Source organism: Schistocerca cancellata, chromosome 10 (assembly GCF_023864275.1).
Source record: "Schistocerca cancellata isolate TAMUIC-IGC-003103 chromosome 10, iqSchCanc2.1, whole genome shotgun sequence".
Taxonomy (NCBI): Eukaryota; Metazoa; Arthropoda; class Insecta; order Orthoptera; family Acrididae; genus Schistocerca; species Schistocerca cancellata.
In genome coordinates this window covers 223,732,849-224,021,206 of record NC_064635.1, presented here as the reverse complement: position 1 = coordinate 224,021,206, position 288,358 = coordinate 223,732,849, and the positions used below count along the sequence as shown (strand labels likewise).

The 288,358-nt window shown below is 43.9% G+C and overlaps 1 protein-coding gene across 1 annotated transcript; it reads left to right on the top strand.

Annotated features, from left to right (window-relative positions):
• Positions 1-73,679: 73,679 nt before the first annotated feature.
• Positions 73,680-239,378, top strand: LOC126106290 (dehydrogenase/reductase SDR family member 11-like). Its single transcript, XM_049912510.1, has 7 exons — positions 73,680-73,904; positions 89,393-89,549; positions 98,003-98,132; positions 134,476-134,599; positions 149,880-150,068; positions 231,812-231,942; positions 239,225-239,378. Exons 1-7 carry the CDS (start codon positions 73,680-73,682, stop codon positions 239,376-239,378), a joined length of 1,110 nt encoding a protein of 369 aa, XP_049768467.1.
• The last annotated feature ends 48,980 nt before the right edge of the window (positions 239,379-288,358 follow it).

Below are 288,358 nucleotides of genomic sequence, written 5' to 3'. Positions count from 1 at the left end.
AGTGCGTTCACTGGCGCGCGGGTTCGCTTTCGCTGCACTGTTGTTCAGATGCAGGACTCCGGTCGTTGTTTCATAATCAAAATACGTCAGTCATGGCCAGGGCCAGAGCTACACACAACCTACGTCACAGACTTCAAAACTTCACTTCCCTTACTGCACGCTATACGAACAAATAGGGAGGAACTCAAATGCGGGGTGATCAAAAAATCAGTATAAATTCTAAATAAATCACGGAATAATGTAGATAGAGAGGTACAAATTGACGCACACGCTTGGAATGACATGGGGTTTTATTAAAACCAAAAAAATACAAAAGTTCAAAAAATGTCCGACAGATGGCGCTCCATCTGATCAGAATAGCAATAATTAGCATAACAAAGTAAGACAAAGCAAAGATGATGTTCTTTACAGGAAATGCTCAATATGTCCACCATCATTCCTCAACAATAGCTGCAGTCGAGGGCCGGCCGGTGTGGCCGTGCGGTTAAAGGCGCTTCACTCTGGAACCGCGTGACCGCTACGGTCGCAGGCTCGAATCCTGCCTCGGGCATGGATGTGTGTGATGTCCTTAGGTTAGTTAGGTTTAACTAGTTCTAAGTTCTTGGGGACTTATGACCACAGATGTTGAGTCCCATAGTGCTCAGAGCAATTTGAACCATTTTTTTTTTTTTTTTTTTTTTTTTTTTTGCAGCCGAGGAATAATGTTGCGAACAGCACTGTAAAGCATGTCCGGAGTTATGGTGAGGCATTGGCGTCGGATGTTGTCTTTGAGCATCCCTAGAGATGTCGGTCAATCATGATACACTTGCGACTTCAGGTAACCCCAGAGCCAATAATCGCACGGACTGAGGTCTGGGGACCTGGGAGGCCAAGCATGACGAAAGTGGTGGCAGAGCACACGATCATCACCAAACGACGCGCGCAAGAGATCTTTCACGCGTCTAGCAATATGGGTGGAGCGCCATCCTGCATAAACATCGTACGTTCCAGCAGGTGTTTATCAGCCAGGCTGGGGATGATGCGATTCTGTAAGATATCGGCGTACCTCTCACCCGTCACGGTAGAAGTTACAAAACCAGATTCACGCATTTCCTCGAAGAAAAAAATGCCCGATAACGGTAGATGTGGTAAATCCAACCCATACTGTGACCTTCTCGTCTGGGAATGGAGTTTCCACGACAGTTCTAGGATTTTTGGTAGCCCAAATTCTGCAGTTGTGGGCGTTGACAGACCGTCGGAGCGTGAAATGAGCTTCGTCACTCAACCAATCGTCATCTTCCGCCATCTTTTGAAACGCCCACACCGCAAATGCCCTCCGCTTCACTAAATCTCCAGGTAAAAGTTCATGATGCCGATGGATTTTGTACGGATAGCATCGGAGGGTACGCCTCAGTGCCAACCAAACAGTAGTGTATGGAATGCCGGTGCGACGTGCGACTGCACGAGCGCTGACTTCCCCGTGCATAGACGAACCCGCTACAGCCACCATTTCTTCCTGAACTGCCTCAGCAGCATTACGCCTTGTGCTCGGTCGGCCATTACGGAGTCTATCGTGTAAACAACCCGTGGCTTCGAACTTCGAAATCATTCTCGCCACAGCTGCATTTGTCAACGGACCATTACCCGTTCGAATCCCCTTCCTATGGCGATAGGATCGTAACGCTGAACTAGCACATTCCCCATTCTGATATTACAGCTTCACTAAAAGCGCCTTTCAGGTAACGTCAACATCCTGCGACTGCTGGCGCATCTGATTCTCTCTCTCTCTTTCTTTTTTCTTTATTGTGATTTCATTCCCCTGCCCCATATGGGCTGTCAGCAGCACAATCCGCCGCTCTTCAGCCAAGTGACTCGACAACTAAAACAAGAATAAAATAATACATACATAAGGAGATAAAAAAGGGAACATAAAACAGATTAAGGGGAGAAAATGGAGGTAAAAATACACTGGCACGTAGACGTTCATTGGGGACAGTTAAAAAAGTTAAAAAAGTCACCAGAAAGTTAAAAAAAACAGGTGGCGATTCTTAAAACACAGAGAAGACACTGGATGCGCATGCACAGGTTAAAAGTTGGCCACAGTATTAAAAACACTCCGAAACAAAACACTTAAAACCCACTTGGAGCACACACGACGAAGAATAAAACTACCAATTGGGACCTGCCGAGGGAAAGGTCAGAGAGGATGGAAAAGGAGGGTAGAGCATGGGGCAGCTGGGGAAGCGGCGGGATGAAGAGGGGCAACCGTGGGTTCACGAAGAGGCAGGAGACACATGGGGCGGGAGAGGAAAAGGGAAGACAGGGCAGGAGGGAGCGCAGAGACACTGAAAGAAGGCACAAGAGATGGAGGGGGAGTAGGAGGGGAAAGCCGCGCAGAAGGAGGGAGGGGGAAGAGAGGGAGCCCTGAGGAGGAGGCAGGAAGAGGGGGTTCGAGTTGGTAGGAAGGGTAGATGTCAGGGCGAAGCTCATCATCCGGGAGGGGTAGATGGTGGAAGTTGTGTTGGGAAAGGAGATGGAGGGTGTGGAGATGGAGAGAGGGAGGGACACAACGGTAAAGGCGCGGTAACTGGTTGAGAGCGGAGAGGAAGGGAGACACCAGGGGGTGAGGGGGATCAAGGCGGCGGACAATATATAGTGTGCGGATGTGTTCAAGGAAAAGGAGAAGGTGGGGGAAGGGGATGAGATCATAGAGGATGCGTGTGGGGGACGGAAGGCGGATGCGGAAGGCGAGGCGGAGTGCATGGCGTTCGAGGATTTGAAGGGCGTTATAGAACCGGGGAGGGGCGGAAATCCTAGCGATGCTAGCATAACAAAGGATGGGGCGGATCATGGATTTGTAGGTGTGATGGATGGTGGAAGGATGCAGACCCCACGTCCGGCTGGACAGGAGTTTCAGGAGGCGGAGGCGGTTGTGAGCTTTGTTTTGGATGGTAAGGAGATGGGGAGTCCAGGTGAGGTGGCGGTCGAGTGTGAGGCCAAGGTATTTGAGGGTAGGAGTGAGGTGGATAGGACGGCCATAAATGGTGAGGTAGAAATCATGGAGGCGGAAGGAGCGGGTGGTGCGGCCTATGATGATCGCCTGGGTCTTGGAGGGATTAACACAGAGGAACCACTGATTGCACCAAGCGGTGAATTGGTCAAGGTGGGTTTGGAGGGTACGTTGGGACCGTTGAAGGGTAGGATAAAGGGCTAGGAAGGCGGTGTCATCAGCGAACTGGAGAAGATGAACAGGAGGGGGAGGTTTGGGCATATCAGCAGTGTACAGGAGAGAGAGGAGAGGGGAAAGGACAGAACCTTGCGGCACGCCGGCAGAGGGGTAGAAAGTACGGGAGTTGGAATTGTGGATAGTCACATAGGAGGGACGATGGGAGAGGAAGGAAGCAACGAGACGGACGAAGTTGATGGGGAGAGCATAGGTCTGGAGTTTGAAAAGGAGCCCGGGATGCCAGACACGGTCATAGGCGTTATGGAGATCAAGGGAAACAAAGATAGCAGAACGACGGGAGTTATGTTGGAGGGAAAGAAGATTGGTAAGGTTAAGGAGCTGGTCGTCGGCAGAGAAGGAAGGCCGGAGTCACATTGGGTAAGAGGAAGGAGGCGGTGCTGGTTAAGGTGGCAGTGGATACGGCGAGAGAGAATGGCCTCAAAGACCTTACTGAACACGGAGGTGAGGCAGGTGGGACGATAGGAAGAGGTAGCAGACGGGGGTTTGTTAGGCTTAATTCTCTCTCTCATTACCGCTCATCTTATACACGGTTGTCATGCACAGTCACTGACGTTTTGCTGTCCAGCGCCATCTGTCGGACATTTTGTGAACTTTTTTTGTTCTAGTAAATCCCCATGTCATTCCAAGCATGTGTGTCAATTTTTACCCCTCTATCTACATTATTCCGTGGTTTATTAAGTTTTCAAATTTATACTGACTTTTATATCACCCGGTATATGCAAATTTAGATTTTGATCAGCCCGTAACTATTCTAAAGCAGGATGTGGAGAATCCTTAATTATTTGTGATAATTTCGTGAGACTCACAAGCATTGTACAGTCTATTAGATCTTGTATAAACACGATTTACTGTTCAAAGCAGAATGAGTTTTAGTCTGCTGCATTGTCCAATACAGCTGTGACTCCATTTAAAAAGCTACACTGTCTAGTCACATCAATGTGAGCCACTCACCAAAAGCCTGAATAATCGTCTTTGTCAACACGGACCGTTGCGAGACATGCAGGAAGGGATCAGTGAGGTTCTGGAAGGATGTGGAGCCACGCTGGGACCACTGTCGTGGCAGCTGCTCCTGATTTCTCGGCTGAGGATCCACGCGCTTACAGCCCGATCGAGATGGTCCAACAGATTCTCGACTAGGTTGAAATCCGGGGAATTTTTCTGGCCACGTGAGTACAGTAAAGCCATCCTGGTGCTGTTAGAACCAGACATGTACGCTGCAAGTTGTACTGTCCTGCTGGTAGGTGCTATTGTGGTGAGGAAAAACAAACTGCATCTAATGGCGGACATGGTCCCCAAGGATAGAATCATGTTTCTGTTGATCCGTTGTGCCTTCCAGAATGACGATATCACCCAGAGAACGCCACGAAACATTCTCCAGACCATAACGCTACCTGCCTGTCTGCTTTCAGTCGTTTCACGCCGTATATGCCAACGGCCATCCCTCTGATGTAGCATAAAACTGATTCATCTGGAAATGCCACCTGTTACCAATGAGTGGACGTCAGGCTGCAGTATTGCCATGCAAATTCCGACCTTCGTGGGCGATGAACAGGAGTGAGCGTGGGTGCGTGAAGCAGGCGCATATGCAGCAACGTTCCCTGAACCATCCTTGAGAAGTCATTGTTCGTACCCCCTTGGTTCATTTTGGCGGTCAGTTGCTCAACAGTTACACTTCTATTCGCCTGTACGCATCTCTGAAGCCGTCATTAACTCATGTCATCTATGACCTGGAGTATACACCAATTGCATCGGCGCCATATTGCCGTACACAGTATATTTTAACCGTTCACATAATTAGCTGTTTCGTAAACGCTTCCACTCTTGGCCTGAAAGCCAAATAGCTCCGTTTCTGCATTACGACGACATCTGCACTGTTTTGCGCGTCTCTCCGAAACTCTTTAAGTACCCTCCGCTGCTAGTATTGCCAGTTACTGTCTTTGAGTGGTTGACGTCGAATATAGGCGTCTGTCACATAAATGTGACTAGGCCATTTAAAACTATGTTTTAATTTGTAAAATGGAGACAATGCTCTAGATTTCGGAATGTGATTTCGTAACAACATTCCAAAATCTTAAATATAGACTACTGGCCATTAAAATTGCTGCACCAAGACGAAATGCAGATGGTAAACGGGTATTCATTGGACAAATATATTACACTAGAACTGACGTCATACATTTTCACGCAATTTGGGTGCATAGATCCTGAGAAATCACTACCCAGAACAGCCACCTCTGGCCGTAATAACGGCCTTTATACGCCTGGGCATTGAGTCAAACAGAGCTTGGATGGCGTGTATACGTACAGCTGCCCATGCAGCTTCAACACGATACCACAGTTCATCAAGAGTAATGACTGGCGTATTGTGACGAGCCACTTGCTCGGCCACCATTGACCAGACGTTTTCAATTGGTGAGAGATCTGGAGAATGTGCTGGTCAGGGCAGCAGTCGAACATTTTCTGTGTCCAGAAAGGACCGTACAGGACCTGCAACATGCGGTCGTGCATTATCCTGCTGAAATGTAGGATTTCGCAGGGATCGAATGAAGGGTAGAGCCACGGGTCGTAACACATCTGAAATGTAACGCCACTCTTCAAAGTGGCGTCAATGCGAACAAGAGGTGACCGGGACGTGTAACCAATGGCACCCCATTCCATCACGCCGGTATGGCGATGACGAATACACGCTACCAATGTGCGTTCACGGCGATGTCGCCGAACACGGATGCGACCATCATGATGATGTAAACAGAACCTGGATTCATCCGAAAAAATGACTTTTTGCCATTCGTGCACCCAAGTTCGTCGTCGAGTACACCATCAGAGGCACTCCTGTCTGTTATGCAGCGTCAAGGTTAACCGCAGCCGCGGTCTCCGAGTTGATAGTCCATGCTGCTGCAAACGTCGTCGAACTGTTCGTGCAGATGGTTTTTGTCTTGAAAACGTCCCTACCTATTGACTCAGGGATCGACACGTGGCTGCACGATCCATTACAGCCATGCGGATAAGATGCCTGTCATGTCGACTGCTAGTGATACGAGGCCGTTGGGATCCAGCACGGCGTTCCGTATTACCCTCCTGAACTCACCGATTCCATATTCTGCTAACAGTCATTGGATCTCGACCGACGCGAGCAGCAATGTCGCGATACGATAAACCGCAATCGCGATAGGCTGCAATCCGACCTTTATCAAAGTCGGAAACGTGATGGTACGCATTTCTCCTCCTTACACGAGGCATCACAACAACGTTTCACCAGGCAACGCCGGTCAATGCTGTTTATGAGAAATCGACTGGAAACTTTCATCATGTCAGTACGTTGTAGGCGTCGCCACTGGAGCCAACCTTGTGTGAATGCTCTGAAAAGCTAATCATTTGCATATCACAGAATCTTCTTCCTGTAACATAAATTGCGCATCTGCAGCACGTCATCTTCGTGGTGTAGCAATTTTAATGGCCAGTAGTGTAATAATTATTACTTCACACACAGTAAGAAAGATTTTATTTTAAAATACTCTTCAAAGAAATACAATCTAAGGAGTCAATTTTTTGCTAATGTTTAATACAAAGACTTGCATGGTTGCATATTCTGTTACACTGGAGCGTAAAAGAAACTGGTACAGGCATGCGTATTCAAACGCAGTGATACGTAAACAGGCAGAACACGGCGCTGCTGCTGGCAACGCCTGTATAAGGCGAGAAGTGTCTGGCGCAGACGTCAGATGGGTTACTGCTCCAACAATGGCAGGTTATCAAGATTTAAGAGAGTTTGAAAGTGGTGTTGTATACCGAGCACCAGCGATGGGGCACAGTATCTCCGAGGTAGCGATCAAGTAGGGATTTTCCTGCACGACCATTTCACGAGTGTACCGTGAATATCAGGAATCCGGTAAAACATAATATCTCAGACATCGCTGCGGCCGGAAAAAGATCCTGAAAGAACGGGACCAACGACAATTGAAGAGAATCGTTCGACGTGACAGAAGCACAGCCCTTCCGCAAATTGCTTCATATTTCAATGCTGAGCCATCGACAAGGGTCAGCGAGCGAACCATTCAACGAAACATCATCGATATGGGCTTTCGGATCCCAAGTCTCACTTGTGTACCCTTGATGACTGCACGACACAAATCATTACGCCTCGCCTGGGCCCGTCATGGGACTGTTGATGACTGGAAACATGTTGCCTGGTTGAACGAGTGTCGTTTCAAATTGCATCTAGCTGATGGACGTGTACGGGCATGGAGACAACCTAATGAATCCATGGACGCTGCATTTTCAAGATGGTGGAGGCTCTGTAATGTTGTGGGGCGTGTGCAGTTGGACTGAAATGGGATCCCTGATACGTCTAGATATGACTCTGACAGGTGACACGTACCTAAGTATCTTGTCTGATGACATGCATCCATTCATGTCCATTGTGCGTTCCGACGGACTTGGGCAATTCCAGCAAGACAATGCGACACCCCACACGTCCAGAATTGCGACAGAGTGGCTCCAGGAACAATCTTCTGAGTTTAAACTCTTTTGCTGGCCACCAAACTCCCCAAACACGAACGTTATCGAGTATATCTGGGATGCCATGCAACGTGCTGTTCAGAAGAGATCTCCATCCTCTGGTAGTCTTACGGATTTATGGACAGCGCAGCAGGATTTATGGTGTCAATTCATTTGACATTAGTCGATTCCATGCCACGTCGTGTTGCGGCACTTCATTGTACTACTACAGTGGTAAACTGAACAACTGTAAAAAGCAGATTTGCATTTAACCAGGCAGTTGTGAGAAGGCAGAATTAATTGTGTCGCAAATCTCAGTGGAGCTAAATCTGCAAATCATGTGTTCAAGAGGTTCTCTAGAACGCTCTGGAGAAGAAAGAACTGTGTGCAGATTTGTTCTGCACTTCTCGCAAACCAAAACAACGAGGCGTGGACGCCTGCCGATACTTGACTGAAACGCAAAACATGGGCAATCCTTTTCTGGGATATAATCATAACTGGTGGTGAGAATTGCTGCAACCAATACAAACATACCACCAAAAGTCAAACTGCAGAAACTTGCACGAAGGGTCAACGTTCTGACGAAATGACCGACATTCAAGCGGCTGTGGCACACGGCTTGAACAGATACGCAAAGAAGAACGTTTCTGACGGATTCGCACACTTGTAAGAACGTTCGGTGCGTTGTATTAACGTGAGGGGAGGCCGTGTACAACACCTGGATCACTGAAACCACCGCCTTAATATTTCCCAATTTGTTATTGATCCAGTCTCGAATCTTTTTGCACTGGCGGGTAACTCCAATAATTTTTACTGCTGTCTGTTGAGGCGTCAAATGGAATAGCAATAGAGTCCCAGAAAAATATATTAATGCAATAGTGCAGTTTCGCACATTTATCTCTATTTGACATAATAAAAAGCGTATATTCATTGGTTTTTTAAATACTGATTCCACTCTTTGCATTTTAGTTGCTTAAATTTTTGGTGAGTTGGATCCGACACGAACAAAATTAGAAATTTGTGGTAAGTTCCTACTTGCACCAAACTGCAGAGGTCACCGGCCCCTAGGCTCGCACACTACTTAATCCAACGTAAACTAACTTAACGCTAAGGACAACACACACACACCCGTGCCCGAGGGAGGACTCGAACCTCCGCTGGGGGCAGCCGCGTTAACCGTGGCAAGGCGCCTGAGGCCGCGCGGCTACCCCGCGCGGCATCCGACACGAAATTGTGGCGTGTAAAAAGTTACTTTTCTTACAAAAAAGTTTTAATTCGATCGTAAATGATCATAAACGTTGAACTGAAATATGGACAAGATGTACATCTTAGTACTAAGTTTCTATATCGGAAAGAAGATGATTCAAACAAACGAAAGTTTTTAAATTAAAGCTTGGAATAGAATAGGTTCAGAGCGAAATATTAATTAAACCGTTAGTAAAGCATTTATGGCACATTTATTGAAGAAAGTTCAGTTCTATATGGGCACAATTATCATGGACCCAATCCTCACAGTCTTGTATGCAGTGTTGTTCGAAGACAGATCTCACGGCTACTTTTTTGTTTCCTCATAAAGTTATTAGTTCATTCTCTAATGTACTTCTTTGAACTGAGTATTTTTCCATCGTTTCTGTGGCTGTCATATCCGTCCCCTTTAGCTGAGTGGTCAACGCGACAGAATGTCAATCCTAAGGGCCTGGGTTCGATTCCCGGTTGGGTCGGAGATTTTCTCCGCTCAAGGACTGGGTATTGTGTTGTCCTAATCATCATCATTTCATCCCCACCGACGCGCATGTCGCCGAAGTGGCGCAAAATCGAAGGACTTGCAGCCGGCGAACGGTCTACCCGACGGGGGGGCGCTGGTCGCACGGCTTTTTTTTTTTTTTTGTGGCTGTCATTTTAAAAAGCCTGATTTTTTTCCTACGGTTACTTTCGTGATCTTTTCATCCGATGTATGAAACGAAAAAGCTTATTTCGACGAATCAGCATGGTTTTAGAAAGCGTCGCTCGTGTGAAATCCAGCTTGCTCTTTTCTTACACGATGGATTAAGGGCGACAGGCAGATTCCATATTTCCAGATTTCCGAAAAGTATTTGACACCGTACCCTACTGCACATTGTTAACGGAGGTACGAGCGTGTGGAATAAGTTCACAGACATGGGAATCGCTCCAAGACTTCCTGAGTGTGGAACCCACTGTGTTGTCCTCGGCGGCGAGCGTTCGTCAGAGAGGAGGGTGTCTTCAGGAGTGCAGCAGGGCCGCCGTTGTGTTGTGTTGTGTGTACATGGATGATCTGACGGATCTGGAGGACAGCAGTCTGCAGTTGTCTGCTGACGACGCTGTGGTTTACGGGAAGGTGTCGACATTTACCGGCCGTTGGAGGATACGAGGAGACTTGGACAAAATTTCTAGTGATGAATTGCTGCTAGTTCTAAATGCAGGAAAAATGTGAGTTACTGCAGATGGGTAGGAAAACAAACCCGTAATGTTCGAGTAGAGCATTAGTAAAATCTTGCTTGACCCAGTCACGCTGTTTAGGGATCTGGACACAACACTGTACACTGCAGCCGGCTGCTGTGGCCGAGCGGTTATAGGCCCTTCAGTCCGGAACCGCGCTGCTGGTACGATCGAAGGTTCGAATCCTGCCTACAAGAATCAGTTGGATCACCAATGAATTCAATCTTACAACAACTAAGTGCTCCTTTCACCCATGCGCTCACAGACTCAGACTCGTTTATTCTGCGATGATTTCTAGTCCTAAGAATCAAAGACATGGTACACATATAATGAGATCTTCCAATGCTCTGTTGTACACCTCACATATTTGAAAGGTGTGATAGGCAATAATGTCTCTATCACTGAAATTCTCAAGTCGTCCTACTTTGGACACATTGTCTCCTGGATACCGTACAGTAACCCATCCATTACCATGTGTATTAGCGTCATTATTATCCAAAGTAAAATTCAGAACACATCCACAAGAAACTGAAGGACCATGCAAAAACACTTGTCCATTCACACCATCTTCAGTACTCATCTCGATGTTATCTACAGCTTTACACACTGTAAGCTTTATACACCTATAATAACGCGGCATCTCTGTAAGTCGTCCAAGTCTAGTGGACTGATGATCTCAGATGTTAAATCCCATAGTGCTTAGAGCCATTTGAACCACTTGAACAACAGCGCAAAATGATATGAAATGGAACGAGCATAAAAGGATTGTAGTAGCTGCTTATTACGAGAATTTTTGTTGTCCGTCTCTAAATGAACACTAGCGCGAACTATTCTCGAGTACTGCTCGAGTGTTTGGGATCCGCACCAGGTCGGATAAAACGAAGACTTCGAAGCATCAATGTAGGCGAAGATGTACGTCACGACTTCTTCATAAGTGCCTGTTAAAAAGAAGTGGGAAAATTTTAAGTTTTTATGTTATTTATTTTGTACAGTACAAAGCAAATTTGGTTTTTTATACAACGGGAAGTTATACCTCTGAGGTAGTGAAACATTTCCATATTTATTGCTTGGGCTAGACGTTGTCAAGGCTGCAATGTAGAAAGTAGTATCACTTGTATCTAACCGAGCGAGGTGGCGCAGTGGTTAGCACCCTGTTCTCACATTCTGGAGAACGGCGGTTCAGGCCCGCATGCGCCCATCCTAAATCGTTTCAGGCAAGTGCCTTTGAAAGGGCACGGCCGGCTTCCTTCCCCATCCTTCCCTCATTCTGTAAGACCGATGACCTCGCTGTCTGGTCCCCCTCCCCAAATCAACCAACCAACCAACCAACTTTTATCTAGAGATACAATAAAAATGTAACATGACTTACTTGCAGATGAGACACAACAATGGAAAATTACTTTTAACAAATGTGAATTTATTCCTAAAAGCTTTTCCAAAACAAATTTAAAATTATAAGCAGAGAAGCACACTCGAACTATCAAGTCACAATTTAACAAATGTGTTTTTAGAAGGCTTTAGGAATAAAATTCAGATTTAAAATTATATGCAGAAAAGCACCCTACAGTTTTATTTAGAGACAAAGAACAATATTAACAGTAGGAACCTTCGGGCTCAGAAACTTGCCTGCTCCCTTTCAACACGGCCGTAGTCATGACCGCTCACAACAACCACTGAAAGAGTACACTGGTGCAAATCTGCAACACACAAGATTACTGTAAACACAAAATTTTAGCAACTCACACAAACGTGTAAATTATGCGCCCCATAGGAGGAATGGAAATGGTACTACAAGCTTACAACCTAAAATAACTATTTAAATAAAACCAATAAAATGCAGACTTACATAAAATGTACAACATGCTCTACATTACACACATACCACCTCGCAAGATGATAAGCAAGACAGAAACATATTTCAAGAATTCATCCTTTAAGCAATAAATTCGTTAACACAGAATCCGACAACCATGACAGAGGCACCTATTAACGTATGGGTATGGCAGATTGACAGGAGGGGGGGGGGGGGGGGTTACGAAACAACCCGAACCGCAGATTGCCTTAAACCTCCCCAATTCCATATGGGAAAAACGGACCACCCAATTCACAATAACCACCTTCCCGCGGGTGGGCAAACGGAGAAGAATGGTGGGTTGGTGATTTCACCAAGAAAACAAGTAGAATTTAACGAGTAAATGAAACAACATATCTCCAATCACTTAACTTCTAATAAACTGCGATTTCTGGCGAAGACCTGGCGCAGCACCCCCAAAACGCTCTCCCGAACCGTCTGCTGCCAGCCGCTTCAACGGACGCAGGAAGGCGCGCCGATCTCCCGTCTCACGCCGTCGCAGCTCGCCCCGGCCAGCCCTATGTCGTGGTTTCGCTCCTGTTGCTCTCGTGTGGACCGCCAAGCCACTACCCCTTTCTATACGGCGCTGCCCACTGGACTCACGTGGCGACCTCACATGCGCCGACGCTCAAGGCGGACAACTCATCTCGTGTCTCAGTGTGCGACCGACCAACCGACCGTTCCAACCGCCAATGACCGTTGGCCGAGCAATTCGAGCAGACTGGCGGCCTAACGCGCAGACTCAGATGCAGGAACTCATCCCAGATCGGGCGACCACAAGCTGAGTTCTGTTACTGGCGGAGTGCCAAGACTCTCATTTTCTGGCTTTAAAGTTTGATCCAAACGACAGACATACTAGCACTCCGACGACAGACAGACACTAACTGCCGCACAAATGCAAGCGAGACACAGACCAAGAACTGGTGACGCGAGACTAACCTAGCCTCACTCCGACTGACCCCCTGCCGAGCTGATAGCGCCCCTTAAATGCACGTGATGAGGCAACCTCTCCGCTTTCCCACCAGAGGGAGACACCAAAGCTGCGACTGCCACAGCGGCGCCACCGCCAGAAACGGAGGGCGACTGCTTCACACAACGCGCTGCGGCGCGCTCTTCAAAGCAGCATTTTTTTTTACCACGGCTCAGGGACAGCTAAATTTTGATTCGAGAACGCTTACGCGGCCTTGGTCCTGCATAGTTGACGCTGCAGTGGCGCGACAGGTGCTGCCACGGGCGCTAGAGTTCAGAAACTCACCTTGTCTGATACAGTCCAGTGGGTGACCTGCCCCTACATTTATGCTGTGCATACTGTCGTGTCACATTAGTGTGACCAACTGTCAAAAGGCTGAATAACCACCTTCTGTACCGCGGACTATTGCGAGATGTGTAGGAAGGGAGTCAGTGAAGTTCTGTAAGGTGGCGACAGATTTGTGCAGCCATGACGGCTTCAGTGCAGCGGCCAGCTGCGGTGGACTTCACGGATGAGCATCCATGGTGCGAACAGCACGGTACAGGTGGTCCCACAGGCTCTCGATTGGGTTTAAGTCTGGCGAGTTTGGTGGCCAGAATCTACATCTACATTTACATAGATAGCAAATCACATTTAAGTGCCTGGCAGAAGGTTCATCGAACCACCTTCACAATTCTCTATTATTCCAATCTCGTATAGCGCGCGGAAAGAATGAACACCTATATCTTTCCGTACAGTTCTGATTTCACTTATTTTATCGTGGTGATCGTTTCTCCCTATGTCAACAAAATATTTTCGCATTGGGAGGGGAAAGTTGGTGATTGGAATTTTGTGAGAAGATTCCGTCGCAACGAAAAACGCCTTTCTATTAATGATTTCCACCCCAAATCCTGTATCATTTCTCTGACACTCTCTCCCATATTCCGCGATAGTACAAAACGTGCTGCCTTTCTTTGAACTTTTTCGATGTACTCCGTCAGTCCTATCTGGTAAGGATCCCACACCGAGGAGCAGTAGTCTAAAAAAACAGGACGGACAAGCGTTTTGTAGGCAGTCTCTTTAGTCGGTCTCTTACATTTTCTAAGTGTTCTGCCAATAAAACGCAGCCTTTGGTTAGCCTTCCCCACAACATTTTTTTGTGTGTTCCTTCCAATTTAAGTTGTTCGTAATTGTAATAACTAGGTATTTTGTTGAATTTACGGCTTTTATATTTGACTGATTTATCGTGTATCCGAAGTTTGAGTTCCTTTTAGCACTCATGTGGATGACCTCACACTTTTCGTTATTTAGGTTCAACTGCCACTTTTCCCACCATTCAGATACTTTTTCTAAATCGTTTTGCAGTTTCTTTTGATCTCCTGATGACTTTATTAGTCCATAAACGACAGCGTCATCTGCCAAAAACCGAAGACGGCTGCTCAGATTCTCTCCTAAATCTTTTATATAGATAAGGAACAGCAAAGGGCCTATAACACTACCTTGGGGAACGCCTGAAATCACATCTCTTTTACTCGATGACTTTCCGTCAATTACTACGAACTGTGACCGCTCTGACAGGAAATCACGAATCCAGACACGTAACTGAGACGATATTCCATGAGCACGCAATTTTACTAGGAGCCGCTTGTGTGGTACAGTGTCAAAAACCTTCGGGAAATCCAGGAATACGGAATTGATCTGAAATCCCTTGTCAATAGCACTCAGCACTTCATGTGAGTAAAGAGCTAGTTGTGTTTCACAGAAACGATGTTTTCTAAACCCATGTTGACTGTGTGTCAATAGACAGTTTTCTTAGAGGTAATTCATAATGTTCGAACACAATATATGTTCTAAAATCCTGCTGCATATCGACGTTAACGATATGGGCCTGTAGTTTAGTGGATTACTCCTACTAGTTTTCTTGAATATTGGTGTGACCTGTGCAACTTTACTGTCTTTGAGTACAGATCTTTCGTCGAGCGAACGGTTGTATGTGATTGTTAAGTATGAAGCTAATGCATCAGCATACTCGGAAAGGAACCTAACTGGTATACAGTCTGGACCAGAAGACTTGCTTATTGTCCGCAGCTCGTGGTCGTGCGGTAGCGTTCTCGCTTCCCGCGCCCGGGTTCCTGGGTACGATTCCCGGCGGGGTCAGGGATTTTCTCTGCCTCGTGATGACTGGGTGTTGTGTGATGTCCTGAGGTTTACGTAGTTCTAAGTTCTAGGGGACTGATGACCATAGATGTTAAGTCCCATCGTGCTCAGAGCCATTTGAACCAAGACTTGCTTATTAAGTGATTTGAGTTGCTTCACTACTCCGAGGATATTTACTTCTTGTTTACTTATGTTTGCAGCTGTTCTCGATTCGAATTCTGGAATATTTACTTCGTCTTCTTTTGTGAAGGCATTTCGGATGGCTGTGTTTAGTAACTCTGCTTTGGCAGCACTGTCTTCGATAGTATCTCCATTGTTATCGCGAAGAGAAGGCATTGATTGTTTCTTGCCGTTAACATACTTCACATACGACCAGAATCTCTTTGGATTTTCTGCCAGGTTTCGACACAAAGTTTCGTTGTGGAAACTGTTATGGGCGTCTCGCATTGAACTCCGCACTAAGTTCGAGCTTCTTTAAAGGACCGCCAATCTTGGGGATTTTGCGTCTGTTTAAACTTGGCATGTTTGTTTCGTTGTTTCTGTAACAGTGTTCTAACCCGTTTTGTGTACCAAGGGGGATCAGCTCCGTCGTTTGTTAGTTTGTTTGGTATAAACCTCTCAATTGCTGCCGATACTATTTCTTTGAATCTAAGCCACATCTGATCTACACTTATATTATTAATTTGGAATGAGTGGAGCTTATCTCTCTGGAAGGCATCAAGTGAATTTTTATCTGATTTTTTGAATAGGCATATTTTTCGATTATTTTTCGAGGATTTGGGGATTACAATATTCAATCTCGCTACGACAACCCTGTGTTCACTAATCCCTATATCGGTTCTGATGCTCGTTATTAACTCAGGATTATTTGTTGCTAAGAGGTGAAGTGTGTTTTCACAACCGTTTACTATTCGCGTGAGCTCATGAACTAACTGCTCGAAATAATTTTCAGGGAATGCGTTTAGCACAATTTCGGATGATATTTTATGCGTACCACCGGAATTAAACATGTATTTTCGCGAACATATCGAGGGTAAATTAAAGTCACCACCAGCTGTACGGAAAACTCATCCTGATGATCTTCGAACCAAGCACGTAAACTGCGGACTGTGTGAGATGTTGCATTGTTCTGCTGGTAGATGTCATCCTGGCGAGGAAAAACAAACTGCTCATAACGGTGGACACGGTCTCAAGGAAAGAGGCATACATGTGTTGATTCCCGGGTTCGATTCCCGGCGGGGTCAGGGAGTTTCTCTGCCTCGTGATGGCTGGGTGTTGTGTGCTGTCCTTAGGTTAGTTAGGTTTAAGTAGTTCTAATTTCTAGAGGACTTATGACCACAGCAGTTGAGTCCCATAGTGCTTAGAGCCATTTTTTTTTGAATACTTGTGTTGATCCATTGTGTCTTCCAGAATGTCGAGATCGCCCAGAGAATGCAAAAAAAAAAAAAAAAAAAAAAAAAAAAAAAGAAAATCCCAGACCATAACGTTTCCTTCTTGTTTGCTGTCAGGCGTTTGACGCTGTGAACGTCGTCACCTGCCATCTGTCCAATGGAGCATAAAACGTGATTCATCCGGAAACGCCACCTGTGGCTACTGAGTGTGTAATGGACCTACGTTTTTGGATGGCTGAAATGACACGTGTTCCACTTTGGTTGTGGATGGTATTTTCCTGGGAACAGTCATCCATTCTTCACTTAACATGCAGTGAGTCTCGTTCCATTGTTCCTCCGTTTTTCGTTCCCGCCTAGGTCTCGATTTGTTGGTTTTGTTATTTTCTGTGTAATCACCTCATCGCAGTTCAGCTTTTTCTAACTATACAATTTATGCAAGTATTTCTCAGGCAATCCGCTGTTCTCTTTGTCATTTGAATCAACTGTAAAACACGTACATATCGCAAGGCAAGTCCTTTTGTTTTTTCTCCACGCAAGAGCGTCTGCCACTCTATTTGCTATTTGTAGATTTTTTAAATTTAATATGCTTGATTGAACGACTAGTTCTTAAGATAGATTTTATTACTTTTTCTTGTGGTATAGGAAAGTTCACATGGGAGGTTCTTGTTTTTCAAGTTTCGTTGTTTCTTTGTGGTACCCCGTAGTTTGGTTTCTTTGCACAAAAACATGCTTTGCGCGTGTTTTCGGCTCAGTACGAAAGAGGAAGTAGTGTCTATCCATTTAAAAAAAATCATACAATAACATAAAATCGCTTTTACTTTTTATCTCAGTAATTATTGTTCAGAAGTAACTTGCTGACAAAATACTTTTTTACTTTGAATTTAATTATTAGTACCGTATTCCTGCACAGCCTATAAACATGTTAGTTACTAAGCGTATCAGGCAGCCAACATAAATTATTTATTACAGTGTTCCATGTGCTTGACGCCTGTCTCAGGCGTATAATTTGCAACTGTTAGTTTAATAATTATGTGCAGTGCGTTGGCGACATCTCAATTTTTGTGGCACTCCGAAGAATCTGTCTTGAGGTACATGTCAGCCAAAACAAATCTGTGCAAAGATACTCTTATTGCATTAGAAATGAAATGTTTTATCCCATGAGTCGTAAATATTGGGATTTGATCGATTCCTACTTCAGTCCTCATATATTTTTGACTCGTTGTTCTCTTTCGTAATTCAGTGTATTGGCTGATTTCGTTTCTGATTTAGAAGATGAAGGCGGCACGACAGAGAACAGGGACCACAAATGTTTTTTTTTCCGTATTTGTTAAGCGACACTGGGGGCTCCACCACTGACGACCTCATACACGTATACGAAGTTCTGAAAGAATTCTGAAGTCAAAATAGAGTACTTTGCCTTCTGAAGCACCACAGGGCCATGCTCCGACTTACATACTGCATGGGAATCAAAAATAGAACAAACTGCGGTGTTTCCTTCTCGTCGTAATCCAACTTCATCATGTAACACAAACTTTTCCAATACATAAATAGCTATCGCCATTCACCTTTCATAATGGATCCTCTTGGAGCGCGAAAAAGTCCTCCGAGAAAAAGTTCTTCGAGAAAAGTGTTTGCATTTAATTGAAAACCTATCAATGTAATCCTCGCATACATGTTATGCCTGAAATGTGAAAATAAGAGGTCTTTTCCCAAACTATTTTCAGTAAAAAAACGCGCACCTCTAAAAGAGATCGTATTTTATGCTGTTGTGACACAAACTTAGGATTTAATTGAAAAGCGGTTCAGCGTGAGTTTCATCAACAACATTTTCCTATCCTTTTCCGTAGCAAGTAAAATGACAGATACCTAAAATTATCACCATTGAGCTAGTAATGAACTTTTACTTCATTTTGGAATACATCAGTGACTAAAATTTATATTTTAAATACAATAATAAGTGTTAACTGAATTCTTGAATTTCACATTCGTTTCTCTCTCGTCTGTTAATGGTTCCCTGTGCTCACTCAGTTATCTCTGTCAGGAACATGATTGATTCCATGCGTGTTCCTTGGGGTTTCTTTCAACTTGTGATTGATCAATACTTGCTTATCATTTTCATTTGCAAAGATTTTCAAAGCAATTATGTGAGATATGTAGCCGGCCGGTGTGGCTGAGCGGTTCTAGGCGCTTCAGTCTGGAACCGCGCGACCGCTACGGTCGCAGGTTCGAATCCTACCTCGGGCATGGATGTGTGTGATGTCCTTAGGTTAGTTAGGTTTAAATAGTTCTAAGTTCTAGGGGACTGATGACTTCAGATGTTAAGTCCCATAGTGCTCAGAGCCATTTGAACCATTTTTTTGAGATATGTATTCAAGGTTAGAAAAAATTGTGTTTTTTTTTTCACTTACGATATTCTGGCGATTTAGTTGCCCCTGCTGCTGATACAAAGTTTCTAATGTTTGTACGCAGTTTCTCAACTACTGTGTTGATGCCGAGATTTTTCCAACGAAATCTTTATTTACCACACAGACAGTATCACACTTCCTTGCGTAGTTAGTTTACACACGCACACATTGTGAAATACAGCTATAATGTAGTTTTCACATAATGCCTACACAAGCACGTATTACTCCGTGTAAACCGAGACGAAGACGTTTTGGTTTTTTCTATTACGAGCTTGCCTCGAAAGTGAGCGGCGACTGCGGTAGCCCACACCGGGTCGTGAACAGGTTCCGGAATCCGCACCGTACTTCCGCTCAGGTCGCCCTCGCCTCTCTCAGCCTGTCTTGTGGTCACTGACCCATCACGTCACGCGACTAATGCTTTCTCAGAAGGCACTCAGCTAAGGAAATCGAAGTAAACAGCCTGTCTACAAAAGGCAATCATGAATTTATGCACTAGTAATACGTGCGCGTATTTGTTTTTTTTTCCTGAAAATTTATCCAGATTCCATCTGGCATGCGCAGTTAGTCAAAGGAACTCCGGACAAGTCCGAGTAGCACTCTGTCAGAGAGGGCACCGAGCAAACTCAAAAGTTCATCCATCCCGGAAGTAGGGAATCTCGACTATTTTTGCCTGTTAACGAAATCAATATCGCCAAGATATCGTTCCCGATAATTCCAAACTTTCGAGAACGACAAAAATATTGTCGTGTCATGTAGTTACGAATTAACAATTTTCGGATTTTTCTATTATTTGTACTCTGAAATCATATGTCCTGTCAAATTACATGATTCTAAATCAAGGGGAAGGTTCAAAATGGCTCTGAGCACTATGGGACTCAACTGCTGAGGTCATTAGTCCCCTAGAACTTAGAACTAGTTAAACCTAACTAACCTAACGCCATCACAAACATCCATGCCCGAGGCAGGATTCGAACCTGCGACCGTAGCGGTCTTGCGGTTCCAGACTGCAGCGCCTTTAACCGCACGGCCACTTCGTCCGGCTCAACGGGAAGGACCGTACAGGTTTTGATGAGTGAGGCTGCTCGTCTCAAAATATGTGACATAGGTGACCGCATCTCCTGACTGCTTCAACTTAGATAGCGTTTCTACATCGTGAAGGCACGATAGACCTTAATATATGACACAAATTTCAAGTTGCTATGTCTACTCGTTCCTGAGAAATATGGTTTTTTAACAAGTGCACAGACAGGCAACAGGCAACAAGGTGATCCAATAAGGTTCCGTTTTTACCGATGGAGGTACGGTACCCAAAAAATAAGGAACTATGAACGAGTAACAATGAACGGTTAGAGCCATCAGCATTGAACTAGTTCGCAAGGGCGATCGAGTTTGCCCATCTCTAACGTTAAATCCGATCAGTCCAAGTAATTCCTAGAAGAAGAAACAGAGGTCGACGGGGAAAACACAGGGGATCCATTAAGGACTTAATATAAGGCAGAAGGGATGCATAACGTTCCGTTAGAATTTCTATGATCATTGGGAGGGGAGTAGGAACGAAACGACTACTCGGGTGATTGGCGATACACTAACAGACATTCAGAAATACACCATCCACACGATTCCCAAGATTTTCAACACTCGAGAAGTCCGGGAGCTAGCGCACAATCACCTTAACGGCACAGACATCCAAATTGTTGACAAGAATAATATACGTAAGAATGGGAAAGAACACAGAGGATCTGTTAGATGGCAATAAGTTTGGCTTTAGGACAGGTGAAGGCAGCAGAGGAGCATTTCTGACGTTGCGGTTGATAATGGAAGCAAGACTGAAGAAAGATCAAGACATGTTCATTGGATTTCTTGACTTGGAAAAAGCGATCGACAATGTAACGGGTGCAAGATGTTCGAAATTCTGAGGAAAAAAATTGGGTAAATTATATGGAAAAGCGGGTCATATACAGTATGTACAGAAACCAAGAGCCAACAGTAAGGCTAGAAGATCAAGAACGCTCGGTTTAAAACGGGTGTAAGACAGCGATGTAGTCCTTTGTCTCTATTGTACACCTAGTACATCGAAAAAGCAATGACGGAAATAATAGAAAGATAAAAAACTGGGATTAAAATTCAAGGTGAGAGCATATCAATGATCAATTGAAGACATAAAATGCGTGCGTGATCATATTTTGGCACTTTATTTTACAGGTCCATCTTGATCACACAAACTTCTCCACTTCACTACCCATCTGCAGGTGGTCGCTCATGTCGGCACCAATGATGTGTGTCGCTATGGATCGGAGGAAATCCTCTCTGGCTTCCGGCGGCTATCTGATTTGGTGAAGACTGCCAGTCTCGCTAGCGGGATGAAAGCAGAGCTCACCATCTGCAGCATCGTCGACAGGACTGACTGCGGACCTTTGGTACAGAGCCGAGTGGAGGGTCTGAATCAGAGGCTGAGACGGTTCTGCGACAATGTGGGCTGCAGATTCCTCGACTTGCGCCATAGGGTGGTGGGGTTTCGGGTTCCGCTGGATAGGTCAGGAGTCCACTACACGCAACAAGCGGCTACACGGGTAGCAGGGGTTGTGTGGCGTGGGCTGGGCGGTTTTTTAGGTTAGATGGCCTCGGGCAAGTGCAGAAAGGGCAACAGCCTCAACGGGTGCGGGGCAAAGTCAGGACATGCGGGGACCAAGCAGCAATCGGTATTGTAATTGTAAACTGTCGAAGCTGCGTTGGTAAAGTACCGGAACTTCAAGCGCTGATAGAAAGCACCGAAGCTGAAATCGTTATAGGTACAGAAAGCTGGCTGAAGCCAGAGATAAATTCTGCCGAAATTTTTACAAAGGCACAGACGGTGTTTAGAAAGGATAGATTGCATGCAACCGGTGGTGGAGTGTTCGTCGCTGTTAGTAGTAGTTTATCCTGTAGTGAAGTAGAAGTGGATATTTCCTGTGAATTATTATGGGTGGAGGTTACACTCAACAACCGAGCTAGGTTAATAATTGGCTCCTTTTACCGACCCCCCGACTCAGCAGCATTAGTGGCAGAACAACTGAGAGAAAATTTGGAATACATTTCACATAAATTTTCTCAGCATGTTATGGTCTTAGGTGGAGATTTCAATTTACCAGATATAGACTGGGACACTCAGATGTTTAGGACGGGTGGTAGGGACAGAGCATCGAGTGACATTATACTGAGTGCACTATCCGAAAATTACCTCGAGCAATTAAACAGAGAACCGACTCGTGGAGATAACATCTTGGACCTACTGATAACAAACAGACCCGAACTTTTCGACTCTGTAAGAGCAGAACAGGGAATCAGTGATCATAAGGCCGTTGCAGCATCCCTGAATATGGAAGTTAATAGGAATATAAAAAAGGGAGGAAGGTTTATCTGTTTAGCAAGAGTAATAGAAGGCAGATTTCAGACTACCTAACAGATCAAAACAAAATTTCTGTTCAGACACTGACAATGTTGAGTGTTTATGGAAAAAGTTCAAGGCAATCGTAAAATGCGTTTTAGACAGGTACGTGCCGAGCAAAACTGTGAGGGACGGGAAAAACCCACCGTGGTACAACAACAAAGTTAGGAAACTACTGCGAAAGCAAAGAGAGCTTCACTCCAAGTTTAAACGCAGCCAAAACCTCTCAGACAAACAGAAGCTAAATGATGTCAAAGTTAGCGTAAGGAGGGCTATGCGTGAAGCGTTCAGTGAATTCGAAAGTAAAATACTAGGTACCGACTTGACAGAAAATCCTAGGAAGTTCTGGTCTTACGTTAAATCAGTAAGTGGCTCGAAACATCATGTCCAGACACTCCGGGATGATGATGGCATTGAAACAGAGGATGACAAGCGTAAAGCTGAAATACTAAACACCTTTTTCCAAAGCTGTTTCACAGAGGAAGACCGCACTGCAGTTCCTTCTCTAAATCCTCGCACCAACGAAAAAATGGCTGACATTGAAATAAGTGTCCAAGGAATAGAAAAGCAACTGGAATCACTCAACAGAGGAAAGTCCACTGGACCTGACGGGATACCAATTCGATTCTACACAGAGTACGCGAAAGAACTTGCCCCCCTTCTAACAGCCGTGTACCGCAAGTCTCTAGAGGAACGGAAGGTTCCAAATGATTGGAAAAGAGCACAGGTAGTCCCAGTCTTCAAGAAGGGTCGTCGAGCAGATGCGCAAAACTATAGACCTATCTCTCTGACGTCGATCTGTTATAGAATTTTAGAACATGTCTTTTGCTCGAGTATCATGTCGTTTTTGGAAACTCAGAATCTACTATGTAGGAATCAACATGGATTCCGGAAACAGCGATCGTGTGAATCCCAACTCGCTTTATTTGTTCATGAGACCCAGAAAATATTAGATACAGGCTCCCAGGTAGATGCCATTTTCCTTGACTTCCGGAAGGCGTTCGATACAGTTCCGCACTGTCGCCTGATAAACAAAGTAAGAGCCTACGGAATATCAGACCAGCTGTGTGGCTGGATTGAAGAGTTTTTAGCAAACAGAACACAGCATGTTGTTCTCAATGGAGAGACATCTACAGACGTTAAAGTAACCTCTGGCGTGCCACAGGGGAGTGTTATGGGACCATTGCTTTTCACAATATATATAAATGACGTAGTAGATAGTGTCGGAAGTTCCATGCGGCTTTTCGCGGATGATGCTGTAGTATACAGAGAAGTTGCAGCATTAGAAAATTGTAGCGAAATGCAGGAAGATCTGCAGCGGATAGGCACTTGGTGCAGGGAGTGGCAACTGACCCTTAACATAGACAAATGTAATGTATTGCGAATACATAGAAAGAAGGATCCTTTATTGTATGATTATATGATAGCGGAACAAACACTGGTAGCAGTTACTTCTGTAAAATATCTGGGAGTATGCGTGCGGAACGATTTGAAGTGGAATGATCATATAAAATTAATTGTTGGTAAGGCGGGTACCAGGTTGAGATTCATTGGGAGAGTCCTTAGAAAATGTAGTCCATCAACAAAGGAGGTGGCTTACAAAACACTCGTTCGACCTATACTTGAGTATTGCTCATCAGTGTGGGATCCGTACCAGATCGGGTTGACGGAGGAGATAGAGAAGATCCAAAGAAGAGCGGCGCGTTTCGTCACAGGGTTATTTGGTAACCGTGATAGCGTTACGGAGATGTTTAACAAACTCAAGTGGCAGACTCTGCAAGAGAGGCGCTCTGCATCGCGGTGTAGCTTGCTCGCCAGGTTTCGAGAGGGTGCGTTTCTGGATGAGGTATCGAATATATTGCTTCCCCCTACTTATACCTCCCGAGGAGATCACGAATGTAAAATTAGAGAGATTAGAGCGCGCACAGAGGCTTTCAGACAGTCGTTCTTCCCGCGAACCATACGCGACTGGAACAGGAAAGGGAGATAATGACAGTGGCACGTAAAGTGCCCTCCGCCACACACCGTTGGGTGGCTTGCGGAGTATAAATGTAGATGTAGAACGGCTTCGGGTATGCCAGCTTCAGATCTGTTACAAACAAAAACAATGTGTACCACCCAAGTTCAGTTTGCTGACGTTAAATATATAAAAGACCTGACGCTACATAAGAAAGTTAAAAAGTTTTTACATGATTAACAGCCATGTATACCAGCGATACATACCACAAAATATTCTGATGTAGTATCAACGTCAAGCTAAACATGTAGGTACGTAGTAATTGCTAGTGATGATCAGAATGCGTCTGGTATTTACACAAAGAAACTGAGACCAGCAGAGAGCACTATAGCTTGGGTACATGATTAACCGGTATCGCAAACGTAATGGTTAAAGTGCTGTATGCGTAGTCATTAATTAAAATTACCTTACATGACGAAACGAGAGTCTGACAATAAAACATGTACTGACACATTATATGTGGAATCACATCCACACTTAAAAATCAAATCAATGATACGATTCATTGATGACATTGCTATCGTTGGTGAAACTGAAGAGTAATTACGCAATCTGTTGAATGGAATGAACAGTCTAATCAGTACAGAACATGGATTGAGAGTAAATAGACGAAAGACGAAAGCAATGAGAAGTAGCAGAAACGAAAACAGCGAGAAACTTAACATAAAAAATTGGGAATCACCAAGTAGGCGAAGTTAAGGCATTCTGCTAACAAGACAGCAAAATAAGCCATGACAGAGGAAGGAGGACATTAAAAAGCAAACTAGCCCTGGCGAAGAGGGCATCCTTGACCAACAGAAGTCCACTAATATCAGACACAGCCCTTAATCTGAGGAAGAAATGTGTGAGACTGTACGTTTGGAGCACAGCATGAGAAACCGGAGAGGAAGAGAATCGAAGCATTTGAGATGTGGTTTTATAGAAGTATGTTAAAAATTAGGTTGACGCATACATCTACGTCATTATTACTGTGCAATCCACAGTTAAGTGCCTGTCAGAGAGTTCATCGAACACCTTCAAGCTATTTAATACATGATACGTTTTCGCAGTTCCGAATATGGACAACCATCAGCTGTATAATGAAGTGACGACACTGAAAAAATTTTCACTGTCGCCACTCCTATATACAGCTGATGGTTGTCCACTTTCGCAACTGCGAATACGTTTGATGTATTTCGTGACAGCAGTGCCTGCTCCTTCGGACGTCCATGCATGACCGAAGGATCACTGCATCGTAATTCTGACTAACACAGGCACTGCAGCATCGTATTCAAGCTATTCGTCTGCCGTTCCCATCTCGAACGGCGAACGGGAAAAACGAGCACTTAAATCTCTCTCTGTGAACTCTTATTTCTCTTGTTTCATCATGATGATCGTTTGTCCCTGTGTAGGTGGGCGCCAACACAATATTTTCGCAATTGGAGGAGGAAGTAGGTGATAGAAACTGTCACGAGAAGATGCTGCCGCGACGAAACACTCCTTTCCTTCAGTGATTGCCACCACAAGTCACGCCACATGTCCGCAGCAAACTCTCTCCTAATTTGCGATAACATTAAACGAGCTGCTCTTCATTGAACTTTTTCGATGCCCTCCACCAGTCGCGTCTCATGCGGATCCCACACTGCGCAGCAGTACTCCAGAAGTGGGCGAACAAGCGATGCGTAAGGCTGTCTCCTTAGTGGACCTGTTTCATTTCCTACGTTTTCCGCGTATAAACCGCGTCTTTGGTTTACTTTCCCCACAATATTGTCTGCATGATCGTTCCAAGTTAAATTATTCTGAATTGTATTCCGTATGTATTTAGTTAAGTTTACAGCCTGTAGATTTGTGCCATTTATCGTGTAACCGAAATTTAGCGGATTCCTTTTCGTACTCATCTGTTTGACTTCACACTTTTCGTTATTTAGAGTCAGTTCCCACTTTTTTCGCCATACAGTTACAGACCATAAGCTAAGAAATGAGGAGGTTCTCGGCAGGATAGCGAGGAGAGGAACACATGGAAAACACTGAATAGGAGAAGGGACAGGATGAGAGTATATGGGTTAAGACATCAGGGAATAGCTTCGATGGTACTAGAAGTTGTAGAGGGTGAAAACCGTAGAGAAAAAGACAGATTAGAGTACATTCAGCAAATACACTGGTATCCAAAATTAAAGCAACGAACGGAAATTTTGCAAGGTTGCGTTTATTTTGCCACAATATACACTCCTGGAAATTGAAGTAAGAACACCGTGAATTCATTGTCCCAGGAAGGGGAAACTTTATTGACACATTCCTGGGGTCAGATACATCACATGATCACACTGACAGAACCACAGGCACATAGACACAGGCAACAGAGCATGCACAATGTCGGCACTAGTACAGTGTATATCCACCTTTCGCAGCAATGCAGGCTGCTATTCTCCCATGGAGACGATCGTAGAGATGCTGGATGTAGTCCTGTGGAACGGCTTGCCATGCCATTTCCACCTGGCGCCTCAGTTGGACCAGCGTTCGTGCTGGACGAGCAGACCGCGTGAGACGACGCTTCATCCAGTCCCAAACATGCTCAATGGGGGACAGATCCGGAGATCTTGCTGGCCAGGGTAGTTGACTTACACCTTCTAGAGCACGTTGGGTGGCACGGGATACATGCGGACGTGCACTGTCCTGTTGGAACAGCAAGTTCCCTTGCCGGTCTAGGAATGGTAGAACGATGGGTTCGATGACGGTTTGGATGTACCGTGCACTATTCAGTGTCCCCTCGACGATCACCAGTGGTGTACGGCCAGTGTAGGAGATCGCTCCCCACACCATGATGCCGGGTGTTGGCCCTGTGTGCCTCGGTCGTATGCAGTCCTGATAGTGGCGCTCACCTGCACGGCGCCAAACACGCATACGACCATCATTGGCACCGAGGCAGAAGCGACTCTCACCGCTGAAGACGACACGTCTCCTTTCGTCCCTCCATTCACGCCTGTGGCGACACCACTGGAGGCGGGCTGCACGATGTTGGGGCGTGAGCGGAAGACGGCCTAACGGTGTGCGGGACCGTAGCCCAGCTTCATGGAGACGGTTGCGAATGGTCCTCGCCGATACCCCAGGAGCAACAGTGTCCCTAATTTGCTGGGAAGTGGCGGTGCGGTCCCCTACGGCACTGCGTAGGATCCTACGGTCGTGGCGTGCATCCGTGCGTCGCTGCGGCCCGGTCCCAGGTCGACGGGCACGTGCACCTTCCGCCGACCACTGGCGACAACATCGATGTACTGTGGAGACCTCACGCCCCACGTGTTGAGCAATTCGGCTGTACGTCCACCCGGCCTCCCGCATGCCCACTATACGCCCTCGCTCAAAGTCCGTCAACTGCACATACGGTTCACGTCCACGTTGTCGCGGCATGCTACCAGTGTTAAAGACTGCGATGGAGCTCCGTATGCCACGGCAAACTGGCTGACACTGACGGCGGCGGTGCACAAATGCTGCGCAGCTAGCGCCATTCGACGGCCAACACCGCGGTTCCTGGTGTGTCCGCTGTGCCGTGCGTGTGATCATTGCTTGTACAGCCCTCTCGCAGTGTCCGGAGCAAGTATGGTGGGTCTGACACACCGGTGTCAATGTGTTCTTTTTTCCATTTCCAGGAGTGTAGTATAAACAGTTGATAGTAAAGCAGAAACAATGTAAAGAATAGAGAACGTAATCAACCGCAACATGCATAACGGTGGACAATTCTTTTTTTTTTCCAACAACGGATTTGCACACATATTGTGACAACTGGTTAGTGTCTTCAGTATAGGTTGTGACCACCTCTGGCAGCAGTACAGGCCTGCAAGGATGGGGCATGCTGTGAATGATGAAATCAATCTTATGTTGAGGCAATAACTCACATCCGTCCTGCAGAGCTGTATCACAAGTCTTGGACAGTGGTTGGTGGAGGATGTGATGCGAGTGCATCCCAGACACGCTGTATGGGATTAAAATTGGGAGAGCGATGCATGCAGTATCTTCTGTTTCCAAGAAAACATCAGCCATGAGGTCCAGCATTATCGTCCATCAATGCGAAGTCTGGGCCCACAGCGTCGGCCGTTGTGGCCGAGAGGTTCTAGGCGCTTCAGTCCGGAACCGCGCTGCTGTTACGGTCGCAGGCTCGAATCTTGCCTCGGGCAGGTTACTTAGGTTTAAGTAGTTCTAAGTTCTAGGGGACTGGTAACCTCATATGTTAAGTCCCATAGTGCTTAGAGCCACTTGAACCATTTTTTCTGGGGCCACAGCACCTCGCAACAACCGCAGATGCGGTCCCAAAATTTCGTCACGATACCTGACAGCAGTTAAACCTTGCAGGTTCACCCACACAATTTAATGAAGAAGTGTTCGATTAGTAAACATAATCCTTGCCATAACATTAGGGATCCTCCTCGATTTCGGTCGCTTTCTACATTGTTTGGGCCCCGAACGCGTGTTACACGTTTCTCCAGATGCAAATACGTGGAGAATCACTCTCCAGACCAAAATCGGGACTCATCTGTGAAAAGAGCATTGGCCCACCATTCGACCGTCCAGGTGGCATGATGACGGCTCCACTCTAGATGTTCCTTTCTGTAAAGATACGCCAGAAGTAAACAGACAGTAGGACTCCTACAATAAAGATTACTCTGGTGCAGCCTTCTATACACTGTTTGCCTCGATACGTCACGTCCAGTGGATGCTGCTGGGTCAGCTGCCAGTTGCCTTCAAGTGGTACCGTCGTGTCCTTACAGCCAAATAACTGTCCTCTCTTTCTGTTGCGACACGACGTCGGCCCTGCCCTGGTTTTCGGGATACAGTTTCGGTCTCTATAAACTGTTGCCTCATCCAAGAAACAAGAGAACTGTTCATGTTAAGCCATCGGGCCAAGTCAGTTTGCGACTGTCCTGCGTCCAGTATTTCTGCGGCCCTCCATTGCAGAGAGTCTCGTAGGCGTCTTCTCTGTACAATAGTGCAGTCTGTGACTGTGTACACAAAGATTGTGAATGTGGGGCTGGAAACACTAGCCTGCTTGATGGGTGCCTCGACGTCATTGCTGGCATGGTTGTCCGTTGATGGGAATGTCATCTTCCGTGCAGATGGTTCAAATGGCTCTAAGCACCATGGGACTTAACATCTGAGGTCGTGTCCCCTAGACTTCTTTCTTTTCTTTTAGTGTTCAGCCCTGAGGTTGGTTTGCAGCAGAGCGCCATTCCTCTCTTCTGTCTGCCTTCCTCTTCATTTCCACGTACGCGTTGCATCCAACGTCATTCATGATCTGTTGCATGTGTGATAACCTTGGTCGTCCCCGCCGATTCCTTCCCTCAAAAGCTCCTTCTGCTATTGTTCCAATGATGTTGTTGTGTCGTAGGATGTGCCCTACAAGTTTGTCTCTTCTTATTTGGATGTGCCTCCACAGAGATCTGGTTTCCTGTACTCTTCTAGGCACCTCTTCATTTGTTACTTTGTGTCTCCAGCTGATCTTCGTCATCCTTCTATAGCACCACATCTGCAGGGCCTCTAGCCGTCTTCTCTCTTCCCTTCCAATTGTCCGAGTTTCACATCCGTATAGGGCCACATTCCAAACGAAATCTTTCGTGACACGTTTTCTTATTTTCAGAGTGATGTCGTTGCTGGTGAGTAAGTTCCTTCTCCGATTAATTCCAATTTTGGCCTTTTGTATTCTGCTCGCAATCTCTTTCCCGCTTCTACCATCCCTTGTGATTTTGCTTCCCAGGTAAGTAAATTCCTCTATCACTTCCAGCTCCTCTCTTCCAATTCTCATTTTCATATTCTGCTCCTCTACTGCATACCATCACTTTAGTCCTTTTTCTTATTTATTTTCATTCCATACAGATTGCATAGAATTTTTTCCATTGTTCTGAGGACTTCCTCTAGATCTTCTTTTGTTTCCGTGACTATAGCAATATCATCTGCATAACGTAGCTGCCCATTAATTTTGATCCCCACCTCAGTAGTTTCTCGAAGTTTGTCTATAGCTTCCTGGATGTAAGAGGAGACAGGGCACATCCTTGTCTTACCGCTTTTCTAATATTTGCTTCTTGTTCCTGGTGACAGTTCCTAATCACTGCCACCTCACTCTTACAGAAACCGAGTATCTCATGGATGTCTTTGTACTTTATTCCACTTTTCCTCAGCACTCTGAACATCCCTTGCCAGATACCGTTATCAAATACCTTTTCCATGTCTACAAAGGCAATATGAGATGGTTTATTTTCCTGTAATTGCTTTTCGTTAACGAGTCTCTGTGCCAGAATCGCACCCCTTGTTCCCAATCCCCTTCCGAAACCAAACAGATCTTCACCCAGTATATCCTCCACCTTCTCTTCAGTTCTTTACAGAACTATTTTTATGAGAATTTTTTATGCATGTGACATTAGACTTAGAGTTCGGTAATGTTCGCATTTTGTAGCTGCTGCCTTTTTTGGTATAGAAACAATGATACTTTTCTGGAAGTCTGTCGGTATATCTCCTGTGTTATAGATGAACCTAATAAGTTTGAGCAGCATCGTTTTCATGCTGTCACCAGCATTCTTTATTACTTCTGCAGGGATGTCATCAGTACCCGTTGCTTTCTCGTCCCGTAGTTCTTTTAGAGCTCTGTCAAATTCTTCTTGCAGAATGTCATCTCTTGCTAGACTTAGAACTGCTTAAACCTAACTAACCTAAGGACATCACACACACACACACACGCCCGAGGCAGGATTCGAACCCTCGACCGTAGCAGCCGCGTGGTTCCGGACTGAAGCGCCTAGAACCGCTCGACCACAGCGGCCGGCTCCGTGCAGAACACGATCGTAACGACATCTGTTGACAGTTTGTGTGATTGTGTCGTGAATTAGACACAGGACGTGAAAACAGGAGTTGGTTGCGTTAATTTGTATTTGAGGCCGTAGGTTGTAATTGGTAGTCTGAGGTGAAAAGTTTGGCTGGTTGTGTCAATCAAACCAGTCAGAAGACTGATGAGAAAAAAGAAGTCGTGCAGTACGGCCAACTCCGCCACCCGTCGCCTGAGAGCACAACTTGGCAGGGAACACGCCGCGAGGAGCGGCGCGCCGGGACCGGCGAGTGTTGCGGGGCTAATGGACTGTGGTCAGCCGGCGGCCTCCCGGAGCTCTCCGCCAACTGCCCGGGCCGCCTCCCGCCACTTAGGCGGCATTTCCTGCGGCCCCCGCACTCCTCAGGCCGCGTCTGCCGGGCCGACTCCGGCAGCTGCACTTGCAGCCACTGTCGCCGCAGCCACTACACGCACTCAAAAACTACCGTCCCCTGCAGGTCGAACAAAGCACAGGTCACGCCCCTTCAAGCATGAGACACACTTTCTCCTCACTTACGTACCGTCCCTTAGTAGCACCTTCCTTAAGGGCGTCTCTGAAGGAAAGAGAAATGTTGCGACATCGCATTAAGACATAACTATGCGATATTCATCTCTCTTCACTACTGGCCATTAAAATTGCTACACCAAGAAGAAATGCAGATGATAAACGGGTATTCATTGGACAAAAATATTATACTACAACTGACATGTGCTTACATTTTCACGCAATTTGGGTGGATACATTCTGAGAAATCAGTACCCAGAACAACCACCTCTGGCCGTAATAACGGCCTTGATACGCCTGGGCATTGAGTCAGAGAGAGCTTGGATGGTGTGTACAGGTACAGCTGCCAAATGCAGCTTCAACACGATACCACAATTCATCAAGAGTAGTGACTGGCTTATTGTGACGAGCCAGTTGCTCGGCCACCATTGACCAGACGTCTTCAGCTTGTGAGAGATCTGAAGAATGTGCTGGCCAGGGCAGCAGTCGAACATTTTCTGTATCCAGAAAGACCCGTACAGGACCTACAACATGCGGTCGTGCATTATCATGCTGAAATGTAGGGTTTCGCAGGGATCGAATGAAGGGTAGAGCCATGGGTCGCAACGGATCTCAAATGTAACGACCACTCTGTCAACATGAGGTGACCGAGAAGTGTAACCAATGGCACCCTATACCCTCACGTCGGGCGATGCGCCAGTATGGCGATGAGAAATACCCGTTTCTAATCTCCGTTCAGCGCGATGGCGCCAAACGCGGATGCGACCATCATGATGCTGTAAACAGAACCTGGATTCATCCGAAAAAATGACGTTTTGCCATTCGTGCACCCAGGTTCGTCCTTGACTACACCGTCGCAGGCGCTCCTGTCTGTGATGCAGCGTCAAGGGTAACCGCAGCCACGGTCTCCGAGCTGATAGTCCGTGCTGCTGCAAACCGTCGTCGAACTGTTCGTGCAGATGGTTGTTGTCTTGCAAACGTCCCCATCTGTTGACTCAGGGATCGAGACGTGGCTGCACGATCCGTTACAGCCATGTGCATAAGATGCCTGTCATCTCGACTGCAACGAGGCCGTTGGGATCCAGCACGGCGTTCCGTATTACCCTCCTGAACCCACCGATTCCATATTCTGCTAACAGTCATTGGATCTCGACCAACACGAGCAGCAATGTCGCGATACGATAAACCGCAATCGCGATGGGCTACAATCCGACCTTTATCAAAGTCGGAAACGTGATGGTACGCATTTCTCCTCCTTACTCGAGGCATCACAAGAACGTTTGACCAGGCAACGCCGGTCAAGTGCTGTTTGTGTATGAGAAATGGGTTGGAAACTTTCCTCATGTCAGCACGTTGTAGGTGTCGCCAGCTGCCCCAACCTTGTGTGAATGCTCTGGAACACTAATCACTTGCATATCACAGCATCTTCCTCCTGTCGGTTAAATTTCGGGTTTGTAACATGTCATCTTCGTGGTGTAGCAATTTTAATGGCCAGTAGTTTATTTCCTCGTTTGTCATTGTTTTTGAGGAAAGCAGACGGCTGGCTACGTGTGGAGGAAGGTTTCAGTTTGTAACCTCCCCCTCACTTACCGACCTTAATGACAGTGAAAAATGAAACCGCGTGTACCTAATGGGAGTTTTGGAAAAGCAATCGTCACCGAAGTTAACCTGTCGGTAAAGAGGGAGGAAAGGGTTACATCTAAATGAAAGGAAATGTGCTAATGAAACTGGTGGAAATTAATTTTGAAAAGGGGTAAAGTTAATAAAGAAAGTAAATGTGCAGCCGTTACATTAACAATTAACTAGCGGTAATTAGGTATTTGAGATTTGGGGAAATCACGGTCGCCAGTCCTAAGGACAATTACTATAGTAACTGAAAAAGAAAGGTTATTACACATATAATTAGCACTAGAAGCGTGGCAACTGAAGGTTGACACGTGTAGTGTGAAAACTGAAAGTTTGTCAGAAGTAATAAATTTCGCTACACCCTGACTTAATTTAGCAAAAGAATTAATAAAACCGGAAAATCGAAAGTTAATTTAGTGACTGAAGTTAATAGTGAGCTTTCTTTCTGAAGCACATCGAAATTCAGTAACATACAGTTAGTCTTGGACTACCTCAACAATCATTTCAAAAGCTACTTGAATCTACGCAATTTAGAAATAAGAGATTTAACTTTGATCTTGAATTAAATGATTCTGAACAATTAACAATAGTAAAATGTAGTACGTACCAAGCTGAGCTGCAGTCACAGGTAAGCTAAAATACGGTAACAAAGCTCGCACTCTTAATTCGTGCTTGTGTAATCTGAATATTGTAGCCAGCTCTGAGACTTTAACTGAACTTTGAAATTAAAGCAGCGAAATAGAATATTACTTTAATGCTGGCGTTTGAATTTCAATGACACTCGGGTTCATTTCGGAAAAGGAAGGGACTCTGCTTGGTAATGCAATTGGGACAATGAGCAACAAACGTTCATGCTAAGTTGCTGTAATTATAGTTACGAAAATGGAACAAGATTAAAAGCTGAGGTCTGCCATACAGTTCTAAAACTTTACTTGCTTCCAGTCTTCCTTGTCGGTTGATTGAAGGTTTGAAGCCGTCGGTCGAGGAGGTGGCGACAGTCACTCATTGTCGGCCGTCGCTGTTGCAGAAGCTGGATGTTGGCGCGCCTTCTTCTCGACACGGTCACCAGACGAAACGGGCTCTTGATGTGCGCTAGTTAATGTTTCCCGTCCGCGACACCACGTCAGAAACTATCATCGCAAGTCGAGCGCAATTACATGCTGCCAAACCCCGAAAGCGCGGCAACTCGCGGGAGCGTCACACAACACACCTGCTCCACTCGCTACTCCCGCCACACTCCTTCTGCTCAGCCCGCGCTCCACGCGGCAGAGTTTACACTACCAAAGATCCTACACACTTTGATTCTTCACACGACCTATCGACGTAATCGTTCGATAGCAGTTTTCCCTAGGCAAGACCCAGCGTAAAAATACAAATAATATTTACGAAACAAACCAATTATACATCGACATAAATGCATAAATATACAAATAGTAAAACAATTACAATATACAAAGAGACAGAAATGTCATATCTTGAGGTAACAAAGTAAGGAAAGAAAATAATAGCACAATAGATGGAAATAGGAGGATATGCATTTCCGGCGTTACAAGTTCGCCTCGGGAGAATGCTAGCGGGCTTTGTGGCAGGCTGAGTGGCAGTTCCGACGGCTCCACAGGGGCTCTGGTGGGGGGAGGCCGCATGAGACGGTTCGGCTTTTCGCAGAAGCGTCTGCACTGAGCCCCTGACCGTGCATTTTGGCTACGAATGCGGTTTCCTCCTCTGAAAGGAGTTGCCGACCAGCCCCCATAGGATATCGATATGTGACGAATTCACCTTTCGGTATCCAGAACACAAAGAAGAAGAAGTAAACATTCCAGAATTCGAATCAACAAAAGCTGCCAACATGAGTAAGTTAGAAGTGGATAACCTAAGAGTAGTGAAGCAATTTAAATCGCTTAATAAAAGCAAGTCTTTCGGTCCCGAGTTTATACCAATTCTTTCAGAGTATGCTGATTCAATAGCTCCATACTTAACGATCATATACCACCGGTCGCTCGACGAAAGATCTGTATCCAGAGACTTGAAAGTTGAGCAGGTCACACAAGAACTGAAGAAATGCAGTAAGAGTAATGCGCTATATTAAAAGTCTCTATCGTTAACATAGATTTGTAGTACGATTTCGGAAGATATACAGGGTGGTCGACTGATCGTGACCGGGCCAAATATCTCACGAAATAAGCATCAAAGGAAAAAACTACAAAGAACGAAACTTGTCTAGCTAGAGGGGGAAAACAGATGGCGCTATGGTTGTCCCGCTAGGTGGCTCTGCCGTAGGTCAAACGGACATCAACTACCTTTTTTTAAAATAGCAACCCCATTTTTATTACATATTCGTGTAGTACGTAATCAAATATGAATGTTCTAGTTGGACTACTTTTTTCGCTTTGTGACAGATGACGCTGTAATAGTCACAAACATATGGCTCACAATTTTAGACGAACAGTTGGTATCAGGTAGGTTTTTTTAAATTAAAATACAGAACGTAGGTAAGTTTGAACATTTTATCTCGGTTGTTCCAATGTGATTCATGTACCTTTTGAACTTATCATTTCTGAGAACGCATCCTGTTACAGCGTGATTACCTGTAAATACCACATTAATGCAAGAAATGCTCAAAATTATGTTCGTCAACCTCAATGCATTTCGCAGTACGTGTAACGACACTCCTATCAACAGCGAGTAGTTCGCCTTCCGTAATGTGCGCACATGCATTGCCAATGCGCTGACGCATGTTGTCAGGCGTTGTCGGTGGATCACGATAGCAAATGTCCTTCAACTTTACCACAGAAAGAAATCCGGGGACGACAGATCCGGTGAAGGTGCGGGCCATGGAATGGTACTTCGACGACCAATCCACCTGTCATGAAATATGCTATTCAATGCCACTTCAACCGCGCGCGAGCTATGTGGCGGACATACACTCCAGGAAATGGAAAAAAGAACACATTGACACCTGTGTGTCAGACCCACCATACTTGCTCCGGACACTGCGAGAGGGCTGTACAAGCAATGATCACACGCACGGCACAGCGGACACACCAGGAACCGCGGTGTTGGCCGTCGAATGGCGCTAGCTGCGCAGCATTTGTGCACCGCCGCCGTCAGTGTCAGCCAGTTTGCCGTGGCATACGGAGCTTCATCGCAGTCTTTAACACTGGTAGCATGCCGCGACAGCGTGGACGTGAACCGTATGTGCAGTTGACGGACTTTGAGCGAGGGCGTATAGTGGGCATGCGGGAGGCCGGGTGGACGTACCGCCGAATTGCTCAACACGTGGGGCTTGAGGTCTCCACAGTACATCGATGTTGTCGCCAGTGGTCGGCGGAAGGTGCACGTGCCCGTCGACCTGGGACCGGACCGCAGCGACGCACGGATGCACGCCAAGACCGTAGGATCCTACGCAGTGCCGTAGGAGACCGCACCGCCACTTCCCAGCAAATTAGGGACACTGTTGCTCCTGGGGTATCGGCGAGGACCATTCGCAACCGTCTCCATGAAGCTGGGCTACGGTCCAGCACACCGTTAGGCCGTCTTCCGCTCACGCCCCAACATCGTGCAGCCCGCCTCCAGTGGTGTCGCCACAGGCGTGAATGGAGGGACGAATGGAGACGTGTCGTCTTCAGCGATGAGAGTCGCTTCTGCCTTGGTGCCAATGATGGTCGTATGCGTGTTTGGCGCCGTGCAGGTGAGCGCCACAATCAGGACTGCATACGACCGAGGCACACAGGGCCAACACCCGGCATCATTGTGTGGGGAGCGATCTCCTACACTGGCCGTACACCACTGGTGATCGTCGAGGGGACACTGAATAGTGCACGGTACATCCAAACCGTCATCGAACCCATCGTTCTACCGTTCCTAGACCGGCAAGGGAACTTGCTGTTCCAACAGGACAATGCACGTCCGCATGTATCCCGTGCCACCCAACGTGCTCTAGAAGGTGTAAGTCAACTACCCTGGCCAGCAAGATCTCCGGATCTGTCCCCCATTGAGCATGTTTGGGACTGGATGAAGCGTCGTCTCACGCGGTCTGCACGTCCAGCACGAACGCTGGTCCAACTGAGGCGCCAGGTGGAAATGGCATGGCAAGCCGTTCCACAGGACTACATCCAGCATCTCTACGATCGTCTCCATGGGAGAATAGCAGCCTGCATTGCTGCGAAAGGTGGATATACACTGTACTAGTGCCGACATTGTGCATGCTCTGTTGCCTGTGTCTATGTGCCTGTGGTTCTGTCAGTGTGATCATGTGATGTATCTGACCCCAGGAATGTGTCAATAAAGTTTCCCCTTCCTGGGACAATGAATTCACGGTGTTCTTATTTCAATTTCCAGGAGTGTACATTGCACCATTTAGATTACCATCGATTAAATGGGGGCTTATTATCCTTCCTCCCATAATGCCACACCATGCATTATCGCCGGCCGCGGTGGTCTAGCGGTTCTAGGCGCTCACTCCGGCGCCGCGCGACTGCTACGGTCGCAGGTTCGAATCCTGCCTCGGGCATGGATGTGTGTGATGTCCTTAGGTTAGTTAGGTTTAAGTAGTTCTAAGTTCTAGGGGACTGATGACCATAGATGTTAAGTCCCATAGTGCTCAGAGCCATTTGAACCATGTATTAACCCGTCAAGTTCGCTTTTGTTCCACTTGTCGCAGCCATCGTGGATTTTTCTTTGTCCAATAGTGCATATTATGCCCGTTTACGTTACCCCTGTCGGAGAATGACGCTTCCTCGCTAAATAGAACGCGTGTAAAAAATCGGTCATCGGCCCATAATTTCTCTTGTGGCCAGTGGCAGAACTGTACCATGCAATTACTGGTGCATAGAAATATGGTACGGGTGCAATCGATGTTGATGTAGCATTCTCAACACCGACGTTCTTGAGATTCCCGATTCTCGCGCACTTTGTCTGCTACTGATGTGCGGATTAGCCGCGACAGCAGCTAAAACACCTATTTGGCATCATCATTTGTTGCAGGTCGTGGTTGACATTTCACATGTGGCTGAACATTTCCTGTTTCGTTAAATAGCGTAACTGTCCGGCGTACGGTCCGGACACTTGGATGATGTCGTCCAGGATACCGAGCAGCGTACATAGCACACGCCCGTTGGGCATTTTGATCACAATAGCCATACATAAACACGATATCGACCTTTTCCGCAATTAGTAAACGGTCCATTTTAACTCGGGTAATGTATCACGAAGCAAATACCGTCCGCACTGGTTAAATGTTACGTGATACCACGCCCTTATACGTTTGTGACTATTACAGCGCCATCTATCACAAAGCGAAAAACGTGGCCCAACTATAACATTCATATTTCTTTACGTACTACACGAATATGCAATAAAAATGGGGGTTCCTATTTTAAAAAACGCAGTTGATATCCGTTTGACCTATGGCAGCGCCATCTAGCGGGCGAACCATACCCCTATCTGGTTTCCCCCTTCAAGCTAGACGAGTTTCGTTCTTTGTAGTTTTTTCGTTTGATCCTTATTTCGTGAGATTTTTGGCTCGGTTACTATCTATGGACCACCCTATATATATATATATATATATATATATATATATATATATATATATATATATATATATATATATATAGTGTTACAAAAAGTTACGGACAAACTTTCAGGAAACATTCCTCACACACAAATAAAGAAAAAATGTAATGTGGACATGTGTCCGGAAACGCTTAGAGCTCATTTTAGTTTCGTCAGTATGTTCTTCCACCTACGCTCATTGGAGCACGTTATCATGATTTCATACGGGATACTCTACGTGTGCTGCTAGAACATGTGCCTTTACAAGTACGACACAACATCCACCATGGAGCTCCTGCACATTTCAGTCGAAGTGTCCGTACGCTTCTCACCCACAGATTCGGTGACCGATGGATTGGTAGAGGCCAATTCCGTGGCCTCCACGCTCTCCTGACCTCAACCCTCTTGACTTTCATTTATGGGGGCATTTGAAAGCTCTTGTCTACGCAACCCGGTACCAAATGTAGAGACTCTTCGTGCTCGTATTGTGGACTGCTGCGATTCAATACGCCATTCTCCAGGGCTGCATCAGCGCATCAGGGATTCCATGCGACGGAGGGTGGATGCATGTATCCTCGCTAACGGAGGACATTTTGAACATTTCCTGTAACAAAGTGTTTGAAGTCACTCTGGTAAGTTCTCTTGCTGTGTGTTTCCATTCCATGATTAATGTGATTTGAAGAGAAGTAATAAAATGAGCTCCAACATGGAAAGTAAGCGTTTCCGGACACATGTCCACATAGCATTTTTTCTTCCTTTTTCTGTGAGGAATGTTTCCTGAAAGTTTGGCTGTACCTTTTTGTAACATATATATATAGTATGGTGTCCCGTTCATCTTGACCACCCTAAATAACTTTTTGTTCAGATGCAAATTACAAAGCGTTTCAAGCATATGTTGTTTAGCCGTCAGGGGGACATTAATCAGCCTGATTGGTTTCGTTGTGGCTTTGTTTTTTACGTAGATATGAACACCGGTATCACTTTTTTAAATGGCGCCCTAAATATTTTTATTCGGTAATTCATTTCCTCTGCTAAAGACCTTTTGAAAAATGTATCGCAGTGAGCCATTCACTGAAAACCAACGTTATTAATTACAAAACACAATACAGACTTTGAGCGCAGGATCACAGACTCTCGCACTTGCTGGAGTTGTCATCTGGACAAACAGTTATTTGCTGTCTCAAGATAAATGGGACACGCTGTATATATGTGTGTCCACAGGTTTATTAGAATAACGTGTAAAAATGTGGTGGAATCAGTCTAGGACTTATCGAGATTTTTCGAAACAGCCTTTTCTATTTACATGTATATTTACGTATTACAAATATTAAAAAAACACATAGCCAACATCCGTCTGAATATTTTTTAGCACATCACGTAAAAATTGGACATAGATCAGTCTAGAACTGTTTTGAGATTTTTGGAAATATCGATAAACAAATCTTCGTCTCTATATAGAGCAACATATTAATGAGCTTGCAGACAATATTAACGGTAACCTCAGACTTTTTGCAAATAACGTAGTTATTTTCTGAAAAAAAGCAGCGCAAATATTGAGTCGAATGTTAATAAGATTTCGAAGTGGTGTAAACATTGGTAAATTGCTTTTAATGTTGAGAAACGTAAATATTGTGCACTGCAGAAAACGTAATATAGTATGACTACAATATCAGTGAGTCACCGTTGGAATCGGACAACTCATTCAAATACCTGTGTGTGATAGTTTGTAGGGCTATGAAACAGAATGATCACACAGGTGCAGTTGTGGGTGAAGCGGGTGGCAGACTTCGGTTTGTTGGTAGGATATGGCGAACATGTGGCCACTCTGCACGGGTGTCTGCTTGCGAATCATTCGCGCGACTCACCATGCGTTCCACTTGCGGGGTTCCGACTCTGCGTCTTCCAAATCATTGTCATTCCTCATCTTCCGAGTGACCATCCATTGTGCTCAAGCAACACACGTACATTTGTGGATTTCACATACCTTAGTCAGTTTTAATTCACTTCAACAGATAACCAGTTTTAGCATTACATCCATCATCAGATCCGTAAGAATAACATGAAAATAAAGATACAGCAGAATTATTGGAATGTAAACATGAATTTAATACACATAAAAGGGAAAGCAAGTCAGTTTATTACCCAGAGGACGCGCAGCCATAAATTGAGTTCTTCAAGACCATACATGAGTCTTAAATCATCAGTAAAATTTTAAATCTTACAGCTAGTGTGCTGATGGAAGAAGCGTCGACGTATATTTGATAAGTAAATGTCTACTTAGAATAATTACATACCACAAAGTGAGATTTATAGATCTGCGAAACAGAAATGCCTTACTTCGTAAAGCGATATAAAAGGAAGTGAATTGGTTAACTTCTGAACGTAAGGGAGCGTGAATTAATCACATATGAAAACGAATTGAAATCATCATCTTTTTGATGTCGTAGTTGTTCTTACTACATCGCTTACTGAGAAAAATTAGAGAAGCATTTCGCCATTTGCAATAAATCGGTTGCTTATTTTTGTATACCCAAAGATTTTGTCTGTCCTGTTATCAATGTTTTTTCCTTTTCTTCAAAATGGTTCAAATGGCTCTGAGCACTATGCGACTTAACTTCTGAGGTATCAGTCGCCTAGAACTTAGAGCTAATGAAACCTAACTAACCTAAGGACATCACACACATCCATGCCCGAGGCAGGATTCGAACCTGCGACCGTAGCGGTCGCTCAGTTCCAGACTGCAGCGCCTAGAACAGCAGGGCCACGGCGGCCGGCTGTTACGTGTGGAATGAAATTTTCGCCATTTGTGCTGTGCTTAAAATTAGGCCTACAAATACCTATTCCGAAATATACAGTTGTTCCCATATCTGACGTAATGCTATAAGACGTCACGTCTCAAGTGTGTCCTGTCAAACGATCCCTTCTTTTAGTGAAGCAGTACCCTAAATTTCTTTTTTCCCATTTCGATTTCTCATTGGTTGTTACACTGACTTGCATCACCAGTAAGGAGCTGTGCGACATAAATGAAAGCTGGTTGGTGTGTTTCTACATCTGAAAGATGACGTCCTTTCAAAACTTCACCCCAGTCGCATGTGAGTTGCGCTAGTAGCGTCACTATGAGGACGCGAATCAAGTTTGCTTTAAATGCACGCTGTAACGGTCGTGAGGGTTGGTTTATCTTAGAGACTGGAGGTGGTGAGCTGACGTTAATGAAGAATGCCTTTACGGCGAAAAAGACGTCGTAACCAGCACTGCACTTGTCTGAACGAGGTCGTATAATACGGCTACGAGAAGCTGGATGTTGCTCACCGATAGATCTGTACCTGCAGATTGGAAAATTGCGCAGGTCGCACCAGTGTTTAAAAAGGGTAGTAGGAGTAATCAATCAAACTACAGACCTATATCATTGACGTCGGTTTGCAGTAGGGTTTTGGAGCATATACTGTATTCAAACATTATGAATCACTTCGAAGGGAACGATCTATTGATACGTAATCAGCACGGTTTCAGAAAACATCGTTCTTGTGCAACGCAGCTAGCTCTTTATTCGCACGAAGTAATGGCCGCTATCGACAGGGGATCTCAAGTTGATTCCGTATTTCTAGATTTCCGGAAAGCTTTTGACACCGTTCCTCACAAGCGACTTCTAATCAAGCTGCGGGCCTATGGGGTATCGTCTCAGTTGTGCGACTGGATTCGTGATTTCCTGTCATGAAGGTCGCAGTTCGTAGTAATAGACGGCAAATCATCGAGTAAAACTGAAGTGATATCAGGTGTTCCCCAGGGAAGCGTCCTGGGACCTCTGCTGTTCCTGATCTATATAAATGACCTGGGTGACAATCTGAGCTGTTCTCTTAGGTTGTTCGCCGATGATGCTGTAATTTACCGTCTAGTAAGGTCATCCGAAGACCAATATCAGTTGCAAAGCGATTTAGAAAAGATTGCTGTATGGTGTGGCAGGTGGCAGTTGACGCTAAATAACGAAAAGTGTGAGGTGATCCACACGAGTTCCAAAAGAAATCCGTTGGAGTTCGATTACTCGATAAGTAGTATAATTCTCAAGGCTGTCAATTCAACTAAGTACCTGGGTGTAAAAATTACGAACAACTTCAGTTGGAAAGACCACATAGATAATATTGTGGGAAAGCCGTGCCAAAGGTTGCGTTTCATTGGCAGGACACTTAGAAGATGCAACAAGTCCACTAAAGAGACAACTTACACTACACTCGTTCGTCCTCTGTTGTAATATTGCTGGGCGGAGTGGGATCCTTACCAGGTGGGATTGACGGAGGACATCGAAAGGGTGCAAAAAAGGGCAGCTCGTTTTGTATTATCACGTAATAGGGGAGAGAATGTGGCAGATATGATACGCGAGTTGGGACGGAAGTCAATAAAGCAAAGACGATTTTCGTCGCGGCGAGATCTATTTACGAAATTTCAGTCACCAACATTCTCTTCCGAATGCGAAAATATTTTTTTGAGCCCAAGCTACATAGGTAGGAATGATCATCAAAATAAAATAAGAGAAATCAGAGCTCTAACAGAAACATTTAGGTATTCGTTTTTCCCGCGCGCTGTTCGGGAGTGGAATGGTAGAGAGATAGTATGATTGTCATTCGACGAACTCTCTGCCAAGCACTTGAATGTGAATTGCAGAGTAGTCATGTAGATGTAGACGTAGCCACTGTGCACTATAGCCAGCAGCGGTGGCCACGACAATGTGCGCTTGCAGGAACACCGGCCTCAGGAAGACCACGTGGCAGTACCGAGAGGGAAGATGAAGTGTTCGGTGTACGGCTCTGGTGCACTCTAGTACATTTGCAGCAGCAGTCGGCACCACAGTGACACAACTAACTGTTACAAATTGGTTACTACGAGTACAGCTCCGAGCCAGACGTTCTGTATCGGGCATTCCACTGACCCCAAACGACCGCCATTCGACTTCAGAAGTGTCGAGCGAGAGCTCATTGGAGATCAGGGTGCAGGTCTGTTGGTTCTGCCTCAGTGTCAGTGATTCCCGTAAGTGGGAAGCCAGTGGAGCGCCTACATCCAACCTGTCTGTATGCTAGGCACGCTGGACCTACACCTGGAATTACGGTCCGGGTTACAACTTCCTATGAGAGAAGGACCATACTCGTGGTTATCCTACGCACCCTGATTGCAAATTCGTACGTCACTCTGGTGATTCGACGTGTTGAGCTGCTATTCGTGAACAGCACTCTAAAGGGTGTTTTCCAACAGGATAATGCTCGCCCACATACCACCAACGTGCCCTACAGAGTGTCGACACGTTGCCTTGGCCTGCTGGATCATCAGATCTGTCTCCAGTCGAACACGTACGGGACAGCATCGGACGAAAACTCCAGCGTCATCTAGAAATAACATTAACGTCCTTGTATTGACCAACCAATTCCAACAGGCATGGAACTCTATCCCACATGCTGACATCCGACACCTGTACGACGCAATGCGTGCACGTTCGCACGCCTGAGTTCGACATTCTGGCTGTTACTCTCGTCATTAGTGTTCCAGAATTTCGCATTTCCAATTCTTGTCTGGCACTTACATTAACCTGTTACTCATTTAAATATGTTACCTAGGCAAATGCATTCCCGAAATTTCATTGATGTACATTAATTATTTTTTGGTTATGCAATTTTTTTCTTTGTCAATGTACATCTACCCATCTAAACGCAACATTCTTCTGAAGCACCATATTTACATATCTTTGAAACTATTTTTTTAATTTTTTACTGAGTTTTTTAGTTCGGCAGAAATTCAGTTATTAATTATTTCATATTTTACTGTTGCTGCATGTCTACTAGGATTAATTACAATACCTGTTTATATTGTATGAGGAAAAAAGTACCAGTAATGCTAAAAGGATCTACACATGTATGAAACCAACATTAATGCTTCCCAGGGTAAATTCACGCTCAGCTTGATTTGTTTGACGCTATTTTATTCTAATTTATTTCTTCCAGTGCAGTTCTCGCTCTCTATGGGTATTCCTTGATGTCCTAACAGGCACCTACTGTGAACTGCAAGAACTTTGCCAAGCTGGGCAACTTTGCTTCTATTTCAACAAGAGTATACTTGTCACCCTACCAAATTCCTTAATCATCCAACACAGGCGTTGCTGCTTTCATTGCAAAGGGCAATTAAAGCATTAAATAATAATAATAATAATTATGTGAGTTTTTCTATGTTTGTGCATGTAAACGGTACTTACATCAGAAGTAATTGCTTTGGTCACTTAAAAGCGCAGAAGTTAAGTGACCAGTTAATTTTTAATTCTTAAAAATGTAATTTATATTTTATAAGAATATAAAATACACAGTGTTCTAACAATGAACGATGTGCGATTCTGATTAGGTGTAAAACAAAGCCAGCCGGAGTAGCCGAGCGGTTCTAGGCGCTACAGTCTGGAGCCGCGCGACCGCTACGGTTTCAGTTTCGAATCCTGCTGCGGGCATGGATATGTGTGATGTCCTTAGGTTAGTTAGGTTTAAGTAGTTCTAAGTTATAGGGGACTGATGACCTCAGATGTTAAGTCCCATAGTGCTCAGAGCCATTTGAACCATTTGTAAAACAAACAAGCAGAAGTCGTTGGCACCCATTTTCTTTCTCACCTGTTAATTTTGTTTCTTTTCCTACCAATGCTACCAGTAATACTGGTAATCCTATCCTATACTACATGTATTGTGCCACGACTACAGAACCATATTTGGGGTAGAGCACAACTCAAGTAGCACCAAATTTCCAAAGGCTTTACCATTGTTGTGTCCGAACTGGTTATCACCAATTTTTGATTTCGCTACTAGGCTGCACTACAGACAAATACCTTCAGAGGAGACTTCCTAGCATTTAAATTTGTAAAATAGGTTCCATTCCCTACTGGGCGCCTGGTAAAGCAATGGGTTATGAATTTCTCGAAATAAGTGTCTTTGTCCCCTTTTCTGTCAGAGACAACAAAGGACTTGGAAGAGCAGTTGAACGGAATGGATGGTGTCTTGAAGGGAGGATATAAGATGAACATCAACAAAAGCAAAACGAGGATAATGGAATGTAGACGAATTAAGTCGGGTGATGTTGAGGGTATTAGATTAGGAAATGACACACTTAAAGTAGTAAAGGAGTTTTGCTATTTGGGGAGCAAAATAACTGATGATGGTCGAAGTAGAGAGGATATAAAATGTAGACTGGCAATGGCAAGGAAAGCGTTTTTGAAGAAGAGAAATTTGTTAACATCGAGTATAGATTTAAGTGTCAGGAAGTCATTCCTGAAAGTATTTGTATGGAGTGTAGCCATGTATGGAAGTGAAACATGGACGGTAAATACACTCCTGGAAATTGAAATAAGAACACCGTGAATTTATTGTCCCAGGAAGGGGAAACTTTATTGACACATTCCTGGGGTCAGATACATCACATGATCACACTGACAGAACCACAGGCACATAGACACAGGCAACAGAGCATGCACAATGTCGGCACTAGTACAGTGTATATCCACCTTTCGCAGCAATGCAGGCTGCTATTCTCCCATGGAGACGATCGTAGAGATGCTGGATGTAGTCCTGTGGAATGGCTTGCCATGCCATTTCCACCTGGCGCCTCAGTTGGACCAGCGTTCGTGCTGGACGTGCAGACCGCGTGAGACGACACTTCATCCAGTCCCAAACATGCTCAATGGGGGACAGATCCGGAGATCTAGCTGGCCAGGGTAGTTGACTTACACCTTCTAGAGCACGTTGGGTGGCACGGGATACATGCGGACGTGCATTGTCCTGTTGAAACAGCAAGTTCCCTTGCCGGTCTAGGAATGGTAGAACGATGAGCTCGATGACGGTTTGGATGTACTGTGCACTATTCAGTATCCCATCGACGATCACCAGTGGTGTACGGGCAGTGTAGGAGATCGCTCCCCACACCATGATGCCGGGTGTTGGCCCTGTGTGCCTCGGTCGTATGCAGTCCTGATTGTGGCGCTCACCTGCACGGCGCCAAACACGCATACGACCATCATTGGCACCAAGGCAGAAGCGACTCTCATCGCTGAAGACGACACGTCTCCATTCGTCCCTCCATTCACGCCTGTCGCGACACCACTGGAGGCGGGCTGCACGATGTTGGGGCGTGAGCGGAAGACGGCCTAACGGTGTGCTGGACCGTAGCCCAGCTTCATGGAGACGGTTGCGAATGGTCCTCGCCGATACCCCAGGAGCAACAGTGTCCCTAATTTGCTGGGAAGTGGCGGTGCGGTCTCCTACGGCACTGCGTAGGATCCTACGGTCTTGGCGTGCATCCGTGCGTCGCTGCGGTCCGGTCCCAGGTCGACGGGCACGTGCACCTTCCGCCGACCACTGGCGACAACATCGATGTACTGTGGAGACCTCAAGCCCCACGTGTTGAGCAATTCGGCGGTACGTCCACCCGGCCTCCCGCATGCCCACTATACGCCCTCGCTCAAAGTCCGTCAACTGCACATACGGTTCACGTCCACGCTGTCGCGGCATGCTACCAGTGTTAAAGACTGCGATGGAGCTCCGTATGCCACGGCAAACTGGCTGACACTGACGGCGGCGGTGCACAAATGCTGCGCAGCTAGCGCCATTCGACGGCCAACACCGCGGTTCCTGGTGTGTCCGCTGTGCCGTGCGTGTGATCATTGCTTGTACAGCCCTCTCGCAGTGTCCGGAGCAAGTATGGTGGGTCTGACACACCGGTGTCAATGTGTACTTTTTTCCATTTCCAGGAGTGTGGTTTGGACAAGAAGAGAATAGAAGCTTTCGAAATGTGGTGCTACAGAAGAATGCTGAAGATTAGATGGGTAGATCACATAACTAATGAGGAAGTATTGAATAGGATTGGGGTGAAGAGAAGTTTGTGGCACAACTTGACCAGGAGAAGGGATCGGTTGGTAGGACATGTTCTGTGGCATCAAGGGATCACCAATTTAGTATTGGAGGGCAGTGTGAAGGGTAAAAATCGTAGGGGGAGACCAAGAGATGAGTACACTAAGCAGATTCAGAAGCATGTAGATTGCAGTAGGTACTGGGAGATGAAGAAGCTTGCACAGGATAGAGTAGCATGGAGAGCTGCATCAAACCAGTCTCAGGACTGAAGACCATAACAACAAACAACAACAACAAGTGTCTTTGTGGCAGATTTTTACAAATTACTCTTTTTCATAAATGCTTTTCCTGTTATTGCCAATCTGCATTTATTATCCTCTCCACTTCGACTTCTTTCCCCAAATAGTAAAACTCATCTATGATGTCTCATTTCCTAATGTAATTCTCTCTGAATCGCCTCATTTAATTTGGATGCCCTCCGTTATTATTGTATTACTTTTTTTTCATCATCTTATAACCTCTTTTCAAGATGATTTCCATTCCATTTAAGTGTTTAACATTTAAGTATTTTTTATTATAAATTGAAAAATAGGAAATTTGTTTTAGTTTCGTTTGGTGGAAGTATACCAAAAGCATTAGTAAATTATTTAAGTAAAATTGACTTATATTATAAAACAGAATTTTAATGTATTTATTTGTGGCCATTTGTGCTAAAGCTGTTATTGAATGGTTTCAATTTCAACGAAATTTTAAATTAAATAATTGGACATTTTTGGGGATAAATTAAATTATGAAGAATTAACATCACCTACTATGTCTTAAGTCAGTGACTTAGTCAGAGAGTAGAATCAAATGTAATAAACAATTAATTCATTAGAATCAAGTCTTAGTGAACAAGTAGAATTACTTGTTAGTAAATGATTAAATTCACAGGAATAACTAACACTTAGAATCAAATGTTAAATGTTAATAAAGGATTAAATTCATTAGAATCAAGTTTTAATAAAAAATAGAACCAAAAATAGCAAATTTGATTCAACAGTTTCAAGAGGAATTAGGTTAGCGTTTTAAATATGTTCCATTCCATACTGGGTGCCTGGTAAAGCAACGAGTTATGAATTTTTTGAAATGAGACAGTCTTTGTTGTGTTGTGTTAGATTATTAAAAATGCTTCTTTTTCGTAAATGCTTTTCCTGTTATTGCCAATCTGCATTTGATATCTTCTCTACTTCGATTTTTTTGCCCAAATAGAGAAACTCATCTATGGTGTCTCATTTCCTAATGCAATTCTCTCTGAATCGCCTCATTTAATTTGGATGTCCTCCATTACTATTTTATTACTTTTGTTGGCCATCTTATAACCTCTTTTCAAGATGTTATCCATTCTATCCAAGTGCACTTCCAAATCCTTCAGCCTCTTTTCACAATTAGATTCTTGTCAGCAGACCTCAAAGCTTTTATTTCTTATTCCTGAGCTTCCTCCCTTTCCAAATTTCTCCATGGTTTTCTTTACAGCATCTTCAAAGTATAGATTAAATAACACTGTGGATAGGCTACAATCCTGTCTCACTCTCTTCTCAGCTACTGCTTCCCTTTCATTTGCTTTGAGTCTTGTAAAGTCAGGTTTCCCATAAAAGTTATAAATAACATTTCACTCCCTGTATTTTATCCCTGCTGTCTTCAAAATTTCAAATAAAGTAGTCCAGTCAAGTTTTTCAAATGCTTTCTCTAAATATAAGAATGGTAGAAGGTAAGTTTGCCCATCTGCACCCTAAGGTAATTTGGAGGGTGAGTATTGCCCCAGGTCCTACATTTCTCCAGAACCCAAACTGATATTCCCCAAAGCCATTCTCTAGTAAGTTTTCATTCGTTCTATAAATATTTTTTATAATTCTAACTCAAAAGTAATAATAAGTAAGTATTAACAGTAATAAAACAGTAGTAAAACAACTCATGGCTGAAAATACATTGCAGAAAAAAATTGGTAGTGGTTTCCATTCATTCAAGATTTATTATTATGGAGTACATTTAATGATTACATTTACAGATCAGTAGCACAAGCAGTTCTTAGGTACTAGGCATCGACACTTGCTGAAACACCTATACTAATATGTGGTGTGGCGTCCGTGGGTGGCAATGCAGACACTGGCTCTGGGACCCAATCGATCACACAGATGGCGAATACTGTCCTGGGATACGTTACGCCACGTTTGCACAACGTATTCACATACTTCCGTAGGAGTTGTTGGTTGACAGATCGCACGAGTCACTTCTCGTCCCTTCATATCCCAAATGAGCTTGATTGGAGACAAGTTTGGAGATTGTGCTGGTGAGGGAAATTGCTGAACCTCTTGCAGAGCACACTAAGTTTCACAGGTGGTGTGTGGGCTAACGTTATCCTGTTGGCGACAACACATCAGCTTCCCATTGCAAGAGTAGCAGAAGAAAAGATCTAACAACATTGTGCACCTTCCGAGTGCCGGTTAGTGTCCCCTCCATATATATCAAAGGTGAACAAGATTATCGCAGCCCAGTTCACAGGGCCTGGGGTGTGGCCACTATGTCTCAAAAGGATGAATGCAATGTGTGAGGCAGTGCTCACCAGGTCTGCATTGTACACACAAACGATCGTCACTTGTATGCAAGCAGAGTCCGCTTTCATCGCTGATGACCACAGCGCGCCATTTCATCTTCCGAGCGATTATCTGACGGCACCAGTCGAGCTGTGCACGCCAGTGCTGTGTCGTGACAGAAAGACAGGCTAGAGGTGTGCGTGCCCGTATTCCCACTGCTAATAACTGGTTTCCAACATTCAGTGTTGACACGTCTGTTCTCACAGGCCATGCTGTGGTAGCCGTGCAGTCTGTCACTACTGCCCTTACCAAATAACGATCCTCTTGGATTTCTGTGCTGTGTAGACGTCCAAACCCTCGTCTACGGATATGGCAATGTTCACGCGGTCACTGATGCCAGGATCAGGCATAACTGATACGGCACATCAAACTCGTGTGGCTGTTCTCCAAATGGACCGTCCCGTCTAACAATACCACCACTTGCAAAGTAGATTAGAAATCAGATTAATAATGTTCGCTTTATTGGGCAACAACAGAGTTATTGACTGTGGATGGTATCGTCAGATTGAAAATAATGAAGTCACCGTAAAAAAGTCATTAATTTCGGCACTTATCTTGAATGTATTCCCATGCAGATTTCGTCGAATTTGTTATGCCTCATCTCGTTGATTCTAGGGTGATTCCACTTTGACTGCTAGAAGGCCCAAATCTGTATTTTAGCCATATTTGAGGACCTAACAAATGCGTTTTTCAGGAAATTCCAAATGGTCAAACAATCCCTGATCAGAACAATGGTATGGTAGAAATTATTTTTGGTGTTCACGATCCACATTTTTATTAAACTTCTTGTAAATTCACATATACTACTCCTTAATTGTCACATCATCAAGAAAACAGTTTTGTATCAATCTTCATATATTTAATTTCCACTTTAACCAAACACAAGACTTGACTGTTCTTTTACAAATCGAAATAACAACTTAACTTCTGCAAAGTGAAACAAAGACCGCTCTGTGCGCATTCGCGCCAAAACGGTTACAAGTAAGTCAAAGATTATGACAGTCTCACAGAAATGAATACACACAAGAACCATATCACTGTAATATATCGATACATCGGAGTACCTACTCATTAATAAAACCAAATGTGAATATTGCCACCAAAAAAATGTGTGTTACTTCGCAGAAAAGTAGTACAATATTACTGGTATCGAGAATTGGGGTTGGAGTGCCGTAACGGTCACGTAAATAAAGAACCATTACGAAAGCCACAATTTGATGGCTTTAAAAATCGCTCAGTTGGCTGTAGAAAACAAGAGTGCAATCTCTGTGGCTTTTTACCTGCTTGCTTCACAAGTTTGCACCACTGAACATTCTGGCTGTGAACATTTCCTATTGAAGGGTAGATACAGATGGCGCTCTGGCATCTCTGCCTCTATATGTGTTGGCGGACGACACTGAAACCATTATCAGTACATCTACTATCCACCAGGTGGCATATACCGTCATCGGATCAAAATAAATGTGGCCTTTCCCAGTGGGCAAATTTTTTTTCTGGCTCTGTAATTGTAAGTCAATATTATGCAGCCATGACAATAATACGAGTGTTGGGATCAGGAGCACTGTTACTAAACAGAATGAAAACTGTACAAAGATGCTAAAGTGACTCGAGTCGTGATGTAACGGTGTCCGTGTTTACGCAGCTACTCGGCGACGGTGGTGCCGCCACAAGGCAGCCTGCACTTCTACAGCGCCAGCAAGCACGCAGTTCGCGCTCTCACCGAGGGGCTGCGCCACGAGCTGGGCGACTGCAGCAGCGCCATCAGAGTCTCTGTGAGTAGCCGCTGGCCGCTGTCCACTGGCTGCTGGCCGCTCCGGGCGCCGGCCTACACTCCTTACTTATTTATTGGCTTTTGGTTTCATGGCCACACATCCAACCATACTTGTACAGATGCAGATAGTGTAAGTGAAGACGTCCTGCAGGGTTCAGTACTAGGTCCTACACTTTTTTTAACTGTATGGAAATATGATGTCTCACCAGTTGTGTCATACTGCAAATACCACATGTGCTCTGATAGACTCTAGTTGTATCTAAGAGCAAAACCAATAAACCTGAAGACGGCTCTCGAAAATGTCATTACCGGCCTATGGGCGCAGGATATAGGGTTAAAGCTCAACCCATCGAAAACCTAAGCGCTATCGGTTGGCTATTCTAGGCTCATTGGCCCGAAATATGGCAAGTCCATATCACCTTTAACCCTAAATGTGACAAATATCAACTTCTCTTCTTTGGCAAAGAGTTAGGAATAATAACAGATGAAGATCTAAATTCAAATGAGCACGTAACTGTAATTTGCAAGAAGGCATCAACATCTAGCCATACCATACAAAAATATAGAAAGCTACACGCTCTTGACCTAAAAAGGAAACTTGTGCCACCACTTATATTTCCAGTCATTGATTACTACGATGTTATTCTGCGAAGTTAAAGCTCAAGTCACCTGAAACAGATTCGGTATATCTGTGATTTTCGATTCTTTGGTCATACTTCAGCATCATTTGCACAGCTCCGTGCAGACAAGCACAGGCATTAAAACACCCCTTTTGTTCTCTGCTGTCTTATCAACGTACACCGTCCCCCATATCTCTCCTTGACCTTAACCCCCTTATGTGAACAACACAGAAGAAACCTCTGTTCCCATCAGAGGTAGATCCTTTCTGCCCCTCTCCATCGTTCAGCCGTCTTCTCGAAGTTCTTCCCAGTAGCAGGAACACGATTCTAAAACAACCTCCCGCATTACATTAGGGAACTAAATAACATCTCCAGTTTCAGAAGACACTTAAATACGTACCTACTAAAGCAGCAATAAGATTACCATTGTCCCTGTACGCACTCGTTACCCTTATACATCCCTCTTTCCACCTAATCTTCCTTATTTCCCAGTATTCTTAGCTGATGATGTGGAACTTTCCTAGTCCCAGAACTCGCTACATCATCTATTTTGTAGACTTATAAATTCTTCTTTCGTCTGCCTCTCTTATTATGATTATTAATGTCACAATTACTGTGATTACTGTTATTAACATTAATATTATTATTATTAATATTATCACTATCAGTGACTGCAGCTGCAGTAGCAAAAGTAATGCCACTATTTACGTTACTTATTCATAGTCAGTGTAATTGAGTCACACTGCCACTTCAGACACTATTTGTCATATTAAAAATGTTATTTTCATAGGTAACTGTGATGTAGTGCATATTGTATGTGTGAAACATTGGTTTCATGTAAGAGAAGACATGACAGCCCTAATCAGATCATGTTAAATAGATGAAATAATATAAAAAGGAGAAAGGTTATTAGCAAAAATCTCGAAAAGTTCTTGACCGATTTACTTTGTATATATGAAATGTTGTTAGCAATAAAGAAATTTATATTTATGGATTATCAGCTTATGATTATAATACTACTGCAGAATCTGAATGTGCAATAACAATAAATAAGACACAAGCTGAGAGAGAGGTGGTAAGAGGCAGCAAACAGATATTCAGGAGGAAATGGAGACAGAAAGCGGAAAGGAAGAGATGGACTGATGGTGCAGGAGGAGATGGAGAAAGACAGGGAGGAGATGGTGGACAGAGACAGGGGGGAGAGGTGAGATGAGGAGATGAGGGAGAGGAGGGAGGAGAAGATGGACAAGGAGAGGGAGAAGAAGTGATGGACAGATGGACAGAGAGGAGGAAGGAAGGGAATGGAGAAAGAGGGGGGGGACAGAGACAGGGGAGAGAAGGAGATTAGGACGCGTATGCAATTCCCAGTCATGGTAGAAACGTATGCTTTCTCTTTTCTTTCTTTTCCATTGAACCACACTGAGCTACCAGAATATGTGGCCACATATTAGAAAAAATTTCCAGTTTTGGTTCTTATCTATGAACAACATTTTGATTCGTTTACTGCAAAAGAAATATAACTTTTATACAATTTGCATGTATACACTACACTTAACAATGTCCAGAATTTAAATTAACTTCAGGTGCGTTAAAGGGATACTGTTTTCGACTAAAACATTTTATACAGATACACTACACTTTATATGCTCGATATGTTCTTTGACTTATTGGTTGGGTGAGCTCCGTTCTCAAAGCTATGCGGCAGTGCGGGTCTCCGTTTCGGCTCTGCTCCCGTCGAGTGGACATGCTTGCAAACGGTCTCGTGTTGCTCGGAAAAATTAAAAAAAAATTAAAATTCAAAATTATTAAATATATATTATTATTTATAATACTTCATAGTTAATTGTATAGAACTCCTAATTCATTGAGCTGATTCTATAACTCAACGTCTGTTTTTCCCGAAAGAGTGGTAACGCAGTGGGGGCCTTCGTGCCCCACGACACTCATTTCATTTATTGTCCTATTGTCTTGTCTGTTCTTTCGGGACATCCTAAATTATTTAATTTACGTCTCCTCGTCCAAAAGTTTAAAGAGAGATGTCTATCGGTTCCAGGCATTGTAGACGTTTTTCAAATTGTTTCGTGTGATTATTGTATAAAATCCGCTGACACCATGTGCTTCATATACCAGCGCGCTGGCGGGATCACAGTATTTATAGCCCCTAACTTTTTCATTCGTCGTCGGTTATTCTGCTTCATTGCTCGTCCCACCACGTTTGCGTCGTTGTACGAATCCTGTATACGGTACCTTTGGATGAAATGGCGTTTCTGAAGCTGCACCTTGCTTAGCCAGTTAGTAGACACGTTCGTTTCCACTGTCGCCTTTGACCCACATTAATGTGACTTCTTTTTGCTGCATTTGTAGCAAACTGACTTGCTGCATAAAGTCTGAGGCGGATACCAAAGGGAGATCTCTTGTCGAGAACTTTGGATTATGAGCTACTGTAATTTTTACATTCAGCATTAAATTCTGAGGTAAAAAAATTGTAGATTTCCTTCTCTAAATTTGAGTGTTTTATGACAGGTTGAATATTGGAGATTAAAAATACGTGTTTTAAGGTAACACGTTTTTAAGTTTCACTTTATTCTCATTGTTTATTTTGTTATATTTAAGAAATAAATTCTGCGTTTGTATTAACCTTAAAATGTCCTTTGTCAAATGGTACAGATTTTTTTAATTTAACGTTACACATTAAATGGTTAACTGCTTGAGATATATAGCATATTATAGTGTACAAACATTTAAGAACCAATAAAATGGCCCTAAATTGTGCAAAATTTGCGTACCCTGCAAAGCATTTTTTGGCAAATTATTTGTGTTTTTACTCTGTGTTATGATATCTTTTACTTCACACATTTATTTTGTAGCCATTAATGTTCCCAAAACCACCTAAAATCATCAATACACAAAACGCCCAAAAATAGATTACTGAGATCTCATACTTTATAGTGACCAAAGGATTTGATTTTCCATTTCTAAAATGCTTGTGTCTGAAGGGGCTCAAGATCGTTCCGAAACACTATCTTTGCGTCTTCCTCAGGACGCTCATTGTCACTGTCTTGTTCTGATTCGGGATTTGGTTCTACTTCCGGACACAGAATGCCTTTTTCTATCTCTTTACAATACGCCATAATGTTTTGAAAAAGATAATCTCTTCGTTGTTTTGTCACCCCTGTTGGAATTGCTGCACCAGGAACCTCAACGGGTCTTTTTTCTTCGGAAAAAAAGCCGTGAGCAAATCCATTTTCAATCACCGTCCGGATATGACATATAACCAACGGTCTGCTAACCTGCTTTTAGGACGAGCTTCGATTGGCAACTTTCTCGGCAGCAAGCAAAAAGCACAACTTGGCGAGGTAGATCCCTGGGGACGCAAGGTATCAAAGTCAGCAGCATTTGTTGATGATGTATAATGGACAATGTGGACGTCCTGCAGACTATTAAAAATCAGAGATCACCATAATGCTTTCATGTATTTCACATGAAAGAAAAACATGTTTTTTTATCACCACGGTCTCTCAAATGAGCAAAAGATGTCGTTCTAAGATAACATACGTGTCCCGCACTTCGTTCATTCTGTATAATAATCAATTCATAAGCATCGTACTTTGCGTAGTGGAAAAGGGTCCATCCCAGCTGATGACTAATTATGATTTATACACACGTCATATACCCTGACTTCATCTCAGAACAGTTTGCAAGGAAAAACACGCTTACCTGTATGTTCAAAAGATTCTGAGGAAAGTTGTTTTTCATATACAGATATGTAGACAGTCATTCGTTGGTCGCTATGCTTTCACCAGACTGAGTGCTCTAAGTACATTAGGCTTGCGCTGCAAGTCACCTAAAGACTATGACAAGAGATAGATTAAGTAAATGACATCAAAATAGCACATCTGTTTTTGATATCCCACCAACATCGTGCAATTAATGGATCAAAATAGTCTCAAAGCAGGGATTTATTATCAGGGGCCCCACAAGGGTCAGTACTAGTACCATTATTTTTTTCGTCGCATGTTAGTGATGTGCCAACGGCCTTGCCGCACTGGTAACACCGGTTCCCGCCAGACCACCGATGTTAAGCGCTACGAGGCTTGGCTAGCACTTGGACAGGTGACCATCCGGTCCGCCGTGCGCTGTTGGCAAGTGGGGTGCACTCAACACTGTTGAAGCCAATAGAGGAGCTACTTTATTGGGAAGTAGCAGCTTCGGTCACGAAAACTGACAGCGGTGGGAAGGGCGGTGTGCTGTGTATGACACGGCGGTCGGTCGGTACCTTTGAGGAGGACACGGCGGTCGGTCGGTACCGTTGGGCCTTCCAGGCTTGTTCAGATGGAGTTTACTTGTACGTTAACGATGTGTCAACTGATACCTACCATGGCAAAAAAAAAATGGTTCAAATGGCTCTGAGCACTATGGGACTTAACAGCTGTGGTCATCAGTCCCTAGAACTTATAACTATTTAAACCTAACTAACCTAAGGACATCACACAACACCCAGTCATCACGAGGCAGAGAAAATCCCTGACCCCGCTGGGAATCGAACCCAGGAACCTGGGTGCGGGAAGCGACAACGCTACCGCACGACCACGAGCTGCGTACCTACCATGGCAGATATTTCCTATATACCTCCATATAGTGCAAGTCGAACAAAAGTGTGCAGCTGTTCAGCATCTAACTGCTGACTTAAAAGCCTTACCACAGTGGTCACAGACTTTAGTATGTAAACTTAATCCATATTAAACGCAAGCAATCTTACTCGTTCACGAAAGACTTTTTACCACTCATTACAGAGAATCATTTCCACCCCTAATCTTAAACAGTACACAGTACGGACATAACTTTCTCTACCTCTGCAAAGAACCTGGACACTGTGTTGGACACTCTCTTGTACTGGACTGAACACAGAATTGCAGCCTGTAAAATGATGTCAGCATCCGTCCATACTCTGCAGAAATATAAAAAAAAGTACGCCCTATAAAGATTAAAAGGAACGTGATATAATCACTAGTGCTCTCACCTGTTGATTGCGGTGGTGCTATTGTTCAAGCAATTTCAGGTAAGAGATCGCACTGGACGCAACTGGCGATGAATGATCGTGTCTTACTTAATACAAACTCTAGTTCACATGGTCACTTGATACACTGAGCGGTTCACTATCGAAGGATGAAGAGAAACGAGTCATCCTCAGTAACTGAGAAATCTGCTCTAATTTTCTATGTAAGTCTTACAGACATTGCTGCTCACGCAGACTACTAAACCGACGTTATTTTAATGAACAATAAAGCCTTAAAGAATGGAATGGAATCACACATTGGATATGGAAGTACGTGATTCGTTTCTGAAAAATACATGCTTATTTAAGAACGAGGAAGTTGTTCCAAATTATTTGCCTTCCGTTCGAGTTACAAAGTTTTAACATAATATTCCCTAGAACTATGTGCCTGATGGGACAAAAATAAATGTTCAAATGTGTGTGAAATCTTACGGGACTTAACTGCTAAGGTCATCAGTCCCTAAGCTTACACACTACTTTGTTGTTGTTGTGGTCTTCAGTCCTGAGACTGGTTTGATGCAGCTCTCCATGCTACTCTATCCTGTGCAAGCTTTTTCATCTCCCAGTACCTACTGCAGCCTTCATCCTTCTGAATCTGCTTAGTGTATTCATCTCTTGGTCTCCCTCCACGATTTTTATCCTCCACGCTGCCCTCCAATACTAAATTGGTGATCCCTTGATGCCTCAGAACATGTACTACTAAACGGTCCCTTCTTCTTGTCAAGTTGTGCCACAGACTCCTCTTCTCGCCTATTCTATTCAATACCTCCTCATTAGTTATGTGATCTACCCATCTAATCTTCAGCATTCTTCTGTAGCAACACATTTCGAAAGCTTCTATTCTCTTCTTGTCTAAACTATTTATCGTCCATGATCACTTCCATACATGGCTACACTCTATACAAATACTCGCAGAAACGCCTTCCTGACACTTAAATCAATACAAAAATGTAAACTTTCACGGCCGGAAATATCATGTCCATTATAATTATCCGGGCTGTTATGCCGTGGTCGGTTGATGAATGCTGTGGTGATTCCCAACGTTTCGTCTCCGACTGCGGGAGACATCTTCAAGGGGGTCCGTAGCTTGATGGAAGATCCAACACACACACAGGCTCGCTACTGGATCTTCCATCAAGCTACGGACCCCCTTGAAGATGTCTCCCGCAGCCGGAGACGAAACGTTGGGAATCACCACAGCATTCATCAACCGACCACGGCATAACAGCCCGGATAATTATAATGGACACTTAAATCAATACTCGATGTTAACAAATTTCTCTTCTTCAGAAACGCTTTCCTTGCCATTGCCAGTCTACATTTTATATCCTCTCTAAATTATCCTAAATTATCCTAAGGACAAACACACACACCCATGCCCGAGGGAGGACTCGAACCTCCGCCCGGGACAAAAATAAAGATGAAATAGCAAATCAGCAAACAAACATGTGAACTGCGTTTTAGTTCAGTGATTGTGATTTTCAATAAAAGTGGACTGTATTTCGCGAAAGAATTCTACCCCATTTTCACCTCGAATATGATCCTTAGTAAGTATCAAAGGCTCTTAGTTTAACATTAATAAAGCGACGAAAGCGCAAAGTAAAGTGCCCAGTTATATGAACGCCAAGGCTGCAGCTGGAGGGTATATAGATTTGTTGAAAGTAGTACAATCGTCGTCGTCGTGCTGAAGAGGAGCGATGTATCTGACGTCCAAAAGGGAAGGATCATTGGCATTCCTCCTGAGGGTGCACGCATTTCCGAAAAAGCCAACTTTCTAAAATGCTCGCATGATACATTGGTTAAAGTGTACTGTTCATGGAAAAATTGTGCTATCCAAAATCGGCGCCGGGGCAACTGTGTCTGACGAGCCGTACATGACAAGGGTGAAGAATGGCTGCGGAGATGTGTACGAGCAGACAGACGTACAACTGAAACTTCCTGGCAGATTAAAACTGAGTGCCGGACGGAGACTCGAACTCGGGACCTTTGCCTTTCGCTGGCAAGTGCTCTACCAATTGAGCTACCCAAGCACGACTCACGACCCGTTCTCACAGCTTTACTTCTGCCAGTACCTAGTCTCTTACGTTCCAGACTCGAGAGAAGTTCTCTCACAAAACTTGCAGGACTAGCACTCCGATGCAGAGTGAAAATGTCGTTCTAGACGTACAACTGTTGAGCAACTGACTGTCCAGGTGAACCAAGGGACTACCCACTGTGTCTGCTCAATGACCGTCCAGGGAACGCTGCAGCGTATGGGCTTCCACAGCAGCCGCCTGGTTCGTGCACCCACCCCCCTCGACTGGGAGGGGTGGGATTTGCACCACAGCGATGCAGTTGGACGTCTACTAAGTGGTGACTGGTGGCGTTTTCAGTTGAATCGCGCTAAATGCTCCATCCGGCAGATGGCTGTTGGCGTTTAGGGCGCGAGACGTCTGAATGATAACATTCTGAGGCAGTCGTCTATGTTTTGATATAATTTCCATAATTTGCTGCTTCATACTTACGTGACCATTTGTAGTCCAGTTACCTGATACAGAGCCTTCACTTACGAACATGGCCATATGTCCTAAACAAGTATTAAGTTATACGCTGAAAAGCCAAAGAAATTGGTACAGACACGCGTATTCAAATAAAGAGATACGTAAACAGGCAGAATACGGCGCTGCGGTCGGAAACACTTATATAAGACAAGTGTACGGCGCAGTTGTTACATCGGTTACTGTTGCTACAATGGAAGATTATCAAGGTTTGAGTGAGTTTGAACGTGGAGGTATAGTCGGCTCGCGAGAGATGGGACACAGCATGTCCGAGGTAGCAATGAAGCAAGGATTTTCCCATACGACCATTTCACGACTGTGCCGTGAATATCAGGAAACTGACACCGCTGCGGCCGGAAAAAGATCCTGCAAGAACGAGACCAACGACGACTGAAGAGAATCGTTCAATGTGACAGAAGGGTAACCCTTCCGCAAATTGCTGCAGATTTCAATGCTGGGCCATCAACAAGCATCAGCGTGCGAGTCATTAACGAAACATCATCGATACGGGTTTTTGGAGCCGGAGGCCCACTCGTGTATCCTTGATGACTGCACGACACTTCGCCTGGGCCCATCAACACCGACTTTGGTCTGTTCATGACTGGAAAGATGTTGCCTGGTCGGACGAGTCTCATCTCAAATTGTATCGAGCGGATGGACGCGTACAGATATGGGAGACAAGCTCATGAATCCATGGAACGTGTACGTCAGCAGAGACTGTTCAAGCTGGTGGAGGCTCTGTATTAGTGTGGGGCGTGTGCAGCTGGAGCGGTATGGGACCTCTGACATGTCTGGACACGACTCTGACAGGTGACACGTACGAAAGCATCCTGTCTGATCACCTGTGTCCATTTATGACCATCGTGCGTTCCGACGGACTTGGGCAATTCCAGCAGCACAATGCGACACCCCAGACGTCCAGAATTGCTACAGAGTGGCTCCAGGAACATTCTTCTGAGTCTAAACAATTCCGCTGGCCACCAAACTCCGCGGACATGAACATATCTGGAATGCCTTGCAACATACTGTTCAGAAGAGATCACCACCCCTTCGTCCTCCTACGGATGGTCAGTCCTGCAGGATCCGTGGTGTCAGTTCCCTCCAGCACTGCTTCAGACATTAGTTGAGTCCATGCCACGTCGAGTTGCAGCACTTCTGCGCGCTCACAGGGCCCCTACATTATAATAGCTGGCGTACCAGTTTCTTTGGCTCTTCCGTGTATGACATAGTAAACGAAATGGTATTATACACAATCCACTAACGTATTGTACCTGTTCGATTTCTCACAAGAAGTAAGAAAGTGCCGGCCGCAGTGGCCGTGCGGTTCTAGGCACTTCAGTCCGGAACCGTGTGACTGCTACGGTCGCAGGTTCGTATCCTGCCTCGGGCATGGATGTGTGTGATGTCCTTAGGTTAGTTAGGTTTAAGTAGTTCTAAGTTCTAGGGGACTGATGACCACAGCAGTTGAGTCCCATAGTGCTCAGAGCCATTTTAGTAAGAAAGTTATAAGTAGTGTGGCAACAGTCCATTATAAGAAAGGTGAGTCTGTTTAGTGGAATGAGAGTACTTGAAGTTTTCTGTAAATAAATTACTATGTTTAGAAGACACTAAACGATTATTTTTCAAAAGGTTGCTTGCACTTAACATCAAGGATGACAATAATCACTCTAGAGATAATCTACTAACAAAAGTCACCGCAATCAAAAAACTGGTCTGGCTCATAAATTTTCAGTTTAAAAATTTTAAAAAAGTTTCATGAAGGTGTGGACCATGAAATGAAATGTTTAAATTACTTAAGTGAGACAGAAGAAGATGGGACAGTGTAAGAAGCATTTATAGCAGTTAAAAGAAATGTCGTATATTACAATATTGTCAATAGTGGTCATAATAGGAAAGAAACCCGATTTTGTTCTTTCACCTATAGTCATATGAAACAAAAAGGAAGAGGATAAACACATCTCTACTTGATAAACACAAACAGAAAAGCAAAAACAAAAAACCTTACCGAAGATTCCACATCAACCACTTCCGTTTCTTCTCATTGACACCCAGCACAACACATTCTATATATGAATTGATTGGCCCTCCTCGTAATTGGTGACACCTTTGAATGTAGTTGAGCATATTCCTTAAGGGCGGTAGGACGTCAAATGGGCCAACTTGGAGCAGGAGAGGCACCAGAGGACATTTTAATTTCCACTGTCTATACTTTTACAAATAAATTCATAAAACTTTAACAGAATGATCAGGAAGGATTCAGGATTCATACTCATAGCAGTGGAAGCTCAAAAACGTAATGAAACACATTTTTTTTACATGTGAAATTTCATCATTTTTTCACTTACTACTTAGGAAGAAAAGTGTACCTATGGCAACAAATGCAGCCAGTAATAAATGATGAAATTTCACATGTAAAAAAGGTATTTTGCTACGTTGTTGAACTTCCACTGCGATGAGTGTGAGTCCTCAGTCCTTCCTGGTCATGGTGACAAAGTTTTATGAATTTATTTGTAAAAGTGTAGACAGTGGAAATTAAAATGTCCTGTGGTCACTCTCCTGCTCCAAGTCGGCCCGTTTGACGTCCTACCTCCCCCCCCCCTCCCTTAACATATTGTCCAGATAAGCCTGTAGGATGTTATCCCATGCCTCCACAGCGACCTCCATAATGCCCTGTAAGGTCCCTGGTGGGACAGGACGATTGCAAACCATTCGTTTCAGCAAAATCCATGCATTCTTACCGCAGTTGAAGTTTGGAGAATGTGCAGCACATTCCATCCGACCGATTCTATGCCCCACAAGGGAAGGGTTCACAAGATAATCACGATAGAAGCGTACACTGTCGCCCTTCGCCGAGAATCCCGCTGCTACGTATTCATCATATGGAGCCACAGTGGGTGTGCAAGGATGTCGTCCCCACACTTCACACCAGTCATCCTCCGATGTATTGGCACAAGGGATGTCGTGCCGTTACGCGGGATTCCACCCCAAGATACGACGGAACCACCACCTTTATAAGGTGGCGGCCTGCGACACGGTTGACCTCGTTGCCGCCACACACGAATGTCAGTACTGTCAGGGTGGAGGATCTCACCAGGAAAGAGTAACGAGTCCCAGTGCTGCCGCTGCCGCTGCCCCGTCCTCCAGGACTGCGTCGTTGCCCACCCGACGCGAGCCCCGCCCTGAATGAACAAGAGCCAGGGGAGGTGCCACGGGTGACGTAATCCCTGCTTATGGAGCCTAATTCGTATCCTCTCTCTTGACGTCTGCGCTCTTGTAGCTGTTTGGAACTGCCGCCGTAAACATGTAGCGTTGCGTTGAGGGTTTCTGTTTGCTGTTATTCACAGATATCAGTCCTTCACAGTTGTCATTTTTCTTCCGCGGATGCTTCTGTGACGATCCATCCTGTAGATGGAAACTTATTCCGGATTCTGGAGACGCCACTTTAACTTAAAGTGACATTCGCTGCGAGGTCCACTTGTCTCCTTCCCTGCTCAGTGACGACACGGAGCCTCAGATCCTGTGTTGTTGTTGTTGTCCGAACCACCCTGAAGCAACACAATCTTCGCAACGCCACAAACTACTGCAATATTTACAGTTCAGACGCACGCCGCCGGTAGCTGAGTGGTCAGCCGGCACGGTAGCTCAGCGTGTTCGGTCAGAGCCTCTGTAATAAAAAAACTGAGTAAAGGAATCAACGATGGACTTCAACGGATGTCTTGTGACGGCCGCCCAGACCAGGGACTGGGACTTGTGTTGTCCTAATCATCATCATTTCATCCCCGTCAACGCGCAAGTCGCCGAAGTGGCGTCAAATCGAAGGAGTTGCTCCCGGCGAACGGTCTACCCGACGGGAGGCCCTGGTCACACGACATTTACATTTTATTTCGGTCAAACTGTTGCCATGGGCTGCACATACTATCCCCCCACAATAGAAACATGGACTATTTTTCCTCTACCATTGTATTAGAAACTAATCATTGTATTGGTACCATAACGGATTTCTCGAACACATCGTTCAATATAAAAAAAATTGAAATATTCAACATTTACTTCGTCCAAGAACAAAATAAAAAAATCTTTAGTTTTTGAGCAACTGGATATAGATTTGAGAGCATGGAAGCCTAATAATGAGACTGTTACTGCTAAGGAAGGAGAGGCACACAACATTCAGTCGCAACCCCATTAGTTCTTATTATACTTGCAAATCTGTATTTCGGTCAGTGCATTGTCGTTGCAACTCAACACACTCATTGTCCTTGTACCCATGCACCAGTAAGAATATATGGTGACATGAACTGCCGCCAGTCTGTTGAGGTCTAACGAAAATGCACTGAAGACGACGTTTTATAGCCGAAATACAGATCTGCAAGTATATAAAATTCAATTAATCATCTTGTGGTCTTGCAGTTCTTCTTGTTATGGCTGTGCTTGCCAAGAAAACAGGACGAGGAATCCCGCCTTATCCAAGAAGCCATTTCACTGTTTTGTTTCACCCAGACATGTTTCAGCACTTTTGTCCTATCTTCAGTAGGTTATTTTTTATTTTCGAACTGGAAAATTGGTTTTATATATTAACATATAGCGGAACTTTTGGTGCATAATATTTACAATTATGAATGAATAATTGTTGTAAAATATTTCTGATCATAGTGCACAGTTGAAATATGTATTAAAGACCTGATGCACTGTGTGTTGTTTATAACATTATGTCAAAGTTCTATTTATAGCTTAATTGGCAAAAGGAGTGGCTGTATGTATTAGTTTACCTACCTTACATGATGCTATTGGACATTTATTTTGGTAGTTATTCTGCTACACAATCTACAACTTCTAATCTACAAACAGTAAAACGTAATTTTTATTTTTATGTTTATTATGCATTTACAAACGGAAATGAGTATATATCACTTTTTCGCGTGAAACTTAAGGTTTTGTTATTATCGTGCTTTCTCATATGTTGTTGCCGAAGTGAACAGGCTGATTTCGTGACCTATGGTCAGTTTACACTGCACTTTCTCCGATTTTTCAAAACATAGGCAGAGTTTTCGCCGCCATTACGTGTTGTTGTCGCTGTGTAGTACTCATTTCTTTCCTAGCGTGTTTGGCTGGGTGAGGCGAGCGAGTTTGAAGTGTATCTGGCGTCTGTGGTGTTTGGTTTGTGTGAGTGTGCGTGTGCTTGTATGTATGTGTGTGTGTGTGTGTGTGTGTGTGTGTGTTCAGGACTGGGAGAAAAATGGTTCAAATAGCTCTGAGCACTATGGGACTTAACATCTATGGTTATCAGTCCCCTAGAACTTAGAACTACTTAAACCTAACTAACCTAAGGACAGCACACAACACCCAGTCATCACGAGGCAGAGAAAATCCCTGGCCCCAGCGGGAATCGAACCCGGGGGACTGGGAGAGTTAGAGAGAGAGAGAGAGAGAGAGAGAGAGAGAGAGAGAGAGAGAGCGAGAGGGTGTGGGTGGTATTTGTACTGGTTCTGTATGCTATGTTGAAAATTTGGAAATTTGTGGTAAGGTCTTATGGGACAAACTGCTGAAGTCATCGGACCCTAAGCTTACACACTAATTAATCTAACTTAAGCTAACTCACGCTAAGGACAAGAGACATACCCATGACCGACGGAAGGAGCCACACAGGTCGTAACAAGACACCTCCGACCGCGCGGCTTCTATGTTGAGTCCTTGTTTCTTTAGTATATTACCCACCCTGTGTGTGAATCTGTTGTTGTAAGTCATTATGTGCCATTAGTTGCTTACTGCCTGCTGATCTGTTGTGTGTTGTGTTTTGTTTGTATGTGTTTTCGTGGTCATGTGTTGTTGGTTTTCGTATTTCGTGGTTTATTTTGTCTACTCTCTTTGCATCATATCCATCCTCCTGTGAAGTTGTTTTATTGTGTTCAATTCTTGTCTGTAATCATGTTTGTTCATGGGTATTTTGTTCAGTCTGTGTAGTAAATATCTGAAGCTGGCTTCTTTGTGAGTTATGGGGTGATTGGCTTGGTTATGAATAATGGTTCTTGTTATTGTGGGTTTTCTGTACCCTTGACGACTGCACGACACATAGCTTTACGCCTCAACTGGGGGCGTCAGCACAGACATTGGACTGTTGATGACTGGAAACACGTTGCCTGGTCGGGTCGGACAAGTCTCGTTTCAAATTGTTTCGAACGGATGGACGTGTTCGGGAACCACATGAATACATGGATCCTGCGTGTCAGCAGGAGACTATTCAAGCTGCTGGAGGCTTTGTAATGGTGTGGAGCGTGTGCAGTTGGAGTGACATGGGACCCCTGATACGTGTAGGTACGACTCTGACAGGTGACACGTACGTAAGCATCCTGTCCGATTACCTGCATCCATTCATTTCCATTGTACCTTAAACCGAACTTGGGTAATTCCAGCAGGACAATGCGACATCCAACAAGTCGAGAATTGCTTCAGATTGTCTTCAGGAATACTCTACTGAGTAAACACTTCCACTGGTGAGCAAACTCTCCAAACATGAATTTCATAGAGCCTATCTCGGATTGCTTGCAACGTACTGTTCAGAAGAGATTTCCAGCCCCTCGTACTCTTACATATTTATCGACAGCCGTGCAGGATTCATGGTTTCAGTTCCCTCAAGCACTACTTCAGACATTAGTCGAGTCCATGCCACGTCGTGTTGTGCCAGTTTCTTTGTAAAGACTAACGGGACGGCGACTGGCTGTTGTGTGCCCCTCCTTTCTTGCGGTGTACTACTGCTGTGCGCAACGGTTCCTGACGGAACCATAGTTGTTTAACTGTTATTTCTGTTGGCAGAGCGTGTCTCCTGGACTGGTGAAGACAGACATCTACACGGCAGCTCTAGGGCCTGAGTTCTCCGAGCAGGTGTTCGCTGACAAGCCGCACCTCTTGCCGCAGGACATAGCTTCGCTTGTATCATACCTGCTGTCTGCGCCACCACACGTCCAGGTTGTGACCTAGTTTTGATGACAGTTTCGCTGCTTTCATATTTTAAAATATTGAATGAGTAGGCTGCATTCATTTACGCCTCAAACAGCTCTGCTTCTGCATTCAGTGTGACGTGTAGTAGGCAAAAATAAAACACAAGTCTCTATAATTTGCTACACTGTCTCTACAGAATTAAGATTCCTTTTCTAACTTTGAAGGGGTATCATAACAAGTCAGGAGCTAAAATAGTGAATTCATGATTCGAAGGGTGAGGGTTGTCTCTGAGAAATACAATAAATTTAAGGAGACACTTTTGGTAATGGATGCCGTGTTGTACTTTATCGCGGATGTAGTTTACAAAAGCAAGAAACACCCAATAATCGAATGAAAAATTATGCCATAACACTGAACACACTACTGTTTGAACAATGAAACGGAAGGATTTTGACTATGCAGCTAATGGTTTAGAAATAGTATGCAGTAGGCACTGACCTATCCAGTGGTCTACATGTTGTTACATAGCTATGACATTTGAAAGAATTTTGATATAAATAATGGCTCATTTAGACAGATACGTAAGTACCCACATGCACAGGAAAATTCTTGAATTGCAACGTGATACATACAATTTCTTACTGCACGTTTACAGGCCATTAAAATAAATAGGGATTCAGAATGTGGCGTGATTCTTGGGATATGACTGTTGCTAATTTTGAAAAGAATTAGGAATTTAAGGTGTGACATAATTCTTAGGATATGACCGGTGATTGAATCCAGTTTTCCTTATATACATGTTGAGCCACAAGTAAAGTCTTTTTCTTTCCTCATGTTTATAGCTGTGTATCCTGTCTTAATGTCTTCTTCTTGGTCGCAATTTTGACCTTCTCATCATTTCCTTGTACAGCCTAATGTTCTTCAAATTCTATCAAATGAGCAATCCAGTCTTTTTTTTTACTATTAAAAACAGTCTTGATCTCGATTTATTTATCAAGGTGACCGGTTTCGACCACTACTGTGGTCATCTTCAGACCATTGAGTAGGAACCTCTTTCTGTTGGAGAATCACAGCAGTGGTCGAAACCGGTCACCTTGATAAATAAATCGTGATCAAGACTGTATTTAATAGTAAATATTTGTAACACATTGATCACTGCCACTGCCACAATGTATTCAAAATTATTTAATCCAGTCTTATCTGCAAATCTCTGATAAAATGTCGTTCTCTATCTCCTCTTATACACCCTACTACTCGTTGCAAGACAAGAAGACAAGATAGAGGATAGGAACACAAAAATGTAGTCTTTACAAGTCACCATTATCATCAGCTGTGTTATTAATGTAGGGGAATAACTTTACAAGTTTCAAGAGGCTCTATTTTTGAATGCATGTTTAACTCCACATCCCATTCTGAGCAATAAAAATAGAGAATCTCTAGTTTTTGAACATCTCAAATTTGCTTGTAATTGTCATAATCGTATTTCTTATAATCTATTATAATCTTAAATTTGTCATTGGATGAAACATTGAAAAGGTGTCATAGACAAAATAGAATGCCATTCTATTTCTATCCATGAGACTGTTTCTCAGATGATTTATCCCCTGAAGGACTCACCAGATATATCAACAGGTTTCATTTTTCACTGTCTGTCCTGTTGGAACTGTCCTCCAAAATATACATAACATAAAAGAATCAATGTTATCTATAGACATCTCTGTAAGATGTATTTGCTCATATCGTCATTTGAAATGGCTTATCTATTTCCTTTTTATGCTAAATTGCAATATTATCCATAAATGGATTTCCATATTGGTATTAGTAGTTTATAAAACTATTATTCTACAAGGTTACTTTGTTATACTTACCATTATCTACTGGCACAGAGATTCTAAAATTTTGCAGATAGTGGACACAATGTAGACTTTGGTCGATTTAAATAAAAGAAAAGATTTATTTTAAACTTAAATAAAGATTTTAAAAACAGATACTGTAGGAAAGAGATTCTGCAGTTTCATTTCTAAATTCCATACATTATAAAACCAAAACAGAATATTAGCTAGAACTTTACTTTTGTAATTACGTATAATTTTTAGATGAACCAGTATTTTGCGGAATGTCTTGGGTGTGATAGTGCTAAATTATGGATTTCTTTTGTATTTTGTATCATATTGCAGTTAAACTACTATATGTAAAAATAATCTTATTTTCGTTTTGATGTCTTATTATATCAATTATACATTTTACAAAAATAAGGAAGTTTTATCTAGTCACTTGAGAATAACAGAGAGAATATTGATTATTATCAATAATTTTACTAGTATTCAGTTACTGTGTTGCTAGTAATCATATTTTGAAAGAGTATGCAAATGAGGATCAGATAGTATCCATTCAAAACTTACTGCAACGCAGTTTTGATCTATTGTGAAGCTGTGTCTTTTGTTGGCATCTTCAGTCAACTGTTATTGGCTAATTGACTATCTTTTCCTCTGTATTTAATTTGGTAAAAGTAAGGAAAGCATTAAAATAAAAACCAGCAAAAGAATAAAAAATAGGTGCCATATTGTTCTGCAGTATAAAACAATAGAGGACACCAAATGTATGACATGGTTATGTAATGCTTGTACAGTTAACTGATATTGTACTGACTTAAAAAGAAAAAGAAAAGAACTGGACACACTAAAGAAAGGAAGACTATAATAATGAAACTAAAGAACAGAAGATATTAAAAAGATGAACATTTAGAAATACTGATTGAATGCCAAAGACTAAATTGTTACTATTGCTTTTTTAATGTCACATATGTTATAAGGAAATGAAAATGAGCCCATTTCTTGTATTTTAAGGTACAATGTAGTCTGTCTTCAAAATAGATAACAAATAATTTAAAGCAGAATGAAATTTTGAAAACACTATTTATAGTTTGCAGTGGATTTTTATAAATGTAACTGCAGGTGGTGCGTTACAAATCTTGCGATTTCCAATCACATGTTTGAAATACATAATTCGTGTTGATTCAGCTCAAATTAAAGCGAATATAGATAGTTAAAATATGTGCTTAATATGTTAAGTGGTTCAAATATATTTTTCTCTCTCCTTGTTGAAATAAGTGGAATGAGTAGTCCATGTTCAATTTTTCACATTTTTAAAACCCAGTAGGACCTAAATGTATCATCAGATAATGGTAAAGAAATTTATTAAAAGATATTAAGGAATATGTAAAGTTATAATAATTATCCTTAATTGTCTTTTGCAGAACCAAAAGCAAGCTTTGTAGAAAGGTAATTATAAATAAGTTGAAATTCATAATTAGATAGTGCCTATAGTTGTACAGGATGTAGAGTACCCAAATATGGTGTGACAGGAAAAGTCATTACATCGTTTTATTCTTAAAATATAAATCTGTAACCACTAAATATGAAACAAACAGTAAACTGACAATATTAAAAGATACATTTAAAAATTAAATGACTAACTGATGTGTCATAATGCCTGAAACAATGTTTTTAACCTTTTCAGAAGAAACTATACAGCAGTAAAGTATCCATTTAATAAAGTACTACAGATACTTTTATTACCAAGACCAAATTTTCGATATATGTAGATTACTGTTGCTACTCCAGTACAGTACATGTGGAGTATATGTCAGAGATTCATTGCATTGTTTGGGTTCACTGTAATTACTCTTTTAGTCTTGGAATGCACATTATTTAATATTCTATGGATGGAGAATTGTGTGTTTTATCCTTGTAATAATCACCCTTAGTGTTCATGTTTCCTTCCACAGTACATCACAAGTGTCTGTAGTTTTAATTACTATTCCACATCCACATCATTAGAGCAGTAATTATTTATCAGTATTTTGTACCCCATCTTATGCCAAACAACTATCAATTGCAATTTTAATTACATTCAGAAATATATCCACTGATGGTTTTATTTAATATTGTTCTCCTCTTGAAATTTGTGCTTTGGCATGCTACTTAAATATATTACAGAAACTTTGGTCGGTATAATGTTATTATTACTGAAGGAAATGTACATATTTTTCCCTCCCATACCTGATGCAGATTTTGTTTATACATAGTTTGTAAATGTTGCTACAAATTGAAAATGCCCAATACTTCTATTTTGAATTCACGGTAAGATAAGAGAAGCATCTACGTTTACCCAGTCACAGAACATACCAAAATTTCTTGGTGATGCAGATAACTTGCGTATTGCCCCATTGCTCATCAAATAACTTCATTGTCACTTGATTTTTTTAACTGTCTTTGTGAAGAGTTACATATTATTATATTCATCCACAAATTACCAATATCAAGTTTCGTGAGTCTAGACATTGTCTATGGAGCACGACTTAATCTTTACAGATAATTTATTGAAACTGTCTCCATCGTAGAAATTAATATAAAGGCTAACTAGTTTCAACTACTAAGCAGACTTCATAAGAAGTAAAGACCAGAAAAGACAGAATACAGGTAATTACCAAAAAATATGAAGCAAAAGTGCATACATGCTGCAGGAAACATACTCATTCACCCTCTTACAGAATAACTTATCACATTATGGGTGACAACATACGAACTGCCTTTCATGCTTCTGTGTCACTTTTATAACAGCAAGATGAACCCTATCAGTACAGGATGCACAAGCACATGCAGTTTGCATACATTAGGAAAACTAGAGAAACATAAAATACTGAAGTGAAAATAAAACTACTGTATTTTTAATTTAAAATCCAACAGATTTTGTTTGTAGCAGGCGAGTAAAGAACAGAAACAGAAAAAATATGTTACACTCAGATTGTAATGGTTCAAATGGCTCTGAGCGCTATGGGACCTAACGTCTTGGGTCATCAGTCCCCTAGAACGTAGAATTACTTAAACCTAACTAACCTAAGGACATCAAACACATACATGCCCGAGGCAGGATTCGAACCTGCGACCATAGCGGTCGCTCGGCTGCAGACTGTAGCGCCTAGAACCGCACTGGCATCAAATCATAATGCAAGTTTGGGATGGAAGAAGTTGTTATGTACAAAGCATGAGTGGATCACTTAAGAATTTGAATTATATGAGGGAAATCGTGGGAGTCAACGTGTGAAATTTAAGACACGGTTATAAGTTTGCTTGGTGGCCAACACAGGTTGCGATTTTCGAACTGGGGCTTTTGTTTACGTGATACCGAGTCCGGCCAGTCGCACGACAGGACAGCACCCGGGCAGGCTTCGGGAAGGGGCGCGCCGCATTCACCAGACTGCATCGGTCCGCCCCTGGTAGCCGAGCGGTCAGCGCGACGGAACGTCATACCCAACGGCCGGCGTTCGACTCTCCGCTCAGGGACTGGGTGCGGTGTTGTCCTTAACATCGTCATTTCATCCCCATCGACACGCAAGTCGCAGAAGTGGCGTCAGCTCGGAAGACCTGCACCAGGCGAACGGTGTACTCGCCGGGAGGCGGGAGCCACGCGGCACTTCCATTGTACCAGATCGCATCAACAGGCTAGGGGGAAAGAGCTAACATGCCGCCTCCACATTAGGCATCTTTTTAATTTCATATTTCACCTTAATTACTTGCATTCATTGTTTTCTGTTTTTTAACTACGATTGACTGCTTAGCAGTTGAAACCAGTCAAATGTGATGTTAATATATGCAAACAAAGATAATTCAAAGAGACTGTATTAAGTGTTAAGAGCAAACTTTATATAAGATTAGTAATACTATGTAAATATCTTTATTATAAAAATGTATGCATTAACGCAAATTAATTGTTTTCAGGTACATGATATAATTGTGAAACCACTTGGTGAGAAGATATAGAAGTAACATCATCAAACGAACGTCTTTTTGTGCCACACACTCTATGCAGTATGCTGAAAGGCAGTTTTCTCAATCTGTAAACAGTTAAAAGATACGCAGCATTTACTTATTGTATCGAAGTTAAGTCGTAAAAAAAGACACACTTTGCGGGAGGAAGCATGTTGTGGAGTGTAAACTTGTAACAGGGTAGAGGGAAATCAGTGGGGACCAAGAAATTTAGTTGCAAGAGAGGGGAACCTGTTTCTGAGTTGGGCATCAATACAATTTTTTTATGAATGAATGTGGCTAAATGTGACTGTCTTACCAAAGATAGAGCCCATTTTTGAATCGTGTCCGTGTTCTGTGGAACCAAAGTATTGTGGTTGGTACTGTCACTCTTTACAACGAACGAGAGAGGAACTTCTTGAGAAGTACGTATGTGACAATAGCTTTGTTCGCCTACTTCTGCCATTATTTGGTGCTGCTCAACAGTGAACTGCGCTTATTATATTGGTGAGAAAATAGTTCTTGCAGTTTCTTTTTTGTAGTAGCAGTGGTGATTGAGTTAACCTGGTGTAGTGGACAAAATTCACAATGAGTGAGAAGTCTGAAGAACCGAAAGAGGAGAGAGCGGAGAAGACGTCGGCGGCTGCGGCGCGACCCCGGCTCCAGGCCTCCAGCCCTGGAGATCCTCGCTGGGCCGGCCGCCTCGCGGTCGTCACCGGAGCCAACTCTGGAATAGGGGTGGCCATCGCGCGGCAGCTGCTCCAGCTCGGCATGGTGGTGGTCGCCATAGACGTCGAGGTGTACTCTGTCCAGGTAACGCTGCCTTCCAGACCTGCCTGGGCGCCGAGCTAAACTAATAACTAACTCGTAACTCTCTGCACTTCTGTGTTGTCATTCATCACATTATGTGAACACAATAGCTGCAGCCCTGTGCTGCTTACTACGCTTCCAGTTGAGAGATAAAATAAGTGCTGGACATTCAAAGTAAACAATTATGTTGTTAGTTGCTCCTATTGCTGAGCAGTATATTTGAACTCGGAGATGTAAATACTAGTTAATGGCAACAAGGACAAGTTCAGTGGTTCAGTTTTCCCTGCCTTGCATCTGTAAAACTTCCTCATTTTGTCGGCCGCCATAAGTGAATTCTAGCACACTATCACGCTATACCAACTTGTGAAATAAACTTCTAGAAGAAGGATAAAACTGTCTAGCGATTCTGCATCAGGATAAATTTACTTGGAAACAGGAGTCAATGAAACTACATATGGACAGTAGCTCTGCAGAATCGCTAGACAGTTTTATCTTTGACAAGACGACAATCGATAGTTAAGTTTTTTCTCTGACAAGGATTATCTCTGCTAATCACGTGTTACTTTGATCACGCCCACCTTTCCCACAGTATTTATGTCGCTGTCGGACGTCCGATCGGTCAGTCGGCAAGACTCAGTGGAGGCGCCTCTGACGATGTCCAGCTCAGTCCTGGACGAAACGTCAGGAACAGAAGAGTTTCTTGGACTGCGACCTCACATCCCGAAAGGTTTACCAGCAGTCACCCATCAAAGCCTGTTGGGCACTTTCCATTAATCTAGACTCACGAAATTGGGCAATAACCGAAGCTTCACAGAGAAAGTAAAGGAAATATTACGAAAATTGTTAATTTATAACTGCATCAAATAAGGAAATATTTTCAGCCACTGAAAGGAATGCACTGGTAATCCGTCAAAAATCTCAGGAAGTTCTGCAAGGATTATGATAAGGTTTTCAGTAGCAGCCAGACTGATTCACGAGGAAGGTTTGTGTATATAAGTTACAAATATTTTGTGACAATTGGCTGCTGATTACACTCATGCTCATAAATTAAGGATAATTTCAGAATGGTTGCCACATAACGTGGCACTACACAAAACTAGCACCAATAGCATAGGCACATAGGGAACACACACGACACAGATCTGTAAGTCCACGGTATTGGTGATAAGATAAGAAAACCGTCCCGAAACACATGTGCTACAAAACGCCACTGTTTCCTGCGCATGTATCCCGACATCAATATGGGACATGATCACCATGCACACGTACACAGGCAGCACAATTGGTTGGCATACTCTGGATCAGGTGGTCGAGCAGCTGCTGGGGTATAGCCTCCCATTCTTGCACCACTGCCTGTCGGAGCTCCTAAAGTGTCCTAGGGGTTTGAAGACGTGCAGCAATACGTCCACCGAGAGCATCCCAAACATGCTCGATGGGGCTTAGGCCTGGAGAACAGGCAGGCCACTCCATTCGCCTGATATCTTCTTTTTTAAGGTACTCCTCCACAATGGCAGCTTAGTGGGGCAGTGAGTTATCATTCATCAGGAGGAAGGTGGGACGCACTGCATCCCTGAAAAGGTAAATGTACTGGTGCAAAATGGTGTCCCGATACACCTGACCTGTTACAGTTCCTCTGTCAAAGACATGCAGCGGTGTACGTGCACAAATCATAACCCCCCCTCCCCTCCCTACACCATCCAACCACGACCTACATACAGGTCCCTTTCAACAACATTAAGGGGTTGGTATCTGTGGTATCTGGTTCCTGGTTCACGCCAAATGAAAACCCGGCGAGAATCACGGTTCAGACTATACCTAGACTCGTCCGTGAACATAATCTGTGACCACTGTACCAATGACCATATACTGTGTTCTTGACACCATGCTCTATGGGTTCTCCTGTGACCAGCGGTCAGTGGAATGCTCCTTGCAGGTCTCCGGAGGAATAAACCGTGTCTGTTCAGTTGTCTATGGACTGTGTGTCTGTGGACTGTTCCAGTGGCTGCGGTAATGTCCCGAGCGAGGTTACCTGCAGTACTCCGTGACCGTCTGCGGGAACTGATGGTGAGATATTGGCTTCTTGAGGTGTTGTACACTGTGGACGTCCCGTACTGTAGTGCCTGGACACGTTCCCTGTCTGCTGGAATCGTTGCCATAATCTTGAGATCACTATTTGTGGCGCACGGAGAGCCCGTGCTACGACCTGCTGTGTTTGACCAGCCTCGAGTCGCCTTAGTATTCTACCCCTCATAACGTCATCAGTATGTGTTCTTTGAGCGATTTTAAACCAACAGTCACCATTAGAACGTATGAAAACGTGTGCACACTTACTCGCTGCACCGCAATCTGACACGCACCAACGCACCTCTGCGTATGTGGACTGCTGCCAGCGCCACCGTGCGACGACCGCAGGTCAAATGCACCGCATGGTCATACCCCGAGGTGATTTAAACCCGCAAACCACCCACAAGAGCGTTGTTTCACCATGTATCAGCATTATCCTTAATTTATGAGCATGAGTGTAGAATGAAGTCTTCTGCCACTGCGAAATCGATGCCTTCGCTATCTAGCCGTGACAGACATAAGGCAGTGCAACTATTGCGCCACGCCAGCGCTAGCACCGCAGGTCCTTTGCGAAGAGCGTATTCTGCCTGCAAACTTCTCCTACGGCACGTACAGCATCTCTAGTGTTTCAAAGTGAAATAACACTAGTAATTGATGAAGGATTGCACTTCCATTGTTTGCGATGAGGTTCCCATATCGCATAAAATATCCGTTGAGGCGTACCACAGAACTATTCGAGATCTGTGTAACAACAGCCCTACGACCGGCTGTACCCTTTCCTTCTCTGAAATCTTCCGCCAAATCTTACCGGTAATCGCAACAGGAATGAGAGCACATAAAGTCAACACATCTGTAATACCAGATAGCGTCATAGCGATAATTAAATGAATGAAAAATTATAGTAGAGAATCCGAAATACACGAAAAATTTAGACTTAAAATTTAAAATGAAAGCATTCTCCTAAGTCTTGGAATTACTGTGAGCGTCATCTTGCCAGATGTTGGTAAGTGGCAAAAATCATCGAGACTCCCGGTGGAGTTTGCTTGCAACTCTCGGAGCACGAGACGTACTTGCCCATTTTTTAATTTTCTTTTTAAATACAGTCTAACGACAGTCAAAGGAGGAGGACTGAAGCAGCAGAGGTAAGACTACCGAGGCCTCTAGTTGGGTGGTTACAAACTCGTACATCGGATAGAAAATAGTGAAATGAGGAATGAACGGTGACAAAAGCGTACCTTAGAAAACAGAGGATTAGAGAAAGAAATGGAGCGAACGCATTCAAAGGAATGAAACTCCATCTTCTGCTGGAGTATAGGACTACGACTGTTCAATGTTCAATAAAAACAGTACCAATCGCAGTTATATAGGCCTGAAGATGACGTAGTGTAACGTCGAAACTGGTTGCCTAGAAATAAACCTATATAGCGGGGATTGATATTGTTTTTATTGAGCATTCAAAGGATGTCATAAGAACGAATACACATCAAGGGAAAAGAAATGTTGAACGTTCTAAGAGGGGACGGAAAGATCAGCTGCGGTCTGTTTGAAATTGGGACAGGCAAGGATGCCTAAACCAAAGTTGGACATGATGATGCCCAATGAAAATTGCCGTTTCAATAATTTAAAAGGTATTTGCAAACGTTTCACGTTATGTATTTTTAAATCTATCGACTGAAGACTGGAATGATTGCACCTCTGACAGACTGACACCCCCTCCCCCCCTCACCCCATTCCTGCCACCATGGTTGGGGGGATGAAACAAGTATAAAGAAAAAACACTGCAAACAAATTGCGAGATCAACTTAGATCTGCAACGGCAGATGACAGTCCAGTCACTTCTCCCCGCAAGACGTTACTATGTAAACACTGAAATGCAAAAAGTAAAACATACTGGCGTCCAAAATTAAAGCAACAAAATGAAATTTTGCAAGGTTGCATTTATTGTGCCACAAACAGGTAATAGTAAAGTAGAAACAATGTAAAAAATACAGAACGCAAGCAACTGCAACATGCATAGTAGCAGACAAAAATTTTCCTCGTTTTTTCCAACTTAACGGGTGTTTTTCGCATATTCCGACAACTGGTTAGCGCGCTCAGAGTGGGGTGTGACGACCTCTGGCGGCAATACAGATGTGGCAACGACAGGGCGCGCTGTGGAAGATGTCATCGGTCTCGTGTTGAGGTAACGACGCACATTCTTCCTGCAGGGCTGCTCGCAGGCTTAAGGCCGGTTCCCACTAGAGCACAGCAGCGCGGTGTGCGGCAACGGCAGCAGCAAGCGTTTTCCGCTTTGACGCGTCGGCTCGCGGAATTGGCGTTCCCACCTGGAAGCGGCAGACGCTAGCGGTAGCCAATGACGGACAGCCACTGAGGTACGGGCTGGGACCCACCGAAACGACCGGCGTGTTTGAATAACTATATCTTACACCTGCATGAAGGAAAGACGAACTTGGGTGGAGACATACCAATGTTTCATTTTCTGTACAATGTACTCTTTCACATATTTCATTATTCATGTTTTCTCATTTCAAAATAAAAGAGATTTCATGACTACCGTTCATGATTGTTCACTATCTCCTAACACAATGAAACAATGTACGATAAGAGAGATTATTCAGATAGTTGAGCGAGACAAAAATTTAACATGTGATACGGTAGCAGGTACACGAAAAGAGTAAGAACACAAAGGCTAGATGGAAGCGATGAAAGTGGAAGCCACTTGATAGAATTTCCCACAGGGCATAATGTAATCATCGCCAGCACCTTGCTTAAGAATCACGAAAGAATAATATATATTTGGAACAGAGTTTTCGAAACCAGATTTTAAATTGTAAGACATTTCCTGGTGCAGACGCAAACCTGACTGAAGATTGTCAATAGCAAGAAAAGCGTTCTGAAAAAGAAAATTTGTTCACACCGAACATAAATTCTAATGGTTGGATACTATTTTACAAAGGTATTTGTGTCGAGTGTAGCCTTGTATGTATGTGAAACGTGGACGATGAACAGTTCTGTCAAGAAGACAATGGACACTTTCAAAACGTGGTGATCAATAAGAATGCTGATGATTAGATACGAGGATCGTGTGACTAAAGAAGAGGTACGGAATTAAATAGAGGAGGAAGAGGAAACTATGGCACAACTTTGACAACAATAGGAGTTAGTTGACAGGACGTATTATGGGGCGTCAAAGAGTGAGGACAAAGCGGTTGGGTGATAGTATTCTGATAATAATCATCTGTTGAAATACTATTCTACTGTTGTTGTTGTTGTTGTGGTCTTCAGTCCTGAGACTGGTTTGATGCAGCTCTCCATGCTACTCTATCCTGTGCAAGCTTCTTCATCTCCCAGTATCTACTGCAACCTACATCCTTCTGAATCTGCTTAGTGTATTCATCTCTTGGTCTCCCTCTACGATTTTTACCCTCCACACTGCCCTCCAAAGCTAAATTTGTGATCCCTTGATGCCTCAAAACATGTCCTACCAACCGATCCCTTCTAGTCAAGTTGTGCCACAAACTTCTCTTCTCCCCAATCCTATTCAATACCTCCTCATTAGTTACGTGATCTACCCACCTTATCTTCAGCATTCTTCTGTAGCACCACATTTCGAAAGCTTCTATTCTCTTCTTGTCCAAACTAGTTATCGTCCACGTTTCACTTCCATACATGGCTACACTCCATACAAATACTTTCAGAAACGACTTCCTGACACTTAAATCTATACTCGATGTTAACAAAGTCCTCTTCTTGAGAAACGCTTTCCTTGCCATTGCCAGTCTACATTTTATATCCTCTCTACTTCGACCATCATCGGTTATTTTACTCCCTAAATAGCAAAACTCCTTTACTACTTTAAGTGTCTCATTTCCTAATCTAATTCCCTCAGCATCACCCGACTTAATTTGACTACAGTCCATTATCCTCGTTTTGCTTTTGTTGATGTTCATCTTATATCCTCCTTTCAAGACACTGTCCATTCCGTTCAACTGCTCTTCCAAATCCTTTGCTGTCTCTGACAGAATTACAATGTCATCGGCGAACCTCAAAGTTTTTACTTCTTCTCCATGAATTTTAATACCTATTCCGAATTTTTCTTTTGTTTCCTTTACTGCTTGCTCAATATACAGATTGAATAACATCGGAGAGAGGCTACAACCCTGTCTTACTCCTTTCCCAACCACTGCTTCCCTTTCATGACCCTCGACTCTTGTAACTGCCATCTGGTTTCTGTACAAACTGTAAATAGCCTTTCGCTCCCTGTATTTTACCCCTGCCACCTTCAGAATTTGAAAGAGAGTATTCCAGTTAACATTGTCAAAAGCTTTCTCTAAGTCTACAAATGCTAGAAATGTAGGTTTGCCTTTTCTTAATCTTTCTTCTAAGATAAGTCGTATGGTCAGTATTGCCTCACGTGTTCCAACATTTCTACGGAATCCAAACTGATCTTCCCCGAGGTCGGCTTCTACCAGTTTTTCCATTCGTCTGTAAAGAATTCGCGTTAGTATTTTGCAGCTGTGACTTATTAAACTGATAGTTCGGTAATTTTCACATCTGTCAACACCTGCTTTCTTTGGGATTGGAATTATTATATTCTTCTTGAAGTCTGAGGGTATTTCGCCTGTTTCATACATCGTGCTCACCAGATGGTAGAGTTTTGTCATGACTGGCTCTCCCGAGGCTATCAGTAGTTCAAATGGAATGTTGTCTACTCCCGGGGCCTTGTTTCGACTCAGGTCTTTCAGTGCTCTGTCAAACTCTTCACGCAGTATCTTATCTCCCATTTCGTCTTCATCTACATCCTCTTCCATTTCCATAATATTGTCCTCAAGTACATCGCCCTTGTATAAACCCTCTATATACTCCTTCCACCTTTCTGCCTTCCCTTCTTTGCTTAGAACTGGGTTGCCATCTGAGCTCTTGATATTCATACATGTGGTTCTCTTCTCTCCAAAGGTCTCTTTAATTTTCCTGTAGGCAGTATCTATCTTACCCCTAGTGAGACAAGCCTCTACATCCTTACATTTGTCCTCTAGCCATCCCTGCTTAGCCATTTTGCACTTCCTGTCGATCTCATTTTTGAGACGTTTGTATTCCTTTTTGCCTGCTTCATTTACTGCATTTTTATATTTTCTCCTTTCATCAATTAAATTCAATATTTCTTCTGTTACCCAAGGATTTCTATTAGCCCTCGTCTTTTTACCTACTTGATCCTCTGCTGCCTTCACTACTTCATCCCTCAGAGCTACCCATTCTTCTTCTACCGTATTTCTTTCCCCCATTCCTGTCAATTGTTCCCTTATGCTCTCCCTGAAACTCTCTACAACCTCTGGTTCTTTCAGTTTATCCAGGTCCCATCTCCTTAAATTCCCACCTTTTTGCAGTTTCTTCAGTTTCAATCTGCAGTTCATAACCAATAGATTGTGGTCAGAGTCCACATCTGCCCCAGGAAATGTCTTACAATTTAAAACCTGGTTCCTAAATCTCTGACTTACCATTATATAATCTATCTGATACCTTTTAGTATCTCCAGGATTCTTCCAGGTATACAACCTTCTTTTATGATTCTTGAACCAAGTGTTGGCTATGATTAAGTTATGCTCTGCGCAAAATTGTACAAGGCGGCTTCCTCTTTCATTCCTTCCCCCCAATACATATTCACCTACTACATTTCCTTCTCTCCCTTTTCCTACACTCGAATTCCAGTCACCCATGACTATTAAATTTTCGTCTCCCTTCACTACCTGAATAATTTCTTTTATCTCGTCATACATTTCATCTATTTCTTCGTCATCTGCAGAGGTAGTTGGCATATAAACTTGTACTACTGTAGTAGGCATGGGCTTTGTGTCTATCTTGGCCACAATAATGCGTTCGCTATGCTGTTTGCAGTAGCTAACCTGCGCTCCTATTTTTTTATTCATTATTAAACCTACTCCTGCATTACCCCTATTTGATTTTGTATTTATAACCCTGTAATCACCTGACCAAAAGTCTTGTTCCTCCTGCCACTGAACTTCACTAATTCCCACTATATCTAACTTTAACCTATCCATTTCCCTTTTTAAATTTTCTAACCTACCTGCCCGATTAAGGGATCTGACATTCCACGCTCCGATCCGTAGAACGCCAGTTTTCTTTCTCCTGATAATGACGTCCTCCTGAGTAGTCCCCGCCCGGAGATCCGAATGGGGGACTATTTTACCTCCGGAATATTTTACCCAAGAGGACGCCATCATCATTTAATCATACAGTAGAGCTGCATGTCCTCGGGAAAAATTACGGCTGTAGTTTCCCCTTGCTTTCAGCCGTTAGCAGTACCAGCACAGCAAGGCCGTTTTGGTTAATGTTACAAGGCCAGATCAGTCAATCTTCCAGACTGTTGCCCCTGTAACTACTGAAAAGGCTGCTGCCCCTCTTCAGGAACCACATGTTTGTCTGGCCTCTCAACACATACCCCTCCGTTGTGGTTGCACCTACGGTACGGCCATCTGTATCGCTGAGGCACGCAAGCCTCCCCACCAACGGCAAGGTCCATGGTTCATGGGGGGGACTATTCTGCTATTTTATAGATAAAATAGATAAAATGACTATTCTACTATTTTATCTATTAATGTAAGCAGTGAATTTACTCTTCCTTGCACTCCTCCACAAAACATTTAAACCAAAACTGAAATCATCTGAACACCAAATCTTTCAACCACTGTCTGACAACTACTGGATTCACTTTCAACTTTCTATAACTATCACTGGCTAGCCACACACACATACAGATATAAGGAGAACAAAAATAAACAAACATTAGTTTTCAGCATATAATTCTGCAGGTTGGCAACATGTACATAAACAAACCAGACAGGAATGGACATGAGGTGAACACACTGTAGTTGCTTCAAATCAGAGTTTTCGGTAACACGTCTACTGCTAGTGACAGAAGAAAAAAAGAGCGAGCATGAAAATGTGCTTATGTTCCATAATCTAAGTTTTAGTTCAACCTCCAGCATGTGACCAGGTGAGGGGAAACGTATATGTCCGCCGAAAACTCGATTCACTGTAAGTAATCAGTCATTCATGTAAAAAAAGATGTGAACTGTTTTAGAATCCGCAAGTATCACATATCAAAACAAAATTGAATCATTCTAGATTCCACTGAAGATGCCTTAAAGTAAAAGGCGAAATGTGTCTCGAATAAGTAAAGTACACTGGATAAAGAAAAAAAAGTTTGTTACTTACCAATGGAAATAATCAATAGCTGTAGATATTTAGTAAATTACATCTTATGACATACCAGCAAATTAGTTTCTGTTTAACTTCTCATTCCACATGCTATTAAATGCTGTTTAAAAAAATTTATCTATCCCTTCTGAAAAACTGTAGTTACTTTCATATCTCGGTAGATAAACAGATTTAAGATATTTATCATGCGACGAAATACATGACTTTTCACAAGTTATCGTTTGCAAAAAAACACGTTTCGATTTCTTGAACCGTTTACGAAATTTGCGGTTGATACAACCACATGGTTTACGACGAGCAGGACGAAGTACCGGTCGCGTCGCGAGCAACCCGCGCGTGGTCACGGCACAGCCCGTCCGCCGACATATCATTCAATATCTCGAGAACGGTGACAGCTGTCGATCTGCTCTCAGCTTTAAAAACAATTTCGATATGTTGACTAAATTTCATATGCAATAATGTATTACCTAAAATTAACTGTACGCAAAGTCCACGCAATGCGTTTTTACCTCTGCACACTCATTAAAATTTCGTGTAAAGGTTTAGGTAAATGCGATACAGCAAGTAACCACCACGAATAACGAAAAGAAATTCGGTCCTTTATCGAGAGAAGATATCAGACTGTAACATGCCCAAGAATCAAATTTTTCTGCCGAATAGTTTCCTTGGAATCAGATGATAAGTATTTCATAGCTGCCGCCGCGTCCGCGCCAGCGGTTCGGCGAAAGTTCGTGTGGCCCGGGGTTCCGTACCTGACGTCACGCTCAGCACGTTCTGTGATTGGCGGCGCGCACCTGGAGCGCGGCACGCGGCAAGGAAGCGGTTCGATATGGGTAAAAGGCCGGTTCCCACTAGAGCGCGGCAGCGCGGCGTGCGGCAACGGCAGCGGCAAGCAATTTCCGCGTTGACGCGGTGGCTCGCGGAATTGGCGTTCCCATCTGGAAGCAGCAGACATTAGCAGTAGCCAATGACGGACAGCAACTGAGGTACAGGTTGGGACCCACTGAAACTCCCGGTGCGTTTGAAAAACTATATCTTACACCTACATGGAGGAAAGACGAAGTTGGGTGAAGACATACCAATTTTTCATTATCTGTACAATGTACTCTTTCACATATTCCACTGTGCATGTTTTCTCATTTCACCATAAACAGATTTCATGACTACTGTTCATCATTGTTCACTATCTAGCACATTGATTAAGAATCATGAAAGAATAATACAAATTTGGAACAAAGTTTTCGAAACCAGATTTTAAATTATAAGACATTTCCCGGTGCAGACACAAATCTACAATACTTTATTAGTTACGAGCTGCAGTTTACAACTAAAGAGACAGTAAACGGTAGCAAATTAAGGAAATGGAAATTGAATAAGTCAAGACCCACAGTTTTTCGATAATCTTAAAGTTAGCGTAATGCAACGACTTACTGAAACAGAGGAAGGAATCCGCTAGAATACAAATGGATATCTTTGAGAGAAGAAGTGGTGAATGCACCAGAGTATGAGAATGGGAAGAAGGTACAGTAGAAATCGTTAGATAAAACGTGAAATATTAAATCTGACAAGAGGGAAAAATATAAAAATGCAGCAAATAAAGTAGGCCATTGGAAATAGACATGTCTAAACATGACGTTGACAGAAAGTCCAAAATTGCAACGTGATTTTGCACTTGGAAAACATAAGGGAATGAAAATGAGAAAGAACAAAGAAAACTTTGCTCAAAGGAGAAGCAACTTTCAAGAACACATGTGGCAAGCCAGAACTAAGCAAATAAGAGAAGGCTAGATAGTGGAAGGAATATGTAGACAGGAGAGGGGGAGGGGTTGTACAAACTAACATAAGTACAATGTTAGATTCCTGTGAGATGTCTGAACACGCAAGGCAATACTGATCCTACCACTTAACTAAGTAGACACACTGAAGAACAGCGAAACTGTGTTTATAGCATTTGCATGTTTAGAGAAAGGTTTTGACAATCTTAATTAAAACATACTTTGAAGCTCTGGAGATGTCATCGACAAAACACAGGGACACAAGATTATCTACAACTTGTACAGAAACCAAACTGCATTTCTAAGACTTCAATGACTTGAAAGGGAAGCAGTAATTGAGAAGGCAGAAGTAGAGACGATATAAAATGAAGACTGAATAGCAAGAAAAGCGTTCTGAAAAAGAAAATTTGTTCACATGGAATATAAATTGTAATGATTGGGTACTATTTTACGAAGGTATTTGTGTGGAGTGCAGCCTTGTAAGTGAAACGTGGGCGATGAACAGTTCTGTCGAGAAGACAATGGACGCTTTCAAAACGTGGTGATCAATAAGAATGCTGAAGATTAGATACAAGGATCGTGTAACTAAAGAAGAGGTACGGAATTAAATAGAGTAGGAAGAGGAAATTACGGCACAACTTTGACCACAAGAGGGATAAGTTGACAGGACATATTATGAGGCGTCAAAGAGTGAGGACAAAGGAGTTGGGTGATAGTATTCTGATAATAATCATTTGTTCAAATGCTATTCTACTATTTTATCTGTTAATGTAAGCAGTGAATTTAGTCTTCCATGCACTCCTCCACAAAACATTTAAACCAAAACTGAAATCAGCTGAACACCAAACCTTTCAACCACTGTCTGACAACTACGGCATTCACTTTCAACTTTCTATAACTATCACTGGCTAGCCCCACACATATACAGATATAAGGAGAACAGAAATAAACAAACAATTTCAGCATATAATTCTTTAGGTTGGCAACATGTACATAAACAAACCAAACAGGAAGGGGCATGAGGTGAACACACTGTAGTTACGACTTCAAATCAGTGTTTTCGGTAAAATGTCTACAGCTAGTGACAGAAGAAAAAAGAGCGAACATGAAAATGTGCTTATGTTCCATAATCTAAGTTTTAGTTCAACCTCCAGCATGTGACCAGGTGAGGGGAAACGTATATGTCCGCCAAAAACTTGATTCACTGTAAGTAATCAGTTATGCATTTAAAACAAAACTGAATCATTCTAGATTCCACCGAAAATGCCTTAAAGTATAAGGCGAAACGAGTCTTGAACCAATAAAGTACACTCGATAAAGAAAAAACACGTTTGTTACTTACCAAAGGAAATAATCAATAGCTGTAGATACTTAGCAAATTACATCTTATGACATACCAGCAAATTAGTTTCTGTTTAACTTCTCATTCCACACACTATTAAACGCTGTTTAAAAAAAATCATCTATCCCTTCTGAAAAACTGTAGTTTCTTTCATATCTCGGTAGATAAACAGATTTTGGATATTTATCATGCGATGAAATACATGACTTTTACAAGTTATCGTTTGCAAAAAAACGCTTTTAGGTTTCTTGAACCGTTTACGAAATTTGCAGTTGATACAACCACATGGTTTACAACGAGCAGGACGAAGTATCGATCACGTCGCGAGCGACCCGCGCGCGGTCACCGCACAGCCCGTCCGCCGACATATCATTCAATATCTCGAGAACGGTGACAGCTGTCGATCTGCTCTCAGCTTTAAAAACAATTTCGATATGTTGACTAAATTTCATACGCAATAATGTATTACCTAAAATTAACTGTACGCAAAGTCCACGCAATGCGTTTTTACCTCTGCACACTCATTAAAATTTCGTGTAAAGGTTTACGTAAATGCGATACAGCAAGTAACCACGACGAATATCGAAAAGAAATTCGGCCCTTTATCGAGAGAAGATATCAGGCTGTAACATGACCAAGAATCAAATTTTTCTACCGAATAGTTTCCTTGCAATCGGATGATAAGTATTTCATAGCTGCCGCCGCGTCCGCGCCAGCGGTTCGGCGAAAGTTCTTGTGGCCCGGGGTTGCGTACCTGATGTCACGCTCAGCGCGTTCTGTGATTGGCGGCGCGCACCTGGGGCGCGTCACGCGGCAGCAGAAGCAGTTCGACATGGTCAAACCGCGACGCAGAGCCCGCCGCGCCGTGCCGCTGACGCCATTTCCATAGCAACCACGCCACTGACGCGCGGTTTTGACGCGCGGCAGCCCTAGTGGGAACCGGCCTCTAGAGTGTGCTTCATGGATGCTGACGTGATGCAAGGCGTCTGTCGAGAGCATCACAGACAGGCTATGTGAGAAAACCGGGAGAGCGAGCAGGCCACACTATGCATACAATAGATTCCGTTTCCACGAAATCAACCACCTGTGCTCTATGAGCTCGAGCATTATCGTCCATCAGTAAGACGTCCGGGCCCGCAGCACCTCGCAACAACCGCAAATGAGGTCCCAAGATCTCGTCACGATACCTGGCAGCAGTCAAACCTTGCCGATGCACCCGTACAATTTCATGAAGAGGTGTTCGAATGGTGAAAATAATCCCTGCCGACACCATTAGAAATCCTCCTCGATCTTGGTCTCTTTCTACTACGTTTGGGCCCCAAAATCCTGTGCCACGTGCCCTCCAGATGCGAATCCATCGAGAATCACTCTCCAGACTAAATCAGAATTCACCTGTGAAACGAACACTGGTCCACTGTTCGACCGTCCAGGTGGCATGCTGACGGCTCCAGTGTCGAGGTTCCCTTCTGTAAAGACGTGTCAGAGGTACACGACGCGCAACAGGTCTCCAACAGTAGAGGCCACTCTTCCGAAGACTTCCGCGCGCCATTTGCCTCGATACAACACGTCCAGTGGACGCTGCGACGTCACATGCCTGATGCTTCGCAGCACTAAGGCGGTAATGACGTGCCCTTACAGCCAACTGACGGTCCTCTCTTCTGAAGTCACACGCGGAAGTTCCATGCGGCTTTTCGCGGATGATGCTGTAGTATACAGAGAAGTTGCAGCATTAGAAAATTGCAGCGAAAAGCAGGAAGATGTGCAGTGGATAGGCACTTGGTGCAGGGAGTGGCAACTGACCCTTAACATAGACAAATGTAATGTATTGCGAATACATAGAAAGAAGGATCCTTTATTGTATGATTATATGATAGCGGAACAAACACTGGTAGCAGTTACTTCTGTAAAATATCTGGGAGTATGCGTACGGAACGATTTGAAGTGGAATGATCATATATTTGTTGGTAAGGCGGGTTCCAGGTTGAGATTCATTGGGAGAGTCATTAGAAAATGTAGTCCATCAACAAAGGAGGTGGCTTACAAAACACTCGTTCGACCTATACTTGAGTATTGCTCATCAGTGTGGGATCCGCACGAGGTCGGGTTGGCAGAGAAGATAGAGAAGATCCAAAGAAGAGCGGCGCGTTTCGTCACAGCGTTATTTGGTAAGCGTGATAGCGTTACGGAGATGTTTAGCAAACTGGAGTGGCAGACTCTGGAAGAGAGGCGATCTCCATCGCGGTGTAGCTTGCTGTCCAGGTTTCGAGAGGGTGCGTTTCTGGATGAGGTATCGAATATATGGCTTCCCCCTACTTATACCTCCCGAGGAGATCACGAATGTAAAATTAGAGAGAGTCGAGCGCGCACGGAGGCTTTCCGTCGTTCTTCCCGCGAACCGTATGCGACTGCAACAGGGAAGGGAGGTAATGACAGTGGCACGCAAAGTGCCCTCCGCCACACACCGTTGGGTGGCTTGCGGAGTAAAAATGTAGATGTAGATGTGGTCTGGCCTGCCCTGGTCTTCGGAATTGAGTTTCGCCACAACCGAGAAACAACAGAACGATTCACATTAAGCGATCGGGTGAAACAGTTTGCGACTGTGCTGTTTCCCTTATTTGTATGGCCCGCCACCGCAGAGAGTCTGTCCCACACTGCGCCGTCTGCGAATGTGTACACAGCGATTGTGGATGTGGGGCGACCCGGCAAACACTACCTCGTTTCATAGCTGCCCTGACGTCATCGTTGGCATGGTTGTCTGTTGACCGGAATGCCATCTTCCATGCAGAACACGACCGTACGGACATCTGGTTGACAGTTTTTATGATTATATCGTGAATTACAGGACGGGGAAATAGCGGTTAGCTGCTTTAATTTTGGACACCAGTGTAAATGATGTCTAAATGAGCTTTTTAGTTTCATCACGATAGCCTTTCTGGAAATGACGTACTCTTTGTTGAAAGTGTTGAAATGCAGCTACCGTGCCGTTTTTAAAAGTATCCTATTAGAACTAGTGCCACATTTCCACCGCGGTGTTGTCATACCGAGTCACTGAGCACAGTGCGTTTCCTCCGCAGGAACTGGCGCTGAAGGAGCCGCGCCTGTACTCCGTGGTGTGTGACGTCAGCGCAGAGGAGGACGTGCTGTCCACGTTCCGCTACGTCGAGGAGACGCTGGGCGGCGTCGACGTCCTCGTCTACAACGCCGGCGTCACCGGCTTCTCCAGTCTCCTCGGTGAGTTGTATTCTAAAGGCACTGCTGAGCATCGGTACATCCCAAAACGTCGCAAATGCTGACTTCCGTCATCCGTGCAATGATTACTCGCGACCGCATAGTTCGCTTGTGTCAAACGGGCGAAGAAAAAGCAAAGCTCTACCGTGTACTGATAATTAGCAGCTCCGTTCCCGCACATTTAGACCAAGCTTTCAGCTTCACTCGGACACGACAGCAATAAACAGACATGCCAGGCCTATGCAGTTTCCAGTGTATCCATTTCGCAGCAGTGCTTCTATTGTACTCACAAAGTTTCAATCGAAAACTAGTAATACGCAATCTGATCAAAACTATCCACACACTCCTATGTAATGCGAAATTAACAAATGAATTCACGACAGGTGCGATAGCAAGTTTAAACCTTTCAGATCCGAATTTTTTCTGGAGTAAGAAAAATTTTTCTTTATGGGGTAAAGTTTTTAGGTAATTTGTAATGATTTTAGAGGCAAGATTTTTACAAAAATATGTAACATACGTTCTACACTAGGCTTTATTTTATGGACTAAAATAACTAATTACGGAATAATTGCTATTGTACAAGGGTTGCTCAGAAAGTAATGCACCACATTTTTACTTCAACAATTCTTTATTGAACATAATTGGAATTACACACACGAAAGAATGGCGTTTTATCTACACACTTTCTTTTTCCACGTAATGTCCATCCCGTTCTATGGCCTTCCTCCAGAGCAAACCAAAAGCGTCTATGCCCTGTCGGTACCAATTATTGTCCTGGTGGCGAAGCCAGTGCTTCACTGTGTTAATGACCTCCTCATTGTCCTCAAAATGTTTTCCGCGAATGGCATCCTTTAACGGCACAAACAAATGGAAGTCCAAGGAGTAGATAAAGTGTGGCAGCCGTGGATAGCCTTCCCGACCGCTGCAAATCGTGCAGCTCCGCCGAACCGTCTCCTGATGACTCACCCTCCGTGCCCAGCGACTAACTGCAGATGCTCCATAGACTTTGCACAAGCGTTTGTGGACATTCCCCACAGTTCCTTTCTCTGCAGTGAGAGATTCAGTGACGGCACGTTGCTTGTAGCGTACATCAGCTACAGACGCCATTTTGAAACTGTCCTGCAGCTACGCTATCTGTCGGAAGTGACGGAAACTTGGCGCTCTCACTCAGGAGACTTCTAATACTCCATACGCAACGTTTCGCATTCGTAGCATTGTTTTCCGCTGAGAAAAAAAAATGCGATGCATTACTTTCTGGACAATCCTCGTAAGAAACGGTCAAATGATCATTCAATAGTTACCATGAAAAACTATAACAATATTCAACTATACAGTGGAATACAGGTAGCAAACCACAGCTGCGTATTCCGTTGGTCACGAGCTGCTGCGCACTGCTACATTGACTTGCTGTCACAGTGATGCCCGACAGTTGGCAGCACTTGCACATGATGAAAAAGTTTAACATACACAAATGTGTACCTCAGATTTCCATTGCGAAATATACTTCTGTTGCAGCTAAATCACAAAGAAAAGTTAATATACACAATTGTAGCGAGAGCGTATGAAAGCCTTGAAAGGTTGTGGGAGTACCATTTGTCACCAGAGCAACAGTGGGTCAGGAGGGTTGAGTCACTTCGAACGCGCCCTAATCAATAAATGCCGCTTCAGTAACGAATCCGTCGGTGACATTTCAGCGCTTCCAAAACTGCCTAAAACAACTGCTGGTGATGTGACCTTGAAGTGGAAATGCGAAGGAACAACTTCTAACAGGTGGACCTGAAAGACTGTTGAACAGGGACTATCGAGCAGTGGTGGAGGGTGGCTGTGAAAGGTCACATGAAGTCAGCGTAAAATTCACTCGCGATCTCGAGTTACACGGAATGTGGTAGAATGGTCGCGCAGCTCTCCAATAGCCTCGCATTCCTGTAGTGACTGTGGGGCAACGCTTGATGTGTTGTGAAGGGAGACGCCAGTGGACTGTGTATGACAGTGCGGCGGGCCGGAATGGCCTCTCTATCCTTTAAGCGCCCATCCCACCTATCTGAATAGGTTTCACGCTGTCTGCCCAATCACTCTGCGATGGTAGGTACTGGTTTAGCCGACAAAAGCAGCATTGAAGAAAATTAGACTAAATACGTGCCACGCCGAGGTGCATAACTCCACTCTATTGGCAGTAGCTGAAAGATAAACTACACATCGTTCGCGATTCTTGCAGGAGTCGTTCAAAAAAATGTCAAAATTTCCTTTTAGTTGCTTTGTTGTCTTTATAACAAGACAAAAGGCAATCACCTCCGTGTTAATATCACGACACGAATTATGCAATGTTACTGACTGTCTCTGTAACAAGTTCTCAATAGAAAGCTGGCTCAACCGGACATACATTACCGACTCCCCTATTGCACGACAATTTACATGATTTTAATGAAATATCACATTCTCACTTAACGTATATCCTGCATTTAACCTCTGTCTCTCAGAAACACATCACCAAAACAAGATGGAAATAATGATTTTCATAAGTGCTTTTAATTACGTCAGAGGGGACTAATGACCTCAGATGTTAAGTCCCATAGTGCGTAGAGCCATTTGAACCAACTACGTCAGAAATCTGTGATAATGAAACTAAAGAAACATCCAGAAAATTATATTATGTCAATCTACCCCCTTGGTTGTAGTTTCAGTTGATACTATAGATGAATACATTACAGTTCCTAGCTCTACATCACAATTCCAGCACGGTTAATACGTTTTTTAGGTAAAAATTTATATCTCCAAAAATATGGAAGTTATTGATTTAAAGTTCTAAGAGTACGGTAGTGTTACGCATGGAATTCGGTATACTAAGTGTGAAAAAGGTCGATTAATATTTAATGGTACTTCTCCAGATTCGTGGAGAGTACGTGTAACGTGCTGCACACGCCGTTTGTCAAGTACGCGGCTCGCTCTGCGCAGCAGTCGGCGTCAGAACCAAAATCAGCTCTCCTCCGGCTCCACGGCAAGCTACGCTTTCAAATGCAAAATGACAGCCCGTTATAATTTGCTACGTTACAACCTGAAACGAATTATTTGGAGTGATCAATCACGCTACAGCCTATGGAAATTCACTGGAAGGAATGCCTGGAGAACGTACTACGTATCATTTAGTGCCAAGACCAAAGTGTGAGGTAGCTAGCCTCACAATATGGTGTTTTGGTGGTGACGTTGTGGTCCCCTTATTGCCTTTATGAAAACTCTAAACGCGAAAGAATATGAAGCCATTTGACAGCCTGACTGTTTGAATAAGCTTTGCAGTGCTCAAAAATGGCTCTGAGCACTATGGGACTTATCATCGAAGGTCATCAGTCCCCTAGAACTTAGAACTACTTAAACCTAACCAACCTAAGGACATCACACACATCCATGCCCGAGGCAGGATTCGAACCTGCGACCGTAGCAGTCACGCGGTTCCGGACTGAAGCGCCTAGAACCGCTGGGCCACCGCGGCCGGCCGTTGCAGTGCACTCTGTCTTAAAGGAACATCTGTGACGCAATGATCTGTGAACAACAACATTCCTCAAATGTACTGGCTTGCCCAGAGTTCCGACCTGAACATTGTATTGTATGTTAACCGGGGACCTAGAAACGACGGAGAGACTCCGTCCCCGCCACAGCCGCAGTGGTCCACAACCCCACGACGACTAGCGCAGTCCACTTCACCCCTCCGCCGCCCCCACACCGAACCCAGGGTGATTGTGCGGTTCGGCCCCAGGTGGACCGCCCAGGGAACGTCTCACAGCAGACGAGTGTAACCCCTACGTTTGCGTGGTAGAGTAATGGTAGTGCACGCGTACGTGTAGAACTTGTTTGCACAGCAATCGCCGACATAGTGTAGCTGAGGCGGAATAAGGGGAACCAGCCTGCATTCGCCAAGGCAGATGGAAAACCGCCTAAAAACCATCCACAGACTGGCCGGTTCACCGGACCTCGACACAAATAACGGCGTCTCAAAATCACGTGACTATCCCTATTTGATGTTCAGAACGGGTGCAGTAGGCTGTACTCTCTACACAGATGTATGAGCCGCTTCTCAGGGTGTGATCTAGTTTTAAAAAATTAATTTTTGAGTTATGACAGCTACTCAAAATGCACGAAAATTTGATGTGGAGAAATGGTATAACGATAACTCTCACCGAAGCCACTAGAGAGCTCTAAATGCATTATTCCTCTCACGCCAGAGTGAAGTGCGTTCACGGGAATAGTGGTGTAAGTATAGCGGCAAGTGCACGTGGTATTGTCCTTCTGTGGTATTCTGCGTGTTTGTTTACCCTCTAAAATCAAAAGGGCATTGTATCAGTGCTTGTAAGTGTCAGAGTTGTTTCCTTTTTTTAGATCTGTAATATTCCGATGTTATTAAAGCAGAAATTGTCTTTGTAGGTGAAAGTCTAGACGAATCGAGCAGTGATGTCTCGCATTTAATACATAAACCATAAAACTCAGCCGGCCGTGGTGGCCGAGCGGTGCTAGGCGCTTCAGTCTGGAACCGCGCGACCGCTACGGTCGCAGGTTCGAATCCTGCCTCGGGCACGGATGTGTGTGATGTCCTTAGGTTAGTTAGGTTTAATTAGTTCTAAGTTCTAGGGCACTGATGACCTCAGATGTTAAGTCCCATAGTGCTCAGAGCCATTTTTGAACCATAAAACTCATCCCTCTCATCAATGCTGTGCAACCTGTCACGGAGGCAAAAAGGAAAGACTTGATGACACTTCTCCCGTACATTCCTCCATTGCACGACGGTTTCTTCAACCTACTGACAATTGCAACTTCGGCTCAGGTACCTGGACCTGGACATGTTGACCCTTTGGGAGAGGAAGATAACGTGGACGGTGAAATCGAGTACACAGACATGCTCCATTATAAAACCTCTTGAAATATCAGCTTGACGAGACCTACATTTTAAGAAATTTCGACTTTTAGAAACAACAGTTTATTTATAAGTCGAAGAGCAACGCACTGCTGAAGTATTACACAGACGCAGTGGATAGCATTATAGTACTTAACAACAGTAATGCAATAACTTTAACTCACTTTGTGAGATAAACGTGCACAATGGGAGCAATAAGTGCAGACTCGCATTGCTGTATCATATTATCTCTATGTTTTATGAATAAATTGCAATTATGGAGATTAAAAGATAGCGTATTCCCTCTCAGGTAACCAACTTCACCAAAACGTGTATGAGAAGAGAGGTACAACCCTTGGTTTATACCGCTTTACCTTTCACCACGAGTAAATTTGAGAGGGAAAATAGTACTCCAACTTTAAGGAATTAGAAAAAGGAATTTAAGGTACAAATATCTAAAATGTCTGTAGTAAACGTAATTATAATATTTCATTTTTCATTTCATCTGAACAATCACTAATTATTGCGAAGCATGTATTTACATTAAACGAAACGGAAAGCCTTTCATTTCTCAGAAGTGGCAAAAATTCAGTTATATCAGTTTGTCTCTCAGCTTCTCATACACTGAAGCGCCAAAGAAACAGGTATAGGCATGAGTATTCAAATGCAGAGGTATGTAAACAGGCAGAATACAAGACAAGAAGTGTCTGGCGCAGTTGTTAGCCGGTTACTGCTGCTACAATGACAGCTTGTCAAGATTTAAGTGAGTTTGAAAGTAGTGTTATGGTCGGTGCACGAGCGATGGGACACAGAATCTCCGAGGTAGCGGTAAAGCCCGGATTTTCCCGTACGACCATTTCACGAGTGTACCGTGAATATCAGGAATCCGGCGAAACGTCAAATCTCCGACTTTGCTGTGGCCGCAAAAAGATCCTGCAAGAACGGGGCCAACGACGAGTGAAGTGAATCATTCAACTTGACAGAAGTGCAAGCATTCCGCAAACTGCTGCAGATATCACTGCTCGTCTATTAACAAGTGTCAACGTGCGAACAGTTCATCGAAACATCATGGGCACGGGCTTTCGGAGACGCTGGCGCACTCGTGTATCCTTGACGACCGCACGACACAAAGCTTTACGCCTCGCCTACGCCCGTCAACGTGTTACAAACCGGACACAATAGGAAGGACCAGGCCCCTTTGATTTTACTTTTATCACTCGTTTATTACATCAGAGAAATACACATTTTAAGACAAAACTTAACTACATGAAATATTGCTCCCAGGAAAGGTTAATATAAGCAGTGATAAAACTTGGTTCTCTTAAGGGTTTCTGCTGACAACAAATTTTAAGGAGGCAATTTAAGGTTTATATCAATTTAGCTCAAACACGTAGCTAGTGATTGCATCACGACACAGAATTAGTACTCACAGTAACCAACTAATCAACGGCCTTGCCACTGAATAAGTAGTAGGCCATTGGGAACGAATTAGCAACACCCCGCACTCAGGGGTGTTAATACCAACAGTCTTTAAATGTCTTGCTCCGCATTAAATAAACAAACTTACAGTAATTAAGTGAATAACAAATCAAACACACTACGCTCCACTCAAACTCTTCAGTGGAAGCCAAGCCAAAATGAAGATTCCATTAACTGACTAGCACTGAAGTCACACTAAAGTTCATCTCTGTTTTCCCAGACACACATGGGGCAAACTTATACGAGACAAGATTTTGAAGGGAGCACATCAGTAAAACCGGTAGTGAAGCTAACTCGTGCCACTGAAAATTAAGGTACTAGACCTGGGCACAAGGTGGTATACAGTGCGGTAGCCTTTGTGCTATACTGCGCTCCAAAGTATTAATTCAAATGACCAATTAAAAATTAAGTACACACAAACTAGCATTAATTAACGAGGAGCGACACCAGGTCGCTCGAAGGGATGACAACACTTAATTCAAAAGACGAATGCCGGAGGCGGTAGTAACATCAAACACCTTTTCCGAGTTTTAACCAAGAGTCACTTCCCGCTATGCAAGTAAACATTCAACCAAGCACAAAGAAGGAACCCCAAAGAGAAAATTCAAATAAAACCACCAAAAGATTATAAAGGACAGGGAACCCCATCTATTTAAATTAAAAAGAATTAGCTCTCCCCAAAGGCAGTGTAAACGCTAAGGCCACCCTTAAGAAGCCACCAAAATTGGTTGCAAAAGGTCTTATACATTTGCTCCTTTTCTTTAAAAGAAACACAAGGCTGCTTAACTTCTGCTGGACGTCCGGTATGGCTCGTGTAGGATACTCCAGGCAGCAACCCAGGCTAGGCGGTCGCAAGGCACGGCGAGCAAAGTCAGGAGAGCAGGCACGTGTCCTCCATGCTGAACCGGCAGACCGCGTACAGCCGACTCCACGTATACGCGGTTGCTTCCCACCTCGTACCTCGCGGCGTCTCAGCAGGTAGCCCGAGCAAACCGCAACTGCCACTCGCCCCGCGAATGCGGAAAGCAACAAGGCAAGCAAAGATAAGAAACGACGAAGGATCGATAATGGACATGCAAGAGACTGGCGCGCCAGTAGCGAGCGCCACGGCTCAACTGACGGGGGACTATCGATGACTGTAAACATGTTGCCTGGTCGGACGAGTCTCGTTTCGAATAATATCGATCGGATGGACGTGTACAGGTATGGAGACAACCTCATGAATGCATGGACCCTGCATGTCATCAGGGGACTGCTCAAGCTGGTGGAGCCTCCGCAATGGTGTTGGGCGTGTAATATGGGCCCTTATACGTCTAGATAAGACTCGGACATGTGACACATAAGTAAACATCCTGTCCGATCACCTGCATACATTGTCCGCCCCGGTAGCTGAGTGGTCAGCGTGACGGACTGTCAATCCTAAGGGCCCGGGTTCGATTCCCGGCTGGGTCGGAGATTTTCTCCGCTCAGGGACTGGGTGTTGTGTTGACCTAATCATCATCATTTCATCCCCATCGACGCGCAGGTCGCCGAAGTGGCGTCAAATCGAAAGACCTGCACCAGGCGAAGGGTCTACCCGACGGGAGGCCCTATCCACGCGACATTACCATTACCTGCATACATTGATGTCCATTGTGCATTCCGAAGGATTTGAGCTATTCCAGCAGGACAGCGCGACAGCCCATACGTCCAGAATTGCTACAGAGTGGTTCCAATAACACTCTTCTGAGTTTAAACGCTTCCGCCGGCCACCAAACTCCCCTGACATGAACATTATTGAGCATATCTGGGATGCGTTGGAACGTGCTGTTCAGAAGAAATCCCTACCCCCTCCTACTCTTATGGATTTAAGGAGAGCCCTGCAGGATTCAGGCTGTCAATGCCCTCCAGCACTACTACAGACATTATTCGAGTCCATGGCACGTCGTTTTGCGGCAATTCTGCGTGCTCGCGGGGGGCCCTACACGATATTAAGCAGGTGTACCAGTTTCATTGACTATTCAGTGTGTGTACTCTGTGGTTGCAAGGTGAGGTGGAGTGACAACGGTAAGTGGATACTCGTCCCGTTGTCCACTGAGTACCTGCGTCTGTGTTCCAGACGGTTCCCCGGCTGAGTGGCGGCGCCTGCTGGACGTGAACGTGGTGGCGCTGTGTCTCTGCACCAGGGAGGCCGTGGCTTCGATGCGCCGCCGGCACCTCGCCGACGGACAAGTGGTGCTCGTCAGCAGGTACTGCAGCTCAGCGCCTCACCACTCTCACCTCTGACCTCTGGTCGGAGCCCGCTCTGTACCGTCCTAGTACCATCTGTACGTGTACCCCCGTCCCACTAACTATCAAACAGCGTACGGCGGAGAGTGTTTGTTGCCCTGCTACCTATATTCACATCCATTCCCACATCCAGATGTTCGTGTACATCAACACTCACTCCCAATGCATCTTGTGATCAACATTCCCCATCACTTTGACATGCTCGTAACAATCTGTGTCAATATCGTCATCCTCTTCCACATCACTCCCACAAATACACTACTGGCCATTAAATTTGCTACACCAAGAAGAAATGCAGATGATAAACGTGTATTCATTGGACAAATATATTATACTAGAACTGACATGTGATTACATGTTCACGCAATTTGGGTGCATAGGTCCTGAGAAATCAGTACCCTGAACAACCACCTCTCACCGCAATAACGGCCTTGATACGCCTGGGCATTGAGTCAAACAGAGCTTGCATGGCGTGTACAGGTACAGCTGCCCATGCAGCCTCGACACGATACCACAGTTCATCAAGAGTGGTGACTGGGGTATTGTCACGAGCCAGTTGCTCAGCCACCACTGACTAGACGTTTTAAATTTGTGAGAGATCTGGAGAATGTGCTGGCCAGGGCAGCAGTCGAACATTTTCTGTATCCAGAAAGGCCCGTACAGGACCTGCAACATGCGGTCGTGCATTATCCTGCCGAGACGTAGCGTTTCGCAGGGATCGAATAAAGGGTAGAGCCACGGATCGTAACACATCTGAAATGTAACGTCCACTGTTCAAAGTGCCGTCAATGCGAACAAGAGGTGACAGAGACGTGTGACCAATGGCAGCGCATGCCATCACGCCGGGTGATACGCCAGTATGGCGTGACGAATACACGCTTCCAATGTGCGTTCACCGCGATGTCATCAAACACGGATGCGACCATCATGACGCTGTAAACAGAAACTGGATTCATCCGAAAAAATTACTTTTTGCCATTCGTGCACCCAGGTTCGTCTTTGAGTACACCATCGCAGGCGCTCCTGTCTGTGATGCAGCGTGAAGGATAACCGCAGCCGTGGTCTCCTAGCTGATAGTCTATGCTGCTGCACTCGTCGTCGAACTGTTCGTGAAGATGGTTGTTGTCTTGCAAACGTCCCCATGTGTTGACTCAGGTATTCAAGACGTGGCTGCACGATCCCTTACAGCCATGCGGATAAGATGCCTGTCATCTCGACTGCTAGTGATACGATGCCGTTGGGATCCAGCACGGTGTTCCGTATTACCCTCCTGAACCCACTGATTCCATATTCTGCTAACAGTCATTGGATCTCGACCAACAAGAGTAGCAATGTCGGGATACGATAAACCGCAATCGCGATAGGCTACAATCCGACATTTATAAAAGTCGGAAACGTGATGGCACGCATTTCTGCTCCTTACACGAGGCATCACAACAACGTTTCACCAGGCAACGCCGATCAACTGCTGTTTGTGTATGAGAAATCGGCTGGAAAGTTTCCTCATGTCAGCACGTTGTAGGTGTCGCCATCGGTGTCAACCTTGTGTGGACGGTCTGAAAAGCTAATCATTTGCATATCACAGCATCTTCTTGCTGTCGGTTAAATTTCGCGTCTGTAGCACGTCATCTTCGTGGTATAGCAATTTTAATGGCCAGTAGTGTACATTGTATGACAAAAAAAGACGCACCACGATGCAGTTATTCAAATAGGACTCAAATCAGTAGATGTGATGTACATGTACAGACAAACAAATGATTACAATTTCAGAAAAAATTAATGATTTATTCGAGAAATGAAAATGAAATGATCGTATGATATTGTCGGCCAGGAGGCCTGACGTTGGGAAGTTGGGCCGCCGAGTACAAGTCTTGTCTCAGTCGACGCCACGTTGGGCGACTTGCGTGTCGGTGATGAGGATGAAATGATGACGAAGAAAATACAACAGCGTGTGCACGAGCGGAGAAAAATCTCCAACCCGGCCGGGAATCGAACCGGGGCTCACTGCTTGGGAAGCAAGCACGTTACCACTTTTTTTTTATCGCATTTTGTTCGTTTTCGTTCGTTGTATCTGCTCGGGGCGGACGTCGAAAGACACCCGTTTCAGTTCGTTGTTGATCCATTAACTGAGTTTTTTTTTATTACAGAGGGCAGCTAGCCCTCTGACCGAACACGCTGAGCTACCGTGCCGGCCCACTGAGCTAATCAGGCGGACATTTATTCCAGAGAAAGAGCTTTCACAAACTGACCAAGTCAGTAATGCCTCGGTCCACTTGTGGCGCGTATGCAAGCATTTGCGCGTTGCCCGCCCGGTGTGTGGCCGAGCGGTTCTAGGCGCTTCAGTCTCGAACCGCGTGGTCGCAGGTTCGAATCCTGCCTCGGGCACGAACGTGTGTGATGTCCTTAGGTTAGTTAGGTTTAAGTAGTTCTAAGTTCTAGGGGACTGATGACGTCAGATGTTCAGTCCCGTAGTGCTCAGAGCCATTTGAACCATTTAGTTGCGGGTTACATCGTCATCATCTCGAGCTAGTTGAAGGACCCTGCCAATAATCTCCCAAAACGTTGTCAGTTGGGGAGAGATATGGAGATCTTGCTGGCCGAGGTGCGGTTTGGCAAGCACGAAGACGAACACTAAAAAAACTCTCGCTGTTGTCGACGTGCTGCTGTGTTGTGAGAGTGCTGACGATGGCAGCCAAAGTGCTCCTTCTATGATGAGAAACGGTACACCAGGTAGTGACTCCTCGTTGTCGGACAGACAGGCTGGTCTCTCTTTGCTGTCCGAGACGTCCCAGACAAACCTTCACTGGCCAGTGGGGCTCAGTTCCAAGCTGGACTCATCACTGAAGACAGTTCCATGTCGTCAATGATAGTCCGGGCGGAAACGCTCCGCACAGCAGAGGTTCAAATGGCTCTGAGCACTATGGGACTGAGGTCATCAGTCCCCTAGAACTTAGAACAAACCTAACTAACCTAAGGATATCATACACACCCATACCCGAGGTAGGATTCGAACCGTAGCAGCAGCGCCTAGAACCGCTCGGCCACTGCACAGCAGAGGGATACCAACCCAACTCTCGTCTGCCATACGGCCCCTCAACCATAAGTGACGGCCTGGGCCCCTTAGGTTGTCATCCACTGCACCCTTACAGCACAGTGATGCGTCCGCGATATTCTGCGCCCCCTTTTGTTGCCTTTCTTGGCAAGTCGTCCAGAGTTTCCACTTCAGCAAGGTAATGCCCATCCGCACAAGGCGAGAGTTTCTACTGCCTGTCTGCCTGCTTGCCAAACCCTACCTTGGCCACCAACGTCGCCGGGAGTCTCCCAAACTGAGATCGTTTGAAACATTATGTGCAGGGCCTGCCAAAAGTGTCAGGTTTTTGAGGATCTAATGAGCCAATTAGACAGAATAGGCACGATATCTGTCAGGAAGACGTCAAACGACTCTGTGAGTCAGTGCCAAGCCGAATACCCGCTTGTATAAGAGCCAGAGGGGGCCAGAGTGTTATTGACTTAGTCAGTTTCTAAAGCTAAAATGCTGCGTATGAAGGCAATTTCTCAGGTTTCGTGCAGGGACTGAGTGTAAACCGCACTGTATTATTTCGAGGGAAAGAAAGACAAAGTCGCTTATGCAGTCGATCAACGCTGTAATACATTCGCATAGAACAATTGCATTAATAAGTATCAGTGGATTTCTGTTTTCGCATCCTTATACGTATATTCAAGAACTTCAAAGCAAACTAGTGGCAAAAATTTAAAAAAAGGGTTCTTTACTTAGTCTTCTAATAAATGCAGCAAAATCTGAAAGAAATGGAAGAGAAGAATTTTCAGTATTACATCCGATACGTCTTCTTAGCGGTTGCAACAAATAATTCGCTGCTGTTCGTCTGGAAATAACATCACATCTGTCTTTAGGAGCCCCTTGATATAGAAATTTTTCGACACTGTATAGCATTTCCTAGAAAACTGTAGGACAATGTGATTTCTGATAGCTCTTTGTCATTTCAGGTTTGTCGGCGGAACTGTATTGTTAAAGGTATAAGAACGTAGGCTTCCGCAGCCGGTGTCACAGTGATTGAAATTCTTCTCGCCGTTATGCCGCGTCATTGCTAAAAACTAACAACTATAATAAACTGAAACCGACGTTTCGGCCGAATTGCAACGGCCTTCCTTAGGGCACGACTGGTTTTGCAAGGGGGTAGGTGCTTCTATTTATTACAGACTATCGATGTCTGACGTCGCTGTTGTAAAACTTTTAATTGGCCATCTGATACGAATGGCTAGTCATAACGTAAGGGAAGATGGAAAGAAAGAGGCTATTCGTGGATGTCGATGTCGTAAACGATTGGTAGCTGTCCGCCAATCAGCGTTCGGCTTCTGGTCGGCAAGTTTTCCTCCCGGTGTGCGCGGAAGTGGACTGTCAGTTGCTCTACAGCTGTTGGTGCAGACACGCCCGTGTCCCGTGTAGCTTCTGCCCTCTGGACTGGGATGGCGGGCAGCCAGGACGCCGGGAGTTTGTAGCCATCTTCTGTTGATGTTGGCAGGCTGCTTAATGATTTCGATCGCCTCCCGTATCTTGCGTTCTCGCATCCACGATTCTTTCGCCAGTACTCGGGCTTCCTGGAACCCGATAGGTTGCCCACAGTCACGGTTGTGTTCCGCTATCGGCGACTTATTATGTTGTTGTAATCGTACATAGCGTTCGTGTTGTGCTACTCGTAAGCTGACAGATCTCCCTGTCTCTCCTATGTAGGCAGCTCCGCACTCACACCGTAGTTCGCAAACACCTGCAGTGTTAAGATTGTTGACTACATCCTCGGTGGAGCCTATCATTTCGTTGATCCTGTGACTGCTACAAGAAATCGGTTTGAAACCTCGTCGGCGGAGGACGTTGCCTAGCCGTTCACTGACGCCTTTTACATATGGTAACTGTACCAGTGGAAGCTTCTCTTCTTTGCATTCTTCTCGTGTTCTGCTCCCTTTGGTTTTAGCTACCTTTCTTATGATGTTGTCATCATAGCCGTTGGTACGAAACGTGTGTTGTAGCTCCTTTAATTCTTCTTTGATGTTATTTTCATCGCTTATCCGGTAGGCTCGGGCACAGAACAGAATAGTTTTGAGCTGCGTGGTGGTGGCTCTCCGCGTGCAGGTACCGATTAGTGTGCCTTTGGTGACATTATCATAAGAAAATGTTTCATGTCAATTTATTACAGTCCTGATTGATAGAAGCCATCAGTAATGTAACATATTTCCTCTGTTACACTCTTGGGTAACATTTACATCTGCAGTAATTTAGCTATCGATATCAACTGCAAGTTACTCAAAAATTTATGATTTGAGGTATTTTCGGTATGATTTAAGGGCATAAAATTCGGGTGTGTGCACTTTGGACTTGTAGCTACGGGGCGCCACTTTGCAGTGTCACGTCTGCGTCTGTTTATTCGCCGATTCGGTCGCCAGCAGGGAGGGCTCTAAAAGCGGCTGTTACGAGCGGTTCTTCGTGCCCAAAAAACTACACTACTGGCCATTAAAATTGCTACACCAAGAAGAAATGCAGATGGGAAAAGGGTATTCATTGGACAAATATACACTCCTGGAAATTGAAATAAGAACACCGTGAATTCATTGTCCCAGGAAGGGGAAACTTTATTGACACATTCCTGGGGTCACATACATCACGTGATCACACTGACAGAACCACAGGCACATAGACACAGGCAACAGAGCATGCACAATGTCGGCACTAGTACAGTGTATATCCACCTTTCGCAGCAATGCAGGCAGCTATTCTCCCATGGAGACGATCGTAGAGATGCTGGATGTAGTCCTGTGGAACGGCTTGCCATGCCATTTCCACCTGGCGCCTCAGTTTGACCAGCGTTCGTGCTGGACGTGCAGACCGCGTGAGACGACGCTTCATCCAGTCCCAAACATGCTCAATGGGGGACAGATCCGGAGATCTTGCTGGCCAGGGTAGTTGACTTACACCTTCTAGAGCACGTTGGGTGGCACGGGATACATGCGGACGTGCATTGTCCTGTTGGAACAGCAAGTTCCCTTGCCGGTCTAGGAATGGTAGAACGATGGGTTCGATGACGGTTTGGATGTACCGTGCACTATTCAGTGTCCCCTCGACGATCACCAGTGGTGTACGGCCAGTGTAGGAGATCGCTCCCCACACCATGATGCCGGGTGTTGGCCCTGTGTGCCTCGGTCGTATGCAGTCCTGATTGTGGCGCTCACCTGCACGGCGCCAAACACGCATACGACCATCATTGGCACCAAGGCAGAAGCGACTCTCATCGCTGAAGACGACACGTCTCCATTCGTCCCTCCATTCACGCCTGTCGCGACACCACTGGAGGCGGGCTGCACGATGTTGGGGCGTAAGCGGAAGACGGCCTAACGGTGTGCGGGACCGTAGTCCAGCTTCATGGAGACGGTTGCGAATGGTCCTCGCCGATACCCCAGGAGCAACAGTGTCCCTAATTTGCTGGGAAGTGGCGGTGCGGTCCCCTACGGCACTGCGTAGGATCCTACGGTCTTGGCGTGCATCCGTGCGTCGCTGCGGTCCGGTCCCAGGTCGACGGGCACGTGCACCTTCCTCCGACCACTGGCGACAACATCGATGTACTGTGGAGACCTCACGCCCCACGTGTTGAGCAATTCGGCGGTACGTCCACCCGGCCTCCCGCATTCCCACTATACGCCCTCGCTCAAAGTCCGTCAACTGCACATACGGTTCACGTCCACGCTGTCGCGGCATGCTACCAGTGTTAAAGACTGCGATGGAGCTCCGTATGCCACGGCAAACTGGCTGACACTGACGGCGGCGGTGCACAAATGCTGCGCAGCTAGCGCCATTCGACGGCCAACACCGCGGTTCCTGGTGTGTCCGCTGTGCCGTGCGTGTGATCATTCCTTGTACAGCCCTCTCGCAGTGTCCGGAGCAAGTATGGTGGGTCTGACACACCGGGGTCAATGTGCTCTTTTTTCCATTTCCAGGAGTGTATTATACTAATAGTGACATGTGATTACATTTTCACGCAATTTGGGTGCATACATCCAGAGAAATTAGTACCCAGAACTATCACTTATGCCCGTAATAACGCCCTTGATACGCCTGGGCATTGAGTCAAACAGAGCTTGCATGGCGTGTACAGGTACAGCTGCCCATGCAGCTTCAACGTCATACCACAGTTCATCAAGAGTAGTGACTGGCGTATTGTGACGAGCCAGTTGCTCGGCCACCATTGACCAGACAATTTCAGTTGGTGAGAGATGTGGAGAATGTGCTGGCCAGGGCAGCAGTCGAGCATTTTCTGTATCCAGAAAGGCCCGTACAGGACCTGCAACATGCGGTCGTGCATTATCCTGCTTAAATGTAGGGTTTCGCAGGGATCGAATGAAGGGTAGAGCCACGGGTCGTAACACATCTGAAATGTAACGTCCACTGTTCAAAGTGGCGTCAGTGCGAACAAGAGGTGACCGAGACGTGTAACCATTGGCACCCCATACCATCACGCCGGGTGATACGCCAGTATGGCGATGACGAATACACGCTTCCAATGTGCGTTCACCGAGATGTCGCCAAGCACGGATGCGACCATCATGATGCTGTAAACAGAACCTGGATTCATCCCGAAAAATGACGTTTTGCCATTCGTGCACTCAGGTTCGTCGTCGAGTACACCATTGTAGGCGCTCCTGGCTGTGATGCAGCGTCAAGGGTAACCGCAGCCGTGGTCTCCGAGCTGATAGTCCGTGCTGCTCCAAACGTCGTCGAACTGTTCGTGCAGATGGTTGTTGTCTTGCAAACGTCCCCATCTGTTGACTGAGGGATCGATACGTGGCTGCACGATCCGTTACAGCCATGCGGATAAGGTGCCTGTCATCTCGACTGCTAGTGATAAGAAGCCGTTGGGATCCGGCACGGCGTTCCGTATTACCCTTCTGAACCCACCGATTCCATATTCTGCTAATAGTTATTGGGTCTTGACGAAAGCGAGCAGCAATGTCGCGATACGATACACCGCAATCGCGATAGGCTACAATCCGACCTTTATCAAAGTCGGGAACGTGATGGTACGCATTTCTCCTCCTTGAACGAGGCATCACAATAACGTTTCACCAGGCAAGGCCGATCAACTGCTGTTTGTGTATTAGAAATCTGTTGGAAACTCTCGTCATGTTAGCACGTTGAACGTGTCGCCACCGGCGCCAACCTTGTGTGAATGCTCTGAAAAGGTAATCATTTGCGTATGACAGCATCTTCTTGCTGTCGGTTAAATTTCACGTCTGTAGCACGTCATATTCGTGGTGTAGCAATTTTAATGGCCAGTAGTGTAGTAACTTTGACATTAAAGATAAAAATACTAGCAGTGCGAGTGGACAGCTAAATTTTTGTCAGGGCGTACCTTGGGGTGTATTTCTGCTGTGTGAAAAATTTCAGAGTATATTTCGACTTGTCGCATTGGATCGTTCCCTTGTAAGTGTAGGAAGGTGGACTGTCTGGCAGAAGATGCTGTTCGGTGTGGAGCCGGCGCCCGGCGTAGCCCTCACGTCCTGGGGCTACTTGTAGACTCGTGCTCCTCCTGATAAAACGGGAAGGCGTTTGTACTGAAACTGTAGCCCACTTGCCGTGCCGAGATGTCGTTCTCCCTCGTCGGCAGTGGCAGGGCGTCGACGGCTGGGTCGCCAGTGCTGCAGGTGTGTGCCTGGCCTCGGTGTACCACGTACTCGACCGGCCGTTGTTGCAGTGATGTTGTGACTTCCTCTGTGCCCGCAGCCGTCTTGCGTCCACTGTTGTGGTGCCACTATTTTCCGTGGCAGCATCCAAAATTTATTAGTGACGCTTCGATATCAATGAGGAGTCTTCAAAAGAAAAGGCACGAAATAACACTGCGGGTATAATTGAAGTCTGTATCCAAAAGTAATTACCAGAGACCTGGGCACAACGATCCCACTGTTTCACGAGCCGAAGCGTGCCCTGTTCCCAGAATTCCTGTGGCTGTCCGGAGCCAATCCTCGGCTGTGCCCTCAGTTCGTCGTCCGAGCTGGAGTACCTCCCTGTGAAATGTTCCTTTCGCGGACCAGACACCTGGGGCGACATGTCCGGGCTGTGGGACCACATCTACTCGGCAATCGCACTGTGTGTGACGTCAGAAACGTGCTGACGCGCTTTTTCGTGGAGCAGAATCACCCCCTCCCTAGGCAACCTAGGCCGTTTGCTCTCGGTTGACCTGCGTATGCTACAAAGTGTCTCTTAGATCACGACACTGTCAATGATTTTACCGTGCTCGATGAATTCGATGATTGGCGGACCTTGGACGTCGAAATCCTGCCGAGGCCACAGCTTTGAATTTTTTAAGGGGAGGTGACGGTGCTACATTTGCGTCCCTCTCACTACGTTATCTCGAAGTGGTATCTGCAAATTTCAACTGCTTTCGTTGTTACGACTTTTCATTTGAACACTCCTTATCATTCACCCCCACAACCAACTTTACATGCATGTCCACGTTCTCATCGACATCTGCATTGGCATTTGTGTCCACGTTGTCGATCCCCGCCACGTCCATCACCCAATACCGAGAATGACATTTGCCTCGACATTCACATTCACGTCCACGTATTAATTCTTCCTCAGATCCGCGTCCACGTTCCTGTCCACGTCCTTCCCTTCTCTACTCAGCATGACTTGCACTCTCAAACCTTCTATATGAGTGTTCCAGATTTCTGTAAACAAAGAAATTAATGACATCAGCTGCAAGTGGGCACCGATTTACACTGGGGAGCCAAATAACCTGGTACACCTTCCCAGTAACGTGGAGGGGCGCCGCCAGCGCGCAGAAGTGCCGCGGCAGGACGTGCCATGAACTCATGCCGGAGGCAACGCAGACCATCAATCCTGCAGGGCTGCCCATAAATTCCTAATTGTACGAGGGGGTGGAAACCTTTTGTGAACAGCACGTTGCAAGGCATCCCAGATATGGTCAATAATGTTCGTGTCTGGGGAGTTTGGTGGCGAGCGGAAGTCTTTAAACTCGGAAGAGTGTTGCTGGATCCACTCTGTACCAATTACGGACTAGTGGAATGTCACATTGTCCTGCTGGAATTGTCCAAGTTCGTCGGAATGCAAAATCATCATTAACAGATGCGGGTGATCAGACAGGATGCTTACGTAAGTGTCACCTGTCACAGTCGTATTATGAAACGTCCCCTTAGAAAAATTAATGAATTACTGTGCCGATAAACCTCTTACATTATTTGATTTTCAAACAGCTGAGCAAAACTGAACGTACTCAGACATTTCTCTCTTTACTTATTCTGATCATCACTAAACTGATACACAATATTTTTAGCGCAACGCAATCTGACTTTCAATAATCTCTACGAAAGAATTGCCCTGACTAACAATAAACTATATCTTTCATGAATCACTTACCTCACAAAAATCTTCGTTACTCGAACTACTGCAATACAGCGAGCGCCAATACTGGCAGCTAAATAAAAGATTCTAACTACTGAAGGCACTAACTAGTGATAGCCATAGTTAGCAAATGAAAGATTTTGATAGACAACAAACAATGTATTTACCTTAATAGTCTTCAAAAGTCATATCAGTTCATGACATCCAGTCTTACAAATTTACCATCTCTGGCGGACACACGTCCAGATCATCCGCTCTCAAAACTCCGCCATCTCTCTCTCCATATCTACCACTGCTGGCGGCTCACATCCAACTGCGCAACGCTACGCGCTGTTAACAGCCAACTGTCCAACACTACAATAGCGAATATTACAACAATGCCAACTACCCACAGATTGCACACAGCACAGCCAGTGATTTTCATACAGAGCGCTACGTTGCGTTACCAATAAGAAAACCTAAACAGCCTAAACAGTTTCTACAGGTATCAGGCGTCCCACATCTACTCCAACTGCAGACGCCCCACACCATTACAGAGCCTGCACCAGCTCGAACAGTCACCTGCTGACATGCAGGGTCCATGCATTCATGTGGTTGTCTCCATGCCTGTACTCGTCCATCCGCTCGATTCAATTTGAAACGCGACTCGTCTGACCAGGCAACTTGTTTACAGTCATCAACAGTCCAATGCTGACGGGTCCAGGCGAGGCGTAAAGCTTTGTGTGGTGCAGTCATCGAGGATACGCGAGTGGGCCTTCGGCTCCGAAAGCACATATCGATGGTGTTTCGTGTGGCATCAACGTTCGATACCACACTTGTTAGGGGTTGCAGCTGTCGACCGCGGTCCGTACCAGTATCGCTGGGCCCGCGAGTCGAGGCTAGCGCCGCTCCGTGGCTGACAACAGTTCTCTGGTGTGCGCTCGGCCACTCTTGCTCTGGACGTCACGCAGGAAAGTAGTATAGACATCAGCTGATAGGAAGCAACCTCTAACAAGGCGCTTAGTTAAAGTATGGCCTATATGATGCCTCTATAGCTCCCTGTTTTTAAGTATATTCCTCCTGACTGTGAAGACTCCTGTACCACTAGTTAAGTACAATATATTATTTTTTACCAACGACTTCTAATTATTTTAGGCATCGTAGACCCAGACCATGCAGCCAGCTCGTTATCGACTTCACTGACAAACCTGGTGTATATGCAAAGAAGAGATTTGTATGTTTTTATTTAGCATTGGCCACCAGTCATTCACACTGGCGACGATTCGTTCGTCGTCATCATAACATTTCGTTCAATGGTTCGCACGCTGACACTGAAATGTGCAGAAACTTGCGGAAGGTTTGCACTTCAGCGACGTTGAACGATTCTCTTCAGTCGTCGTTGGTCCCGTTCTTGCAGGATCTTTTACTGGCGGCAGCGATATCACAGATTTGATGTTTTAGCAGATCCCTGATAATCACGGTACACTCGTGAAATGGTTTTACTGGAAAATACCCACTTCATCGCTACCTCGGAGATGCTTTGTCCCATCGCTCGTGCGATAACACCACGTTCAAGCTCACTTAAATCTTAAATAACCTGCCACTGTAGCAGCAGCAACCGATCTAACAACTGCGCGAGACACTGTTACTTTGTACAGGCGTTGCCGACCGCAGCGCCGTGTTCTGCACATTTACATATATCTGGGTTTCGATACGCATGCATATACGAGCCTCAGTATATGTCTCGTACTATGTGCAACACCCGAACGTAATCTCGCCGTACTGACATGTTTTCCGTTACATTGTTAGTGGAAAACTTATTTGATTCCCGTTGGTAAAAGGAGATCTAGCAGATATCAGTTTGCATGTGCACCAAGAGTATATAAACATGTCTTGGAAGACAGGCGCGGGCAACTGGTTGCAGACCAAGGCATGATTTTTGACAGCACCCGCCCTATCTTGTGGTTCTCTGCTCTGCTCTGATGTCGAATGATTTTGATGTCGTACGATGAAATTCTTTATCTACCCGAAAAAGTAATCGTGACGCTATTGACAGAGAGAGGTAGACTTGGGTGGTATCACTCTGATTTTGCCGGTCGGCTGTGCAGCGTTATCGGCGAGAGTTCTATCGCAGCGCGTCATCTATCACGACGAAAGTAACTGTCAGTACATTGTGTATACTTTCTGAGTATTAATCACACACCCGGAAGTTTTACTTATAAAAAAACGTCAAAGAAAGCTATTCCCATTATCATAATATTATAAAGTATACCGAGAAAATAAAAAGTATAACGCTGGCACCCGTAAGTTCACCTTTTAGTATTTTCTTATTAATAGACGCTCACACAGTTGCAGATGGTATGATGTACGCCGAGAAAAACGGGAACAGAGGAGCAAACAGCTACAACAATTCTTAAAAACATGCTGTAACGTACAATAAATAAGGTAGTATGAAAATAGCCACAGAAAACTATGTTAAAAAAACAAGCAGGAAAAATGTAATACTTTGTTGAAGTGTTTATATAACTATGCTATTTTCTGCATGTTTTAGATTTGAAGAACCCACTGACGATGGCGATATTTGTCACTGAAACTAGTGTGGGGAATAAATAAGTAAATACGTAACAAAAAGTGTTTTGCATCAAGGCGGACAAACACGGACCAAACGGAAGAGTTAAAGGATCAAGTTGTTATCACCCATGTGCTACTCACGCCGACAGCGCTTAACTTCGGCGATCTGGCGGGAACTCGCGTTACCACGGCGGCAAGTCCGTTGCCTTCTTTTGTACTAGCTAAATCATTTCCCACTTTCAGCTATTTGGCTTTACTTTTGGAAGACAGGAAAGAAAGGTAATGTCTCCAAATTCTGATGGAATCTTCGACAAGTTTCACGGATACAAAGCAAATAAAAAGGTAAATATCAAGGAGGCACAAAAGTATAGAATTGACTAACACAGAGTGAGCGGAGAGACAAGAGATTAACGTCAAATGTTAGCAGCCGTCCCCCACTCCAAAGCCGCGGTCAAAACTGCCTTCCGGAGGATTCTTGACGCTGACGTTCCGTGATGTCCAGGGTGCACCGGCCTTTAAGGGAGTGTCTCGCGACAGTGTGCACTTGGCTGTTTCGACGTTTAGCTGCCGGAAGTTGACATCACGTACGTCTCCCTTCAGTAGACACTTGATTGCGATCACACTTCTCCTGCAGTTCCGCCCCTGACGGCAGTTGTTCGAACTACTGAAGGATTCAGTTTAGAATGAACTGTGCAATTACCATCCCAAGTTTTAGTTGTTCATGTACAATAAACAAAACGGAATAAAAGCTGCACAGTACGCCTTCATCTGAATTTATGTAATAGAATCAGATGCACCAAAATACCGTACGGATATGTGTCTATTGTTCTTTTTTTGTGTGTTTAGCTTGCAGTTTTAGTTGTTATAGCGAAATTTGCCTTAAACATGAAAAAAATGTGTCGAAAAAGTTGATGTAAGACTACACTACTGGTCAGTCTGCTACCACTGCTTATTTCACTTTCACATTTCCACACATCAGACTGTTACTACATCCAAAGTTTCAGGAGTAAGCTGTTTACTATCACGCTAGCCGAAACCAGCCCATGTTCTTAAGTGATCAACTCTTGTTTATTTTCAGTTTCTCCAGAGACTTCTATTCTATAGAAAACGAGTAAATTACTATTTTCCGAAGGCACATGTAGTATCTGAACTTAATTCAGCATAGAAATTTACCTTCTGACTTCACAGTTTCTAAAACCATGCTGCGTGTGGTAAAGTATTTCGTCGTAACAGACTGGGCAGCTAAACACTTTGGAAAATTTCAGAACTGTTCATGTAGATTTATTTACATAGAAACGACGACATTCTGTAACATGACACGAAATCCTTGAATTTTTCCTTTTTATTTATAATTCACAGCAATAAAAACATTATAAAAGTTCGATTACTTTCTTCATCGTTTTCTGTTCATTCAAATCCTTTACAAAACTCTGATGTAGACCAACGACAATGTATCATTGTGCAATGCAACTTTATGCCAAAAATTACATTATAGCATAGGAATTTACGTGAACAGAAAATCATAGTGATACAATATTATTTTGGTATACCATGATTAACAAATTGAAAAAATTACAGAAAGTTAATTTTAATTAACACTAAATTACGTGGAGTGGCTATAAAATAACTCTCTCTCTCTCTCTCTCTCACACACACACACACACACACACAAATATTGCCATATTGTACACAAAATTAATGCTGCACAATCCCCCATGAAATCCTTTTCCCCTTTGTGGAATTAATGTAGCCTGAGTTTCAAACTTGGTATTTACATGAACAGTATTTGCTTGTGAGAAAGAAAAATCTCCATTCAAATTATCAATGCTCTTCTTTAGACCATTCAAGACCATTAAGAGCTTTTTCCTTCCTCTCCTGGCCACACTGTGTTCTTTTACTGGTGCTACTATAGTTTCACAGTGAGACGTTACATCCTGTTCAAATGTGTCTGCAATTTTTCTAAATTGCTAGACAGCAATGCAGACACACGTTCATTATATGCAATGTAGGGCAAGGAACATTGCTCACTCTTTTGGACGCCACCAAACAGGGTTTACCCATATGCATGTATGTGTTTACAGATGTTAAAATTTAAAATATTGCCCAAAGAACTGGATTTATATGAATGCACACATGTGCTGCAGATGTTACACTGAACTGAACATTTTTATTCACATATCAGTTCTGAGTTTTTGATAACAACGTTCACTTGGGAATCATTGGAATAAGGCACTTCCCACAAGCTTTCACCTCTGCACAAAATCATGTCATTTCTTAAATTCTGTCATCATGGTTTGTTTCCAGTTTTGGTGCCCTAGAGCGTTGATTATGTTTTGAGTGTTTCACTAAGCCTTCATAAACTTTTCCTGCCAGTAAACATAACAACGTGTTTAAGACTCGTCCTGGCTTCTGGGTTTTTCCCGTCGAAGTAACTGTATTTAATTCGTTTAAGTAGGGACTCCAAGCAATCACTAATCGGTGCCTAAAGCAGTACGCCAACTTCTCCAATCACTGCCAGTACGTCTTGTGGAATTACTTGCCAAATTATAGTGTCTGGGTCATAAAATAAGATTTCCATCATTTTCTCCAGGATACTACTAAAACCATACGTATCCCGTTCACTCTGAAGTTGCTTCGTTGAACTAAACACTGACGATTTCTTCTCACTACACCCATCAATTCTCCTTAGATTCTGAAACCAGTTCCCTTGTAAGTTACATGCTAAGAACACAGCAACTGGTTTGACACAGGTCCCATTACTGCTGATAATAGTTTACAAAAAACTGGAGCATAGTCAGACATAAACACAATGGTGTTTACAGAACCCACTCTTTCTTTAACGTATTTGAAACGAAAACACGGTAAGCAAATTGTAAGGTACACGTGCTGTGCTACTGGGCGATCGACATGGTTGCAAATGAACACACTTGGAACACTGCGATCACGTCGTATGAAGTGTGTTCATTTTTGGTAAACAGATGTCTCCCCTATTTGAAAAGTAAAATGCAGTTGCCTTTCCAGCACCATATCTGTCAAGAACCATAATAAAAAAAAGCTGGAAATCATATGTAGTCAAACCTTGAGTGTCATTCACACATATTCTATTTCTTCTCACTTCAGAAGTTTGTCAGCCTGAACGTCCGTCATTCTAATATGAATAATGTTTTCATCTTGATAATTAGAATCCAGCTGCTTTTGCTGTTTAAAATACCTTACTGCGTTATCACTTTTCTCTTCATTTCTCCAACCCACAATTTCACACTCGCTGCATCTTTTCGTGTTTCTTCGTTTCATAGGCAATATCAAAATCCCTTTTTATGTTATGCAAATCTGCTTTCTCAACATGATGGATTCTCTCCACGCCTGCTGCCATTGGTACACTTCTCCATCTTCCAGAAATCGTCCAACAGGAACACTTTGCAGAAAAAAACAATGACAAGTGTCTGTACAGACAAATGAATTTGAAAATTTCATGCACGGCGCAAGAGAGTCGTATTACTCATTTTACCTGTCAACCCTGCTCTCTCATTCCCATGAATAAATGTTCTTCCAAGATCTGGAGTGTGTCCCACATGTTTTGGAAAACATTTTAGGAAGCTCTTGTTTTCTATTATCACTTTCATGCTAAATGGGAGGCGCTGGCTATTTTGTTCGTGCTCACACTTCTGAGTGATAACATTGGACGTGTTTTTCTGGCCGCTTGTGGCCCGAACCATTCATAATATAACGAACATGGTTCCCACTCTTCAAAACCTGAAGAAAATATTAAGGCAGTATTCGTAAGTCATGTACATAGGATCAACAAAGTTTACTAAAACGTGACTAACACATTAAATATAAAATACAAATCTGCAGTTCTATCAAATTCTCTCGCATGGCTTTCTTGAAGATATTCTCTGAGTACATCATGGTGAGAAATGATTGAGAACAATATGTTCAGCTAATGCGACATTTCCGACCCTTTTTTACCAATTTCATTCCATGTAGCGTTATTTGACGCCGTTTTAATCAATTGCCTCTCATAAATGTAATTACGCACTGTAGACTCAGTTCACTGCCTTTTCTTCAACACACATTACCTCAATTTCATCATGTTTCCTCATATGGGCGTAGAGTTTCTGGAGAACACTCACTATTGGAGAACACTCAGTCTGATGTCGTTTATTGAAACTGAACTACACTCCTCGAACAATCACTATATACACACAAAGAAAAAAAATCACATGTAGACGACTATTCATCAAGAGCGTCGGTGAGGTCCGTCGGAGCCGGTCCTAGCTCGGCGAGGAACTGGCTGTGCTGCTGCTGCTGCGCCGGCCTCATAAAGCCGGCAGTCGGTGGTCGGCGGGGTACTCCAACTTTCCCTGTGTCTGTGAGGCGACCCCTGCAGAAATATGTTCGCGTTAGTCTCTAGCGAATTCTGTTTATTTTGAAGAATTGTTTTCCTCTTGGTTGCGCCTCCAAGTGCTTGTGTATGTTATATGGTATCCAGGGGTGTCTTGAGTGTAGTCTGCGTGTAGTCTGTGGCAGACGTAACAGGTTGTTTCGCATTTTAAACTAGGAATGCATTCCTCACAATTATAGTATCGTGCGAATCACTCATGTTCACCGAAATATGCTAAATTGCGGGCTTTCAAACAGAAATTAATGGTTGCCCTCAACTATGTACCCTCAGACTCAGTTGAAATATTAAAAGTTTTGGCTGGTTTCGTTGTCTATGAGCTGGGATACGTAGTTGCCGCATTACATGCCTAATACTGCTGAGTCTACTGTATACAATATTAATACACACATGAATCGAATCTACGGTCGCAGGTTCGAATCCTGCCTCGGGCATGGACGTGTGTGTTGTCCTTAGGTTAGTTAGGGTTAAGTAGTTCTAAATTCTAGGGGACTGATGACCTCAGATGTTAAGTCCCATAGTGCTCAGAGCCATTTGAACCATGAATCGAATGGTCGAAGGTTCCTATCACTCGGCAATTGCGAATTTTGAAGGTAACATAGAAATTTGTAAATGAAAGATTGCAATTAAATAAAATCTTCAGGTACTATTTCAACTACTTTAAATTATGAGTACGATAGCAGAAGTACCGTTAAGAATGCCATTCATTACTGTAAAAACTTATTGGTGTCGATGGTCCAGCAAATAAATAAAATGTAAGTTGAATAACAGGGAAACTATAGATTCCTACTTCACGTAATTAGTTATGAACGACAGAACAGCTCGTGAGATATTCACTTCTAAACGCACACTACGCCTTCACAGCAGGAGCCACGGTAATCTCACAAGTGCACAAGTCGGCGCTACGAAACATTTCTGTCCCCCGCGACCGCGCGCACACTGCTCCACACTCTCCGAGTATTTCCTGCGACCGTCCATCGCGCCTTCTCGTCCAGCACTCCTCCGTGTCCTCTCGTCCGACCTGAGGCTCCTCCCCCACTTCCATACAGTTTATCCATTGACTTCGGTAGTCGCCTCCCGTAGTAACGAGCGCTGTGATCGGCTAGAGCGCTCCCACCATGCCTTCAAGCCAACGCACACTTACAAACATATTGAAACACATATGAAATACTGAATTTACATTTAAATAACTTGAAATTAAATAAATATTCCTACGGCTGAAGAATAACATGCTCATTAACACGTTCACTGCCACTGTCATTGGCCTTGCGTTGCCACGTAACCAATTATTTTTTTAATAGAATCTCAAACTGTATTGTTAAAATAATATAAAATGTATTTATTTTACAAGTAAATGATAAAATTTAGTCTTGTGAATCAAATTTTTTTTGGGGCGCACTAAGGTGTCAGTGGCGTATCAGGCCACATTCTGTAGCGGATGGCCACGGACGCGCTAGTGCGTCGCGTTTCTTTTTCCTGAAAATTGTGACAGTTTAGAGTACTACAGTTTTATTTTATATTCAGAAATAAAAAGAAACATCCTACTGACAAACGACATACTTATAGAACAAAAAATATAGTATAAACAGCATTCAAAAACAAACACAAGATCTTGAAGAAACTTCCGGAATACAGTGTATGTCAAAGCTCAGGATAGATACAATCAAGAACTTTACCTATTACTCTCAAACAAATAAAATAAATACAAAGTTTAACAATAGTACCCACACATAACTGTCGAAAAATGAAAGAACATCGAAAGTGCTATCTGCCTTTAGAGGTGGTGAATAAGACAACAATTCAAACAATACCCTGCTTTATTTGGTCAATTTGGGCACTCGTAAATCGTGTCTGCTCGTTATCCTCGGCTGGCGCATGATCTGCACTTTTTTCTCTGTGTTTTTGATTTTCCAGTTGATTCTCGTTTTACCACAACATATTGGGGATTTCTGACTGGCCGTTCTGCCTGCTTTTGTGGCAATAGTGTCCTTATAATACTGATTTCTTGGAAGGGCATTTTTGTGCCAGAATATTTATTGTGTGGGGCATGTGCGTTTGTCAGCATCATTTCCATAACGAGGGTAAAAGGTTTCTTGTACCAGCGTATAGTTTTTCGTTCGGAGAGGTAATATGATAACATCTCATCGTACCGATCTACTCCCGACATAAATTTATTGTAGTTTACTATGGCCAAGGGCTTAGATTTCTTCTCCTTTCTTTTGTTTTCAACCTCAACAATTTCATTTGTAAATGCATTAGAAATGTAGCAAACCTCCCTCTTATCACACCGCTTCCCTATCATAACTGCTTCAACAAGTCTGGAAACGGCTTCACCTTTTCGTAATTTTGCCATGTGTATTTCCTTGGGTGTATCCTTCCTATTCGCCCTCAGAGTACCCGTGCAGTGAGTCTTCTTATGCAGGAGCAACTTAACCAATGCGAAGCTATTGTAGTAGTTGTCCATGTAGACGTGGTGACCAGCATCAACTTTTCATCCAGTATAAGTAGAGCAATTTTTTGCGCATGGCCTCTTCCTCCTAAATCGTCCAGCATGCCAATGTATACCGCGAATTTTAGAACCATTCCAGTGGGAGTTGTCAAAATATATAGCTTTCTGCCATATTTGTGCTATTTACTTTTGACGTATTGGCAGAAAAGTAATCCTCCACGCTAAAGGTTCATTGATTCGTCCAGTGACGGTTCCCGTCCAGTGTAATACAAATGGCACATCCTTTCATTGACAAAATTGATAACATGACCTATTTTATACAACCTGTCGGATGGTTATGGTTCGCCCTGGTTTGGATTTTCAGAAAAATGCAATGCACGTAGTATTAGAGGAAAACGATTTCGTGAAATACTATCGGCAATTCCTTCCACGTGAAATAAAGGCTCCTTTTTCCAATAGATCTGCGACTTCCTCATCTTTGCGTTTGCCATGTGCAGGAAAAATCCCAAGAACACTAACAATTCGCAAACCGTCACATCTTTTCAACAATTTATTCGTGATTGTTCTTTGGTTCCCACAGAAAGGAATAATTCAGTTGCGTTTCGATTTGTTCCTTCTACAACTTTCAATAGAAATTCGTCCGTCAGCAAACGACGAAAATAATCTAAGGGAGTGCTTCTCGTTGCTTGAATTAGCAGTTCCCCATTTTTTATAAACGGGCAGTTTACCATTCCAACTGGCTCACTTTCGCATGCAACACTTGTATCAGCTACGTCACCACTTGTTACCACTCCTTGTGCCCTTTCGCTGTCGCTTGTATTCGCAGCCATTTCTTCAGCATCATCTAAAGCCAACTCGGCTCCGACATACTCTTCACTGGATTCTCACTCGTCCTCCCCACTTGCCAATTCCGTTTCCGAATCGCTATCCTCTGATATCCGTAACAATTCCGCATCCGTTAGTTTTTTACGTTTATTGTGTCCCATATTTTATGTTTCTTAGGTTCTGAAGGGCCCGCCGTGTCACGATTGTTTTCCAATTTCAGCCCCACAACAGAGAAAAACTGTAGGGAAAAAACGCGAACCGCACCCCGACCAAACCGTGCTGCCTCGCAGCAGCCGACTCCCTCTCCGCGCAGGCGCGTCCACGGCGCGTGCGCCAGCAGCGGCAGGGCGCGCTGGGGCGCCGATGGCAGCGAACGTCTTAAATACGTAAAAAGATTACATAGCAGCTGGTCTGATATTCCGTAGGCTCTTACTTTGTTTATCAGGCGACAGTGCGGAACTGTATCGAACGCCTTCCGGAAGTCAAGGGAAATAGCATCTTCCTGTAATGTATTGCGAATACATAGAAAGAAGGATCCTTTATTGTATGATTATATGATAGCGGAACAAACACTGGTAGCAGTTACTTCTGTAAAATATCTGGAAGTGTGCGTGCGGAACGATTTGAAGTGGAATGATCATATAAAATTAATTGTTGGTAAGGCGGGTACCAGGTTGAGATTCATTGGGAGAGTCCTTAGAAAATGTAGTCCATCAACAAAGGAGGTGGCTTACAAAACACTCGTTCGACCTATACTTGAGTATTGCTCGTAAGTGTGGGATCCGTACCAAGTCGGGTTGACAGAGGAGATAGAGAAGATCCAAAGAAGAGCAGCGCGTTTCGTCACAGGGTTATTTGGTAAGCGTGATAGCGTTACTGAGATGTTTAGCAAACTCAAGTGGCAGACTCTGCAAGAGAGGCGCTCTGCATCGCGGTGTAGCTTGCTGTCCAGGTTTCGTGAGGGTGCGTTTCTGCATGAGGTATCGAATATATTGCTCCCCCCTACTTATACCTCCCGAGGGGATCACGAATCTAAAATTAGAGAGATTCGAGCGCGCACGGAGGCTTTCCGACAGTCGTTCTTCCCGCGAACCATACGTGACTGGAACAGGAAAGGGAAGTAATGGCAGAGGCACGTAAAGTGCCCTCCGCCACACATCTTTCGGTGGCTTGCGGAGTATAAATGTAGATGTAGATGTAGATGGAATTTAAACAAAAGTAGGCCAGTAACCTAATGCCTCTGCGCTTTCTAAAACACAGCAAATATTTCACCAATTTCTTCATGAATAGTAATATCGGATATAAGCAAAGACGTAGACGAATAAATATTTATAGGCATTCTGCTACCGTTTTTTCGTGTAACTGTCGAGTACTTATGGCCTGACGCGATCAATAGTAATAGGCCACTTTGACCTCCAATAACTCATGTACTATTCAAGTTACATGTCTGTAATTCATAACAATTTAGTTTTACACTAACAGCTTTCTAAAGACACGTCGATCGACAAAATCGGATGAGCGGTTTAGATTTTGGAAACTCGTTGCTGGGTGTTACTTGTATAAGTTACAGTCAGATACTTTTAACTAATAAAGATATTGAAAATCTGATTACACCATCAGAATCGTCATGCAAATAATGGTAAAGTACATGTGTCTTATCAAGGTTTCATGATTAGTCTGGCAATTATTAATTTCTACATAAACTGTGAAATGCCTGCCATGATGGTTTCACAAAGTCCGCTATCTTTGGCATTCCCGGCGTACAAATCTCCTTCATCGACACAAAGCACAGTCCCCATCACAGCGTCTACGTGGAATTCGCAGCCACGCGGTCGGCCTGGACCACACGCTCTGTGGCTGCCCCTCTTGCTGCGGCTGACGTTCGCCACCACACCACGCGGTTGGGTTTAATGACGAGCCCCAGCTTGCCGAGCGGTCCGTGCGGCCACAACAACTCCCAACTTGAATACTTTCAGAGCGCCACATCTCGCCCATTACCTCACAACAATAACAAGAAATAGCAACAAAACCGAACAGCAACAACGAAATAACAGTAAACAGCAACAACGATGTAATATAAATTAGCAACAACTAAACGCAACAAAACTAATTCGGAACAACGAAAGCAGTTAAATGGAGCACACGGCGTGGCAGCAAAGAGCGGTATGGATGGAGTCTTGAAACAAGGGTGACTGGTCACCTGATATCAGTTCCCGATGAAGTGTGAAGTACGTACTGCCGCGAGACATTACGCGACTTTATTTCTCCTTCTCTTTCCGTGCCATTCCTTTGCAGTGTGCCAGTCCGTAGCGAACCCCTAGGCGCTTAGGCGTGACGGCACGACAGCCAAATGTTGCGTGTTGCAGCTTTGGGACGTCGCAGGCGCATAGAATTAATTTCTTAATACTTCTGCGTCCCATTGAACGCGACAGCTGCAAATCAAACCTTAATGAGGTTTGAAGCTGTTATTACACACACATATAAATTTACAAATGTCGATATTTAAGCGTTCGTGATTTCTGTCCGCTTCTTGCAGGTGACGTTCTATTACGGTGTTACCTTCAAAACCGTGCAGATATCTGCTTTTATACGAGTTTTCCACACAGTTTATGCTGACGTGGACCATACTTAGTACATCCTAACATCATATGGTTTAGTTCTCATTGTCTGGATGATCATTGCGTGTGGGATCCTATAGGGAAACATGTAGCCCCCATTGCAGTAACGAGTAGATTCTGACGGATGTACCACGGTTCCGCTAATATGAATTTTTTATTAATATTTCAGTTTCTTAAAAAGATACATTACAAAGAGTGATACTACATGTGTTGGTTCACTTAATTACGCACTTTTTTGTATACAGACAAAAGATATTTTAAATATTGCATAGTGTCTCTCACAGTGATTATTGCCTTAGAATGTAAATATAGTTTGTGTTACGAATTGGTGACTGAAATTGATACATTCAGAAATTCTATAGAATTATATATATCATAGAAGTCTGTTGAACAGAGTAGAACGAGTTCCCTCTCACTAGCTGGCTATTTTCGGTCTTTGACTTTTACAATTTTCAGTAGTGTGTGACCGTGCCTGTTCAGGTTGCTCCATTCCAGTTCGTTTGCCTCCAGTGCATCGACACATGGCGTTGTTCGCTGTCATGAATCGATGGTAATAAGCCTCCCACCTCCCTGTCCCGTTAACATAGCTGCAAAATTCCGACAGTTTGCTTAACTGATCGCCAGTCTTTGGTGCACCGTTGGAAAATATTCTTTTGTAGACTGCAGCCATTCTTTCTTCCATTCTTCCGAAGCTACTTGACGTGATATTTGTTTCACGAAAATTTTGGCACTTTTGATGTAGTAAACTACTTCTTTAAATTCGGACCTTTCTGGTTAGGCTTTCACGTGACTGTTAGTGCTGTCGAATCAAAGAGCAACTCCTACCAGTCACTGTTTCTTTATTTAGAGAACGCGTTTCAAAGGTTTAAACCTCTATTGGTTCAAATGGCTCTGAGCACTATTGGACTTAACATCTATGGTCATCAGTCCCCTAGAACTTAGAACTACTTAAACCTAACTAACCTATTGACATCACACAACACCCAGTTATCACGAGGCAGAGAAAATCCCTGACCCCGCCGGGAATCGAACCCGGGAACCCGGGCGCGGAAGCGAGAACGCTACCGCACGACCACGAGCTGCGGACTAAACCTCCATTATTGGGTGGCATTATTTGGATTAATAGAGCAAATATGTGTTGTGTTACGACTTTGGACCTGTCTTTTGTCATCTTTACATTACATACATCATTACGCTTTGTAAAACCTCTGTTTCTTTTGACACAGTTTTTAGTGAAGTGTGTATACTTGGCCGTAGCTGCAAGATGTTTTTATGTTCTAAAGTAGACTTGATCGTCTGACAAGTCAGATTAGCTGTAAATGCTAAAACATTTGGTTACTAACTCGTATAGGTGAAATGCCGTCTTGTATATCTGCAACTGTGGAAAAAAGAGGTGGAAAAACAAAGAAGACAACTGTTGGATAAGATTCATCTAGACTGTTACTGATATCGGTTGAAGCAACATTTGTAGCATTCTAATGTTATTTCTTATTTCTTCGATTACGCTTTTGTGCATGTTTCGATTCCTAAAAGAATGTAATGTTGTTTTCCTGTCCGTCTGTATTACTCTGCTGAGATAGCGCACTTTATCGAAACGTGCGTAAACCCCGTTCCCTGAAGCGATGTTTACCACTGCTGCCCCCACTGACTTTTCTTAAAACGTGTACAACGTTGCAATCTGTATAAGCAGCGGCGTCCCTGCATTGATACTGCCTTTTACAAGCCTGTAGAATCGATGTCTTCCGTCCCCTAACAATCTAAAGGAGTTACAGTTGCCGTTTACCATGCCGTATTGTCTTCATCTGTTATCAGCTACTGTGTGTTCGGTATGCCGTTCCAGATCTTTTTAAAAATAATGATGTGGTACAATTGGCATCCTACGACACCGATATCGATTTGGAGGCAAATAACTTAGCGGTATCAAAGCGGTGTCAAAGAAACTGTAATCTCTCACTACTCGGAAGGCATCTGGACTGATGGAGATACCTGCAAATTTATTCAGAACTTCTGGCTGTAGTTTATCGCAGGTCCTTGGAAAAAAAGCACAACTCCTTCTCGTTTTCAAAAAGGGTCGCAAGACAGATGCACAAAATTATAGGTCTGTTGTAAAATTATGGATCATGTTTTATGCTTAGACATTGACGTTTCTGTACGTGAAAAAATTGAACTCGCACTAGGAGACACGGCACATTTATCTCGGCATACACTTACGGAAATCTGTCTTGGTCTATTGACAGCTCACTATGTCTTTGATATTCTCTTGTTTCCGGTTGATTTACCGATCTCCTCCTCGCTGGTGGCTTGATTCCCTTACGCTACTTACGCAACCTCGCGTGGCCACTACCAACGCAGAGACCAGACAACCTCTGTAGGTGTCACACAGATTTCGTGCCACTCCAAGAATGCTCGCGCGTCAATTATTTTTTTCTGGTGTTGGCACTTCCAGTGGACTGCTTCCGATTGCAACTACCATTTATCGGGTCTTTTGCAACTTACCATAGTGGACTTGTATGGGGAACCCTTACCACGCTTTGATGTCAAGTCAAGTCTCGGCTTATATGGCGCATCATATGTACTCGGTGACAGTGTAAACTCTCTGCTGTAACTTGGGGCTATGCGTACGGAAGATGTGAAGTGGAACGATGGCATTGAACTAGTGGTTTGAATTTCAGATACCAGATTTTGATTCCCATAATACAGTACTTAATCTAAAGTATCCGCACATCTATTAGTGGACATGAACATGGGGTGTGTCCAGCCTTAGCCGTCATCTACATCTACGCTGATACTCCGCAAAATACACTTAAATGCCGAGTAGAGGATTCATCGACCCAGCTTCACAATAATTCTCTATTATTCCAATCTCGAATAGTACGCGGAAAAAACGAACACCTATATCTTTCCGGGGGAGCTCTGGTTTCCCTATGAAGGTCGGCGCCAACAAAATATTTTCGCATTCGGAGGAGAAAGTTGGTGATTAAAGTGTCATGAGCAGACTCCGCCAGAACGAAAAACGCCTTTGTTTTAATTATGTCCGCCCCTGATCCTGTATCATGTCAGTGACACTCCCTCCCCTATTTCGTGATAATACAAAGCATTCTGCTTCTCTTTGAACATTTTCGATACACTCCGTCAGTCCTATCTGGTAATTACCCCAGAGCACGCAGCAGCACTATAAAAGTGTAGTGTGGGCAGTCTGTTTAGTAGCTCTTTTATATTATTTTTCTGCCAATAAAACGCAGTCTTTGGTTCGCCTTTCCCACGACAATTTTTATGTGTTCCGTCGAATTTAAGTTGTTCGTAGTTGTGATTGCTAGGTATTTAGTTGAATTTACGGCCATCAGATTTGACGAATTTATCGTGTAACTGAAGTTTAACGGATTCCTTTTTAGCACTCATGTGGATGACCTCGCGCTTTTCATTATTTACGGTCAATTGCCAATTTCGCACCATACAGATATCTTTTCTAAGTCTTTTGCTTTCTGTTCTGATCTGCTGATGACTTTACTAGACGATAAGTGACAGCATCATCTGCAGACAACCTAGGACCACTCCTCGGTTGTCTCCTAAATCGTTTCTATAGATAAGAAATAGCAGAGGGCTTATAAAACAACCTTGGGAAGCGCCAGATATCACTTGTGTATTACTCGATGAGTTTCCGTAAGTTACTGCGAGCTGTGACCTCCCTGACAGGAAATCACGGATCCAGTCACATGACTGATATTCCATAAACACGCAATTTCACTACAAGCCGCTTGAACTGTGCTGTGGACTATTTCAACGAGATATCAGAATGTCTGTGGAGGATGGTTTTCTTCAGAATCCGAAATCAGAAAAGGCAGTATTGTTGAACGCTGATGTGTGGAGGAAACTCCACGTTCTAAAGCACCCTAAAAGTGTTCCATTGGGTTCCGGTCGGGACTCTGGCTAGAAATGTTTTTGTCCACAAACATTGCCTCACAGGTACTGCTTTATGGCAGGGTGCATCATGGTACTGAAACAAGCAGTCGCCGTCTCTGTATTGTTGCTCTACTGCACGCCATACACAATGTTTTAAAATGTGTTCATATCTTTCCGCATTTGGTGTTCACTTAAGCCCAACAAGGACACCAAACCTAACCGGGAAAAACATGCCCCTACCGTAACGCCAGTTCCCTGCTGCCAGTACTCACGATGAGAGGCAGCGCCCTCCGAGCAGTCGCCGGACCCAGATCTGCCCGTCCAACTGTCACGTGGCACAGCGTGATCCACCAGTCCAGGTCACTCGCTTCCAGTGATCCACAGCCCACGTGTGCTGCTCTTTACACCACCTCAAGCACCCCATACTTTATGAGGAGCTGCACGATGATTGTACGCCAATGTACGTAAACCCCCTACCCATGGTCATCTTCCTAGCTGGACTGCTGGTACGAATTTGGAACTGCCGAGTGAATCCTTCCGCTGATTTCATAAAGTTTCTTACAGTCACCCTCCACAATGTTTGATGGTCCCTGCCCATAAGTGCACGACATCTACTTTGTCTCGGTTTAACTGTGCTTGCTTATTCGAGTTTCCACTCCATTATAAGACGCTACAACACAGCCGCTCCGAGATCGTATGGTCATCGTCAATCAGTATGTTACGCCCTCATAAGTATAGCTCGCGAAGAATTTGAGAATGGGAAGAGTTACCCCAAAATATAATACCATATGTTATAAGCGAAAGAAAATAAGCAAAGCAGATTACTTTTCGTGTCGAACGATCACTTACTTCAGATACCGTTCGAATAGTAAAAATGGCAGTATTGAGTCTTCGAACAAGATCCTGTATGTGGTCTTTCCACGACAGATTACTATCTATCTGAACACCTAGAAATTTGAATAGTTCAGTTTCACTAATCATATGCCCATTTTGTGAAATTAAAACATCTGGTTTTGTCGAATTGTGTATTACATACCGTAAAAACTGAGACTTACTGTGATTTAGCGTTAGTTTACTTTTACAAATCATGAGCTTATGTCTTCTTGAACTACACTATTTGAAACAATGTCAACATTGAACACAACATCCCTTACTATCAAGCTAGTGTGATCCGAAAAAAAAACCTCACTTGTAATACAACTGGGCATATCATTTATGTAAATAAGGAATAAGAGCGGCCCCAGCACTCATCCCTGGAGTACTCCACATCATAGCCACACTCAAGACTGTAGAGAATCACCTTTTCCTGTCTGTTATTAAAGAAAGAGGTGAACCAGTTGTAAGCTGTTCCATAAAGGTACAACTTCTGGAGCAATATTTTGTGATCAACACAATCAAAATGCCTCAGTTCAACGAAAAAGATGCATAGCGCTCGAAACCTTTTCTTTAATCCATTCAGTATCTCACCGCGAAAAGAGAATGTAGGATTTCCAGTTGTTAAACCACTTTTAAAACAGAACTGTAAATTTGATAGCAAATTATGTGAAATAAAATGATCAATTATCCGTACATACACAGTCTTTTCAATAACTTCAGCAAACACTGATGGCATAGAAATAGGTCTGAAATTGTCTACATTACCATTTTCTCGCTTTACTACTGAGCACTTTAATTCTTCAGGAAACTGACCATTCTTAAAGGAAAAGTTACAAATTTGTCTATGTACAGGGATAACATGCGCAGCGCAGTACTTTAATATTCTGCTAGGTACTCTGCGATATCCAAGAGGGTCCTTAGGCTTCAGTGGTTTAATTATTGACTCAATCTCTCCCTTGTCAGTATCACAGAGGAGTATTTCAGGTCTCAGTCTCAGAAAGGCTCTTTCCAAGAGAATTAGATGATTCCCTGTAGAAACTAGGTTTTTATTTGATTCACCATCAATGCTCAGAGAGTGATTGTTAAATACTGTACATATATCTTACTTATCAGCGACAGAACATTTGTATTACAAACTGAATTTATATAGTCGACCTTGTGCTACTGACCAGACACTTCCCTCACGGCCGACCATGTGGTTTTAAGTTTAGCCTGTGAATTAGCTATTCTATTTGCGTATCACATACTCTTTGCCTTTCTAATAACATTTTAAGCACCTTACGATATTGATTGTAATGGGCCACTGTAGCTCGATTGTGACTGCTGCTAACATTTTGATATAACTTTCGTTTTGTTCCTGTGTACTATTCTCGATTTTAGTATTTTAGATGTAATGGCCGATTGAGAATAGCCTGGTAAAGATCTCTGTCACGGTATGTGGTGTAACAGGGCCATTTTCTCGATCCCACAACCCGTAAGAGCGCTGCACCTACGTGGACGCCATCTTTCGCTAGTCTCCACCTCTCCTAGTGCTCTATACTCAGAGACCCAGAGATTTGGTACTCATCTGGGCCATTGTTTCTGAATATCCAACTGCATGTCCCTGTTGTAGCATCCCTTTTCATAGGTGTTTCTGCTCGGAATATAGAACATTTCTACTGAAACTGTTATCAATTTCCAACTCATAAAGAAAGCAATACACGTTATGAATATCTAAATAACTACTGTGACAGACATTGCTGGCTTGTGTGAGATGCAGATGCCACTATTGCTGACTCTAGATTAGTGAGCTGTCATACTATACATACACTGAAGAGCCAAAGAAACTAGTGAACCTACCAAATATCGTGTAGGGCCCACGCTAGAACGCAGAAGTGCTCGAATACGACGAAGCATGTACTCCACTAATGTCTCAAGTAGTCCTGGAGGGAACTGACACCATGAATGCTGCAGGGCTGTCCATAAATCCGTAAGAGTTGGTGGAAATCTCTTCTGAATAGCACGTTGCAAGGCATCCCAGATATGCTCAGTGATGTTCATGTCTAGGGAGTTTGTTGGCCAGCAGAAGTGTTTAAACTCAGAAGAGCGTTCCTGGAGCCACTGTAGTAACTCTGGACATGTGGTGTGTGGCTCCTGCTGGAATTGCCCGTCGGAATGCACAGTGGACATGAATGGATGCAGGTGATCTGACAGGATGCTTATGTACGTGTCACCTGTCACAGTCGTACCTGGACGTATCAGGGGTCCCGCATCACTCCAACTGCACACGCCCCACACAATTACAGAGCCTGCATCAGCTTGAACAGTCCCCTGCTGACATGTAGGGTCCATACATTCATGAGGTTGTCTCCACACCCGTACACGTCCATCCGCTCGATACCGTTTGAAACGAGACTCGTCCGACCAGGAAACACGTTTCCAGTCATTAAGAGTCCAATGTCGCTGTCGACGGGTCCAGGTGAGGCTTAAAGCTTTTCGTCGTGCAGTCATCAAGGGAACACGAATGGGCTTTCGGCTCCGAAAGCACACATCGATGCTGTTTTGTTGAATGGATCGCATGCTGACACTTGTTGACGGCCCGGCATTGAAATCTGCAGCACCTCGGGGAAGGGTTGCACTTCTGTCACGTTGAACGATTATCTTCAGTCGTAGTTGGTTCTTGTTATTGCAGGATCTTTTACTGGCCGCAGCGATATAGCAGATTTGCTGTTTTAGAAGATCCTTGGTATTCACGCTGCACTCGCTAAATGGTCGTACGGTCAGTACCTCGGATGTGCTTCGTCCATCGCTCGTGCGCCGACTAACACCACCTTCAAAATCACTTAAATAGTGATAACCGGCCATTATAGCAGCAGTAATGGCTCTGAGCACTATGGGACTTAACATCTGTGGTCATCAGTCACCTAGAACTTAGAACTACTTAAACCTAACTAACCTAAGGACAACACACACATCCATGCCCGACGCAGGATTCGAACCTCCGACCGTAGTAGTCGCGCGGTTCCGGACTGAAGCGTCTAGAACCGCTTGGCCACCACGGCCGGCATAACAGCAGTAACCGATCTAACAACTGCACCAGACACTTGTTATCTTACACAGGTGTTGCCGACCGTAGCGCCGTATTCGACCTGTTTTCATATCTCTGTATTGCAGTACGTATGACTAAACCAGTTCCTTTGGCGTCTCAGTGCAGTGTGACACAGAAAACAGTGGACAATTTAGTAGAACGCAATGTCCAGAAGACAGAATTTTTAACACACTTAAGTTGTTCCTTTGTGTAGGGAATAAGTTACCAATGAGTGTCTTCGAAACTGCATAAAGATTCTTGGGCATTCCGTACTTACTGTGTCCACCTGTTGAAAGCCTGAAGAGCGACCTTTCGCCGCCCGCACTTCTGCGAGACGTGCAGGAAGAGTCAGTGAGGTTCTGGAGGGTGCCGACAGAAATGTGGACTCATGTCAGCTCGAGTGCCGTGATCAGCTCCGCTAGGTTTCTCGGTTGATCAGTGGCGCGAAAAAGTCTAATCGAGGCGGTCCCACAGATTCTCGATTGGGTTCAAATCCTGGGGTATTGGTGGCCAAGGGAGTGCGGTAAAGTGCTGGTGCTCTTCGAACCACAACCGTAAACTGCGAACCTTGCATTGTCTTCCTAGCAGATGCCATCGTGACGAGCAACTTCAAACTGCATGTGGGGGTGGACGTGTTCGCCAGGGATAGATACATATTTGTGTTCAGCAAGTGTGCCTTGCAGTTCTATGAGATCACCTAGCGAATGCGACGAAAACAATCCCTAGACCATAACGCATGGAGGGTGTTTGCTTCCAGACGTTTCTCACCGTTCACGCCAACGACCCTCTGTCCAATGGAACATAAAACGTGATTCGTCTGATGTTTGGTTGTGGGCGCTCAACTGCACGGTCATCAGCACCTGTACAAAGTCCCAATTTTAGACACTCAAATTTTTTACACTGTCCAGTCTAGCCACTGTCACGATGATGATGATGATGATGATGATGAAATGAGGAGGTCAACACCCAGTCCCCAGGCAGAGAAATTCCCCAACCCGGTTGAGAATCGAACCCGAGACCCCGTGATCCAATCTGTAGTGACGTTTATATGTCGAATAAAGTGTGTGAACACCGCAGTTTGTAACTAATTTACGATTTTTTTCATATTGTTCAACAATTGTCATCCTGTGCATGGTCCAACAATGTAGGCGTGACCACAGCCTATGTTCGACACCAGTACGCAACAATAACCACTAACAGGCGGCAGTTGGCACTGGACAGTATATAAAACGTGTCCGGGGGACGCGGAAAACAGTGCAAATGTTCTCAAAATGTGAAAATGGAGCGATTTATCTTACGCCCAAAAAGACATGATCATCGGGCTTCAGGCGAAGGATGGAAGAAGTTTGTGAAGTGTTCGCGTGCTGCCGCCATTAAAGTGTACCGTGCGCAGCAAAATGGCGATATCCAAACACGACGCCGAGGCAAGTGCGGTACAACACGAGCCAGAGATGACAGTGGCGAACGACGGCTGTCGAGATGTGTGTGTGGACAAACACACCTGGCAGGCTGACCGGTCACATGAACCGAGGGGCTACGAACAGTGTCTCCTCGACGACAGTTCGGCGAACGTTGCTGCGCAGTTAAGCGCCTCTCAAACTAAACATCATCACCACCACCTCACTACAGATACTCGGATTTAGGTAATAAAATGCGTATACGCCTGCCGTCGTTGGCGATAATGTGGCGCAGACGAATAGCGAAATTCTGCGTGACGCGCTGAAGCTTCGGAACATCGGTGCTGTCGATGCCCTCCCGAATGGCTGTTTTCAGCTCAGCAATGGTTTTGCGGTTATTGCTGTACATATTGTCTTTAAAACAGCCACAAAAAAGGAGTCGCGTGTGTTCAGATCTTGAGAATATGGCGGTCGATCGAGGCCCCCGCCAGTGGCCTCTGGGTACCTCGCTGCCGGAACGCGGTCCCGACAGTCCTGCTCCAGGACCAAACACTCTCCTGCTTCGACAGGGTCGAGGTCCGTCTTTAATGAACCACATCTGGTCGAAATTAGGATCACTTCGGATAACGTGGATGAAATCATCCTCCAAAACATTTACGTACGATTCGATAGTCACTGTGCCATCAAGAAATATTGCAGCGATTATTCCTTGACTGACATTGCACACCACACAGTCACCCATTGAGGGTGAAAAGACTTCTCGATCGCGAAATGAGAAGTCTCAGTGTGGTCTGACCGCCAGACACCACACTTGCTAGGTGGTAGCCTTTAAATCGGCCGCCGTCCGTTAGTATACGTCGGACCCGCGTGTCACCACTGTCAGTGATTGCAGACCGAGCGCCGCCACACGGCAGGTCTAGTCTAGAGAGACTCCCTAGCACACGCCCCAGTTGTACAGCCGACTTTGCTAGCGATGGTTCACTGTCTACATACGCTCTCATTTGCCGAGACGACATTTGCTACGACCTAGCAAGGCGCCATATTATTCAAGAATGTATTCTGAAAAGATAATATTGTGAATCATGTACCGTCAAGAGCGACGTTCATCATTAATGGATTAAAGTTAAGTATCAAACTAATTACGTCCGCTTTCTGAATTCTCATTCCTTGTCATGTTCCAGACCTCACGTCAGTATGGTTCTTCCCTCCTCGCCAGCCTGCGTGAGCTAAAATGCGTGCATTTCGGCCCCCTCTAGTAACACGGCGTTGGCTCTTCTGCCAACACAACACTCAGACCCCCAAATTCGTCAGTTTTGCTTGTTGACGAACCCATCCAAATAAAAGTGGGATTCGTCGCTACACTATACAGCGCAAAGAAATTCCCATCATGGTCCGCGCCCAACCGTGCAGTTTCAACATCCGAACACAAACCATTCAGAAGTTATGACAATTTTACTTTAGACAGTTCAATAACTGTCACCATGTATGTGAGAAAGGCAAATTGCATCACGCATCATTCGCTGCTGGAAACAGGAAAAGAGGAGAAGGCGCAGAGAGCATAAACTACTGTCCACCATACACTTTAAAATATCCTTTAGAGTATAGATGTGTAGTCCATATCTTCCCCACTCAAGCAAGTGTCATGTTGTTGTTGTTGTTGTTGTTGTTGTTGTTGTTGTTGTCTCCAGTCCTGAGACTGGTTTGATGCAGCCTACATCCTTCTGAATCTGCTTAGTGTATTCATCTCTTAGTCTCCCTCTACGATTTTTACCCTCCACGCTGCCCTCCAGTACCAAATTGGTGATCCCTTGATGCCCCAGAACATGTCCTACCAACCATCCCTTCTTCTAGTCAAGTTGTGCCACAAACTCCTCTTCTCCCCAATTCTATTCAATACCTCCACAAGCTCCTCTTCTCCCCAATTCTATTCAATACCTCCTCATTAGTTATGTGACCTACCCATCTAATCTTCAGCATTCTTCTGTAGCACCACATTTCGAAAGCTTCTATTCTCTTCTTGTCCAAACTATTTATCGTCCATGTTTCACTTCCATACATGGCTACGCTCCATACAAATACTTTCAGAAACGACTTCCTGACATTTAAATCTATACTCGATGTTAACAAATTTTCTTCTTCAGAAACGCTTTCCTTGCCATTGCCAGTCTACATTTTATATCCTCTCTACTTCGACCATCATCAGTTATTTTGATCCCCAAATTGGAAAACTCCTTCACTACTTTAAGTGTCCCATCTCCTAATCTAATTCCCTCAACATCACCCGACTTAATTCGACTATATTCCGTTATCCTCGTTTTACTTTTGTTGATGTTCATCTTATACCCTCCTTTCAAGATACTGTCCATTCCGGTCAACTGCTCTTTCAAGTCCTTTTCTGTCTCTGACAGAATTACAATGTCATCGGCGAACCTTAAAGTTTTTATTTCTTCTCCATGGATTTTAATACCTACTCCGCACTTATCAACAAGGTTGAGGTTACGGATATAAAAGTAGCTAGGATGATTGCAGGTACTAGTAGATGGGAACAATGGCAGGAGGGTGTCCACAATGAGGAAATCAAAGAAAAACTGGGAATGAACTCTATAGATGTAGCAGTCAGGGCGAACAGGCTTAGATGGTGGGGTCATGTTACACGCATGGGAGAAGCAAGGTTACCCAAGAGACTCATGGATTCAGCAGTAGAGGGTAGGAGGAGTCGGGGCAGACCGAGGAGAAGGTACCTGGATTCGGTTAAGAATGATTTTGAAGTAATAGGTTTAACATCAGAAGAGGCACCAATTTTAGCACTGAATAGGGGATCATGGAGGAACTGTATAAGGGGGGCTATGCTCCAGACTGAACGCTGAAAGGCATAATCAGTCTTAAATGATGATGATGATGATGATGATGACTCCGCACTTTTCTTTTGTTTCCTTTATTGCTTGCTCAATATACAAATAGAATAACATTGGGGATAGGCTACAACCCTGTCTCACTCCCTACCCAACCACTGCTTCCCTTTCATACCCCTCGACTCGTACGACTGCCATTTGGTTTCTGAACAAATTGTAAATAGCCTTTCGCTTCCTGTATTTTAACGCTGCCACCTTCGGAATTTGAAAGATAGTATTGCAATCAACATTGTCAAAAGCTTTCTCTAAGTCTACAAATGCTAGAAACGTAGGTTTGCCTTTCCTTAATCTATTTTCTAAGATAAGTCGTAGGGTCAGTATTGCCTCACGTGTTCCAACATTTCTACGGAATCCAAACTGATCTTCCCCGAGGTCGGCTTCTCCTAGTTTCTCGTCTGTAAAGAATTCGGGTTAGTATTTTGCAGCTGTGACTTACTAAACTGATAGTTCGGTAATTTTCACATCTGTCAACACCTGCTTTCTTTGGGATTGGAATTATTATATTCTTCTTGAAGTCTGAGGGTATTTCGCCTGTCTCATACATCTTGCTCACCAGATGGTGGAGTTTTGTCAGGACTGGCTCTCCCAAGGCTGTCAGTTGTTCTAATGGAATGTTGTCGACTCCCGGGGCCTTGTTTCGACTCAGGTCTTTCAGTGCTCTGTCAAACTCCTTCACGCAGTATCGTGTCTCCATTTCATCTTCATCTACATCCTCTTCCATTTCCATAATATTGTCCTCAAGTACATCGCCCTTGTATAGACCCTCTGTATACTCCTTCCACCTTTCTGCTTTCCCTTCATACATATCCACAAGGCTACGTCACTCTCTGGAGCAGAGGCCGGCGCTGCAGCGAGTGTTTGTGTTTGCGTCTGTGTTGCAGCCAGGCGGCCCACCAGGTGCCGGGCAGGGCGCCGCTGCACTTCTACTCGGCCACCAAGCACGCGGTCAAGGCGCTGGCGGACGGCTTCCGGCTCGAGCTCGCCGACTCCGGCATCAGACTCACGGTAAGCCACGGGCCTGTCTCCCCTCGGTGACCACAGCACAGCACAGCACCCCATTCGTTATACAGTCGGGAGAAGTGGGGTATGCCTGTTGTCGCGAATGTAAGAAATATTCCAACCAATACATTAATTCGGTTCATTAAGAGTTCTCGACCGAGAGGGAGCCACCCGTCTGCGTTGGCTCCGGAAGAGGCCATTAAAACTGCTACACCACGAAGACGACGTGCTACAGACGCGAAATTTAACCGACATGAAGAAGATGCTGTGATATGAAATGATTAGCTTTTCAGAACATTCACACAAGGTTGGCGCCGCTGGCGACACCTACAACGTGCTGACATGAGGAAAGTTTCCAACCGAGTTCGCATACACAAACAGCAGTTGATCAGCGTTTCCTGGTGAAACGTTGTTGTGATGCCTCGTGTAAGGAGGACAAATGCGTACCATCACGTTTCCGACTTTGATAAAGACCGGATTGTAGCCTATCGCGATTGCGGTTTATTGTATCGCGACATTGCTGCTCGCGTTGGTCGAGATCCAATTACTGTTAGCAGAATATGGAATCGGTGGGTTCAGGAGGATAATACCGAATGCCGTGCTGGATGCCAACGGCCTCGTATCACTAGCAGTCGAGATGACAAGCATCTTATCCGCATGGCTGTAACGGATCGTGCAGCCACGTCTCGATCCCTAAGTCAAAAGATGGGGACGTTCGGAAGACAACAACCATCTGTACGAACAGTTCGACGACGTTTGCAGCAGGACGGACTATCAGCTCGGAGACCACGGCTGCGGTTACCCTTGACGCTGCATCACAGAGAGGAGCACCTGCGATGGTGTACTCAACGACGAACCTAGGTGCACGAATGGCAAAAAGTCATTTTTTCGGATGAATCAAGGTTCTGTTTATAGCATCATGTTTGGCGACATCGCGGTGACCGCACATTGGAAGCGTGTATTCGTCATCGCCGTATTGGCGTATCACCCGGCGTGATAGTATGGGGTGCCATTGATTACACGTCTCGGTCACCTCTTGTTCGCATTGACGGCACTTTCAACAGTGGACGTTACATTTCATGTGTGTTGCGACCCGTGGCTCTACCCTTCATTCGATCCCTGCGAAACGCTACATTTCAGCAGGATAATGCACGACCGAGTGTTGCAGGTCCTGTACGGACATATATGGATATAGAAAATTTTCGACTGCTGCCCTGTCCAGCACATTCTCCAGATCTCTCACCAATCGACAACGTCTGGTCAATGGTGGCCGAGCAACTGGCTCGTCACAATACGCCAGTCACTACTCTTGATGAACTGTGCTATCGTGTTGAAGCAGCATGGGCAGCTGTACCTGTGCACGCCATCCAAGCTCTGTTTGACTCAATGCCCAGGCGTATCAAGGCCGTTATTACGGCCAGAGGTGGTTGTTCTGGGTACTGATTTCTCAGGATCTATGCACCCAAGCTGCGTGAAAATGTAATGTCAGTTCTTGTATAATATATTTGTCCAATGAATACACGTTTATCATCTGCATTTCTTCTTAGCGTAGCACTTTTAATGGCCAGTAGCGTATTTGAACAGGATAGTGAGCCTAGGACGCGCAACAGCGGCTTGTGGCCGGCCTCTCGGTTGAAAGGTCCAAAGGTATCCCCGAACAGCCTTCGAAGACCCAACGGTACCGACTGGCCGCCGTGTCATCCTCACCCCACAGGCGTCACTAGATGCGGATATGCCGTATGTCTGTTTACGAGACGGGAGCCGCTACTTCTCTGTCAAGTAGCTCCTCAGTTTGCCTCACGAGAGCTGAGTGCAGCCCGCTTGCCAACAGCGCTCGGCAGACCGGACGGTCACCCATCCAAGTGCTAGCCCAGCAGATCTGACGGGAACACGTGTTACCACAGCGGGAAGGCTGTTGGCGGTCCAAAGATACACGGTAGGAAAATTGCAAGTGTACCAAATATGAAGGACATCACACGATAACCGCCTTATCAATCACGCACAGGGCACGGGTTAGAATCCTCGAACCTTCAAGTAGGACTGCTTACACCCAAACCTCCAGATTTCAGGCAGTCAAAGCGGTAGCAACCGTTGTGTGTCTATAGAGCATAGACCAAAACACCGGTTTAGTTCGTGCTAGGGGTTTCGTCGTCCAGCATAAAGGGCGTAAGCCTTAACTAAAAGTAACTTTAGAACTACCAGAGCCTAGGAAAAACATGACTGTGAGTAGACACCATCCCTTGCTTCCGTAGAGAACTTGGTAGAGCGTTAGATCCTCGTACCAAGATTCGCGGGTTCGAACCTCAATAACGACAAATTTCTTTGTTGTTTGAGTGAAAGTGTGATATGGGACAACCTGTTTCTGACATGTTAAAGAGCAGTTTGGAATTTACAGCACTGTTCTCTTGGCAGTCTGCTTTCGCTTCGTTTCTTTGAAAGTAGACTGCCAAATGAGTCTTCCCACAAACTCCGAAAAGTCCTTTTACATCTCAGGAAGATATTCTCTCGTATAAGAGTTTCATAAACAGTTTAAAAAATTGTCACGAGTGGTGTTTGAGGGCGACCGAACGCTCTACCTTCTCACCCAAGCGAGATGTACAGTACAGTGACTCACTCATACTCTTTTCTAGTGCTCCCTAGCTCTGGTGATACTTTTAATCACCGTTTACGCGTGTTCCGTTGGACAACGGCGCATAGCACGAACTAAATCGGTGTTTTGGTTGATACGCTACCGACACACAACGTCTGGTACCGACCTGAGTGTCTGACATCTGGAAGTTTCGGTTTGAGTGCAAATGAAGCCATATAAATAGGACCCTCCTGTAGTATTGGGGCAGGGCAAGTTACGAGCAGAAGACGCCGTCTCCACGACTCTCGTCAGTCTGATTTGGCCTCGGTTTATTTCGCTAGCCTTGGGTAAAGTGGAACGCATGTTGGATTAAGAGAATGTCGACTTAGGACGTGGTAGTTGGGACTTGTATACGGAGAAATGTGCCGGGGTATTTCTATGTAATGGAATCACACAGTCCTACCGTGTTCTGTACTCGACGAAATACCCTCATATTTTAGAAAGAATATAATAACTCTGATGCCAAAGATGGCAGGTGCTGAACACGTGTGAATACTAGCAAACCATCATTTTCAAAATTTAGTTCGTTGTAGCAAACAAGTGGAGTGAAACAAGACGGTGCATTGTCACATCTGACCATCATTGCGGTCTTGGATGAGATAATGGCTAAGATGGTAGGAGTAAACTGAAGAAGACAAGATGAAAGCAACGGTGTTCACGGATAATTTGATGATCTGGGGAAACAGGGAGGAGGAGATTCAGCTGGATGTTTGACAAGAAACTGCGGGAGAGAATGCAATGAAATTTAATGTCAACAAATGTGAGATCCTGGTTACAACTAGACAGAAAGATAGACCAACTAGCGGAATAAGGATTGGAGGTGAGAAGTTGAAGAAGGTGGAAAGTATCAGGTACGTAGGAAGTGTGATAGGAGAAAGTGAAAGAAATGGGAAAGAGGTCAGTGAACGTCACAGAGAGACAGGCAGAAGCATTCCTGCGAACTGTTAGGAGCCTGATTAAAAAGGCAAAGAATTAATACTGTATACAGAAGTTACTACATCCCAGTACTGATCTCTGCATCTGAAACATGGGTAATGAAGAAAAGAGATGTAAGCAGATTACGAACATATAAACCAAGTCCCTCAGAAGTGAATGAAAGATAAGGTAAATAGTGAAAGAGAAACCCTTGCACAGGAGCACAGGAAAATCAAGGATAAGATGGAAAAGACACTTGAGGAGAATGGAAGACAAGGGGATTAACAAGAAGCTACACGAAATGAAGATGCGAAGGAAACGACCAATTGGAAGAACAAGGGATAGACAAAAGCTGTCGAAAAATGTGTTGAAAGAAGAGGCAAGGATAGGATCAGAGTGAACACAGAAAGATGATGGGAAATAGGGTTGGATGGTGACACTTATGCTCCAAACAGACCTTGCCTGGGACTGGAGACTGGTCAAGTTTAGTAAGTCATCGTTGCACAGTATTGACAGAAACTATTTACAGAAGACCAAGTTCAGTTCTCGGCCTTGGTACAAATTTTCATTCATCGCTCCAGTCTGCATACATACGTAATAGATGTTTGAGACTTGAAACGGTTTCTGGAACCCTATCGTCTCACCTGATTAAAGCACCTATTCCTAGGTTTCAGACATTTCGTTGGATGCTGAGATGCTGTTATAACACAGTCGGAGAGATTGCCTAATGCTCTTCCAGTTTAGAGGAAATACCAAGTAGGCGTGAATGGGAATTTGGATTGGGGAGGTAGCTGTCCAAGGTAGCCCTTGTCGTTATGCAAAGCCACTGCGCCAGTGTCGCGTAGTGGTTGGCGCATCTGCCTAATGAACAGGGGAAACGGGTTCGATTCCCGACTTGGTAAATATTTTCATTCGTCATTTCAGTCTTCTTACATACGTCTTATGTACAGGAGAACGGAAAAACTGGTAGCAACCGATCTCAGAGAGGATCAGTTTAGTTTACTGAGAAATGCAGTACGCGACCTTACCCTATGATTTGTAGGCTGAAGAGGGAGAAAACCTGCGTTAATAGCATTTGTAGGTTTAGCGATAGCTATTGACAATGTTGACAGGCTTACACTGTTAGGACTTTTGAAGCTAGAAGGCATAGAAAACAGACAGCCAAATATCATTTACAACCCATACGGAAACCAGTCAGCATTAATAATAAAAGTTGAAGAACATCAAAGGGAGGGAAAATTGAGAAGAGAGGGAGACAGTGTTTTAGGCCATCCCTGATGTCAATGAATTTGGAAGCAGCGACGGAAATCGAGAAGGACTCAGGGGAGCCCGCATCTCGTGGTCGTGCGGTAGCGTTCTCGCTTCCCACGCCCGGGTTCCCGGGTTCGATTCCCGGCGGGGTCAGGGATTTTCTCTGCCTCGTGATGGCTGGGTGTTGTGTGCTGTCCTTAGGTTAGTTAGGTTTAAGTAGTTCTAAGTTCTAGGGGACTTATGACCACAGCAGTTGAGTCCCATAGTGCTCAGAGCCATTTGAACCATTTTTGACTCGGGGGAAAGCAAATTTAAGAGAGAATAAATAGCAACTTTGAGATTTGCCAGTGATATTGAATTCTGTCAGAGCTGGCAAAAGACTTGGAAGGGGAACTGAACGGAATGGACAGTGTCCGGAAAGGAGATTATAAGATGAACTTCAACACAAGTTAAACAGTGGTACTAGCAAGTAGTGGAATTAAGTAAAGATTAGATCAGGTAATGAGACATTAAAAACAGTTGATAAATTTTCCTATTTAGTAAGCAAAATAACTGATGATGGCGGAAATGGAGAAGACAGAAAATGTAGACAGTCTCATGTTGAGGTAATAAGGCCCATTCTTCCTGCAGAGCTATTCGGAAGTATCGGAGAGTGGTAGGTGGATGCTGACATGATGCAAGCCGTCTCTCTGGTGCATCCCAGGCGTGCTGTGCTGTGGGATTCAAACTGGGAGAGCGATCAGGCCGCGCCATGCGTGCTGCACCTTCCGTTTCCAAGAAAACATCAACCGCCCGTGCTCTATGAGGTCGAACATTACTGTCCATCAATACGAAGTCTGGGTCCATAGCACCTCGAAACAAGCACACTTAAGGTCCCAACTCTACTTCTACATCTACATCTACATTTATACGGCGCAAGCGACCCAACGGTGTGTGGCAGGGGGCACTTTACGTGCCACTGTCATTATCTCCCTTTCCTGTTCCACTCGCGTATGGTTCGCGGGAAGAACGACTGCCGGAAAGCCTCCGTGCGCGCTCGAATCTCTCTAATTTTACATTCGTTATCTCCTCGGGAGATATAAGTAGGGAGAATCAATATATTCGATACCTCATCCAGTACGCACCCTCTCGAAACCTGGACAGCAAGCTACACCGCGATGCAGAGTGCCTCTCTTGCAGAGCCTGCCACTTGAGTTTGCTAAACATCTCCGTAACGCTATCACGCTTACCAAATAGCCCTGTGACGAAACGCGCCGCTCTTCTTCGGATCTTCTCTATGTCCTCCGTCAACCCGATCTGGTACGGATCTCACACTGATGAGCAATACTCAAGTACAGGTGGAACGAGTATTTTGTAAGCCACCTCCTTTGTTGATGGACTACATTTTCTAAGGACTCTCCCAATGAATCTCAGCCTGGTACCCGCCTTACCAACAATTAATTTTATATGATCATTCCACTTCAAATCGTTCCGTACGCATACTCCAGATATTTTACAGAAGTAACTGCTACCAGTGTTTGTTCCGCTATCATATAATCATACAATAAAGGATCCTTCTTTCTACGTATTCGCAATACATTACATTTGTCTATGTTAAGGGTCAGTTGCCACTCCCTGCACCAAGTGCATATCCGTTGCACATCTTCTTGGATTTCGCTGCAATTTTCTAATGCCTCAACGTCTCTGTATACTACAGCAAAATCCGCGAAAAGCCGCATGGAACTTCAGACACTATCTACTAGGTCATTTATATATATTGTGAAAAAGCAATGGTCCCATAACACTCCCCTGTGGCACGCCAGAGGTTACTTTAACGCCTGTAAACGTCTCTCCATTGAGAACAACATACTGTGTTCTGTCTGCTAAAAACTCTTCAATCTAGCCACACAGCTGGTCTGATATTCCATAGGCTCTTACTTCGTTTATCAGGCGACAGTGCGGAACTGTATCGAACGCCTTCCGGAAGTCAAGGAAAATGGCATCTACCTGGGAGTCTGTATCTAATATTTTCTGGGTCTCATAAACAAATAAAGCGAGTTAGGTCTCACACGATCGCTGTTTCCGGAATGCATGTTGATTCCTACAGTGTAGATTCTGGGTTTCCAGAAATGACATGATACGCGAGGAAAAAACATGTTCTAAAATTCTACAACAGATCGATGTCAACGATATTGGCCTATAGTTTTGCGCATCTGCTCGACGACCCTTCTTGAAAACTGGGACTACCTGTGCTCTTTTCCAATCATTTGGAACCTTCCGTTCCTCTAGAGACATGCGGTACACGGCTGTTAGAAGGAGGGCAAGTTCTTTCGCGTACTCTCTGTAGAGTCGAATTGGTATCCCGTGAGGTCCAGTGGACTTTCCTCTGTTGAGTGATTTCAGTTGCTTTTCTATTCCTTGGACACTTATTTCGATGTCAGCCACTCTAGACGCTCCATTTTGTGAAGACGCGTCAGAGGTAAACATACAGGAGGTCGCCGACAGTAAAGGCCTCTCTTCCAAAGTCTTCCGTTTGTCTGTATACAACACGTCCAGTGGATGCTGCGAGGTCAGATGCCAGTTGCCGAGCAGAGCTAAGGCCGTGTCGTACAGCCCTTATTGCCAAATAACGGTCCTCTCTTCCTGATGTATGTGATCGGCCCTGTCCTCACCTTCAGGATACAGTTTCGGTCTCCATAAACTGCCGCCATATCCGAGAAACAACAGAACGATTCATATTAAGCCATCGGGCCACACGAGTCTGCAATTATTCCTATGGCCCTCCACACTAGAGACTCTGCTAGGCGTCTTCTCTGTCCCGTAGTGCACCGTCCGTGACTGTGTACGCAACGACTGTGGATGTGGGATACTCGGCAAACACTACCCCATTTAATAGGTGCCCTAATGTGAACGTTGGTGGCTGTCCATTGACTGGAATGCCATTTTCCGTGCAGAACACGATAGCACACACATCTTTCGACTGTTTGCATGATTATACAGGGTGTTTGAGGAGGAAAGGTCAATATTTTAAACAGTGATAGTATTAGTAATTCTGAAAAAAAAATTTTAATGAACATAGGTCCGAAAATGCTTCGTTAGAGAGGTAACGGAACTGAAAGGAACTTTAATTCTGCAAAATTGGTGTGCACAAAGTGAACGTATACGCAATTCTACTGGATCGTAACGTGATGTGTTCGCACAAGCGCTGCTAACAATCCACACGTCTACGGTTATGATGAATACGCAGATACGGTGTATGTTTACGGCTTCTGCGACGGTAGTGCTACTGCTGCAAGAGAAGAATACCTCAGGCACTTTCCCACAGGACGATTACCCGATCGCAGGGTGTTTACCAAAGTGTTTATCACTTTGCGTGCAAGGGGCTCTTTTCTAAGTAGACATTTTTCGTCCGAGTGTGTACGTCTACAAACTGTGCAAGAACAGGAAGAAATTATCGTAGGTGTTGAGCCAAGTCCCAGTACAAGCATGTCCCTGCGTTTGGGAAACATTACATGCGGAACACCTGTATCCATTTCACATACAGCGTGTTCAAAACCTCCACGTTGCCAACAACACCCAACGACTTCAGTTCTGTCACTGGGTAATTGAGAATAGTCATTTGCTTCCATAATACTATTCCCGTGATCAGCGATGATCAGACCTTACGTGTGAGGGACCATTTCAATCACACCTTCACTAATTGTTGGATTGGCCACAGCGGTGCTATTTATTAACTGGCCTCCATGACCACCTCACCTTACACCTTCAGATTTCTGTTTATTGGCTGGATGAAATCATAGGTGCACAAAGTGAAGGTAAATACACGTATGAACTGCTTCGTCGCATCATGGACCCTGCTCAGTTGATTAGGAACCAACCACAGGCAATTGAACAAGCCACAAACGTGTTATCGCTAGAGCGCAAAAGTGCACTGACGTTCATGGTGGGATATTCGACCCTCCCGCCGGAGGTTCGAGTCCTTCCTCGGGCATAAGTGTGTGTGCTGTGTTTAGCGTAAGTTAGTTTAACTAATGTGTAAGTCTAGGGACCGATGACCTTAGCAGTTTGGTACCTTAGAAATTCACACACATTTGACCATTTTTTGGGATATTCGAACCTGTTCCGTGTACTGTACAACATCTCTACGATAAGTGTGAAAGCCGTTTGTAAAAGACGTGGTACGTCTTTTTCAACTGAATACAAGCAACGCGCATGTTGTAATGCATTATGTACTAAATGCAAAGTAAATAAACATTATGTAAAACTGTGTAACATAACTGTAGTCTCTGTAACATTCTTTTAAGAAAAACACGTTACGGTCCAGTTGTATTGTGTATATATTCACATCAATTTTGCTGAATTAAAGTTCCTTTCAATACCCATACGTCCCTAACGAATCATTTTCGGAGCCATCTTCATTAACCATTTTTTGTTCAGAATTACTTACACTATCACTGTGTATAATATTGACCTTTCCTCCCCAAACACCCAGTGTAGTGAATCAGACACAGGATGGGGAAACAGTAACTTGTTGCGTTGATTTTGGACACCAGTGTAATAATGGTGAAGATGAGATGGGTAGATCGAGTAACAAATGAGGATTTACTTACCCCAGTGGGGAGGGAAGATATATATGGCGCAACTTGACCACGAAAGGGTTTAGTGGTCAGGACACACCCTAAGATATCGGAGAATAGGTAATTTAGTAATGGAGGGAAGTGTTTGTAGGGATTGGGGGAGAGAAGGTAAGGATTGGAACTGTAGAGGGAGACCTAGCCTTGACTACAGTAAGCGCGGCCAGATGGTTGACGGTTGCAGTAGTTATGCAGAGATGAAGACGTTTGCACAGGGCAGGCCAGTGTGGAGGGCTGTACCAAACCAGCCTCTGGATTGAAGGTCTCAATAACAACACACTGACACAATATAATTAAAAAAGTGAAACGTTTCTACATGGTTTTAGTATTATTAAAAACATTATTTCCATTGGTGGTATTGAAAAAGTTACTTTCCCCATTTCACGAGGATGGCCCAGAAAGTAATGCACCGCATTTTTATTTTCTCAGCCAGAAACAGTGCTACAAATGCGAAGCGTTACGTACGTATTATTTGAAGTGCCCTGAGTGAGATCGCCAAGTTTCCGTCACTTCCGGCAGATAGCAGCGTAGCTGCAGGACACTTTCATAAATGGCGTCTGTAGGTGATGTACATTACAAGTAACGTGTCGTCATTGAGTTTTCTCAGTGCAGAGAAAAAAACTGTGGGGAATATTCAGAAACGCTTGTGCAAAGTCTACGGAGCATCTGCAGTCGACAGAAGTACAGTTAGTCGCTGGGCACGGAGGGTGAGGGCATCAGAAGGCGGTTCGGCGGAGCTCCACGATTTGCAGCGGTCGGGGACACCACCCACGGCTGTCACACATGACATGTTGCAGCGAGCTGATGTTGACATTCGCGGGGACAGACGCATTACGACTGGGCAATTGGCGCTGCATCTGTCAATCAGCAAAGGAAGGGTGAATGCAATTATCCGTACTCTTGGATATTCAAAAGTGTGTGCAAGACGGGTCCCGCGGTACTGACGGTGGATAAGAAATAGAACAGAAAAACCATTCCATTTGTTGCAACGTTTGGAGCTGAGGAGGAAACCTTCTTTTCCCGAATTGTGCCGGGTGACGAAACCTGCGTTCACCATTTTGAGCACGAAACAAAACGACAGCCAATGGAATGGCGCCATTCCCATTCCCGACAGAAGAAAAATTCAAAGCAACTGCTTCCTCCGGTTAAGTCACGATCACCGTGTTCTGGGACTGTGAAGGTGTGATCCTCATTGTTGTGAAGCCACGAGGAGGTACCATTAATTCAGAAGCATATGTCAACACATTAACAAAACTCAAGATGCGTTCTGGCGACTTCGGCGTCACAGCATCCCAGGAGATGAAACTTCCTGGCAGATTAAAATTGTGTGCCGGACCGAGACTCGAACTCGGGACCTTTGCCTTTCGCGGGCAAGTGCTCTACCGACTGAGCTACCCAAGCACGACTCCCGCCCCGTCCTCACAGCTTTAATTCCTCCAAACTTTACACAAGTTCTCCTGCGAACCTTGCAGAACTAGCACTCCTTTGGAAGGTAGGAGACGAGGTACTGGCGTAAGTGAAACAGTGAGGACGGGGCGTGAGTCGTGCTTGGGTAGCTCAGTCGGTAGAGCACTTGTCCGCGAAAGGCAAAGGTCCCGAGTTCGAGTCTGGGTTCGGCACACAGTTTTAATATGCCAGGAAGTTTCATATCAGCGCACACTCCGCTGCAGAGTGAAACTGTCATTCTGGATCCCAGGAGATGTTTTGCTGCAACATAATAACGCTCCGCCCCATCCAAGACTGAGGACTGCTGAACACATCGCAAAGCAGAGTAGGACAGTGTTACCCCATCCACCCTACAGCCCTGACCTAGCCCCCTCGGCCTTCCACTTGTTTGGGCCATTAAAGGATACCGTTAGTGGAAGACATTTCGAGGACAATGAGGAGATGACTGACACAGTGGAGCACTGGCTCCGCCACCAGGACACGCCTTTCCTTCACGCTTGAGGGAGCCCATGGAACGGGTTGGAGTTTACGTGAAAAAATAAGGCGTGCAGATAAAACACCATTGTTTCGTGTGCGTAATTCTCATGATGGTCAGTAAAGAATTGTTGAAAAAAAAATTCGGTGTATTACTTTCAGCAGCAACCCTCGTAAATATAAAGCAATGATTTTGGAAGTGAAAGGACTTAAAAAATGCTGCACATTTGCTGAAACTGAAAGGAACTGCACTGTGTACAAACAGAATTGCGAAAGGTAAGACTAGACTTTATATAGTGGGGTAGCGTGTGAATACAAATAGTGGGGCCAGTTGGATTGTAATCTGGAAATGGGACTAGGCAGAGGAACTGGAGTATGGGAGAGGGTGGGTGTGGGTGGGAGGGAGGGAGGGAGGGAGGGAGGGAGGGAGGGGGGAGGGGGGTAGGGGGAGCAGGGTAGGGGGCCAGGCTGTGATACGAAGTTCCTTCTCTACATTGTCGCACAGATGACAAAATGGTACATATCGAAATAGACGACAGAGGGATAGAGAAACAATTAAAATCGCTCACAAGAGGAAAGGCCGCTGGACCTGATGGGATACCAGTTCGATTTTACAGAGTACGCGAAGGAACTTGCCCCCCTTCCTGCTGCGGTGTACCGTAGGTCTCTAGAAAACCGTAGCGTTCCAAAGGATTGGAAAAGGGCACAGGTCATCCGCGTTTTCAAGAAGGGACGTCGAACAGATGTGCACAACTATAGACCTATATCTCTAACGTCGATCAGTTGTAGAATTTTGGAACACGTGTTCTGTTCGAGTATAATGACTTTTCTGGAGACTAGAAATCTACTCTGTAGGAATCATCGTGGGTTTCGAAAGAGACGATCGTGTGAAACCCAGCTCGAGCTATTAGTCCACGAGACTCAGAGGGCCATAGACACGGGTTCCCAGGTAGATGCCGTGTTTCTTGACTTCCGCAAGGCGTTCGATACAGTTCCCCACAGTCGTTTAATAAACAAAGTAAGAGCATATGGACTATCAGACCAATTGTGTGATTGGACTGAGGAGTTCCTAGATAACAGAACGCAGCATGTCATTCTCAATGGAGAGAAGTCTTCCGAAGTAAGAGTGATTTCAGGTGTGCCGCAGGGGAGTGTCGTAGGACCGTTGCTATTCACAATATACATAAATGACCTTGTGGATGACATCGGAAGTTCACTGAGGCTTTTTGCGGATGATATTGTTGCATATCGAGAGGTTGTAACAATGGAAAATTGTACTGAAATGCAGGAGGATCTGCACCGAATTGACGCATGGTGCGGGGAAAGGCAATTGCATCTCAATGTAGACAAGTGTAATGTGCTGCGAATACATAGAAAGAAAGATCGCATATCATTTAGCTACAATATAGCAGGTCAGCAATTGGAAGCAGTTAATTCCATAAATTATCTGGGAGTACGCATTAGGAGTGATTTAAAATGGAATGATCATATAAAGTTGATCGTCGGTAAGGCAGATGCCAGACTGAGATTCATTGGAAGAATCCTAAGGAAATGCAATCCGAAAACAAAGGAAGTAGGTTACAGTACACTTGTTCGCCCACTGCTTGAATACTGCTCAGGAGTGTGGGATCCGTACCAGATAGGGTTGATAGAAGAGATAGAGAAGATCCAACGGAGAGCAGCGCGCTTCGTTACAGAATCATTCAGTAATCGCGAAAGCGTTACGGAGATGATAGATAAACTCCAGTGGAAGACTCTGCAGGAGAGACGCTCAGTAGCTCGGTACGGGCTTTTGTTGAAGTTTCGAGAACATACGGTCACCGAGCAGTCAAGCAGTATATTGCTCCCTCCTACGTATATCTCGCGAAGAGACCAAGCGGATAAAATCGGAGAGATTATAGCCCACACGGAGGCATACCGACAATCCTTCTTTCCACGAACGATAAGAGACTGGAATAGAAGGGAGAACCGATAGAAGTACTCAAGATACCCTCCGCCACACACCGTCAGGTGGCTTGCGGAGTATGGATGTAGATGCAGATGTAGATATAGAAGAGGAAGGAAAGAAGATGGAGACAGAAATGTGGAGGCCTGATGTGGGAAGGAAGATTGCGTTTAGTGACCCGTCAACATCGAGGTCATTAGAGATGGAGCACAAACTCGGATATCGTCAAAGATGGGGAAGAAAATCGGCTGTGCCCTTTACCTGGAGCTATTCAGGAAAATCACGGAAATCCTAAATCGGGATGGCGGAACGCGGGTTTGAACTGTCGTCCTACCAAATGAGTCCAGTGTGTTAACCATTGCCCCACGTCGTGCGGCGCTAAAAAAGTAAGTGAACCATTAGAACTGACACGGGAGATAAGTTTCAGTGTGGAAGAGGTGGCTGACGTTGTCTTAGGAGGATACTAGATGACTTGGACAGGATTTGTGGTTAGTGTAAAGAATGGCAGCTAACTCTAAATATAGATAAATGTAAATTAATGCAGATGTACGGGAAAAAGATTCCCGTAATGTTTGAATACTCCATTAGTAGTGTAGCGCTTGACACAGTCACGTCGATTAAATATTTGGGCCTAACATTGCAGAGCGATATGAAGTGGGACAAGCATGTAATGGCAGTTGTGGGGAAGGCGGATAGTCGTCTTCGGTTCATTGGTACAATTTTGGGAAGATGTGGTTCATCTATAAAGGAGACCCCTTATAGAACGCTAATCGACCTATTCTTGAGTACTGCGTTTGGGATCCCTATCAGGTCGGATTGAGGGAAGACATAGAAGCAATTCAGAGGCGGGCTGGTAGATTTGTTACTGGTAGGTTTGATCATCACGCGAGTGTTACGGAAATGCTTCAGGAACTCGGATGGGAGTCTCTAGAGGAAAGGAGGCGTTCTTTTCGTGAATCGCTACTGAGGAAATTTAGAGAACCAGCATTTGAGGCTGACTGCAGCACAATTTTACTGCCGCCAACTTATATTTCGTGGAAAGACCACAAAGATAAGATAAGAGAGATTAGGGCTCGTACAGAGGCATATAGGCAGTCATTTTTTCCTCGTTCTGTTTTGGAGGGGAACAGGGAGAGAAGATGCTAGTTGTGGTACGAGGTACTCTCCGCCACGCACCGTATGGTAGATTGCGGAGTATGTATGTAGATATAGATGTAGATGTGCAGCAAGAAAGCGTTTTCGCATCATGCAAAAAGGTGTACTCTCCGAAAAAAAGGTTACATGATCTTCTCTATTGTTTTTGAAGGAGAATATTGTGTGTGGTTGCATAGCTGATAAGGTATTTTTCTGGAAGTTCAAGTTACAACCTGCTCTCGAGACAGGGCAGCGATGATGCCAAGTTGCAGCTCGAGGACTTGGCTGACTTGAACGAGGATGAGTGGTCAGAAACTTACAGCGAACGAAAAATTGAGACGTTAAAATAATATACTGTAGCTGAGGAAGTGTTATTTTAAAAAGAATTGCTCCGGCGTTGCTGTTACTGACACAGTTTCATAAGAGGACAGTAATTTCGATTTGCTTTTGTATGTAAAGCCTTGTGATGGGTGGTCTGGGTGTTTGGCTGCCCCCTTATGTAAGAAAATGAAAGAACTACAGCCGTCCTTATGACATATATTGTATGGCTAGCAGTTTCGGCGCTTTAGTGCACCATCTTCAGGCCTTAGTTGATGCCGATGGGATTAACATCCGTTGATGGTCGAACAGGTAACATTGGGGCTACAGGTAGTCTCGAGAACCAATTATGTTGGCCACTGATGCGCAGTGTACACGATTTGAGTCAAGCTCCTCAGCATTAACTAAGGCCTGGGGCACTGAAGCACTGAAACTGATAGCCATACAACAAATGACATCATAAGGGCGGCTGTAGGTGTTTCATTTTCTAGCTTCCTACTCGTAGCAGCCTGTAGAGCTGTCGCGATGAGCCCTTGATAGGGGACGCTTTCCTTCGTGCAGACGGTGAGCCCTGGCGAGGTGAAGTCGACGTACCCGCGGTCTCCGCTCGCGCCCGCCAGAGAGCAGCAGCAGCAGGCGACGACGACGACGACGACGTCGACGCCGACGGCGCCCCACGTGCCCGCCATACGGCCCCACGACGTCGCGCAGGCGGTCGCCTCCGCCATCACGGCTCCCAAGCACGTGCAGGTACGTCCCAGCAGGGCCTGGGCCTGCCTTCTCTTCCGTCTGCTCAGTCTTCGTCCACATCTGGAAACACCACGACATCCAGAGTAAGCGGCCGGCGATGACGCTAAACCAGAGTAAAGCGTACGCTAGTGTACCACCAACACGTGATTAAGATTGGCTTAAATCAGTGGCGGCTCGTGATTGCACTGGGCGACAACTATTGAAGCCGCGCGGGTTAGCCGTTAATGAGAAATATACATGCTTTCAAGAAACATAAAATTAACATGATGAAAACGTCTCTTAACATTAAATTCAACAAAGAGTGTTGTTGTTGTTGTGGTCTTCAGTCCAGAGACTGTTTTGATGCTGCTCTCCATGCTCTTCTATCCTGTGCAAGCTTCTTCATCTCCCAGTACCTACTGCAGCCTACATCCTTCTGAATCTGTTTAGTGTATTCACCTCTTGGTCTCCCTCTGCGAGTTTTATCCTCCACGCTGCCCTCCAATACTAAATTGGTGATCCCTTGATGCCTCAGAACATGTCCTACCAACCGATCGCTTCTTCTAGTCAAGTTGTGCCACAAACTTCTCTTCACCCCAATCCTATTCAACACCTCCTCATTAGTTATGTGATCTACCCATCTAATCTTCACCATTCTTCTGTAGCACCACATTTGGAAAGCTTCTATTCTCTTCTTGTCTAAACTATTTATCGTCCACGTTTCACTTCCATACATTGCTACACTCCATACAAATACTTTCAGAAACGACATCCTGAGACTTATATCTACACTCGATGTTAACAAATTTCTCTTCTTCAGAAACGCTTTCCTTGCCATTGCCAGTCTACATTTTATATCCTCTCTACTTCGACCATCATCAGTTATTTTGTTCCCCAAATAGCAAAACTCATTTACGACTTTAAGCGTCTCATTTCCTAATCTAATTCCCGCAGCATCACCCGATTTAATTCGACTAGATACCATTATCCTCGTTTTGCTTCTGTTGATGTTCATCTTATATCCTCCTTTCAAGACACTGTCCATTCCGTTCAGCTGCTCTCCCAAGTCCTTTGCCGTCTCTGACAGAATTACAATGTCATCGGTGAACCTCAACGTTTTTATTTCTTCTCCATGGATATTAATTCCTTCTCTGAATTTTTCTTTTGTTTCCTTCACTGCTTGCCAATATATAGATTGAATAACATCGGGGAGAGGCTACAACCCTCACTCCCTTCCCAACCACTGCTTCCCTTTCTTGTCCCTGGACTCTTATAACTGCCGTCTGGTTTCTGTACAAATTGTGAACAGCCTTTCACTCCCTGTATTTTACCCATGCCAACTTCAGAATTTGAAAGAGAGTATTGTAGTCAACATTCTCAAATCTTTCTCTAAGTCTACAAGTGCTAGAAACGTAGGTTTGCCTTTCCTTAATCTATTGTCTAAGATAAGTCGTAGGGTCAGTATTGCCTCATGTGTTCCAACATTTCTACGGAATCTATACTGATCTTCCCCGAGGCCGGCTTCTACCTGTTTATCCACTCGTCTGTAAAGAATTCGTGTTAGTATTTTGAAGCAGTGGCTTATTAAACTGATAGTTCGGTAATTCTCACATCTGTCAACACATTTTTTTCTTTGGGATGTCACTTAAAATAGTTCCAAAATATGTCATAGTCAAAATTAACTGCAAAACTAAACCTGCCAGATTTTCTAAGCAAAAATGTGGAAATATATGGCTAAAAACAGAGATAAAGATGCAATACAAGAAAAAAGAAAACTTAAACAACATCATGTACAACTTGCATCTGCAGCTAGGACACAGTCTCGTACCCTTACAATTCTCACACATCCTACAGCACATAGAGGATAGAAGAAAATAGAAGCCTTAAAAATCTATGAACAATCAATGGTGGGATAAAAGCAAACAGCTAAACCAACACAATTTTTTTGATAGAGTTATACAACTGACATCCAATTCCGCAGCAGTGAACTCACTTTATTAAATAAAGGTCTGAAAAATAATCTTGGAACAAATCTCAATAGTCACAGTGTTAAAAATCTTATAGCCTGCACAAAAGTTGCTTGTGACACAGCAAAACTAGACGCATGTGAGAAAAATGCACTTGCATAAAAGACAAATAAACTCATAATGAAACAACTACAAACAAGTAATACCCACAAAAACACTGAACTTAAAGATTTGAAAAATATTAACAACAAACTATCTGGAAGTAAAGCACTCATAGTAAAAGCTGACAAAGGAAACTCTTTAATCGTAATGCATGAAAGAGAATACGTAGAGAAAACCATGCAATTTTTCCATAGCAACAATATTACTTAAATAAAGTTAGAGCCTACCGTCAAATTCCAAACTAAAATCCGAAAGCTACTACAAAACTGTAACTTTGTACTGAACAAATATGAAAAACGTAACTGCATAGCAATGAAACCCTCAGCGCCAAAAGTGCGTGCACAGCCAAAGGTTCATAAAGAAAATCGTCCTATTCGCCCGATTGTTAACTCATGAAACAGCCTTGCATACTTCATAAGCCGTAAACTAAAAGACCTCATTACCAAATACTATACATTTGAAAATAACTACACCATACATAACACACATGAACTCATAAGCTTAATTAAAGACATCCACATCCCACCAACAGCTAAATTAGCATCACTAGACACAGTCAACCTGTACACGAACATCCCTGTAAAAGAGACTATTAACTTTATAAGAAACAATCTGCTTAAATATAAGAAAATTAGTGTTGCAGAGATCTGTGAACTCATAGAAATACTGTCACTTATTCTAAAGCATAATTACTTTAGCTTCAACAACAAACTGTACCAACAACATGATTGTTTGGCAATGGGAAGTATCTTAGCTGGGATATTGGCTGACATTTACATTAACCACATAGAACAAAAATTCTTCTCAACCAACCAGCACATCTCAAACAAAATAATCTACTGCAGAAGACATGTTGATGATACACTCTTGCTTTTTGATGGTACAAATAATGAAATAGATACATTAGCAGCAGATCTAAGCAAAATGCACAAAAATATTAAATTCAAAGTTGAACATGACACTAATAAAAGCATTAACTTTCTTGACCTGAGGATTTGCAATAGTGACAATAAACATCAATTTAGTATTTACAGAAAACCTACCACCACAGATGACAGTATTGACAACTCATCTTGCCACCCCCACCAACAAAAAATGGCATATTTCCGAATGATGCTACGCCGAATAAAAAATGTACCAATGGGTGACACAGACCAACAAAATGAAATCAATATAATTAATACAGTAGCTCATAATAACGGATATAAACCCATAATAATAGAAAACTCCGCAACAAAATGCAGACAAAAACCACAGATCCACTTCACAGCAGTCACTTCAAGCCAAATCAGTGTGCCACTGAAGCCAAACTCTCCCATACGTAGGCCCACTATCATACCAAATAGCAAACTTATTTAAAAAGAAAACTATCACAGTCACCTTTTCCACAAATAATAAATTACAACAAAAAGTAATCCATGATGTAAATGCCTCCAAGAGTCCCTACCGTAAATCATGAATATACAAACTCAGATGTGATACATGCCCAAAATTCTACATTGGACAGACAGGCATAAGCTTTGAAAATAGATACAAAGAACACATTAATGCTTTAAGACTTGGAAACTTGAACAAATCTGCATTTGCAGCCCATATTGCTGAAGAAAACCATTCAGTGAGAAACACTGAGAACAACTTAAAAATTTTATATCTAGCAGAAAAAGGAGGCACTATGAATATATTAGAAGAAGTAGAAATACACAAAAACAAAAACAGCACCCCACACTATATCCTTAATGAACAAACAGAGTTAGCTAACACCCCTTTCCTGAAAAATTTCCAAAAATTATTTTCCAACCTCAAAGCAAATAATATTTCTACGCCTATCTGCAGATTAAGTAGCACATTTATATGTTACTATAATCCTCATGAAGCTAAATTTAATTAAATAATGTACTATTTTACCTATACAGTACTTTAAAAAAATAAAGAGAGGAACGACTTTATAATTAATGTAACAGTATCAATGTCTCCGTACTACTGTAAAAAGCATTTCAGTTGCATAAGTGAATATATGATCCTTTTCCAACCATAGGTCATTTTCAAATGTTACGATATATCATAGCATCTTTGATACTCATATGTTTGTAAGCTCTTTGTATGTATCAAAACATGGTGCGTAGTAGAAATCAGTGAGAAAAATTTACGTGTGCAACAATAAGAATGCAGTGGGAATGTATCCACATCTGTTGGACGAATGTTATGAAGACAAACACTTCAAACCGACATTTCACGTAAGTCACATTCAACGAAAATCTGTAACGCAACCATCTGCGTGTGGCGTGCTTATAATTGTGTATTATTTATGTTTTAGGACAATTAATCTGTAAAAAACGCACTACATGTTCTAAGGAAAGGATATAAACCGTCTGAAGACGAATCATAATTATTCGAAACCGGTAACGCTACCCTTTGAATAAAGGAACTGAAAGTAAATTTGTAGCTCGTTGCTGTCCCAACACCAACATCTGTCTTCAAATAACAGCCATGGTTTCCAACCATGTCATCATATGACAAAATTACATAAACTGGGTGATGCTGAGGGAATTAGATTAGGAAATGAGACACCTGATGTGGTAAATGAGTTTTGTTATTTGGGGAGCAAAATAACTGATGATGGTCGAAGTAGAGATGATATAAAATGTAGACTGGCTATGGCAAGGAGAGCGTTTCTGAAGAAGAAAAATTTGTTAACATCGAGCATAGATTTAAATGTCAGTAAGCCTTTTCTGAAAATATTTGTGTGGAGTGTAGCTATGTATGGAAGTGAAACATGGGCGATAAATAGTTTAGACAAGAAGAGAATAGAAGCCTTCAAAATGTGGTTCTACACAAGAATGCTTAAGATTAGATGAGGAGGTATTGAATAGAATTGGGGAGAAGAGTAATTTGTGGCACAACTTGACTAGAAGAAGCGATCGGTTGAAAGGACACGTTCTATTGCAACAAAAGATCACCAATTTAGTACTGGAGGGCAGCGTGGAGGGTAAAAATCGTAGAGGGAGACAGAAGGATGTAGGTTGCAGTAGGTACTGGGAGATGAAGAAACTTGCACAGGATAGAGTAGTCTCTGGACTAAAGACCACAACAACAACAACAACAACAACAACATGAAAAAAAGGTAAATTAGTTACCAATTGCGGCGTGCACACACTTTATTCAGCATGTAAACTTCACCACAGATATCCGGATTTAGGTTGTCATCTTGGATGTGCCTGTCATCGTTGGTGCTGCTGTGGCGCAGACCAATAGCGAAATTCTGCGTGACCCGCTGAAGTGTCGGAACATCGATGCTGTCGATGACCTCCTGAATGGCTGTTTTCGGGTGAGCAGTAGTTTTGGAGTTATTTCTGTACACCTTGTCTTTAACAGAGTCCCACAAAAAGAAGTCGCACATGTTCAGATCTGGAGAATACGGCGGCCTACCGAGGCCGATGCCAGTGGCCTCTGGGTCCCCCAGAGCCATAATGCGGTCCTCAAAGTCAGTGCTCTTCCAGGAAATCACTCTCCTGCTTCGATGGGGTCGAGATCCGTCTCGCATGATCCAAATCGTGTCAAAATCAGGTCACTTAGGATAATAGGGGTGAAATCATCCCCCAAAACCTTCACGCACGGCTGGGTAGTTATCTCGTGACTGGACATTGCTCACCACACCGTAACCTGTTGAGGGTGAAGAGACTTCTCGATAGCAAAATGTGGATTCTTAGTCCCCCGAATACGTCAATTTTATTGACGAATCAACCTAAACGAAGGTGGGCTTCAACAGCAAGGCATGTGTGCATGTGCATACTAATTCGTCAGGCCCCGCGGGCAACCACGCAGTTTGAACGTCCTAACAAAAGCCGCTCAGAGGCTAGGACGATTTTATTTCATACAGTTCGATAACTGTCACTCTCTACATTCTGGCTACTCACATATTTTTAGATCCACATAAATCTGAGAGTATCAAATTAACCTTTAGCATCTGATTTATAAAACTTATATTTATCAACAAATTGATACAACTACAGATATACACTTCTGGAAATTGAAATAAGAACACCGTGAATTCATTGTCCCAGGAAGGGGAAACTTTATTGACACATTCCTGGGGTCAGATACATCACATGATCACACTGACAGAACCACAGGCACATAGACACAGGCAACAGAGCATGCACAATGTCGGCACTAGTACAGTGTATATCCACCTTTCGCAGCAATGCAGGCTGCTATTCTCCCATGGAGACGATCGTAGAGATGCTGGATGTAGTCCTGTGGAACGGCTTGCCATGCCATTTCCACCTGGCGCCTCAGTTGGACCAGCGTTCGTGCTGGACGTGCAGACCGCGTGAGACGACGCTTCATCCAGTCCCAAACATGCTCAATGGGGGACAGATCCGGAGATCTTGCTGGCCAGGGTAGTTGACTTACACCTTCTAGAGCACGTTGGGTGGCACGGGATACATGCGGACGTGCATTGTCCTGTTGGAACAGCAAGTTCCCTTGCCGGTCTAGGAATGGTAGAACGATGGGTTCGATGACGGTTTGGATGTACCGTGCACTATTCAGTGTCCCCTCGACGATCACCAGTGGTGTACGGCCAGTGTAGGAGATCGCTCCCCACACCATGATGCCGGGTGTTGGCCCTGTGTGCCTCGGTCGTATGCAGTCCTGATTGTGGCGCTCACCTGCACGGCGCCAAACACGCATACGACCATCATTGGCACCAAGGCAGAAGCGACTCTCATCGCTGAAGACGACACGTCTCCATTCGTCCCTCCATTCACGCCTGTCGCGACACCACTGGAGGCGGGCTGCACGATGTTGGGGCGTGAGCGGAAGACGGCCTAACGGTGTGCGGGACCGCAGTCCAGCTTCATGGAGACGGTTGCGAATGGTCCTCGCCGATACCCCAGGAGCAACAGTGTCCCTAATTTGCTGGGAAGTGGCGGTGCGGTCCCCTACGGCACTGCGTAGGATCCTACGGTCTTGGCGTGCATCCGTGCGTCGCTGCGGTCCGGTCCTAGGTCGACGGGCACGTGCACCTTCCGCCGACCACTGGCGACAACATCGATGTACTGTGGAGACCTCACGCCCCACGTGTTGAGCAATTCGGTGGTACGTCCACCCGGCCTCCCGCATGCCCACTATACGCCCTCGCTCAAAGTCCGTCAACTGCACCTACGGTTCACGTCCACGCTGTCGCGGCATGCTACCAGTGTTAAAGACTGCGATGGAGCTCCGTATGCCACGGCAAACTGGCTGACACTGACGGCGGCGGTGCACAAATGCTGCGCAGCTAGCGCCATTCGACGGCCAACACCGCGGTTCCTGGTGTGTCCGCTGTGCCGTGCGTGTGATCATTGCTTGTACAGCCCTCTCGCAGTGTTCGGAGCAAGTATGGTGGGTCTGACACACCGGTGTCAATGTGTTCTTTTTTCCATTTCCAGGAGAGTATATGCAAATATTAAAATTACTTATACGTCTACATTTACATCTACAACTACATTTATACTCCGCAAGCCACCCAACGGTGTGTGGCGGAGGGCACTTCACGTTTCACTGTCATTACCTCCCTTTCCTGTTCCAGTCGCGTATGGTTCGCGGAAAGAACGACTGCCGGAAAGCCTCCGTGCACGCTCGAATCTCTCTAATATTACTTTCGTGATCTCCTCGGGAGATATAAGTAGGGAGAATCAATATATTCGATACCTCATCCAGAAACGCACCCTCTCGAAACCTGGACAGCAAGCTACACCGCGATGCAGAGCGTCTCTCTTGCAGAGTCTGCCACTCCAGTTTGCTAAACATCTCCGTAACGCTATCACGCTTACCAAATAGCCCTGTGACGAAACGCGCCGCTCTTCTTCGGATCTTCTCTATCTCCTCCGTCAACCCGATCTGGTACGGACCTCACACTGATGAGCAATACTCAAGTACAGGTGGAACGAGTATTTTGTAAGCCACCTCCTTTGTTGATGGACTACATTTTCTAAGGACTCTCCCAATGAATCTCAGCCTGGTACCCACCTTACCAACAATTAATTTTATATGATTATTCCACTTCAAATCGTTCCGCACGCATACTCCCAGATATTTTACAGAAGTAACTGCTACCAGTGTTTGTTCCGCTATCATATAATCATACAATAATGGATCCTTCTTTCTATGTATTCGCAATACATTACATTTGTCTATGTTAAGGGTCAGTTGCCACTCCCTGCACCAAGTGCCTATCCGCTGCAGATCTTCCTGCATTTCGGTGCAATTTTCTAATGCTGCAACGTATCTGTATACTACAGCATCATCCGGAAAAGCCGCATGGAACTTCCGACACTATCTACTAGGTCATTTATATATATTGTGAAAATCAATGGTCCCATAACACTCCCCTGCGGCACGCCAGAAGTTACTTTAACGTCTGTAGACGTCTCTCCATTGAGAACAACATGCTGTGTTCTGTCTGCTAAAAACACTTCGATCCAGCCACACAGCTGATCTGATATTCCGTAGGCTCTTACTTTGTTTATCAGGCGACAGTGCGGGACTGTATAGAACACCTTCCGGAAGTCAAGGAAAATAGTATCTACCTGGGAGCTTGTATCTAATATTCTCTGGGTCTCATGAACAAATAAAGTGAGTTGGGTCTCACACGATCGCTGTTTCCGGAATCTATGTTGATTCCTACAGAGTAGATTCTGGGTTTCCAGAAACGACATTATACGTGAGCAAAAAACATGTTCTAAAATTCTACAACAGATCGACGTCAGAGATTTTGCGCATCTGCTCGACGACCCTTCTTGAAGACTGGGACTACCTGTGCTCTTTTCCAATCATTCGGAACCTTACGTTCCTCTAGAGACTTACGGTACACGGCTGTAAGAAGGGGGCAAGTTCTTTCGCGTACTCTGTGTAGAATCGAATTGGTATACCGTCAGGTCCAGTGGACTTTCCTCTGTTAGTAATAAAAATACACAACGCATCTGAAAACGAAAGAATTTTTGTGAAATTTTGTTGTTTTGTACGTAATTCAGTTTTGGGCAAGAACGAAATAATGTTTAAGCTTTCGCTACTCGCCATTTCGCATTTTTGTATAAGGGGAATTTTTGTACTTTTTTATTTTTTCGACAAATGTAAAAGATCGTTAACATATGTATCAGTCCACGAATTAACTTTTCTTACGTTGCACCTACACAAAAACGTACGCTTATTTTACACTTCTTCGTTAAATATTCGCTTGTAGGCACGCTTATTAGAGTTCATCACTTTCTGAGTCAACGGATCTCGTCTGGGAGGCCTTAGTTCCTTTGTGACTCACTTACCCTGGTAGTTTTCTTTTGTGACAGCATGAACAGATTCGACAGAGCTGCACACGAAAGCCGATTCCAGTAAAATAAACAACCAACTCCAAACTGCCGTTTGTGGAAATAATTAAATCCAGGTCAGTAAGAATTAATACACAAAGAAGTGGGATACGGAAGTACTAAGGAATGACGAGATACGCTTGAAGTTGTCTAAGGCTATAGATACAGTAATAAGGAATATCTCAGTAGGCAGTACAGTTGAAGAGGAATGGGCAGCTCTAAAAAGGGCCATCACAGAAGTTGGGAAGGAAAACATAGGCAAAAGAAGGTAACTGCGAAGAAACCATGGGCAACAGACCAAATATTTCAGCTGATGGATCAAAGGAGGGAGTACAAAAATGTTATAGACTCAGGAATACAGAAATACAAGTCACTGAGGAATGAAATAAATAGGAAGTGCAGAGAAGCTAAGACGAAACGGCTGCAGGAAAGATGTGAAGACATCGAAGAAGAAATGATTGTCGGAAAGACAGACTCAGCGGATAGGTGGAAAGAATAGAATGAAAGCCTCTATGAGGGGGAAGATTTGTCTGATGACATAGAAGAAGAAACAGGAGTCGATTTAGAAGAGATAGGGAATCCGGTATTAGAATCAGAATTTAACAGAGCTTTGGAGGATTTAAGGTCAAATAAGGCAGAAGGGATAGATATCACCCTCCATCAGAATTTCTAAAATCGTTGGGGGGAAGTGGCGACAAAACGAGTATTCACGTTGGCTCGTAGAATGTATGAGTCTGGCGACATACCATATGACTTTCGGAAAAGCATCATCCACACAGTTCCGAAGACGGCAAGAGCTGCCGGCCGCGGTGGTCTCGCGGTTCTAGGCGCGCAGTACGGAACCGCGCGACTGCTACGGTCGCAGGTTCGAATCCTGCCTCGGGCATGGATGTGTGTGATGTCCTTAGGTTAGTTAGGTTTAAGTAGTTCTAAGTTATAGGGGACTGATGACCACAGCTGTTAAGTCCCATAGTGCTCAGAACCATTTGAACCATTTTTTGCAAGAGCTGAGAAGTGCGAGAATTATCGCACAAACAGCTTAACAGCTCATGCATCCAAGTTGCTTACAAGATTAATATACAGAAGAATGGTAAAGAAAATTAAGGATGCGCTAGATGACGATCAGTTTGGCTTTAGGAAAGGTAAAGGCACGAGAGAGGCAATTCTGACGTTGCGGTTAATAATGTAGGCAAGACTAGAGAAAGATCAAGACACGTTCATAGGATTTGTTGATCTGGAAAAACGTTCGAGAATGTAAAATGGTGCAAAATGTACGAAATTCTGAAAAAAGTAGAGGTAAGCTATAAGGAGAGACGGGTCATATACAATAAGTACAACAGCCAAGAGGAAATATTAAGAGTGAACGGCCAAAGACGATGTGCTCATATTAAAAAGGGTGTAAGACAAAGATGTAGCCTTTTGCCCCTACTGTTCAAACTGAACATCGAGGAAGCAATGATGGAAATAAAAGAATGGTTCAGGAGTGGAATTAAAATTCAAGGGGAAAGGATATCAATTATACCATTCGCTGAAGACATTGCTATCTCGAGTGAAAGAAGAATAACATGATCTGCAGAATGGAATGAATAGGCTAATGAGTACAGAGTATGGACTCAGAGTAAATGGAAAAAAGACGAAGGTAATGAGAAGTGGTAGAAATGATAACAGCGAGAAACTTAACATTAGGATTGATGGTTACGAAGTAGATGAAGTTAAGGAGCACCAATATAACCAATGACGGACAGAGCAAGGAGGACATCAAAAGCAGACCAGCAATGGCAAAAAGGGCATTCCTGGCCAAGAGAAGTCTACTAATATCAAATATCGATCTTAAACTGAGGAAGAAATTTCTGAGGATGTACGTCTGGAGTATAGCATTGTATGGTAGTGAAACAAGGACTGTGGGAAAACCGGAACAGAAGATAATCGAAGCATTTGGGATGTGGTGCTACAGACGAATGTTGAACGTTAGGTTGACTGATAAGGTAAGGAAAGAGGTGGTTCTGCGCAGAATCGGAGAGGAAAGGAATATGTGGAAAAAGCTGACAAGGAGGACAGGATGATAGGACATCTGTTAAGACATGAGGGAATGACTTCCACGGTACTAGAGGGAGCTGTAGAAGGCAAAAGCTGTAGAGGACGACAGGGATTGGAATACATGCAGCAAATAACTGAGGACGTAGGTTGCAAGTGCTACTCTCAGATGAAGAGGTTAACACAGGAGAGGAATTCGTGGCGGGCTGCATCAAACCCGTCAGAAGACTGGTAACCAAAGAAAAAGTAATGTCTACCAGCAAGGTCAGTTAGCTAGAATACAAACGAGGCGCTGAGAAGCGTAATTAACGTCGGTGACCCCACATTTAAACGAATATCACACAGATCAGGGAGACAGCTTTTCGTGAATGTTTATACAGGGTGTTACAAAAAGGTACGGCCAAACTTTCAGGAAACATTCCTCACACACAAAGAAAGAAAATATGTTATGTGGACATGTGCCCGGAAACGCTTACTTTCCATGTTAGGGCTCATTTTATTATTTCTCTTCAAATCACATTAATCATGGAATGGAAACACACAGCAACAGAACGTACCAGCGTGACTTCAAACACTTTGTTACAGGAAATGTTCAAAATGTCCTCCGTTAGCGAGGATACATGCATCCACCCTCCGTCGCATGGAATCCCTGGAGAATGGCGTATTCTATCACAGCCGTCCACAATACGAGCACGAAGAGTCTCTACATTTGGTGCCGGGGTTGCGTAGACAAGAGTTTTCAAATGCCCCCATAAATGAAAGTCAAGAGGGTTGAGGTCAGGAGAGCGTGGAGGGCATGGAATAGGTCCGCCTCTACCAATCCGTCGGTCACGGAATCTGTTGTTGAGAAGCTTACGAACACTTCGACTGAAATGTGCAGGAGCTCCATCGTGCATGAACCACATGTTGTGTCGTACTTGTAAAGGCACATGTTCCAGCAGCACGGGTAGAGTATCCCGTATGAAATCATGATATCGTGCTCCATTGAGCGTAGGTGGAAGAACATGGGTCCCAATCGAGACACCATCAACAATGCCTGCCCAAACGTTCACAGAAAATCTGTGTTGATGACGTTATTGCACAATTGCGTGCGGATTCTCGTCAGGCCACACATGTTGATTGTGAAAATTTACAATTTGATCACGTTGAAATGAAGCCTCATCCGTAAAGAGAACATTTGCACTGAAATGAGGATTGACACATTGTTGAATGAACCATTCGCAGAAGTGTACACGTGGAGGCCAATCAGCTGCTGATAGTGCCTGCACACGCTGTACATGGTACGGAAACAACTGATTCTCACTCTCCATACAGTTACGTGGTCAACGTTACCTTGTACAGCAGCAACTTCTCTGACGCTGACATTAGGGTTATCGTCAACTGCACGAAGAATTGCCTCGTCCATTGCAGGTGTCCTCGTCGTTCTAGGTCTTCCCCAGTCGCCAGTCATAGGCTGGAATGTTCCGTGCTCCCTAAGACGCCGATCAATTGCTTCGAACGTCTTCCTGTCGGGACACCTTCGTTCTGGAAATCTGTCTCGATACAAACGTACTGCGCCACGGCTATTGCCCCGTGCTAATCCCTACATCAAATGGGCATCTGCAAACTCCGCATTTGTAAACATTGCACTGACTGCAAAACCACGTTCGTGATGAACACTAACCTGTTGATGCTACGTACTGATGTGCTTAATGCTTGTACTGTAGAGCAATGAGTCGTATGTCAACACAAGCACTGAAGTCAATTGAAGGAACAATTGGGCCAACTGGCGGTGAATCGAGGAAGTACAGTACATACTGACGAAACTAAAATGAGCTCTGACATGGAAATTAAGCGTTTCCGGACACAAGTCCACATAACATCTTTTCTTTATTTGTGTGTGATGAATGTTTCCTGAGGGTTTGGCCGTACCTTTTTGTAACACCCTGTATACACTATGGGGCTACAGCACAGATAAACCTGACTCACCACAAGACCAACAGATTTCAGAAGCATGAATAAATGCTATAATCTGAGAATCGACATTGATGTGATGGTTCTCAGAACCTCGAATGCATCACTGTATGATAAAATTCAAAACTTAATATACTATAACTCGTTCACAAAGCCACAAAGTAGGTTTTTCTGACAGTATAACTATAAAATATACTGACATCCCATGTAATATTACTACATAATGAGTGAACGGGCATACCTGAGGAGTTTGTTGCCGGTTAGCGGGATGTATGCCAAGCGAACGGGGATAAAAGTCTGCTGCAGTGTGCACCCACCTGGTGCCATTGATGCAAACTTGTTAAGTGGTAAGGGCTAGCTGTGCACGTCATGAAGCGTGCACGTTGTTTATCAAATCCACATGTATTTGGCCCATAAGGCAATCACGCCACACCAGCTGCGCACGAGCAAAAGCTCCTTGAAACGAGAACAACTGAAGGTGTGCTCACGATCCTGATGCCCAGCTGCGCAAAGTCTAGAGGAGTGGTGACGCAGCGTAGCGCGGTAGATTTAGTGTAGTGTATTTCAGGTAGCAGCACCTACGTTCCGTTTAACAGAATTCAAAGACAAATAACAAAAAATCGGCGAGGTGTCACAATTTAGAGTGGTCACCTGCTGTTGTGCTCTTACATAGGAGCCGCAACTGTGATACGTGCAGGCTTGGGAGGTAGACGAGTGTAGCTGTGTGATCGACTATCCGTTGAGGTGAGGTACAAGGGAGAGAGAGAGGCGCCAAATCAGCCGACAAGGGGAGAGAGCCCACACGTCACCATCGATTTCTTCCAGATCTACGGAATAAACAGGGCTCGGCCAGTAATAAGGAACAGAAGTGGGACCTCCAGTGTGTAGAAAAAATACTACTTTCTGCGCGGGTCACGTAAGCCATGAGCCACTTTTTTAGCGTAGTTTGTAGGCAGCGGAAGGAGCGCAGAACGGCAATCCGAGGGTCGTGGGGTCGAATAGCCATTTGGGAACTTTTTATTACTTTTCAAGTATTAGAAATAAACCGAAATAATGCTCAAGATACTGTATTTATTAATATTTTCATAAAATGTATGAAAAGTAAAAGGAAATAAAAAATGTGGTACTGCAAATAAATTTCGAGAAAGTGATTGTGAGGTGTGCCGAGAATTTCGTGTATAAAATTAGATACGTTTGTCTTTTTGCAGTTGTGATGCGTGTCGGTTGCTATTCTGTCATTCTGCGCAACGAATTAATCTGAGATGTACCCTTTACCCTGTGGCACCTGCAAGATGCAATTTCCACCCCCACACTACTACAGAAGTCAGACAGACGCTCCTAACGTTCTAAAGAGAAATGCCTGAAAAACTTTCAGCAATAGATATCTTCTGGAGTCGTCTGCTGTAAGGAAATGACACAAAAATTCACAAAATTTCTTACGTAACTAGTGGGATACTTGGGTACTGGAGTAGTGCTAGTTAGTGTAAGAAAAACATGAAACTAACGAAAATTATTATTTATTTTGCAAAAATTCTGAGAAATCACAATGGCACTTTTAATTATGAACTGAACACGTTATTTTCGGGTTCTTTTCAGAATGTGAAGTTACCTCTTAAGGATAGGATTCGCTAATGAAATTTTTATACAAAGTTTAAGATTGTTATTGACTTGGCAGAATCGCTGAGAACCGCACCTACTCAACTTGAATAATTATCCGTTAGAATGTTGCTGGGTACGGTCGAGGGTGTCACATGTGAAATGTAGTGAAGTGTATTGTCGTGGAGGAAATATGGGGTTCGCAAGAGCTGTAGCGCACAATACCGTAAGCTGCGATGACTGCTGTCTGCGCCGCTCGCTGCTGACAAATAAGATAACTCTCGTTCTATCTGGATTGATCTTCCCCAATCAAACTCTCCCTACGCCTTGAGGAAGTCAAGGACTCCAATTCGCTGCTAGACAAACTATTGGCGTGGTACGCCGGTCAGATAACCAGTCCACCGCGATGCCACTCAAAAATTCGCTCGCAGCCGTTTAACTATAACTCTGTCCGTTCACACCGCACAATAAGTGTGTCGGCCAACACAGTGAACAACACTTAATCGCAGGGATTCAATACAGAGTCGCACTTAGATTCGCTCTCGACAGAGGTGCTCTCCCAGTGAAGTACTGAGGAGAGACTGGTTCCTCGCTCTTTGAGTACACGTACGAGCGCGCACGCCCTCGTTACGTGTTCTCTCTCCAAGAGCGACAACGGAACAGCCCCTCTCCACACCAGATGTGAAGGGGTATATCTTTCGGTCTCTTCCATTACTCCTTCAGCTCAAGGCGTCAGAAATATCGTCTGCCAATCAGCATTGCTCTTCTAAACAGGGAGAATGACGTTTCGTTTAAGGCGACCAATCCGGAAATCTGTAGTATTGGGGTTTGGCGTTTGTTGTCTCTCTGTGAAAATCTCTGAAACTGCGTGGTATATTGTAAAGAATGCGTAGGAATTTGCTTTTAAGCTGAACACCGGGTCGTTCCCCCTTTTCACTCGGGCCAACGCTGTCTGCTCTACGGGCGGTCACCGGCTGACATAGATAGGCTGAGTCGTCCTCTGAAGGAACCGGCGTCCCATTGTGCCGTTTGCGTCTCCTGAACTAAAAGCAAGCCCCTGCGACCGTCGTGTCTTGAATGTGTGTGTGTACGCCAGCCTCGAGTATTTCAACCACGGTGCGCTTACTTGTTATTTGCATATCGTTTACATGAATTCATACAACATTGACATTATCTTATCGAGTTTGGGTTCGAATGAAGCGTCTTGATGTGCAAAATATGATTGTGAGGGCGGAATATGTAAGCAATAAAGGTCAGGAGACCACGACGTCTTACACTGTTGCTGGGGTGCTGCGGTGGCATTCATCGTAACAACGGGGAAAGCAAGTAACTTTCGCGGCATCTTTCCACTCGTTAAAAAACATCACATTTTTGCAATTACATTGTGCTTTTAAAGTTTCTCTAGAAATTCAAACTTAATTTACATCCATAAAACATTCGCTCTCATCGCACAGTTTAGCAGCAAAACACCCGTAACGCATCATCTCGCCAAATATTGCCGGCATAGTTGCTGATGTACAGTGGAATGCATTGTGAAGCCAGCTACATCGCTACTCTGCAAATAAAACGTAGTTCTGGCAGAGGGACCATCAGACCACAACTACAATAATTCTCTATCACACCAATCTCGAACTGCTCGCTGAAAAAACGAACACCGAAATCTTTCCTTGCGAGTTCTGAATTCCCTTATTTTATTATGATGATTGTTTCTCCCTATGTAGGTCGGTTTCAACTAAGTATTTTCTCATTCGTATGAGAAAGTTGGTGATTGAAGTTTAGTGACAAGAATCTGCCACGACCAGAAACGCCTTTGCTTTAATGATGTCCACCTCAAGTCCTGTGTCATGTCCGTGACATTCTCTAACCTTTTTCTCTGTCATACAAAACTTCCTGCCCTGCTTTGAACTTCCTCGATGTACTCCGTTAAAACTGCCTGGTAAGGATCCCACAGCTCGTAGCAGCCCTCCAAAAGAGGACAAACAAGCGTACTAGATCTGCTGCGTCTTCCCAGTATTATGCCAATGAATGGCAGTCTTCGATTCGCCATTTTCTGTGTGTTTTTTCAGTTTAATTTGTTCGTAATTCCTAGATATTTAGTGGAGTTTACGGTCTTTAGATTAGACTGGTTTATCGCGTAACCGAAATTTAACGGATTCGTTTTAGCACTCATGTGGACGACCCCACACTTTTCATTAATTGTGGTCAGTTGTCAATTGTCGCACCACACAGATATCTAAATCATTTTGCAGCTGTTTTTGATCTTCCGATGAGTTTACTATATGACAATCGACAGCATCTACAAACAAACAGTCTACTCGGTATGTGATTTCTCTTCCTCTCCCTGTGAGATAAGAGCAGTTTTGAAGCTTCCTGATCAAAGTATCTGATGATAAAAATGGACACCGCAGGGTTGCACCAGCGGAGTGCATTGAAGGGGGGAAGTCACTTTACTAGGATGGCAGAAATTTGTTTGCTCTCCTGAACTTAAGGCTTCACCACATCAGTCAAAAAATTCCTTCTAATGCCTTTGCTAAAATATTAATAAATGCATTGTATTATAATTATTACATAAGACATTAATAAATGGATTATGTTATATTCTTTCGTCTTATTTTCAGTGTAAGAAACGTAAAAACATTTTCCGACAGCACAGTATATAGTATCGAATGTGAGTGTGTTGTAATGATGCGGAGTGATTGATATCTGGAAAATGGGCTAGCCGTATCATCACAGCCGACATCCTTCCCCAATTGGTGGCGAGGGGTAGGCTTAGGCACCTTGCCACGGTTCGCGCGGCTACCCCGGTCATGGGCATGGGTGTGTGGGTTTCCCTTAGCATAAGTTAGTTTTAGTTACATTAAGTAGTGTGTAAGCCTCGGGACCGAAGACTTCGCTGTTTGGTCCCCCCCCCCCCCCCCCCCCCAAAATGAACAAATCTATCATATCATCACATTTCTCCTCGTGTGTAGCAATCTGCTGTGAGAGTTAAGTATGTGTGAGCAGGCAGTTTATGCACCAGTCTGTGGGTGCTGTTTGCATGTCACATTCGACAGAAGCAAAGCACAGAAACTCTAAAGGCCGCAGAGTTGCGTATGTCCTCTGTTGTACAGGCCAAAATAAAACTCTACGATACAATGGTAGGTTCTTAACTTTACTCCTGGAAGAGACCGAGGTGATTCTACAACACATGAAGTTGTACATCATTTTATTACAACTTGAATAAGATGAAATACTTAACTTTGTAACAATCCATACCGACAGGAATGTTGTATTTAATACGGTCACTGAACGGTAACGTATCACTTGATGCAGACCGAGGTACTAGTCTCTTATCACAAAGTAAAATTGAGTATGAAAACTTGTACAGAGTTCTATCTAATACAACTACGTCACTGCTGGCTCGGTAGAAAGAGAATGCTGTCATCTTTGGCGATGATTCCATGATTGTAATGATCATTCGTCGTTACTTGTGGTAGCGACTATGTTTGCTTGTTTTATCGCGAGGTACCAACCATCCCATGGCTCCATCTGTAATGACATTTTCGTTGGATGTGAAGCCCAAATCTCCCTTCCTAATCTTCCTACAACAAAATTACAAAAAACAAGGTACCGACACATATAAGTGGCGTTGAAAAAGAAACGAACTAGAGGCATAATTACGGGAACCAGTACCTGTATGCTAGAAGAACTGACCCTGGCTGTTGAGACACTTGTCCCACTGTGACACAAGGCGGTGAATGGCTGTCTCATAAAATTCCCGGGGCTGCGATGTTAGCCAGTTCGGCAAGTACAGCTGGGCGTCGTCGTCCGAGGGGAATCGTTTGCCCCTCAGAGCCTTTTTAAGGGGCCCAAAAATGGCGTAATCACAGGCAGAGAGGTCCAGACTTGGCAGAGAAACTCCCATTTGAATTTCTGTAGGAGTGTCGTGACTCTGTCGGCCGTATGAGGCTCTGCATTGTCGTGGAGTAGAATGAGTCCACGGGTGAAGTTGCCTGGTCGTTTTGATTTGACCGCTTGGCGAAGGGTGGGCAAGGTTTGCCAGCAACGCCGGGCATTCACTGTTGACCTGTGCTGCAGAAAGTGAATCAGAAGGGGTTTGGTCAAAGACGAACGTCAGCATAACCTTCCCTGCACTCGAGTGGACGGCGACGTCCAGCAGTACCTGCGGAACTGGCTAACATCGCAGCCCCGGGAATTTTATGAGACATCCATTCGCCGCCTTGTGTCACAGTGGGACAAGTGAATCAACAGCCAGGGTCAGTACTTCCAACATACAGGTACTCGTTCCTGTAGTTATCTCGCAGGCTCGTTTCTTTTTGAACGACCCTTATACAATACTTGCTACAAAATACACTGATTGAAATGGAATGTGTTACACCATCCAGTATCAGTCCAACGTTTATAGAAGCTTTGTGCAGACTTCCATCACATAACATGTATTTCACGGTTAAATATTCATTCCATTCTGAGCTGATATACGTCATGAACATCCGTATAGGGTGCGGAACACAGGATCCCAAATAATGTCTTGTATTTTTTGTGGCATGGAAGCAAACAGCCTCCAGTTGGTTGTACCTGGAACCTGTGCTGTGTCAGTTCTTGAGCACTGCTGGCAGAAAGCTGGTAATAATGTGGCTTCCAAATGAGGTGACTGACGATTTGTACAGTTATTACCTAATTCAGGTATGCGATCTTGCGTTACTCTACTGGAAAATCCAATTTGGTGTCCCCTAATACAGGGCATGACAACAGCGTCTGCAATTCTTGCCATATACTAGTGAGCATTCAGCCTCCATTCAACAGCTATCAAATCAGTCCTGTTGCCACATCCAATAGCTCCCAACCCTATGATTAAAGAAATTGAAGAGGTACAGGTATGGGTCTCGCGAATCTATGCTTTCTGTGACATTTCACCATGTCTGCTATGGACACATAGTTGTCGATTTGACCACCACAGACGGAAGCGATACTCACCTCTCAATACCAGGAACTGCCAACCAGCTTCCCAGGTTTCTCTATCTCTAAACCATACAAGTTTCCGTCATCTGTGGTACGTCACCAACAACAAACGACACATTGCAACTCGACATCACGACCCAGCTTCCAGTAATCTGTTGCGTTCTGCTCATGGTCGGACTGCGTGTTATCTCAGCCCTTGGTTTCGTCTGTTGTCCACTGTCTATTCTTCGCAACTAGTCGAATGAGTTGAAGGTCTTCTTGTCGAATTAACCTACTCGTTTTGCCACAATGTTTTCGTAAGCCAGGCACCTCGTACTCTGCAGTCATTGCACTGCTGCCAACTGCGTGTGTGTGTGTGTGTGTGTGTGTGTGTGTGTGTGTGTGAGAGAGAGAGAGAGAGAGAGAGAGAGAGAGAGAGAGAGATAGAGAGATCAGTCGCTATGACGCTCCCAATGATTCCAAATTTTTCTAAGCCTGTGCACGACCTCTGACCGTACTGTGTCGTCATCTGCATACCAAGTTCTCCAGTAAACCTACTCACACTTAATATCATGTACTCAGCCCATTCTTCATTTGCAAGAATTTTTTTTACTGTAGTGAAATGAATGAAAACAAGCTCAGGTTGGGATCAATTTTTAATGGCCACGGGAATACTAGACTGTCAGTTCGGTAGCTTTCAGTGGAGGTGTTCGTGGTAACATTTCCATTTCTGTCAGCGTGTTTGGAATATGTACTGAGATGCAAATTCAAATCAAATCAGAAGCTAACTCATCATAAGCCAGTCTCACAATCCAAGATCAAGTCCGCAGCGTAATCAACGAAGAAAAAAAAATGGCTCTGGGCACTATGCGACTAAACTGCTAAGGTCATCAGTCCCATAGAACTTAGAACTACTTAAACCTAACTAACCTAAGGACATCACACACATCCATGCCCGAGGCAGGATTCGAACCTGCGACCGTAGCGGTCGCGCGGTTCGAGACTGTAGCACCTAGAACCACTCGGCCACTGCAGCCGGCATCAACGAAGAGCTGCGTCCTACACATCTAAGGTGTCAGCGACTATTACCATTATACGCAGCACTGCATTGTCTGTCGGAGTGACAGAGCAGCCCTCTTATTGTCTCACAGACACCTCTTACTACTAAACTCGCTTCTGCTCCCTATGGGGCAGAGCGTGAAAGTCCTCAGCTCCAGGGCAGCCGCGCGGTCTCAGGCGCCTTGTCACGGTCCATGCGGCTCTCCCCTGTCGGAGGTTCGAGTCTTCCCTCGGGCATGGCTGTGTGTGTGTTGTCCGTTGCGTAAGTTAGTTTAAGTTAGATTAAGCAGTGTGTAGACCTTACCACAAATTTCCAAAATTTTCCTCAGCTCCGAGACTAGTAGCGTCCGAGGCATTGCCTCTGTTACGAATCGAGTACTGACCCACACCCGATTTGACCCAAGCACTGAGCATTCTCTTCTCTTGTTCTTCTTCTACCGTTCAGTGTTTAGACAATATACCTATTTCGACTGCGCAGTTTTAGGACCAATTCTTCTTGGATCTCCAGCGTCTCTTTTTCCTGAGATTTTGTACTTCCTCACACTGACTGCAATTCTCCCTTTAGCCATATATTGCCTCCATCTTCCATTTGTCGTATAAGTTGAATATTTCTTATTATTCTTACAAAATTCCTGCTAGAGCCACTTTAGCTGCATCTTAGAAATCTAATTTCAGCGAATTGGCCGCTCTTTCAATCCAAAATTAACTGCCATGCAGCAAGATGGGGACGGTCATTGTTTTGGAAAACTTTGATTTTGTGTGGTTCCTCACCTTGTTTTTTAACGTTTTATTTATATTTCTGCGTGCATGCTCGAAAACGGTGATTTTGTTCTGTACACCATTACCTTCGTCCCTGCTGGCCTCTAATTCGCTCGTCGCCTGCGGCGGCAGTACCAGGCGTGACCAGACGCAGCACGTCGTTTGGAATCTCTCACTCTGCAGCTGACCTGATCCGCTGACCTGTCCTAATCGGGGATTACCAATCTACCATCTACATCTACATCTACATTTATACTCCGCAAGCCACCCAACGGTGTGTGGCGGAGGGCACATTACGTACCACTGTCATTACCTCTCTTTCCTGTTCCAGTCGCGTATGGTTCGCGGGAAGAACGACTCTCTGAAAGCCTCCGTGCGCGCTCTAATCTCTCTAATTTTACATTCGTGATCTCCTCGGGAGGTATAAGTAGGGGGAAGCAACATATTCGATACCTCATCCAGAAACTCACCCTCACTAAACCTGGACAGCAAGCTACACCGCGATGCAGAGCGCCTCTCTTGCAGAGTCTGCCACTCCAGTTTGCTAAACATCTCCGTAACGCTATCACGGTTACCAAATAACCCTGTGACGAAACGCGCCGCTCTTCTTCGGATCTTCTCTATCTCCTCCGTCAACCCGATTTGGTACGGATCCCACACTGATGAGCAATACTCAAGTATAGGTCGAACGAGTGTTTTGTAAGCCACCTCCTTTGTTGATGGACTACATTTTCTAAGGACTCTCCCAATGAATCTCAACCTGGTACCCGCCTTACCAACAATTAATTTTATATGATCATTCCACTTCAAATCGTTCTGCAGGCATACTCCCAGATATTTTACAGAAGTAACTGCTACCATTGTTTGTTCCGCTATCGTATAATCATACAATAAAGGATCCTTCTTTCTATGTATTCGCAATACATTACATTTGTCTATGTTAAGGGTCAGTTGCCACTCCCTGCACCAAGTGCCTATCCGCAGCAGATCTTCCTGCATTTCGCTACAATTTTCTAAATCTGCAACTTCTCTGTATACTACAGCATCATCCGCGAAAAGCCGCATGGAACTTCCGACACTATCTACTAGGTCAGGTGGGAAACATTCATTGTCGATGATACAGCTCATCCCTCCAGCCATTACAGATGCTATTTTTAGCAGGACAATGCCCTACCATATGCGGCGATTAATATGTGACTTCTCAATCAAACTATTATTAGCTGCAAATTACGGAACAGAAGAATGTAGGTAGGCAGTAGTAGTGGTTAAAGCTAGAAGGGAAGTTTGTAATTACAGGTCCAGAAACAAATATCAGTTGAGAGACTGACCAATCGGCACTCCATTTCCCATCTGTCTACTATGTAGTGAAGGATCTTGTGTGTAATATTGAAACCGTGTCAAATAAGGTAGTTCATGAAATAAGTTCGTGGCTTGTGGAAAACAATTTGATGCTAAATCACAGTAGGACTCAGTTTTTACAGTTTCTAACTCACAATTCAACAAGAACCGATATATTGATCAGACAGAATGGGCATGTTATAAGCGAGACGGAATAGTTCAAGTTCCTAGGCGTTCGGATAGATAGTAAGCTGTTGTGGAAAGCCCATGTCCAGGATCTTGTTCAGAAACTATATGCTGCTTTATTTACGATTAGAACAGTATCTGAAATAAGTGACAGTTCAACACGAAAAGTAGTCTACTTTGCATATTTTCATACGCTTGTGTCGTATGGTATTATTTTTTGGGGTAATTCTTCAGATTCAAAAAGAGTGTTTTTGGCCCAATAACGGGCTGTTCGAGCTATATGTGGTGTAAGTTCGAGAACCTCTTGTCGACCCCTATTCAAGAGTCTGGGAATTCTGACATTGCCCTCACAGTATATATTTTCTTTAATGTCGTTTGTTGTTAGCAATATTGGCCTATTCCCAAGAGTTAGCAGCTTTCATTCAGTTAATACTAGGCAGAAATCAAATCTGTATGTGGAATTCACTTCCCTGACTCTTGTGCAGAAAGGAGTGCAGTATTCTGCTGCATCCATGTTCAGTAAGCTACCACAAGAACTAAAAAATCTTAGCAGTAGCCCAAAGTCTTTTAAGTCTAAGCTGAAGAGTTTCCTCCTGGCTCACTCCTTCTATTCTGTCGAGGAGCTCCTGGAAGAGCTAAAAAATTAAGGAAATTCCAGTGTTACGTTGTTGATTTTCTTTATTTAAACCTACGACTTGTCGCCTGAATATGTTTTTTATATTTCATTTTATCTGTTTCTACTATCGTGTTATAATTTCATGTATTGACTCGTACCATGACCATGGAGATTTCTGCTTAATTTGGTCCCACGGAACAATAAATAAATAAATAAAAATAAATAAAAAAACGTAGAAGCAGACACTGTGGGCAGTGCTGCATGTTGTTACCACCCACCCTGTCACTTCTTCCAGTTCTCCTTCGCACTTAATCACGCACTCGCTCGATATACGTGGTTCCATTTGGATTGTGTAAAGTGATGATGATGATGATGATGATGATGATGACGACGTTTGTTTGGTTTGAGGACCGGTCAACTGCGCAGTTACGAGCGCCCTTAGAAAGTCCCAGTCTTTACACAGTCCAATCTCGCCAAGTTCACGAATGATGATGCGGACAACATCCAGACTCCGGGCAGAGAAAATCCCCAACCCGGCCGGGAATCGATCTTGGGATCCTGTGATCCAGACGCAGCAACACTAGCCGCTAGACCACTAGCTGCGGATTTGCGTCACGTGCGCTGGTCGCACGAATCTGTCATTATTTAGTTCGGCTGTTAGTGACAGAAAAATTTATATACGTCTTCAAATTACGTGTAGAGTAAGTCGCTAAATGCCCTCATTCCCAAATGCTGGATCGATACAGAGTGGGTAATTCGCGCGCCTTGAGCAACGCACATCGAGACAATTACACACTTTCTAATTTCGATACTTACTGTGTTGCTCCATTAAGGTAATATTTCACCTGTTAATAAGTATGAGAGCATTTTAAATTTTTAAATTTGGCCAGTAATTATGTGAAATACTGAAAATTTATTTTTTGTTGCCCCTGCAAGTCTTACATTTGCAACCTAAAACTGGGATTGGCTGGCTTTTAGCCGTTTAATAACGCAGATTTCAGCATTTCAGCATTACAGTGACTTATATCGGGTAGGTTCCCTTGTATGAAGGAGGACCAGATGGCCAATCGGATAACTACGATGGAAGCCAGCTCAGCTCGCAGAAATGGCAGCCCGAGCGGCCCTTAGCACTCGCTTGCACAAATAGCCTAGACAGTTTTTAACCCCTAGCCTGCTAGGGCGGTGATATAAAATAATGCCAACCACGACAGTATGGTCTTTCCTTGCAGGGGAATGAATTTTTAAATAGCATCCAGCAGGACCACTCATCTCACACCGTTTTTATCATTTTTCTGGAGCATCCAACATTTTGCGTTGGGTAATCAGTCTCCACAATGCTGAATCTCGTCGTAGGAGATATTGTGGGTGCGTGATCAAAACTAGCGTACTTCCAACTGCGCCAAAATTTTATTATGTGGAACAAGTGGAAACACAGAACCTCTAGAACAGTCATCAGCTTGAAGCTGTAGTTGCTCTTTTATAAAATCATCTAAAGATTCCGTTTCATAGTGCCCGAGAAGCATCATCTTATGTCACTTATGTCAAAGAGTTGCACGATATATGATCCTGTTCATAGATTTCACACTTCTTCGACAACTTGAACCGTTAACATGTTGTGTACAAGTATATCTAATAGTTTGTGGTCAAGAAGAAAAAACTCTAGCACGCTTAACAACAAAAAGATTAAGTAGTGTTACAGAGACCGATGAATACCATTTATGTATTGTAATAAAGGTGCCTCTTACGAACATCATGTAGTGTGGATGAAGCTGAGTCAAATGCAAATCGCACGTCTTTAAAACAGCGGAAAATCGTGCCAGTAAAAATGTGCCAGATTTTCCCACAAAAAACTACACTGAAACCATTATTGCATAATAAAAAAAATCGATAGTAGCCTGATACCAAGAAATAACGTTCCTAACTACGCCAGATGGTCACTAAGTGGCAACATCGACCACTGCACAAACAAAATCACGAAAACCATAAAATCAGAAGAATAAAGCAAAACCTGACACCAGTAGCCTGGGGATAGGACATACTTTCTAAATGTTGTAATTATTCACACTTTTTTTCTGTAGCCATTTCGTCTTAGCTTCATTACATTTCACTGTGGTGGCCAAAAATATAACCGACGTTTTCACGTTGCCTGTATGATTTTGTCCGACCTGCCTCCCCAGCTGTTACGTAATAGCTGCGTAACATACGCAACCGTTTACGAAGCACCATAAAGATGTTTCCTGAAGCATTTTATAGTGCTGCGGAAGTGTAAGGGAAACCGGCCGAAACGCAACACTCCGCTGTCTGGTCACTAGGACGACCACACAACCTGCAGTCTGGTCATGGCTAAGGAAAAGCGGTCGTTAAGTTCGCGTTACAGCTACGTGAAAATGCTTTACGTAACACTGCTTCAAATTCGAAATTATATTTGCCGTTCCCCAGAGAAGCGTTATAGGTACTCTACTGTCCTTAAGTTGTATAAAGAAATTAGGATGCTACCTCAGAAGCCCTCTTTGTTTGCAGATGCGGCGTCGTTTACCGTCTGTGGAAGTCATCAGAAGATCAAAATAAATAACCAAATGATTTTGAAAGGATATTGCTGTTGTTGTCGTGGTCTTCAGTGCAGAGACTGGTTTGATGCAGCTTTCCATGATACACTATCCTGTGCAAGCTTCTTCATCTCCCAGAACCTACTGCAACCAACATCTTTGTGAATCTGTTTTGTGTATTCATCTCTTGGTCTCCCTCTACGATTTTTACCCTCCACGCTGCCCTCCAGCACTAAATTCGTGATCCCTTGATCCATCAGAACATGTCCTACCAACCGATCCCTTCTTCTAGTCAAGTTGTGCCACAAATTACTCTTCTCCCCAATTCTATTCAATACCTCCTCATTAGTTATGTGATCTACCCATCTAATCTTCAGCATTCTTCTGTAGCACCACATTTCGAAAGCTTCTGTTCTCTTTTTGTCTAAACTATTTTCGTTTATCTTTCACTTCCGTACATGGCTACACTCCACTTTAGAGACGACTTCCTGACACTCTCATCTATACTCGATGTTAACAAATTTCTCGTCTTCAGATAGGATTTGCTTGCCATTGCCAGTCTGCATTTTGTATGCTCTCTACTTCGACCATCATCAGTTATTTTGCTCCCAAAATTAGAAAACTCATTTACCACTTTAAGTGTCGCATTTCTTAGTCTGATTCCCTCAGCATCACCAGATTTAATTCGACTACATTCCATTATCCTCGTTTTGTTTTTGTTGATGTTCATCTTATATCCGCCTTTCAAGACACTGTCCATTCCGTTCAACTGCTCTTCGACATCGTTGGCTGTCTCTGACAAAATTATGATGTCATCGGGGACTCTCAAAGTTTTATTTTTTCTCCATGGATTTTAATTCCTACTCCGGATTTTTCTTTTGTTTCCTTTACTGCTTGGTCAATATACAGATTGAATAACATCGGGGAGAGGCTACAACCCTGTCTCACTCACTTCCCAACTACTGCTTCCCTTTCATGCCCCTCAACTCTTACAACTGCCATCTGGTTTCGGCACAAACAGTAAATAGCCTTTCGCTCCCTGTATATGACTCATGCCACCTTTAGAATTTGAAAGAGAGTATTCCAGTCAACATTGTCAGAAGCTTTCTCTAAGTCTACAAATGCTAGAAACGTAGGTTTGCCTTTCCTTAATCTAGCTCCTAAGATAAGACGTAGGGTCAGTATTGCCTCACGTGTTCCAACATTTCTACGGAATCCAAACTGATCTTCCCCGAGGTCGGCTTCAACCAGTTTTTCCATTCGTCTGAAAGGATTCTTCTTAATATTTTGCAGCCGTGACTTATTAAACTGAAAGTTCGCTAATTTTCACTTCTGTCAACACCTGCTTTCTTTGGGATATCGCTATGGTGTTGAATGTGGCAAGTATCCTTGCAGATCTCCACATGACTACTAAAAAAATTCGTTAAATTTAGTTCATACGATAAATAACACAAATTTACAGGTTGTCTGTTCAACTATAAACACCTGGGGATTACAATTACGAACTGGAAGCTATTGAGGGTAAGTGAAAGAAAGACTCCGTTTTATTGGCAGAACACAGAGAAGACGCAATAGATAGACTCTGATGAGCCAAAACATTATGACTACCTGCGTCATACCTTTCTGTCCGTCTTTGGAACGAAATACGTCACTGATGCTGCGTATCCGGGATCCGACACTTTGTTGGTAGGTTTTTGGGTGCACGTGGCACTAGATGTCTACGCACAGGTCATGTAATTCGCGTAAATAACGGAGCAATCAACTGACTTCACTAGAATGCTCCTCAAACCACTGTAGCACCGTTCTGGCAGTTATAAAGATGACCTCGACGTCGGGGAAGCCATCAAGCATGATGGGATGCAGGTGGTTTGCAGCTGTCAGCGTGCCTTCGATTACTGCCACACGTCTCGTGCAAGCTGCCCCCACCGGCCTGCGTCCGTGGCGCGTGGCACGTTCCGAGCCGCCGTTCTCCTCGATATCGGCGTTTGTGGAGACTACCAGCGACCTGGTGTAGCAAAGATGTAACTCACCCGAAGAACTGACACGTTTCCATTGATTTACGGTCGAATACCGGTGGTCCCGTGCCCACTGCAATCGCAGTTGACGACGTCTTCGGGTCGACACGTGCACACGTCTGCTGCCGAGCTCCGTGTTCAACAAAGTACGCTGAACGGTGCACCAGCACTGCGCTCTTTCGGCACAGATGCCACAGACACCACACATCTTACTTTACACAGCAGACAATCCTACGAACGTCACGTTCAGTGAAGACTCGTGGACGTCCTACAATTTAGCGCCTAGTTGTAGTTTCACTGTCCTTCTACCTTTTTCCGTACATCCTCACGACAGCAGCACGTGGACATTCGCCCAGCTTCGCCGTTTTCGAGATACTCGTTCATAGGCTCTGCGTAAAAATTTCACCTTTGTCAGGGAAGCGTATGTCAATACATTTCTCCATTTGCAGCCCGTATCTTCTCTAAGCTGATCCCAGCACCGCGGGGTAGCCGTGCTGTCTCAGGCGTCTTGTCACGGTTCGCACGGCTGCCCCTTCGGAGGTTCGACTCCTCCCTCGAACGTGGGTGTGTGTGCTATCCTTAGCGTAAGTTAGTTTAAGTTGGATCAAGTAGTTCGCAGGCCTAGAGACCGATGACCTCAGCAGTTTGGTCCCACAGGAACTTACCACGAATTTCCAATTTTTGATCCCGCGCCACGTGCTCGCAACGCCACTAGGACCGTCTAATGCGGCGGTGGACAGTGGGCATAATGTTTTCGCTCATCAATGTGTACCTCCCCCTCACTTATCGACCTTAACGACAGTAAAAATTAAACCGCGTGTACCTAATGGAAATTTGGGAAAAGCAATCGTCACCGAACTTAATTTGTCGGTAAAGACGGAGTAGAGTTACATCTAAATGAAAGGAAAAATGCCAATGAAACTGGTGGAAATTAATTTTGAAAAGGGGTAAAGTTAATAAAGAAAGTAAATTGCGGTCGTTACGTTAACAGTTAACTGGCGTAAATTAGATATTTGAGATTTGTGGAAAGTTACGGTCGCCAGTCCTATGGACAACTACAATAATAAATGAAAAAGAAAAGTTATTGCACATATAATTAGCACTAAAAGCGTGGCAACTGAAGGTTGACATGTGTTGTGTGAAAACTGAATGTTTGTCAGAAGTAATAAATTTCGCTACACTCTGACTTAATTTAGCAAAAGAATTAATAAAACCGGAAAATTGAAAGTTAATTTAGTGACTGAAATTAATAGTGAACTTTATTTCTGAAGCACTACGAATTTCAATAAAATAAGGTTAGTCTTGGGCTACCTCAACAATCATTTCAAAAACTACTTACATATACGCAATTTAGAAGTAACAGACTTAACTTTGAACTTGAATTAAATGATTCTGAACAATTAACAAGAGTAAAATTTAGTACGTACCAAGCTGAGCTGCAGTCACAGGTAAGCTAAAATATCGTAACAAAGTCGCACTCTAAATATTGTAGCCAGCTATGAATACCTTAACTGAACTTTGAAATTTAAGCAGTGAAATCGAATTATATTACTTTAATGCTGGCGTTTGAATTTCAATGACACTCGAGTTCATTTCGTAAAAGGAAGGGACCCACCCTGCTTGGTAATGCAATTGGGGCAATGAGCAACAAAGGTTCATGCTAAGTTGCTGTATTTTAGTAATGCTAATGGAATAGTTTGAAAAGCTGAGGTCTGCCATACAGTTCTAAAAGTTTACGTGCTTTCAGTCTTCCTTGTTGGTTGATTGAAGGTTTGCAGTCCTCGATCGAGGAGGTGGCGACAACCACTTATTTCGGCCGTAGCTGTTGCAGAAGCTGGATATTGGCGCGCCTTCTTCTCGACACGGTCACCAGGCGAAACGGGCTCTTGATGTGCGCCAGCTAATGCTTCCCGTCCGCGACACCGTGCCAGAAACTATCGCAGCAAGTCGAGCGCCATTACATGCTGCCAAACCCCGGAAGCGCGACAACTCGCGGGAGCGTCACACAGCGCACCTGCTCCATCGCTCTACTCCAGCCAGACTCCGCTCTGCCCGCGCTCCACGCGGCAGAGTTAACTCTACCAAAGATCCTAAACACTTTGGTTCTCCACACGACCTATCGATATAATCGTTAGATACCATAGTTTTCCCTTGGCAAGACCCAGCGTAAAAATTACAAATAATATTTACAAAACAAACCAATTATACATCGACATAAATGCATAAATATACATATACAAATTGTAAAACAATTACAATATGTAAATACACCGAAATGTCATATCTTCAAGTAACAAAATAAGGCAAAAATTTATAGTACAATAGATGGAAATGGAGGATATGAATTCCGGAGTTACAAATGTAATGAAAAGACTACCTATACTGCACTTGTACGTCCCCTTCTGGAGTATTTCTGCACGGTGTGTGATCCTTACCATGTAGGACTGACATGTAACGAAACATGGGGAGACAGTGTCACGGATATGATAAGCGGGTAGAGGCTGGCTGTCATTGAAATAAAGGCGTTTTTCGTTGTGGTGAGAGCTTTTCATGAAATTACAATCTCCAGCGTTCGCCTCCGAACGCGTGAAAATGTTTTATGGTTCAAGGTTCAAATGGCTTTGAACACTAAGGGACTTAACATCTGAGGTCATCAGTCCGCTAGAACTTAGAACTACTTAAACGTAACTAACCTAAGGACATCACACACACCCATGCCCGAGGCAGGATTCGAACCTGCGGCCGTAGCAGTCGCGCGGTTCTGGTCAAAATGTTCTGTTGACTCCTACCTACATGTTATAGAATCTGTACATTGAGCAAGCAGTAGAGGAAACAAAAGAAAAATTCGGAGTAGGAATTAAAATCCATGGAGAAGAAATAAAAACTTTGAGGTTCGCCAATGAGATTGTAATTCTGTCAGAGACAGCAAAGGACTTGGAAGAGCAGTTGAACGGAATGGACGGTGTCTTGAAAGGATAAGATGAACATCAACAAAGGCAAAACGAGGATAATGGAATGTAGTCGAATTAAGTCGGGTGATGCTGAGGGAATTAGATTAGGAAATGAGACACTTAAAGTAATAAAGGAGATTTGCTATTTGCGGAGCAAAATAACTGATGATGGTCGAAGTAGAGAGGATATAAAATGTAGAATGGCAATGCCAAGGAAAGCGTTTGTGAAGAAGAGAAATTTGTTAACATCGAGTATAAAGTGTCAGGAAGTCGTTTCTGAAAGTACTTGTATCGAGTGTAGCCATGTATGGAAGTGAAACATGGACGACAACTAGTCTGGACAAGAAGAGAATAGAAACTTTCGAAATCTGGTACTACAGAAGAATGCTGAAGATTAGATGGGTAGATCAGATAAATAATGAGGAGAAGAGGAGTTTGTGGCACAACTTGACAAGAAGAAGGGACCGGTTGGTAGGACATGTTCTGAGGCATCAAGGGATCACAAATTTAGCATTGGAGGGCAGCATGGATGGTAAAAATCGTAGAGGGAGACCAAGAGATGAATACACTAAGCAGATTCAGAAGGATGTAGGTTGCAGTAGGTACTGGGCGATGAAGGAGCTTGAACAGGATAGAGTAGCATGGAGAGCTGCATCAAACCAGTCTCTGGACTGAAGACCATAACAACAACAACCCACATGGGGGACAAGACCATTGTGATAAAATAAATTTAGAGCTCACACGGAAAGAGTTGGGTGTTCTTTTTTCCCACGCGCTATTGCAGAGTGGAACGGTACGGAGATGGTATGAAAGTGGTTCTAAGAACACTGTGTGAACTGCAGAGAAGTCATGTAGATGTAGTTTTTATGAAGTCACTTACCAAATTAATGTATCTCCATACAGTATAGCAAAAGGCGAGAATAGACGGGTCTCTCAGACTTTCTCTGATTAGCTAGTATTTTTGCCTCGACATTGTTCATTTCTTTTTCTGAGTCGTTAATCTTCTGACTAGTCCGCCACGAATTCCTCCCTGGTGCCAGCCTCTTCATCTCAGAGTATCACTTGTACCCTATCTCGTAACTTATTTGTTGGCTGTATTCTAACCTCTTTCTTCCCCTGTAGTTTTTATCCTCTACAATATGTCTCCAGTAACATGATCATTGCTCCCTGACGTCTTAACACACGGGCTACCTTCCTGTCCCTTCTTCTTGTCAGCCTTTTCCGCCACACTCTTTTCTTCTCCGACTATCCGGAGAACCTCCTAATTCCTTACCTTACCAGTCCAGCTGATTTTCCACAGTCTTCTGTTGCACCACATCTCAAATATTTCGACTCTCTTTTGTTTCTTCCTCTCATTAAGGCCTGTGTTTGATATTGTTAGACTTCTCTTGTCCAGATTGCCCTTTTGGCCAATGCCAGTCTGCGTTTTGTGCCCTCCTTGCTCCGTCCATCACGGATTATTTTGCTGCCAAAGTAGCAGAATTCCTTAGCTTCGTCTACTACCTGATCCCTAATTCTGCTGTTAAATTTCTCGCTGTACTGTTCTGCCACTTTCGTCTTTCTTTTGTTTACTCTTAATCATTATTCTGTAATCATTAGACCGTTCATTTCAGGAAACAGGACATGTAATTCTTATTCAGTTTCACTGAGGGCAGTAATGCCGTCAGTGAATCTTGTTACTGACATCCTTTCACCCTCAGTTTTAATCTCGCTCCTGAACCTATCCTTTAGAATGAGATTTTCACTCTGCAGCGGAGTGTGCGCTGATATGAAACTTCCTGGCAGATTAAAACTGTGTGCCGGATCGAGACTCGAACTCGGGACCTTTGCCTTTCGCGGGCAAGTGCTCTCCCAACAGAGCTACCCAAGCACGACTCACGCCCCGTCCCGAGTTCGAGTCTCGGTCCGGCACACAGTTTTAATCTGCCAGGAAGTTTCAACCTATCCTTTATTTCCGTCACGGCTTCTTCGATGTACAGATTGAACACTAGAGACGTAAGACAGCATTCCTTTTTTACAACCATTTGAAAACCGTGCACTTCGTTCGATTTTTATCATAATATCTTGGTTCTTGTATACAAGACAAAGAAAAATTCACGCACTCGGACTCCGCGATTGCTCACATACTAGCAGTACAAAAATGTCTCACAGAATTTCGTCCTGCGTATATTTCAATCAGTGAATGGCCGTTAGAGATTGTCATTCTGGCAGCAGTGCAACCACATATGCGGTAACTGCTGCAGTGGATAGCGTTTTGTGTTAGCGTGCGGGAGGGCCAGGGTTCGATTCTACGTCGAGGCTTATTTATTTTTATTTGCTGAAAGTAGTCTGCGTGTTACGGTATCTGGCGGCTTAATCGCCATGCAGCGAGTACAGTGGGTCTTCTACAAAACATTTGCAGTTATGTACTATGAACACAAAAATGGAAGTAAAATATTTTCATTGGTCGTATTTTAAAGAAGCTTTTTGCACTTTGTGGACGCGAATTGTTTTGCACCATTGCATCTACTAGATTCCAAAACTGTGTACCCTCCCCCAATGGGCCCATCGAAATTATTTGCAAAGCACTTCGCTAGCCCTACTGGTAACGTAAGTCCCTAACAAAATGTAATGGACCTTAATGTAGCAAGAATAATCGATGGGACCACAAAGTGCCAAAAGGCTTCTATAAAATACGACCAATGGAAACTATTGTACTTCCATCTCTTTCTTCATAGTACATAACTGCAAATGTTTTGTAGAAGACCCACTGTACTCGCTGCATGGCGATTAAGCCGCCAGATACCGTAACACACGGACTATTTTTAGCAAATAAAAATAAATAATCCTCGACCCTGAATCGAACCCTCGACCTCTATCTTGCTAACACAAAACGCTATACACTGCACAAAAAAATGGTTCAAATGGCTCTGAGCACTATGGGACTTAACATCTGAAGTCATCAGTCCCCTAGAATTTAGAACTACGTAAACCTAAGGACATCACACACATCCATGCCCGAAGCAGGATTCGAACCTGCGAACGTAGCGGTCGCGCGGTTCCAGACTGAAGCGCCTAGAACCGCTCGGCCACACATATCCACTGCACAGCAGTGCTCTATCTGGTTATTGCGTTGCCAAATTGCCAATCTTCAATGTACATTTACTGCCAGAAATATGTGCAGGACGAAATTTTGTAATAGACATATTTGTATTTGTGTTTTGAGGAATCGCGCTGCAAAATCCGAGAGCGGGAATTTTTTTTCACCCTGTATACTCTATATTATCCGCCTTTCACTCCAGCTTAGACCTTTTGCTCTGGGAATTTTGAATATGTTACGTCATTTTACATTGTCGAAAAATACTATTAAGTTTGGTTCCATTACCTACTATATCATTAAAACAACCTCTCTGCTTACCTTTCCGAAAGCGAAACTGATGATATAGCACATTGAAATGTCCCCTTAGAAAATTAAGAATGACAGTGCTGGAAAAACACTCGCGTTATTTGATTTTCAAACAGCTGAGCAAAACTGAACGTACGCAGACAGTTGCTCTTTACTTATTCTGATCATTTCTAAACTGAACAGAATATCTAGCGCAACGCAATCTGACTTTCAATAACCCCTACAAAAGAATAGCCCAGACTAACAATAACCTATCCCATTCATGAATCACTTACCTCACAAAAATCTTCGTTACTCGAACTACTGCAGTACAGCGAGCGCCAATGCTGCCAGGTAAATAAAAGATTCTAACTACTGAAGGCACTAACTACTGATAGGTATAGTTAGCAAATGAAAGATTTTGATAGAGAACAAACAATGTATTTACCTTAATAGTGTTCAAAAGTTCTTGACATCCAGTCTTACAAATTTTCTTTCTCTGACGGACACACGTCCAGATTGTCCGCTCAAAACTCTGCCATCTCTCTTCCCACATCCACCACTGACGGCGGCTCACCTCAAACTGCGCAACGCTATGCGCTGTTAACAGCCAACTGCCCAACACTACACAAGCGAATATTCCAACAATGAGTCCAACCAGCCACAGACTGCACACAGCGCAGTCAGCGATTTTAATACAGAGTTTTGAGAGAACGCGTGTTCGCCAGAAAAAGGAAATTGGTAAGACTGGATGTCATGAACTGATATATATAATGATTTTTGAACACTATTAAGGTAAATACATTGTTTGTTCTCTACCAAAATCTTTCATTTGCTAACTATGCCTATCAGTAGTTAGTCCCTTCAGTAGTTAGAATCTTTTATTTAGCTGGCAGTATTGGCGCTCGCTGTATTGCAGTAGTTCGAGTAACGAAGATTTTTGTGAGGTAAGTGATTCATGAATGGTATAGGTTATTGTTAGTCAGGGCTCTTCTTTAGTATGGATTATTGAAAGTCGAATTGCGTTGCGCTAAAATATTGTGTGTCAGTTTAGAAATGATCAGAATAAGTAAAGAGAGAACTGTCTGATTGCGTTCAGTTTTGCTCAGCTGTTTGAAAATCAAATAACGTAAGAGGTTTATCAGCATAGTAATTCATTAATTTTCTAAGGGGACGCTTCAACATTGTCAGTTTTCTCTTCTTGGTTGTGCATAAGTAGTCGATCAGTTTCAATACAGGAGTGAACAACCAACGGATATAATCACATCCATTAAATAATCTGGAGTGTGTGCCCAGACCGACTACATAAAATTAATCGTAGTAAAGCCAGCTGCCAGACAAATTCATTGCAATCCTGCTCAGCTAGTATAGTCGTAAACGAAAGACTGGTTTGCTTTTGCAGGTGCATGACGTCGTCATCAAGCCGACGGGCTCGGTGCTTTGATCAGCTGAGGGCTGCAGACTGGGCGACGGGACCGCGGCTGGAGTCTTGGAAGGCCCCACCCCGCCTGGCCTGGACACGGGTTCGTGCCTCCGGACGGTCCCTCGTCTTCTGCTGCGCTCCGAGTGGCAAAGTGCCATTGTTGGATCGTTTTTCAAGTTTTCCTGTGACTTCTCTGTAAATCTTTTCCGCCTCGTAGTTTGTCTTACCCACGTATTGAAACACAGCCACTTGGAGTTACTTCACTATTTCGTGCTAAGGAGTAATAATGGAAATGTGTTTTCTGCATGTAAATTGGTTACTGTGAGCAGAGAGAAGATGAAACGAGATTCTTTGGGTATCCAGTAGCCTCTATAACATTTATTGAATGTTCAGGGCGCATCATTTCTGATAACATACACTTGAGCTTTCGACAGTTGTCACTGACATCACCATCAGGGGAAAACCGATGTCGTCCTCATGCGGCAGGAGCAACACTGGGCATTGGGGCCTGCGAATTCTGACTGCTACAGATAATTTTAAAAAATCTAGTAGTTTCGATTTGCGTAGCTACTGTTTGTGTAGACTGTTGTAAATGAGTGTCATATTAATGAATGGAATTTGTGGTTTATTAGCCTTATGAGATTATGGGGAGAAGAATTTGCTTTACAATAAAATATAATGGATTTTTGTCGGGTGATGTGGCAAACTGGTGATTGTCGCTAGTGTAATATCACTGTTGAAAGTATAGAAGATAGTATCTGTTAGAATCCGAAATACCTAATTTTGTATGATTTTCACTTGTTTCAGGTAATTGGGTTGATCACGATACGGGATGGCAGGTCAGATTCTCAGTTGTGGGTCCTCTGATAATTTATCACTCTAAAACAGGTGTACTGACCATAAAATACCCCGAAAATCTAATTGACCACACCAGTTATGGGCCATCTCCAAATGAGTTTATTGTCTGATGTATCTGCCTGAGTCACACCCAGTCAAGTCCTTGCGAGTTGGCGGTTAACATATTTTGCTTGGTTCATGTAATTCTGGTCGCGGCAGCGTTTGAATAGTGCAGAGACATCAGCGTACAGGTTGGTTTCCCCTCCGTGGTGCCATTTGTGTAGGTATAGTCTTGTTGGAATTCCCAACCTCTGATCTGTTGGATTTCCAGAATTTTATACGGAAGGAGTTTTTGAAACGTAATGTTTTTCTCACAGACTCACATCTCATCCGTAGACATTAAGGATGTTGACGTGCGGCTTGAACTCTTGATGCCTGCCTCTCTTTCACAGTGGCCATGCTTTCCCCGTGTCTTCTTTTTATCAGGAAATGAGAGCTTCTCTTTAGAATGATTCCTGCTGTTCCGAACGCAGTAACCCATCACTGGATTGCACTGAGGGTTGGAGCTCTGCAATTAAAGTGACGACGAAATATCCTCATTGTTTCAAATAAAGGCTCAGCACTAAGGACAAACGTATTGTTCGCAGATACGCGATTGTTACCGAAATGGTGGAGAGTGCCGAAGTGAATGACGTTTGCGCGGTCTCCTCCCTGCCATCGGCAAAGAAATACTTACCAATCTATCTTATTTATTATTTCCTTCTGGCATACCTATATTTTAGCCATCTGCAATTAAAAGGACCACCAACTATAGCAAGGTAACATTTGACGTTCAGCACTCATACACTTTAGGGCATAGATTCGTAAACGTCTCTCCAGAATGAAACTGTTGCATGTATTCATGTAGACTACTAGATGCAGCTGAGAGATAGCCACCAGTTTGTATCAAAGCAGTTAATTAAGTTCGTGGATTAGGTTCAGTGTCCTCCACTCCTATGTTTTGATGCCTTCTTGTGCTATAAACCTGGTTATGGCATCATATGCACTCCTGATTGAATCTCCAAGAACTGAGACAGTGTAAAGTGGGGGTAGTAAAGAAGTCTAGAGAGCTCTTTTAAAAATTTGGCTCTGCCTTCCTCGTAGAACTTGAGCCGCAATAGGATATGATTTACATCGCGAATTGTTACTTCATCACATACACTCTCGGATGTCTGCCAGACGCTGATTCTATGTAAGTGGGCGGGGAAAAATTCACGACTGAGACGCATTCCCACAGGCGGTGATGGTAGTAGTGAAAACTGTCAAAAGCTCGGTTGTATTTAAGAATATTTTATCGTTGTAGCCGGTAGGAAAAGGAATTGCAGTGCACTTGGTGTAGCGGGTATGTTAGTGGACTTGGTGCATAAGATTATATCGAGAAATGGAGAAGTTGGCAAAGTGTTTACATAAAGTATTTACCTATATGACTGCACTGTCAATATGTAAAATTCCCCAAAGAATTTTCCAGTGTGTTCACAATGACAGTGACAAAGGAGACAGAAGTCAAAGCTTAAATTTGTCTTAGTCACTGCCATTTGTTTTTTGATTGTTATTGTGATTTTGACTGAACCTAATTTTAACCCTTGAACATTAATAGAAGGCTGTGACAGATTGTATCTACACCTGTACTGTGCGAATTATCTTTAACCTATGTGGCAAAATGTTGTTTTTATAGGAACATGTATTAAGGTTTCTTCGTGCTGCGTTGCACTGATAGAATTTTGGAAGGATGATAGTCTGTACGAGATCTTACAAATCTAGTCGTGTAGTCACGACCTCTCAGGAGTCAGCAACTTTGGAACTGAAGAGCGTTCTTATACTGCGCTTTAAATGTCTGTTTTTGCTCTTCCCTAAGCAGTTTACCGAGAAATACAGGATTATTCCTAAGTAGCTCAAGGGGTTCAGAAGATCACTGCGTGAAAACTACGCGACAGAAAGCAGGCAGACATCAGTGGACAGGGCATCTCGCCCAAGTTTTCAGGTCACGGTACAGGTGCTCAGTACAGACACCATTTGTGGTGCAGAAAACCTCGAGACGTATGTGCAGATCACTGAATCTGCTGCCGCCGCCAGTGCCGCCTGGGAAGCCGCAAAGACACCAGCCCGTTCCAGAAACCTGCCCAGTGGCTTGACTATGTCCAGACATCTACATCTACATTTATACTCCACAAGCCACCCAACAGTGTGTGGCGGAGGGCAGTTTACGTGCCACTGTCATTACTTCCCTTTCCTGTTCCAGTCGCGTATGGTTCGCGGGAAGAACGACTGCCGGAAAGCCCCCGTGCGCGTGCAAATCTCTCTAATTTTACATTAGTGATATCCTCGGGAGGTATAAGTAGGGAGAATCAATATATTCGATACCTCATCCAGAAACGCACCCTCTCGAAACCTGGACAGCAAGCTACACCGCGATGCAGAGCGCCTCTCTTGCAGAGTCTGCCACTTGAGTTTGCTTAACATCTCCGTAACGCTTACCAAATAACCCTGTGACGAAACGTGCCGCTCTTCTTTGGATCTTCTCTGTCTCCTCTGTCAACCCGACCTGGTACGGATCCCACACTGTGAGCAATACTCAAGTATAGGTCGAACGAGTATTTTGTAAGCCGCCTCCTTTGTTGATGGACTACATTTTCTAAGGACTTTCCCAATGAATCTCAACCTGGCACCCGCCTTACCAACAATTAATTTTATATGATTATTCCACTTCAAATCGTTCCGCACGCATACTCCCAGATATTTTACAGAAGTAACTGTTACCAGTGTTTGTTCCGCTATCGTATAATCATACAATAAAGGATCCTTCTTTCTATGTATATGCAATACATTGCATTTGTCTATGTTAAGGGTCAGTTGCCACTCCCTGCACAAAGTGTCTATCCACTGCAGAACTTCCTGCATTTCGGTGCAATTTTCTAATGCTTCAACTTCTCTGTATACTACAGCATCATCCGCGAAAAGCCGCATGGAACTTCCGACACTATCTGCTAAGCCATTTATATATATTGTGAAAAGCAATGGTCCCATAAAACTCCCCTGTGTCACGCCAGAGGTTACTTTAACGTCTGTAGACGTCTCTCCATTGATAACAACATGCTGTGTTCTGTTTGTTAAAAACTCTTCAATCCAGCCACACAGCTGGTCTGATATTCCGTACGCTCTTACTTTGTTTATCAGGCGACAGTGCGGAACTGTATCGAACGCCTTCCGGAAATCAAGAAAAATAACATCTACCTGTGAGCCTGTATCTAATATTTTCTGGGTCTCATGAACAAATAAAGCGAGTTGGGTCTCACACGATCGCTGTTTCCGGAATCCATGTTGATTCCTACATAGTAGATTCTGGGTTTCCAGAAACGACATGATACGCGAGCAAAAAACATGTTCTAAAATTCTACAACAGATCGATGTCAGAGATACAGGCCTTCTGTTTTGCGCATCTGCTCGACGACCCTTCTTGAAAGCACGACATGGAGCGGATGATACACCTACGTGTTCCGACACACACCCCTTTAGTGGAGCATTTTCCGGATATGTCACGGTGTATATTACGAATCTAAACTTGGAGAGATATTATATCCACTGATGTGTGTCATTTTTCGGTGTGTCTTGTAGCTTTTGCGCGGTAGCCTTCTGAAACACCGGAAGCACACTGTGCAACAAAATTACAGGATGACTTTCTCGAAACCCCCTAATTTTCTCCCGCTACTACACATAACTTTGAAATTAGGCCGTAATACTGCAGAAGCGTGAAGCTCTGTGACGTCACCATCGACTCGGCGACTGGAGACAGGAATGTGTCGACACGTGCGAAAAAAAAAAAAAAATGGCCACAGATCAGAAGTTCACGTGAGGTGTAAGGTGGGTTAGTGGCATCACGTTGGTACCAAACTTCACCGCGATCCTGCCCAGCGCAGCCGTGGACGTGGCACGCGATGGAAAGGTCGTCAAAGCCCGCTCTTACACATATTTCACCACGTCTTTTGATGCCCCTGCGCTGAAGGTCAGAATCCTGACACCGAGTGTTGAAATAGCGCGGTTTTCCTACGGACGACTGAGGGAAATAATTGGGACACACCGTCGCTCATAATCGACATGAGAAAACCTCAGAGGGCGGCACCGTACGGTGCGTAGTGCAGGTTACTCTGTACCACTACTAGACATTTTCTTTCCTGTTCCATCCGGAAAAACGATTGTCCAAATGCCTCCGTATGAGCCCTAATTTCTCAAATCTTATCTCCGTGGTCCTTATGAGCGATGTATCTTGGCGGCAGTCAGCTTCAAATGCATGTTCTCTAAATGTTCTCAGTAGTGTTTCTCGAAAAGAACGTCGCCTTCCCTGCACGGATTCACATTTGAGTTCCTGAAGCATCTCCGTAACACCTGCATGTTGTTTGAATCTACTGATAACAAATCCAGTAGCCCGCCTCTGAATTGCTTCGATATCTTCCCTCTATCAAACCTGCTACGGATCCCAAACACTCGATCAGTACTCGAAAAGAGGTCGCACGAGCGTGCAATATCAAGTCTCCTTGAACCACTCGTTCCTGAAATTCTCCGACTAAACCGAACTCAACTCGCCCAAATAATTAAACGACGCTAATGTGTCGAGCAGAAAACTAGTAATACTGTATCGAAAGATCACAGGTTTCACCTTCATATTCACTCACATCAACACCTTTGGGCGTCTCAACCGTACTGTGAGTACGCCGTCGGGCTGCAGCCCCATTGAATCTCGTCTGACTGCTGTGGAGAATAACGCGACCACAGTTGTTGATCTTGTGCAGTGTGTGGAACCACTTGGATCCGTCCAAAACCATTCGACGATATCTAAATGTGATCCGAAGCAGCAAAGGGTGTTTATGCTCTCCCATCCCCATTCGCACACCAATACCCCTGCCCCCTCGCAACCGAGCGAGGTGGCGCCGTGGTCAGCACCCTGGACTCACGCTCGGCAAGACGACAGATCAAACACGCATCCGGTCGTCCAGATTTAGGTTTTCCGTGATTTCCCTAAATCGCTCGAAGCAAATGCTGGTGCTGTTCCATTGAAGGGCGCATCCGATTTCCTACACCGTCCGTTACACAATCCGAGCTTGTGCTCCGTCTCTAATGACTTCGCTGTGGACGGGACGTTAAACCCAATTTCCCTTTCTTTCCTAAGACACCCCTCTGCCAGTTCTGCAATACCATCAGTGCCACCCACGCACCTTTGTTGAGCACATTAGAACTATCCCTGTCACAGGCTTCGACACGCATTCAGCCTCACGGCTACTGTAGCGCCTGAGTGTTTTGTGACCCCCTCGACACGCCTCGTGTGTGGCTTGCCAGACTTCATCCACTAGAGCGGCTACGAATCTGAATGTCGTTCGAAGTATTTAACAGGTGGTGTATTTTTAACGTGCTCCACAAAGGTAAGTGGATGGTGCCGACGACAGCCCCTGGTGGCTCCATCCCGTACATCAGATCCAAACTTGCGGTCACAGTATTCTAGGGGTCAGACCACGTTCATAGGGGCTGCAGCCCCACAGTTCCTTACAGTAGGGTTGAAACGTCCCAGGGGTGGCAGCAGTGTCCGTTGTCAAGAACATTTTCTTGTTGCTCAACACACTGGGAAGTGTCGTTTTCGATCGTGAAATGTCTGGGAATGAACGCCCCCAGTTGATGGGTGGTTTCTTTGATGCTCTTCATGTACACAGTGGTCCATCTTCTGACGGACTGCCCCCTTTTAGCCCCCTTGCGGCAGTCCTTTAATTTACCAGCTGCACTTCCTTTAATTCTAGGTGACGATGCCTCTATAGCTTACGTTTTATCCGTGCAGCTGGGTTTTATCACTCTCACTAGTGTGGGCGCTCTCGCATGATTTCTCAGGCTACACCCACTCCAGCGTCTTTTAATTGCGACTTGGATACGAAAATAGTGTCTTTTATGGTAACAAGTTGTGTTGGTACCTCTATCAACGCTTTCCAGCTGGAGGTTCTTCGTTTGTAGTTGAGTGGTTGACCTTACCTGATCCATCAACCACTGTAGTTTGTTTTACTCTAGTCAACTATTTGCTCGGCTCCTTTTAAGTGTCCTCTATTTTGTGTTACTGCAGTGTTCATTTTAGCTCTGTACCCCTTGGTGTTCCCTCCCTCTGGGTGCAGAGGTTACGCTTTTACTGTACAGGCCTTTCACAAGTATGTCTGTTTGGAACAGGGGACTGATGACCTCGGTGTTTAGCCCCCATCAAACGCCAAAACCAACCAACCTTCATCTACCCCATGGCGACTTTTCGTGTCGATTCTGACCGGCTGTTCGCCTGCCATGTTTCCCTCGGCCGCCCGTAGGAAAGCCGCGTAATTTCAACGCTGTGCGTCGCGGTTCTGATCTCCATCGCAGAGTCGTCAAAAGAAGGGGAGAAATATGGGTGAGAGGGCCTACCACACCTTCCCATTCCACGTGCACGGTGGCGTTCGGCGGAATTATGGTGAAATTCGGTGCCAATGTGTCGTCATTAACCCACGCCTCACCTCACACGAACTGCTGAGCTGTGGCCATTTTATCGCACGTGTCGACGCCTCGCTGTTTCAAGGGCTGCCGAGCCCACGGCCGACGCCGCAGGTCGCTGAACCCGTGCCCCGTTACTGAGGAAGGTTGTGGGCAACTTTGAGACAAATTTCAAACTTATACGCCGCAATGGGAGACAATTATGGGGTTTCGAAAAAGCAATCCTTTAATTATCTTGCGTAGTGTTACTTAGAAATAATCCTGTATAGGGCAACTTCATTTGGTAATCTTCTAAGACATGCACAGAGTGAAGCAGTAATTAATAAAAGAGATTTTAGTCACACGCCTTTCTTTTTTCTAGGTGTGATTATGATATGGTACCTCAAACGAGTCAAATTTAATGCAAAAACGGGAGAGCTGTTGAATTAGAAAACACGAACCAATTGCAACCACTCAATAATCTCTTGCTGCTAACTGTTGGATTCCTAGATGTAAACACACCCGAACATTCAAGGATGAACTGTCAAAGTACGTACGAAAAAAATCTCTAATTCGTAGAAATGAGCTTCGAGGTACTTTTCATCCTCGTCAAAACAGTTGATGGTCTGACAAAGATAGAAATTAGTACTGGAATACTAACGACTCGAGTACTGCAAAACGTAAAGCAGGGAACATATTTTGAGACCAAGTGCAGGGCACAATCTGAGTGTTATCTACAGGGTTCAATCTAATTTTATCGACTTTATACATCAGTCAGGTTAGAAAATTAATTGCAACAGTTGGGAACAATTTGACAATTTCATCTCGCAGCTGGTAGTTGAAAGAGAGCATTCTGCTGTTTAGAAATATTGTGGAATACACCGACCAATCACAAACAAAATATTTTCTTCTACACAGTAGGCGTTTCACACAGATAACATAGCATTTTCAAGGCATTTGCCGAAACAGCTTTACAATTCTTACATTGTGAACGAGGGAGCAATCAACTTATTGCACATAATCCTAAATATATTATCCTGTCTGAAAGCTTCACTGCCCGACACGAGGAAGCACAGAGCTGTTAGCATGTCTCCTGTGTGATTACAAACTGCATTGTTTCTTCCAAGTTTCGAGTGTCAGCAGTACTTATCTTAACGACATTGCTGTTTTCAAATCCTTTGCAAATTGGTCAGTCACTGTCAGTGCTTACAAAATTGTTCACTCTCTCCTGAAGTCCTTTCTCGCTCCTCTGTGTGAACTCACTGTTCGCTTCTTGTTATATGATAATTATGCTTGTTATGTACTGCTTAAGAAGTTATTGATGAATATTAAAAAAAACTGATTCTTAAAATTGCTTTAAATGATTTGCCTTGTTATGAAATCCTTATTTCATTCCCACTTTTATACCCAAAATCAATCTCTCGTTATAACCCGGGATAACGCCTGAATGAAAGATAACAGCCGTCTTTAATCAAACTCAACGTCATTTAGAAAATACCTTTAACTGCACAATGCATTTCAGCCACTGCGGTTTCATCCTGATAAGTTAAGTAAAGACATTAAGAATAACCTCAAAATCTGCACAAGAAAGACGGAAAGTATGTTAAGGAGAAACTGAAAGCTCTATCAGCATAATGTAAAATTAGGTTCTACATAAGGTACATAATCTCAGAAACTATGCAAGCAAAAGTTTTGAAATTTGTTGGAATCATGCATAAATTCCTTGTGTAACTATTAAAGTTGTCATTGATTGCCGACTCCATGTTGTTAAAGTTGTAGGAATCTAATAGTGTCTCTTTTAACGGAAGATATAAATTTTGTTCTGTAAGTTTGATTTTTTCTTTTAAATCCTAGTCCTGTTTTCCAGATTCATGTTAAAAATAAGTTCACGTGATGCAAAAGTATATGCTTCAGTATATCTCGAAAATTTCAGCTTTCGGTAGAAACTGAGAAAATGTATCACGGTGTACTGATAACTTTTACTGACAAAAACTGAATAAAACACAATTTTAGTGCCATGCGCGTTTCGCCTTTATTTTCTGCAAGGCATGTGTGTGTGTGTGTGTGTGTGTGTGTGTGTGTGTGTGTGTGTGTGTGTGTGTGTACAGATGGTGTGGGGAAGAGTTTATTTGTTTTATGTTATTATTTCCTTTATTAAGTGTAGTAGGGAGCCTGTGCTGGTGTGTGTTTGTTCATTTATCACATGTTTGTTTTCTGCTATGGCTTTCTGGATGTGGGAGTTTCCTTGCATTTCTATAAGATGTTTGTCATGGTTGCTTATTCTCATTATTTTCATTTCTTGTTCCATGTTCGTAGGATGATGGCTATGGTGTTTTAAATTCTCTGCAAATGTGGAATGGTTTGTTTCATACTTCCAACATCTGATGTGTTCTTTGTATCTTTTTCAAAATTCCTGCATGTCATGCCTATGTATACTGCAGCACAACTTTGACATTCAAGTTTATATATTCCTGATTGTTGCAATTTGTCCCTCTTGGTAGCTGGCTGGCTTAGGTGTGATTGGAGGTTTTGGCCAGGCTTATATGCTATTTCGAAGCCCTGTCTCTTTAGGATGTTTGCAACTCTGTGTGTTAGTTTATGTGTGTAGGTCATAGTGTACCATCTGGTTCTTTTCTGTGTGGTGTTGTCATTGTGTGTGTTTGTTGAGTGTGTTTGTAAGTTTTCAGTTTGTGAGTTCTTTTGCATTCTGGAAATGTTGTGTTTGTTTTGTATTTGCGTTTTTATTTTTTTGATTGAGCCTGTGTACCACATGTGCGTCATACCTGTTGTTCCTAGCTATTTGTATGATTGTACTCATTTCTTGTTCATAGTTTCTCTTGCTGAGTGGGAGTTTGTTTAATCTCTGCAACATCTGTCTTAGTGCTGCAAGTTTCTGGCTGTGGGGGTGGTTGGATGTGGAACGTATTATTGTGTCTGTGGCTGTTAGTTTTCTAAAGATGTTAAATGTATGTTTGCCATTTTCTTTTTTTATTGTAATGTCAAGAAAATTTATTTGATTTTCTTTTTCTTTTTCAAGTGAGAATTTTATGTTCTGATGAGCTTTGCTTATTTCTGAATGGAGTTCATCTATTTTTTCACTTGGCTCATCTACCAGGCAAATAATGTCATCCACCTATCTGTACCAATATATGATTTTGAAACTTTCATTAGTGGTTATCTTTTCAAATATCTGATTTTCTAGGTGACTGATGAAAATGTTTGCTAATGTTCCTGATATTGAGGATCCCATGGGCAGTCCATCACTTTGTAGATAATATTGTTTCTCAAACTGAAAGTAGTTTTGTTCAGTTGTTCATCTGAGCATATCTGTTATTTCTCTTATTGCGTCTGTGGTGAGGTTTCTGTGGGATGAGAGATTTTGTTCTATGATTTCTATTGTTTCTGTGATAGGGATGGTGGTATACATATTTTCTATGTCGAATGAAATCAGTGATGCTGTGTGTGGTACCTGTATGTTCTGTATGTTTCTATTAGGTTTCCTGTGTTTATCACTGTTCTGCTGTTTTCTACTTTATAGTGTTTTGTAACTAACCTTTGGAGGTGTTTGGCTATGTGGTATGTTGGGGCTTTCTTGAAGTTGATAACAGCACTCATTGGCATTCCATCTTTATGTACTTTCGGTTGACTGCGGAGTGTTGGTGCTTATGTGTTTTTCTGTGTTATGTAATATTTCTGTTTGTCTGTAAGTGTGTGTGAGGCCTAGTAGAAACTCTTGGGTAACAGAAGAAATATTTAATTGATGAAAGGAGAAAATATAAAAATGCAGTAAATGAAGCAGGCAAAAAGGAATACAAACATCTCAAAAATGAGATCGACAGGAAGTGCAAAATGGCTAAGGAGGATGGCTAGAGGACAAATGTAAGGATGTAGAGGCTTATCGCACTAGGGGAAGATAGATACTGCCTGCAGGAAAATTAAAGAGACCTTTGGAGGAAAGAGAACCACATGCATGAATATCAACCCAGTTCTAAGCAAAGAAGGGATAGTAGAAAGGTGAAAGAAGTATATAGAGGGTCTATACAAGGGCGTCGTACTTGAGGAAAATATTTTGGAAATGGAAGAGAATGTAGATGAAGACGAAATGGGAGATACGATACTGCGTGAAGAGTTTGACAGAGCACTGAAAGACCTGAGTCGAAACAAGGCCCCGGGAGTAGACAACATTCCATTAGAGCTACTGACGGCCTTGGGAGAGCCAGTCCTAACAAAACTCTACCATCTGGTGAGCAAGATGTACGAGACAGGCGAAATATCCTCAGACTTCAAGAAGAATATAATAATTCAAATCCCAAAGAAATCAGGTGTTGACAGATGTGAAAATTACCGAACAATCAGTTTAATAATCCACAGCTGCAAAATACTAACGCGAATTCTTCACAGACGAATGGAAAAAATAGTAGAAGCCAACCTAGGGGAAGATAAGTTTGGATTCCGTAGAAATATTGGAACACGTGATGCAATACTGACCTTACGACTTAGCTTAGAAGAAAGATTAAGGACAGGCAAACCTACGTGTCTAGCATTTGTAGACTTAGAGAAAGCTTTTGACAATGTTGACTGGAATACTCTCTTTCAAATTATGAACGTGGCAGGGGTAAAATACAGGGAGCGAAGAGCTATTTACAATTTGTACAGAAAGCAGATGGCAGCTATAAGAGTCGAGGGACATGAGAGGGAAGCAGCGGTTGGGAAGGGAGTGAGACAGGATTGTAGCCTCTCCCCGATGTTATTCAATCTGTGTATTGATCAAGCAGTAAAAGAAACAAAAGAAACATTCGGAGTATGTATTAAAATCCATGGAGCAGAAATAAAAACTTTGAGGTTCGCCGATGACATTGTAATTCTGTCAGAGACAGCAAAGGACTTGGAAGAGCAGTTGAACGGAATGGACAGTGTCTTGAAGGGAGGATATAAGATGAACATCAACAAAAGCAAAACGAGGATAATGGAATGTAGTCGAATTAAGTCGGGTGATGCTGAGGGAATTAGGTTAGGAAATGAGACACTTAAAGTAGTAAAGGAGTTCTGCTATTTGGGGAGCAAAATAACTGATGATGGTCGAAGTAGAGACGATATAAAATGTAGATTAGCATTGGCAAGGAAAGCGTTTCTGAAGAAGAGGAATTTGCTAACATCGAGTACAGATTTAAGTGTCAGGAAGTAATTTCTGAAAGTATTTGTATGGAGTGTAGGCACGTATGGAAGTGAAACATGGACGATAAATAGTTTGGACAAGAAGAGAATAGAAGCTTTCGAAATGTGGTGCTACAAAAGAATGCTGAAGATTAGATGGGTAGATCACATAACTAATGAGGAGGTATTGAATAGAATTGGGGAGAAGAGTAGTTTGTGGCACAACTTGATAAGAAGAACAAGAAGAAGGGACCGGTTGGTAGGAAATGTTCTGAGGCATCAAGGGATCACAAATTTAGCATTGGAGGGCAGTGTGGAGGATAAAAATCATAGAGGGAGACCAAAAGATGAATACACTAAACAGATTCAGAAGGACGTAGGTTGCAATAAGTACTGGGAGATGAAGAAACTTGCACAGGATAGAGTAGCATGGAGAGCTGCATCAAACCAGTCTGAGGACTGAAGACCACAACAACAACAACCACTAATGAAAGTTTCAAAATCATATATTGGTACAGATACAGGGATGACATTATTTGCCTGGTAGATGAGCCAAGTGAAAAAATAGATGAACTCCATTCAGAAATAAACAAAGTTCATCAGAACATAAAATTCTCACTTGAAAAAGAAAAAGAAAATCAAATAAATTTTCTTGACATTACAATAAAAAAAGAAAATGGCAAACATACATTTAACATCTTTAGAAAACTAACAGCCACAGACACAATAATACGTTCCACATCCAACCACCCCCACAGCCAGAAACTTGCAGCACTAAGACAGATGTTGCAGAGATTAAACAAACTCCCACTCAGCAAGAGAAACTATGAACAAGAAATGAGTACAATCATACAAATAGCTAGGAACAACAGGTATGACGCACATGTGGTACACAGGCTCAATCAAAAAAATAAAAACGCAAATACAAAACAAACACAACATTTCCAGAATGCAAAAGAACTCACAAACTGAAAACTTACAAACACACTCAACAAACACACACAATGACAACACCACACAGAAAAGAACCAGATAGTACACTATGACCTACACACATAAACTAACACACAGAGCTGCAAACATCCTAAAGAGACAGGGCTTCAAAATAGCATATAAGCCTGGGCAAAGCCTCCAATCACACCTAAGCCAGCCAGCTACCAAGAGGGACAAATTGCAACAATCAGGAATATATAAACTTGAATGTCAAAGTTGTGCTGCAGTATACATAGCCATGACATGCAGGAATTTTGAAACAAGATACAAAGAACACATCAGATGTTGGAAATATGAAACAAACCATTCCACATTTGCAGAGAATTTAAAACACCATAACCATCATCCTACAAACATGGAACAAGAAATGAAAATAATGAGAATAAGCAACCATGACAAACATCTTATAGAAATGCAAGAAAACTTTCACATCTAGAAAGCCATAGCAGAAAACAAACATGTGATAAATGAACTAACACACACCAGCACAGGCTCCCTACTACACTTAATAAAGGAAATGATAACATAAAACAAAAAAACTCTTCCTCACACCATATGGACACACACACACACACACACACACACACACACACACACACACACACACACACACAAACAAACAGTCCACAAAAAAAATATTATACCACACCAAAATACACACACACACTCACACAACACACACACACACACACACACACACACCCACCACACACACACACACACACTCGAAAGTTTGGCAATAACATTCGATCTTTGGCAAAAACATTTACAGTCTGCAACAGAAACCAAAACATTGCATTGAAACAAGCGTTCAGTTCATAGTGATGTGGAATGTGGGATAAAAGTCAAAGTGGCATTCATAAGAAGAAGAACAACATCAAAAATGCAACAGGAGCGTAATATGTAATAAATTGTCCATGCAACCTGTAAGTACAGTTCAAAACATTACTACTCAATACGAAATACCACCAGAACTGTTTATAACCTATAGGCACTGTGACAAAAATGTAAATTAAATAGCTAACATATGCATATATTCCAGGCCACTGATGATACCTTGCAGAAAATAAAGGCGAAACGCGTATGGCACTAAAATTGCGTTTCATTCAGTTGCTGTCAGACAGTCCATAAGTAAAAATTATCAATATACCGTGATATTACACCCAACTGTGGAAGACAGGACTACAAAATTTGAAGATGAGAAAATGTATATTTTGTAGTTAAAAAAAAATTAACTTGCAGAAAAAGGAGTCCAACATTCCTCCCAGATAGCTCCGTTGATTAGGGTCGTATTCATTTTCCAGTTATAATTTCCTCATGGCACCTTTTTCAGTTTGTCTTGTATCCCTATCATACATCTTTATTAGCTTGTATGCTGTATTTTTCAGTTCATCGCTATCAAAATTTCTCATTGCCTGAGGAGTTTGACAACCTACAATTAATCATAGAGGCTGCAGCACTACACACTAATGTTACCTTGTCTGAAAGTAGCATTGGCCTCATACACCCAAAAATGTGAAGAATATGTGCTCACAAACACATTGTTGTTTAAGCGAGTCGGATGACATTGTTGACATACTCTTTTGCTGTGTTCTGTCACGCAAATACTTTCGAAGTAAATCAGTGTTTCTGACGTCTTTAAATACTAACTTTGTATCGACCAGAACTGCAATAGGGAGATGTATCGATGCTCATGCTCCTCATCAGTTACTACGCCCTTACTGTATTAGCACCAGCTTTCCATACCTTCCGATCACAGTACATGTTCAGATTCATCAATGTTGGACAGTGTATGAAAGTATACTGCCGGTACACCTTTCTTCATTGCTTCTACGTAATGAATATTTTGCCCAATTGCTAAAGAATAATAATCTTCGAGTCTCTTTACAACTGTTATTGTCAGTCTATTTTTGCCACCAGCTGGTTTCCCCTAGCGACAACTTCAGTTTTTGGAGACGGGAGCCCATACACACACTCAAGTTTCTTTCTTCCTACACCATCCCTGTATGGCTTGGATGCCACAGCTCCGTTGCAGGCTTTACAGCCACCGTCGCCTGAGTCAGGTATTGGTGCGGCCTGCGGTTCGCAGCCGTGTCAACAGGGTGCCCCAGAAGGGCCGGTCAGCACCCAGGTACATGAAGAGAAGCGTAACTTGAAACAAAAAATTACTGTAAAGGAGCTTAGTAATTTTTTTTTCTTATTGATAAATGTATAGATAATTATCCGACTCTCACACCAAAGATCCACTTGAAAAGTAACACTGACTGACAAAAGAAGATTTACGCTCATCATTTATTAGTTTCAGTGTTAGTTACCTTTCATTGTTCTCACGTCCTGCTGACAAGACGTGCTGTGTAATTTGAATGACAACGAGACGTTCCTTAAGAGAGTCATAACTGGTTGTGATACGTGGGTCTACGGTTATGGTGTTGAGACCAAGGTTCAATCTTCACAATCGGTCAGGAAAGGTTTTCCGAGACCAAACAAAGCTGGTCAGGACTGGTCAAATGTCAAAGCCACGGTGATAGTTTTCTTTGACATCGAAGGATTAGTTCATCATGAATTCGTTCCACAGCGACAAACTGTTAATCGAGGGTACTATGGGGATATGTTGCGACCCCTGCGAGAAAATCTGAGTGGGAAACTGCCTGAAATGTGGCGCCACAACTCGTGGCTTTTGCATCACGATAACGCACCCGGACAGTCATCGCTGTTGGTGCGTGACTGTTCACAAGAAACGAAAGCACTGTGCTCCATACTCTCCAGAACTGGCCGCTGAGGACTCCTTTTTATTTACAAAGTCGAACAGACCGTTTAAAGGACGAACATTTGCAACGATAGACGAGATAAAATTTCCAGACGACGCTTCGCGCGATCCGGCAATTGGCGCATCAAGCCGAAGAGTATTTCGAAGCAGACCACGCACAACAACTAAAAGGTAAGTGCACAAAGTTCCGGAATTTATTGAACAATCTTTACACATAACGTCAAACCTATACGAAACTTTTTCACGCCGACAACCCACACACGATAACGAAAGGGAAAAAGTCTGTATTTTCACTTTTCATGCAGTCGAACCTGAGCTTCGGGCATCACGTTTTAATTTACTATAACGTTACTATCAGCTCGATTCGCAACACAGTTGCAGACAGTATCCACACAGATCACGGAATCTACCAGCAAAGTTATGTCTTTGTAAGACACGTAGTTCAGCTGACATGACATGATAAAGATTTAGATGTGTGAAAAATTAGTTTTTGCTTAAAATGGAGCGCAAATTATGGAGATTGTAATCATCTAGTGGTTTGTAATGAGGCCATTTAGCAGCTTCCAACTAACTTTAAGCATTGTTGTTGTGGTCTTCAGTCCTGAGACTGGTTTGATGCAGCTCTCCATGATAGTCTATCCTGTGAAAGCTTCTCCATCTTCCAGTGCTTAGTGCAACCTACATTGCCGGCCAGTGTGGCCGTGCGGTTAAGGGCGCTTCAGTCTGGAACAACGTGACCGCTACGGTCGCAGGTTCGAATTCTGCCTCGGCCATGGATGTGTGTGATGTCCTTAGGTTAGTTAGGTTTAAGTAGTTCTAAGTTCTAGGGGACTGATGACCACAGATGTTAAGTCACATAGTGCTCAGAGCCATTTGAACCATTTTTTTGCAACCTACAGTCTTCTGAATCTGCTTAGTGTATTCATCTCTTGGTCTCCCTCTACGATTTTTAGCCTCCACGCTGCCCTCCAATGCTAAATTTGTGATCCCTTGGTGCCTCAGAACATGTCCTACCAACCGGTCCCTTCTTTTTGTCAAGTTGTGCCACAAACTCCTCTTCTCCCAAATTCTATTCAATACCTCCTCATTAGTTATGTGATTTACCCATCTAATCTTCATCATTCTTCTGTAGCGCCACATTTCGAAAGCTTCTGTTCTCTTCTTGTGCAAACTATTTATCGTCCTTGTTTCACTTCCATTTAATTTACTGCTTTCTGTACAAATTGTAAATAGCCTTTCGCTCCCTGCCACCTTTAGAATTTGAAATAGCATAATTTTAAACATTTCATACACTCCATACAAATACTTTCAGAAACGTCTTCCTGACCCTTAAATCTATACTCGATGTTAACAAATTTCTCTTCAGAAACGCTTTACTTGCCATTGCCAGTCTACATTTTATATCCTCTCTACTTCGACCATCATCAGTTATTTTGCTTCCCAAATAGCAAAACTCCTTTACTACTTTAAGTGTCTGATTTCCTAATCTAATTCCCTCAGCGTCACCCGACTTAATTCGACTACATTCCATTATCCTCGTTTTGCTTTTGTTGATGTTCATCTTATATGCCCCCTTCAAGACACTGTCCATTCCGTTCAACTGCTCTTCCAAGTCCTTCGCTGTCACTGACAGAATTACAATGTCATCTCAAAGTTTTTATTTTTTCTCCGTGGATTTTAATACCTACTCCGAATTTTTCTTTTGTTTCCTTCACTGCTTGTTGAATATACAGATTGACTAACATCGGGGAGAGGCTACAACCCTGTCTCACTCCCTTCCCAACCACTGCTTCCCTTTCATGTCCCTTGACTCTTATAACTGCCATCTGCTTTCTGTACAAATTGTAAATAGCCTTTCGCTCCCTGTATTTTCCCCTGCCACCTTTAGAATTTGAAATAGCATAATTTTAAACATTTCATGATTTCTTCACGCGTACGTGTTTGAAGTCGAATATTTAACTCATTTTCGAAGTAACTAGACGTTTCAAGCTATTTCATACACGGGAGTTCGATTCCTTAAAGACTCGGGGTTTACTGGTTTATGCACCTAGCAACTAACAGAAAAACCCAAAAACGTCAGTTAATTTTAAGTTTTTCTAAAGACGAGGCTCTCATTCAAAATGGTAGAAAATTCGATTTTTATTGCATTTTTTGAACTCTATTTGCATCTATACAGTTGGGACGAAAAAGTTTTTTAATCCGTGCATTACAAAAGTTTCTTTAGGTTATTGTCGAAGCAGTGTTCAGGCCGCCGTTGGACGCTTTCCGGCAGAAAACTTGTGCCGCGACACTCGCCCACAAAACGAGTCACATCGCACTATGCGTACAAACACACTCGCCGGAGAAGCTGACGAACGCAGCGTGTCCAGCTCTGCCAGACCGACGCTTCTCGTCAAGAACAACGAGGGAAGTGCTCTCCAGGAACAATTGGGGGGAGAGTTGACATACGGTGCTGAAAAAACGTAACTAACGGAAACTCTTTTCTTGGTCTAAATTGGTCCAAACGTAATTTTTGGTCCGCCACATCGGATTATCCATTTTAAATTTTAAACATCTAACTTCAGATCTGTGTTCAGCTGTTAAGCGAAATCAAAGGTGTGTAACAACATGCGAGTTTTTATACAAACTGAATATGTAAGTAGGCTGTTTATGTTTTCATATTGGCAACGTTACGTAGCGCTCTGTATGAAAATCACTGGCTGTGCTGTGTGCAGTCTGTGTCCAGTTTGCATTGTTGTCAGCCATTGTAGTGTTGGGCAGCTGGATGTGAACAGCGCGTAGCGTTGCGCAGTTGGAGGTGAGCCGCCAGCAGTGGTGGATGTGGGGAGAGAGATGGCGGAGTTTGGAAATTTGTAAAAATGGATGTCATGAACATGTATATTATGGTTTTTCACCACTATTAAGGTAAATACATTGTTTGTTCTCTATTAAAATCTTTCATTTGCTAACTATGCCTATCAGTAGTTAGTGCCTTCAGTAGTTTGAATCTTTTATTAAGCTTGCAGTAGTGGCGCTCGGTGTATTGCAGTAGCTTGAGTAACGAAGATTTTTGTGAGATAAGTGATTTGTGAAAGGTACAGGTTAATGTTAGTCAGGGCTATTCCTTTGTAGCGATATCTGAAAGTCAGATTGCGTTGCGCTAAAAAAATATTGTGTGTCAGTTTAAGCACAGTCATGAATAATTGTTGAAAGGGGAAGTTACAAATAATATATTTAAAAGTTTTCCCTAAACTTTAAACAGGTTTTTCTAGAGAAATGATTTTTCAAAGCTGCAGGCAGGATAAAATTAAAACGGGTCAACCTATTAACTTCTTCCTTTGACCACGAGAAAGTAAACACTTTTCTTGGGAGCTTATAACATGTGAAATTTTTTAATATTAGCCGTTTTTTGTAAAACTATAAATAGTGAAAACAACCCCCAAATATCGAACTCAAAATTCGAGTTAGCGCCATATTCTTAATGCTGAGGTTATTTCATTGTGTTAGATATAAGCTCCCATAAATTTGATGTACTGTCAGCTGATGTTACCCATTTTTGATTTCAGGTAACTCCTGAGGGGCTACACTGCACCCAGTCTCCGTACTTCACTCTCAGACCATTAATCATAATTACGGGCAGCATTTGTTTTTATTGAAAAGCAAAAATAAAATTGAAATTATGATAAATCATAATCCCCACACAGATCCGTTGCATGTCTTTTCATTGTCTCAAATAAATTTCCAAACTTTATTTATTTTTTGCTCATTGGAATTAGAACCTGGCCTTAGGAGCGTAGTTTTCCTCCTCACTAACGAACAAAAATACTTAAGGAAACAGTAATTTTTAAGATGGTTTTAATTGTAATTGACACTGGTGAAATCGACCGTGAGCTAAGTAAAGTCGGCTGCATACTTTGGGGGAGGGCAGGAAGGAGGGCTAGAGACGTGAGAACCGCAGCTACTGTACTCGGGGGTTAGAGGATGTGCGAGCGGAAATGTTGCACTACTGACAACCCGCAGGCGTACGTGGTGCGTACCGATCGGCTCATTTGGTATAAATTTCAAACGGAAGTAACATGCTTTCGGGAATGCCAGTTATAGATACGGTCATCTTCAGATGCGGTACATATATGTAACAAGAAATATGAAAATAATTTACGCCTGTTGCAATACAACGCAAGGAGTAGAAGGAAAATAATACTAAAAGCGTTTAGTGAAAATGTGTGATCGTGTTTCATACTGCATGATGCACAATCACTGTTATTAATCAATTAATCATCTCGTCAAACAGCCAACACGACAACACTTCGTCAGGAAATTAGAGTGATACAGTTTTGTGATCGCTCAGGATGGCAACAGTATGAATCAAAGAACAGCCGACGCGAAGATTTCCAAATTCTGCCGACTTTTAACAATTGGTACTTGGACAATTGCGACCAAATTAATGCGTCCTTACTGGTCTCTTGGGGCTCCTAACACACTGATTCGTGCAGGTTTCTAACTAACAAAAAGATCGGTGCGTACGCGGGCCGAGATGCTGGTTCACGACGTTGGTATTTGCCCTCGAAAAAAAAATTTGACGACCACTGGTCGAAGTAATTGATGTGCAATATATCAGAACGTAGCTGTGAGCTATTTTTTTTTTTTTTAGCTGCTGCGATTCAACAACATTGCATGCTAGAACTTCAATGGATTAGAAATGACACCCAATTATTTGCAAAAAGCGCGTTTATTAAATCTTGATCTCTCAGTCGGCGTAAGTCATTAGCTCTGAATACCTACGCTCTACAGAATCAGAGTGAATAATGAGAGTGTACGATCAAGAACGAAGTGCTCTGATTAAAAAGGGTGTAAGATAGCGATGTAGTCTTTCACCCTTACTGTTCAATCTGTACATCGAAGAAGCAATGACGTAAATAAACGAAAGGTTCAGGAGTGAAACTAAAATTCAAGATGAAAGGATTCCAATGATACGATTCGCTGATGACATTGCTATCCTGAGTGAAAGTGAATCTGCTGAATGGAATGGGCAGTCAAATGAGTACAGAATATGGACTGAGAGCAAATCGAACAAAGACGAAAGCAATGAGATGTAGCAGAAATGAGAACAGCGAAAAACTTAACATCAGGATTGGTGGTGACGAAATAGATGAAGTTAAGGAACTCTTCTACCTAGGCTACAATATAATCAATGACGGGCGAAGCAAGGAGGACATCAAAAGCAGACCAGCAATGGCAAAAAGGGCATTCCTGGCCGAGAGAAGTCTACTGGTATCAAACATAGGCCTTAATATAAGGAAGAAATTTCTGAGGATGTACGTCTGGAGCACAGCATTGTATGGTAGTGAAACATGGACTGTGGGAAAACCGGAACAGAAGAGTATCGAAGCGTTTGAGATGCGGTGCTACAGACGAATGTTGAAAATTTGGTAGACTGATAAGGTAAGGAATGAAGAGGCTTTGCGCAGAATCGGAGATGAAAGGGATATATGGAAAACACTGATAAGGAGAAGGGACAGGATGATAGAAGATCTGTTAAGACATGGGGGAATGACTTCCATGGTACTAGAGGGGGCTGTAGAAGGCAAAAGCTGTAGAGGACAACAGCGATTGGAATACATCCAGCAAATAATTAAGCACGTGTGTTGCAAGTGGTACTCTGAGATGAAGAGGTTGGCACAAGAGAGTAATTCGTGGCGGGCCGCATCAAACCAGTCAGAAAACTGATGACCCAAAAAAAAATGAAAAAGGAATCCGATGCCACGTTTTATATTTAAATGTCTGTTTTGTAAAAACTTTTAAGTGTCACACTATATGTTGTTGTATCCAGCGTCAAATACGTGATAGTTTCAAAGACAAAAATCTATAGAAGATTGCTACTACTTTATTATGTATTTTAAATGGTGATTAAGTAGATGATACGTTCTAGACAGCTACAGCTACAGATAATGTGATTCTACGTACAAAATCTTGTGAAGAAGACAGTATAAAACCGTCGAAACCACGTCGAAACCATGGTCAAGGATTAATAAACCTGTATTTTCCAACTGGTTGGCTGTTATGTCTAATCCATTGAAGCTATAGCTGAGAGCGTAGTCCTTTTGTATTTCTGGACACTACAAAATTTGGACATGATAGCAGCATCAACCACTTTGCCGTGTCCACAGTTGTCAATACGTCTCGGCCGAGCGCCTACGTATTTCAGCCACCTCCAATACAGGTCCGTCAGGCGGGTCCCGGGCTTATAGGGGCCATCATTTCGGGAGTCAAGCAGAAACTAAGTGAATCCGGCAGCTTCCAAGAGGCATCAGATGAGCCGCCAGATGTCGCGAAGTACTCAAACTAGTTTATTACGCACAGACAAGTGACGGAAAAGAGTGCACGCTGTATACTGCCGCTGGCAGCCCATTTAAAGCCGTACTCACACCACAGAAGGCAGTCTTCACCGAATAAACCGCCGGGCGTGGAGCCGAGTGAAACAGCTGTTCCACAATCAGGGGCGTCCATGAAGACGCGTGGCAGTCTACCACCGGCTACGTCCTCGCAGGGAAACCACATGGCCAGTCGACGTATAGCCTCAAGACGCCGTATCAACAGTTTGGACTCTTAATTAATACTGATCGTTAACTTTAGGTGAACCGAACTCTAAATCCTTCCAACTATTATGGACCTTTACAACTCCAGAAACAGTAATTAACCTACTTCTCAGTATCCGGGGTTACGTTAACAGCCGTCAGCCTGATCTCTGTCGGTTTAAGTACTTACAGTCTGGCCATCCCCCAGAGCTAGTTGGTTAATGTATTAATTGTTGTTCTTATTAGAATTGGCCTTCTGCGAACAGTTATTTTGTTCTCTGAGCTTTTAGCCAGAAATTGTTGTAATTCGATCTTGAGCCCAATTATTGTTTGTTAATGATGCTGTCAGGCCGCACGTCACCACTACTTTTACGCCTTGAGAATCATACTTGACCGCCGACCCACTTCTCGCGGAGGCGACACCGTCATTTGCAGTGTTGCGTCACTTTTGCCAAGTGCCATTATATGCTGGACGTATATGCTATTCGTTGGCACAGACTATATTTTCGAATAGCGCTTTCACTGCTGAAACTTTCATATATTCAGTGGCAGCATCTTCAGCTGCAGAACCTAACATATAATCATAACTGCTAAATTTTGTGGGAGGGGACAGGTTCATTACACCCCAGCTGCTTTACCCTTCGCAATGGAGCATAGGCCATACACCGATCTAATACTGGAACTGCAGAGTTTTCTGTTATTGTCAGGTATAATATGAAGGAAGAAGAAAACTAACGGTGTAGTTACAATATTTACAAATTATCTGTAACTCTGCAGCTACTGCTGTATGTTTCTTTATTTATAATTTCAATGCTTCATTCTTACATTGTTTGCGCAGCACGTGGTACTCAAAAACACTAGATAAAATGGAAATATAAGTTTTCTCAAATTGCTTACTGTTGTCATTTACAGTATTAAACGCTACATTCACATTAATGTGACAACCGTCTATTTTGGACGTGAGTGTGCAGCAACCACTCACTGGCGGCAGGTCGCGGCACTAGGTGTGGAGGGTGTACAAAACGAAAGCGGAGAACAGGGCAGTCGTTGCAGTGCGGCAAAAAAAAAGGTTTATCTGACGTCCAAAAGGGTGCGACCACTGGGTTTCGCGAAAAGGGTTGAAACATTTCCGAAACAGCTAATTTTGTAAACTATTCGCATGCCGCTGCGATTAAAGTATGCCACGCATGGAAAAACCTACGTCGAGGCAATGTTGGTGCACTGTGGGCCGTAGGTGACAAGGGTGAACGACGGCTGTGGAGACGTGTACAGGAGAATGGACGAGCAACTGTGAAGCTGCTGACAGCACAGATGAAGCGAGGGGCTACCAACAATTTCTCCTCGACAACTGTTCAGCGGTGCTGCTTATGGGCTTCCGCAGCAGGCGCTCGGTTCGTTTAAACGTGCTGACTGCAGTTTATCGTCAACGACAGCTGCGGTTTGGATGGCAATACCGCAACGGACGTCCATTGAGAGGTAGCCTTCTCGGATAAATCACGTTTTATGCGCCATCGGACTGCGGCCGTTGACGTGTTTGGCGTGAGACGTCTGAAAGCAAACCCAGAAAGCTCTGCAGATATGAAACAATCTCATCTCGATAGGACACAAAGGATTCCATCTCCCCCCACACCTTATTAAACTTTGCCGTAACAGCATCCTAACCTCAATAGTGAGTTACGGCTCGGGAGTCTGGGCGCACGTGGGGTGTGCCCGCCATGACAGTGAGAGGGGGGGGGGGGGCTCTGGACATCAAAATAAGGGAACAAGCGGCTTGGTACTGGGCAAAAAAGGGGAATTATGAGAAAATTGTAGACATCGTGGGTGTAAGGGTGGAGGACAAAAGGGAAATAAGGAAAAGAGGCAGGGGTCTTGGGAGGTAGAAGAAACTGGACGTAGAACTTTCCAGTTCATACCAGATGTGAGGGAGCGCTTGAACATAAAATATTTTGAGCCAACACGAGGACTGATCCATTTTCTCACTAGCCATGGACCCTACCAGACATACTTATGTCGATTTGGGAAGAGGGCTACACCCGCGTGTGACTGTGGCGTGTCGGAGGGTACTCCCGACCATGTAGTTTACGAGTGCCCCCTCTTCAATGACGCTGCGACTACATTTCGAGACAGACTTTCAAACCACGACACATGCCAACTGCTTAGACGTGGGGACACTTTCCAAATGCTAAACACACTGGCCAACGAGGTATCACGGAAAGTTTTAACAGAATACTTGAGGGACATGAACTGAATAACTGAGACAACCAACACTGATTGCGTCCCATACCGCCTGTGCGTAGACTGGCCGACTTTCAGTCATAGTTGGAATCCGCCACGTACAGGATTAGGGGGAGTGAGGGTCAATGCTACCGATAAGGACATGCACCGGATATGACGTAGGATAAGTTAGTTTGTAGGACTTAGTTTGTAGGAAACTACGCTGGGGAACTGCAGCGAATCGACGCCGTGGCCTGCCCAGTGCCAGAGGCGCGCTCTTCGGAGTTAGCTCGAAGAGCGAGGCTGTCAAAAGTAGGTTTACATCTCACTGGCACGCATGTGACGCTGCAGGCGATAGGGATTAGTTATAAGAAATAGATATAAGCGGTAGATATTAGAAATTAAATGCCCATTGTATGAAAAATTAACTGTAGCTCACTCGAAAAGTGTAATTAGCTACAATATAAGTACGAGTTGTATAATTATTATGACCCACTAATCAGATAAGGAAGTGGGTTAATATTGTATAATTATTATGGTTTGTAATAAAGATTTAAAAAAAAACCAAAAAGGGACTTTTATGGCCTGGGTGCTGCTGGGCGGGGTCGGTCGTCTGCGTCGTTGTTATCGCCGTCGTTCAGTCCAGCTACCTCGACAGGATTCTTGCCGATGTCCCTTCGCCCTGTGGTAGCAGATACGCGCTAGGCAGTGTAAAGCAGCGTTGATGAAACCACCAACTAATACCTACCACACAGAGGCCTCGTAACTCTAGCTGAAATTCATTTCCTGAAAGTTCATGATTAAAAAATCGGGTGTTCTGGATATTCAGTCTACTTGCAGAAAAGCGTTTAAAATTAGATTAACTATCCAGAATGAGATTTTTACTCTGCAGCGGAGTGTGCGCTGATATGAAACTTCCTGGCAGATTAAAACTGTGTGCCGGACCGAGACTCGAACTCGGGACCTTTGCCTTTCGTGTGCAAGTGCTCTACCACCTGAGGTCCAACAAAGGTCCCACACTCGGTCCGGCACACAGTTTTAATCTGCCAGGAAGTTTCGTTTTAGATTAACTCTGTTTTTTATTTATACTGAAACACGTGAAATGGCTATCAAGTCGGTATTTAATCTGGTGAAAAGTTATCATTCAAAGTTCACTGTCTGTATAACAAATATTCACTCGAAAATGCAGCCATGATTTTCACGTTCTACCAGTCACACTCCCACAACTATTCGCGTGTCAAACATTTGGTCGTTTGAGTGGTCTTCTTCGTAAGAAGTGCTCGCCAAAGTATTCCGTACAAAGCACGAAACACGCAACGCGCAGTTCTTACTACGACCTGGCCGCTGTGGCCGAGCGGTTCTAGACACTTCATTCCGGAACTGTGCTGCTGCTACGGTCACAGGTTCTAATCCTGCCTCGGGCATGGATGTGTGTGATGTCCTTAGGTTAGTTAGATTTAAGTAGTTCTAAGTTCTAGGGGACTGATGACCTCAGATGTTAAGTCCCATAGTGCTTAGAGCCATTTGAACCATTTGTTAGCACGACCAGAAAGTTCACACGCTCATATCTCTCAAACTATTTAACTTGGAAACGCTTTCATTGAAACGTTCGTAACTCCAGTAGCTTCAGTCACGACATTTTCCAACCGAAATTAGCTCACTATTTGCTCATCTTACAGAGTATTTTTAAGGAGCGATCTGACACCGTGTTATCCGTAGGCTAGCTAACAAGCGACTGTCGCAAACTACTCTCCTCTCTGCGCACTCCTCCATTCGTGTGGGGACAGCTTAATTTTGATTGGTTGCTCATCTAAACGACCAATCAGAACGTTCCTTCCTGCTCATTCTCGCGGCAAATCGTGCCTTAATCAGTCACTAATTTGATAGTAATTAATGTCAGCAAAACTTCAATTTCGACTATTACGTTTAATGAAAATAACCAAAGTGCAAAATATTCTTCAAATTGATAAATGAACTTATTCCGCCTCTAACTGCCATTCTGGCTGCTTTTACACAAAAGCATGCTCACACATACGTCACCTGAATCGTGGCTGCAACATAACTATCCAACGGTTCGTTTGTACAGGGTTTTACGTAACACGAAATATTAAGTTTTAATGTATGTCCTACATACAGTCTCTCAGTCATTCTCACGCACTCACACAACAAAGTATAATCAAATAATAATTTTGACCGATTTTTGTATTACGTAATGCAAAGTGAGTAAATTTTTAAAAAGAAAATTCTAATTAATTGATTTTTATGCACTGACAAGTTTGTAATGGCTTCAGATGATAACGAAAGTCAATCTGTTATTGTTCCCAACTTGGTTTAAAAAAAAAACTAGCGTAGGTTTTAGGACATTTAGGTAATTCTCCTTATCTCCGGAACCATAATAAATAAAAAACCTGAAATTTTGACAGCTTCATTCCATTAATAACAAAAGGCTGTGTACCAAATTTGAATGAAATCGGATAACAAGTAATATGGATTATTCAGATTCGTAGAGGGTATGAATCTTCGTATCGACTGAATGATACGTTATGCAGTCCTCACGCCAGGCAACGTCAGCTGTGCTGATAGCAGAGCGAAAAAAAAAAAATACCATAGCCATCCTGCAGCCACCATTCTAGACGGCTGCGTGCCTTGCTGCAACGAATGTTATCTCGTAATAACTTGCTGCGTTACCTGGGGAACGATTTCTTGGCATTCCTGGGTGATCTCGATATTTTGGAAGGCACACTGTATCAACACAAGTATGCATCTATCCATGTCCAGCCCTACATGCAGTTTGTTTTTCCTCGACATGACGGCATCTACCAGCAGGATAATGCAGTATGCCACGAAGCTCGCGGTGCACATGCGTGGTTCGAAGAACACCAGGATGTGTTTATCGTGCTCCACTGGCCACCCTGGATATAAACCCAATCGAGACTCTGTGGGACCGCGTCTATCGGGCTGTTCGCACCGTGGATCTGTAACCTCCCCCCTCACTTACCGACCTTAATGACAGTGAAAAATTAAACCGCGTGTACCTAACGGGAATTTCGGAAAAGCAATCGTCACCGAAGTTAATCTGTCGGTAAAGAGGGAGGAAAGAGTTACATCTAAATGAAAGGAAAAGTGCTAATGAAACTGGTGGAAATTAATTTTGAAAAGGGGTAAAGTTAATAAAGAAAGTAAATGTGCAGCCGTTACGTTAACAATTAACTAGCGGTAATTAGGTATTTGAGATTTGGGGGAAATCACGGTCGCCAGTCCTAAGGACAATTACTATAGCAACTGAAAAAGAAAGGTTATTACACATATAATTAGCACTAGAAGCGTGGCAACTGAAGGTTGACACGTGTAGTGTGAAAACTGAAAGTTTGTCAGAATAAATAAATTTCGCTACACTCAGACTTAATTTAGCAAAAGAATTAATAAAAGCAGAAAATCGAAAGTTAATTTAGTGACTGAAGTTAATAGTGAGCTTTCTTTCTGAAGCACATCGAAATTCAGTAAAATACGGTTAGTCTTGGGCTACCTCAACAATCATTTCAAAAGCTACTTGAATCTACGCAATTTAGAAATAAGAGATTTAACTTTGAACTTGAATTAAATGATTCTGAACAATTAACAATAGTAAAATTTAGTATGTACCAAGCTGAGCTGCAGTCACAGGTAAGCTAAAATACGGTAACAAAACTCGCACTCTTAATTTGTGCTTGTGTAATCTGAATATTGTAGCCAGCTCTGAGTAGTTTAACTGAACTTTGAAATTAAAGCAGTGAAATAGAATATTACTTTAATGCTGGCGTTTGAATTTCAATGACACTCGGGTTCATTCCGGAAAAGGAAGGGACCCTGCTTGGTAATGCAATTGGGACAATGAGCAACAAAGGTTCATGCTAAGTTGCTGTAATTATAGTTACGAAAATGGTACAGTTTGAAAAGCTGAGGTCTGCCATACAGTTCTAAAACTTTACTTGCTTCCAGTCTTCCTTGTTGGTTGATTGAAGGTTTGAAGCCGTCGATCGAGGAGGTGGCGACAGTCACTCATTGTCGGCCGTCGCTGTTGCAGAAGCTGGATGTTGGCGCGCCTCCTTCTCGACACGGTCACCAGGCGAAACGGGCTCTTGATGTGCGCCAGCTAATGCTTCCCGTCCGCGACACCATGTCAGAAACTATCATCGCAAGTCGAGCGCAATTACATGCTGCCAAACCCCGAAAGCGCGGCAACTCGCGGGAGCTTTACACAACACACCTGCTCCACTCGCTACTCCAACCAGACTCTCTCTGCCCAGCCCGCGCTCCACGCGGCAGAGTTAACCCTACCAAAGATCCTACACACTTTGATTCTTCACACGACCTATCGACGTAATCGTTCGATAGCAGTTTTCCCTAGGCAAGACCCAGCGTAAAAATACAAATAATATTTACGAAACAAACCAATTATACATCGACATAAATGCATAAATATACAAATAGTAAAACAATTACAATATACAAAGAGACAGAAATGTCATATCTTGAGGTAACAAAGCAAGGAAAAAAAATAGTACAATAGATGGAAATAGGAGGCTATGCATTTCCGGCGTTACTGGTTACTGGTTACTGGTTACTGGTTACTGGTTAAAGATCATATATAAAGATATATGAATGCAATGCAAATACTTTTTAATTTTCTGTCGCTGTATGTCCGATTACGCAAGTCTCGTAAACGGCTGGCCCTGACTAGTTTTAGTACGCAATCTGACTGCTTAGAATGACAACAAAGAATGAAATGAAAATTTCAGTTAATACAATTAATTAATTAAGTCCCCAGCAACTATAAAACCTACGAAACCAACAAAGCACAAGTGTAGCTGTTCTGTATGTGGTAGTATGACTCAACGTACACATCTGGCACGGTTATTTTTCAACAAGACAAGAAATTTTAAATAGCAATTATACTGACGTGATAAAAGGAAATTACAAATACTATAATTGTGCAAGAAAACCAAAATTACACTCTAATACAAGAACACAAGCCAGATGCTTTGTTGACTGAACCTGTCATGACACATTATTCAGGACACACAAATAAATAAACAACATAATATTTATTACCTTCATATATATTGACGAAAAGCACTCAGATCATTACAATATCTCCATTGGAATAACATCTGCTATCTCTCCCATCAAACCACTGCATAAAACATGGAACAACACTCTCCACTACCACATCTCACTCTGACTTCAGCTACAAGCAGTGTCCACCACAACTTCTCGGCACGAACTGCCTGTCGCTGCGTCTCAATAATCACTGCCAGTGGAGGCGGCGGAACAATACTCTCTGGCGCGATTTCTGGCGCTGTGGCTCAGTGTAGCCACCTTTCATATGCCCTTCCTCCACGGGCTAGAATTTGATGGTATTTTTGCCAGCATTGGTGGTGAAAATACCACCAAATTCGTCAAAAAAAATACAGACAAAAATAAAAGATAATATTAATACGTAAATATCATATAACTAGATAAAATTTTGGCTTTGCACTGACCTTTCAATAGCCTAATATACAAAATACACTAAGCAATACAAATTCTTTCATACATGTGACTTTACATAATAGTTTACACAAGTATTATGTGGTTAAACAGTTCAATCAATAGCGTCAGCAATGACGAATATGTACAGGTAAGAGTCTCATAACTTTTCACAAACAGTAATACACAAAAAATCAGTTCATACAAATATTCACATAAAATGTTTACACAACAAGTGGTTGACAGTTCCAGCAGTAGCACCCAGCAATGTTGAGTAGGTGCAGACTCCAACAGGTGACATCATTTCAGTAGAAGCAGTCCATCAGTGGCACCCAGCATTGTGGAACAGGTGCAGACTCCAACAGGTGACATCATTTCAGTAGAAGCAGTCCATCAGTGGCACCCAGCATTGTGGAACAGGTGCAGACTCCAACAGGTGACATCATTTCAGTAGAAGCAGTTCATCAGTAGCACCCAGCAATGTTGAGCAGGTGCAGACACCAAGAAGTGACTTCATTTCAGTAGAAGCAGTCCATCAGTGGCACCCAGCAATGTTGAACAGGTGCTACAGCAACAAGTGACACCATTTCAGTAGAAGCAGTTCCATCAGTGGCACCCAGCAATGTTGAACAGGTGCCACAGCAACAAGTGACACCATTTCAGTAGAAGCAGTTCCATCAGTGGCACCCAGCAATGTTGAACAGGTGCTACAGCAACAAGTGACACCATTTCAGTAGAAGCAGTTCCATCTGTGGTACCCAGCAAAGTTGAAGAGGTACACACAGCAACAAGTCACATTCCTCAGTAGAAGCAGTTCATCAATGGCACCCAGCAATGTTGAGTAGGTGCAAACAGCAACAGGTGACATCATCTCAGTAGAATCAGTCCATCAGTGGCACCCAGCAATGTTGAGTAGGTGCAGACAGCAAGAAGTAACATCATTTCAGTAGAAGCAGTTCATCAGTGGCACCCAGCAATGTGGAGTAGGTGCAGAAAGCAGTCCATAATATTCAGTATCACTGATCACACATTTCATCAGCAGAAATTAAACATTTCTAAGTGTCACACATCAATTTCAACAGGTGCAGGTGTGAACAACAGTTTGAATGCACACACAATTGCTTTTACAAAATTATTATCAATGCTCTTACACTAAACATACAAATCATAACAAACACACAAATGATATCAGATAATTGTCATATCACTATTACAAATACACAAACATCAGTAAACCTATAATATTTATGGGTGTCAGTGCAAGCCACTACAAACAAATAAAATAATATTTAGGAGATAGGTGGGTAGGATTAGGAAAGGAAAACACACAAAACACACTCACTCATCTTTCATCCACATTAAGTACTACTGTGTAATTGAACAGTGTTAACTGTGTACATGCACTTCTGTCAAAATTTCATGTTCATCATGTGTATCAAGTAATAGTGCCAGCAATGTATAACAGTCAATAATAGTTAAGTCAACGTCATAGTCATCATGTCAAGACCAATGTTTGCCGAGCCAGATCAAAATGTACGGTTGCTGAACAACTGTCAGTGTGCCAAGATATGCAACTTCCTCTCTCCAAAAAAAAAGTACATACTGCTTAGTGATTTAACAAAGTGTGTGTAGACAATCTTCCTTCCATTTTAGTGTTCTAGTCTGCTATCTTCATCCTCCTTGTTCCATATAGACCAACAAAAAAAAAAAAAAAAAATATGCACCTCACTTATTTTACCTCTTATACACCATAGCTCCAATCAACTTTATATAATCTCAATACCTCCATAATACCTCTTCAATACGTCGATACATATAAACCTTATTGCCAGTATCATTTCACTTCCATAACAACTCTTTCCTCTAGTCAGTCTCCTCGATCGAGTACAGATAAAATCCTAATGCAAACCTCCTCATCCCATACAATCCGAAGACACACTGTCAACACACAACCTCTGTGTAATCCATCTGACCAAGATCTTCTACTCATTATGAATTATAAACAAAGAATGCATACATGACCTCTAACAGACTTAGTTCGAATAACTCTCAGTAATTAAGTACGATTACGGAGTGTGAATGATCCTAATATTTCACAGTGTGTACACCACTTCAGGAATTATGGCAAACAGAAGCAAACATGTGGAGTATTTCTTGTGTCAAGTGTCACTTCCTATTTCAATTGCTCACGAAAAATGCAGTGTAATAACTGTGTTGGTATGTCATGTCGTTAGCTTCCTTCCTATTGGCATACATTTATACAGCTTTCATAAAACCTCCAGCTCATGTGACTTCTATGATGTTTCTTGTACTAAAGTCGCTCGTCGAATTACTGCAGTTCATTTTCTTATGTTAAAATATGAAGCACTGAGCGTAAGCAAAACAAGCAACAGCGAGTAAATATACCAGTAGTGAACAGAATGTCAACAAGTGGATGCAGCACAATTTCTATAACGAGGCTTCGCCAAGCGAACAATCCGTAACCCATACCACAGCGTAACCCACACTCCATGTCCGTACACTGTACATCAGCATTGCTATATACCAAATTAAAGTATAGTTATGACAACAAGCAGAAATGTGTAAATGTGCAATCCATACGCATAGCAGTAAACATATATCTTACGTACTAAACAGGTCATTAGCATCGTATCTTAATAAGTAAACATGAAGGCGCAAGCAGATAAATCACAAAGTATAACTTACATACCTAACCACATCAGCACAATTAATCAGGTGACAATTATAATTTAAATAAATAGGCACAGCAGGCACATAATTAAAAGATATGACATCAGTGAAAAAGCAGTGCAGCCAAGCGATGCATAATATACACAAGTAACAATCCAGTTCATTAATAATCATTGTCAAAATCAGTTAACGTACGCAAGCACGTCACTTCACAAGTAATTTCATTGAACATGTAATTAGCACAAAGTATGAATCACGTAATCGCGAGCAGCAAATTACGTCTAAAGTACGCACCTAAGTGGAAATATGTTACCTGAAAAATAAACTCAATTAATAATTACCTTTTTAGTTTATTACTTTCTTCTTCGAAATGACATTTTTCCTGAAATTTTCTCGATAGCAAGTCGTCTTAACGTCGGACACGCACAGAATTTACCTGAAGTTCTTAAATATTTTATAGAACCGTATCCTGAAAAATACTGAATGTTAATAACAGAATTCATCAAGTCACTATAGCTTTATACTGAATTTAGTGGGAGAAATTAGACTGTGTATTTATTTACGGCTGTCAGTGCATTCGCACTGAGCGCTCGATCAGCTGTAGGCGCGTGACGTAGGAAGTGATTGTTTGCGGTCAACGACTGCCTTGTGCGGCGCGCAGACTTGACTGTTGCTTTGAGTATATGCCGCCGCCAAAACACAGCGCGGTATCCTTGTACTCTCTGCATGTTTACGTAAACTGTTGGTTTCTCGAAAGTATGTCATTCCACAAAAATTTTAACGTTTGATATATGATGTATTCCCTTACAGCGTCGTGATTTAAGAGTTTCTACTTCAACAGTGTTATCATGAATAATTTTGCGAATTCTATATGGACCGTTATAAAGCAGAAAAAATTTCCGACACAAGCCTTTTCCTTTGTGAGACAAACGATGAGCCTTAATTAACACTTTCTGACCAACTGACAAGATTTTTAAACGACCAGGACGCTTCGCTGATTTCTCTCTTCTAGCAGCCGCAGATGCAATATTTTGCAGAGCCAGGTTGACAACTTCAGAATGCCGCAGTTTCCGTGTAGGCGGAAAAGGAACGATTTCAAAAATGCGATTTGTCGGTGCTTTGTTTTTTAATATCAGTATAGGTGGTAAAGAAGTTGAGTCGTTAGGAAGTTCATTCAGAATGTTTTGAAAAATATGAAGATACTGATCCCAAGTTCTGTGATTCTGATGACAATAAAGACGACACAATTTATTGATTTCCTTCATCCATCTCTCTGAAGCGTTAGATTGAGGGTGAAAAAGTGAAATGAAGATTGGTTTAATCTTACGACGCCGTAGAGTACGAAGCCAAATTTTAGAACGAAACTGTGATCCATTATCTGATATAACCTTATCAACATGACCAACTTCTTTAAGAAAATGTTTGATGAAAGCGTTAGATACTGAACGAGCTGTTGCTTTGCGTAACGGTGTAAAACACACATATTTTGATGTCAGCTCCACTGCTACGAAAATGTACGCAAAACCATTAGTAGATCGAACCACTGGACTGAACAAATCAACTGCAGCCATGTCCTTTAATTTTGCTGGAATGATAGGAAACAACGGTGCTCTGTGAGAAACTGTCGGCGGCTTAGCCTTTTGACATAATTTGCATTTGGCAAGAACAAATCGAATACGTTTTTCCATATTATTGAAGTAGCAATTTTCTCGTAATTTATGAAAGCATTTTCTGGGACCAAAGTGTGCATAACTGAAATGCGTATACCAAATCAGCTTATTAACCCACTCATCAGGAATACAAACTAACCAAACAGAGTTGTCGACCGATTTTCGTTTAAAAAGAACTTTCCAGATAGATCGCAAAAACGAGGTGTGACCAAATCGTCCAATCTAACAAAGCGTCTAAGAAAATTACAGACACCAAGGAAACTACGAACCTCACGTTTTATGGTAGGAACAGCATAATTACGAATAGCGTCTAATTTCTCTGGATCAGGAAGAATACCTTCTGTAGAAATAATGTGACCGAGAAATTTCACCTGAGAACGACCAAATTCAGATTTTTCTAAGTTCACTGTAATGCCAACTCTTGCAAAAATACGTAATAATGAATCCAAAATTTTGTTGTGCTCACTCCAAGAATGTTTAGCAATAAGAATGTCGTCAACATATGAAGTCACGAAGATAAACAGGTAAAATTTCATTTAGGCTACGAATGAATGCTGCTGAAGATACCGTAAGTCCAAACGGTAATTTCCGAAACTGGTAACAGTTACCAAAGGCTAAAAAGGCAGTATATTTTCTACAATCAGGGTGGAGTTCTATTTGCCAAAAACTTGCGCGCATATCAATCGTGGATAAAACTTTAATTCCATGAAAATGTTGAAGAAGTTCATCTAAATTTTGTGGACGGTCAGTTTCAGGAATGATGATATTATTTATCTGCCTGGAATCCAGAACCAAACGAATTGATCCATCCTTTTTAAGAACAACGTGTAATGGGCTAGTATAAGGACTGACTGCAGGCTCAATAATGCCCTGATCTAACATGTACTGAAGTTCATTCTTAACCTTGTCTCTGTAAGCCAAAGGAATAGCGTACGTTTTCCCGCGAAATGGTGTGTGTTCTTTTACTTTAAATAAATATTGTAAGCCTTGTATAGTTCCCGTGTGATGACTAAACACTGTAGCATGTGAAGTCAAAATTTGGTGCAGCTCTTCTCTTGCAACGTCATCTGGCACTTCAGCTTTCTTAACCTTTTCATTAATTAGTTCTTCGCTATTAATTATATCATCCATCGCGTCTCTGTATCTATTGTCATTGTCATGAATAAACACATTGTCGTCGTAATGCTCAACGAAAACATCAGAAGTAAGAAACCTTAAACATTTTGTATCTGACTCAGATCTTGTTAAACACTCGAAAAATTTCAAACATTTCGGCATTCCGGCAACAGTCAAATTCACATTTCCTTCTTTAAAGTTCAAAATTGCCTTATGTGCGTTAAGAAACTCCATACCTAATATAATTTGTGTACTGAGTAATGGAACAATAATAAAATTAGCAGAAAATTCGTATCCTTGACAATTGAAATTTAGGTTGGTCTGTTGTTTAACTTCTACACCCTTTCCAGAAATCGCTCCTCGAATTGTAGTTTTAGAAATAGGTAACACAGGACAGGCAATAGTTCTTTCACATATACGAAAAACTGATTCACTAATGACATTCAATGGGCTCCCAGAATCTAAAACTGCAGTGAACTTATTCTTACCCACACATACACCCGAGAAAGCTGGCGCAGCTGATGACGCCACTGGAGAACGCGCCGGAACCTCAGTCACTCTCTTCCTGCGCGTCTCGCGCGGCTCTTTGCTTCAAGATTTTGACACGAGGTCACATTAATGTGAGTGGACAGCTTATTGTCGACAGTGTTCAGTTCCTTTGGGTGTAGCAGAAGGCCAATTAAGGTTACAAGGCACTGGCGAAATAACAGATGATAAATTCGTTCCTTCACTGTTTTTTCACTCTCTTCTCCAGTCAACACGCCGTTTGAATCCTCTGTTATTTTTCCTAGCTACTTCATATTTAAAATGCTCCTATTGTTAGCAAAACTAATCGATTTCCAAACTAACAATAACACGTTATCACCAAAAACACGTGCACAAACAGAAAGAAAGAAACAAGAGAATGTAGAGCCCCATAAAGCGAAGCGATATCAGGCTAACCGACACAAAAAATATCCGCCTTCAGACTTCGTATTTCGTACGAATAGCGGTAAATTTGACTCAGCAGCAGAAAATTTTCTCGGTCAGACAGAGCGAATAACAACAAAATATCTTTCTTCACCTTGACATTTCATACGAACAGCGATAAATTTCAAAATGAATCACTATCATAAAATTTCTGTTCGACATCTGTGGCTGCGGCCATATTCATATCTAGCAGGTTAATTGTTACGCAAGGGATTATTTAAAAAATGAAATTTTTCTTTTGTCGCTATAAACAAGATTTAAACACCATTTCAGATACAAAATTCTAGAGATTCAGAAAGAAATAATAATGACAAAAATCTTAATTCATTGCGCAAAATATCTGTCTGGTGAACATCAGCAAATGAGGAACGTGTTAACAGAACGGAAGTATCTGCCTCAGTTGCCAGTAATTTGTTATTTATTGTATAACGGATTGCGAAGCCTAAACCTTCGTCTTCAGGCGCCACCAGCTCCGAACAAGAGAGGGGAGTGGGGGGGGGGGGGGGGGGGAGCTACTAGCGTAGAAGTAGTATGCGGTTGACATCCTATAATAAAGGTTAAGCCTTCAAAAGTGACGCCTCACATTTATTTTTCCATCATTATCCATTCTTGCATACCAGCCCCATAGTTCTTCTACGCTAGCAGATCCTGTTCTTGTTAGCAATTACCTGAAGATGAAGCTTTAGACTTCGAAACTGATCATGAATAACTAGATCTTCAACGCATAAATTAAATTAAATGGATAACAGACTGCATCCTTGTCGAAAAACTTGATTCATTAGAATTTCATCTGACGTTTCCAAACCTGGACTTATAACTATTTCGTGTTTGCATACACACACTTACTGGCATTAATGAGATGTTGAAAAAACCTTTTTATTCTCCGCAAAAGTGGTCTTTTTACCTTGACAAGAGAGGCGGTGCAGTGGTTAGCACACTGAGCTCACATTCGGGAGGACGACGGTTCAAAACAACGTCCGGCCATCCTGATTTAGGCTTTCCGTGATTTCCCTAAACCGCTTCAGCCGGCCTCAGTGGCCGAGGGGTTCTAGGCGCTACAGTCTGGAACCGGGCGACCGCTACGGTCGCAGGTTCGACTCCTGCTTCGGCCATGGATGTGTGTGATGTCCTTAGGTTGGTTAAGTTTAAGTAGTTCTAAGTTCTAGGGGACTGATGACCTCAGAAGTTGAGTCCCATAGTGCTCAGCGCCCTAATAGTGATAAAGCAAAAGAAGTGCAGCGAAAACAGATGCGCCATTACTCCAAGACCGAACATCCACGACGAGAAAAGAAGTCTGACAAAGAAAGAGCATCAAACCAGAATAATGTTGTTGTGGTGTGTTTTGATCTACAGAAAACTTTGCCATGTCCACGCCTTTCTGCTAACAAAGTACACTATCTTCGTCAATTGCGGACTTGTAATCTTAGCATTCACAACATAGTTTTCGGCAAGGCCAATATGTATATGTGGGATGAAAGCACTGCTCGTAGAGGTTCACAGTAAATCGGTTCTTGTTTGTTGAAATTTGTAAAATCTTTGGATTGTGACATTAAGCACATCATAGGTTATTCATATTGTCATCCTCGGCAAAATCGCAACGTAAATATTATCAAACACTGAATGCATATCGTTTCTAACAGACATATTGAAACACTCCATCACAAATTCTTAGAACCTGGACACATGTTCAACGAGTGTGATCAAGATTTTGGTCTTATTGAGAAACGCAAGAGGAATAAAACTCATGTGTACATGCCTCAGGATTTGGTAGACGTCGTTAAAAGGTCCAGCAAACAATTCACAGTTACCAAAATGAATCAAGCAGATTTTGTAACTATCGCTAACATGAAACTCTTGACCAAGTCATCTGTTCCAGGAGATACCGAAAGGAATGCATTTGCCTGGCGGTCAATTAGATGGATTCACATAAAACAGGAATGTCCATCATCATGCATTTTAAGATTTCTTTCAATGAGGATGTTGAATTTTATACAGATGACATCTCCAAATCACTTTGTGGGAGATCCCCACAGATTACATTGAATACACTGTACATTGCTCAGTTACCCATAAAGTTTGCAAAGTGGAAGAACCAGCAAGAGCTGAAATGCTTCATTTTGCCTATTCACCACGCTTTCTTTGATAATCTGAAGTATGAGGAATAATCTTCAAGTAAAAGCAGAGGATGTCAAGGACGACTTGGAGAGGCAGAACGTTGTCATGATGAAGAAGAATGTGTTGATAGGCATAGGGAAGTAACAACAGGCACGGAAGATTTAACAGATGTTGCTAGTGACATTCTGGACAGTGACTACAAGTAAAGTGTGATAGTTACTGCATAATAAAATTATTAATGTGTTCATGTATACCTGTATTACTTTTTGCTAAACCTTTTTCCGCATCGAAATAATATAAGTGATATTAGGCCCTTTGTTGACCCACAATGGTGGTAGGAACTTGTGTCATCTTTTGTCTGCAGAACACTTAAATTCTATAGTATATGTTTGTAAAGTACAATGTCGTGCCAACGAAACTGATTTTCTCTTAACTAGATGAACTTCAAAGCCATTTATATCACTAATACCTGAATTGCACTTATATAATTTTGCTTTTGACCCCTCAAATGTTGTGTCATAGGTTACAGAATGCCGCGAGTAACAGTTGACATGGTTGGGTAATGTTTTCAGCCCTCCTAAATTGATAAAAGACCATCCTCAACTGATAAATAGGCCATCGCCAATTATGAAATGATAACATCTATGAGGTGCATTTTTTTTTACTTGACGTAGGCAGACAAGAGCATATTTTAATCGGAATGTGTACAGTTGATGACTTAACACAGACATGACTTTCATCATTGACAATGTTCTTTTTATCAACTGAGGATGTCTGAGAACTTTACTCAGCCATGCCAATTGTTACCCTGTGGCATCCTGTAACCCATGAGACAGCATTTATATCTGCACCAGAAGATGCAACTCAACAGTTTCGAAACCGCTTGTCTGCATTTATAAATGACCTGAAAAAATACAGCTACAGCGGAGCATTGGACACTTATTTCAGTTTCGTTTTAACACCTGTATTTCATAAACTGTTTGCTCTATGAAGTGTGAAGCAATCACGTTCAACGAAACTGCTACACAGAAACCATAAGTACTGAAATGAATGAGAACAAAATTCAAAATTCCGTGGTTGGATCGGACCCGTTAAAGTTGATGTGTATGTAAATAAATCTACCGGGTAGTCAAAAAGTCAGTATAAATTTGAAAACTTACTAAACCACGGAATAATATACATAGAGAGGTAAAAATTCACACACATGCTTGGAATGACATGGGGTTTTATTGAAATAAAAAAAAATTTCACAAAATGTCCGGCAGATTGCGCTGGGCAGCAAAACGTCAGTGACTGCGCTCGACAATCGTGTATAAAAGGAGCTGTAATGAGAGAGAGAATCCGAGGCCATCCTCTCTCGCCGTATTCACCGCCACCTTAACCAGCACCGCCTCCTTCCTCTTACCCAATGTGGCTTCCGGCTTTCCTTCTCTGCCGACGACCAGCTCCTTAACCTTACCAATCTTCTTTCCCTCCAACTTAACTCCCGTCGCTCTGCTATCTTTGTTTCCCTTGATCTCCAGAACGCCTATAACCGTGTCTGGCATCCCGGGCTCCTCTTCAAACTCCAGACCTATGCTCTCCCCATCAACTTCGTCCGTCTCGTTGCTTCCTTCCTCTCCCATCGTCCCTCCTATGTGACTATCCACAATTCCAACTCCCGTACTTTCTACCCCTCTGCCGGCGTGCCCCAAGGTTCTGTCCTTTCCCCTCTCCTCTATCTCCTGTACACTGCTGATATGCCCAAACCTCCCCCTCCTGTTCATCTTCTCCGGTTCGCTGATGACACCGCCTTCCTAGCCCTTTATCCTACCCTTCAACGGTCCCAACGTACCCTCCAAACACACCTTGATCAATTCACCGCTTGGTGCAACCAGTGGTTCCTCCGTGTTAATCCCTCCAAGACCCGGGCGATCGTCATAGGCCGCACCACCCGCTCCTTCCGCCTCCATGATTTCTACCTCACCATTTATGGCCGTCCTATCCACCTCACTCCTACCCTCAAATACCTTGGCCTCACACTCGACCGCCACCTCACCTAGACTCCCCATCTCCTTACCATCCAAAACAAAGCTCACAACCGCCTCCGCCTCCTGAAACTCCTGTCCGGCTGGACGTGGGGTCTGCATCCTTCCACCATCCTTCACACCTACAAATCCATGATCCAACCCATCCTTTGTTATGCCAGCATCGCTTGGATTTCCGCCCCTCCCCGATTCTATAAAGCCGTCCAAATCCTCGAACGCCATGCACTCCGCCTCGCCTTCCGCATCCGCCTTCCGTCCCCCACGCGCATCCTCTATGACCTCATCCCCTTCCCCCACCTTCTCCTTTTCCTTGAACACATCCGCACACTATATATTGTCCGCCGCCTTGATCCCCCTCACCCCCTGGTGTCTCCCTTCCTCTCCACTCCCTACCAGTTGCCGCACCTTTACGGTTGTGTCCCTCCCTCTCTCCATCTCCACACCCTCCATCTCCTTTCCTAACACAACTTCCACCATCTACCCCTCCCGGATGATGAGCTTCGCCCTGACATCTACCCTTCCTACCAACTCTCTTCCTGCCTCCTCCTCAGGGCTCCCTCTCCTCCCCCTCCCTCCTTCTGAGCGGCTTTCCCCTCCTACTCCGCCCCCCATCTCTTGTGCCTCCTTTCAGTGTCTCTGCACTCCCTCCTGCCCTGTCTTCCCTTTTCCTCTCCTGCCCCACGTGTCTCCTGCCTCTTTGTGAACCCACGGTTGCCCCTCCTCTCTTCATCCCGCCGCTTCCTCAGCTGCCCCATGCTCTCCCCTCCTTTTCCATCCTCTCTGACCTTTCCCTCGGCAGGTCCCACCTGGTAGTTTTACTCTTCGTTGTGTGTGCTGCTAGTGGGTTTTAAGTGTGATGTTTCGGAGTGTTTTTAATACTGTGGCCAACTTTTAACCTGTGCATGCGCATTCAGTGTCTTCTCTGTGTTTCAATCATCGCCGACTGTGTTTTTTAACTTTCTGGTGACTTTTTTAACTGTCCCCCATGAACGTTTACATGTCCATGTCTTTTTACCTCCATTTTCTCCCCTCTGTTTTATGTTCCCCCTTTTTATCTCCTTATGTATGTATCATTTTATTCTTGTTTTAGTTGTCATGTCTCTCGGCTGAAGAGCGGCGGATTGTGCCACTGACAGCCCTCCCCTGCCCATATGGGGCAGGGGAATGAAATCACAATAAAGGAAAAAAAAGAGAGAGAGAATCAGATGCACCAGCAGTCGCAGCATGTTGACGTTACCTGAAAAGGCACTTTTAGTGAAGCTGTAGTATCAGAATGGGGAATGTGCTAGTTCAGCGTTACGATCCTATCGCCATAGGAAGGGGATTCGAACGGGCAAAGGTCCGTTGACAAATGCAGCTGTGGCGAGAACGATTTCGGAGTTCGAAGCCACGGGTTATTTAGACGATATACCCCGTAGTGGCCGACCGAGCACAAGGCGTAATGCTGCTGACACTGTTCAGGAAGAAATGGAGACTGTAGCGGGTTCGTCTGTGCACGGGGAAGTCAGCGCTCGTGCAGTCGCACGTCGCACCGGCATTCCATACACTACTGTTTGGGTGCCACTGAGGCGTACCCTCCGATGCTATCCGTACAAAATCCATCGACATCATGAACTATTACCTGGCGATTTAGTGAAGCAGAGGGCATTTGCGGTGTGGGCGTTTCGAAAGATGGCGGAAGATGACGATTGGTTGAGTAACGTGTTGTGGAACGACGAAGCTCATTTCACGCTCCGAGGGTCTGTCAACGCCCACATCTGCAGAATTTGGGCAACCGAAAATTCTAGAACTGTCGTGGAAACTCCATTCCCCGACGAGAAAGTCACGGTATGGATAGGATTTACGACATCTACCGTTATTGGGCCTTTTTTCTTCGAGGAAATGGGTGATTCTGGTTTTTAACTGCTGTCGTGACGGGTGAGAGGTACGCCGATATGTTACAGAGTCGCATCATCCCCAGCCTGGCTGATAAACAAATGCTGGAACGTACGATGTTTATGCAGGATGGCGCTCCACCTAATATTGCTAGACGCGTGAAGGATCTCTTGCGCGCGTCGTTTGGTGACGATCGTGTGCTCAGTCGCCACTTTCGTCACGCTTGGCCTCCCAGGTCCCCAGACCTCATTCCGTGCGATTATTGGCTTTGGGGTTACCTGAAGTCGCAAGTGATCGTGATCGACCGAAATCTCTAGGGATGCTGAAAGACAACATCCGACGCCAATGCCTCACCATAACTCCGGACATGCTTTACAGTGCTGTTCACAATATTATCCCTCGCCTACAGTTATTGTTGAGAAATGATGGTGGACATATGGAGCATTTCCTGTAAAGAACATCATCTTTCCTTTTTCTACTTTGTTATGCTAGTTATTGCTATTCTGATCAGATGAGGTGCCATCTGCCGGACATTTCTTGAACTTTTGTATTTTTTTGGCTCTAATAAAACCCCATGTCATTCCAAGCATGTGTGTCAATTTGTACCTCTCTATCTACATTATTCGGTGATTTATTCAGATTTTAAATTTATACTGACTTTTTGATCACTGTTTCTGAGCACCAGCAAATTGATAATCCCTGGAAAACCCGTTGTTAACTGTGTGATTCGTTGCAATAAAATAATGAGAAAAATCATATTCGTCGCAAAAACAATTATTGTAACTTGCGTATTATGAGAGTATGTCATTTGAAGGTAGCGACACACTAAGGATCCACCAAAAATCCACTGCTCTTGGTTCATATTTTTGTAATTAAATTTCAGGTAGCTACGATTAAAGCATTTACCTTGTGGTAACAAATCAGAATTGACTTTAGCGAAGTGAGTAGCGTCACTGATCCACGACGAGATGGGACGTGTAAGGATGGTTCGTGTCTCGCGGAGTTTAAATATTTTTTTCCTAACATTCGCGTATTTAATAGGTTCTGATGCTTTATTATTAGTTTAACGTAAGTATATACTAAATATCTGATGTTACGTAAATATGACCACCTTTTTTTGAGGAGTGAGTTTCTTCGATTTCAATTAGTAAGATGTCTATGATTAAGGTTTTCCGCACGGGTTAAGATAATGTGATTCGATGCGCTACATGTGTTGTTGATTTAGCGTAATGAGTGGCGTCACCGTCCTACAATAAGAATTTCATTGAAGGCGGTGGTTGGCAATGTGACACTCCCAAATTTTTTTTCTTAACATTCGCGTTTTTATTGGGTCCTGACACTTTATTATTAGTTTAATATAAGTATATACTATAATATTTGATGCTATGTAAATATAAGTTCCTTTCTTTGAGGGGTTACTTTGTTCGATTGGCTTAATGTACAGGACAGCTTGCGCTACTTGTATAAAGATATTTTGCTCCTTTTTCTTTTACGCTTCGTAATTCACACGTTGCAAAGAATCTGCTACTGGGTAGCAGACTGACCTTGTGATTTTACTAAAATGTGGGAATGATGAGATAATGTTTATCTTATGCGGAGAAGCATTCTAAATTTGTACTGCACTGTTTGTAATGGAACTTTTATAAGCCTGTGTCCTTATTGACTAGACATGGTACTTTCCTTTTCGTGGTCGAAGGAGGAAATGTGCGTTTTAATAGAGCCAATGTGAGAATTTCACGCTCACCCGTTCAGTAAACAGTGTGGTTTACGAACTAGAAACATCCCTCAACTGCCGGCCGCGGTGGTCTCGCGGTTCTAGGCGCGCAGTCCGGAACCGCGCGACTGCTACGGTCGCAGGTTCGAATCCTGCCTCGGGCATGGATGTGTGTGATGTCCTTAGGTTAGTTAGGTTTAAGTAGTTCTAAGTTCTAGGGGACTGATGACCACAGCTGTTAAGTCCCATAGTGCTCAAAGCCATTTGAACCATTTGAACATCCCTCAACTGCCACTGGAGTGCGTTGCGATCGCGTTTACCACTTTGTGGCACACGTACCGTATGCACAAGTCGCACCGTTCCCGAGCGTTCAGCAGCACGTTGAACTTGACGCGCTCAACGTTAACGTTCGACAGCACGGTTCGTGTGCCGACGGCTTAAGGGCTGAGAATGACACGGTGTCCTGTCGGTACCGCACAAAGATTAAAACCGTCATATCGCTCTATTCGTATCGATTTTATTCGATCGCAGCGCGTTATCCTTATTTTACTGTTTCTGCTTAAAAAGTTTACGAGGAAAACGCGGCTGCTCCTCGGCTGTAGCGCCGTGTCCGGGCCGCGGCTGGAGCGCATACGTGTGCGGCCGCTATCTCTGGCGTCACTCGTCTGAGCCTCTGAGCTCCGCGCGTTTGCGTTTGCGTCAATAGCGCCCGGGGCGGCAGTCTGGCGCCGAATACCGACAGCGCGAGCTCCGTGCAGCGCGCAAACACACCGCTAATCACCTCTGCTCGCCAGCCCGTGCAGGTAAACAACGCGCCCTGTAAACAACACGGGGCCGTCAACGCGGCGCGGCTGCGCCTCCGGCTAGCCGTCGGACGCGTCGTGGAGGCAGGAAGAAGGAAGCAACAAGCTCGCGGCGCGGAAGCGCGCTCACGGTAATCACCTGTTCCGAAAACAGCGATGAACGTAGCAAAACCGTGTGATTAATTCCCTAGTGAGAGAAAAATACTTTTTTTAAAAAAGACGGTTAAAACATTTTTCATAACTAATACAGAAATAAAAGTCACATAGGAACGAAATAAATAGGAAGTGGAGAGAAGCTAAGGCAAAATGGCTGCATCAGAATTGTGAAGAAACGAAAAAGTCAGATGGACAGGATCAGCATCGGTGACATTAAAAGCAAGCACGAAAATATTAACAGCGCAATAGGAATTCCACTTTTAAATGCAGAGGAGAGAGTGGATAAGTGGAAAGAGTACGTTAAAGGCCTCTGTGAGAGGGAAGACTTATCTGATGACACGATATAAGAAACAGGAGTCGATACAGAAGAGATAGAAGATACAGTATTAGAACTAGAATTTAAAAGAGCTTTGGAAGAATTCAGAATAAATAAGGCAGAAAGGATGGATAATATTCCACTGGAATTTCTGAAATCATTGGGGAAAGTGGTAACAAAAGGGCTCTTCGCGTTTGTGAATAGAATGTATGAGTCTGGCGATATACACTCTGACTTTCAAAGGAAATCATGTACACAACTGCGGGTATAACAAGAGTTGACAAGTGCAAGAATTATTGGACAGTCAGCGTAACAGCACATGCATCCAAATTGCTGAGAAGAATAATACTCATAAGAATGGAATAGAAAATTGAGGATCTGTTAGATGGCGATCAGTTTGGTTTTAGGAAGGTAAAGGTACGAGGGAGGCATTTCTGATTTCGTGGTTGATGACGGGAGCAAGGCTGATGAAAAATCGAGACACTTCCGTAGAATTTGTCGACCTGGAAAAGACGTTCGGCAGTGTCAAATGATTCAAGATCTTCAAAATTCTAAGAAACAAAGAGATAAGCTGTAGCGAAACGTGGGTAATAGACAAGATGTACAAGGACCGAGAGAAAGTACTCGAATACCGAGAACTAAATGCTCGGATTAAAAAGAGTGTCAGACAAAAGTGTAGTTCTCTTGAATTTGTACATCGAAGAAGCAATGAGGAAAGTAAAACAAAGGTTCAAGAGTGGAATTAAAATTCGATGTAAAAGCATAGCAATGCTCAGAGTCGCTGATGACATTGCTTTCCTCAGTGAAAGAGAAGAAGAATTACAGGATCTGTTCAATGAATGAACAGTCTAATGAGTACGAAATATGCATTGAGGGTAAATCGAAGAAAGGTTTGTATTCTGCTATCTAGCAAGAAAAATAAACAATGACATACGGAGCAAGAAGACATCAAAAGTAGACTGGCACTGACGAAAAGCGTTTTCCTGATAAAAAGGTTCAAATGGCTCTGAGCACTATGCGACTTAACTTCTGAGCTCATTAGTAGCCTAGAACTTAGAAATACTTAAACCTAACTAACCTAAGGACATCACACACACCCATGCCCGAGGCAGGATTCGAACATGCGCCTAGAACCGCACGGCCACTCCGGCCGGATTTCCTGATAAAGAGAAGTGTAATAGTAACAAACGTAGGTTTTAATTTCGAGGAATACATTTCTGAGAATATACTTTTGGAATATAGCATTGTTATGTAGTGAGACTTGAACTATGAGAAAACCGGAGCTGTAGAGAATCGAAGCATTTGAGACGTGATGCTACAGATGAATGCTGAAATTAGGGCAGATAAGCTAAGGAATGAGGGAGTTCTCCGCTGAATCGGCGAGGAAAGGAACATACGGAAAATATTGACAGGAAGAAGAGACAGAATGATAGAATATCTGTTAAGGCAACAGGGAATGACTTCCGTGGTAATAAAGGGAGCTGACGAGCGTAAGAACTGTAGAGGAAGACAGAGATAGGAATACGTCCAGCAAATGATTGAAGACGTAGGTTGCAAGTGCTACTCTGTGTTGAAGAGGTTGCCACAGAAGAGGAATTCGTGTCGGGCCCCGTCAAATCAGTCTGAAGACTTATGGTTCATGAAAAAAAAGTAATGCATACTACAAAATTAAAGATTTGTTAGAGAGTAGTGGTTAATGATGAAAGGCGATACCTACAAAATCCTGTGACATTAAAATGCATGATCAAATTGTAATGCTTTTACAAGACAATCATGTATGAAGAACTGTAGTGCGTGATAGAAACCTCGTGTCATTCTTTATGTCGTGCAAGATAGTTTTAGGGAAGCCCGCAACTGTGAACTAGTTACTTATTTTTTCATGCTTAGCATAGCCCATTACGAGAACTGATTCTCATTTTCAAGTGTATTTCTTCATCAAAAATATTCACGTGAAGAAATGCACCTGGAAATGAGAATAAATGCCCGAAACGCGTTGTACTGAACTAGAGAAAGTAAGTAACTAGTTCAGTTTTTCATTATTTAAATCGTGTCAGTTTCCTGAGGTCAACATCTCACTCTTTCTGGAGGGATACTGACTCACATTTAAGGATAGGACTTGAAGATGTGTTCGCTGCATATTTACATGTCTATGGGCCTAGAGTCAGTTTTCCGAGCAGACTGGAATTAGTGCTAGCGGCGTTTCAACGTATACGTCGTTGACGAGCCATCAGTGGTGTCCTTGTTGTGTGCAGTGATGAAGTGCAGAACTATTTTTTATTGTATACACTTTTTTGGAGTCATCGGTCTTCTGACTGTTTTGACACGGCCCGTCTGTAACTGATCAAAAGTATCGGAACACTTATAAGTGGACATTAATATGGAGTGCCTCCACTCTTCACGGCTTCAACTCCGCTGGTGCAACTCTTAATGAGATGTCTGAATGTTTGTGGCGGAATGACAGCCCATTCTTGCTCAGGGGTTGAAACCATAGAACGTAGTGATGGTGGTCACTGGGATCAGGAGCGAAGTCAGCGTTTTAACTCATCACGAAAGTACTCCATTGGCTTCAGGTCGGCATCCTGGGTAGGTCAGCGAAGAAACGTTAGTCTACAAAACATTACGTCACAGATTCATCTTTCTGACGGGTTCATTGTCAAGGTGATACAAACACTCATCGTTCCAGAATAGTTCCTCTACTGTACGTCGTACACAATGGTATAAAACATGTTTATATCCTTCTGCTTTTAGCGTTTTCCTAAATACAATAAGGGGACCTCGCCCTAACCATGAGAAACAACTCCATTCCGTCTCTGTACTTGAGTAATGGCGCTATACATGAAGGCAGATGATACTGTCCTGTTATTCGGCGAAGCCAAACTCTTCCATCGCACTGACACAGTGCATGGCGTGCTCATGACTCCTGGTCGCTCATTATCAGTCATCCACTGCCCTGTGGGGTCGCCATTCACACCACCTCACGAGTCGCTCAGTGTTGGCTACAGAAAAGTGTGGGTTGTGAGCAACGGCTCGACCACTGTACACAAACTCCCTGTGTTAGCTGGACTGCTGGCAGCACTCTGGACCTCACAGGTGATCCATTCCGCTGACATCATGCTGCTGTTCACAGACACTTTCCACAACGTTCGACGGTTTCTGCCGGGTCTTGGTCTAGATGTGGCTGTTCCTTCGAGCTTCCACTTCACGGTCACCTCTCCCTCTGTCGATTTTGGTAGCTCTGGAAGGGTTGAAATGTCCCTGATCGATTTGTTACTCAGGTGGCATCCAAAGACCAGCCCACGTTCGAAGTCACAGAGCTCTCTTGACCGACCTACCTGCTGTTACAGCTCTTCTGCTGACGACACGACACTCTCAGCCTCTTCGTATGCTGGCGGATTCGCCTCTCGTGACATCTAGAGTCACTTTCGCATTAAATATGGATGATCAGGACGTCCCAATGAAAAAGACCAGTGTTCCGCAGGCACCAATCGAATGAGGAGGCAGTGCAGTTGTTAAGACTGAGCCGTAGTAAAAATTGCTATTTTGAAAAGCGCGCTGCAGCGCGTAGTGTAAAGCAGTCGCCCTCCGCTGCTGGCGGTAGCGCCGCTGTGGCAGTCGCAGCTTTGGTGTCTCCCTCTGGTGGGAAAGGGGAAAAGTTGCCTGTTCACGTGCATTTAAGGGGCGCTATGGCCTCCGCAGGGATCGAGTCTGTCAGTCCCGGCTAGAAGGTCGGTCAGTCGGAGTGAGGCTGGGTCAGTCTCGCGTCTGGCTCTCGTTTGCATTTGTACGACAGTTTCGATCAAAAACTTAAAGCCAGAAAATGAGAGTCTTGCCACTCCGCCAGTAACAGAACTCAGCTAGTGGTCGTCCGGGCGGGGCTGAGTTCCTGCATCTGAGTCTGCGCGTTAGGCCGCCAGTCTGCTCCGGTTGCTCGGCCAACGGTCATTGGCGGTTGGATCGATCGGTTGGTCGGTCGCACACTGGGACACGAGATGAGTTGTCCGCCTGGAGCGTCGGCGCATGTGAGGTCGCCACGTGAGTCCAGTGGGCCGCGCCGTATAGCGAGGGGTAGTGGCTTCGCGGTCCACACGAGAGCAACAGGAGTCAACCCACGACATCGGTCTGGCCGGGGCGAGCTGCGACGCCGTGAGACGGGAGATCGGCGCGCCTTCCTGCGTCCGTTGAAGCGGCTGGCAGCGGACGGTTCAGGAGAGTGTTTTGGGGGTACTGCGCCAGGTCTTCGCCAGAAATCGCAGTTATTAGAAGCTGAGTGATTACTGATATGTTGTTTCAGCTACTTGTTAAATTCTACTTCTGTTGTTGGTCAGTGTCTCGTCCCCAGGTTGCTCGTCTGTCTCCCGTCCGCGTTTGTTAGGCAGTTAGTGTCTGTCTGTCGGTCTGTCGGTCTGCCGTCTGTTATTAGCTGCGTCTGTCATGTTTGTCGGATTCGGTGTTAACGAATTTATAGAATTAAGGTGAAGGCCGAATTCCTGAAATATGTTTTTATCTTGCCTATCATCTTGTGAGGCGGTATATGTGTAATGTAGAGCATGTTGCACACTTTATGTAAGTCTGAATTTCATGGGTTTTATTTAAATAGTCATTTTTATAAAGTTGCCACCCTTCCACCGTAAGAGCCCTTTTAAAAACAAATTGCACTTTTGGTGGCAAATAACTTCTTAGTGTGAGTGTTTGTACCATTTCCATCCCTCTTACGGGGTGCATAGTTGATGTGTTTGTTTGAGCTGTTAAAAATTTTTAGTTTAAAGTAATCTGGTGTGTTGCAGATTTGCACCAGTGTACTTTCTCAGAGGTCGTTGTGAGCGGTCGTGACTACGGCCGTGTTGAAAGGGAGCGGCAAGCTTCTCAGCCCGAAGGCTCCTACTGTAACAAAAAAAAAAATCTGCCTCTGAATAATTGTAACTTGATATTTCGGGGGCGCTTTTCTGCTTATAAATTTTAAATCTGTTTGTGAAAAAGCTTTTATGAATAAAATTTCGATTGGCTGAAATTTAATTTGTTTCCATCAGTTACTCCTTGGCAACTACTTCCACGCTCACATACTGTGTTAATGTTCTTTATGAATCGCTAGTAAATAAAGTAAATTCTTTAAGAAAACATTTTGAAAGAGTAAATTCGCGGTTCAAAGACGCTGACTTCATAATCTCTGCCCATGAAGATTTATGTTTTCCGTGGTTTTCCTAAATCGTTTGAGGGAAATGCCAGGATGGTATGTACAACAACACCTCAGCTGAACCGAGCGAGGTGGTGCAGTGTTTACCACAATGCACTCGCATTCGGTAGGACGACGGTTCAAACCTGCGTCTTCCAATCCTGATTTAGGTTTTCTGTGATTTCCCTAAATCGCTTCAGGCAAATGCCGGCGTTGCTTCTTTGAAAGAGCACCGCTCCCTTCCTTCCCCATACCTCCCTAATCATACGGAACCGATGACCTTGCTGTTTGGTGCCATCCCCCGACTCAAGAAAGCAACTACCTCAGATGACCGCCTGTCCTGCGCTCGTGAAGACATAGTTAGATACGAAGGCTATCCACAAAGTACATTACGTTTTGGAATTAAAAATAAATAAAGTATTGGAAATTTTTTTTATTATATACAGACGAAAGCCACACTTAAATACTACTTTTCTACATAGTTGCCATTTAAATTAAGGCACTTATCGTAGCGATGGACGAGCTTGGAAATTCCTTCGTCGTAAAATTCGGCCGCCTGCGCCTTCAACCACGTGGTTACCTCTTCTTTTGGGACAGAAAAGGTGTGATTTTTGTGGATTTCCTGGAAAGAGGCACTACAATAAACTCTCAAAGGTATTGCCAAACTCTGCACAACCTCAGAAGAGCAATACAAAACAAGCGCAGGGGCAAGTTGGGCTCAAAGATCTTGCTGATTCACGACAACGCCCGGGCCCACACTGCAAATGCCACTCGTGAAGTTCTCGAATCTTTTAAGTGGGAGTTGTTTCCTCATCCGCCGTACAGTCCCGACCTGGCACCGAGCGACTTCCACTTATTCCCAGCAATGAAGGAGTGGTTGGCTATGCAGCGTTTTGATGACGACGCACAGCTTCAAGAAGAGATAACCACGTGGTTGAAGGCGCAGCCGGCCGAATTTTACGACGAAGGAATTTCCAAGCTCGTCCATCGCTACGATAAGTGCCTTAATTTAAATGCCAACTACGTAGAAAAGTAGTATTTAAGTGTGGCTTCCATCTGTATATAATAAAAAAAGAATTCCAATACTTTATTTATTTTTAATTCCAAAACGTAATGTATTTTGTGGATAGCCCTCGTATTAACTAGTTATGTACATTTCTGATATTTATTTTCATTGAATTAATATGACAAACCCTGCATCATTGTGAGATGCTCCTTGAATAAACGAATTAATCAATAAATAGATAAAGCATTAACTCTGGTTTGTACGAGTGACTCTCTGGCCAGAAACTACTACGCACAGCGGCTGCACATCACCAACCTGTGTGTAAATCAGCCACCTGCCACGTCAAGAGTGAGTCTGTGATGTTAATGTGCCGAGTGTAAAATAGTGCCTACGCTATAGACTGTGCGTGCGACTGGGTAGCTGTTTGTTAACATCGCAAGTTAAAACAATTCCCGCCACAGTCTCTCCAGTTACAGTGTTGCGGTTCGTACTTTTGTGTCTTCTTAATTCTTTATTTATTGTTGTGCTATTATTGTGACCTATTCCAAGGGTTGCATGATGACTAGATATCTTTTTATTAGAAGTATTGTCCAACATAACCAAATATCTGGAAGCTAAACAGTATTATCATTTCACAATACTTGCACAAAGAAAATGCCTAAACTGTACATAAGGAAGAATATATGAACGTTTTTAATGAAAAGTGTTTCGACAGTGAAAAAGTTAGATCTATTGAATGAGGAATTGTCATTGTTATTTGTGCAGCGACGAGTGTCCGTACTTTCAAAAGGGCACACGTGCAGCAGCGCTGCGTCGCAGGCTGGCGTGCACGTGGCCGCGCGCGTGCGCGTCACACGACCGCCAGACCTCGTCACGGTCGCCAGTCTATTTAAGGCTAGCCGAGCTGCCCTCAGCCTGAGTTCTCTGTGTGCACTGCTACAGCTCTCTGGGTGTGCAACTGGTTCCTGCTCAATGTTACTTAAATGCTGTGTTCAAGTTGTTAAGGCTTCCGTGGGATAAAGTTGTGTTCACTCTACTGGTCGTGTTATATCTAATTGCAACACGATGAGTGACGAGTGTGGTCCTGTTCTGCACGCAAATTTCTGCTCTGGTCGGTCCTCTGTTTAATCTCACTGTGGCAGATGGCGTTATGGAGGACATCCCACGCAGGCTGATAAAACACCGAGAATTATTCGCCACAGTGCTGCACCTCCAATCATAGGCGCTGGACAATCAAACTCAGGCACTTCTATCATTGCCTTCTGCTTTGTCCTGTCGGCTGCTCTTCAGTCTGCGTCACCTGCTATTGTGCCCTCCGCGGGCGCCACGGTTTATCCACCTCTCTTTTCTGCATACGATGAGTCTGTTGAGGAATGGGACGCATAAGGGAAACGCCTGCAGGCTTTTGGGATCACTGCCGGTATTTTATGTCGTGCCTTGTTCGTTTCATGAACATCGTCAAGAATGCATCAAGTCCCACGTCAGCTTGCCTCTTTGTAGGAGCCGTCTTCTTTAACATTTGACCAAATTTGTGAAATTCTTGCAAACTACTACTGTAAACACACCAACGATATTGCATCCCGGGTTGAGATTTACTGCTTTAGGAAGCAACCACATCAGTCCTATCGAGCATAGATGGCTGAACTGCGTGAGTTAAGTCGTCGTTGTCAGTTTGAGTCCGACGTGCACAGAGAACCGTGTGCTGATCACATGTTGTGAGAGGCTGTCATTCGTTTAGCTGAGGGTGGCGAGGTGCAAGAGCGCGGCCCCCAGAGTGAGAGTCCATCTCTCTCTCTCTCTCTCTCTCTCTCTCTCTCTCTCTCTGAGTTTTTAGGTATTTCACCGTCATTCGAGGTGTTGCGAGCTGCGGGTATCCAAACTGAGTCAGTGTGTAAATATTTTATCGGCTACTTCTTAGCGCCAAACTAGTTTTTCGTTGATGTTACGGTTTTTCGTAAAGTTCTGCACGTGCAAGTTGATACAGTAGCTGCAATAATCTTGTTAAACTCACACACTCCCCTGGCCCTCCCTGTGTCGGGACAGTTAGTAAATTGCAGTAAACACTCTCGGACAGTCCTCTGATCCAGTGACCTATAAGTCAGCAGTTTGGTCACTTACATTTCTTGTTGTTGATAACACACGTACAGAGAATCTTTCTCTGTTAGACGCTTTAAAGTTATTTGGTTGTACGTTTCAGGTGTGTGAAGAAGTGCCATATACACAGTTAGTCGCATTACGTTCTGAGTTTCCTCTTTGTTCTCTCCTACATTGGTACGTGCCAACAATTTTCAGGCGCACATTACCATGAAACCTTCAGCTAGGCCCCTTTTGTTTCCGGGCCCGTTCGGTTCCAATGGCACTCAGTGAACAGATCAAAGATGCATTGGATGGCCTGACGTAATCCGACATTCTTTGGCCAACTGCCTCAAATGCACGATCTTCTCCCTTAGTTATAGCAAAGAAACTGTTGGGCCGGTTGACCTGCGCAGAGATCTTAAAGTTTCTGTGAACACACAGTCTGTAATGGATACATACCTCGTACTGTGCCCGGACGAACTCTTTGGCAAGTTGTCAGGTGGTCAATATTTCTCAAAAATTGTCTGGTCGGATGCCAGTTTACAACTCCTTTCAGATACAGAGTCACAACGTATGTCAGTTGTCAATACCCCTTTATAGGGTTTTAATACCCCTTTATAATTGTGCCGATACTTGCGGTTGTCTTTTGGAGTCGCCAGCTTCTGTGCTGAGTTGTGCCTCCGCTGAAGAACATTTACAGAATTGTATTCTTGTTTCTTGTCCTCCAAGCGGCCGAGTTGAAGTGTGACGTAGAAAAATCTCAATTTTTTCATCATTGTATCGTTCACCTTGGGTCTGAAGTTTCTGATAAGGGTCTGAAAATCCTGCATCAACAAGTTTCTGCTATTGTGTCGCTTCCACGCCCTACATCAGAACTTCAAATTTTTCTAGGCAGTGGCATACTACCACAAAGCTTTGCCTCGAGCAGCCGTTACAAGCGTCGTTGCGCAAAGGGACTCAGTTCCACTTGTCGCCGGCTTGTAAAACAGCGTTTCCCACTCTTAAGACCACGTTGCAGTCTGCGCCCTGCTTGTACCAACCAAACTTCCACTTGATCCTTGCAATGGACGCTACACAGTACGGGTCGGTAGCGATACTGGGGCATACATATCCCGATGCCTCTAATTGGCTTACTGTTTATGCCTCAAAAATACTGACTTATGCTCGAACCAGATACTCTCACGTAGAAAAGGAAGCTTTGGCCATTGTATATGCTGTGAAGAAACAATGTTTTCCTTTGTGGTTCCAAATTCCACCTGGTCACCGATCGCAAGCCAGTGGTTTCCTTGTTCATTCCTTCTGTGTCGGTACCATACAAGGCAGCACACCGCCCTCAATGCTGGGCTCTCTTTGCCGCTACAATTACGAGATTCATTTCCGTCCTACGAATCAAGAAGCAAATGCCGATCCTTTGTCTCTCCTGCCAGCTGGTCCAGACCTATGATTTGATCAAGAGGAATTGCTTTGTCTCCATGTTGATGTCACTGCACGCACACTGTTGATGTTTTTCCTGCAACTAGCACACAGATCCCGTTTCGTGGATGGTCATAACATTCGAACAACACGGTTGGCCAGATTCACTGCCCCCTCGTGCGTCTGACCCCCTCCTTGGTTATGTCAACTTTCGACATCGATTCTCTGTTGTGGATGGTGCTCTGGTTGGTTTAAAAAACGGGAGAAAGGGACCAAACTGCTTGGTCATCGGTCCAATGGTGTTTTGCTTTTAGATACAGATCAACTGAGCCCTCGGGTAATGATCCCCTCAGTGCTTCGTTTGGAGATTCTCCATTTATTACACGCAGACCGTTGGGGTGTATCACGCAAAGAAACGTTGGCCCCTCGACGCATGTTTTGGCCCAGCTTGGACGGTGATGTTAGACCTGTTTGCCTCCCGTTCAGAACGTGTGATGTACCGAGCAGCTTCCTGAACGTCGTTCTCTCCTAGGCAAACCCCAGTATCGCTGCCCGCTTTCTCAACACTTATTGCCTGTTGGTCGTTAACCCATATTCTAGTTTTCCATGTACCGCTCGTTGTGCTTCCACATTCACAGCTGCCGCTGTCGCAGCCTGGACCAAAATTTTTTCACTCGAAGGCTTGCCCACAACGTTAGTGTACGATAATGGTCTACAATTTTCATTGCAAGAGTCTGCGGCATTTTCCGATTCTGTGGAATCCGTCACATCCTTGCCCTGCCGTTCCGTCAACAATCTAACAGTGAGGTGGTACGCCTAGTGCGAACGCTCGAAAGTCAGATGAGAAAGAATGTTGCCAACTCCTGGTCCGACGTTGCCCTGGATCGGTTTCTCTCCTCGTACCGTTTCAAGCGGTTCGGTGAGAAGAGCCCCGTGGAGCTATTCCACAGGCGCCAACCGAGGACACCGCTCCACGTCCTGTATCCGCCACCTGAGCGTCGGCCCGTGCAGCCGCCGCGCCTCTTCTGGCTGGGGGCGCGCATTCCGACGTCTGCCTAGACGGATTCCAGGTGTCGGAGGTGGCGTCTCTGCAGCATACGCATGGAAGATGGCCTCTGCTCAGGGCACTATGATCAGCTTTGCCTTCGCGTGGATGGCTGGGTGACCCTGACGTCACACCATCTACATCGGGCAAAACATCACTTGCTGCTGGGTCTTCAGTACCGTGCAGGGGAGGGCCAGACCAGAAGTTCCTCTATTGTTTCTGACACCATTGTCAGTGATTCCATCACCCACTGCTGAGCAACTACCAATACCAGTATCACCAGTACTATGAGAACCGTCACCAAAACCAGTGCCTGAGGTCGTCATGGAAACAGCCTTGGCCTCACCAGCGTCACCACATGGTTTGACCCAGAAAGGTGGGCGCCAAATTTGCCCATGCCCGAAGCACATTAGACTGTACATCCTAACCAGAGCCCAGCGGACGAGGAGGACAGCACGGATGTCCCAAGAGTCCGCGAATGGATGAGCACAGTGATGCTTGCACATACAAGTACTTGCAAAGGGCAGTGTGTGCAGCAGTGCTCTGTGGTCCCAGAGGGCGCCTCAGGCTTGTGTGTGTGTGTGTGTGTGTGTGAGAGAGAGAGAGAGAGAGAGAGAGAGAGAGAGAGAGATCACCATCAGAGCCTGCCATGGTCGCCAGTCTATTTTAGGCTAACCAAGCTGTGCTCAGTGTCAGTTCTCTATGTGTATCACTACAGCTCTTTGTGTACGTAACTTGTTCCTGCTCAATGTTACTTAAATGCTGTGTTCAAGTTCTTTAGGCTTCTGCGGTATGAAGTTGTGCTCTGTGTTGTAGTTATACCTAATTACAACAATGTACCTTTTAGCAAGAAAGTAAAGCACAAAAAAGAAAGGCACTTTTTAGTATCTAAATACTTTTTGTGTGTTTATATGTATCACATATTTTCTTTACCAAATAAATGCTGATATTTTGAAATGTTTGGACGATTGTTTTTCTATTGTTTCAGTGCTCAGGAGTGTGCACTGTTTCCCAGACAACTCAAAACTGTCTGTTATGTTTTTTTGCATTAATAAACTCTATTGTCATTGATAACTCCCCTTTCCTCTTATTATATTTCGATTTTTTGTAAACAGCTTGATTTAAAAATGACATTATATTTTTAGAAGAAAATCCACAGTAAATCCTGAAACAGATTTTACTGTCCATCTAAGTTGCAAGTATTTCATAAATTGTGACTAGTCACAGATACCACGTGAACCATGCTTAGATGTGAACACATTGGTTAGAAGAACAATCCCTCCGTTTCAGTGTCAAATTTACTTGCTATGTCACAGAAAATTCCTAAAATACGTATAATGTAGACGGACAATAAATCCCTTGTAAGCTAAACTATCACTCTTGACATGCAAGACTCAGTCAGTACAGGAATAAGAAAACGGACGTCGCTGCGGACTCCTCTGCGAAAGGCAAAGGTCCCGAGTTCGAGTCTCGGTCTGAAACACAGTTTTAATCTGCCAGGAAGTTTCATATCAGCGCACACTCCACTGCATAATTTCATTCTGGAAACATCCACCAGGCTGTGGCGAAGCCACGTCACCGCCATACCCACAAGTGCTAGTCTTGCAAGTTTCACAGGAGAACGTCTGTGAAGTTTGGAAGGTAGGAGGCGTGGTACTGGTGGAAGTGAAGCTGTGAGGACGCCTCCTGAGCTGTGCTTGGGTAGCTCAGCAGGTAGAGCACTTGCCCCTGAAAGGCAAACGTCCGAAGCTCGATTCTCTGTCTGGCACACAGTTTTAATGTGCCGGGAAGTTTCATACAATAGTAGAAACTAAAATACCGGTATTCCACTAAACATGAGTACCACATCTATCCATTTGCGAGATAACTGCAGATGCATGGTTGTGAGCCGTCTTTAATATTGGTGCAGAATAATGCACTAGTCAGTACAAATGTATATCTGACATAAACTTTTCGATTAATTCCGCGTGTAATTGCACTAAAATTTCACTCATGACTCTTAGTTGTTTGTGGAAAATACATAACGAGGCAGTGGTAACTTCTTGTGAGGAGATGAAACTACTTTCATCCACCATAACTGTGGGTTCTTTGATTTCTCTGGGAGAAGGCTCATCAAATCAGTACACATGAAATATTATTTCACTTTATTACATAAATGATTGAAACACTAATTTAATTTCGAAACACTTCTTTACCACAGAATTGTTTCATAATTTTCAGCTGTAATTGACTACGAAAGCATCACTTGGCGCACTATTTAACAAAGTGTTCTCTTGTAGTACAATACGCAACGATTACAAGAACACAGTTCATGAGAACCTTTAACTACTCATTGGTCCGACAATGATGTTGAGCGCTACAGCTGAGGTCACGTATGGAGCGAAGTCCTTGCATGCTCAACACTGTATTGCCCTCAATGTGAGGGCGTTTCTATGCTGAGAGGGAGGCTTCATCTTCTGGAGTGCTTCCGACTGGTCGTTGCGCATTGCAGCAAGACCCCACGTTGCCAACTGTGGTGTGGCACTGCCATCTCTGGACGATACCACACACATTTTGCTTCTTATACAGGACATGTAAAGCGCCTTTATGGACCAAAATGGGTAGATTGAACAGTGTACTTAATCTTGAGGCCAGCTTTCTGGATTTTTCAGTCTTGGATCGTCTCAAAAGTGAAGTGTTCAGCATTCCCATTGATGCAACTTATGAACAGGAGCAGTGAAATGAACAGCTTTCTGTGATTTGCCAGATGATATCTGGGCGTGTTTGACAGAATTTGTAACCTACTACGAGACAAGTGCAGTACTGCATCCATATGTGAAGACGCCACTTGAATGCCTCCTTTAGCAGGTGTGATTGTAAACTGTGACGTCATGTAATGTACTGAAGTACACGTTCTGATATCGACAATTTTGATTAAGTAGCGATACTAAGCAAAACTGGATTTTCACCAAACCATGGTGACATGCAAATTTCTTGCTTACATATAATATTACAAATCTACATACACACTACAGTGAAAAAACGGCGCACCATGAAAGAATTATAAAAATGGGACAGAAATCGATAGATATGACATACATGTACACATAAACAAGTGATCAAAGTTTCAGAAAAAAATTGATAATTTATTCAAGAGACAGGGCTTGGCATGCACTGATGAAGTTGTTGGATATCCTTCAGGATGGTATCGTGCCAAGTTCTATCCAATTGGGGGGTTAGATCGTCGAAATCCTTAGCTGGCTGGAGGGATCTGCCCATAGTGCTCCAAACGTTCTCAAATCATAAGGCTTCCAGCGACTGCGTTGGCCAAAGTAGGGTTTTGCAAACAAGAAGACGAGCAGTAGAATCCCTGACCATCACTCCTGGTTATTAGGCTGTACAACAGACGATAGTCAGGTGGTATACCATCATTTTCTGGGACATCTCTAGACACGTACTCGCTGGTCATCGATGCTCCATTCGAAGTGGGACATCACTGAAGACAGTTCAACTACTGTCAATGGGATTCCAGAGACACTCCAGACACTAGTGATGGGAAAACTGAATGAAAACAATTCATTAAATCGTTTGTTGCAAAACAATCGACTCATTCAGTGGAGCTGTAAGTATCAGTTGCGTGTTTCATTCACTGTTTTGAGTGAAACCAATCTGTGGGAGGAAGAGAATGGAAAGAACCGAGTCAGTCAGTTGTAGTTTCATGTATCTGATTATTGTTCATTGATTTCTTTCACGAGAAACCAGTATCTGCTGAGTTGTTCATTCCTTCTTCTCAAATGAAACCAGTGTTTATAATTTTTTTGACGATTGAAACACGTATTCATTCGTTCATTCAACTACTACTTAGTGGGTCACTTGACTGAGTTATCAAATTCCTCCGAGTGAAACCGGTTCACACTAATTAGGTGAAGTAAAGCTGTGGTATACAATACAAACTGGGGTGTACATACCCCCAGAGGGTACCATCCCTACCCCTCGACTCCCAGTGACGCCGAAGTGGCGTCAAATCGAAAGACTTGCACATGGCGAACGGTCTACCCGACGGGAGGCCCTAATCACACGACATTTACATTTATCCCTACCCCCCCATAAAGCTTCCCATAAAGCGTACAAATTGGGCAAGCATAAAATTTTTCTTAGGGGTAAGAAAGGACCAATGTCAAATTTTCATTTTTGCATTTCATTTTGCTGAAAACGTTTGAGTGACGGTTTCCGTTAATTAAATACCGAAAAATACATTTTAATTATTTAATCCGCCAAAAAGCGAGCACGTCTTGCACGCACCATCTCTGCGCACTGCTGCTTCCTGGGCCAGGGCAGCAGCCGACGCTAGGAGGTGGCGCAGTGGCCACTAGCGCAGATCCTGGCAGCGCCAACCTCGCATCAGCCAGGGCTTCAACCGACGCGAGGAGGTGGCGCGGTGACTGCTAGCGCAAGTCCTGGCAGCGCCACCTCCTTGCGTCGGCCGAAACCCTGGCCGATACGAGTGTGACGCTGCCAGGATCTGTACTAGCGGCCACCGCGCCACCTCCTCGCGTCGGCTGCTACCCTGGCCCTGGCAGGAGCGCGAGGAGGCTTTACGGCGACGTCACCCTCAACGGAAAATGTTAAAAAAAAAAACAAGTATGCAAAATAAAAACATTCGAGTAACTGACGTAACCGACAGAAACTTGTCTCAGTTAATCGTCTCACGTTAAATGAAACCACTCAAACCTGGTGACTACCGAAAAGTTTCGTTCAGTTGTTTTGTTCGACTGAAAAAACTGACTAAACGAAAAACAATTGACAAGCCAACCAGTTGTTAAAAATAGTCCGTTGCCCCTGACAACCATGAGTGATGGACTTTTGATAGCAGCAACCAACCGTATGGTCGTTATCCGCGTCACCCGTACGGCATAGCGCTACCTCGGCGATACTCCATGTCCCGTTTTGTTGCTCTTCATGGCAAGCCATGCTGCGCTTACGTTTCAGTATGATGATGACCGCCGGAACACGGTGAAATTTTATACTGCTTGGCAAACACTATCTTGGTGAGCAAGATCGGCAGGTCTCTCCCAAATTGAGAACGTTTGAAGCATTAAGGGCAGGAGCCCTCCAACATTTCAGGATTCTGACGATCGAACGCGCCACTTGGACAGAATTCGGCACTGTATCCCTCAGGAGGACATCTAACAACCGTGAAAAGTATGTGAAGCCAAAAAACTGCGTGCATAAGCGCCAGAGGTGGACTAACACGTTACTGACTTGCTCAATTTGTGATGCCCTTCCTCTTGAAAAAATCATCCAATTTTTATGAAACTGTAATCGTTTCTTTGTCTGTACATGAACATCACGTCTCCCGATTTCTGCTGCATTCAGATAACTCGTCAATGGTGCTTCGTATCTTTTGTGTTAGAGTTTGTATATCAGAATGGGGTGAGGTGAATGAACCAAAAAACTAAATTGCAAAACAACAGATGGCAGGCTGAGCGATCATTGGAAGGATCATACAGAAATGTAATGCATTCACGAAACAAGTTGCTTATCACACATTAATTAATTCACCCACTCTTGAATGCTGATCATCAGTCTGGGATCATTTACCAAACATGACAGACAGAGGATCGGGAGGAAATTGAAATAAAAGTTCCGTTTCGTCACACATTCGTTTAATTATCGCAAGATTGTTACAGGAATCTTCAACAGACGCCAGTGACAAACACTAAAAAACAGGTATTGTGTATTTATATTCTAAATATTTGCAAGTAAAAATTTAGGGCTACCTAGTAAATAGGATACAACAATATAATCATTAGGTAGAGGACTTGCCCCAGCTGACGTAAAAAACCATACCAAAGTTTTGAATTGACTCCCATTGACTCAGGAGTTGACCACCAGATTGTAACATCCACGAGATAAATTTTAGCTACAGTGCGACGAGAGGAAACTCTAACAGTTATAAGCATTATCTATCCGACATATAAAATAACAGTGAAATAAATGATGATAAATATTAATTATTCATATAATACTTTATGATGTAATTGGACACATCGATGTGTATCATACAAAGACAATGATAACTGTAAATTCCTTTTATGATCTGCGTTTGTCTTCCTTTGTTTGCCGGCCGGTGTGGCCGTGCGGTTCTAGGCGGTTCAGTCTGGAACCGCGTGACCGCTACTGTCGTAGGTTCGAATCCTGCCTCGGGCATGGATATGTGTGATGTCCTTAGGTTAGTTAGGTTTAAGTAGTTCTAAGTTCTAGGGGACTGATGACCACAGAAGTTAAGTCCCATAGTGCTCAGAGCCATTTGCACCATTTTGAATCTTCCTTTGTTTTTACGTTTTGTTGGTTGGCTTTTATAGGTTGCGGACGCAAGACGCACATGAAACTGAGGTCTGTTACAAAATTGTAATTATTTGTTAATTATTACTTGAGAATAGAGTTCATTATTATTATAAATATGAGTGAATAATAATTTGTAACTTTAACTCCTCTCTCAATAAGCATTGTCTGTGTTAATTATTTCTTTCCGCTGTAAGGAGCGCAGCCATTGATGATAGCGATTTGTATCGCGTTTTTATGTGTTTCAAAGGTTTGCTTGATGAAAATTAGTCTAAATAGTGCACAATATCATGATGAAAGGAAATTTACTCTAACAATAGAAAGTCTCTATCAATTGTCTGCCGCCATCTGAACAATTATCTCAGCAGCAAATTCAAATTACGCAACTCTGCAGACATAAATGCCGAAGGTAATAAAAATGTGTAAAAATAAATTTGCACCGGTCGTCCCGAACTCATTTTAATGAAAATAATTCCAATCAGATTGCTTCTTTAAAAACAGTGCCCATAGCACGATCCATATAACAAACTTTTCTAGCTGATGTATGGAGCCGAAATTAATTACGCACGAGTTGCGATGAATATTGTTTCAAGACTGAGATTTTCACTCTGCAGAGGAGTGTGCGCTGATATGAAACTTCCTGGCATATTAAAACTGTGTTTCAGCTAACATACGTCAGTGTCGTGAGCGGCTGATATTCTGTGGTTTTAATGATCATTTGGCTGAAGGTAACTGTTTCCATCATAATCAATAGTTGTATAGAATCTGTTGTATGAACTGTGATTTAGTGACGCTTACACAGCTTACAACCAACACTTTAACATAACGTTGACTTGGATGTCTTTAGCAACTTGACCAAGAGAAAAAATTATTCAGTAATTACTCATTGTAATGAAATAAGATTATCATTTTCATTTACAAATTAGTTAAATACTAAACCACTGAATAACACAGCGAACACCACAAGATGGCAGGTTTACCTATTTTATTTTATTTTGTTTGTTTGTTGAGACATCAGTCTTCTGACTGGTTTGATGCGGCTCGCCACGAGTTCCTCTCCTCTGCCGACCTCTTCACCCCAGAGTAGCACTTGCAACCTACGTCCTTAATTATTTGCCAGATGTATTACACCCTCTGTCTTCCCCCACAGTTTTTACCCCCTACAGCTCCCTCTGGTTTCATGGACGTTATTCCCTGATGTCTTAACAGATGTCCTATCATACTGTACCTTCTTCCCACATACTCCTTTCCTCTCCAGTTCAGCGTAGAACCTCCTCATTGCTCACCTTATCAGTCCACCTACTTTTCAACAATCGTCTATAGCACCACATCTCAAATGATTCGATTCTCTTCTCTTCTGGTTTTCCCACAGTCCACGTTTCACTACCAAACAATGCTGTGTTCCAAACGTACATTCTCAGAAATTTCTTCCTCAAATTAAGATCTACTTTTGATACTAGTAGACTTCTCTTGTCCAGCAATCCCCTTTTTGCCTGTGTTAGCCTGCTTTTGATGTCCTCCTTGCTCCCTCTGTCGTTGTTTTACAGCCCAGGTACCAGAGTTCCTTAACTTCGTCTACTTCGTAACCATCAATTCTCATCCTCCCTGTTCTCATTTCTGCTACTTCTCGGTACTTTCGGCTTTTTCTGATTTACTCTCAGTCCATATCCGTGCTCATTAGACTGTTCATTCGATTCAGCAGATCATGTAATTCTTCTTCACTTACACTCAGGATGGTAATGTCATCAGCGAATCATATCACCGACATCCTTTCACCTTGAATTTTAATACCATTCCTGGACCTTTCCTTTAATTCCATCATTGCTTCTTCGATGTATAAATTTAACACTAGGAGTGAAAGAGTACATCCTTGTCTTACACCCTTTTAAAAATGGTTCAAATGGCTCTGAACACTATGGGACTCAACATCTTAGGTCATAAGTCCCCTAGAACTTAGAACTACTTAAACCTAACTAACCTAAGGACATCACACACGCCCATGCCCGAGGCAGGATTCGAACCTGCGACCGTAGCAGACCCACGGTTCCGGACTGCAGCGCCAAAACCGCTAGACCACCGCGGCCGGCACCCTTTTAAATCTGAGAACTCGGTCGTCCACTCTTATTGTCTCCTCTTGGCTCTTGTACATATCGTATATTACCCGTCTCTCCCTAGCGCTTACCCTTATTTTCCTTAGAATTTCGAACGTCTTGAACCTTTTTACAATGTAAAACACTTTTTCCAGATCGACAAATCCTATCAACGTGTCTTGATTTTTCTTTAGTGTTGCTTCCATTATCAACTGCAACGTCAGCATTGCCTCTCTGGTGACTTAACCTTTCCTAAAGCCGGACTAATCACCATCTAAGACATCCTCAATTTTCTTTTCCATTCTACTGTATATTATTCATGTAAGAAACTTGGATGCATGAGCTGTTAAGCTGATTGTCCGATAATACTGACTTTTCCCGAAACTCAGATTATATGTCAGCAGGTGCATACCGTCTACACATCAACGTGAATAGTTGTTTTGTTGCCATTTTCCTCAATGAGTTTAGAAATTTTGATGGAATGTTATCTATCCCTTCTGCCTTATTTGACCTTACGTCCCCCAAAGTTCTCTTAAATTCTGATTCTAATAATCGATTACCTATCTTTTCTATATCGGCTCTTGTTTCTTTTTCTATCACATCAGACAAATCTTACCCTCATAGAGGCCAATGTACTCTTTCCGCTTATCTGCTCTCTCCTCTGCATTTAACAGTAGAATTTCCGTTGCAGTTGTAATGTTATCAGCCTTACTTTTAACTTGACCAAACTTTGTTTTGACTTTCCTATATGTTCAGTCAGTCTTTCCGACAATCATTACTTTTTCGATTTCTTCATATTTTTCTTCTTCGTCTTAGCTTCCCGACATTTCCAGTTCATTTCATTCCTTCGCGACTTGTATTTCTGTATTCCTGAATTTCCCTGAACATTGTTGCACTCTCTTCTTTCATCGATCGTCTGAAGTATTTCTTCTGTTATCCTTGGGTTCTTTGCAGTTACCTTTTTTACACCAATGTTTTTCTTTCCAGCTTCTGTGATTGCCCTTTTTAGAGATATCCATTCCTCTTCAACTGCAATGCCTAGTGTGCTATTCTTTATTGCTGTATCTACAGCCTTAGAGAATTAAGCTTGTCATTTCTTAGTACTTCCGTATCACACTTAACTGCGTGTTTATTCCTCCTTATGAAGCTGACTTTAGCTTCAGCCTACTCTTCATCACTACTGCATTGTGATCTGAGTCTATATCTGCTCCTGGGTACGCTTTATAATCCAGTATTTGGCTTCGTAATCTCTGTCTGACTGTGATGTAATATTTTTACTAGCTGCGACATAGTTGTGAATATGAACAGTGATGCAATACTGTGAAATGTTTTTTTTATTCCAGTCTTTGATTACAATATCCATTCCTTTGACAATGACCGGTTTCAGTCAATAATGACCATCTTCAGATCTGGTCACAGACCTGAAGATGGTTATTATTGACTGAAAAAGGTCATCGTCAAAGGAATTGCTATTCTCATCAAAGACTGGAATAAAAAATATATGATGTAATATAACTGAAATCTTCCCGTATTACCTGGTCTTTTCTAAGTATGCCTCCTCGTTTTGTGATTCTTGAACAGAGTATTTGCTATTACTAGCTGAAATTTATTACAGAACTCAATTTATCTTTCTCTTCTTTCATTCCACGTCCCAAATCCATATTCTCCTGTAACCTTTTCTTCTAGTCCTTCCCCTAAAACTGCATTCTAGTCCCCCATATGCCTTTACGTGCTGTATTATCCTTTCATTATCCTCATATACTTTACCTATGTCTTCATCTTCAGCTTGCGATATCGGCATGCGCACCTGAACTGTTGTTGAACTATTAGTGTCGATTCTGATAGAAACAAACCTGTCACTGAACTGTTCACAGTAACACACCCTCTGCCCTACCTTCCTATTCATAACGAATCCTATTCCCGTTATACCATTTTTCGCTGCTGTTCATGTTACCCTATACTCATCTGACCAGAAATCCTTGTCTTGTTGCCATTTCACTTCACAGACTCCTACTATACGAGATTTATATTGAGCCTCTGCTTTTGCCATTTCAGATTTTCTAGCTTCCCTACCACCTTTAAGCTTCTGATATTACACGCCCAAGTCGTAGAACGTCATCATTTCGCGGTTTATTCATGCTTTTTCTAATGGTCACCTAACTTTGACAATCCGCCTCCCAGATATCCGAATGGGGGACTACTCCGGAATCTTTTGGTAATGGAGAGATCATCATGAGACTTTTTCGATTACAGGCCACATGTGATGTGAATACATGTTATGTGTCTTCAGTGCAGTGGTTACCGTTGCATTCTGCAACCTCATGCCAATTGGTCATTGCTGATTCTCCCTCCTTTAGGGGCAGTTTCCCACCACAAGGACAAGAAAGTGTCGGCTGGTGTAGCCGAGCGGTTCTAGGTGCTTCAGTGCGGAACCGCGCTGCTGCTACTTGGACAAGATTTGTGATTGGTGTAAAGAATGGCAGCTAACTCTAAATGTATAAAAATGTAAATTAATGCAGATGAATAGGCAAGAGAATCCCGTAATGTTTGAATACTCCATTAGTAGTGTAGCACTTGACACAGTCACGTCGATAAAATATTTGGGTGTAACATTGCAGGGCGATATGAAGTGGGACAAGCATGTAATGGCAGTTGTGGGGAAGGCGGATAGTCGTCTCCGGTTCATTGGTAGAATTTTTGGAAGATGTGGCTCATGTGTAAAGGAGACCGCTTATAAAACACTAATACGACCTATTCTTGAGTACTGCAAGAGCGTTTGGGATCCCTATCAGGTCGGATTGAGGGAGGACATAGAAGCAATTCAGAGGCGGGCTGCTAGATTTGTTACTGGTAGGTTTGATCATCACGCGAGTGTTACGGAAATGCTTCAGGAACTCGGGTGGGAGTCTCTAGAGGAAAGGAGGCGTTCATTTCGTGAATCGCTACTGAGGAAATTTAGAGAACCAGCATTTGAGGCTGACTGCAGTACAATTTTACTGCCGCCAACTTACATTTCGCGGAAAGAGCACAAAGATAAGAGAGATTAGGGCTCGTACAGAGGCATATAGGCAGTCATTTTTCCCTTGTTCCGTTTGGGAGTGAAAGAGGGAGAGAAGATGCTAGTTGTGGTACGAGGTACCCTCCGCCACGCACCGTATGGTGGATTGCGGAGTATGTATGTAGATGTAGATGATGTAGATGTAGATGTAGATGTAGATTCTACTGTCACAGTTTCGAATCCTGCTTCAGGCATGGACGTGTGTGATGGATGTCCTTCGGGTAATTAGGTTTCAGTAGCTCTAAGTCTAGGAGACTGATGACCTGAGATGTTCAGACCCATAGTGCTCAGAGCCATTTTAACCATTTGAACAAGAGAGTGTCCTGAACCTCTTCTCCGCTCCTTCCCCCTCTTTGACAACACCGTTGGCAGAATGAGGGTGACTTCTTATGCCGGAACTCTTCGGCCGCCAATGCTGATTATTAATCGAAATATAAGTGATGGGAGATTTCGAACCCGAGACCGAGCACGTTTTGAGTACTTATCAAATGCGCTACCCCTAGACCAGAGCGTCGTTTTATTATAGCTTATTTTCCCATGAAATTTCGTCCCGACTGTTTGCTCCAGAGGTGAGAAAATGAGATAATAATCAAAGACGCTACCGCTATACCACGGGGTTGTTTTATTGTAGCTTATTGTTCCATGGAAGCTCGTCTCAACTGTTTGCTCCAGAGATGAGAAAATGAGATAAGAGTTACGTAAACTGAATGTGGAGATAGGGGAACGGAAAGGAAAGGGAAGTAGTTACTGATTTCAGCTGCATCAGCACTGTTTCGAATCAGCAGCGACGAGTGAGAATGTTTCCCGGGGCCGGGTCTAGCACCTGGGACCTGCTGCTTCGTTTAACCAGTGATCCCGGCTGGACGAGGCGAACTGCATCGACACACCTCTCGGCCGACCCACACACCCATCTGACCCCACCTGCCCTCAGTCTCTGTCGCAGATCACTGAAACAACAACGAGAAACTACATTTTTAAGCCAAAAGACGTTGCTTAAACATTGAAAAAAATGTATTACTTTGCGTCTAAATGAAGTTACAAGAATCATACAAATATCTTACCATACACCATACACCTGGAAATCAGAAAAGCTGTTGTTGTTGTTGTGGTCTTCAGTCCTGAGACTGGTTTGATGCAGCTCTCCATGCTACTCCATCCTGTGCAAGCTTCTTCATCTGCCAGTACTTAATGCAATTTACATCTTTCACAATCTGTTTAGTGTAATCATCTCTTGGTCTCCGTCTACGATTTTTACCCTCCACGCTGTCCTCCAATACTAAATTGGTGATCCCTTGATGCCTCAGGACATGTCCTACCAACCGATCCCTTCTTCTAGTCAAATTGTGCCACAAATTCCTCTTCTCCCCAATCTTATTCAATACCTCCTCATTAGTTGTATGATCTACCCATCTAAGCTTCAGCATTCTTCTGTAGCACCACATTTCGAAAGCTTCTATTCTCTTCTTGTCCAATCTATTTATCGTCCATGTTCCACTTCCATACATGGCTACGCTCCATACAAATACTTTCAGAAACGACTTCCTTACGCTTAAATCTATACTCGATGTTAACAAATTTCTCTTCTTCAGAAACGCTTTACTTGCCATCGCCAGTCTACATTTTATATCCTCTCTACCTCGACCACCATCAGTTATTTTGCTCCCCAAAAAGCAAAACTCCTTTGCTACTTTAAGTGTCTCATTTCCTAATCTAATTCTCTCACCATTACCCGACTTAATTCGACTACATTCTAATATCCTCGTTTTGCTTTTGTTGATGTTCATCTTATATCCTCCTTTCAAGAGACTGTCCATTCTGTTCAACTGCTCTTCCAAGTCCTTTGCTGTCTCTGACAGAATTACAATGTCAACGGCGAACCTCAAAGTTTTAATTTCTTCTCCATGGATTTTAATACCTACTCCGAATTTTTCTTTCGTTTCCTTTACTGCTTGCTCAATATACAGATTGAATAACATCGGGGACAGGCTACAACCCTGTCTCACTCCCTTCCCAACCGCTGCTTCCCTTTCATGCCCCTCGACTCATATAACTGCCATTTGCTTTTTGTACAAATTGTAAATAGCCTTTCGCTCCCTGTATTTTACACCTGCCACCTTCAGAATATGAAAGAATATTCCAGTCAACATTGTCAAAAGCTTTCTCTAAGTCTACAAATGCTAGAAACGTAGGTTTGCCTTTCCTGAATCTTTCTTCTAAGATAAGTCGTAGGGTCAGTATTGCCTCACGTGTTCCAACATTTCTACGGAATCCAAACTGATCTTCCCAAGGGTCAGCTTCTACCAATTCTTCCATTCGTCTGTAAGAATTCGCGTTAGCTATTCCTAAAAAATAACGGAATCACTTTCCTCCGGCAAACTCTTTGACGATGGTGGTGCGTATTAGAACTAGTTTGACCCTTTCTGGGCAGGCAGCAGCAGTCTCCAGGGCAAAAAAAATTATGCAAAGGCCACTTTTTTCGACCTGCCCTTAGCATATTTCATACCCTATGCTCCTCCAAGGCTACCTACTACTCAGCTCCAACCGTCCCTTCATCATCTGAGGTGGATCATCTACCGTCAGTATGACCTTGACGTAAAATGTCTTTTAAGAACTTTAGGATAAAAAAGTCTTCGAGGCTCCTCTTTTTCAGTTTTCTTTGGTCGCGCACCACACTTCAACTGAGGGCTGCGCTACACACTTATATTTTTCCGCTTGGTGAACCTCGAAGCCAACGCCTGACAGCGGAGCTAAAATTACATAACTCAAAAACATTGTGCCTGTATATTTGACATGGGGAAAAAGTACTAAACAGAGCAACAGGTCCTGTACCTCGACAAAGACAGGAGTAACACCGAAGAACTCTCAGACTAGCTTCAGAGCACAATAAACAAATTACTGGGATTATTTGTGGACCGGGAACGACGTGGGCTGTGTCAGATGTGATAAATAACTCGCAGTTTGTGACAACCGACTTACGGATATCCGTCGCAAGCAATTCCATCTGCCGCTTCTCTTCACAGCATGCGCCGCCTCTCTGCTTCTTTAGCGCCCGTCTGAAGGGAAAGAAAAAAATCAAACAGGTTTGTAGTTTTGTAGGTACATGTATTAGCGAAACGGTTATCTGTACACGGAAGAGGAAGTGAACAAGCGAAAATTGTACACCAAAAAAATTTTAGAATTTTTAGCAATTTATTTTTTCACGAAAGTAAATGATCAATCTTTCATAGAAAGAAATAACAAAAAACGTTGACTTCGTTGCAACCATCTCTTGAAACAATCTTTCGAAGACTGACTGGCACATCATCACCCAGATTTTGGAAATTACATTTAACACCACATACTGCCATCTAGATTCATATCTTCATTTCATTTAAGTAACCTATTAATCTTTAAAATATCAATGACGCAGGTACAAAAAAAGTCTGACGGTAAGACGAAGATATTTTGTCTCATCATGCATTAATTTAATACAAGATCACAACAAAATCGACGACTGTTCCGCATATTTTTAGTCAGGATAGAAATGAAATGCTGCAAAACTGTAGCTCTTTATTGTCACCTATTTTTAATGCCGCCGCAGACCCAAGAATTATAAACAAGACGAATAGAATGATTATTAATACTGTTACTGAATCTAGTCACCTGGCTACGAACAAGACTTTTAAATTACGACAGAATTCCATGTATCTCTCCCTCTCTCTCACTCTCACTCTCTTTCTTTCTCTCTCTCTCTCTCTCTCTCTCTCTCTCTCTCTCTCTCTCTCCCCCCCCCCCCCACACACACACACACACACACACGCACACATGCACACAAACCTTTCCTCTCTGGCTGCCTGTCCAGTTTCTCTGACCGTGTCGTGTACAGTATTTTATCACCCCCCCCCCCTTCTCTCTGATTATTTCTGACACGCATTGGTACCTATTTTAAGTCCCACACATGACATTTATTTTGTACAAATCCCATACACTTGCATAACGCCCCTTGTCTTGTGTTATCGACTTGCGCACGCTCTTAATGATGCCAATAACAACGATTTACGAAGACGGTCTCGTTGTCGTCGTTAAACCGTATTTTACTTGGTATACAGTTCTATGAATGTTAAAGAGAAGTCGTAAGCGTCACAGTCATTCAACCTGCGAATTTCTCACAAAAGGTTCCCCGCAGCCAAATTTAACTACGTTATCAGTCTGTTAATTTCCGATGCCCTCTCTGTTTAAGTCTCCTAAGGCAGAGTTAAGTCCAACATTTGATCGTTTACTTTGTCTGCAATTCCCTTCATATTTTGGCAAAACAAGCTCCCTAACATACATGCTAAACAGACGCCATTTATAAAGCGGACCTCACTCTATATGTATTCATGTGGCTGAAAGTGAACCACCCAAGACATTATCACATTCAAAGTTAACAAGCCATCCCCTCCTATCTCTGGTACTCATAAAACACACACACAGTCTCTCAAACAGCACTGTCACACTGTACGTCAATTTTTCCTGTCATCTGCACCAATTCACGCTACTTGTTACCCGAAATGCTATATTTGTTCGCACAATCCTATATTCTCGAATCTGGTGATATACTGACCGATGGTTCAAAATTATACAAACATAGGATGCTTATTTTCCAAGAAATATCGTTGAAACAGTTATACATGTTAAATAAGGCTGTCAGAACGTGTAAGACCAGTGGAACCCAAACTGTAGATTGTCCAGTTGATGTTTCTCTAGTGATAATCACAAGTATTCGTTTGTTTCTAAAGTGATGTGTGGTAAATTCGGAAGAGAAGCTCGGTGAGTCTTGTGGTCTGAGATGGTGTACAGCTTCCGCTGACCCCGGCTCCTGCGTGCAGCCGCTTCGCCCCAGTCAGCTGACCCCGGGGCTCAGGTGTCGGCTGCCCCCCAGCCGCTCCCATCGCCACTGCCGTCGACGCCGAGGAGGTCCCCGACGATGTCGTGGACCACCCGCTCCCTCACCGCCGCCTCCTCCTCCCTCGTCATCTCCCCGTCGGCGTCGTTCGCTGCAATCGTGCCTTCAGGAGGTGAAGGGGTAGCTTCATCCAATGAAACTCCCATGAGGTGTCTCCCAATACGTCGCTGTTTTCCTGTGTCCTGATTAGCGTCATTTGGTGTAGCAAGTCCATCTTGATTTTCTTGTACTTCAGTTAAGCTTCCATCTAGGCTCCTCAGAGATCTTAATGATTTTTTTGCCACCATATGCTGTTCACTAGCGGAGTTATCTACAAGTAGGCTTGTAGGGTCCTTTATTTCTGAAAATTCGTCATGTGTCAACATTACACGGTCTCCAATTTTATGTATGATTTCAGTCTCATCCAAAGGATTAGTGGTCCATGTAGTAGATCTACTACGTCTTGTAGGATGAGGCGTGCTTATGCCATCTAATGTATGTAAAGCTTGCTGTTTACTTTCCCTATTTTCTATACTATTCCCTTGGTCTTCAGGTATCTTAGCCAACAACATTTTAATCAGTTCCTGATTACCTGAATGGACTACCGCAGCATCCGCATCAACTGAGGACAATAGTCCTGGAGAAATTGAGTCTCTCTCTAATTTCAAGAATGCACGATTGGGCGGCTGTTTGTGGAGATCAGCAGCTGGTATGGTATCACCATATTGGTTCAGCGTGTTACTACTGTGATTCCTTTCGCTGTGCCCAGATGCACCACTGCTGCTGCTGTCTCCCCTGTACTGAAAACTGGTTCTCTTGTTTCCATCGTCTTCCTCCTGAAACCGTGGCGAACTTCTTTCTGCACTAATTCTCTTAAGAAATCTTTGATCTTCATCCTTCAAATTCCTTGAAACTGCAGTGAAGTTGCTCGTTATTTTTGTGCTCTGCAAAGGCGAGGGAACATACCAATTTTTATGTCTACCCACACCAATTTCAGAACCGTCGTGCGCTGCATATCCTAGAGTATTGTAAAACTGTGATCTGACTCGTCGTCGTTGCCCCAAGTTCTGAGACTTGACAGTCCATTGAATTTCTTTCTGATTTGATGCGGATATTTTTTCGGGTTTCCTTTCCCTTTCTGACGTAGCAGAAGGACTGATTGAGCTCGCAGACGGATTACCAACTGCAAACTGTGTTGGGGATTTGGTTCCTCTTCCAGGTGGACACAACTTTTTGGAACCCTCAACATGTACAGTACCTTGCGGATGTTGTTCCTTTCTTCTACCAGCACTTAATATCTCTGTCTGCATCCCGACAGGTTGGCGTCGCTCAGGAAGAGGATCGGAACGTTTGAGAATTGCGGACATTTTCTCACCAGCCGTGTCACTGAACACTGGAGCACCAAATGTCGGGTTTCCCACTGGTGGACCAGGAATACCCAACCAATCCTGGAGGCCTCCGTCTGGGACCACCGTCTTCTCCACGGCACGTCGATACCTCTGCGCTGAATCTGCTGCACGTGTCGGGTCGGTTTCTACGTGGGGATTCCCATCCTCAGGGACCAACCAGAGGATCCTCCTGCGAGTGGTGGCGGCTGGAGGCTTGGGAGCGGCGGGCTTGGCAGCCGGTCTCGCCACGCGGATCAAGTCCTCGTCCTCCGGCAGGAAGTCCACCTTGGGCGGCTCGTCCACAGACCAGAAGGTTATCCTGCTCCAGGGGGAGACATCTGATGCCACGTCCGGGTCACCTCCGACTGCAGTTAGAAACAAAACAGGGGTCAGATTCTGAAAAAAGCAAAATTTGAATACAGATGATATTAATTACTTTTGAATTTGATGGGATTAGAAAATAACATCCAGTCAGTTGCAGAATTAATGGTTCATTAACCCTTCACCATGGATCGACAAACTTAAATTTCTCTTAGGTTTATTAACCCTTTACCATGTTTTGGGCAAACTTAAATTTCTCTTATGAAAGCCTGCAGGCTTCCGTAACCGCTGTCACCGAAATTATTCTGGATTGTTAGGCGGCGTCATATTTCTTCGAACAATCGACGTTTCGATCCCTCTGCTGGAATCTTCTTCAGGATCCTGTGGTGTCCACCATAGATTGAGCACTATCAGAGACCTGTGTCGCCTTCTATTGCACAGGGGAGTTTTCGAGTTGTGCTCGATAACTGTGGCCTTGACATCGAGGTCAATAACGTAAGTGTGCTGGCTCAGGAAACCAACATTCGTAGAAGGAAAGTCTGAGAACTCATGTTCTCAACTTGAATAGAGAGGACGGCTATAGGCTTCCAGCATCATGGATGCCCTTTGCCAAGGAAGTGAATACGAAGTTGCGGTATGCGAGCAATACAAACACGCACCACCTCTGATCCTCTGCCTGTTTCGCTTGCACCTAATGATATGGTATCACCATTAGCAGCAGAAGGAATTATAACCAATAACTCTTCTCCAGCGGCGGCCGCTGGTGGCCGAGCGGTTCTACGCGCTTCAGTGTGGAACAGCGCGACCGCTACGGTCGCAGGTTCGAATCCTGCCTCGGGCAGGATTCGAACCAATGGTAGCCCAAGGTTTTTCACCCAATAATCCCATTTGTCCAGCATAAGCGCGGGGAACACCCCTTTATAAGAGAAGGCGGCACTGGTCTCTGACATGCTCTATCAACAGTGAATACCACAATATCCTGAAGAAGATCCCAGCAGTAGGGTCGAAACGTTGATTGTTTGAAAAAATATGACGCGGTCTAAGAATCCAGAAGGTTTTATCTGCATCAATTTCTCTTCTTCAGAATGAAAATTGATCTACCGAACAAATTATTATAAAATAGCTACAGACGTCAACCAGGGAAGGAAAAAATTCCATTGTCAATAAATTACACAACTTTTTAGAAGAATCATATATCGACAAAAGTAGATGGTGGACTCAGAAGGCTCTTGTCTAGTATAAATGGGCATGTGAATCACAAAAATCAACAGTTAAAACGCATAATTGAAGTTAGTAACCCAATACCGTAGGGCTTTGCCAGGAAAATTTTAAAATAAAACATTGTCTCCAGCAGGCATTTAGTATGGCACATTCAAAGCTAGCGACATGAGCCAAGTGACAAAGACGTGCAGGCACCGGTGATAGGTTGAGTTACGGTAGGTGGCGCTTACTGCGGGAACGAGTGTGTGCGTAGCCAGTGCCTGAGTCAGCCAAAACAATTGTCAACAGCTAGAATTAAAACAGAATAAGAGTCTTTGATTCATAATCAAAACATTTTCGGTCCCGGGTTCGATCCCCGCCATCCTAAATTTTGATAAATAATCAGCATTGGCGGCCGAAGACTTCGGGCATAAGAAGTCAGCCTCATTCTGCCAACGGCCTTGTCAAAGAGGGCGGAGGAGCGGATAGAGGTTCAGAGCACTCTCTTGTCCTTGGGGTGGGAAATTGCCTCTAAAGGCGGAAGAATAAGCACTGATCAACGACATGAGGATGCAGAAGGCAATGGAAACCACTGCATTAAAGATACGTAACGTGTATCCACAGGACATGTGGCCTGTAGTTGAAGAAGTGTCATGATGATCTCTCCATTGGCAAAAGATTCCGGAATAGTCCCCCATTCGGATCTCCGGGAGGGGACTGCCAAGGGGGAGGTTACCATGAGAAAAAGATTGAATAATCAACGATAACGTTCTACGAGTCGGGGCGTGGAATGTCAGAAGCTTGAACGTGGTAGGGAAATTAGAAAATCTGAAAAGGGAAATGCAAAGGTTCAATCTAGATATAGTAGGGGTCAGTGAAGTGAAGCGGAAGGAAGACAAGTATTTCTGGTCAGATGAGTATCGGGTAATATCAACAGCAGACAATGGTATAACAGGTGTAGGATTCGTTATGAATAGGAAGGTAGGGCAAAGGGTGTGTTACTGTGAACACTTCAGTGACCTGGTTGTTCTAATCAGAATCGACAGCAGACCAACACCGACAACGATAGTTCAGGTATACATGCCGACGTCGCAAGCTGAAGATGAACAGATAGAGAAAGTGTATGAGGATATTGAAAGGGTAATGCAGTATGTAAAGGGGGACGAAAATCTAATAGTCATGGGCGACTGGAATGCAGTTGTAGGGGAAGGAGTAGAAGAAAAGGTTACAGGAGAATATGGGCTTGGGACAAGGAATAAAAGAGGAGAAAGACTAATTGAGTTCTATAACAAGTTTCAGCTAGTAATAGCGAATACCCTGTTCAAGAATCACAAGAGGAGGAGGTATACTTGGAAAAGGCCGGGAGATACGGGAAGATTTCAATTAGATTACATCATGGTCAGACAGAGATTCCGAAATCAGATACTGGATTGTAAGGCGTACCCAGGAGCAGATATAGACTCAGATCGCAATATAATAGTGATGAAGAGTAGGCTGAAGTTCAAGACATTAGTCAGGAAGAATCAATACGCAAGGAAGTGGGATACGGAAGTACTAAGGAATGACGAGATACGTTTGAAGTTCTCTAACGCTATAGATACAGCAATAAGGAATAGCGCAGTAGGCAATACAGTTGAAGAGGAATGGACATCTCTAAAAAGGGCCATCACAGAAGTTGGGAAGGAAAACATAGGTACGAAGAAGGTAGCTGCGAAGAAACCATGGGGAACAGAAGAAATACTTCAGTTGATTGATGAAGGGAGGAAGTACAAACATGTTCCGGCAAAATCAGGAATACAGAAATACAAGTCGCTGAGGAATGAAATAAATAGGAAGTGCAGGGAAGCTAAGACGAAATGGCTGCAGGAAAAATGTGAAGACATCGAAAAAGATATGATTGTCGGAAGGACAGACTCAGCATACAGGAAAGTCAAAACAACCTTCGGTGATGTTAAAAGCAACGGTGGTAACATTAAGAGTGCAACGGGAATTCCACTGTTAAATGCAGCGGAGAGAGCAGGTAGGTGGAAAGAATACATTGAAAGCCTGTATGAGGGTGACGATTTGTCTGATGTGATAGAAGAAGAAACAGGAGTCGATTTAGAAGAGATAGGGGAACCAGTATTAGAATCGGAATTTAAAAGAGCTTTGGAGGACTTACGGTCAGATAAGGTAGAAGGGATAGATAGCATTCCATCAGAATTTCTAAAATCATTGGGGGAAGTGGCAACAAAACGACTGTTTACGTTGGTGTGTAGAATATATGAGTCTGGCGATATACCATCTGACTTTCGGAAAAGCATCATCCACACAATTCCGAAGACGGCAAGAGCTGACAAGTGCGAGAATTATCGCACAATCAGTTTAACAGCTGATGCATCGAAGCTGCTTACAAGAATAATATACAGAAGAATGGAAAAGAAAATTGAGAATGCGCTAGGTGATGATCAGTTTAGCTTTAGGAAAAGTAAAGGGACGAGAGAGGCAATTCTGACGTTACGGCTAATAATGGAAGCAAGGCTAAAGAAAAATCAAGACACTTTCATAGGATTTGTCGACCTGGAAAAAGCGTTCGACAATATAAAATGGTGCAAGCTGTTCGAGATTTTGAAAAAAGTAGGGGTAAGCTATAGGGAGAGACGGGTCATATACAATATGTACAACAACCAAGAGGGAATAATAAGAGTGGACGATCAAGAACGAAGTGATCGTATTAAGAAGGGTGTAAGACAAGGCTGTAGCCTTTCGCCTCTACTCTTCAATCTGTACATCGAGGAAGCAATGATGGAAATAAAAGAAAGGTTCAGGAGTGGAATTAAAATACAAGGTGAAAGGATATCAATGATACGAGTCGCTAGTGACTTTGCTATCCTGAGTGAAAGAGAAGAAGATTTAAATGATCTGCTGAACGGAATGAACAGTCTAATGAGTACACAGTATGGTTTAAGAGTAAATCGGAGAAAGACGAAGGTAATGAGAAGTAGTAGAAATGAGAACAGCGAGAAACTTAACATCAGGATTGATGGTCACGAAGTCAATGAAGTTAAGGAATTCTGCTACCTAGGCAGTAAAATAACCAATGACGGACAGAGCAAGGAGGACATCAAAAGCAGACTCGCTATGGCAAAAAAGGCATTTCTGGCCAAGAGAAGTCTACTAATATCAAATACCGGCCTTAATTTGAGGAAGAAATTTCTGAGGATGTACGTTTGGAGTACAGCATTGTATGGCAGTGAAACATGGACTGTGGGAAAACCGGAGCAGAAGAGAATCGAAGCATTTGAGATGTGGTGCTATAGACGAATGTTGAAAATTATGTGGACTGATAAGGTAAGGAATGAGGAGGTTCTACGCAGAATCGGAGAGGAAAGGAATATGTGGAAAACACTGATAAGGAGAAGGGACAGGATGATAGGACATCTGCTAAGACATGAGGGAATGACTTCCATGGTACTAGAGGGAGCTGTAGACAGAGATTGGAATACGTCAAGCAAATAATTGAGGACGTAGGTTGCAAGTGCTACTCTGAGATGAAGAGGTTAGCACAGGAAAGGAATTCGTGGCGGGCCGCATCAAACGAGTGAGTAGACTGATGACCAAAAATAAAGTGGAGGGGAAGGTGGTGAGGAGGGGGAGAGAGAGGGAGTCGTTAGAATCGTACAGCGTGTAAAGAGCAAGCAGGCTCAGGTAATCAGTTGCTAATTGTCTGCGTATATGTGCACAAAACAGTGCCAGAAGAACTTTTGAATAAATATGGGAATAACAGTACAGTATGCCAATACAAATAAATACGTAGAGCTGTGTTAATTTGATATAATTAAAATTTCCTCGAGAAATTTGAGCCTCATCTTTATCCACGATAATGATGGAAGTCGATGAAATTAATTAAAATCTGAGCCTTTGCCAGGACTTGAACCCAAGACTCTCATTATTAGGTAGAAATGCTAGCCATTACATCACCATAGCACCATAGCTAAGACATCTGCATAGACTACTGTACTCCAGTGACCTCCCTAGCACAAACTTAAATTCACGCCTGCAGCTTATTTGCTCCTTTTTAAATCGTCAGTGTTGTCGAGCCGCTCCGGTATTGGAACAGCGCCCCAGCACTGGACATAACGCGGGAAATCCTGCCTGTACTTCAGGCGTAGATGATCTACAGAGCCGACATAATTAAATTTTCCTAGGGATATTTGAGTCTCATCTTTATCTACGATAATGGTGGAAGCTGAAGAAATGAATTACAATTTCTCAAGGGAAACTTAATTATATCTTATCTATAGATTACGTAGGCCTGAGGAGCCGCTCGGTTGGAGGCGTCATGTCACGGACTGCGCGGTCCCTCCTGCCCAAGGTTCGAGTCCTCCCTCGGTGTGTGTGTGTGTTGTTCTTGGCATAAGTTAGTTTATGCAGTGTGTAAGTCTAGGGACCGATGACCTACGCAGTTTGGTCCCTTAGGAATTCACACACATTTGAACATTTGAACACTTGAAGTACAGAAAGGATTCCCCACTGCGTCCAACTGTGGGGTGCTGCTCTAGTACCAACAGCCTCGGCAACAGTGACGATCTAAGGAGGGGAAAATCAGCTGCAGATGTGAACTGACATTTGTTTTAGGGTGGACATTGGACTGGGATAGTCTGTGCAGTCATGTTGGCTATGGTGGTGTAACGGCTGGCATTCCTGGCTAGTAAGGAAGGAGACTCGGCTTCAGTTCCCAGCCATGGCACAAACCGTGATTCGCTTCTCCAGCTTCCTTCATCATCACTGTATTCATCAGCACGTAGCTAACATGAAAGAGAAGATACGTGTAAGAAGGAATGTAAGAGATTAAAGTACGAGCAAAAAGACGGTTGGGGGGGGGGGCGGGAGGGATGGTAAGGGGGAGTTTAATTATTACCTATGAAGTAAAATACCAGGGGAAGTAGCCGTGAATGGTAAAGCAAGCTGTGTAAATAAACTGAAATCCGATGAAACAACTGTTCTGCGAAAAACAATTCAAAATATATTGTAAACTGGTAGAGAAGTAAATAAGAACGAAAATGCGTAAAATCCCGCTGAGTATTACGTATATTACTTGAAAGTAAATATACTTACAAAAGATATAAGCAGATTGTGAATTAACGAGCATTGAGCTCTCATTCAAATATGTGGCCGAGAGAGTCAGCCTACAGGAATTGTGAAACAAACCCCGTCGTTCAGGACCGCGTGCCACAAAGGGCGCAGATTCACCACGAGACTCACAGGCGTCTGTTGCCTACTGAGGCCTAATCGCTGTGGTGTGTGCTTGAGACAGACGAGAACCTACATCATAGGGAGGAGACGTAGCAGTGTCAAATATGGTGGACATAAGATCGACCACAAAGGGAAACATTTATGGAAACTATTTAATTCTGTATAAGTAATCCAGGGAATGTAGCCACAGTAATTTAAATCTGCCATCCTCCGTAAAGTTTCATGGTGATCCCAATAAAATTTAAATATTGATCACATCTATAAAAGTTTAGGATTTACTGTTAAACTGAAATTAAGACGTTTTGTAACAAAGACGTGAATGCTAAAAATTGAACACTTTGGTCGATCTTAGCGATCGACAATTCATATAGAAGAGCATCATTATGACGAACGTTGTAACTTTATTTCTTTAAAAGATATAGTAAATTTAAATTATCAGTATGTAAAGTTAAGTATCAGATCATCATTTCCTCCACACAAAACACATTGAACGATGACAGCATGACACCTTATTGCATCATTAGATAATAGAATATTTGTTTTAAAGTTTACTGCATAATAGTTACTTTCGCTCTTTACTTATTTATTTATCACACTGGTGCAAAGCTACTGGCCATGAAATTTAAAGTGAGGAAGGAAACTAAAAATGGCTCTGAGCACTATGGGACTCAACATCTTAGGTCATAGGTCCCCTAGAACTTAGAACTACTTAAACCTAACTAACCTAAGGACATCACAGACACACCCATGCCCGAGGCAGGATTCTAACCTGCGACCGTAGCAGTCCCGCGGTTCCGGACTGCAGCGCCAGAACCGCTAGACCACCGCGGCCGGCGAGGAAGGAAACTGTATTGGTTTTATGTAAAGGAATTTAGCGTTTAGTATGTAATGGATATTATTGTTACTTTATATAGAACGTGATAGTAGTCAAACTTTGATTATTTAAATATGTTAAAATAAAATTAATGCAGAATAAGCTGTAGCCATTCAAATCGACGGCTGCAGGAAAGGGAACTGCGCTAGTCAGTTGAGCGAAGGTGTTCGGCGCGCGGGAAGCGCGGTCGGAGACGAGCAGAGGGCAGTTCTGGTCGAGGCACCGAAGGCGACAGTTCGGTTGGAGACGCGAAAACGCACAGTCCGGCTGGTGACACCAAAGTGCGCAGACCCGAAAGCTGACAGTCGGTCTTTAGGTAGGTAGGAAGTGAAAAGAAAATTTCGCGTTGTGTGGTATCGCGGGACTTAGTCTCTACTTTTCGAACAGTTAACGAGGTGGAGCATCAAACTTGTACATTGCGATTAGATTGTCAATGATTTGTGTCAAATGGCTATGCGCTCGAGTGTAACTCTAAATATGACCACATTCGCTATTAGTTTTCTTTCTGAATAAACATTATTCTATGCTGTTGTTGTTGTGGTCTTCAGTCCTGAGACTGGTTTGATGCAGCCCTCCATGCTACCCTGTCCTGTGCAAGCTTCTTCATCTCCCAGTACCTACTGCACCCTACATCCTTCTAAATCTGCTTAGTGTATTCGTCTCTTGGTCTCCCTCTACGATTTTTACCCTCCACACTGCCCTGCAATGGTAAATTTGTGATCCCTTGATGCCTCAGAACATGTCCTACCAACAGGTCCCTTCTTCTTGTCAAGTTGTGCCACAAACTCCTCTTCTCCACTATTCTATTCTATACCTCCTCATTTGTTACGTGATCTACCCATCTAATCTTCAGCATTCTTCTGTAGCACCACATTTCGAGAGCTTCTATTCCCTTCTTGCCCAAATTATTTATCGTCCACGTTTCACTTCCATACATGGCTACACTCCATACAAATATTTTCAGAAACGACTTCCTGACACTTAAATCTATACTCGATGTTAACAAATTTCGATTCTTCAGAAACGTTTTCCTTGCAAGTCTACACTTTATATCTTGTCTACTTCGACCATCATCAGTTATTTTGCTCCCCAAATAGCAAAACACCTTTACTATTTTAAGTGTATCTTTTCCTAATCTCATTCCCTCAGCATCCCCCGACTTAATTCGACTACATTTCATTATCCTCCTTTTGCTTTTGTTGATGTTCATCTTATATCCTCCTATCAAGACACTGTCCATTCCGTTCAACTGCTCTTCCAAGTCCTTTGCTGTCTGTGACAGAATTACAATGTCATCGACGAACCTCAGTTTTTATTTCTTCTCCATGGATTTTAATGTCTACTCCAAATTTTTCTTTTGTTTCCTTTACTGCTAGCTCAATATACAGATTGAATAACATCGGGGAGAGGCTACACAATAACCAAATTCGCAACTGTGCAGCCTACATCATTTATGGGTCGTTAATTTAGTTCCCGATAAATTTAACCAATGGGTCACAAGTGTCTCATTTAGGGCGTGTAATGCGACACATGCGGTTCAACCCCTAGACGAGTTTGAGCCAAGACATTTCGACGAAGAGGAACCGCATGTGAGCCCGAATATCTTTGGGATGTTAGCTCGCAAGATTAAAATACGATGAAAAGAGGGGGGGGGGGGGAGTGGGGGAGGGGGAGGAACCAAGGAGATACATGAAATAGGAAATAATAAAACAGAGAAAATATCAATGAATGACAAATTATGCTGAACGAAAATACAAAATTGAAAGTAGCCTTCATAAATGCAGATAGAATTCCGAGGGAAACAAATATCATAGGCCATGTTCCATACAGAATCCATGGCAGTGAAAAGTGTTATGAAAATGGATGGCGGAGAAGGCAGAAAGGTAAGGGAAGCAACTATTGGTCAGGTGCATCAGGAACTTTGCGTGAAATCAGTGGCGACGGGTGACAGCGTGTGTCAGCTCAGGTTACGAACCCGGGATCTCCTGCTCACTAGGCAGGTGCGTTAACCACTGGGCCACCCAGGCAGTTGTGAGTACTGCCTTGGCCCGCCCCACATTGGCAGCTAGCGCAGAGGCTCCATTCAGTCCTCCACGGTCGTTACTTTCAGATTCTAACGTAATTGTGTGTCCGCGCTGAAGATGGTGGTTTCATTGCCCATCGAGGCGAGTAATTTATATGAGTGCGTGGTGTCCGAAAGAACGGACGTATAGTAGAGTCTCGATTATCCGACCTTCTGTGTCATCCGACCCAGTCTTTCACCGCGCCGGCCGTGAGCCAGCCGACAGCAGGTCAATGACTAACGTGTTGTTTGTTGACACTCTGTTCACTGTCGCCGTCTGCTACCCCTCACTCCTCAGTGCTAACTTGCGTCAGATCTGTAGTGGAGTGGACGTGTTGCGCTTCGTTTATTGTAAAAATTTGTGGTGACGGCTTCAAAACGGAAAAAGGTGGTCGTTTCAATGGAAGAAAAACTTAAAAGCTTTAAAAATAACAGACAATGGTGAAACTTTATTAAAAGTGGAGCAATATTATAACTTCGGGAAAACATCAGTTGGAAACTGGAAAAGGAACTGCAATGAAATTGAGAAGTGGCGTTCTCAGCGAGCAACCTCGGCTATTTTGGAAGATCGGAAAACCAAGAAAAAATGTGATTATGAAAAAGTAAGTGAAGCTTTGTTCCTATGGTTTACTCGACATAGAGATAAAGGTGTACCCATGTCGGGACCTATTTTTCAGGAAAAAGCCGTAAAGTTTCGTAACGAACGAAACGAAGGTGAACCTGATTTCACAGTTAGTGTAGGCTGGCTCGATAGTTGGAAGAAAAGATACGGAATTCGGCAACTTAATGTCTGTGGTGAAAAGCTTTCAGCACATTTTGAAGCTGTTCAGTTATTTAGGAAAAAACTTCACAAGATACTGGACAAGGAAAACTTAACAGGCGATGAAATTTTTAACTGCGACGAGACTGGTTCAAAAATAAAAAAAAAGTTCAAATAGCTCTGAGCGCTATGGCACTTAACTTCTGAGGTCATCAGTCCTCTAGAACTTATAACTACTTAAACCTAACTAACCTAAGGGCATCATACACATCCATGCCCGAGGCAGGATTCAAACCTGCGACCGTAGCGGTCGCGCGGTTCCAGACTGTAGCGCCTAGACGAGACTGGTCTCAATTACAATATGTAACCGGGAAAAAACTTTAGCGTCAAAGGCCGAAAAGGCAGCTCCAGGCTACAAACGTAGCAAAGAAAGAGTGACAATTCTTGCATACAGCAAATTTGAAAATGAAACTGTCTATAACAGATAAGCCGAAAAAACCGAGAGCATTTAAAAAGTATCTAGAAATGCTTTACCGGTGAAATATTACAACCAAAAAAAATGTTTGGATGAGCTCAGACATTTTTAAAGAATGGTTTTTTAACGAGCTCGTGCCACAAACTGAAAAGTTTTTGAAAGCCAACAACTTGCCCCGCAAAGCACTGTTACTTCTAGACACTGCCACTTGTCGTCCTAATGAAGGTGAACTTCAAGATCAACATAAAAGGCCATGGTTTTTTTTTGGACTTAACATCTGAGGTCATCAGTCCCCCAGAACTTAGAACTACTTAAACCTAACTAACCTAAGGACATCACACACATCCATGCCCGAGGCAGGATTCGAACCTGCGACCGTAGTGGTCGCGCGGAAAAGGCCGTGTTTTTGCCTCCAAATGTCACATCCTTATGTCAGCCTATGGACCAAGGGGCCTTGGAGACACTAAAGAGGAACTACCGCAAAACCTTGCTTTCCTCTTTAATTAATGCTATGGCCAAGGGAGAAGACATGCTAGAGCAGTTGCGCCGTATTAATTTGAAAGACATAGCTTATGACGTGGCCCAATCTTGGGAGAGTGTTGGAGCAAATACAATTGCAAAATCCTGGAAAATTTTGCTACAGGAAAATCAAGAAAATTCTCCAGATAATGAAAATTTACAGCAACAGACCGAACCAGAAAATACTACCCTGCTTTCATTGTTAAGAAAAGTTCCGGGATGTGCTGACGCCACAGGAGATGACATAAATGAATGGATTGTCCAAGATGAAGAATTTGAAGTGACAGATGAAGAAATAGTCAACATGGTAAACGAAAAAGAAGAAGACGAAGAAGTGGATGTAGTGGAGGAAAGTGCGCCCAAGATTTCTTACAACGGACACAAGGCCTCAGAAACTGCTTTAAAATATGTAGAGCAGGTGGAGGAAACATAGTCTACCGAGGTTTTACTTCTTAAGAGACTACGTGATTTAGCGGCAAAAAACGGAAAACAGCAGGCAAACAAAAGACAATTACTAACTTCTTCACACAGTAAATACCTACTCAGTCTAATTTGATTTGCATTATATTACATGTTTAACTCATTTGGCCTACTTTAATATAATTTTTGTGTTTTTTTTTATTATTTTCCGTGTTATCCGACCTTCCCGCTTATCCGACCTTGCCGTGGCCTGTTTAGGTCTGATAATCGAGACTCTACTGTATCATGTAAACTGAGGACAGGCAATGAATCCACCACCTTCATTGCGGATATGGAACTACGTTCGACTTCCTCTAGGAATCTCATTCTCCCCCCACCCCCTCAAGTCCTTGCTTTCCCCTCCACTGCCTTCCCCCCACCTTCTCGCGTTCGCCCTGCGCCCCCCCCTTTTTCTGCGTCCTCTTCCTCCTTCGGCTCCCCCCTTTTTGTTTTCCGCGTCCTTCCCCCCCCCCCCCCTTCATCAGCGTTATGCTGTGGTGCATTATTTTCGCGTCTAATCACTGGTGCAGTGTTTGCGTGTTCAGTGTACAGTGCGCCGTTTTTACAGTGTTGCCAACAGAAAACATACTGTCACCATGTTTTCTTTTTTTTTTTTTTTTAATTGTGCCTGTGTCCTTACTGTGTCTTCGTTAGCATCGTCAATCCCGTGTTTTTTTCTATTTTAACTTCCGCAACTTTTCTGTTTTTAAGAAAGTCACCGTTTTATCACCTTCATTATATTATCTGTTATCTTCCCATTGTGTTCCTTTAACTCTTCTGTCGACTGTAGAGCGGCGTATTAAACTGCTGTCAGTCCTCTCTAGGGGGAGGGGGAGGGGGGGAGGAATCAAAACTCAATAAACGAAAAAGAAAGAGAGTCTGAAATCAGCGAGTATGGATGGCACGGACAGAGACTGTGGGTAGGCGGCGCTGGGTGGAAAGTGGGTCGAGGCGGTCCGCCGTGTCCAGCTGGCGCAGTGGTTAGCGCAGCTGCCTGGTAAGCAGGAGATCCGGTCCAGCACACATTTTCACTCGCCTCGCTGATTTCGCTCAAAGTCCCGATGCAGCTGACATCCATAATTTCTTCCCTATCCGTTACTTTCTCCCTCCTCCACCTTCAACTTACATAAAACGAACATCATGCGGGGGACAATCTGCAGGCGATCATCATAGGCCACACTACCCGCTCCTTCCGCCTCCATGATTTCTACCTCACCATTTATGGCCGTCCTAGCCACCTCACTCCTACCCTCAAATACGTTGGCCTCACCCTCGACCACCACCTCACCTGGAATCCCCATCTCCTTACAATCCAATACAAAGCTCACAACCGCCTCCGCCTCCTGAAACTCCTGTCTGGACAGATGTGCAGTCTGCATCCTTCCACCAACCTTCACACCTACAAATCCACCCCATCCTCTGTTATGCCAGTGTAGCTTGGATTTCCGCCCCTCCCCGGTTCAAATCCTCGAACGCCTTGCACTCCGCCTCGCCTTCCGCAACCGCCTTCCGTCCCCCACGCGCATCCTCTACGACCTGGTCCCCTTCCCCCACCTTCTCCTTTTCCTTCAACACATTGGTACACTATATATTGTCCGCCGCCTTGATCCCCCCCACCCCCTCATGTCTCCCTTCCTCTCCACCCTCAACCAGTTGCCGCACCTTTACCATTGTGTCCCACCTTCTCTCCATCTCCACACCCTCCCAACACAACTTCCACCCTCTAGCTCTCCCAGATGATGAGCTTTGCCCTGACATCTACCCTTCCTACCAACTCTAACCCCATCTTCCTCCTGCCTCTTCCTCAGGGCTCCCCACGTGCCTCCTGCCTCTTAGTGAACCCACTGCTGGCCGGAGTGGCCGTGCGGTTCTAGGCGCTACAGTCTGGAACTGCGTGACCGCTACGGTCGCAGGTTCGAATCCTGCCTCGGGCATGGATGTGTGTGATGTCCTTAGGTTAGTTAGGTTTAAGTAGTTCTACGTTCTAGGGGACTGATGACCACAGCAGTTAAGTCCCATAGTGCTCAGAGCCATTTGAACCATTTGTACCCACTGACGCCCCTACTCTCTTCATCCTGCCACCTCCCCTGCTGCCTCTTGCTCTCCCCTCCTTTTCCATTCTCTCTGACCCCCTCCTTTTCCATTCTCTCTGACCTCTCCCTCAGCATGTCCCACCTGGCAGTCTTATACTTCACCATGTGTGCTCCAAGTGTAAGTGTGTTGTTCTGGAGTGTATTTAATACTGTGGCCGACTTTTAACCTATGCATGTGCATCCAGTGTCTTCTCTGTGTTTTAAGAACTGTGTTTTTTAAGTTTCTGGTGACTTTTTTAACTGTCCCCCATAACGTCTCCATGTAAATGTATTTTTACCTCCATTTTCTCCCCTTACTCTGTTTTATGTTCCCCTTTTTTATCGCCTTATGTATGTAATATTTTATTCTTGTTTTCGTTGTCATGTCACTTGGCTGAGGAGTGGCAGATTGTGCCGCTGACAACCCTGCCCTACCCATATGGGGCAGGGGAATCAAATCACAATAAAGGAAAAAAAGGGGGACAACCTCGAGCTGTAAAATTGACTACTCGGCCAGAAGTGGCGGCTTAATGCCTTCAGGGAAATGTCTACTTGCAAGGTGGAGCTGGTCATTTAAATCATTAACGTTAGTTAAGTTTTGCAAATGTCGATTTCTTCCTTTTACCTCTTTGCATAGAACTGAGGTAACCTCTAAATTACTGATACAATGATCACCAATAAGTACATGTTCGGTGAAGGCAGAATTGTGTGCATTATCACCTATGTTTCTACCTCACTTTGGCTGCCGCACCTGTTTGTCCTGATAATAACAGGGACAGTTACTGAAAATCATTTTGTAGATGCCTCAATTTGAGAATGGATCCTCAAAGTAGAGGATTTTTCTTTTAGTTTTGTATTTGTCGCTTTGCTTACAATGCAGGGGTTTTAATTACAGCTCGAGAACAACAATACATACAGAAAATAAACACATACGAGGCGTGTTTTTAAGTAAGGTCGGTTTCAACATAAGTACATAACGAAAGGTTATTTCAAAAAAGTAAATTTATTTTCAGAACGTACATACTTCACTCTATTTTTCGATATAGTTGCCAAGTTTGTTCAAAGACATATCATACCTCTCAACCAATTTTAAAGTATCCATAAAAACTTGCCGCCTGCTCCGATAACCAAGACTTCACTGCCGTTTTCACGTCGTCGCCATCATTGTAACGGTTGCCACTGAGGTGTTGTTTGAGGTGGAGGAACACGGTGGGTGGTCTAAAACTTGCAGCCAAAACTGTCCAATAAATCGCGTGTCTGACCTGTAGTGTGATGTCTTGCATTGTCATGGAGAAGGACAATTCACTTTGTCAGCATGCCGCGTCTTTTGTTTTGATTCGCCCTGCGTAGATTTCTCAGGGTTTGGAAGTAAGCTTCTGCATTGATAGTGGTTCCTCTTTGCATGAAGTCGACCAAAAAAACACCATGAATATCCCAAAACACCGCCGCCATGATTTTATGCAGGAACAGAGTCTGTTCAGCCTTCATCTTTAAAGGCGAGTGTGTGTGTGTGTGTGTCTCCATTCCATGCTCTGTTGCTTCGATTCGGGTGTGATATGCGAAACCCATGTTTCGTCTCCAGTTGTAATCTGACTCAAGAAGCCGTCACCTTCTTTGTGATAACGAGTCAAGAACTTCATCGCACATGCGAATCGTCGGTTTTTGTGGTCTTCGTGAAGGAGTTTCGGGACCCAACGTGAGCACAGTTTCCTAAACTTTAGGTGTTCAGAAACAAAGTTGTAAAGTACTGATCTCGACACATAAGGAAATTCATTTGAGAGACCTGTTATTGCGAAGCGCCTGTTCTCACGAATCCTCGCTTCAACTGAAACCACCAAATCATCTGTAATCAAAGAAGGGTGACCGGAGCGGTCCGTATCATGGACGTTGTCACGGCCATCTTTGAATTCTCGTACGCACTTACGCACTTTGCTTTTATTCATAACAGTATCACGATACACTTCTCAAATCTATCGATAAATTTCTGCAGCAGACAGGTTCGTTGCTGACAAAAACAGTATCACTGAGCGAACCTCACACGCGGGGGAAGGGGGGGGGGGGGAGTTGATAGTCTTAACCATTTTGAAAGCACAGAACAGAACCGTACAGGTTAGGTACAGAGCTGAAACAGAGGGCAGTTGTTCCCGAAGCATAGCGGTACACGACGCATGCGCTCGCTGCGGTATGGAAGTGAGCTACTAGTGTCTACAACAAAACGGACCTGACTTAAAAAAACACGCCTCATATCATTCGGCAGAGGTATATCACCCCGCTTTTTACTTGCTCAGTACGGCAACGGTAGCCTGCCCGGCTAGCCATGTGGTCTAACGCGCTGCTTCCCGATTGGGAAGGCGTGCCGGTCCCCGGCAGAAAACCGCCCGGTGGATAAGTGTTTAGGTCCTGTGTGCTGGACAGCCTGTGGATGGTTTTTAAGACGGTTTTCCACCTACCTCGGCGAATGTGGTCCGGTTCCCCTTATTCTGCCTCAGTTGTACTGTGTCGGCGACTGCTGCGCACTGTCTCCACGTACGCGCCCGCCGCCATTATCTACCGCGCAAACACTTGAGGCCACGCTCGTCTGGTACGAGACGTTCCCAGGGGGGTTCACTGGAGGGGGGGCAAACCGCACGAATGACCCTGGGTTCGGTGTGTGGCGACGGTGGGGAGTGTGGGCTGCTGTGACCTGTTGTGGGGCTGTGAACCAATGTGGGCTGCGGCAGAACGTCGTCTCTAGGTCCCTGGTACAATACACACACGGCAACTGCTATGAAGAGACTGAATTAAAAAGAAGCATAAGCTACCAGCTTCGAAAAGTTATCTTTTGTGGAAATACATGAGAGTCAACACGAGTTCGGACAGCAGGGCTCGCTCTGCTCGTCTACGAGATTCAGAGCACCGCAGACAAAGGCGGCCACGTTCAGACTGAGCTGCTTCACTTTCGGACTTTGATACCGTTTCGCACTGTCGTGAAGAAAATACGACCTTACTGTGGTGTATCGGACCAGATTCGTAACTGGCTTCAGGATTTCTTTGCAGATAAAACTCGACTTTTGTCCATAAGGAACGAAATCGACACACGTAGACGTAATTTCTGGAGTACGCCAGGGAAGTAACACACCGTCACAGCCTACGACATCAACTGCAGTAGCTCAAAAGAAAAACGCCTTTTGCATGCTACACAGTAAGTTTTTCGTTCAATTTGTGCACTCTGCGTGTTCCGCCTAATTTACATGGCACCTTCTGTGAGTGTCCACATATAGGTAATCGTTTTCACATATAGGTTATAGATTTAAAACTGTTCGTTCAAGTTTTTTATGACAAAACGAAAAGGTACTTACAGATTGGCGTCTAATTCATTATTTATAAGCCACTCAGCTTTCTCTCACGTGGAAAAATGCTTGAAAGCTTGTAGATTGCTTTGTGGTCACTCTGTTTTGGAAAAGTAGCACTATAACTGCCGTTTTCTGTGTGTAGAATGTCATTCGTTTCTGTTTAGTGTTGCCAACTTCCACAGTTTTTGCTTTCAATTGTTTCTCGTTTGTCTGTCTGTCTGTTGTATAAGTTTTGTGTGTGTGTGTGTTTGTGTGTGTGTGTGTGTGTGTGTGTGTGTGTGTGTGTGTGTGTGTGTGTGCTCTTTTTAGTTTTTATTTATTATTGTCTGAATTAGGGAATAGCTTGAAATGAGACAGTGTACGAGAAAATAGAACGAGTAAAGAGCTCGATCAGGAAGAACCGTACCTCATTCTTTGGACATCTGATGATACCACCAGGAAACATAAGTAGTAAGGGAATAATAGAAAAACTGTGGAACAGTAAAAGGAACATTAAATGGATCACAGAAATTAACGAAGATGTAGGAAACTCCAAATTACAGTAGACGACTCAACAAAAGGAAACAGAAAACCAGAGTAGTGCAAGAAACGCAAACCATGCTACAAACGAAGATCAATAAAAGAGCTACAGGAAGAGTGATCTCAAAGAAAGAAAGAAAGAAAGAAAGAAAATATCTGAAAGAATGAAGAAGTACTGGGCAGATAGAAGAGCAAAGCACCCTTACTACAATAACAAGTTATAATAATCCCTGTATAACTACTGCACCATTGAATTATCTTACTAAATCAGTATTGAACTTATTGTGTTATTGAATGACAACAACCTGTACAAAGCTTTGTATAACTGACTAGAGTGGTGCAGTGAAGACCATGAAATATAAACAATAATAATTATTATCATTACTTCTTTTAGTTCTTTCTTTCTTTTTCTTTTCCATTGTTCGTGCTTTCTTGTAGATGTCCTTGTCTTTTGTTCTTTTTGTAATGTACTTCTGAAATCAATTGTCTGTTTTGAAAATGTTTGTTATTTTATGTGTGAGTTTTGCATGTCATTGTTTACCACCTTGAATCCTGTTCCATATTTTCATCCATTCGTTGTATGGTTGTTGTTGCTGTTATGTGCTTGTGCTTGTTTCTGTAGTGTTTCATTGTGCTGTTGTTTGTGGCTGAATACGTGTTGTGCTTATTGACTGTACCTGTTGTTTAAAATATGCTAAAATGATCTTCTGGAGAACCTTGCAATCTGCTCGACACTGTTTGTAGCCGTTGATGTTTTCTGTAGGAAGGTTGAAACGCCGGAAGAATCTGGCGAAATGCAAGAAGTCTTACTCAGAATCGACTGTCGATGCGAGAATCGGCAGCTCAACTAGAATATAAATAAATGCAACATATTACGCATAAGTAGGTGGAAAACTCCACTAGTGTTCGATTACCTTATGAACAACTGGAAATAATAACAATCCTAAGTAATCGTCTGTAGCGACGTAAACTGAAATGACCAAAAATCCTAATATTTTTGAAGTGATATCATCTTGCTTTCTGCTGCTAGGTTTTTATTCTGCGATTGCAATGCTGGCATTAATCCAATTTCAGGTATCTGCAAAACATAATCGAAAGGCTTAAAAAAGGTTTAATTTCATTTTGACAGAGAATAAATGTTTCGTCACGAGTCCACGAACATCCACACACTGCACTCAACTTGAGGTCCATAAGACCGGATATTCCATACGCCTTGTAATGAATTATATTGATCCAGAATGAGATTTTCACTCTGCAGCGGAGTGTGCGCTGATATGAAACTTCCTGGCAGATTAAAACTGTGTGCCCGACCGAGACTCGAACTCGGGACCTTTGCCTTTCGCGGGCAAGTGCTCTACCAACTGAGCCACCGAAGCACGACTCACGCCCGGTACTCACAGCTTTACTTCTGCCAGTACCTCGTCTCCTACCTTCCAAACTTTACAGAAGCTCTCCTGCGAACCTTGCAGAACTAGCACTCCTGAAAGAAAGGATATTGCGGAGACATGGCTTAGCCACAGCCTGGGGGATGTTTCCAGAATGAGATTTTCACTCTGCAGCGGAGTGTGCGCTGATATGAAACTTCCTGGCAGATTAAAACTGTGTGCCCGACCGAGACTCGAACTCGGGACCTTTGCCTTTCGCGGGCAAGTGCTCTACCAACTGAGCCACCGAAGCACGACTCACGCCCGGTACTCACAGCTTTACTTCTGCCAGTACGTCGTCTCCTACCTTCCAAACTCCGCTGCAGAGTGAAAATCTCATTCTGGAAACATCCCCCAGGCTGTGGCTAAGCCATGTCTCCGCAATATCCTTTCTTTCAGGAGTGCTAGTTCTGCAAGGTTCGCAGGAGAGCTTCTGTAAAGTTTGGAAGGTAGGAGACGAGGTACTGGCAGAAGTAAAGCTGTGAGTACCGGGCGTGAGTCGTGCTTCGGTGGCTCAGTTGGTAGAGCACTTGCCCGCGAAAGGCAAAGGTCCCGAGTTCGAGTCTCGGTCGGGCACACAGTTTTAATCTGCCAGGAAGTTTCATAATTATATTGATAGTTACGCATAAAGATTATATGGAAACATGATATTCTGATAAAAGATTATGACACTTCTGGAACAAAAAGAGTTAAAGATGTAATTCATGTACACTGAGGCGACCAAAACCACGGGACACCTCCTCATACCGTGTCGGACCTCACTTGCCCGGCATACCGCAGCAGCACGCGTGGCGGCGATCCAGCGAGCCCCTAGCGAAAACACTGAGCCACCCTGCCTCCACAGCCGTCCAGAATTGCGGAAGTGTGCCGGTGCAGGATTTTGTGCGCGAACTGACCTCTCGATTAAGTCCCATAAACAATCTGTAGGTAGCTAGATCATTCGCCTGGACTGCCCAGAATGTTATTCGAACCAGTGACGAATAATTGTTGCCCGGTGGCATAGAGCATTGTCATAAGTGAAAATTCCATTGTTCTTTTGTATTATGAAGTCCATGGACGGCTGTAAATGTGAAAGGTCCCCTTAGAAAAATTTATGAATTACTGTGCTGATAAACCTCTTACGTTATTTGATTTTCAAACAGCTGAGCAAAACTGAACGTACTCAGACATTTCTCTCTTTACTTATTCTGATCATCACTAAATTGACACACAATTTTTTTTTTTCGCAACGCAATCTGACTTTCAATAATCCCTACAAAAGAATGGCCCTGACTGACAATAACCTATACCTTTCACGAATCACTTACCTCACAAAAATCTTCGTTACTCGAACTACTGCAATACAGCGAGCGCCAAAACTACCAGCTGAATAAAAGATTCTAACTACTGAAGGCACTAACTACTGATAGGCATAGTTAGCAATTTAAAGATTTTGATAGAGAACAAACAACGTATTTACCTTAATAATATTGAAAAGTCATTATTTATATCTCAGCTCATGGCATCCAGTCTTACAAATTTACTCTCTCTGATGAACACACGTCCAGATCGTCCTCTCTCAAAATTCTGCCATCTCTCTCTTCACATCCACCACTCCTGGCGGCTCACCTCCAACTGCACAACGCTACGCGCTGTTCACATCCAACTGCCCAACACTACAATAGTAAATTCCAACAATGCGAACCAGCCAGGTAATGCCTCATATTTGGTATTTTCGGCACACTATGTACACTGTGGATCTTGGAATATTGAATTCCCTAACGATTTTCAAAATCGAATATCACATGCATCTAGCTCGAACTACCATTCCGCGTTCAAAGTCGGTTAATTACCGTTGTGCGGTCATAATCATATCGGAAACTTTTTCACGTGAATCACACGAGTCCAGATGTCAGCTCTGCTAATGAACTCGTTTCTACGAGGGTTGGAATTTAGTAGTGGCAACTATCTATTTACAACTCGTACAAAACAGATACGTGTTTCAAAGTTTTACTGACCTTCAAAGTTGTCACCAGCATTGTGTACGACCCGTTGTCAGCGATGTGGAAGTCGTAGAATACTCTTAGCAGTGCCAGTTGTGTTGACAGTTCGATCGGCGCGGTCTACTGCCCGACGAATTTGTAGCAGTTCTGAAGCGAATGCGGTGAAGTGTTTTCTTCAGTTTAGAAATCGAGTTGAACTCACGAGGGCGTAAGTCAGGGGATTGCAGTAGGTGATATAGCACTGTTTACCAACTGCTGGGCGTGGGCCGCGCGGCTGCAGTTACTCGCCGGTGGTGCTCGCGCCTCGTGTTGACAGTGCGCTCTGTTGGGCTCTGATTGCTGGCAGCCAAGATGGGGCTAACCTGAGTCCTTCCTCCCTGTTCGTGTTATTAGGGTGTTTAAGTATTTCGATGGCCTCTCTGATTTTGCGTTTCGTCATAACCGGCTGCTTGGCCAACACACAGGCTTCACTGAATTTTATTTCTTTTCCGCAGTCTTGCTGATGTTCCGCCACTGTAAATTTCTCCTGTTGCCCTAGACGAATATAGCGCTCGTGTTCCCGATGCGTATTGCTATAGGCCTGCCAGTCTCGCCGATGTATGCCTCTCCACATTCGCATTCCACCTTGTACACGCCTGAATTGCGTAATGCATCCACCTCGTCCTAAGTGGAGCCTAGCACGTCCTGGATCCTGCGACCACTGCAGTGGCAGAACATCAGCAGGACTGCGGAAAAGAAATAAAATTCAGCGTGTTGGCCAAGCAGCCGGTTATGACGAAACGCAGAATCAGAGAGGCCATCGAAATACTTAAACACCCTAACAACATGAACAGGGAGGATGGACTCCGGCTTGCCCCATCTTGGCTGCCAGCAGTCAGAGCCCAACAGACCGCGCTGTCAACACGAGGCGCGAGCACCACCGGCGAGTAACTGCCGCCGCGCGGCCGACGTCCAGCAGCTGGTAAACAGCAGCCAACTTCTCATTCCACGGTGACCACCAATCACGGCACATAACACAGGAGCCAATGGACAACAGAGGTTACGTTCTCCCTCCACCGCAACAACCTATTAAAATAAACTTCCCTCTCCTTCTTCCTTAAGTGAATAATGAAACGAACTAGCTTTTTAAAATTATGACGTAATGGCATGCGCAGTGAGCAGTAAAAACAAAATATAATTTTATACATTATGACGCGGTACCATACCCAGAAAACTTTTACGTCGTCCTAACGCTCTCGTTTGGGGCGAAATACCGCGACCTTGCTGACTAAGGTAGGATTTGGCAAGTGCGAACACAAACAGTAGAAACACCCACAGTGTGCGGGTGGGCATTATCTTGTTGAAATGCAAGCCGAGGATGGATTGCCATGAACGGCAACAAAACGGCGCATAGAATATTGCCGACGAATCGCTGCGCTGTAAGAGTGCTGTGTATGACAACTAAAGGGGTCCTGCTATGGAAAGCATTGGCAGGGTAACAATCAACGGGGTCCTGCTATGGAAAGAATTGGCAGGGTAGCAACAAAAGGGGTCCTGCTATGGAAAGAATTGGCAGGGTAACAACAAAAGGGGTCCTGCTATGGAAAGAATTGGCTGGGTAAGCACCAAAGGGGTCCTGCTATGGAAAGAATTGGCAGTGTAACAACAAAATGGGTCCTGCTATGGAGAGGATGGCAGCCCAGACTGTGAGTCCTGGTTTTCGGGCCGTGTGGCGAGCAGTATTCATGTTGGCGCCCCACCACTCTCCGGGGTGTCTCGTGATACGTGTTCGATGGTTATTGGGGCTCAGTTTCAAGCCGGACTCATCAATGAGGACAGTACAGTTCCAGGCCACAGACGTGTCTGGTGACCATGTCCTCTTTCCTTAGAAGGAAGAAACCATCCTACGTCAGGTATTTCCTGAACGAGAAAGATATAATTGTCGACTTGCAACGAGTCCTGAAGAGCAAAAATGCAGAATATCCTGTTTCAAATTAGCAAAAATGCTTAGATTGATGGGTGAGTATACGAAGAAGGGCAAACTTTTTATCACCGACTGCAGTTTAATTTTCCGGGGGTGACAATTAAAATTACCTTTCGGCGCAGATTTGTGAATAGATTCAAGGGTTCCTTGCAGATAGAATTCAACGTGTCGCTCTTAACGGAACAAAATCGACAACTACAAAGATAATTTCTGGAGTGTTCCAAGGAGGTGCGATAGCGCCGGTACTGTTCACAATGCACGTAACTGATCTGACAGGAACCGTCAGCAGGTCTTTGCGGTTGTTCGCAGATGATGCGGTTGTCTGTAAGAAAGTAGCGACCCCGGGAGACAGTATCGGCTTGCAGGATGGACTGTGGAGAACTGATGAATAGTGTAGGCTGTGGCGCTTGACCCTGTGTGTAAACAGGTCTCACACACTGCGCATGCGTAAGAAAAGAAATACATCACTGTAAAACTGCACTGTTGACGGTAAACTGCTGTAAACAGTATCTACGGTAAAATATCCATGGGTAACTAAACGGAGCGACCTTCAATGGAATGACCGTGTAAAACAGTGCGCCCCGCTAGCTGAATGGTTAGCGTGACGGACTGCCGTCCTAAGGGGGCCGGCTTCGATTCCCGGCTGGGTCGGGGATTTTCTCCGCTCAGGGACTGGCTGTTGTGGTGTCTTCGTCATCATTTCATCCCCATCAGGCGCGCAGGTCGCCCAGTGTGGCGTCGAATGTAGCAAGACCTGCACCGAGGCGGCCGGACCTGCACCGCGAGGGGCCTCCCGACGAATGACGGCAAACGCTCATTTCCATTATAGCACGTAAAACAAATAGTAGGAAAAGCAGATGTCGGACTGAGATTCATAGGAAGAATCTTAGGGGAATGCAGCTCGTCCACGAAGGAAGTTGCTTACAAGACGAACCTGTTCTTGAATACTGTCGATCTGGGATCCTTACGAGGTAGGACTAATAAGAGATAGAAAAGATCCAACAAGGAGTGGAGCGTTTCGTCACGGCGTTGTTTCGTCGGCGCGAGAGCGTTACAGGGGTGCTCAACAATCTCCAGTGGCAGACGCTACAAGAGAGGCGTAGTGAATCACGGAGAGGTTCACTACCGAAATTGCGAGAGAGCGCCTCTCCAGGAGGAGCCTCGCGACATGTCCGCACGCGCCATTCGAGAGTCGAACAGGGAAATGGGCGGACCAGTTAGTGCCATCACACAGCGTCAGCTGGCTTGCGGAGTACTGATGCAGGTGTAAACTTTGATGTAGACGTAGATGCAGACGGATTCTGTGTTGCAGTTTCACTCGGGCGGTCTCCCATGCCACGTTCAAGTAGGTTCTGGTACACTGAGCCAGGTCGCGACCCAGATGTGGAGCTGAATCCGGAGACAGAGTCCAGATGGGGCCTCCAGATAGCACCGCACTGTCTCCAGCGGGGGTGACGGTCGCGCCTGGAGGCTCCAGCGAGGCTGTCGTCGCGCCAGGTCCTCTATCTCCGGCGCTGGAGGCGTCCCTGCCGCACTAATTGCACAGCCATCGAGCACCGTCGCCACTTCCGCCGTCCCACGTTGCCTCTGCGGTCTCTTCGACCTCACGACTCAGCGCCGCGAGAAAGCAACGCGTTGCCGTCATCACAGCATTCTGTTGACGGTGGTCTGCCCCTCGGGTGGAGACAAGCCCGCTGGCGCCCTCGGTCCGCTTCTACTGGAGCAGACTACGTCCCACTCCCATGTTTCACCCTCTCTCAACATCATGTAACACAAACATGCATGACAGTCACCCATACTCCACATAGAAGAACCGTTCGTAAGGCCTCACATTGTCAATTAGGGAGACCTTCAAACAGTAATAGTTCACTATATCAGAGGTTCTTGAAAGTCTCTTCGGTTTTGCTGCCGGATCCTAAAATCAACTTGATATTTCGGCGATCCAACTGTTCGCCATCTTCAAGAAACTGCTGCTTCTGCTGATGAGTCCCGCTGAGAACTGGCGCCAGGCTGCAAATCGACGTCCTATATAGGCCACCGTTCAGTGCAGGGCGCAAGCGCCGCCCATCACGGTTGCTGCCCTCCAAGAAAGGGAGGTGGCGCCGCCCTTAGTGGAACACTGCTGGCAACGATATATCGCACTCAGGGCCGCACCGAAGAACGTTCAATTTTGATGCGAGATAATACAGGATTCCGCGTCTTGCTAAGAGGAAACCCACTGTCTCTGTTGATTACATTACCCGCCAACCTAATTTCAATCGCCTCTTTATAGACACTGTTCCAGAAACCGGAAATGTTGGCAACTACATAAGTTTCATTAAATTTCATACTGTCTCCCTCATTTAACCAGTGTTCTGCTACTGCCGATTTCTCCGGCTGTTGTAGCCTCGTATGACGGCGATGTTCCACATACCTGTCATGCATTGTGCGAATCGAACGGCAAATGTAAGCTCTCCCACATTGACACAGATTTTTGTACACCCCGGGTTTCCTAAGCCCCAAACCATCTTTCACAGAGCCGAGCAGTGCCCTAATCTTAGAAGGTGGACGGAACACACTCTTCATGTTGAAATTCCTTAAAATTCGTCCAATCAAACGATAAGTCTCCAGCATAAGGAAGCAAGGCCACCGATCTATGTTCTTCTTCATACACCTCCGGAGATGGTCCAAACTCCATAGCCCGACGAATCTGCTTCTCGGTGTATCCATTTTCCTTAAAAACAGCCATCAAATGCGCAAGTTCTTGGCTTAAGCTGCCCGCGTCGGAAATGGCATAAGCTGTCCGTACCAAAGTCCTACGGACGCCACTGCGTTGGTGTGGTGGATGACAACTCTTAGGATGCAGATACCAATCTGTGTGCCATCTGGTTTTTTATAAACCATAACGTCTAAAAATGGAAGCATCCCATCATTTTCAACCTCCATAGTAAATTTTATGCAGGGATGAATACAGTTGAAGTGGTCCAAAAATCTATTAAGAGCATCACGTCCATGCAGCCAGACGAAAAATGGATCATCCACATATCTCCAGAAGCACGTTGGTTGTAAAGCTGAAGTCCTCAGTGCCATATCCTCGAAGTCCTCCATGAATAAATTGGCGACTATGGGTGATAAAGGACTACCCATAGCCACTCCGTCATTCTGTTCAAAAATGTTACCGTTAAATAAAAAATACGTGGAGGTCAGCACATGACGTCAAAGCTTCACCAGCTCTTCATCCAGTTTTTCACTGATCAAACTAAGGGACTCTTCCAGAGGAACCCGTGTAAAAAGGGATACCACGTCAAAACTCACTAACAGATCTGATGGACTCAACTTCAAAGATCCCAATCGTCGAATAAAATCCACCGAACTGGAGATATGGTGTTCACACTTGCCAACAAATGGACTGAGAACAGATGATAAATACTTTGCCAGGTTATAAGTGGGTGCACCCAAATTAGTAACAATTGGGCGTAGAAGAACCCCTTTCTTATGCAACTTAGGCAGACCATACAACCTAGGAGGAACGGCGGCACCAGGATGAAGTTTCTTACGTAAATCTTCCGACAACGAACTCTTTTTCAAAATTGAAAGCGTCTTACGCTTGATCCTTTCTGAGGGGTCACTAGATAGTCTTCTGTACGCCGGGTCGTTGAGTAGTAAATCCATTTTTAGGACATAATCATCCCGCGTCATTACAACCGTGGCATTCCCCTTGTCAGCTGGTAAAACTACTTCTTCATCGTCATTCCTAAGGGAACGATTAGCTGCTCTTTCCGCGGAAGAGATGTTATCCCGCGGTGGTCGAGCCCTACGTAATGTGTGCGACTTATATCAGAGGTTGAAAATACTACTACAGTTGTAAGGTTCTTTTATTCAGAACACAGTTTCGGGCTCTCAGACGCCCATCTTCAGACGTTATTAGTTCGTGTGGATACACCGCGTCCTGTATTCGTCCACCGCGGCGCAACGGGTCACAGTACGAACTTATAACACCTGAACATGGGCGTATGAGAGCCCAAAACCCTTCGTGTTCTGAATAAAATAGCCGGCCGGAGTGGCCGAGCGGTTCTAGGCGCTACAGTCTGGAACCGCGCGACCGGTACGGTCGCAGGTTCGTATCCTGCCTCGGCCACAGATGTGTTTGATGTCCTTAGGTTAGTTAAGTTTCAGTAGTTCTAAGTTCTACGGGGACTGATGACCTCGGAAGTTAAGTCCCATAGTGCTCAGAGCCATTTTTTCTGAATCAAATAACCTTACAACTTTAGCGATATTTTCAAACTCTGCTATAACGCTCAGTTGCGCATGCTCCTCCGACAGGATTGTTTGTAGTTCACTATAAATTTATTTACCTTCTTCTAAACGTAACGAAATACTCTTGTAGTAAAAACTAAGGTCGTCCCCGTGGTCTGGGGCTAGCGTC

Bases quoted from the DNA above. Each gene is read 5' to 3' on its own strand.
- LOC126106290 (XM_049912510.1), top strand. From the start codon at position 73,680: ATGAGTGAGAAGTCTGAAGAACCGAAAGAGGAGAGAGCGGAGAAGACG. The intron at 98,133-134,475 runs GTACTGCAGCTC...TCTGTGTTGCAG, and splicing joins CAAGTGGTGCTCGTCAGCAG to CCAGGCGGCCCACCAGGTGC. The intron at 150,069-231,811 runs GTACGTCCCAGC...CAGCCCGTGCAG, and splicing joins CGGCTCCCAAGCACGTGCAG to GTAAACAACGCGCCCTGTAA.